Raw genomic sequence first — 288,358 nt, 5'->3', positions numbered from 1 at the left:
TCAAAGCAGTGCTTTACGTTCCAAAACTATCTTTAGCCTGTTATCAGTGGGCTGAACATCTGGATGTAGTCATGCTATGTGGGCCTAAAAGGACAAAGACAAATCCATACAGATCTATGAAATAAAATCAGATCCTTTTTGTTATTGTTGGAATACTTTAAGTAAACTAAAAAGAAGGGAAGTATAACTCCTTTGCCTTCTCAGAAAGCCTTTAATTAAGCCTACTAAAATGTGCGTTCACTGTATTCAGATGAATATTCACACTCAGTGCACTGAGCTGTCAAATTAGTTCTTTGTATGGAAGACATGCTTAAATTGCATAAAAATATGCATTGAGCTTTTTCCTTCATAAGGCCTGCAAAGTAGGTTGAGACAGAAAGAAAAATATTTATCAAAGACGTTGGAGAAGGGTTGCTATTTTTTTTGTTCTTCCTTGGAGTGCCGCAAGTTGCAACACCAGGTGCTTTAATTAACTGGAATCTATGTAACAACATCTCCTCACAGACAGCAAAACCTCCCTGCATGTCTCCCATCCCCCACTTGCTTTCATTCTTCCATAAGCTCTTCCGGAGACATACTATTCAGCATCAGAACTTTTGTTTTGCTCCTGCTGCTGCTCTCCTGACAGCACCAGGACTCCAGCGGGAGGAAGCTCCTGAAGCCACAGTAGGACTGAGACCCTCGGGCGTACAGACCCCCCCGAAGTAGAATTCCTCATTGACGAACAATGTTACCCCGGGACTTTGGCAGAACTTGCACTTCCTTCAGACTGCACTAAGATTTGTTTATAAAGGAAATGAGACATCTCCCAGGTTGATTTTGTTTATGTCTGTGGAACAGTAGTTTTACAATTTCTTTGCGATTGCACAAAATTGCAAGAAATTCAAAGATGTTTTCTGAATGTTTTCTTTGTGATCACAGCTTGCTTCTTGGAATTGTGAGTTGCTCAAAACTGTCGGCCACAGTTTACATGAAATATTCTATTTCTGTAAGCACTGGATAATCACCAAGAAACAATCCTCTGACTCTCTTTAAACAAAAACACTCTAATTTGGGGCATACAGGCTTTAATGAAAAGCCAGAAGGAACAAAAGATGTGCAGTGCTGCTTGAGAGTTTGAGTACGTCTCCAGAGATGTATCATATTTGTAGTGGTTTTTGTGTTAATACACTGTTTACTCTCTTCCAACATCTGTAAGCAGAAATGAATAAATCAATGTATAAAAGGTAAAAGAAAATACTGAAAACAACGCATTAGTTCAGAGTGTACTTCTTCTGTCCTTCACCTTAGTAGTGGAACTACTTACTTAAATATGACAGCTACCTTTCCTTCTATGAAACCAACAGGAGTTTTCTCAGGTCTGTCTACAACTTTTTCCTCCCACAATCTCTCTGCTAATTTGGTATCAGGCATCTATTATCCTCCCATCCCATCAGAGAAGGAAAAGAAGAAGGCACAATGAGTGTATATAGAGATTGCTGACATTTTCTGCAGAATGGACCTCCTCAAAATTGTTTTAAAATTGCTAATTTAAGATATATATTTCAAGTAAAATCGAATCCAGAAGCTCTCCCTCCTGGAATCTCTGATTCTCTTGGGCTCAAGGTACCAAGGGCATCAAATGAGTGGGGCAGAACAGGAAGTAGAAGCCCTGGAGTCGTCATTGGTAGTGCAGCTGTCAAGAAAAGGGTCACCAGAGTGTGTATTTTCATGAAACATTTCCTGGTCAACCAGTATCTTTTTTTACAAATCTCATTTCACTGGAAAATTTTAGCTAATTTTATCTCCAGACTGACAGCATTTGCTTACAGTAAATCTGTGGGATTTGGATGTTTGGCTTCTTAAATACCATGTCACAGGTAAAAGAATGAGGGAAAATAAAGCCTTATGTATCCTAGGCAGATCTTCACTTACACATTTGAAAAAAAATCATTATTATCATCAAGATGCCTCAAGGCACATTCATCTTCCTACGATACAAAAGCACCTAAGTGCTGCACTGAATTGCAGTGACAAGTAACCAAGAGATTTGGGATCAGATGCCCCAGAATTTCTGCTTAGATCCCTTAGAACAAGTTGTTAAACTGTGGAGTTCGTGTAAAATGCCCAGACTTTGTTTACAAAAAAAAAAAAAAATCAGTAAAGGAAATCCAAAATTGTTTGCATTTTTTGCTTGCAATCACACTAATATTTGCCCCACATTTTATGCCATTTTTATAGAACTTAAAATTTGGGAAATAAAAGGTAGTTATTTTTTTAACGTGAAATATTTTGTGTTACAAAACTCACTAGTGATCTACATCAAAAGACACTGGCGCCTGAAGTCATCCATTAGTCTTAAGGTGTTTAATTTAAATACATTTGATTTAGCTGTTCTATGTTCTGCCATTGGAAGAAGAAGAGAAATTCAGCTCATATCAGATCTGAATGCTGAGCTAAGGATGAATATCCTGATTACACAACCATTTTCATTCTGAAAGACAGGAATTGAGATGATGGACACCTCAGACTGGTAGGGATACAACTGTTCTATACCAGCAAATGTTTTTATAAAGTGTACATTTTAACCAAAACACTGATATAACAAAGTAGGACCCAATGGTCCCTGCAGATCCCTTCCAGCTCAAGATAATCAATGATTCTGTGATAATTTACTTGGACCTCTGCTGGAGGCCATGTCTTCCTCTGGTGTAACAGAGCCACGCTGAAGAGCCAGCAGTGCTGGGGGGCACTGGAGGTGAGCTGGCTGCAGCACACTCCTGCCAGTCAGCAGGTTGCTCTGTCTAGCGAAAGCAGCCAGCCGTGGGGGTGCCTGGCAGAGCAGCCAGATCTGTCTTGCCAGTGCCTCTTCTTCCTCATTGTAGTGCCTGAGTGCCACAGGCAACAGCAGCCTGGCAGAAAAAAAAAATCATTGAATATTCCTGAAGTACCCCATAACAATGACAAATTTGCTTTCTGAAGCACAAAACAATTTATCATTCAAAATGAAAATATTTATTGCATCTATCAAAAGCAATCCTCCATGGATACATGAGCACAAACCCTCTGTTTACAGTTTTTAACAGGAAGAAAGATGGTGATTGTTCTTTTTTATACACCCACCAAACCTTGCCTTTTCAGTGCTTTCAATGTCATGCTGTGGCTACTCCCACACATGCAGCTGCTATACATGCCGTAGCCCTGGACCACATTTTTTTTCCAGCATCCCTTTTTGACTTTGCCTGATGTAACCTTACTTTTGAGAAAGGCTTCGGGAAATTCACATCATTTTGTGAAGCCAAGCCAATATTTTGCATACTGGTTTCTAAAATTCATTTCCAAAGGTTATCCTCTATTTCTGACTTTTGTCAATAGTATGATCTATCAACACAACTAAGTGCAGTTTCCAGTGTTTGCTTTTTGAGCTTGGCAAACTTTGGTGGTGTTTGACCAACTGGCTCTTAGACAAGAAAGTTGATATCCTTTGCAGTGATCATGCTATCTGAGCTCACACAAGTTTATATTGACACTATACACATCATCTTTGTCTTAAATTATATGCCATGTTTACCTCCTTGTAGAGTAAATAACTCCTAATGACGATACTCCACCAGGGAATAGTATAGAAGATGGTATATTTCAAGTAGTTCTATACAAACAGTTATACAGGTAATACAAAAGAGAAGATGGCTCACCTTTAAGATGACAAGGCTCGCAGAGGACTCCACATGGGAGGGATCTCCAAGAAGAGATCCTTCCCTGGTGGTGGTCAGCCCTTAAATGGGGTTTGAGAGAGGAGGAACTAGGCTCCACCCCTTCCACCCACACAGGTATATCACCTTCACCTGTGCCCCCATGGCTGACTTGGTGCTCACCTCAGGTGACCAATCAGTGGTTCAGGCCGTGATTCAGCAGTTCCCATACACTCCACCCCTTCACGACATGAACCACTGATCAAGTAACCATAAGGTGAGTTCCCCTTGATACAGAGACCCAATACATCGCGACGCTTACATAATTGCCCGTCGCAACGCATGCTGATGTAATCTGATATGAGTGATGATCGGCGCATCCGTCGAACTCTTCTTTGGGCCAGTGCTCGGTGGTATCTACTGGAAGCATGTAATCATACAGTGCAGGTCCATCTTACGTGTCATCAGTCCCGGTTAGACCATCACCAGATGCTTCACATGGTCTTATAACAACTCTGGAACACTGCAGTATTGTTTTGATTCCTTCTGGTGATTCATAGACTTATGGGGAGTAATACAAGTGTTTTAGAGGTACCAAGAGGGGAAGATCCGCTTTCCAGGGCAAGATACAGGCCGTATTCCTGTCTTGGGTTAACACTTCAGCTTGTACAGGGGCACGCCCTGGTCGCCTGTACCAAACCCTTTGACCCGATGTCTGTGGCTGTACGACTATATCAGGCACCAAAGGGGGTGTCCTGATCTGCCACAGAGACATGATAGGGGTCCCCTTAGCAATGAAGACTGGAGTGTTAACCATTATTTCAGTAGGCCATGTACCTATAACCGGAGGAGCTACCGAACCCCCCACCTCCAATAATCTCCCCCAAGGTGCAAGTAGGCCGCACCATCGTGGTCCTACCTGCACCTTCCAGGGCCATTTTATTCTATTGGTACCTGGTTCTAGGTCCTCAGGGGCAGGGAGCAGAAGGTTGTTCTCATTGCCAATCTGAGGTTTCACTTCATTATCGGTGCCCGTAATTTGGATCCTAAGTGGGGAGGCCCATATTGTTTGTAACATTTTCAAGGCACTGGGTCTGCCATCTCTAGGTCTTTCATTCAGGTCCCGCAGGGTCTCATGGAGTCTCTTTGTCCACCCCTGCAGGGACTGAGAGTCTGTCTTCAGGGCAGCCTTGAGAATACCATTGTAACGTTCGATAAGGCCTGCCCCCGTTGGATTATATGGCAGGTGGAATCGCCACTCAATATTATTTTCTTCTGCCCAGCGTTGTATCACTGCACCCGTGAAATGACTTCCTTGGTCACTCTCGATGACTTGCGGTGTCCCGTAGGCAGCCATCAACCTTGTGAGTGCCTTTATAGTGTATGCCTGGTTGGCTTTTGGTACTGGATAGGCCTGCATTAGCCCACTCGCGGTGTCGACACAGGTTAGGGCATATCTCGCCCCCTCAGACCGAGGGAGAGGCCCAATATAATCAACCTGCCACCTCTGTAGAGGATTGTGTCCTCTAGCAAGATGGGCTGTAGTTTCAGGCAACGACCTCGGTCTTATCTTAGAGCAGGCGTCACAGTCTCGGCATGCTTGAGCGATGTCCGATAGTTGTACGGGCAGTCCCCACGCTTTAGCGGCTGCCCACATGGTCTTCTGCCCAGCATGCCGCAGCTTTTGATGTAGCCAGTAAGCGATATTCTCAGATGGAGAGTTCTCAACCCATCTAACTCGGGCCAGTGTGTCGGCTTCATCATTTCCTGGTGACTGTAGGGGTTGATGACCAGAAACATGGTAGACACACACAGTTCTGTGTTTGACTGTATTCCATATGTCTAACCACATATCTTTGCCCCAGATCGGTCGGGAGTGGATAGTCCAATCCTGGGTGGCCCACTGTGCGATCCAAAGAGTGAGCCCCCGATACACAGCCCAACTATCTGTGCAAATATTCAGGATACCATCACCAGGTTCTTTGGTTATAACCATCCACACCGCCCGCAGCTCTGCCCACTGGCTGCTTTGACCATCCCCCTCTTCGAACCAGATTGTGTCTGTGGCAGGATGGTACGCTACTGCTCTCCACTTACTTGGGTTGCCCTTGCTGGACCCATCCGTGTACCAGGCATCTTCAGGAATAGGATATTTTCCTTCCTGGACGGGACTCTTCTGTGGTGGAGCAACCGAAGTTTGTTTTGGTGCATCACTATGATACGTTACTGGGCCAAGAATCTTCTGAAGCTCTTCTTTCAACGGTGAGGAAGATAGACTACTCCTCTGACTGAGATAGGCAACCCATCGTGCCACCGTCTGCGCCTGGGCCACCCCCGTCTTAGGAAGGTGGGTCAGATCTCTTACCCACCCCTGGATTGGCAATGTAGTCTTGACTATAACTTCGGCCGTTTGGGTTATTGGCTCTACCGCTTGTAATGCAGAATAGGCAGCCAATAACTGTTTTTCAATCATACTATATCTTTCCTCTGCTCCATGCCACACCTGAGACCAAAATCCAATGGGGGTCCGAACAGAACTCTGACGTTGCCACAGGCCCCAGCCAAAGCCATCTTGAGTTACGTGAACATCTAGCTCAGCTGGAAGGGTAGGATCAAATATACCCAGTGCCTGGGCTTGTTTAACTGCCTGTTTCGCCTGTTGAAAAGCATCCTGTTCTGTTCTCCCCCAGTCCCATAATTGGCCCTTTTTGGTAAGTCTATATAAAGGTCTCAGCAGCTGCGCCAAATGAGGTATAAAGGAACGCCAATATCCCAATATACCCAGGAATTCCTGCAGCTGCTTTGGTGTTGTAGGGACTGGAAATGCCTGAACCTTATCTATGACGGCATCAGGTAATACTTTGGTCTTTCCTGACCAGACTACCCCTAGAAATTTTACGGACAGTCCTGGACCTTGCACTTTTTGAGGATTGATAGCCCATCCTCTTTCACTTAGGTAGGCAGTTAATGAATCTGCTGCCTCCCCTACTGCTTCCAGTGAGTCGGATGTTAACAGGAGGTCATCAATATAGTGGTATAGGTTCACACTGTTTGGTTTCCTCCAATCAGCCAGGTCACGTGCCACCAAATTATGACAGTATGTTGGTGAGTGCACGTACCCCTGTGGCAAGACCTGAAAGGTCCACTGCCTGCCTCCCCACGTAAATGCAAATTGATCTTGTGATTCTTTAGCAATAGGTATGCTAAAAAACGCATTCGCTAAATCCAGGACACAATGGTAGGTTTTAATTTCCCTACTAAGAGTGTCCATTAAGGAGGCAATATTGGGTACGGCCGCATGGATGGGCGGCGTGACCTTATTCAGTTCCCTATAATCCACCGTCATTCTCCATGTTCCATCCGACTTCCGTACTGGCCATATGGGGGAATTATATGGGCTGTGTGCAGGCCTTATAATACCTACTTTCTCTAATTCCTGCACTGTTTTTGATATTTCTTCTTGTCCACCCGGGAGTCTGTACTGTCTTACATTAGTAATCCGGCGTGGTTTTGGCAAACAAATGGGCTCATGTTTCGCATGGCCCCTCAATATTGTCCGTATTGCCCGGATACTAATGTACCTCTGCCGTAGTCTGAACTCTCCCACAGTTGTCTGGAGAGCCAGACCCCATAGAATGTCTATGCCCAAGATATATTCTGGAATTGGGGCAATCGACACCTTATACTCCCGGGGCGGGAGACGCCCAACCCCCAATTTCAACCACGTCTGGGTGACTGGAATAGTCTGTCCCCCAAACCCACCAATCATCACTCTATTACCCTTAAATTTCGTTGGGTCTCCATATATAATCGATGTTTCTGCGCCAGTATCCACTAGAGCCATCACCTTCTGCACATTTGTCCTGGACCAGAATATTGTTAGTTCTACATAGGGCCTCCGGTCACAGCTAGAGGCCCTATGGGGACCAGAATTCTCCGTTAATCCATGAATTTTGCCAGATCTAAATCTTTTGCCACAGGTGGCTCAGGCACTGTAGCCTGTGACACCTGCGGATATTTTTTCCTTCTGTTCGGTATTATAAAGTCAGCCAAATTCCAGGTTGTTGTTGGTGTTTTTTCTATAATTCGTACTCCCGATTTTCTGGGAGCACTCTGAAATTTCTGATCATTTCTAAGCTGTTTCCACAGCTGTAACAAAACATGGTTGGGTTGCCCATCAATTTTGGTAAATGCAACCCCAGCCCGTATGAGATCATTAAACATAGTCCTCCGGGATACCCGTACGGGGCCTGATCGGGGCATCCGTGGAGCAGGCTTTTTAGTTCTAATAGGGAAGGCCTCAGCATCTTCCACTATACGAACATTACGCCTGGTTCTTACGCGCTCCGTCTCCCCTAAGTCTGCTACTAACTGGGCTGCCTGCTGTACGATGGCTTCTGATGCCACCAACGGATTTAATATGGAAACCAACATCCCATATAGGTGGGAGGGGGCCTGCTGTAGTATTAGATCTCTCATGCCCGCTGTAAATTTTTCCGTATCAGGGCTTTCAAAAGTGTCCGCATACAGAGCCTCCCTCATACCCAGTTCTCTGATATAGGTCTGGAGGTCCTCCATAGAGGACCACAAACCAGTATTAAGAGGGATATCGGTTTTATTGGGCCATGTTAAGCGGCATGCAGCCATCAACCAATCTATAATAGAATGGTTTTCCTCATTATAATGGACAGCTGCATATAATCTTTGTCTTAATGCCGGGTTTATCGTTATAGATGCTAATTTTGACATTTCTGTTCCATTTACTAAAACACTTTCAGCTCCTGCATCCCATAACCTTAGGAGCCATGATGGTATGCTTTCTCTTGGTTTCTGATGGAACCGTTGTACTAGGTCCATCAACTCATTAGCTGTGTATGGACGAGCGGTCACATGGAGGCAGGTTTCTGCAGGGGGCCATTGGTCAGGAGGCACCCCTGCTGGTCTATCCTGTACCTTCTTTGTTTTTTGAGTTATAATAGGCCGAATCTCGAATGGGTCCATCATAGATGGAGTTTCGAGATCTGCCTTAGAGATCTTTTCCCCTGTCACATCAGAGTCTTCTTCCTCTGATTTTGGGGTGTCTTCTACCAATATATTCCTTATTTGTCTTGTGGGGACATTTAGGCCAGGCTTTTTGGTTGTTAACGTACCCAGCTGTTGTTCCAGTTTCTCAATACGGTCTCGTAATAACTGATTTTCAGTTTCCATATTAACATTTGCGACATCTAACTTGAGTATGGCCATTACTAATGGCCAGGCTACTGCAGAGGCAGCTAACCGCCGCTCCTTGGTAATAAGTATGTCTTTATCTAATCCTACAAAGTAGTCAGTCAAATAAGATGGAGAAGGAGCGGCAGTCCCTGGAACCCGCATGGGTCCCCATTTCTCAATAACGGATGCCAATCCATAGTAGGGTGACCCCATGAATCCTGGAATTAGACCAGGGATTGTCTGTTCTAGGGGGGTAACGTTCTCCCCCTTGGCCCATTTAAATATACTCCAAATAAACGACATTATGGATTTAGTTAGAGCTGCCTGGCTCGCCAAATGTAGAGTAAATAACTCCTAATGACGATACTCCACCAGGGAATAGTATAGAAGATGGTATATTTCAAGTAGTTCTATACAAACAGTTATACAGGTAATACAAAAGAGAAGATGGCTCACCTTTAAGATGACAAGGCTCGCAGAGGACTCCACATGGGAGGGATCTCCAAGAAGAGATCCTTCCCTGGTGGTGGTCAGCCCTTAAATGGGGTTTGAGAGAGGAGGAACTAGGCTCCACCCCTTCCACCCACACAGGTATATCACCTTCACCTGTGCCCCCATGGCTGACTTGGTGCTCACCTCAGGTGACCAATCAGTGGTTCAGGCCGTGATTCAGCAGTTCCCATACACTCCTCTATTGCGTTATCAACTTTTAGAAAAATATATTAGTTTATATTTACTAATTTTTAGCTACTGTTTACCTCCTCGCTGTTCTAAATATGCAGAAGGGTTAGGGACTTCAGACTGCTTAATTTAGATACATCTTTAAGAAGATTTCTGTTAGAGGAGTGTGTGATAACAAATAATTACCCTCCTACATATGAGTATCCATCTTAGGTTTTGTCCTGCAGTGATCATGGACTTCTAAAAATTAAATTGCTCTCAGAATCACAGGATCACAGGATGGTTAAGGTTGGGAGGGGCATATGTTTGTAAAGTTTGCTCAAGTATCTCCTCCTCAGATCCTCTGCTATTAGAGCTACATCTCTCTGGGTCCAGCCTTTTCTTATGATCTCTGGGGCCTGGGATTCCTGAAGGCCAGCCTTATGCATGGAGGCAGAGAATGTATTCAGGATATTCTGTTTTTTCACACTTCTGTGAAACCATGTCTCCTGTTTCATTCAGGAGGAGAACCATATTTTCTCTCATCACTGACGTACTTGCAGGAGCCCTTCTTGTCCTTGACAACTGTGTCCAGATTCACTTCCATTTGTGCTTTAGCTTTTGTAACTTCACCCCTGGATGCTCAAGCAGTACCTCTGTATTCCTGCCAGGTTTTCCATCCTTACATCCGTCCTCTCTACATTTCCTCTTTGTGTTTGAATTTTACCAGGAGCAGTTTGTTCACCAATGTAGGCCACGTGGCATTTTTGCTTGACTCCCTTTTTGTTGGGATGCACTGCTCCTGAGATTAGAGGAGGGGATCCTTGAACATTAACTGGATTCCTTGGGCCCCTATTCCCTCCAGGGCCTTATTCCTCTGGACTCTACCAAGCAGTTACCAGAGGAGGCCAAGGACTGTTTTTCTTCTCTTGCTTTCTCCTCCCTTCTATTTCTATGTCTCTCTACATAGTATACAGTACATAGCATATACACTGTATAGTCAAGCACAAATGTGGAAAGTAAAATTTTGTTAACAACTTTGAGTTTCAGAAGGACCTCAGAAAGCTACATTTTTGTGTATTGCTGACAGTCTCAGGGAGCCATGGTAAACTAGGCAGTTTGTGGAAGGATTTGCTCTGAAACTACGCAGTTTGTCTGTTCTGTGCTATGAGACATTTCCACAGTCCTTCTTGGAGAGATGCATACTTTTTAGATTATTAAGACTGAATATAATGGAGTTTCCTAGCTTTATATATCTTTTCACTCTGCCACATGGATTGACTTCAAAGGTTAAGGAATTTAACACAGTAAGGTTGTACTTTTCCCTAATGGTCAAAAATTAAAGCATATTTCCCCCCTCCAAGTCATTTATGCTCCTGTTAATTGAAAAAGCCAGTGAAGTTTCATTTCATTTAACAAACTTGCTCATACATGCATGCATGAAAGGATCATTCATATTTTAAAAGTAAATTGAGCCACTATCTCTTATTGAATACAGGATACAAAAATAGCAAATGGAAGCAAGTTTTGCAAAGTATTTAAAGTCTAGATTTTATAAATCTTTACCATAAACTCATTTTGAGATTTGAGTCTGTGATAATATCTAAGAACTAATAACTTTCCAGTGCATATACATCTTCAAATTAGCCTATCATAGAAAGGAGGAAATGGGAGAAGAAAGGGAGGGAGGACGAATTGTCATCTGAAAATTAGATTCTGAGCACAAAAAACAACATGACTCTGAAGAAAGTTTGCATTAGAGGGAAACCATGAAACTTCACGCCATTGGTTAGGCATGTCTCTCAAAAATAAACAAACTCTGTAAGAGACATTAGCATCCTCTAACAAAATGTTGGATGCCATAAAAAATATATTTTTTTTTTCAGGATACACAAACACTTTTTCTGTTATTTGAAGTATCTCCGTCCTGACACATACAGCTCCTCATACACTCCACCTATATCATCAATAGGTCTGTAAGTCACATTGCAACCATAGAGTATCACAGCTGCTCCTGAAATTAATTGTTTATTTATTGCTGTGATCTGGAACAATTTTTATTCAAGCAGAATTCTGTTCTATCACTTTCTCAAATATTTTGCCAATCAGTGGAATGAAAATTAGGATCACATTTTTAATCATCCAGATGATGGCAGTGTTTTCACAATTTAGTTCTGCAGTGGATGACTACTCAGAAATAAATAAATAAATAAATAAATGAATAAATAAATAAATAAATAAATAAGTAGACTTTCCTACATAATTACGTCTTATAGAAAGCTCAGGGGTTTTGTCTTTACTTCTTTATCTTTCTCTAATATTCCATTATTCCTATATTATCCATTACTTTCCTTGTTCTATTTTACTTAATTCTTAGTAATATACTGAAGTGCAGAGTCTTGAAGCCAGTATCACATCAGGAAGCTTTGAGTTCCCTTGTTGACACTGGCTACGAAGCACCCTTGCTTTGGTACCTTGGCTCTCCCTTCCCCCACTTTTGTCATATTGGAAATGGCTGTAAGCCACATGCTGTGAAGGAAAGTTAATGTCCGTTTCTTTTAACCACTTTTGCAGGTACTGGGGAAGAGAGAAGAAAGGAGGAAATTAAAGTCTGAAAAACTCATTAGTATCCAGGCTACATACTCACTTGATATCAGGGTACATTCATTTAAAGCTAATGGAGCCACAAAATACGTGGCCTATTCAACCACTGTGATAATATAAGTTCCTCTGTTTGAGATCAGCTCCCTTTACATGAGCTGGGAGCACCTGGGTATTTTTATGCGTGAGAGAACAGATCCTATGCATGACAGACATCTTAAACTAAATCTAGCTGTATATGGGGATTACTGTTTACTGTCATGCTACTCCATTACTAAATTATAAATGTTAACTGGAAAAAATAGACTAATGTGCAGCATGGAATGAATATATGTGTTAGCATAATGCTACTTTACTATTGCATGATGGCAACTCACCTTTCTCTAAAGGAGAGCAGCTTTCTTTACAGTATAGTAATCACCTATTACAGAGTTCCCATCCCAAAGAAAGCAGTAAAAGCTATTGCCAGAAACCGACTGTTCAACTAATGAAGAATTTCTTGGGGGAATGGCTTTAAATGAAAAGAAGGGAAATTTGAGTATTATGTTAGGAAGAAATTCTCTACATTGAGAGTGTTCAGACACTGGCACAGCTGCTCAGAGAAGCTGTGGGTGACCCATCCCTGGAGGCACTCAAGGCCAGGTTGGATGGGGCCCTGGGCAGCCTGAGCTGGTGGCTGGCACCCCTGCCCACTGCAGAGAGGTTGGGGCTCAATGATCTTTAAGGTACCTTCCAACCCAAGCCATGCTGTGATTGTATAATTCTATCAGAGCTGAACCTGCCCTTGTCCCAGTACTGTTACTGCAGTACAATATTCTCAGTCCCTGACACATTTCTGAATCTGTCGTCTATAGGTCTCAGATGCATGCAGAAAACAGTGCTAACACTAAAACCCCCACAAATAAAAACAGTGTCTTACAATGTATTTAGATTAATTTAAACTAACACTTTAAACTAACATGGCAAACATTACCGAAGTTCTAACTTTATTACTGCTATTTAAACAGGAACACTAATTCTTAATTACTCAAACAAACAAAAAAATACCTTAAATTAACTTTCCATTGACTGAGTTTGAGGTTGTGGTGGTTTTTTGTTTTTTGTTTGTTCGCTTGTTACTTTTTTTTTTATCTGTGAAAAGATGTCACAAATACGTATCTTGTTCTTCATTTTTCTGACTCATTACTGTGGCATGGCCATGACTTGTGGTCCCTCCTGTTTCTACACGCACAAACAGTAAGTGCTGCACCCTTCCTTTCAGTGGGCTAGCGGTGAGGATTGCTGGCATCAGGTAGTGGAGCACAAGGTGGAACTGGAACCCTGACAGGGCTTGGGAAGTCTTTTACAGATGCCCTAAACATTTCTTTTCCCTTCAGTGAACTGGAGCTTGTTTTCTTTTAGCACAGACTTTCAATCAAAAAGAAATATCCCTTTGTTTAGCTATAAAACCACTGCAGCTGGAGATTAATAGCCAAAATAAGATTTTTTCAGGTGATGATACAATATTTATAGCTGATTTATCATGTAAGCAATGACAAGTTGCAAATTAATGACACAGTCAGTCATTGAATCACTGTTTGGCACTTTTGGAGGAATACCAGCCATGCCACAACAGAGAGCAGAAATACAGGTAACTTTTCTCAAAAAGAAAATAAAAACACTGAGAAGGAAAAATAAAGGAGGGGATGGAAATGAGGAGAAAAAAATAAAAAGGACAAAACCAGAAGCTCTGGTTACCAGCATTTCCCAGTGCCTGCTCAACTCTTTCTCTTTGTTTTTTTTTTCACACGACCTCCACCATCATCAGCATCTGTTGAGTGGGAAGTGGAGCTGAGGGGGGCCAGTGGGCAGTGTGGCTGCTGCTGCTGGTAGTTATGGTGGCAGTGGTAGCAATGATGGTGATGATGCTGATAATGGAGGTGGTGGAGGCAATAGGAGCCCCAGCCTGGGAGAATGCTAATGAGCCAGAGCTGCGAAGGCTCCTCCTTAGGCTGTGAGGGTGCTGGAGACTGCATATGGACATGTGGAAGAGGTGAAAATCCCAGCAATGTCAAAACTGGCCTGGAGATTTTTCCCTAACAAGGCGGATATAAAAAGTAAGAAATTATTTTGTTTACCATCATCCACATTTTTCTTATCACTTCCCAAGGGCAGAAAACCAACAACTTTAAAATAACCTTTCTGAAATCACAGCCACCTCATTAGATAGAATATTCACTTTTAGAAAGATGCTTAGAGGTACACACACCATACACAGCTATCTGTGTGACTGAGGTACAAACAGCATCTGCTGGCAAGGGTGTTGTTCAGCAAGGCATTCTCTTGTTTCATGATTTAGACAGGACTTTGCCATCTACATAGGTGACCCAAAAGGGCATTAAAATCTGGGGATCTGTATTTGATCTCTACCAAGAGATAATAAGGATAACATTGTGATGTTTCTAGCTCAGAATAAAAGTCACTCCACGAAAAGAAAGACAGGCTAAGCAGCTGAGATATATGACGTAGACTTTGTTTTAATGAGTGTTTACAGCTGACCTTACACAATAAAGTACAGGGAATTTTAATCACTTGCACACCCCAAGAGCTGCTTGTAGGTTTTTCCATACGCAGTATTTATAATGCCCATAACTATGTTGCTGAGTAACATTAAGTTTCTGTGCCAGAAGCAACAGCAGAATTCTTTGTCATCTGCTGCCAGCTAAATGCTTGGCAACTGACTGAATAGTTTATCATCCATAAATAATGATGTGATGTATATAAGAATTTGTTAACTATCAGTCAGTGTTGGTTTTTTTTTTGTTGTTGTTGTTATTGTTTTTTTTATTTACACATAGTGGGCATGTTCTTTATCTCCTGGTTGATTTTCAGTTAATACTGTTGTTTCTTCTTTGATCTTCCCCCCCCCCCCCCAGAAAAAAGAAAAAAGGATTACTACAGATAAACTCATGATACTTCTAAAAGAAATATGACCTTGAAAATTAGTGTTGCAACATCATATTCTTGCTTTCATCCCGAATTCGTAGTTCTAACTTCTTTTTAATCATAATAATATCATGGGACTTACACGTACTTGTCCAGAAGAATTGAAACTTATGAAATTTGCCAGTTTTCAAACATCCACTAAAACAGATGTGCTTTTTACAAATAGCTTTAATAGAAATAATCATCAGGGAAATGAAAACAAAATACATTCAGTGTTCTTTCTAGTTTTGATATCTATTGGAGAGTGCCATGGAGAAGTACACAATAGCATCACTGATCCATTTTTTGAGATTCTGACTCTTATCTCTAACCATCTTACTCATTTCCCTTAACTACAATGACATTTTAGCACAAATATCTATCAGATAAAAACTGAAAATTGTGTACAGAACATACAAAATGACTGTAGGTCTGTTGTGGTTTAATCCAGAATGTGGATCATCACCTCACAGTAGTACTTCTCTCACTCTTCCTGTTCTCAGTGGAATGGGTGAGAGAATTAAAATATTAAAACAAAGTAGAACTCATGGGATAGGAAAAAGGAAAATAGTTATGACTATATATATATATATATATATATGTGTGTGTACATAAAAATGATGTGCAAGGAATTGCTCATCACCCCCCAGTCAATGCCCAACTAGTCCCCAAAGCAGCGGAAGAGAGTGAGATGCATTCCCACATTCTTCAAAACTCCTTCAGCTTGATGTCATATAGTATAGAGTATCTCTTTGGCCACTTTAGGTCATCTGTCTTGATTCTGTTCCTTCCCAGTTCCTCTGCCCTTTGATGCAAATGGTCTTGGCACTGTACAACACTGCTTAGCAGCAATTATAAACACTGGTTTGTTATCAACATTGCTTTTCTTTTAGAACCAGAACATAGCACCATACAAGACACTCTGAAGAAAACAATTCCATCCCATCAGAAGACAAAGTCTTAGATGAATATTGTATTTAGAAATAAAAATATCACTTCTGAGATCTGAACAAATAGGTTTTCCATTGCTTGACTTCATATTTTCAGAGCTCTGCATGCTGAAGTTGGAAAAACTGAAATGAGAACCAGCTCCTTGCCAAGTGTAGAGTTTTGCCATGCTATGTCTTTAGTTTTTACCTAATATATCATAAACATTCTGACATTGCAAACACAAGCATATGGCTTAGTCTTATTCTATTTCCAATGATTCACATTGCAAAGGGGAACGGATGGAAGTCTGTTTGAATCCAGAAGCTGCAGCTTCACAGAACAAGCAATACTGAGAGCTCATACATCTGGAATGCCATTTACGTGCAGGTATGCAAACACAAACGCTTCATGTCATTGAGTGCTGCTTTTGGAAGGTGTTGTGACTTGCTCATGAGACTTCAGGGAGTTCTTTGGTTGAAGTTTGCCTAAGATTGGTAGCAAAGGGACAGATAATCCTTGTCACAAAATGTGCCATGCTATTTTTGTTATCAGTTGTGTTGTGAGAAAAGTTTCATTTCCTTAAATATAGAGATATCTTCTTCAACTACAAGGATATACTTGATGATCTCTAGAGGTCCCTTCCAACCCCTATGATTCTATGATTCTATGATACTGGCACGGCTGCCTGCCTGATTATGTCTCTGGATGTCTGACTTATCAGCAATTCTGTATTCATTCCATATTCCCTCATTTATTATACAATTGTCCAGCTGAGCCAACAAAACAACCCCAATAATTACTCACTATGAAATCAAAAGTAGTCAAATACTCATCTAGAGCAGACAGAAGACAAATTAGGCTGCTTTGTCAATAGTAAATTATTATATTTTTACTGGCAGTTGCTAACCAAATTCTCCTCTCTTTTTCTTTCTTTCCTAATAGAAATCAGTTCCTTTAAAAACAGCAGGAAAAAGAAAGAATAGAACAAAATCATATCTGTAATTTAAATTAATTTCTAAATCAAATAAGATGGCAAAAGAGTCTGTGGAACACCTGACTCATCAGCTGAGCTGTATTTAAAAGAGGAAAGCCAGAGCGGGGATCATAAGATTATCTCTCAAGGAAGTCTGCATCTGTCTGGAAGAATATTTGCAATAAGATAAAGCCTTCTTTCAAAAAAAAAAAAAAATCAAACCAAAACAAAAAGGCAACCATCCCTATTCCCAAAAAATTATCTACACATATTTGTTTTCTTGATGGAGAACATTCATTACAAGATTTCAGTTTATCCTATATCCAGAGATTTCTCACAAAAATGTGTTAAGAAAAATAAAACCCCAATATCTCCCCAAGACATCACTTATTTCAAGAGCTTGTTGAGAAGAATGTTCCATCACTTTCACTGAGATTTTTTGCCAGCCTTAGGACCTCAGGGATGAATTGATTATTACAGTAGACACTTTTCACAAGCCTCAAGCCTTCTGCATTCAAGCTTCTTTCTTCTGTCTGCTTCTGAAATTAAGCATTTAATCTCTTACTCTCTTATGTCCAGTCTGTTCAACCTATATCAAACATCATATGTTGTGACCTCCAAAGGCTGTATGCTGTTTCTCAGAATTCAAAATATGAACTGCTACCTGGGCCACAGATGTGCACATACCTCTCCAATGACCTGCCAGCTGTTTGTCACTGTAGGTAAGAACCTTGATCCGTACAGACGGACAAACAGCCTGGTTTTACTGAGAATGATGACAAAATCCTCAGTTGTCTGCGTTTAGCTCTGTAACAAAGTACATCATGTTCAGGGAAAGTCTCATTGCCAGCTTTGGTGACAGAGAGAAGGAACCCATACTTTTGATGCGATAGATATTTTTAACTGACTGAAAAATTCCTGGCAGTATTCACAGATTAATATTTTCTTACTAAAATAGTCTGTTTACTTATCAACTGAGCTGCTTAATTTATCTCTTTCATTTATGTCACCTTTCAATTCCTTCTCTCTGTTGGCCAGTTTCGTTGCTTGATAGATTCAAATGAAAAATAAATGGAAATTATTGTTTATAATGCAGAATTTAACACAAGACTGTGCCTACTGGTCTTAGGAATTACGAACATAATAGAAATTTATCTAGATAAATGTCTATTCTCCACTGAATCCAGCCAAATTGTGATTCTGTGAAATTAATTACTGAGATTTTGTCTTGCAGCTGGCTGATCCTTCTCCGAGAATGAGCTTTGGGTCTTTTAAGGTCTTCTGCTTTCCACAGTTCTGTATTCTGTGACAGAGAACCACTTGGGTTTGATTATGCAATTGGTTTGCTTGCTGGTTTTGATTTTAAATATGCTACCTTTTACATAGAAAATCTCCCCATCTTTGTTAGCAGCAGGAGATTAAGCAGAAGTAGCTGCTCAGCCCTCTCAATTGCTTTATCTTTTCAAGTGCCTTTTCAATATATAATAATCGACCCCTTGTTAAATCTATAAATATGTACTTAATCTCTACATTTCCTGCTGCATTTACTATTTACCAAGAACTTATTTTGTGTTTCATTTCACATTTTGTAATGTAAGTTAAGAAGGAATGACTAATGAAACTGTGCAAGGCATTACACATAAAGTCAGCAAATGTGTAGAGGACTAGGCTAGAAATATGCTTTCCCTCTTTTAATGTCATGTGAGAAAATGGCTATTTTTTCATGTATGAATACCTACGGAGCTCTGCCAGTACCAGTTTGATCCATAATCAAACAAACAAACAAAAAAAACAACAACAAAAAAACCCCCCGTGATACGTGCAATTTAGAAGGTATTTTCACATAACACCATAACACCAGCACTGTATGTTGAAGATGGTCATAGCCGTGGCAGAAAATAGGTACTGTGATAACATGGCATGAATGGGAATTGACAAGGAGCTCCAAATTGCTTTGATTTAATCTTGGTTCTTCTCCAGAGCACATGTAGCTTTATGTGTAGAATGTGTATATATGTATTTATACATACATACGTACAGATGGATGCAAGATATGTTAAAAGGTGTAATCAGTCCTGATGAATTTGAACGACACTGTAAAAATGTACAAAATATTTATAATCCATAAAAAGTGACAGTTTTAATGCTCTAGGTATTACAGGCTACACATGTACATTACTTGCTGGAATAAAATTCCTGTAAAAAATGATTTTTTCTTCCAGGTTTTGGGATTTTAAACATGCACCTTGCTTTGTACTGCTGAGAAAATGATGGGCTTTTCTGAAGTAGAAAAAAGAGTAATCTGGTGTGTTTTGCTGTTTCTCTTGACTCAGTATGGTATCAGCATTTGTACAATTTCAGCACATGATGGTATTGAGCCCCTTGACCACCCAGTCCAACCAGAACTACTCAGGATAATTCTCATGCAACAGCGGGAAGTAAAGCATAACTCTGAGTTTACAGGAACAAAATATATTTTTTGCTAAAATTTGCTTAGATACAAAATTAAATGAGTTTCCTATCTGTCTGCACCACTTCATTTCATTTACCAGAAAACAGAGCAGGATGACTTTGGGAGATGTCTGCACAGGAAAAAAAAAAAATTAAAAAAAAAAAAGCAATCCAGAACGTTTTAGTCAATTATTAGTATCTATTCTCAGGAAATCATTAGGCCATTGGCTTGCTCACATTGGAAACCTGATTCTAAGAATCAAATCTATTCAATCTGCCAGATATCAGCAACTTCAACTACAAACTTGCTTTGTTTTTTTTTCCAAACTAAGTGATACACTTCAGATATTAAATACTCAGAAATAGCTGTTCTCAAGCCCTCTACAGATCAATGAAATTAACTGCCAAATGATATACATTTTTTTTTTGCATGGAATCTTTTAATGCCCCATTTATGAACATAAAAATGGTTAAGTAGTAAATAAAATATTACTGTATGAATTAGTTCTCCATCTTTCAGCCAGTAAGTATTCAAGAAGTATTCAGCTTCTTGAAATCATCATCTGCTCTTTTATTATATAACTTGAAAAAACTCTCCATTAAAAATATGAGCACATAATTTAACTTCTGTTGTCTTTATGTCATTCTTTGTCAGGCTACATATATATAAATAGGAACTTTTATGTTAGGTCTGTGTGTCGCTTACATAAAGTCTAAAGCTGGATTACACTAAGAACTTCATTTTTTTTCCTTCAAGTCTCATCTCTTGTAACTTTGAGTGTTCCCAGTTCCATCTGTAGCAAAACCCTGGCAGTTGCCAGTTGCACTCTATTTGGGAAAAATGAGGAGATATTGAAAGAGATGCCTTACCACTGAACAGTGTTACTGTATTTCAGTAGAGATTTCTCTGATTAGGTGGAAAACAGCACATTTCATGGGTATAAAATCCTTTGTATTCCTTTTCAAAAGGTTTTAAATCTGAAAGTATGAATTTTCATCTCTGTAGTGAGCAAATCTTTCTGTACTTAAAATGACATAAGTGAATGCAGAGAAGCAATGAGGATACGGTGCTTTGAGAAGCATGGCTTGTCAACATAATGCAAAAGACAGAAAGCTGAAAATGAGGGTGAGATTAACCATAGAGAACAGGTATCACTGGGAAAGCAGATTATCCTTAAAAACATAAACAGCATCAGCGTTGCTTTAACAGAATTCAAATGCTGAGCAAAGCACTGTGATATCTGAGAAAAATTGTTCCCTTAGTTACAAAATTGTTCCCTTAGTTACAGTGTTGGATAACAATATTTATCTGTAACATCCACTTGCAAATAAATTGTGCTTGCCAAGGAAAGTGAAAGATAGAATAAATAAGTGGCATTTTCTACAACAGCATCTGCTTCACAGTAGTAACTTACAATCACCATGGCTGGAGTGCAGAAATTTTGCTTTACCCAGAGCATTCGACATCAATACAAACAAAAGCTACCACACGAGTTTCATTTGCTTTTTAAATCCATCCTTCTTAATTTTGGCTGTTACAGGAACTTGGGTTGTTTTGCTTTATCAAACTGTGGTGTTGAGAAATGCTTCCACAGACCACTTGGTGGCAACAAAGCAGTTCAGATACCAAAAGTTTCAAAGAATGTTTCATGTTTATAAAAGTCGACCTGTTCAAATAATTTAAAAATCTTAAGTAACAAGGAAATATTTTTAAAAATCTGGATCAGAGGCTTTGTCTTTTGGTCATGTCATTAGATTTCCTAGTCCATTGTTTCTATTGGGAAACAAAGTCAGGTAAAAAAGAATAATCAGAAAAGCTGCTTCAAAGCCACATATTATAACACTCTGTTCTTGAGGGAGCAATGGGGCTTTTATCAAACTGGGAGAAGTGCACCCATTTCCCGGTGGAGCAGCAACAACAGCAGGAAGATGGAGATGGTTTAGCAGCTGGCAGGTCACAGCAAGGAGAAATACAGATTAACACGTCCACCTTGGTCCCACTCTGCACATCACTCTCTGGGCACAGCTGCTGTTCCCCAGATTTGATGGGAGTGCCAAGGGAAGAGGCTGTGGCACAGGTGTGTCTGATGGCAGCACTTAGTGTGGAGAAATGGAGAGAAAGCTACCAAGGAGAAAGTCTATCCATCTAATTTATGACCTCTCTGAGCATGAGAAACCAAAAAGAAAAGTGCAGTGTCCCTGAAGCAAAACTTCCATTTGTCTCTTGTTTCAAATCTATACCCAAAATGCATTAGAGCAACCTCCAAATTGGTGTACTGACACATACATCAGGAGGGAAGAAAATGCATCTCTTCTTGAGCCCTATATAGATACAATCCATATCAAATGCAAATTTAGCTATGTTTATAGATGAATTTATTACGTGACTAGTGACAACCAAGGTCAGACAAAAATAGTACAACTCGAGTGGAAGGTAGATGACGAGCCCAAGTTGAAATATTCTTTTTCTCACACACACACACACAAAAAAAACATTTCTCCTTTTAAATTGCTCTTCTGTTACACTGCTTTGCAAGGCTTCATGCTTCACACACTCAGCTAACCCCTCCGTAACTGCATCTGCTATGTGGATATACTTGTACAGCCTTCTCCGTGAAGCAGCAAAGTTCGACACATTTCAGTAATGTTTAAAAACAATTATACTTTTTAGCCCACTGTTTATTCAGCTATATGTTTTATTTTTATAAACTATGCTTCAGGGATACAAAAGGACTCAAGAGCATCCTAAAGCTAATAGGCTGGAAATCTCACAGGGGTGGAACATTCACTCGGTTGACTGGTGGGTTCTGGTGCATATTAAAAATTCTGTAGAGGACCAGAAATTATAGTCCTGTATGCTCCTGGCCTTCCTTCAGAGTGGCTGCTGTCCTTTCTTCACACTGTGTGAATCAACCTTGAAGACAAGAGTCTCTGCAATTTTTCCATTCCTATGAAAGCCTCTGCAGCCAACTCTTGTTATTTTTCAAATTAGCTTTATCATTTCAGTAAATAATATAAAGACTTTGATTTAATCATCACCAACCAGAACACCATAAAAATAAGAGATTTTGCAGTGATTATTACTGATGTAATGAGATAATTACAAATTATTGGTGCCAATTAAAAATTATCTAGTTAAAAATGGCATTGTGCTGGAAATAAAAGAGCAAACTTTTTGTGTAGAAGCATGTAAGACAAGAATAATTTCTTTTCAACATCTAAGCTGTGGAGGCTGTCATTCACCACTTCAAAAATAGAGACACCCACTGAGATCAGCTGACCTCAGAGCTGGAGGGCCAGCATCGGTGCAGCTCCTGCGCTGGCTCTGGTGCTCCTAGAGGCAGCTGGGATGGCTGGGCATCTCTTCCATTCAATGTGCCATCTTCTAGAGAGCGGTAGCCTGCTTGTCAACCTGCATCTGAACATCAATAGCCAGAGAGCATCAACATTTTGAGTGACAGAGCTTTTATAGTTGATATTTATCCTGTAACTTTGGTATACACTGAACTCTCTAAAAGGAACACGAGCATTTACAGAGGCTCCAGTCTGCAAACTTAGATAAGTGTACATTAAAATAAAGAGCACTGTAGAGTGAAACATGATACAGAAAACAGTTCTTCTTTGGGGAGCAGCTGGGAAAAGAAGAACCACGTGTGCTTGCCAGTGGTTGAACCAAATGATGCTCTTCTGCTGCTCAAACATAGTGCTGATGGGGGGAGCAAAAGGAGCAGAACAGCATGGAATAGCTTACCATCACAAACAGCAATTTTTCCACACAAAATTGAAAGGAGAAATAATTAAGGGGTGAAACTCTATTATCCTTCCTTCTCTAAGCCTCAAAGTAATTTCCTTCCACAACGTTTTTCTACAGTTTTGCCATTCCTAGATGCAAAACACTGGAGATTCAAAAAGAATTTATTAAACATATTGCTTTTGCCTCTGCAATGGGGCAAAAAACTGAAGTTTCCTCTATCCTGATGCTAAGCTCTCCAACAGACAAAAGGCAGACACCATGCAAGAGGCTGGTAATACTGATGGCTAATAGAGCCTTGCATGCTTCCTTCAGACAACAGCATATGTGATCCTTACCTCACCTAAAGCTTTAGCACCTGGCATATTTCTCAGACTTGAATGAGTATTGCAGGAATTTCCAGGAATTCTCTTTGGAATACAAAATTTAAATTTTTTATTACGAAAATGTGTGTTAGTATGTGAGGAGCTTTTCTTCTCCACTCAGCAGCAAACTTCCCACCAATGTCTCATACTTCATGCCTTGAGTTTGCTGCAAGTTAATGGTACAGACGTAGTCAGTTACCAGAGTTGAGCTGATGCACAATAATTCTCAAAACTAAATCAAGCTGATCACATGTTTGAGCATTGAGGATTGTCCCACGTGAGAATGTTACTTCTCTGATGTGAGGTTTATCATTGAGCAATGTGAGAACAAGTAGATGTCAGTAGACAGAAGATGTGGAGATTCTCAATGGTTAGCTCATGTGGTAGGTAGATATAAAGGTAAGGAAAATGTACAAGGTGATAGAGAAGGAAATATTTATGCTAAACAAATTGGACCAGTTGAGGCATACTTGAATCTACTTCTGCTTTCCTTCTCTCTAATATCATCCTGACTCACATATTTTCCAGTCTCTCTAACCACAGAAGAGGCTGCACATCACAGATATCTCTGTGTTTCATGCAATTTATTAGTCAGGACTTCTTAGAGAGTCTTTTTTTTTTTAATTTACACAACCAGCTCATATAATTTGTCTCGCATTTCATCACTAAGGAAAAAAAAAGATAAATTAAAGAAAGAAGTCTTACATGTTGCTAGACCCCAAATTAGCAAGGAACTTCAAAACAGTTTGGTAAAGTAGACAAACCATTCTAGGTATATAAAATAGATGTCATCCTGCTATGAGTATGCACGGCACACTGGGTTTTGAATGTCTTTATTTTGGCTGTTACTATCTTTCAACTAAGATGCCACCCACTAAACTTTCTCAGAGTTGCTGTTGGTGACAAATATAGCATTCAGACAGTGAAAAAATATATTTGTTGCTGTTGTCCCTTCATTTCATTTAGATGTATTTCTATTAGGTGGTACCAAAATGAAATACTAGGTATGTAATTGCACTCTATACTCAAAGAATTCCTGAGGTAAAGATATTCATAGCAGATCAATAGTTTCCATTTTCTTTCCAAATGTAATGACCTACCTAAATGTTTCTGTCCTTATATTTTTTTGGTGTTGCAGAAATAAGAATGTATTTTACTCTTTCTGCAGCTCTACTCTATATTCAAACTGGTAAATTAAAATTTTAAACCCCTAGTTCCCAGTCTCACTCTCATTCTCACATGCTCATAAAACAGCAGATGTTAGAACTGCAGCTAACACGAGGGTGGCAGGGTTGTACGTTTATGAGCAGCCAGAGTCTGCTTCAGTTCCAGAATGTTTATATAGACTAATTATAAAGAAAAGTGCATCAGATAGGATATTAATCTATTTCAGATGTCAGCATCTCCAGACTACAGGTAAAATATGATCACTTTAGGAAATATCTCAAAAGAAAAAACCATCAGCAAAAAGATAATGCAGTGTGCTCCCATGAGACTCATTCATATCTGTATTAAGGGCTGTTGCTAGGATCACTGACAGGCCAAAGTTCACATGGCCCTGGGCTTTTCCTGCACAGCCCTTGCTCTGTTTCACAATTTAGTCAGTTGGTTACACTGCGTTGCATAAAAAGGCAAAACAGAGGCAGAGAGGAAAAGTCAAGCCTGATCAGCGCATTTCAAAACACACTTTGTCACTTTGTCACTCTGGTTAGCAGCAGAGGTGAAGAGGGAAAAACAAAGGGCTGTTCCTTGCCAATTTTCAAAGGAAAGAAATCCTGTCAGTGAATGGAGACTTGCTTGAGCTGAGCTCTGAAGAAAGCAAATGAGATTTATTGTTTGGAATGGATTTACAACTGCAGAAATGATCTTTAAAAGTGAATTGGAAACAGAGACTTGTACAGAAATTTTATGTACCAAAATGCTGCAGTAGAATCTGGTACAAAGGCTGAAACAGGTCTTAGGGCAGTAACTCTGGGAGTCTTTGTTAGTGTTGTTTAGAGGATTTCTGTATGTATTTTTATGGCATGGTATTAATTTTGTCATGTAATTATTTTCGAATTAAAAAAGAATTTTCACTGTCAAGCAATTTCAAGCAGAGATCGAAGATGAAAGTCACATAACAGTGACCATGGTTGCCTGGCTAGAACATGCCTGCCATATTGGGCAGGCAACGTACAGTAGCATATGACAAACTCACAGAAAGTCTGTCTGTACTCCAGTACAACTTTTGCAGTTTAAAACCTTCACTGTTCAGAGATCATGTGGCTAAGAGCCACACCATCTCACACTCTTTTTCTCATGGCTTTCAACTTTTGTGTGAGTCAAAATAATCCTCATTTTTATAAGTTTTTAAGGAAATTATGTTTGTTCTCTTCACTCATTCATTCTACTTCCACCAAGCATCACTCAAAATCTGCAGATTCAGCAACAGTTCACAGTCACCAGTTTCACACATTTTTATTAAGGGTCAGGAACTGCCACTCAGTAATATAAGGCTGTATGCAAACACATGGTCCAAGTGCAGGGCAGGACCTGTCAGCAGATGCAGCATCCAGGAGAACCCAGCACACCTCTGTACAGAGCTGTGAGAGAAGCAGATTGGCAGCACCTGTGGGGACAAGCAGGAGCCAAGGAGCCAGTGAGGCAGAGAATCTTCATCAGGGTACAGTCTAGCTATAACGTATGACTAGCTAGACTCAAAATATTTTACAAACATAAACTACAACCAGATTCTCACAATCTTTGGAAAGAGGAATTCTGCCTATTCTTTATTTCTTTCTAGAAGGCTTTTTGTTTCTGTCAAAACTAAGATGGCAAGCATTGAATCTATTGCTTGAAAAAACAAAACCTGCAATAGAAACAGGAGCTTTTTTGAGGTTCGTTAAGAGCAGTATAACTGTCCTGGCTTGGTCCAGAGTGATCTGTTTACATCTGCTGACCAGTGGTTCAGTTTTGCTTCCTAACCTCATGCCGTTGCACCTCCCAAAGGCATCTTAGACATTTGACCTCAGGCTTTTGTTTCAGTGACTACATACTTACAGCATTTCCAGTGCTAAGTAATGCCAGAGTCCTGCCAGGGATCTATCTTGGAACATATTTTTTCTGAGGTTATACACTTTCATCCGGAAGTATCATGCATTCAGTGGTGTCTGATGTCATCCAGAGATACCTGATGGGGATTTCAGACTTCATGGGCTCTTATTTGTATGCTTGCATATGCCAGAAACTATTCCCTAAAGGCCTTTCTGGTGTCTCTGGATTGCCTTCCTTTCTGGGGTAAAACTTGCAGTGAGTTTGGGGTTTTGTTGCTTCTTTGGGCTGATCACTTGGTTTATGTACCACAAGTGGCATCTTCCATGTAGTTGGCTGGATGTCTCCTTTCACAGGGAGAAGGTTTTTTGCAAAGAGAAGCAAATTTTGACAGCGGTGTTTGTTGACAATCCAAATACACTGTCCCACTTGAAAATCAACTCAGTTTACACAGAAATTGCTCACTTCTGCCTCTGTAATTTTCTTGTCTTCCTACTGTGCTAGATACCCTGTGCTGTCAAGTGGCAATGGAAATGCCTGAGGTCACAGGGGAAGGAAATTCAGCCCTTAGCAGATTAGTTCAAGTACTCATCATTGCCCCTGAATACCAGCTGAGGCTGGAGGAAGAGTAGGGGGAGAAGCAGGCAGAGTGAGTAGCATCCAGGTAAACCCAAGCAAAGCTGCAAAAGCTGTGTGTTATTGTTCCCCTTGGCCCAGGGGCAACCCCAGGCCCTGCAAGTGTTCCCAGGAGCATTCAGGAAGGTGTCTGGTCCTTCCTAGGGCTGAGCTGTGCACTTCTGACCTCTCCTTAGTAACCATCATCAGTTGCCAGTGCTGTGAGCAGCACTAGTACATTCTTCATGAGTTTCAAGTACACTTTTTAATGTAGCTCTTTCAGATATCTCTCAAATCTAGCAGAAGAGAAGTTTTCTATTTTGAAAGAGTTCCATCTCTTCTGCTCCATTACTGCAGCTGGTAACATTATTCACTGTGACCAATTAATTGACAGTTTAAAACTTTTCTCTGTTCACAAATTGCCCCTGATTATGCATTATACCAACACATTCATTACAACGCTTAGACCAGTCATATTCATGATTCTCTTTGATCCCTGGATTGTTCATAAATTGATCACAGTGACTATTCAAGTACTTAATCAAAGCTGAATTTAATCAAAGCACTTCTTTGTGGTTAATCATTGAAAAAGTGACTCAATATTGCCCTATCACTGAAGGTATGACTGAAAGTATTTCAGCCTCCAAAGCGACTTCCCTTTTCTGGCTGGATCTCATGCATCAGAACTGAAAGAAAATATTTTTGACATGGGTAGAGCTTTAATATCTGAAGCTGTAGATACTGTTACAAAAACCTGTTGTTAAAAAACAGCTTACTTCTGCTTCAACAAAAGATGAATGACAGAATAATTCCTTGATGATAGTAGTCAGGAGTAAAAGCCTGAAATTTGCTTTCTTAAAATATTTATACGTGCCACATTTTCAACTGTTGGAGCATATATAAGCAATGAATAATTAGAGGGCAGATATGGGCTAATCAGATTCTTGTTCAGTGGCAGTCAACCAGCCTGTTTTTTTCATTATTTGATCAGTTCAGCTTAACTTGGTCTGGGTGACTCCTTGTATATTGAAATCCCTGCCAGAGTGATGACTGAATAAATGGGAGCTAAAAGGAGGTCAGTAACTGATGTCAAAACACGTGAAGAAGCACCAGCAGGCTTGAAGATCAGACAAATCTTGCATGTTGATCAGTGAATCAATTTTTCCAGCCTCCTTCAAACAGTGTCAGCCCAAAACAAACTGCCTGACTACCCCCAGTCCTGTTCTCAACACAGGGCCGTGGGAATCTGGCAGAGCCCCACAAGTGAGGACACAAATTGAGAGGTGCTGGACTATGGCTGGAGATATGACCCCTGCCATGCTCCTCCCCCACTCCTGGTACCTGTCGTGCACTAGTGCACAGGTGACTCCCAGAGGAGAGTCAACCCCACAGGCCATGGGTGCTTTCAGCACAGTCAGTCAAATGAAGGCTACAGCACCTGGTAGCTGCAGGGGCCTTCAAGGATCTGAGGAGCTTTGGGACACACTGTGAGATGCTGATCTGTCCTTTGCATTAATCTCTCAAGTGATAACAACGAGATTCCGTATTGCAGCCACACAGGTGAGAACCCAGGCTCAGGTTTATTCTGCCAACTTTAGACACTTCTTTGGGATACCTACATTGTTGGCATTGAAGAGTCAGGCAGCGGAGAAAGATGAGTATTTCTGGAGAGTATTCAGATGTGAAAAGAGCAGCCAGCTAAAGATGACTGTTCCTCTCCACTGGTCAGACATGCAGCACAAAGCAATGTTGTTACTTATCTTAATGTTTCAAGGACTATCCATACATCACATTTTATTTGTGTAGGTTATGCAGAAAAGTTTGTATTAATCTACTGCACAGATGTACAATTACCTTTTCTCTGTTACTAGCATATGAGCTAATAACACAGATGGACCTTTCTAACAGCTTTGAGCTAGACACTGATGAGACTTAAAGAAAGTAGGTGAGCGCAGGTCTATCTTCAGACTTGAGGAGGACTGTGAAGTGTAATATTGCTCTAAATCATGGTCTTACAACACATATTTACATCTAAATAGGAGATACTGAAGGGTGAACTATTTGATAGTTACGTAATTAGTTGGATACTCACAGCCAGAGGATTCTTAGCAGTGGTCCTAAGTCTAGGGGTGGTGTCCCTTAGGAATCCACCTGGGGCCTAGCTTTCTTTAACATCTTTCTTGATTATATAGAATCATAAAATCATGGAATTATTAAGTTGGAAGTGACCCTTAAAGGTCAGCTAGCCCAACTCCTATGCAATGAACAGAGACACAGCTAGATAAGGCTGCTCTGAGCCCCGTCTGACCTGACCATCAATGTCTCCAGGGAAGGGGCATCCACCACATCTCTGGGAAACCTGTTCCAGTGCCTTACCACCCTTATTGCAAAATGCTTCTTCCTTATATTCAATCTAAATCTCCCTTCTTTTAGTTTGAAATTATTTCCCCTAGTCCTATCACAACAAACGCTGTTAAAGAATTAGTGTTAAATAGACAGTGAGATTAACTGAACCCTTAGTAAGTCTGTGGATGACACCAAGCTGAGTGGTGCAGTTGATACAATAGAAGGAAAGGTTGCCGTTCAAAGGGACTTGGACAAGCTTGTGAAGTAGGCCCACAGGATCCTAAAGAAGTTCAATAAGACCAAGTGCAAGGTGCTGCAGATGGGTTATGGCAGTTGGTTTGTGGATATGTCTACAGCCTGGAGAAGAACTCATTGAAAGCAGCCCTGTGGTGAAGGACTTCTGAGTTCTGGTGGAGGAAAAGCTGGACATGAGCCAGCAGTGTGCACTAGCAGCCCAATGGCCAACTGCATCCTGGGCTGCATCAAAATAGGGGTAGCCAGCAGGGCAAGGGAGGTGATTGTCCCCTCTATTCTCCCCATGTGAGGCCCCTTCTGAAGTACTATCTCCAGGCCTGTGGTCCCCGGCACAGGAAAAAAGTGAAGCTTTTGGAGCAGGTACAAAAGAGGGCTTTGAGAATGATTGGAGGGCTGGAGTACCTCTCCTACAGAGTGAGGGAACTGAGCTTGTTCAACTTGAGAAGAAAAAGCTTTGGGAAGATCTTCTTGTGGCTTTCCAGGACTTAAAGGGAGCTTTGTGTCCACCCTCAGCAAGTTTGCTGATGATACCAAGCTGGGAGGAATGGCTGACACACCAGGAGGCTGCGCTGCCATTCAATGAGACCTGGATGGAGTTAGGCTGGAGAGTTGGGCAGAAAGGAATCAGATGAAATTTAACAAGAGCAAGTATAAAGTCTTGCACCTTGAGAGGAATAACTGCATGCACCAGTACAAATTAGGGGCTGAACTCCTGGAGAGGAGCTCTGTGGAGAGGGACCTGGGTGTCCTGGTGGATGACAGGTTGGCCATGAGCCAGCAGTGTGCCATGGTGGCCAAGAAGGTCAATGGCATCCTGGGGTGCATTAAAAAGAGCGTGGCCAGCAGGTTGAGGGAGGTGATCCTCCTCCTCTACTCTGCCCTAGTGAAACCTCATTTGGAGTATTGTGTCCAGTTCTGGACTCCCCAGTGCAAAAAAATAAGACAGCGATCTCCTTGAAAGAGGCCAGCAGAGGGCCACAGAGTTGATAAAGGGCCTGGAACACCTCTCTTATGAGGAAAGGCTGAGACCTGGGTCAGTTCAGCCTTAAGAAAAGAAGACTCAGAGAGGATCTGATCCACATCTACAAATATCTAAGGTGTAGGAGACAAAGGGATGAGGCTGGACTCTTCTCAGTAGTGTATGGTGACAGGACAAGGGGAAATGGCCACAAACTGATGCATAGGAAGTTCCACACAAATGTGCATGGGAACTTCTTCCCAGTGCAGAGACGGAGCAGTGGCACAGCTGCACAGAGAGGTGGTGGAGTCTCCTTCTCTGGAGACGTTCCAGACCCGCCTGGACGCCTACCTGTGCAACCTGGGCTAGGGAGCTGCTTTGCAGGGGGTTGGACTCCATGATCTCTAAAGATCCCTTCAGAGGAACCTGCAAGTTAGTGGAAGGCAAAACCCCTGAATATCAAAATCCTAACAAAACTAGGGCTTTTTCATGCAGATTTCTTCACAAAGAATTGCAGTCTTCAGAAGGGTAAAATACCTCAGCATACCTTTTGTCCCTGAGATGTAGAATAAGAACTCAGGCAATGAGGGAGGAGAAATACAAAAAGAAAAGCCATTTATTTATTAATTGAACCAAGAGGTGGGTTTTTTTTCCCCAAATCCTCCTTGATGTTAAGCAGATATGAGTCATGTGCAGATGGTTCAGTGGTGACACATTTACAGTTGCATCCATCTCTCACATCAAGGTGTCTCCACTTGTATTTCCTACCTAGCCACCACCAGCAGCCAGAACTGTGTGGGAGTGAATCCCACACAGATGCCTGAGACAGAAATAGAAAGAAAAGCAGACTAGACCAATTTATGATAGTGCAGTGCTAGAGCCTGAACACTAACTGCCATATCCTTCCCTCCTGCCATGATTTTGAATCACTAACGAATTTCTGAGGCACAGGTTTTACAATGCCTTGTGCACACCAGCTGTAAGTCTCGTTAACTGACACTGTTTCTGTTGCCCATCTCCTTGGACAGGAGCTTTGTGTGTGTGCTCATCTCCACGAGCATGAAGCCCTGATGCAGTTCAGGCAGTGTTGCGTTGATCAGTGGTTCGCAAGTGGAAGTAAAGAAGGTAATAATATTAGAAACATAATTCACACTCCTTTAAGTCTGGCTGGAAATATGGTGCCTGCTCAAGTGGGATCTGTGGGCACCTAACGTAGGGTTTTTTTTTTTGCCATAACAGTCATCTGGCTTGCACAAGTGCATCCTGTCAGATTCATGAGAACCGTGAGTGGGAGCTACTTAGAAGGCGCAGAACAGGAAAGCAGTAGAAAGGCTTTCCCAGAAGAGTATAGTCTTGTATTATTTAAATTGATCCCAAATAATGGGCACTGGTACATGTCAGACATAGCAAGGGAAAAGCCATTGCTAATTTTAAATTTGTTACATAACTAAATATTTATATTAGCAGCTTCCTCTCAGTAGATTAAGCAATTATATTATTTGCAAGAAAGAAATACAAAGTATATTTGTAATTTCATTTGCCACCTTCTAGAGCTGAATGCACCTCCAGGATTCACAAAGAGGCCTCTAGTCACACTGAGGGAATTCCTACATAACCTCACAGGGAGCTCAGAATAAGGAACCAATGGCATAGGAGAAAGGGGAGCAAAATCAGAACTACAAAGTGATCGTTCTGTTTAATTTTAAGAGCTATATTCGCTCCTACAAATTTCTTGCTTTGTTCACCTGTACACTTTCACTTTTCCTAAATATAGATTGGAGACAAGTTATCCATCACTTGTATTGATTTGCTTCTCCTGAAAGGGATCCTATAGAGTATCAGCTTCCTCCCTGAGCAACTTTCCCCCAGGATAATAAGTGGGAGCTGCTGGGTGATTTATCTTCCCCTTTCTTCTCTTGCTGTTTCTTTTGCAGTAGCACTAACCTTTTCCATCTCTTCAGTCACATCTCGCAGGGCAGGAGATCTTGTTGCTTAGGGAGTGGCAGTTTCCTATGGTGAGCATAGGAACCTCTAGTAGATAATTGGGAACAGAGTACTCACTGGTAGAGACAAGTGAAGTTCTCAAATACAGAAAGCACTAAGAGCTTTAAGAAAGAACTTCAAAAACGTAATTCAAAGTGTCAAACTAGATACACATCTATTATTTAAGTCAGTTAAAATGTGTGAATTAAACACTAACAACAGAAAAGAAAGGATACTTTAAACACTTCCAAACTGATTCCCTTTGTCCTATTTTTGTCCCATTGAACTATATTTATCTGTAATACAGGAGGTTCATTCTTCCCTTTGGTTATTTAAGAAGGACAAACGGACTTCCACCTTGATAATTTATCAACTAAAGCAGAGCAATACATCATCTTTTATGGATGGGCAAATAAAATACTTGAAAATTTAGCAAATCAATGCCAATGATCAAAATTCTGCTTTCAGGCAGTAGAACAGAAAGACCTTTCACAGAATGAAGAGGCATAAACTGTATTTCACACTTAATTTATATTTCACACTGTATTTCTTTTCACTAGCCTTACTGAGTACAGTTCAAGGCCTACAAGTGGACTGAAAACCTACAAGGAAAGCACAAATTATAGGATATCTAAACAGTGTGGGTAAATGAAGCCTCGTGGACTAGACTGTTCTATTGCAAGAATGCATCTAAACTGTCTAGCCATCATGCAACATCACGTATGTACTAAATACTATGATTACATCCATTTAAATTTAGTACATTTGGAAATAGATATGTAGTAAGCTAGACCATTAACCCAGTTGTCATCTTGAACAGGACATTATGAATCATTTTCCCATTTGGCCTAAAGAAATACAATCCCTGTTACATAGACACTGTGTGACAAATATATTTCAGAGAATAGTTTGAAAAATAGAGAAGGATGGCCCAATTTTCTTTCTCTTTCAGTTAGAAAAGAATATTAATTGTCCTTTTTCTATCCTATCTTTATTTTTTCTTTAAGAATCCCCAAGTAAATCTCCCAATTTCTTTTCAAAACTCCTAAAAAGATTTTGGTTTGGAAGCTGAAATGCACTTCCAAGCGCTGAGGAAGTACAGAGTGAGCCTTTGTAATATAAATGATCTCTTAAGAATCTGAGTTCTGTGCCAGAGCTCAAAATAGTTATTACTCAAAGCAGGAACATTTTCTTCCCCCAAACAGGAGCACTGAAAAGGACTCACATCTAACCTATGCGTGTTATCATACACCAGTTGAACTGATAAACTGAAACGCCTATTTCTACAATCTTCAATTTTTAATTCTACTACAGTGATACCTAAAGGACTTTAGAGGACAAATGTAACAACTGAAGATGGAAAGAGAACTCAGCACAATGCTCCTTTGTATGCTTTGTCTACAGAATATCAAAAAGACTGCTTCTTATTGAAAGGAATTACTCCAATTACTGTGTGATGTAGATTTCCAAGAAAATACAAGAGGTGAGAACAAACAGAATGATGAGAATAACACAAGTTGAAATTTCCCTCCTTAATGTGCAATCATATTAACAATTGAAATTTTCTGGAGAAGATGAAAAATAAAATATAGAAACATTGGAAGCCTGAGTTACTGTTCTCAACTAATGGAATATAATTCATTTTAAACATTGTCTCTACTTCAAGAGCTCTGCTGTCTGTTATTTAAGTCTTTGAGACTGGCCACTGAGCAGTACAAAGTACTGTTTTAGTGAATCGGAGGAATGAGAATCTGGCAATTATTAGCCATATTCTCTTTGCTGAAATCCAGTCTTCAGACAACTGGCATTTTTTCTACTTCTACCTAAGTCATTTATGAGTTCCCTATATTGAGCTTTCAGACTGCAAAGTCATTTTAATGAAGATTTAAGTACTAAACTCATGAAAATCTATGGCTTCCAAGACTCCAGCGGTCTGCTCAAGAAGAGTACTTGCTTATAGACATACCATCAAGATTGCTTCATGAGACAAAATACTGATTTTGTATGCACGTAAACGTTTCTGCCATTTAAACTGTACTAAAAGGCTAAGATATGTTGGGTGGGAACAGTTTGAAAACAGAGACCTTTACAATAGCACTACTACAGTACACTATACTACCCTATACCATAACATTTCTCATTAGCAAAACATAACCAAAATAAAAGGGTAAAATTAGCTCCTGGAACAGAAAAAATACAACACCAAATAACAACAGGAAAACAGGACAATGTATTTCCATAGCACATCTAGTAAAAAGATATGAGCATGTATATATATATAATAGCAGAAGTATTAAAGAGAGAAATAGATTTCTGTAGTTGCTCGTCAGTGAGTCAAAAGAAAATAAAAACCTTTGTGAGTTACCATTTTGAGCAATTTCAGTACCAAGTCTGACAAAAAAGATCTGTAGGTGATCATTGTAGATCACTGTAGGTGATTCTAGTGGCATAAGCGAAAATTGTACCTCACCAGGAATGTTATTCTCCCTTCCCAGGGTCTCTGGCCAAGTTTCATGACCACAGAGGGCATGTGACACTTCAATGTGTGCTATGTCTGTGCAGAGACAGCCTAGGGACAGAGGATGCACTGATGATGGATGCTGATGATGGATTTAGCAAGAGCTATAGACTGACCATCTTTGCAGCAGATTAAGGCCTCTTGCCTATTCCAGAAAATGCATTTGGATCATATGTAAGGGGGCTGAGGTGGCAGAGCTCCCCTGTCAGGATAGCATTATCACAGAACTGACACCAGCTGCAGCCCCAGGTAGCAGCCATGGTTCTATACAGATTCTGTAACTGTCAAAATCCAGTTAGACCACATTATCTTGTTTAGAAACATCTGGGCTAAGAGAGTGTCATTTTTAGCCTTATTTACTATGATCTTGCAAGTTTGGTAACAGTAAAGACAGCTGAAAACAGATTTATACCAGGAAACATTATGTGGGGCTAGCACAGACGTCAGAGCTAGGATTCAAATCTGGCATTTGACAACTTGTCTGCTGGCAAAACAACATTTCAGACAGAAATGTAACCGTCATGCTTTGGGCAAATGTAAGAAGACATTCAAGCCTTTGTAGAAACATTCATCAATAGCTTTAAGACTAATGCTACTGTGCACAGTGAGCAGTCTTGCATGGAGACAGTACTGACTGCCCATGTGTACTGAGGTGGATAAATGTGAAGGAACATTAGCAAGATCAAACAGGTAGATGTTTTTCTGCTTCAGTCCAACTCGATCCATCATCCCTTTGTTCTCTTCTGAGAGCAGATGTAAAATTGTGAAGGACTGCAGTTTCCAGCCACAAGCCTTGAACAGCCCTTTTCCAGAGTTACCTGACATTTATCATAAATGACTGACCATAAAACATGTTTATAAATCTCTGCTTTTTCCAGTGTATTTCTTTTATTATTCTCTTGTGTGTCTCCTCAGTGCTAAGTTCCAATGGATGGAAAGAGCCAAACTAGACAGCTCCCAAGGAAAACCAAAAAGTTATACAAATCAGGTGCAGGGTAAGGGTCTAGTATCTGTCAATCCCTGTTGTAGTCGGATGAAGTTTAAAAGCTACAATAGAGGATAACAAATCTCCGCTCCTCACATTTTCTTCTGAGAATCAGTCCTCCTTAGATTTCCGTCCCTTTTCTCTTCTTCGCATTATATGGCTTGTCCTTCTCACTGATACAGATCACATGTATGCATGTATGTATGTTTCTGTGCATGCATAGAAGAGGGACAGCAAGGGGAGGTGGGGTTTAGCTAGAGACTAAGCCTTGCTCTTCAAAATTCTCCTGTGCTCTCTAATGGCAGCCAGGAGGCTCTCTGATAGCCATGTCCCTCATACATAATTAAAGAGATGTGCTAATGACATTTTAAAGTAACAGCAATTGACATTTTTCCCACTTTTGAGTCTGACAGACAAGTCTGGACTTCATTAACCTTCTGCAATTTAATAGTGGTTCTGTGATTTAGGAGAGCTGACAGAGGCAGGAGCCTCCTTCTTTTTGTGTGAATTCTGCAAGCCAACATATATTGTTGAACACTATATCCAGATAGCTTTGTGTGGTCAGGTACAGCAAAGAGATATGCTCATTAAGCTTCTTTAAAGGATCTAGAAAAAGTGAGTTATGTCATTTATAACTGCGTACAAAAATATTACTTAAAAGTGACCGCTGTCAAACATGAAATACACAGAGTAAAAGTTTGGGGGAAAATGAAATTCCTCCAAGACTTAACAGTCATAACACAAAAATTGAGTTTGAACATAACAGATTTATTGTAGAAAAATGATCTCTAAGCACACTATTTAGGTGAGATTTGATCTTTTTGGGGAAGAGATCTTGCAAAGTGCAGAGCAGTTCCTAGGGCAGGTCCGGCTGCGTGCCCATGGAGTCACAGACCATGTCACTCAATAGAAGAGGGTTGGGACATACCTTGAGATATACTCACAGCATCATACAGTTGAACACTACAGATTTTGTTGGCTCATTAAGAGCTGACAGCTCCTGCAAGTATCACTCACTTTCTAGTGAGACGTAACAATGTCTATTTCACCAAAAAGCTGAAAAACTCTCAGTGTGCACACAGATCTCTAAAAAAGAATAAGTGTCCATGTCTTTTGTTTGTGAGTGATGATGATTCAATCATCTACAGAGCAACAAGCACTAATTTAATTGGGTTTAATTCTGCTGTCCTGTTGTTTAATGTTCTCTGTTTGTTTCGGTTTCCAGAGCTCTGAGTTGTCAGTCAAACAGACAGGAAAATATTGATACATAGCATCTCTCTATTGCTTTCTTGTCAACTTTTCAGGTTTGGGGCATTTTTCACAACTCTTAATTTTAGTTACCTCACTGACCTTATTGAAGTTATTAAATTGTTCAGGCTGTGAAACACAGTACATTCATTTTTAATATCACAAAAGAGAAATGATTGATGAGCCCTTTATCTAGTGTCCCCTAAGTCCAAATCAAGCCTTGTGAATAAAGTACAATCTTTCTCGCAAGGTATTTATTATACCCATTCAGGCCAAACACAGACCAATTTAAAACTGGCAGTGGAAGAACTCTACCTGCAGTTTCCATTTGTGTAATATTAGTGCTTTTCTTTCCATCAACTGTGAAAACAGGGTTGAAAACAGATACTGTAATACAATCAGACCAGGACTTTGCAACCAGAACCCAGCAGGGAAAAAAACGTGTTGTAAAATGGGTTTTGTTAAATAAAGCTGAATTAGTTGTTAGGGTTTACCTTGTCAAAGGGCTCTAAAGGAGTTACTTTCAGCAGGAGTGCTGCACCTGCCTCTGAAATTCCCCACCTCAATCAGAAACTTAATCAGCTCTGTGCAAGGGGAAGCTCCGTACAGGTTGGATTACAGTGCTATTTTCGCTGCAGTAATATTTCTCATTTCCTTCTGAATTCATCAGTGCTGTGTGGAGTAGATCTGGTGGCCTTGCCTGAAATCCAATACATTATAATTTACATATGTTCCCTAGTTATACAGCTGCTAGTAGTACAGTAGGTGCCCATTTTGCTCTGTGCAATTCTTCTATTCTTTTCACATATACCATTTGATACAGGCTAATAAAATGGGTTTGATTTACTTGACAATTTAAGATGAACTTCTTCCTACCCTGAAGAGAGTCCTCATCTGAGAGAGAAGTTTACTACCCAGCATTTGAGGGGTTTATTTAAAACCAATGTAGAAATGATGCCCCATCCCCAGATCAGTTACTGGCGGTGCCTCAGATGTGTCTCCTACCAGAGATTCCAGTCTTTTTTGGGAATAGGAGATAAAGTTCTAGCTCTTAGACACTTCCTGACCACGTGCAAATTATTTCTACTACCACATCAATCACATTTTGTAATGAGAAACCCAAAGTGCCTTTTGTTTGGAACAGATTGCACGTAAAAAATCTTGTTTCTCTTCCCTATTAGTGAGTCACTGATGGATGGCAGCTGTCTCCAGTGTACCTATAGCTATAGCTGTAGCTCCTAATAGGAAGTATCCTCACACTTCTCCCCCTCCACAACTTCTTCAGCTCCTCACTTTATAGCTATTGATTACTTCCAAATGGCTCTCTTCCTCTTTGCTTCTTGCTGTCACAGCTGCAGCTTTCCCTGCTTCAGTATAGTTACTGTTTAAGCTAGGTGTACTTGTGCCATTCCTACATTGTTTCTGCTCCAGTTCTTTAATTCTTTCTTGGCATTTTTTTATTAATTACCTTTTGCATACAGATGTACATGAGAGAAGGCATAGAGCTCCAGGGAGAAAAAGCCCCCTGAAAGCTCCAAGAAGGCAGAATAGTGCCTCCCTAAAGAGAAAGGGGGAAGTCCCATAGCCTGTGGGAAAGTATGGGCATTTGCACTGAGAAATGCCTTTTCCCTTTGATTTGGAAACAAATCCATGACTTTGTTATCCCTGGTGCAGATTCCTATTCTGTGCCCATCATCTCTGAGCTGTGCACTGGGGAGACACTCTCAGCAGAATGGCTAACATTGGGTGCACAATGTAAAGCACCTCTTCTTTCCCATTATATTGTTATCAGTCTCAAAATTAGGCAATAATTGCTCCCAAAAAGTGAGTGCATTTCTTTCCCAAATATAAGACCAGCAGCCTGCAGAGGGTTGCTGTATTTTATGCTGTAACTAGAAAATTATGCTGCATCCTTTAAAGAATACAAATACTTAATGTGCTTGCCATGCTAAGCACGAAGAGGTCAAAATGTTTTGCATATGTTTCTATTCTAAGGGGAAACAGAAATTTCAAGTCTCAACGCAAAGAAAATGTGTTTCTTCTTTCAGAACAACATCCTTGGACATGGGAATCATTTTCAAGTTGTGTCTGCAATAAAGAGGGAAGCAGCTGAACAGTTTCATATCTACACTTAACTTCCTCCAGAGTATTTCAGGCAATTCTAGCTAATCTCCTGTACTATCCATATGAAATACTGAAAGTATATTATTTGCTATAAATTTCAGCCAAGTGAAATTTCTTTTCTCAGCTGCATTTACCACAAATTACTTCAAATGTTGGACTGGCCACGATCATCTAAGTGGTTTATTGATGACTTTCATACAGTACGAACCACTTCAGCAGCTTGTTCCTGAGAGCGCTATGTTTCACTGTTTGCAAAAACAATATTTTAGATGTGCAAGGCAGTGGGGAAGGTGGCTGCCTGTGTTTGTCTGGCTTCTTTCTCGGGGTCAAATTCAGAAAAATCTCCACTAATTTTGAATCCAGGAAGCTTTAATGCTGCACAAACTTATTCACTTTTGTCGCTAGAGAATTCAAACAGCTTTCGCATTTACAACACCAAATTCACAAGGTGATATAGTATGTTCCACCAGGCTAAATTTTTTCTTCTTCCACACTCTGAAATCTCAGATAAAATTCCAGTCAAGATATCATAAGAGCTAAAAGTAGTCTTCTATGCAGAAATAGGTCCAAATCAGAACCTGTGATCCATTCCTCCCATAGAATTTCATGTACACGGTGAGCCCAGTGATGGGAATCCATTGTGATTTTCCATAATGCCACGATTTGTATCAGTGAGGTCTGGTGCATAGAATGGGAGAGGCACAGAAGACAGATCGTCCTATGGGCACTGTGCTTGTTTCTCAGAGAGAAAGCGGGAAGGGTGGTCACAGGAACAGAACAAGTACTGTGTGAGGAATGACTAAACAAACAAGGTCTATGATTTGGAGGAGTATATGACAAAAATCTGTAAAATGGGGAAAGAAGAATGAGCGGTTCACTGCTCCAGCATTAGCATTGGTAGCCAGCAGAGTTAGCAGCAGGCAGAACCCAGCAGAGGGAGAGAGACTGTTCTTTACACAAGGGAACAAAAGTAAGCTGTGGATCTCCTGGTTCCTGGGAACTGAAAATGTTTGGATTTTACACAGGTTTATGAGGTACTACGTAATAGAGGATTCCACTGAGGGCTGCAAAGGTACAAAAGCCATATTTTCTTTTAGGAAGTCCTTGAGTTGCTGAAAGCTGGATTATGGGAAAATACATATGCTGTCCTCGTTTCCTCAGGCATCCACCGTTCACTGCCTGGTGTTGGTCTTCACAGTTCATAGGAACATTTAATATACTGTTATTTTCCCCATGGAAATGCCTTTATGATAGGGCATGCCCACAACCACTTAGTAGAGGGACAAAAATGCCCATGCTTTACAAATCTCAGATAAAAAAAAGTAGAAAAGACTGTAAAAGCTTGTTTCCAGATCTAACAGAGCGTGCCTGTCTTAATCCAGTTGAGTAAGTGTCTAACCCCACATGGATTCATAACAGATTCACACACATATAATAATATTGAAAGGATTACGTCTCACAAAGACACTGACCAAATACATGCAACACAATTTGAAAATACCATCCTGACATATTTTAAGATTTCCTTTATTGCCCTTTGCTAATTTCTGCCCTCACAGGAAGGAGAAACCAGGCCACACCCAGACAAAGCCACCTAGAGGAAAAATGTGGTTTCAAAACTCCCGCTATTCTATTGGCAGCTTGGAAGTGATTAAAACCAGAATATTACCTGTAGCAATAACAAACAAATTATCAATGTGTAAAGTTATGAATTTGCTAATTATATTTTCAGTTTAGACAATCCATGTTATATCCACTGTCATATCTTTCCAAAGAAAATGATAGTTTGCTATTTTCTGTTTATATTTTGGAAGATTGCAGTAGAGGTTTTTTGATAGTCATATATAAAGATTCCAAAGACTTATATTTCTGCATTTTAAACATTTGCTCATGCTTTTGAATTGTTGTCTGGATAGAAATAGAGATAACAGGAGGCAGAGGGAAGATGCCTGAGTATCCACCAATTGAAAATACACAACTGGAGATACAGACTTTACCTGGAATAATGCAATTCTTATTTCTCTTCTCCATAACAACATTGTGAGAATTCAAACATTTTTCATTTGTGCAGTATATAAGAGGTGAGGAATGCCAAACAAGTGTGTTTTATTAGTATACTTATTTTGTAACATATGGCAGGAGTTTATCTTGGCACATCCTTGTAAAAATGATAGGTAATGTCATTAAAGTCTGGTCCTATACAAATAATCTTCTGCATGGATCATTCCATAGAAACAAAGTACTGTAGCAATTGCTTTAGTTGAATGAAACAGTAAAAGCTAATTTTCTTCAAATGTTTTAGAATTCATTTCAAACCTTGTAACTGATCATAATGTCATTCCAGCATAGAGACAACTGCCAATGAAGGCATCATATTATTGTGTTCCTGTATATAAATAGAACTGAATCCTTGTCAATTTTGCCCTTTAGACTCTGTTTCCTACTCTCCCCCTCCCCTTTGCTTTCTGCCAAGTGCCTAGGATCACTAAAAATCAGATTATGAAAAAGCCTTCTTCTGCGAATTGTAAAGCTGTTTTAAAGTTGAAATGCATTGAAACAGGAACAATGAAAATTGCTACTATTTCTGATATTGTCAGGGAGATTTCAGCTACTGTCTCTATTGTGACAAAAAGAAACACACTTGGAACATCTTATCAAAATTCATCTCTACATATAAAACAAATATTATTATATTTAAGGTTAAATTTATCCTTAAGCTAAGCCACTAAGTTAAGTGGAATTACGGTAGGGATAAATATGTGGCCCATTAGGTCAAATTCTGTTTTGGTTTACACCAATGGAAATTGGAATCACCTGAGTGACTGCAAAAAATAGTAAATAATTACAGCTATGAAAGAAAGGCAGAACACTCCTTTCTATATAAATGTTTTATATACCATGATAACATAATTAAAGTACAATCTCATGGCAGTAGAACATTGAAGCCTTATTAAGAAAATAGAAAATCTGCAATACTTAGTAGAACCATGTTTTCCACACAAGGAGAAAGATTCTCACATATTATGGAGGTGGAATTCTTAAATTCATATTGAGAAAACCTCTGAAAACTTAGAAAAGTTGACCTGAATCAATGCTAAAGAAAGAAATCATAAAAATGATTTTTTCCCCCCAGATATGTAAATTTTACTGTTACTGTTTGTTTACTTGCTCCTTTGATTTTCACCCAAATATTTCAATTTAGATATAATATTTGCATGACATGAAGAAGAGCTAAGTTGTTATCAATTACAGCATGATACAAAATCTTAAAAAAAGTATTAGGATAATCTGATAAAACAGATGCACAGTTATCAGTTGTAAGAGGAGCAATACACAACGCATTCTCTCTTCATATTATGCATCAATTAAGGGAAGTTGTATCTCAGAGGTTATTGAGTATGTTGTTTATTGTTGCAGACTAGAGTTCTCTCCTTCGTCTCCCACACCCCCTGTTTTTGCTCTACTGTCAGCAAGAACATAAATTCCTCTTTATAACTCCTAGGACTGACAGCTGTGTTTGTCTCTGCCAGATGTTCTGTCCACCCACGAGAGCCAGCGTGCACACTCGCATAGGTAGCAGCCACCTCCTTCTTCAGGTCTCATGGAGTTGTCCCAGGAGCCTTTATCTGATTCTGGTTTTTATCTTTACCTAGTCTCAGGTACAAACTCAAAATTGACAGCAATCTCTGTGATAACACTTCATGTACGTATGTGTTTATTTACTTATTTATTCCTACAACCAGCATTGAGGTTTAACAAGCATTCTCTCTTCAAATAACTCTGTCACAGTCAGTCTGAAATGAAAAACGAAGGTGTAATCTAAAAACTCCTGAAAGTCAATGCCCAGTGACAGTTTAACATCTCCTTTAACCTATCCAGAATGCAAGCCTAGGACTTAAAAATGTAGAACCCATTCTTTAGCTTAGTGCTTTCTGAAGCTTGTTTCTTCCCCTCCCATTTGTCTAGAACAATAAGCAGACTTCTGCGGAGACCCCAAATAATTCACTAAAGTTTGCTCTCTGTTACAGCAGTTTGCCCCATTGTTGGAGGACGATTCAAAAGCTGGAATAAACTGCAAAGAACACTGGCATGTTCAGGCAGAGTAAACTTTTGATGAATGTATGTTTTGCTAGCATTCAATTAAAACATCACGTGCCTCTGTGCATTTCCCCTACCATTACTTGTGATGCTCGCCACAAGGTTAGATGAAGCTTCCCTTTGTTTAATCAGCTCATTCATCTTCGTCAGCTATTTTAGGTATTCAAGAATCCAAAATTCATCAAGATGCTGTTATAATAATGTGGCACATTAACATTCTATAGTATTTCCTTCCAAAAAATCTGAAAGGAACTTAGTAAACACTAATAAGTTTCTGAGCCTACTAACATCCCAGTGATCTGGGTCAGTGTACTCCACTTTAATACATGGATTTAAAAGGTTAAAGTCTTGTTCTAAAGTCAAATATTCACTTTCAGTGCCAGCAGTCAACACCAGGCTACTGATTTATGGCCATCTGGACTGTTTTAAGAATTTTCCAATGTAATGTTACAATTCATTGTTATGCATCCAGTTGAGATCAATTATGGGAGAATCTCCACATGTTCAGAGTCTTGAGGATCCATTTAATAGATCCAGAAGAGGTTCTTTTAGATCTACATAACAATTAATACCATATCAGGACTTGACTCTAGTTCCTTACCCAAACTGTTGTGAACATTTCAAATTTCAGACTGAATTGCATTCAGTTATCTGGTCCCCTAGGATGAAACAGAACAAAAAAAAAATCAGTAAAATAATCAGAAATATGCTTTTTCAGATTGATAGAAGCTTCGGGCCTTTGGCAATTGAGCTGCATACAGTTTATTTTAAGCAACAGAAATGAACAGGAGATTCTAATTATCATGCTATACCTAGAGAGCCAACCCTTAAAAGAAAAAAGGACTACTCTGCACACTCTGTGTGTGAGGTAATCATCGTTTAGAAGGCCATCTGAAGGCATCCTGGAACATGAGGATTTTTCTTTAAAAAATATTCTCATGAATTTTTAGATAATATGGGGACATCAAGGTTGTTTAAGAAATGCCTTCATGGCCACATCAAAGCCAAACTGAGAAGTGATCTTTCTTGAGAGAGTAACCTCTAAATGGAGTTTTGTAATATTCTTATACTGATGCAGATCTACTGGTGTCAAACAATCCAAAAGTGGTAGCTCTCACACAGTACTGTATGCCTGAACAGGTAGTCCCTTACACTCTGGATGTATGAGAATGACTCAAACACACAGAGCATTGCAAGGGCACTGCAGCCCTTTCTTGGGGTTTCCAGATTATCAACAGGGCACTGCCCAATACAACTCAGATTTACCACTGGAAGTAGTGGTTTGGTTTTTGTAAGGAGGATGAATCTCTGTGTAGGGCAAGCAATTTGGCAATTTGGAAAAATGTGATATGAATCAGGTTACATTCAGTGAAAGGAATCCAGCCAGCAGTTCCTTGGTAAATGGAAACTGAGGGTAGAGCTGTGACTAAATACTCTTCATATAGATATAAAAGTGGGTCCAAAGAAATGTCTTCAGTTTCACAGTATTCTGTAATTGGATATCTGAATACCATGAGTTCAAATTCTAGAAGATTTTCACATCTGCCAAAAAACTGGTGACATGTTATTTTCTGTCCTACTCTTCATCTTGCGACTTAGGCTGCCCACACAACTATGTGAACATTTAAAAAATTTGTCTTAATATTCACTTGCAAACACAAGCACATGCACACATTTATTTATTCAGAAAGGTTTGACAGTATACCACGTGTTGAGTCATATGAATATGCTCAGCTCTGCCTTCTGCATTAGATACACAGCAGAGAAATTCAGCCATTTGTGAAGGAGGTCTTCACTGCATGTTATTTTTCTTATTTATAGAGTAACAAGAAATATCTAACAGTAAAATGTGTATTTGCATTCAGAGACTAGAGGGTACCAAAATCCTGTCCAGAATTCCAGAATCAGAGCCTCTGAAGTCTCCTCTGGAAAACTGTATGGAATGTCACTGATCAGACCTAGAAAGCGAAAAGCCCACTTTGCCATCACTTGATTCTACAGTTTTAGGGAGTTAAAACGCGCTTACACTCTACCTTACATTCCAGCATTACACTTTCACATAAACTTATCCTTCATATGGCTATAAATAGTTTTTATTTCAAAACAGCTTGAGAACAAAATATTTTCTCCTTCTGAAATTATCTTACAGAGCTATTCTGAACTATTTAAATGACCTTTTAAAATTGATTATTCATTCATTCAGTTCCTTGTTGTATTTGCTCACATTTAATTTCAGTATTAATAGTGCAGTCCACTGCACAATTTCATTTTAATGCAGATTTTTTTCATAAGTCATATTTAATACTTAGTTTTAGCCATAGGAGACAGCTCCCATTTTCCTTTATGGCATATATAAGAGTATGTTTCTTTTTAATATTGTCTAGACTTTTTCTAATATAATGTTTAAATAGATACTCAAGTAAAATATTCAGTTTCTGGACATGCAAAAAAGCTGGTTTATTTTCTACAAGCCAAAAGGTAACCAAAATGGCAACCATGGGGGATCAGAGCCTGATTCAAATCCCAATCTCTCAAAATTTGGAGGGCTTGTGTTTGCAGGCTTTATACTTTGAATAGTAAAAATCAAATTGTTGAAAACAACGTTTTGATGGTACTGTAGAAGAAATTCTGATCTGGTTTATCACTACATTATGAATGCTAACTGAGTCAAAAAAGTGGCTTTAGAGCAGAACTGGAATAGGCTTAGGATCAAATGATTTGTTATTATGTTTTGAGGCTGCTAATGCAAAAGCATTGCTCAGTGAGTGGCTATGAGATCACTCCTGTCATTTTATAGCGTCAAATTTACAGTATTTATTCTATCTGCCATGCAGTGTTGAATTGTATATTGTTGAATCTGAACATATGAAGATTGCTCTTGAACAAGAATTTAGTCTGGATTCTAATGATACTAAACTTACAAGTCATATTTTTCCAGACTGTCTATCACGGGGAAACAGCTTTTGAACTGCTTTAGACTGAACATCAACAACAATAGTAACAAAACTGTTGCCAGAACTCCTGAGTTAACTGTATGGCTCCTGAGTTAAACCTGCTTCCAACAATTCTTCATAATTCATATCATAATACACATACAAAGTTGAGTTAAAATTAAAAATAAAGCCCAACCTTGTTTATACCTGTAGAATGTCAAATGAGCCGCATCTAGCTCAGACATACACACGACATTGTCATAAAAATAATCACCAATAGTGAGAATTGTGGAGGAATTTCAGCCACTGGAAATATTCCCAGCATTCCTAAGATTTCCAGTAAGACTTTCCTGAGAATAAAAGAAAAATAATGAATTTAGGAATAGTATTTGCTGAAAATTATTTCTGCTAGTTGACATGGAAATAAGCAGATTAACTCATTAAGAAATCAGATATTCATTCTGAAACAATAATGAGCATGTGACAGTTCTACTTCATGAATGCTAAAATTCATGAAATTGGGTGAATACTACTGTCAGCTTCAATCTACCGGTTCAGTCACGAAAATAAACAACACAGTACTGTTCTAAAATAAAGCATTTAAAAAGCTCCTTAACAGCAACTTAGTAAAATGTATTTATCACTTTAAACACTCATTACACTACATGTAATTGTTTAGCAGATCTAATTATATCAATTTTAATCTCTCCAATCCCAGTAGTATTTCTTGCAAGGTAAAAATTAAAGGTAATTGCCTCAGTAAATGATAGTGGATCTGTTCTGTAAAAATTGTAATGACCAGAGGAGGTATTTAATGTGTCATGAATGACAAACAGGATGTAACTAACTCCCCCATAGTTTCCTTTGATCATTGTTTCCAAATGTGACTGACCAGAGATATAAATACACTTGAGCCAGCAAAATTAGACTAGATATAAGGAAGACATTCTTTACTGTGAGGGCAGTGAGACAGTGGAACAGGTTGCCCAGTGAGGGTGTCGATGCCCCCTCCCTGAAAGCGTTCAAGGCCAGGCTGGATGGGGCTTTGAGCAACCTGGTCTTAAGGGAGATGTCCCTGCTATAGGAAGGGTTGGAGTTAGATGGTCTTAAAGGTCCCTTACAACCCAAACCGTTCTACAATTCTATTAAAATGATTAGCTTGCATCCAAAACAATTCTCTAACTGTATATGCTGAAATGTTTAAAACACCATTTAAAAGACTTTCAAAGATCCTGTTTCCTTTAAAAAGAAATCACGTTGCTAAACTTTTATTTCCCTAATTATACCCAGAAACCCGTACATATGTGTATCACATCCATGCATCATACGTGGCCCTTATATAAGGAGATACAGAAGCGTAGACAGCCACTGACATACAAAGGAAGTAGACAGTCGAAGTATGAGCATACATAGTACTTTTTCCAGAATGCAAAGCTCTGCTGCCCTGACACAGCCCAAGAAACACTGAGATTCCCCAGCAGGCTGTGTTCACCAGACAGCCTTGGCTTCATGATCCAATGGGGGCATCACCACAAACTGAAAGTGAATTAGGAACAGTTGAATTAAATGTGTGTATAAATAAAAATGAGTATAATTACTCTAGACAGTCCCAGGTGAGGGTTCAAAACTCAGTACTGCTAGCAACAGGAGAATACTCATCCTGTGCTGTGCTACTCCTTGGCCAGTGAAGTGGGTCACCCTGCCCAGTGTCAGGGTAACAACACATTGGTATCACTAATCCGTTTTAACTCATATGACTCATGTCTTGCTGCACTACCAAAGCATTTCTGGCTAAATTAAGTGTAGGTGAGGAGTAAATCAGATTTAATTTGGAAAAATACATGTAGCAGTTAGTGTCTGGGCTTGTCAGTACCCTATTTGCTTGCTTTTACCTTGCTTGTTTTAATAGTTGGCAGCAGGGACACTGAGTCTCTCTTCCCTGTGAAAATCTGCATTCCAAGTCATCTCAGCATCCAACCCATTAAGAGAAGAAAACATATCATTAGGGTTAGGAATAAGCAGATACAGAGGCAGTGGGGGATCTGCCCATGGACGTTTCACAGTTGAAATTTATTCTAAGACAGATCATTTAATAAATACTATAAAACTGAGCTATGAGACCTGATGATTTTATCCAGCTAAAAAACTATTTTTCTTAGCATTTGCTTTTATAACTGGCTATTCTTGTTGCTTGTGTAACTGGCTTCAGTACTGATACAGCTGTTATTTAGAAATGAGGACTTTAGAAAGGATAAAGTAAGTCTCAAGTACCAGAGGTCATGAAAAGCACACAACTAATAAATTCCCATAACCTAACTGTGTGTTATTCTATTGTCTTGCATCTTAGGATGCCATACCTTTAAAATCACTTTGCCTGAAAATCTTACAATTATAGAGCCAACTTGAAGAAACACATTTATTTTTCAGTGCTCTTAAGCCTCTCAGAAACTATGATTAGTAGGGGACAGAAGTACTGATCCAGGACAATAATTTCTCCTATATATTTCATTTATCCAAAAGACAATAGAAAGAAGAATGTTCTTCTTTTGGCGGAAAAGAATTCATGGTATTTTTAGTTGTACACCAAGATAGCAACTAAAATGCCAGGAGTTGAAGTGTATCAGAAAATGCCTGAGAAGTTGGTAAATACTTCCTCTGCTAATACCTTCTGTTTCCTCCACAATTGCTACAAGCTTAACACCATCAACATCTGGCAAACCACTCATTAACGCTCAGTACTAGCTAGGATTTCTGATGAACTCAGCCAAAATATAGCTCAGAGAGAAACCAGAAAACCTTTAGCTCTCTCTTCAGCCCATAACAAAGTGACTCCTTTGGTTTTTGACTTCAAAATTCTATCAGCAAATTTTGGCAGTAGCAACCTGATATCAAGCAACTATTAGACAAGTTGCAATTTTGGCCATTTCCTTGAGATGTTTTTACTCCTATTTTTCTTCCTCATATATATATGCACATGCACAAGTCCTTACACATGCAACTCCGCTAATGCTTGAAATTTATCAGATTCTTTTCCCTTTATAGTTCGACATTAAAAATTATGTCTTGCTAACTTCTCACAGAAGATACTCAACCTTTCAGAATACAAAACTGTCTGATAATAATGGGAAGTGCAGACTTATTTAACTGGTTAACTGGTAGGTATTCAAAATCACGTTTTATATCTTTTTTTCTGCTGCTTGTATTTGTCTTTTCTTTTCTTTTTTTTTTCCTTTTTTTTAAACTTTTTTAGTCCCTTGCTGTACTTTTGCTTTAGATCACTAAAATTAACAAAATTATTTTAACTCCTTTATGGTTATTTTAGCTTTCCCAACAGCAGGTCCACAATGCTTGGTTGCAATGATTGCAAAAAAGTGGTATTTCTTTAAAGCTACATTATTCAGTGCAAATACCTTTTCATTCCTATATGTAAAATACATGTGCATATAAGCTGCATATGTACACTGAAAAAACCATACGTGCATGTGTGGTTGTGTTTAAAACATTTAAATATATATGGATATGTGTACATATCTGTGTGTGACTGCGTGTTTCCATATACAAAATCTCAATGCTGAGCCTGTTTTGAATGGAGACTGTCCACTGGTCAAAGGATTGAGCTATTTTCCAAGGATTAACAAGCTTAAAGGAGTCCTTCAGTTGTAAGTGGTAGATCCATTTCAAACTTCAGAGTATTCTTCTGTGTCTCTAGCATGAGTCGTAGTGAGAGACAAACTGAGATGAGAAAGTGAGGTAATTCACGTGCCATTTTGCAGCATCATAAAATATTTTCCTTTTTTGGCTTGCTTTTAGGGACAGGCAGGCATTCCCTGTCAATCTCATGCAAATAACTCCAATGCATACATACACGAGCAATAATCCTGCTATTTTTGTCACTTGAGTAATGCTATCAATGTCACTGAGAACAGAAGAGAAGGTGACATGTTGCTAGAAACAAATCCCTATGGCCAAAGGCTCCAATGGAAGATCTGTGTTTGGTGTCCTCATTAAGAAAAGTATTAAGCTGCTCCATTCATTTCATTTGCAATGATACTTCCCTGTGCTAAGATCAAGCTGAATCTATGTAAATAAATTTTAAATTAATAAATCACAGTGGAGCAGAAATACAGTTTCTTTAAATAACATTGTGAACATGTTTAGAAACTGCTGCACTGCATGAACATAAGTCTTCCCTATACAGTTATCAAGTCATGAGCTCTGCCTAAAGACTGGACAAAAACAGGTTTGCAAAACATCCTGTTGTTATTGCAAACATTTGTAAGATTGCCTTCACAGTATTAGGCGAATGAATCCAGTATAAAAGGGATGCTTATCATCCAAGTGTTAGAGTAAATGCAACGCCTATCCTTTCATTCTAATTGCTTTTTATATACTTTTTCCCATGGCAGACTCCCACTTTTGGTAGATCTGTGAGTCAGACCTATTTCCAAAATCCAAAGGCAGCATTTTGCTTGCAACTTTCTGGTAATGCCACTCACAAAGCAGAAGCTTGTATGGTTTGATGCACAAACATAGATTACAAGCATTGAAGCATCATCAAGCGTATACCAGGAAAGACATTTAGCCAATCACTTTGATTCCTGAGATGCCAGTCAGCCCCAAATACAAGAAAGATCTGCTTACCGGATGGTGGAACCGCCAACTTGTGCTCAGAATAGGATCCTCAGATGGCAGTGGCAGGGTGGTCTGCGCAGACGTCCTCCTAGTGATGCAGAAGGTTGGAAGGAAGGCCTAGCAAAAGCTGAGTTTTATCCAATGATGAGCTGAAGTAAAATACGTGAACAGACCAGGGAAGGTGAAACCCATAATCATGGGTGCTAAATAGAGTACACAAGCCCCTACTTCACTGTTAAGGCACATGCTTGACCTCATGTCAGAGACTGTTGTAGATTTTTGCCTTTCTTTGTTTTTCCTACATGCTGATGGATGTAGCACAATATCCAATGGCTCCTGCAAATTGCAGCTCTGCAGTCTCTTTCTCCCTACACAATCTATATGGAAATTAGCAGTTTAGCAGTATGAAAATCATTGCCAGGCTATGAACATAACTGGATACATATGGCAAAGCTGGATGGCACAACCCTGTGTTTCTTTGTTGAGTGCCTGCTGTTTGCTGAGGAAGGATGTAAACACATAGTGAATTAATTTACAGAAATTTGTATATGATTAGATTGTGAATACTGAATAATTTATTCCTCGCCTTCGCATGTAAACATTCTTAAAAGCTTTCTGATTAGTTATTTGGGATATATTTAATAAATGGTCCAGACTGACATATCTTGAAAATAACTGAATAACAGATAGATACAGATCTTAAAGTAGGCTGCTCCAATTGTGTTTTGAACAAGCACAAACTGTGCTCCCATGGTCTTCAGAGACAACCAAAAAGCATCCATTGTGAAGAAGCATCTCCTTGGGGAATAGGGTACTGTTCCTTCTTCCAGGCTTTGGCCTTTTTCTAATTATCTCTAATTGTGCCAGTGATCCAACTGAGAGCCTTCTCTGCTAACAGCTAGACTCCAATCCTACTTCTGAAGCCTAAAGTTTTGTAAATGAAATAATATTGCTAAGCTGGCAATATTTACAACGCATTACTCAGTAAGCAAGATAATTTCAAAGCTACCATAGTACTTTGAAAGAACTGGACTCTGCAGCTCGTAAGAAAGCACAGGCTATTCAACTTGGTGCAGACTTAAAAAGGAAGTTCAGAACCTCACATCAGCTTTGTAAAGGTATGGCAGCCTGTCTGGCACTCATCATCTTTCCTTCACCTAGGCCTCTGACACTTCTACTCACAGCATTAATCTAAAATGAAGCAACATAAGGCAGCAGCCGAGAATAGCTTCAGAAAAACACCCATTTTTGAAAGTTATTTTAAGACTGCTTTGCAAACCCAAACACTTCAAAGGCAGCACAAACTGTGGTTGTCCTGTACATCACTGGGAATTAAAAAACATATACCGATGTTTCCCTAAATAGAAATATTTTTACGATGCGCCAATGTTTTAGTTTCTGCCTTCAATACTTTGATTTCTACTTATTTTGTAGGTAAGTCTGATAATCTTTGAAAAACATTTTAAAGCAAAAAAAATCTTATGAAAGTGTTTTTCTTTCCTTGGTGGGAAAAAATATATACTTTTTATACTATGATCACTAACATTAAGGTTTTATTTTAACCTCAGATCTTAACCCTAATGAAATCCTGTGCAACAGAGCTCTTGGGTTGCCTTTCCAAACCAAATGGAGTTCCTTGTGTCTTAGGCAAACTGACTTGTTGGAAATTCAGCATGCCAATTTTTTGAGGAAGGGCTAGGGCAAGAAAATGAATCTTTAAACCCAAAGAAAGAAAAGAAATCCTGATTTCTGCAAGAAATAGTTCTCTGCTTCAGCCAGTGAATCAAAGAAGGAATGTTGACAGTCACTCAGTCTTCTACTTTAACCAGCTTTTGCTGCAATGATACAGTTAGAATTTTCAAGCTTGTTTCATTGGAGAATATTACATCACCTAAGAGTGGGAATTTTCCTCCTTCATAGACAGACAAAAGTGACTATACTAGAAATTTCTGATTCCAGAGAAAATGAATTCTCTGCCATTATCAGAACATATGAAATCTATGAAATATGAAAATCCTGCTATCCTCTCCCTTTAAATTATACTAGGTCATGCTGTTCTTTTCTTTCAACATGGCAAACTCCACAGTGACCATCACTGTATCTGCTAGAAGCTGATCTGGCATACGTTCACTTGCTATTGTCACTTCCCTCTCCAAGATACCATCCTTTTGGTTACCAGGTAACGTGCATTGCTAGGCATTTGCATTAAGCATTGATGCTTGTCGTGTTTTTTAAACTTGATTTTTAAAAATAACCAAGGTTAAAATAGGATTGTGTTATGGCTAGGAATCTTAGATTCATTCTGATCACTTGTCAGGATATCAGCATTATAAAATCCATCTGTTGATAAAAATATTGCTGTTTAATAAGCATCAGGCCAAATCGCTGTGGATACATCTGACTTCAGTGTTGCTAGCAAGAAACAATTTGATGTAGTGCCATATCACAGCATAAGGCATTATTTTCCTCTTCACTTTAGAAGAATAACGGGTCAAACCCAAGTTTAAGTTTCAGTAAGTGAACATTTGAAGTTATCAGAATTGAAATTATGTATTTTAGAGATGCTCTATGTCCATTAATGAAAATATCATTTACCTACCACAACAGAAGGAGCAAGCTTTAAGTTCTCTCAAAAAACATGATCCATGATGATGAAAATGTTGGAGTCAATCAAATTTTCATTCACAATTTCAGGGACAATATTCTTTGCATTACATTATCTTTCCCATTTTCATGTGAAAAGATTTTACTTTTGGGCAACAGTAGAAAAGAACTAAGCAATGAAAAACCATTTGTGGGGTTATATATAGGTATGTGTTCTGTTTTATAGTAATGCAACAGTTCTCATGATGCACTGTGAGACCTAATTCATTTCAATTCAGCCAAATGGAATGTTGGAGAGATTTTTGGGGAAGTGAAGTCCATCTAGAGAGTCTCATCATTATGTATGGGACTGTATATAAGAACTACAACTTACACAGGGCTCTGTAGTATAATTTTCAAAATTAAACAATTGACATTGATACCAAATCAAAATGTTGACACTGCCTCAAAAAAAAAAAAAAAACACCAAAAACTTGTTAAGTATACTTCTGTTCATATTTATTCATAGTGTAGAAAACTTACCATGTTTTGTAAAGTATGTATACTAAAATACTACTGATTTTGAAGGAAGACAGCAGCAAACATTTTTCTGTCTTACCTCTAGGAGGGTGACAGATGAGACCATTTCCAGTAATGCAACAGAATGCGGCTGAGCTCTGCTCACTAATCAAGACACTAGAAATAATTATTATTACACTGATTAACAGTCAGTGAAGAACTGCACCACCTAAAGCCCCAAAACTTTTAGCCTTAGCTTTTGAGAGTTCACATCAAATGAAATCCACACAAGTATAATCCCTCATAAAAGAATTCTGTGTCTAAAAAAGAAGCCATGGACTGGACCTCTATTTTGCTATTCAAGCATGTAAGTTCACAATACTTTTAATTACTTTCAGGGATTTTATTGTCTATCAAAGACCCAGAAATCTTCTGAACATGTTAATTACTAGCACTTCTACCTGCCAATTGGAGGAGTTTCTGTATAACCAGTATATGAGTTTTCTCCTTTCAATGTACGGTTCACATCTCCCAGACAATAATTCAGTGTCAGTTTACGCATTCAGACTTCATGGATATATTTGCAAAAACTTCAGCACAGAACAGATAAGACTCAGAAATATAAACTACAGTGAGTGGTTGATGATGTTTTTCCACCACCATGATATCTAGTAGTGATGAAACTATGCTCAGTGAGAGTTTATTTTCATATTTGGGCTCTGGCAGTGCCTTCAAAACACTTCAGTACACAAAATTGTGTGCATTAAAATAAGAAAACTTTCTGGAAGTGCCAATCAAAAGAAGCAGGTGTAAATAAACTGTTAAACTCATGGCCTGCTTGAGTAACAACAGGATGGAGCCATTTGTTACCAACTACAATGTGTGTGTGGGGGGTGATGATGGGGACAGCGAAGAAAATACAGCTAAAATGCAGTAAGGCATTCATCTTGAGACAAATTCTTCCACAGCTTCCCATACCCTTTCATTGCATTTATAGAACCTGTAGGGTCCTGTACTGAGAAATTACTCTGAATGGGTGGTGTAATAACACTTTCATTTCGTGGTTGCATTGATGGCCACTCTTTAGCTGCATGTTAAAGAAAGGATGGTTATTCCAATTCACAGATTGCTGAAGGGAACGTCAGAATTTTCAGGGTCTTAATTACTGTGCTGCTTCCCTATAGATTTCTCTCATTATTGCTTCATTTAGATTGCAGTATTTCCCATGGTACTTCTTGTACTTCACTATTATCAAGCACCACAGATGATGTATCAAAGGCAGGTGCTAGGAAACTGCATTTGTCTCCAGACAAATATTTCTGTGTAAACATTTGCATTTCCAGTTTGCAAGGGGAAATTGAATATTTTGAAGAGTTCCAACATCTATTTTCCTCTGCAAGCTCTCTTCAGACTACACTAATAAATACCTACAGTTAGTAGTTATGGGTTATTCAAACAAGTTGATGATAAAGTATGACAGGATCACAAAACAAATCTGATCAGTATCCCAGATATGGAGTATCCCTAGAAACCATCATTTTGTGAAACTGCTATTTATGATACTGTCTGACAACTCTGGGGACCACCTGCGCTTGGCACTTCTGTGAAAGTATAATGGACAATCTTGTTTCCAACCATCTCGAGTTACACATAAACAGGGAAATAATATGTGCAGCTTATTCCTCCCCTGAATTTAAGGCTTCTTTAATCCCGCACATATCAATTAACAGAAAATCTGGACCCTTCAAGAGATACTGTCAAACAAAGAAAAAGTTCCTACTTAGAATATCTTTGAATACACTGACTATAAGGAGGTAATTTAGTGTCTTTCCTGTATATAAACTTACTATTTCCTTTGTTTTGTAATATCTTTTTTTTTCCCCCCCAAGGGATTACAAACTACATAAAGAAGAAGCAGAATTGCATTTAATGGTAGTGCTCTTCCCTGAGGAAAGTAAACATCTGAAGGCTACAAGTAAAGCTTCAGAACAATATTTATGAAATGAATGAACAGTTTTCAAAAGATGTGTATGTACTGGTCATTTTAGGCATACCAATTTGTATACAATACTTGCAAAAACAGATTTTAAAAAGCATTGTTAATTGAATTTTGCATTCATAAGTTCATAAGTTCATAAGTTCATAAGGTTGGAAAGGACCTATAAGATCATCTAGTCCAACCATCCTCCTATCACTATCTCTACCCAACTACTAAATTAAGTCCTTAAGCACCTCATCTAAACGCTTCTTGAACAGCGCTAGGGATGGTGCCTCAACCACCTCCCTAGGCAGGCCATTCCAGTGCCTGACCACTCTTTCAGAAAAGAAATGCTTCCTGAGGTCTAATCTAAATCTTCCCTGGCGCAACTTGTGGCCATTCCCTCTCGTCCTGTCATTACTTATCAGGGAGAAGAGGCCTACCCCCTCCTCACCACAACCCCCCTTCAGGAAGTGGTAGAGTGCTATAAGGTCACCTCTGAGCCTCCTCTTCTCCAGACTAAACAATCCCAGCTCCCTCAGCCGCTCCTCATAAGACTTGTGCTCCAGGCCCCTCACCAGTTTTGTTGCCCTTCTCTGAACACGCTCCAGGGCCTCAATGTCCTTCTTGTAGTGAGGGGCCCAAAACTGAACACAGTACTCGAGGTGGGGCCGCACCAGAGCTGAGTACAGGGGGATGATCACCTCCCTGCTCCTGCTGGCTACACTATTTCTAATACAGGCCAGGATGCTGTTGGCCTTCTTAGCCACCTGGGCACACTGCCGGCTCATGTTGAGCCGAGCATCAACCAACACCCCCAGGTCCTTTTCCTCTCTACATTCTTCAAGCCATTCTGCCCCAAGCCTATAGCATTGCATGGGGTTATTGTGGCCAAAGTGCAGGACCCGGCACTTGGTCTTATTGAACCTCATCCCATTTTGCTCAGCCCAGCTGTTCAGCCTATCCAAATCCCTCTGAAGGGCCTCCCTACCCTCAGGCAGTTTGACACATCCTCCCAGCTTTGTGTCATCTGCAAACTTACTGAGCATACACTCAATTCCCTCGTCTAGGTCATCAATAAAGATATTAAACAAGATGGGCCCCAAAACTGACCCTTGGGGGACACCACTCGTTACAGGACGCCAGCTGGACTTAACTCCATTAACCACTACCCTCTGGGCACGGCCCTCCAGCCAGTTCTCCACCCAGAGAAGAGTGAACCTGTCCACACCACGGGCTGCCAGTTTCCTTAGGAGAATACTGTGGGAGACTGTGTCAAAGGCCTTGCTGAAGTCCAGGTAGACTACATCAACAGCCTTTCCCTCATCTACCTGTCTGGTCACCCAGTCATAGAAGGAGATGATAGAAGGAGTCATAGAAGGATTCAGATGCTACTGCATGACAATTCTGAAATCTTCACTTTCAGCCAGAAATAATTATTAGAAACATATTGAATAATACAGAAACAGTACAGTGACCACAAGAGTCATGGCCCAATCAAAAAGATTTAATATGAGAGGAAAATTTACACAAAGGAATGCTTTAACAAAGCCTGCAGGATGAAGGCCCTGATCACTGCCTGAATTTTAAGGTGTATTTATATAAATGTAGGTTCAGAAAATCTCTCATAGTTTAAGGTGCTAAATACTAATTTACTCATTTTTCTTTGTATAATGGTTGAATGATGAAATAGTCTAATAGCTCTTGTGTTTAGAGTCACAATCAGTTTGGTATCCGAAGCTTTCACTGACAATAAAAGAGCCACAGATTAGAATTTCTTTAGATATTTTAAAGTAAATACCAAGCCATCTTCAAATTCAGTGCATTTTCTTTGGTAATAGAGACAAATCACCAAGAATATTGTCCCTTTGCGTATATGTGTTCTCAGAAGGCTTTAATCACTGAGTGATATCACAAGCAATTAATGTCACTATGGCATGAGTTAAAGAGAACGTTTACCGTGAGCTCAGTTGCTATTACCAGCAGATTTCACAGTTTCAAGAGTGATTCCTAGTACAGTGACACAAGAGCATTTCTGATATCTTGACCTAATAGCTTCAATCAATATTGTTCTATGTTTCATTAAACAGTAAGTCATTGATGTACTAAATTTTATTACAGGGGCAACAATCCAATATTCTTTTTCTTAGAATCTAAAAGCTTGTTTTCCCTATGCATTACTTCTTTCCTTTGAAAAGGAACTAATATTCACTGCAACTAGGAAACAGTACAACTTGTGACATCTCTGAAGTGCATCTTCCTGTTGCCAAAGGAAAAAGGGGAAATGTCCATGACAAAAATATCTCCTTTTCTGCAGACGCCCTCCTACATGATCTTCAGTATAGTTCTTTTCCTCTTAATCCACAGAACCTGATTTCCAGGCATGCGTGAATAATTTCACAGAATTGTAGGGGTTGAAAGGGATCTCTGGAGAGCCATCTAGTCCAGTCCACCTACTGAAGCAGGTTCCCTAGAGCAGGTTGCAGAAGAAAGTGTCCAAGATAATTGCCCCTACCTTGTGAAGTGATAGAATAAACACAAAGACATCTTGCATTTTGATTTGTGTCTTATATAGACACAGCATCTTAAGTGCTCATCTTAAGTGCTATAAAGTAAACCTGAATGGGACTTCTCTCAAAGTAATGAGGAAATGAGCCACTATCACAGACAGACTCCACACCAGACTATGCAGCCAACTGTCTGCAATCTGACTTCCAGGTTTTAAAATGAGAGTAAGAGACAGAGAAAATGAGTATAACTACTCCCAAAGAGTCACACAGACAAAATGGCTAGCAGAAAGGAAAACAAGAAAAAAAAACAACCCACATAGAAAAGTCATGTTTAGACCTGCAATAACGACCATGACATTAGAATAATTAACTGAAGTAAAAAAGAACAGTAGTAAGGGCACGTGAGCAACAGATTCAGCAGTACATTCCCCCACACAGTCATTGGTCATAGCAAATGCAGGTTCAGGAGGGGAAAGCTCTGTTTAATGAACTTATTTGCTACTACAACAAGGTTACTCATCTAGATGAGCAAGGGAAGCCAGTCGATGTGACTTTTTCAATTTCAGCAAAGCTTTCAATATTGTTTTTCTCAGTATGCTTCTGAAGAGAATGTCTTGCTTACAGCTAAACAAGTACATATAATGCTTGAACAATTGGCCAACAGGACAGAGTCAAAAGATTATAGTAAATATAATAGTAATCTAAATGGGGTTATATAATGCTGGCAGCTAATCACTAGTGGGATTCTTCAAGCCTCCAATCTGGGGTGAGTTCCCTTCGATTCTTTAGTAAATTATCTAGATGGAGGACTTGAATGTTTACCAAGTAAGTATGCTAATAATTTTAAACTAAGAGAAGTTATTACTCCCTTGGGGATAGAGAGGCTTTGCAGAGAGATCTTGACAACTTAGAGTGCTGGGCAATCACTATCACTTGAAGTTCAACAAGAACAAATGTCAGATTCTACTTTTGGAATGGAGTAATCCTGCATACGCATACAAAATGAGGGATGAGACACTGGAAAGCAGCCTTTGGAAAAGTATCTGGAGAATTCTGCTTGATGGCAAGTAGAATCTGAGTCAACCCTTAAATGGGGTCAAAGAGGGGTTGAGCCTGGCTCCACCCCTTCCAGCCACCCAGGTGAACTGCCTTCACCTGTGCTCCTGGGGCTGACCGGGCCTTTCCTTCAGGTGCCCAATCAGTGGTTCAGGCTGCGACTCAGCAGTTGCCACACACTCCACCCCTTCACAGCACGAACCAATGATTGAACCAACGACAGGGTGAGCCTTTCCTAATACAGTCACCCAATACATCTCAACACTAATACAATTGCCTGACCCGATACAGATTGACACAATGTAGTATGATTGATGATCTGTTTGTGGATGAGGTTCATAGACTGGTATTTATCAGTACATCGTGTTTGTTCAGGCATGCAATGCCACCATTATCCACTGAATTGAAGAATGGTTCTCATTGTGTATTACTGCCGCATATAGTCCTTGTCTGAGAGCCAAATATGTGGTAATGTACACCAGTTTAGAGATCTCAGGTACATTAATTATCACACTTTCAGCCCCCACATCCCATAATCTCAAAAACCAAGCCAGTATGCTCTCTTGTGGTCTTTACAGTCATTGTAATAGATGCATAAGCTGGGCACCCATGTATGGGTGAACCATTACACGTAACATGGGCTGTGCAGGGGGCCACTATTCAGATGCCATCCCTGCGGGTCTGTCTTAGATTTTTTTGTTTGTTTTATGTGAGTTATAGCCAGCCTTATTTGTAGAGGAACTAAGGCTCCATATCTTCTAGTTGGCTTTTAGATTGCTTGACCTTCCTTCTGTTTTTGGGCTCAACTAGGATCCAAGGATCCTGCTGATGCAAGTCTTTCTCCTCTTCCAGTGAGATGCTCTTAATTTCAAAGGAGAGATTCCATTTGAGGATGGAGCAGTCAGCCTTGTTAAAGATGTAATGTTATTTTCAAGTTGTTTAAAATAAGCTCTCAAAAGGTCATTCTTATCTTTTAGTCCTTCCTCCAAGACAGACATACACTGACAGTGAGAAGAGGTGGCCATAACATGGTAGAGACTGATACCACTCCTTCCTTGGTCATGGAAAAGTTTTGTTCAAGTTTATTAAAGAAAAAAAAGCCAGCTATATTTGAAGGAGATTTAATAACTAGACCATGATCTCTTACAGGCCCCCATTATTCAACCATCCACACAGCACTCAGACACAGGGATCCCAGAAATCCTGGAATTTCCCTCAGAAGATCCTCTTTGGGTGTATTTGGAGTCCCAGTGCATAACTCAGGTCTTAAGACAAGACATCATGAATAAGTACTCTCCTGCCTAGCTCGCCAAATGTGGTGGCATAATATCAACAGAACCAACACAATAAAATGTTACAAAGAAGGAAGAAAAAAGAAGGCTCACCTGTACTCAAGGATCTAAGCATGCAAGGAAAAACTCAACAAAGGAAGGATCGCTAACAAGAGAGCCTTTCTCAGTGACAACCAGCCCTTACGTGGGGGGGAGGGTCAAAGAAGGGTTAATCCTGGCTCCACCCCTTCCAGTCACACAGGTGAACTGCCTTCACCTGTTCTCCCAGGGCTGATCGCACCTTTCTTTCAGGTGCTCAATCAGCAGTTCAGGCTGTGAGTCAGTAGTTGGTATATACCAGGGCAGTGGGTGTGGCTCCAAGCTGACAGAGTTCAAGGAGTGTCTGGACAATGCTCTCAGATATACGATTTGATTTTTGGGTGGTGCTGTGTGAAGCCTGGAGCTGGACTTGATGATCCTCGTGCATCCTTCAAACTTTGGATATTCTATGCTTCTACACAAAATTAGCTAATAAAAACAATAAACATCCTCTCAATATTTAAATAGCTGATTCCTTTTAATATGTGTGAATGGGTTGCGGAGTTTCTTCTTCCATAGATCAGTGGGACAAAAGGGAATCAGTCTAGAATTCCTTGATTTGGTGATGGTGTCTGGAAAATAATTTGTGTAATTCCTTTTTATTTTTATTTTTTTTCATTTCGAAGACAGAATAATTTACTGCTAAAAAGAGATGGATCGGAAGGATGATAATGGAAATGATTCATTACTAGCCATGAACTTTTACATTATTTGACTAATGAAGTTGACATTTTTATCAGTACCTGCCATTTGACAGGCTGCACCTATAGTTGCATGGAGATTACACGTGTAAGGGCATAATACTGATAGTGGAATTAATCAAGTTATTCTGCTCTCAGGCTAGAAAGGTTCACTTTCCAAAATAAGCACTGTATAATTAAGCCTTTTTTTCCTTGTCATGATATTCTCCATCCATTCTTCAGGTACTTGAGTGTAATACTACGGACAAAGAGTCTGATCCTAAGAAGATCCAAAAATCAAAATGGTGCTAATATGTCTCTTTCCTGAACAAAGGAACAAAATAAGAATCTTAAAGCAACTATAGTGTTTTAGAAGATATTTATAAATCATGTAACATGATCACAGACCTGTTTCACTTTCTTCTCAACATTTCATATATCATAAACCGTATTACATAACATAAATTTATATTCATGTCTATCAACAACTTCATAAATCATAAAAATCTCCAGAGATAGGTGTTCATGGGGGAACTTTATTCTAACCTACTGTTCACAAAACAGTTTAATGTTTGTCAAGATACCCAGCTAATCATGTTGATCTCAATCCTCAGTTATGTCCAAGGAGTACACTATATGATTCTAGTAAAGGCATACTTGAGCATGCCAGCATAACTTTAGCAGCTGAAACCTCCATGCTTCCAGTCACTGCTAAGTTAGAGTTGCTAAGAGATGCATACATTTACAGAGCTCGTCAAGAACTTCAAGGCACCTGTGACTCATGCTATGCACATGTTCTCTGTCCCTCGATGGTGTCTCTAATGCCTATCACTGGCTCCTAAGAGCCAACACAACAGCTTTCCCTTGCTGGAAGTTGTCCCTGTACTGTGCCTACTTCTATCATTCAGCAAGTGGCATGCCATAATGCAAATCAGGCTAAGTACAGACATCAGCTCACACCCCAACTAACAAATTTTTGCACTGATTTTATGTCACTGAGTCAATATATTGCAATGGTTTGTTCAACTGATAATGTAACAAAGAAGCACAAAGAGTCATAATGTATATGATCTAGGAGTAGAGCCAGATTATGCAGAATTGCATGTCTAAATATAGCAAACCATAATAAGTTTGTGTAGGTTAAAGTCTGGCAATTAGTTTGGCCAGCTCAAGGAGCCTAAAAAAATTAAGCATACTCGAAACATATTTACTAAGGGAAATTTTTCTGTAAGAGGGTTGATGCACATGTGTAATCATTAAGCCTTAAAGAACTTGAGAAAATTTGCCCATAATAACTGTATACATTTAATAAACATCTGCCAATGCAGCATATTCAAAAAGTATTCTTGATTTAATATGCAGTTAATGGGGTATTCTCAAAAACTTAGAAAACCATTAATCATAATGGTGAACTTTTAAATATATTTAATCAAGGTATTCTTTTGTTCCAGTTTACGTGCTTTGTCTTGCCCATAAAGTTCTCACTTATAGGCATATTTGCTTCTAAACATAAACAAAATTTAAACATACACTAATATCTTCTTTGGTGGAGAAACTATTCAAGAAAACGACACGTTTTCTTCATGTTTAAAACATTTAATTTGCAAAACCTGTGTTAAAAGGAAGCAAGGCAAATAATGTTTCTTATTTAGGAGTTCAGCCACAGGCTGATTAATGGCTTGATAGCTCCAATATGACAAGCAGCGGCGGCAGCCTCCTTTACAGTGTCTGTAGTGGATAAGCAGTAGCAAATTATTCTGAGGACACTCTTGTTTACTGAAAATCAATTTATTAAATCAAAAGACAAATACACTATCACTTAAACTATTGTTTTACCTTTAAGTCTCATCCTAAAGAAGCGACACGCTCTGGAGTGAGTCTAGAGTATAGATGTATATGTGTATATACACAAAGAATAAAGCCCTGTACTGAAAGCTGCCTTACTAATGCATCTCAGCACTTTTGCTGCACTATGTAGATATAGTGCAAGTCAGAAAATTTGTACAGGAAGAGAAGGAAAATCTGTGCAGCCCCCTCAGGTGACTGCAGTTTCTGTGAGGGGTTGAGGGTAGTGGAGGTTTCCTAGTGCTGGACCTGGTCTTTAAAAAAGCCCAGGCCCATGAGGCTTGTAGATCTCAATGCCAGCTCCCTGCACATGAGCCAAAATAGACGTGTAACAGCTCTTCTGCAGACAAGTAGATGCATTTCTGCTTTGCATCACAAAGAAAAGCATGAGTGCTGTTCAACATATTTTGTTTTAGAGATATCGTAGAAAACAGTAATTCTTCAAGGCCAACTTCCTAAGATCTGTGTCTAACACTACAGATTCTGAATTGTAATGTTTGTGAAAAATCTTTTCAGTGACTGGGATGTTTATAAGGGCTTCTCTGGGTTGAATTTTCTGGTGCCTAATAGCTCAGAGTGCAGTTTTTTCCATAGTTACAGAATTCTTTTTCACTACCTGATGAAAACCACAAGATTATAAAATTGGAACCAGCTGCTGCCTTAGGGCTTTTCACTCACTAAAGGATTATTCTGCTAAAAGAAGCCAAATAGAATAATGTAGATCTGCATTACTCTGAGTGAACCTACTTAAAATATTCAGATGATGGTGAGAACCACTAGACATATTCAATAATAACTATAAATAATAACTAAAAACACTCAAGTATTTTCTATGGGAAGCATTCTCCATATAAAGAGCTTCAAATGTTGCTCCCAATCATGCTAAACAACCAGGATCTTAGAAGTATGTATTTATTCAGGCACCCAAACAGACGTTCAGTCTTGTAGACTCTGACTTCAACTAATCCACCTCTGCTTTCAACAAGTATGGACTTTTAGTTTACAGAATTAAAAAAGGATCTTTTTGCTCTGCTTCTGAGTCTGCCTCAGGGAAAGTCAGTCTCTTATGTGTGAAAAGAAAGAGATTAAAGCACTTTCCTGCCAGAGAATTGATGAAAATTGTCAATTCATCTTCCCTTTACAGAATGAATAGTTACGCCTTTCAATGATGGCAGGAATTCCTCTGAATAATGGTCAGTTTCTCTAAATAAGTGGTTTTTCAAGAGGTAGAAATGGTAATTTGAGAGTTCACATGGAGGGCTCTCCCTGGCTCTCCTCTCTCGATTGCACAAGTTCATGACCTAATGGTTGTTTGCTTGGAGGGTCACATTCATCAGCCTGAAGGCAACATGTATCTAGTTTGTAGTATCCATAACAAATCTCATTTATTGTCAGAATCATTGTGTTTCCCTACAAAATCAAAGATTCAAGCCAAAGAACCTGTTCTAGTAGTTCAGTTTAGCCACACTTTACGTAACACATTGGATATTAATATCTGTCTTTATGAGTAGAGTGTATTTGGTGTGACAGCTGAGAAAGAATGATGACAGGAAAGCAAAGAAAAAGAGCCATACCCCCAAATAGCTTATTTTTCCCCTCTGCATCAAAGCTTGTGAGCATCTTCAGCCAACACTGACTTGCCATGGATCTCCTTCTCCACACTTAAGCAAATAAGAAATATAAACAATGAACAATTAGAGCAACTGTGCACCAGAAAAAAAAAAAAACCATAAACTGAGACATTTGTCTAAGCCATTTTCAAGTAAATTCATATAATAAACAAATGAAAAGAATCATCTAAATCTGCTTTCCATGTCACTAGCAAAGTACAAGGTCCGATTTCCTGCTACTTAATGAGCAGTTACTTCAATCCACACAAAATGAATGCAATACTTTTCAAATCTGAATTTGTAGCATCCCACTTTCTTCAAAGTCACTTTGCAGGGATACAAAGGAGTACTCAGACAGCAGAGAGCAAGAGGGTCCTCTGAATACTTCTGCCCACTCAGCTCTGCGTATGACAGCTCAGCCTGTCTTCCTGAGGAAAAATCTATGCCTTCGCCTTTCAGGTCCATTTTCACCACAACCTCTTTCCATCACTTCTAAATCCATTAGCTCATTTCAAACAGTTTATCAAGTTTCTTGAAAAATACTGACAGGGGAGGAGAGGAGCCCACATTAACATCTATGCTGAGGCTGCAATATACCTTTAATGTTATTTGATTAATTTAGTGGAAACACTGGCCCTTGAGTGCGTACAGTTCAGAATCACTCACTGTGCATTAATAACAGCTAGAAAATAGAAAACAATGAATGGAAGATACTGAGGGTAGTTGCGCAAGACAAGGTGAATTTCGGGAGAGTGGAGTGATAGAGCTTTTGGGAGTACCTTTCAACTACAATTGAAAGTGATAAGAGAGAGGGGACACTAAAGAATAAAACGAGAGTTCCATGAAGGCTTCCAGTCATAATCAGAATCCACATTTAAGTCACCATATAAGATCATAGTCCCTGAAACACTGTTTCACTGTGGAACTAGGCAGTGTTTTTGTTTTCTTCCACTGATTTACAAATGACCAATATAGGCAACAGAAGAATAGGAACTGGGTGTATGTTTGCCTATTTTGTTGTTGTTTCTTTTTTCTTCTCTTTTGTTAGCTTGTTTGTTTTCTTTTTGGAGCAGAAGGAAATGTGTTCCAGCCAATTTAGGAAAACGTAAATTTGCACCTCCAAGGTGAGGTTTGTTAAACGCAATGTCATCCATCCTACACCATTTAAAAAAAAAAAAGTTACAGTAATTATAAAAATATCTAATAAAATATTTCAGAAGAGATTATGGTATGTAATCTGTTAACTGAGCAGTGGAAGCCTGGACACTCAAAATGTAATTTCAAAAAAATTAGACTTCATTGACTTAATTACATAACACTCTACGTTATTAATCAAATCACAAAGAGCCACTAACTTAAGGTTTGCTGAATCTAAAGGAGAGCAGCTACACATATTTTTACCATATGAATTTCTAAAATTCTTACAAAATGATTTCATAACATATGTTCTTTACTGTTTATTATTTCTGAAGCTTCGGCCCTCTAATAATCTTTGTGGCCTTCCTCTGGACCTGCTCCAACAGCTCCGTGTCCTTCTTGTGTTGGGGGCTCCAGAACTGGATGCAGTACTCCAGGTGGAGTCTCACAAAAACAGAGGGACAGAATCAATTCCCTCAACCCACTGGTCATGCTTCTCTTGATGCGGATTGGATATGGTTGGCTTTATGGGCTGCAAACGCATATTTACAGCTCATGAGGGAAGATTTAGATTAGATGTAAGTAAAAAGTTATTTACAATAGAGATGATGAAGCAATACAGGTGGAACAGATGAACCAGAGAGGTGGTGGCTACCTCATCCCTAAGGACCTTCAAGGTCAGCCCGGACAGGGCTCAGAGCAACCTGGCGTAGCTGTAGGTGTCCCTGTTCATTGCAGGGGAGTTGGAATAGATGACCTTTATGGGTCCCTTCCAACTAGGATGATTTTATGATTTTGTGATTCTTGACAACACTTGAAGGCTTAAAACCTGACCTGGGCTCACCATGTTTGTGTCCAGGCAGGGCTCACCCTTCAACATCATTTCTGGTATTCCCCTACAGCTGCTAAGGGGAGATGGCAGTTTTGTTAGATGAGCAACTGCCACTTGGGTTGGAAAAAGTAAGAGTTGTCATAAGCAACAAAATGATTTTCAGACAACTTTAAGAAAAAAAAAAAAAAAGCGATTATTTCCCAAAAACAGTTTACAAATTGAAACCATTGCCTGGTAGCAACTTCATTATTGTCTGTGCTCAATGAGGTTCCACTTGGGCTAAGTGCCCCATTTACACACCACTCAATACTCTGTTACAGGCATCACAAATGATAAAAGGCTGTGGGGAACTGTTGGGGTGAAGGCCACAGAAAAAAAGCAATTAAGCTACTTTATTACTCTATCAGATTAGTATGAAGTCCCACTGGGAAAAAAAAAGAAAACAATATCTGCACAAACACTGAAAAATAGCTGAAAGTAATGTGTGGAGCTTTTATCTTGTTAGTTGTGTACGGCAGGCTGTGTGCAGAACAATGTTCCAGGGAACGTGTTAGTCACAACCGAAGAAACATGGGCTTAATTTTGGGTCTGGATTTGCCAGAGATATCAGGACATTTCATTAAAAAAGATATTATCCTCAGGTTTTCATCATCTCAGACCTAAGATGCATTCCACAGGGAACAATTTGAAAACAAAAACAGCAATGTGAAGAGGAGTATCAGTCCTAACACTTCATTTGCAAATAGAGTAATTGTTAAACGAATTATCCACCTTTAATATATCACATTTCTCAGCAGTATAAGTTCACCTGATTCGTCAACCACAGCTTCAGCCTAATCTCAGGGAAGCTCACTCACCTTGCTTCTGTTTCTTCAGCTTCCGTTACAATGTCATAGCAGAACTGTGCTGTTTGTATGTAACCAGTGCCCAGATACATACAGAATTGCTCAGGTCAACTTGTGTTTTAGGAAAACTGATATCCCTATAGTTCTCTCAAAGAAACTCTAAGAGTGAGATAAGGAGGAGCTCCCCTCTCAGATGCCAGGCCCCATCTATCACTTCTATCTCTATCCTCTCCTGCCAGGCTGCAGGGGAGGAGCATGTGGATTGCCCTCATAATTAGAAGCTTCATACCTCTCACAACTAATCACAGTCTGACCCTCCTCTCTGCAATTGGCTTCTTCTCACTGCAAAATCCTTGGCTCATGGGTGTTTCATTCTCCCTTGCTAATAGAGAAACATATTTAGCCAGTAATTCTGCAAGGCTGCTGAACATCCTTCTCTCTAGTTCTCGTCCTTGGCTTTTGTTTCCTTCAGCTTCGACCCGCACAGAAAAATCTATTACGCCTAAGCTATTATGATAGATCACTTTTAATTAATCCATTATTAAGTCCTGTTTGACAGAGAGCAGAAACATTCGGAAGCAAAGTCCAAAAATTCTTAATTCCAGTTTCTTTGCACTGGGAAAGAAAGACAAAGAGCTGCCTGTCAAATAAACCCGAGGCAGGTACCTCAAGGAAGAACCTGAGAGGGAGAGGAAAGGCAAAGCTTTCCATTTCTATACCTCTGCCTTTGCTGGGATGGAAGAATAGGGCTCCCCCTACATGATATAAATGGGAAACACCAGGTCATTATAACAGCAGGATATAGGGTTTACTTGGCTGCCTTTTTGTCATTAAGTTGGGCCAAGTCATTGCAACTTCCAGAAAGTATTGGGACAAAAGTTGCTTGGATCAAAGTTGAATGACTTCCTACGCTGTGGTATGGCATGAAGCCAAAATAAGGGATCTCAGTTTACAAGTCTTTGAATAATATAGGATAAAGTTTTAATTGTCAGAAAGGATTAGCATTCAGATTGTGTTAAGAAGAAAAAGAAAAAAAGAAAAACTAGCCGTGAAGATAACATTACAAAATATGCTTTTGTTTTGTTTTGTTTTGTTTTTTAATCAAAATGTAAGCTAAAGGAACCCATTACAGAAAGTTAAAAAAGCACTTTTGAGTTTGTGGAAATCATCTCATCTCCATCTTAAGTTACACAAAGGAGAGCACTACATCCAAATGCTGCATGCTGGAGCTCCAGCAGCCATTCAGCAGCCTTTCTGTCTGTTTAACACAAAATGCCAGTCAGTAAATCCTATCTACTTGATTTGTACATAGGAGAAGATGCCCAAATTTGAAATAAATCAGTTTGTACAACTCTGATTCAGCTATAATCATATTGATATGCCTCTGTTTAGTTGAAATTTGTTTGCTGTTTCTGTTGAGCCTAAAATTGATTTTAGCCCTGACAGCATTTTCTATTTTCTTGTCAAGCTTTGTCCAGAATAAAAAAATTAAATTTCCACCCAGAAAAGAGAGGAACAATGAATCAATTTTTACAAACAGCCAAAAAGAAAAACAACCCTCAAAAGCCATCCAAGTTGTGGCTACTTTGACAATGGCATCTTGCCCATGATCTGTCCTTCCTGGGTATGCTCTTGCTCAGATCCACTGCTGTCTTTGTGATACTCAGCCCTGTAAGTTTCCACTTACTGTACTGGGAAGAAAATTTGCCGCTATTGCCCCTGTGTCCAGCAGCAAGCCATTCCTAGATGTGTCTACAAAAAGACTTTGAGCATTAACGAAATGCTGTCTCACCTCATCCTATGAAAGAGGTGGAACCCTCTCCAGTAGTTCTCTAGAACATGAGATGTTAGAGAAAGCGCGTTGGAGTCTGGTCTGTGGCGAGAGGAATAGAAAACATATTCTTCTGATTTTCAGAAATCTGATAAAAAGAAACCAAAACATTAAAAAGAAAAGAAGGAAGAAAAGAACAACAGTTATTCAGAAGCAAAGAAAGATATATCCCATGATTCAGGAAGTCCCTAATCCAGACCAGACGTGGTATGAACTGTGGTGGGCTATGTTATTGCCAGATGCTATTTCCAATGTGACTTATTTAAAAAGAATATTAGACTTGGCCATGAATCTGCCTTTGTTTGAATTGTTTTTATCTGGAGGTCCTGGGTGACAGAAAGTGCACTGGAATGGGCTTTGCTCTTCTACAACAGATCCTTTTTCTTTCCACCATTTCTTGGACTCATCACGATAAAATCAGGACATAGTTCTAGACCACCTGGCATAACATTTCAGCATTGGAATAACTATGGTCATTGCACTCAAGAAAACAATCAACCATTTAGATGGACAGGCCAGTGTTGAGGACAACAGCCCTCCTATTGATTGTGTTTTTTAATAATTCTTGCTCCTATAAGTTGAGGAGTAGGCATAGACCCAGTCCACAAGAGGACCTTTCTCCACCAAGGAGGAAGCCCTTGGTTGTTTTCCACAGTAAAGATTCAGCTTTTGTTTCCAAAAACTTCTGGGTGCAGAGGTCTTTTGCAAGCATTCCAAAATTTCTGCTGTTAGGGGAAGGGAAAAGGCCAATTGCTTCTAAAAATTAGGTGAAATGGGAGCTTAAGTACCTGAGTGCAGGCAGTGCCCTCATCCCTCACCATGGGGCACCATCCCACAGCCAGTGGGCTTTAGGAGAGTCTGTCAACAATCTAAGACAAAGAACACAATGAACCAGCTCCACAGTCAAGTACTGGTCTCCAGTCAGAAGCAGAATGGACAGGGTCAGCAATTAGTTCAAAATCCATCCAGGACAGAGTTGGCATAAGGACTAGAGAGAGAGGGGGAGGCAGCCTGAGGCAAGGCTGAAATGGTGCCCCAGGCCACGGAGAAGTTGAGGGAGATGCCAGGGGTGACTGGACAGGGCCAGCAGTCCTGGTAGTGTCTTCAGTGGCCAGAAAAATGCCAATTGACTCTTTTTTCTTCGAAACAAACCAAATGTTACAGTCACATGTGTTTACTGCTTTGGTCGGGATGATCAGCGGTGGAAAAGATAACTGTCTTGTAACAGTTAGATTGTTAGTTGGAATGATTCTTCTTAATATGAAGAGGTAACGGCCTCAAGTTGAACCAGGGGTGGTTAAAATTGGATATTAGGAAAAATTTCTTCTCAGAAAGGATGGTTATGCTTTGGCTTATGAAAGCCCCCAGAGGTTTTCAAGAAAAGGGTAAATGTTGCACTGAGTGACTGAGCTGTCACAGGGATGGGTGGATGGTTGGACTAGATGTTCTTATTGGTATTTCTAACCTCAATGATTCTCTGATTGATTTTGTTACAGTTCAGAAGTTAGTGACATCTTTCTAAGTGCCTGCTCATCTTCCTCCACTCACACCTTCCTCTTCCTCTAAGACCTGACTGGAGGTGTTTGGGAAGCTTGGCCTCACTGAGGCCTAGTGAGCTCATCTGTGATAGTAGAGTGAGAAGGAAGAGGTCCAGCATGTTTATGAGAGCAACCTTTGATGAAAGATGCTCTGAAGAGCATACGAGGGGAAAAATCCTGCAACAGAAACCTCGACAGGAAAAAGATTTTTCATTCATTCAAGCTGTGTCTTTATCCATTATCTGACCAGCTGAAATAAAACTCCTCTGAAGTCAGTCTTTCCCACACAGTCTGGAAACCACTGGTCATCAGCATGGCCATACATTTTGATCTTTCTTTTCTGGTAAACAGAGGAAGTTCAAAGGCTTCTCTTCAATTTCCCCACATTGCTATAAGACCAGAAGATGAGCGTGTATTAACAGAAAAGCCCCAATGCTTTAAAAGGAGTGAGTCAAGAACACTTGGCTTTTGTTTACGAAGGAAAATAGAATAATGTAGATATGGTGAAATAATTGTTTCTTGGTATGATAATACACTTGTATGTAAAAGTTCTTTCCCAGAATGACAGTATTTTTACTGTGGACTCACTAGCTCTCTAAGAAATTTTTGTTCATCCATTCTGAATGCAGATAAACTGCTTACTGGGAAGCAGTGTCTGTACAGTATGTACACCAGCACAGCTGGGGAACTGTGGGAACTCTCCTGTCCACTGCTCTTTGTCAGTTTTCTCTATAAGCAAACCTTTTAGTGTCTGGGTATGTGTGTTTGAGAAAGAAATAAGCGAATATTTTTAAATCAAAATGATCCAAGCCTCAAATACTAAAATCTCATGAAAGCGTAGCCTGCTTCTATAAGATGTGCAGTCTTCCAAACCACTCAGTGCATTGTGAAAACTAGTGGAGGAGCAGTGGAGCTCCTGGAAACCTGATATTTCATGAGCATCTGAATGAATGAACTCCAGATTCCTACAGCTCCGTATTGTGCTTTACCTACTGTGGTGCCTAAGAAGACAGAGCTCCGTTTGAACCTTTCTTATTGATGTGACATATACAGACAGATTTGCAGGTGTGTAACACCACATGGACTCCCGATGACACCTTTAGCATGCTCTGGGCACAAAGGGATGCATAAGGAGCCTCTTCACCTGACTGCCTTCTTCTCAAACTTGTAGGAATGTAATTGTCTGAGAGAGTTTTACCCACCTCTCACATTCAGCTGAGATTCATCTGTGTGTTCAGACATTTAGCACAGTGACACATGCTCAGTGAGGAGTAGAATCTACCTTTTAATTGCTATTTGAACTCCATTTGCAGTCATGGGAGAAAATAGGTGGTCACAGAGCTTAGCTTACCATGTACAAGACAAGGAAGAGAATTTCCCAGAGAGCAGACTAGGGTGATCCTTATAGGTTCGCATCTAACTCACTGACATCCAATTTCAGACAAGTGAAGGTTTCAGCACAAATCATTATTTGCATAGAACACCAATCCTGAAGCTAGCACCACCCTGGATGACCATGAATACCCCATCTCAAGCTGTGATACCCTTTCAGAAAACTTCAGAAGTTAGGCAGGCAAAAGCTGGTCGGCCTTTAATAATACCCACATATCTCTTCCAGTCTAGTCTAGAAGGCAAATAAAATGGGGAAAATTAACAAAATAAATGAGCATTTGAAGTTTAACCTAATTTTCAGCTGGTTCGAATTGAAGACATAGTGGCAATACTGCCCAATCTCTTCCTTGGAAAGCTTTCAAAATAATTAGGAGGTCCTGAAATTAATTAATTAAATAAATAAATAAATAAAAAGCAGCAGCAGCAGCTGAGAATCAGTGTGCTGGAAAGCCTTCATCCCAGCAGAGAAATGTGCAACACTGGAGGCAGGAACTCAGAGCTATAGGGAGAGCTGAAGCCTCAGCAACACAGTGTAGAGGGCAAACTGACAGAGGAATCATTATGAAACTCAGGTAAGAGAGAAGACCTTGAAAAGGAGAGCAGCTTTGTAATCCCCCCTACCTGAAATATAGAGGGGCAGCACGGAATGAGGGATACAGACTTCCTCACATTATCAGGAGTGACAAAGGACTTCCTATTAAAAAGCAATAAAGAACCATTAAACCCTGTGGGAAAGCGGAAGAAGAAGTCTTGGCGGAAGGCAGCTGCCCATGGAGACGTGGTGATAAAAGCAAGACCCCATCCTGCAAGGGGTCCTGCCCAGCTGGGTGGGCACCGCAACCTCTGCCAGAGTCACCACCCTACCCCATCCACAGCGCGGGGGACGTTGGTTCCCCGTGGGACTAGGGAGGGGCGGCAGCAGAGTGTGTGTGTATTGCGTAGGGTCTGTGTTTCTGTCGGGGGGTGGGGAGCAGCGTGCATCCCCAGCCGGGCAGGAGACTGGGCTTCGTGTGCGCATCCCCAGCCGGGGGTTAGTGCAGGGCTGTGCGTGTGCACGTGGATGCGTGTGTTGCACACACACCTCCTCGCCCGTACTGCGGGGGTGTGCGTGTCTCGGGGGGGGGGTGGGGGTCGGGAGCGTCCGGGGTCTCCCCGCGTGCCCCGGCCGGGAGCGGCCCGTGCCCCCCCGCCCCGCCGCCGCCGCGCACAGCCGCAGACACGGGCGGCCGCCGGCAGCCGGCAGCTCGCATGCAGCCGGGGATTACGGCGGGGCGAGGGCAGCGCGGGCTCGGCTTTTCTCGCCCCCCCGCCCCGCTTCCCTCCCGCTCCCCCCCGCTCCGCCCGCCGGCCCCAGCCGCTCGCCGCGCCGCTCGCTCGGCGGCTTCGCATCTCCGGGGGGTAGGAGGGAGATGCCTTCGCCGTGCTTTTTCCACCCCCAGCCCTCTCCGTGCCGGGGGGGGCGGTGATGTGGAGCCGAGAATGTAGAGCAAAGCCCTCCCCGGGAAGGAGCGACCAAAACAAACGTCTCGCCGTGGCTTTGGCGGCCGCGCAGTGCCCGGGGAAGCCCGAGCAGCCCCTGCCAGCGCTGGGGAATCCCTCCTCCAGCCCCCGGCGGTGCCCCGGGCGCCCGCGGAGCAAGGTAAGCGGCGGGGCATCCCTCCTCCCGCCTAGGGCTGCGTTTTGCTTTCATTCTTTTTTTTTTTTTTTTTTTTAGATTTTTTATTTTTAAGAACCCGAGTCATCCACGCCTCCCCAACAGCTGCGAGTTGCGAGGGAGGCGAGAGTTGCCCCTGCGGGCTGAGTCCCCCGGGTCGGGGGGAGCGCCGGGAGCCCCGGGTTGTGGGGCGGGGGAGCGTGGGTTTCCCCCCCGGCCGCTCGGGTCAGTGTGAGAGAGGATAACGTAGTCCTCACGCTTTGGAAAGCCTGCCTTGTGTTTTCGTTCCTTCGGCGCCGCTGAAGCGGAGGGAAATGGCATTTCGTAGTATTCTGCCTCCTGCCGTGGGTGAGCTTTAAAGATAAAGGCTCGTCGTTTGTTTCCAGTGCTCTGGTAGCGCTGGGGAACCTGATGATAGAAACCCCCGGTGTTCTCGGTGGATAGCTGTCATCTGAATTACCCCGAGTGCCGAGTGATTGAAAATCCCTTCTCCCAACGCTGGAAATACTGGAGCATTGTGCTCATCTAAAATATACCGGCATACATGCTCTCCATAGATACATGCATGCTGTCATGGCTTTAAACACCCCAGCGTCTCTCTAACTGGGCATGTTCACCGCATGGCTCCTACAAACCATTCAGTCTAACAGCATTTCAGTGGCTGTGTGAAGGTGGGTAGTTGCATATGGTACGGACCATATTCACAGTTGAACTTCATTCAATTCAAGTTACATAACGATTAAGATATAAATAAGCAGTGTATGTGCAGTTTCTTGGACACTTTCATTCATTGCAGCTAATACCGCCTATAGCATTGCTGCCAGAATTGTCACTTTTTAAATGTTTGGATGAAAAAGGAAGTGTCAGTAGCATCAGGTGGAGGCAGCAGTCCTTAGTAAGTGCGCAGGCAGACAGACCTTGCTGCTTAAAGGACACATAAGAGAAAGATCTTGGTGACCCCATCCTGTAGCCCTAAAGAGGCTGCTTTGGAAGAGGAGCAGCGAGGCTGGCCAGGCTGGGGAGAGGGGAGAGCCTTGCCTGCTGAATTGGCTTTTAAAACAGTAAGCTTGTTCAGCTGGCAAGTTGTACCCGAGTTCGTGCACAGCCTGAGAGCTAGGCAAGGTGTGAGGAGCTCAGCGTCCGACCCAGCTCAGTGCAGCCCTGTGCTGGCAGTCAGTAGCACTGCCCAGAGGGTCTGCTTGTCTGCCATCACCCGAGGTGCACTGTTAGAGCTCTGGAAGTCTTTGCCAGGGAGAGGAGATGCAGCGCACACAGAAAGTTTGTTGCGGGTCCTTAGTGCTGCCGCCTTTCATTCAAACAACTACTGATGCACAGACTCCTAGCTCAGCTTTGCTGGAACTTGCAGCTGCCCTTTTTCATACGGTGTTTCCACACGCAGCCCTCACCGCAGTGTGTACAGTGCTGTAGGCTCCTTTCCTGTCTGGACTCTGTCACGGAGTTCAGCAGAATGGCCTCATTCAGACACACAGACAGTAAAAGTGAAAACAGCTCCAGCTCAAGATGAGGAGAAGCGATGTTTGGAGCAGCGTGCTTCCTTCTTAGCGTCCCCATTGGCTTCAGCATTTTGAAATGTACTGTTGCCATACCGATGCCACATCAGATGTGTTTATTTATTCATGCTCAGCCTTTTTTCCAAAGGGCAAGTTAATTGGCAAATTCTTGTTTGCCGTTCAGGGCAAGGCGAGGAGTGGAGATTTGCAACAGCTTTCCTTTCAACATTTGGGATTTTGCCAACAGCTTGCTACTGGGACTTTTAGAAGGAAATCTTGATCTTCCTTAGGCTTCGTGTCTGTACATGTGCAGGTAAACTGTTCTTCAAGGCTCCGCTATATTTAAAGCTACCTGCTGGAGGACACTGCAGCCAGCGTTGGGCTCCGCATGTTGTCCTTACGTAAGCAGCGCTGGGGAGGGGCTGCCAGCTCCCCAGGCTGAGGGCTGGGGGACAGGGGCTTTGTCAGCATGCACAAGGTCTTTGTGAAGCAGCAGCTGAGGGACTGCAGTGCTTCGGGACCCTTCTGCAGACCTTTCTAGAGGGCTTTGCTGTCCAAGCATAGACCTGCTGCTCCCACAGGCAGTGCTATGAGGGAAAGCCCGCAGCCAGAAAGGGAAGTGCTGAAAGTTGTGAGCTGCTCCAGCTCAGCGTTTTTCTGGGAAGACATACAGACATTCTAAAAATTATTATTTTTGTTAAATATATTTTGAGAGATACTGTTGCATAGCACCTTCTGATCCAGCAGCAGTGTGCTTGCAGCTCTCAGGGGGAGAGAGCTGTTTTGTTTTTCTGTATTACTGCTGTGAGAGTTGTGTTTGGTTTTTTTTTTCATTTTTGGAAATCAAGTTTTTAATCTCATAGCTGTCAGGTTATGGCAAACATGGATGTAGAATAAAAATAGGCTGGTTTTGGTGATGGTGTTTCTTTTTTTGTTGTTTTTGTTTTTTACTTTTTGGTGACAGCGCTGTTTCTATTCTTACTGGGATGTCAGTAACCCAAGAGGAAATATCTTTGATATCTCATAATTGTCATCTTTCTCTTATTACTGTTACTGAGATAGTGACGCTAAGTATTTAATTTATTGTATTTTGTAGTAAATCTTGGGGACATATGGTTTTAACTCACAGTTTAGCAAGTAGAAGTGAGTGTCTACTTCCTAGCCATAATTTCAACTGCTAGTCAAAATAAACTTTACAATTTTTAATTGCAGAGCTCTCTTAAAGATGTACAGTAGTGTTCTGTGGGATACTGTGCAAACAAATTGGTTGGCACATAGTAGCCTAACTTTTTTTCCTATTGTAAATGTTGTGTTCTGTAAATCCCACAATGTTCTGTGTTTATACTTCTATAATTCTCAGGCTATATAGAAAGGATTTTGAAGAAATTTCATTATTTTAACTTCTTCTTGAGTGGCATATGGCTTTGGATGTTATACTGCATGCTGTAATAAATAGACTGCTATGACGCTCAATTTAATCCAGGTAGAATGTATCTATTATATTCAATCTTAAGATTAAATACTAAAAGTGAGTAGAGAAGCTGAACAACGTATTCTTTTATTGACTAGAATTTGGAAGTTTCTTATCTTGGGCAGTTCTAGATACAATGACAGTCCTAGTATAGCTTCATAAGTCACTAAATGCCATAAAAGATTTAGCTGTAGTATGCGTCAGTCAAGATATTCAAAATCTATTAAGCTTAAAACTGTCTGTATTCCCTATTAAAGGTGGAAGGACAGCAAAAGCTATTCTGCTTTTTCTCCATCCTGATGCTCATTACAGCACACAAAATAACTTCGGTCTTACATTGACATCTTCCTAGAGTTAGAGTTCACTTATTTACTGAGCAATACATCACTTTGTTCCAAGGCTCGAGAGCTGCAGTGAGCTAAGGAGTTGTACTGCTACTTTTTTCACCAGCACTGAAAATAGGATGACGTTAGCTGCATGATTAGTAAATAATGAATATTATTTGGAATGCGTTTGTTCATGGATTATGGTGACCGCAAGAGCGATATTGAAACCGTAATGGAAAAGTCTTAGGCCATTAAAATCTGCGGGGTTTTTAATTTACTTGTTTCTAATGCAGGAAATCTATATTTAGCCATAATGGCAGATCAGCTCTGACTTAGGTGTCTGACTTCTATGTGTTCCTATTCCCCCTCTGGATGACTGTAAAGAGGAGTAGTAGCATCACTGCTAGCAGCAGCAGGAGTTAGAACCAACAATCTATCATATAATAAATAATATATGCCACACTGGCATAATGCAGCTCCGAGTATTAAGGAGTAGGCTGTGATAAGCAGCACTTGCCATCTTTACAAGGAGCAATGGCAATCTACCAATTTGCCTCTCATAATGCCATGAGAGTGGGATCACAGTTTATTGTAAAATTGTGCATGGGCAGATGCAGTTGGAGCCCACATGAAGGTATCAAGCAGCTCTGTTATCACACATGAAACAGGAAGATCACGAGTGCTGGTGTCCCCAAGAAGTCACGCTCTTACAAGATATTCTTTGTGCTGCCATTATATTCAGTTATTACCTATTAGGAAATAAACATCAGCTCTTCAGGTAAAACCGTGTAACGAGGGAATGAATGCAAAGCTGTGCTGATAATTAACTGAACAAAGCTCTGAAACATAATCTTCTTTGATGACACTGGAGATGAGCTTCTCTCCCTGATTGCCTAACAAGTTAAGAAAGGGAAATCAATTATGGCAGTACAGTCCAAATACAGAATACATTTACCTCAGAACATTAATAAGACATCTTAAGGCAGCTCATAAAAGTTTTTCCCAGTATCTCATCAGTACTTTCAGAAAAGTAGCTATATGTTAAATACATGAAGAAAAAAATAATAAGCAAGCTCAGTAGCTCAAATTGAGTCCACAGTTCTGCCTTTCCCTCTTGAAGTCTTTCACAGAGTTTTCAGTGCTGTCTTTCCCTCTTAAAGTGTGAGGTCTTGGTTTACCTGCAGGGTTGTTGAACTTGTCTCAGCTGGCTGTACTCTCGGATGACTTGACAAATCCTACCTTAAATTGTTGTCATACATTCAGTGTGAATTTGAATGTATCAGAGAGATCCTGGGACAGTTTGAGCAGAAACTGTTGGGAGCAGCTGGAAAAATCCTGTTAGTGTATTTAAGCAGAGGAAAAACAGTGAACTGGACTAATTAGCCTTGAAACAACAAAGCTGTGAATGACACTATTGTAAGTGCTCTTCCAGTGGTTGCTGAGATTAATAGCACACAAAGTTGGTCTTCCTTGACAATAGTGCCATCTAGAAGGTCTTGCCTTCTAGACTGTTTCTGTCTCGTGCTTTTTCTGCTCTCACCGTTGCTGACAACAGTGGGTAAGCGTTATGATTGAATTTGTGCTTGGGACAAGCCTGTCTACCTGTCTGACCAAGCTAGTCACTTCAACACCTGTTTAAGCATTTTGTTAAAGCAGCTGTAGTAGTGCTCAGAACCTTCTGTTCCCCTTGGAGTAAAGAAAGGGTGAGATTGTTTGACTTCTCTGATCTCCTTGCAGAACCAGAGGTATATATGGCTTTTGTTCAGTAGTCTTGTGGTTAGGTTACTTATCCAGAAGTGGGAAAATGAGCTTTTAGTCCTTTCTTAGATTAACATGATGGTATTTGCCTCTCAGAATGTGAGATTCCCTCTAGGCAAAGGGTTGCTCATAGTGTGCAGCTATAGATCCCTTTCTGGCACACCTCAGAAGGAGGGTGTTTTCCCTCTATGCAGCCATCCTAGGTCTTACTGGTAGCAGCAGTGTCCTACAGTGTTAAAGTGAAGTTCCTAAGGACAGCAATCCCTTACCCATACCCCAAACCAGCTGTACTTTCGCGCAGTATCTAGAGCCAAACCACCTTAGATAGGGACAGCAGTCAAAGCTTCCTGCTTTCTGGGTAACCACCAGACAGAATAAGATGAGAAGTTGTCACAGGCCTCATGTGATAACTTTTAGGACTAGATTGGGTTTGTTTTGAGGCATTCTTTAGGTTAAGTGATCAGAATGAAGGGCTGGACTCTCCCAAATTAAGTCTATGCTGATATTTACCTTAATTTTTGATGATGAAAACTTACTGTGAAGACTTGCTGATGTTATGACCTTGGGGACATTTTGGGACATTTTCACTTATGTACAAAGACACTTGTCAAAATTAAGTCATCCAGAAATCCAGGCCTTGGTTCATTTCTTCCAGATTCAGTGCTTCTGTGAAGCACCTTAGATAAGAATGTAGGCTGTAGTGGGGTCATTGGATTGAGAAAAACATCTCTTGAGTAAATATGCCCACCTCTAAGTGAAAACTTTGGTATATCTCTTCCTATCTGTTCAGGTGGGTCTAGGCCTACCATTTTTCAAGAAGGGGTAAAATCTGACATTTCTCAGACTGTCTTGTTGCTTCAGACATCAGTCATTATGTATATAGTATAATATTGTATACTGTATGATATTTCCCTGTCTAGAAACCCAGAATAATAGTTCAGTACTGCACTGTGCAAGCTTTTATTCAGGAGAACAAAAAGACATCTGTGAAGTTCGTCAGTGCTTTCAGATAGCTGACAGCACTGTTATTGGTAGGGAGCAATGGAAGATTGAATTTAACAGGAAGATACAAGATTCCAGGCTTAGAGTATTCCTAAAACTAGTTTTCTTAGGACATCTGGTTACTACAGTGTCTCCTGAAAGAATAGGAATGTCCATCATTTTCGTGCATTGCAGTGCAATTTGCAAAAAAATTCAACTAGTAAATGAACAAGTTGTGATTCAAAGTTCTAACTTGTTAATGTATTGAACTCATTGCTATATATATAGATTAGATTTGAGGAAAAAATTTTTCTCTGAAAGAGTGGTCAGGCACTGGAATGGCCTGCCTAGGGAGGTGGTTGAGGCACCATCCCTAGCGCTGTTCAAGAGGCGTTTAGATGAGGTGCTAAGGGATTTGATTTAGTAGTTGGGTAGGGATAGTGATAGGAGGAGAATCCAGTGGCAACACTGGATTCAGTGGTTTGGATGCTTCTGCTCAAACCACCTCTCATGAACTCACCATTCCAAATGATTTGATTGGCTGCATCATCGGACGCCAGGGCGCCAAGATCAACGAGATCCGCCAGATGTCGGGGGCGCAGATCAAGATCGCCAACCCGGTGGAGGGCTCCACCGACAGGCAGGTCACCATAACTGGATCTGCAGCCAGCATTAGATTGGCCCAGTATCTAATTAATTGGTTGGACTAGATGATCTTGTAGGTCCTTTCCAACCTAATGTATCTATGAATCTATGAATCTGTATCCTGTCTATATCATATCAGTACATACTCAAAGAATTGTATGGAAGCACTGTTGAAAACCATGGATCCAAAGTGCTAGCCAAGATATAAATATGTAAATATGTCTGATTTATCTGAAGTGAAGATTTTATATAATCACACTTCTGTAATATCTGGTTGTTTGAAATTAAAGAAAATGACCTGCCGTTCGTCCTTGTACTGCTGTGTGACAGCTCATCCACTCTGAAATTTCCAGGGAAGGCTAAATATGCGGTGAAAGACAGTATCTTTGGCAAAAACAATAACTCAGCTCTTAGCAACCAATTGTAAACATAAATAGTAAAGTGCAGCTACCACAGACAATTACACCCTAATCAAGAGATGCTCCAACATGTACTGCAATGGAAATGCAACTGTTTTTGTAAACTGAGCAGGAACACACCATAATTTTTTGATAAGAATCTGATAGCCATGCTTGTCAAAAGTACAAATGGCAGAGAATTATTAACAAGGAAAAACAGAGGACCAGAGTTAGTCAGGAATAAAGGCTGATGATGATCTTAATACAGCACTTGGACAAAATGTGAAGCTGTTATAGTATATCAGATGCTCCAAAGAGCAAGGAGGTCCCTAGAATTCCTTTGCACTGCCTTCTTGAGCATTTTTCATGCAGTAGGAGCACAAAACACAAGTCAAAAGAATCCATGAAAAGATGAGTTCTGTTAATGCCGAATGGCTGTATATGCATGTGGTCCACAGGGATGAGGGAAAAAGTGTAGAACAAGGGTTCATGTGGTTTATTTAGTGGTGATAGCACCCGTTCATCACTGATAAGATGTCTAAAAGCTCAGTATTTGAAGAGCTGCCCGACTGGTTAAAGATACACTCAAATGGCATATTTTGTTTGGCATAACTTCTTGTCTGTGTTGGCTTTGCAGGCATCTGAAACTGGGCAATAGTTTCAGATTAGAACAGAACTGGGCATTCACTGCTCTCTTGAGACTTTAGTTCAGTATGAAGGGATGTTTCAAACCCATTTCTCAGCTTCTGTGAGGTTCTACTGAAAAAGGGCACTGAGAATCTTGAGGTAAAATTGCACTGAATGCTGTCAAGTGTTCTGCCCTTTAGTTTAAGGTTGTTCATATCACCCTTAGTGGAGGCTAGAGCTTACCTACAGCACTTTACTCAAGGACAGCTGCAGTAACTAATTAATGTGTATTAAAAAAAAAAAAAGATAAACCAAAACTAGGAAGCTTATGTGACTGCAAAATTTTACAACCATTTTATCAGTTACACCCTTCCTCCTTTTCCTGTCTTCTCTCTCCTCACCTATTTCTGTCTGGCTTTTCTTATACAAGGTCCTTAAGGAATATATAAAACCTCTGAGCACAATGCTCTTCATTAAGTTCAGCTCATCCATCTAAAAGACACTTCTGTGCTCAAGACAGTGAGAACAGGGAGCTACCAGACAGACTGATTTCAGTGATTTGAAAAGTTCATCTATAAAAGGACCCATCTTTTTTGAATGTTTCCTGTAGATCTCTGGGACTCATACATCCAATATGAAAATTTTCAGATACCAAAAATAAATCATCTCTGAGGTCTGTTATGAAATAGAAATAGTCATCCTTTTAGGCCAGTTAGCCATACTGACATCCCAGAGTTGGTTTGCAGGATTTAGTCTTGCAAAGTCTTGCCTTTTGTAGTCCAATCTGTCCATAGCTGTAGGAGCCCACAAGGGTAAAGCTGCAATTTCGAATTAGCTCAGGGAAGAATCCAGCTCTCTTGGTCTCTACCATGGCTCTGGCCATGATCATGGTTTGGCACAAACCACTGCTTGCAGAGAAACACAGTCCCTGGGGGAGTTGTGCTCGGGCTCCATCTTTGCCCTTTCAGGCCACGTAGCTTCACAAGTGGATTCAGCCACTCATCTCAAAGGACTTGAGCCTTGGTGCAGACACAGCTGCGGGCAGTCAGGGCTCAACTTCTTCCTTGCTCCACGTGCGTGCATGTGCTCCTGCGTATGGATGTGAATCTGAGAAATGCTCGTGACACGTAGGATTACTGTCTGACATGTTTCCTGGCACTTCTCTGCCTTCAGCTTATCAATTCTTAATTGTGTGTGATGTGACTCCTGTCGGTGGGAAATAATGATTACCTCATTTGGTTGTTGTTTTTTTTTATTCAGAGCTATAGCTATGTTCTCAGCCATTTTTTAAAGACTGAATTTAAGGGAAAACACGATTCATTAAGATACCTCAGCTCACCATTGGGAAATTGCAACTCTTCATGTTTTGAAACATAGAACAGAAAATTGATGGATGTGCTGTGGGAAGTCAGTGGTTAAGGAACAGTACTCCAGCCTTAAACAAAGCTACTGCCTGTTACCTGACATCTCAGTTACAGTGAACTTTTTAGAAGCATTAATAAACTATTATTTTCCTCATGCTGGAGTCAGGCTCTGTTTCCAGAGACATAGCACTCCTCTGCCTGGATGTGACTCTCTTTGGAGCAAGGTCATTGACATCTGGGTACAGCTTGGCCAGTGGGTGAAAGAGTCCCAGTGCCTGGGCCAGCTGGCACGATGACCCGGGTCTGTGTGGTTAAACTCATGCAGGCTCCAAAGCAGATGGCTGCGTGCAGACCACTGACTGAGAGCAGTCCTTGAAGCATGCTGACTCTCCAGCCATCCTTGCAAATTATTTGGGAAAGTCCTAATTGCTCTGTGCCAGGTGGTGCCCTGGCCATGCAGCGGCATGGGCAACTGAGTTCTTCTGCCCGAGGGTTTCATCTGCTCCTGTGGATGTGCCCATCAAATGTGATAAAAATGCTAACGACTCTGAAAAGAAGCAACTGTCTCAATTTGAGCAGCCAAAATTATTGGATACTTCAGGCATCTCTGACCTTCATTTCTCCCTTATAAAGTAAGGGTAATAATAGCCTGGTATTGATGTTGAGATGGTAGACTCTTGGATGCCCTGGAAGCTCTCAGGTAGGACAGTGAGAGGTCCCTAAGGGAAATACGTCACTGTGCATATAGTGCTGGGTTCACGATAGGACTTGCTAAATAACATTAGAGGACAAATAACGAGAAAGAGAAAAGGAAATGGTAAATAATTACCCATTCACATAGTGCTGAAAGGATCGGTGAGGGGGGAAGTCGCATATGGTGTGGGGGAAGAAATCTGCACTTCATTCTGTTTTATTCAGTATTATTGGTATTTACCTACAAACTCATTTAATTACTGCAAAGAAGGAAACATGGTTTTACTGGGAGTTGCTCTTAGTACGCATTTGTGGTTACAATTCACGTCCTTCTCTACTGTGTGCTACGCAGTGCTGGTGAGTGGCAGAACAGCTTTGCCTGCTGGGGGCTAGAAGTGTTCCTCACTTTCCCATGTTGGGAAAGGTGCATGGTGGTTTGCACATAGCCAGAAGGCTGAGGGAATAAACAAAAAACTGTCTAGAAACCTTCTCAGGACAAAAATTGCAGTGTCTGAAAAGTTAGTAAGAGTAGCTAAAAGCCAGAATAGTTATTTAATGAATTGTTAAGGTAACTTTGATTGCATAGTTTTGTTACAATTAAAGATCTGGTGATTTCATGTGAAATTCACAGTGTAGATTGTAAAGTTAAATATGTTTTTCAGTTGAACTAGAGGCTTTTAATTACGTTTTTTGCTAAAGGTATAGTTAGAGACTGGCTCCGTAGTCCAGGTTTCTCGGAAAAGCTGCACAAGAGGAAATTTAAAATATACATATTAGCAGAAAGCAAAAGAAGGTGTGATGAAATGGACTTAGGAAATAGACTAAAAGGATTCTTTTAAAGTCATATAGTCTGTGGCTTGTACATAATTTGATGAAAGGAGCTCTGTAAAAAGGCAAAAAGAGCCTTCATTTTTGAAGATTTTTCATTTGAGGAAAAGCTTTTTTATTTTTGATCTTTTAGAAGTTCTGTGTATTCTGTCTGTGTGCATGTACCTTGATATGTATACATATACGCAGCACCTTGGATCCAGTTTTCAGAATGCAAACAGAATGGTGTTTCACTTCTGACTTCCATATGACCATGGTTAACCAGGATTTTTAAAGCTTTTTTAGAAAAGCCCCATGTCCTCAAGTAGGAAGATGCAACCAGTAATTATACTGTCAGATCAGAAAATGTTTTATCAGCTGTAGACCAGCATTGGTGACACTATAATTTTGCATTGTTTAACAAATCTGTGTGGCAGCCACACTGCATAAAAGCTAAAACAATGTACTCTGCCTATATTTAGTTTTATAATCAGAAAAGGAGTGTTCAGTTAACCTAGGATTAATTGCATCAGCTGCTTGATTTTTGCTATTTTACTTGTATTGCTAATACTCAATTACATATATTAATAAGAGAAGATCTCTATGAGATTCAAGAATGAATAAACAAGTGAAGCTCTGTAGAAATTGCCTGAAGACTTGACTGATTTCATGGAGAATGACAGAAGCTCTTTCTGAATTTCTTAAATTCTTGTGTTTTGTTATGTAAGATAGCCTTTAAGGAAGAAACAGAATTGTGCATTAAGGTCTGAAAACATTTTTTCCTAAAAGCTTGTAAGTACTTCTTCTGTGGAGAAATATCCTCTTACAACTGCTTAGTGATTATTTGACAGTCTCTGTCAGAAAGCAGATAAATGCATTACAGACCACGAAGATATGCTTAAGTGACAAGACCTAGTGAAGATCTGAGTGTCGTCATCTACTAGGTTTCATGAGAACAGTTGCTGTGTTTTGACACAGAGTCAACTTCATTCATGGGGCTAATTGATGCTGCCCCATAGCTTTTGATAGGTTGACCATGAGCCAGCAGTGTGCCTTGGTGGCCAAGAAGGCCAATGGTATCTTGGGGTGTGTTAAAAAGAGTATAGCCAGCAGGTTGTGGAGTATTGTGTCCAGCTGTGGGCTCCCTGGTACAAAAAAATCCAGGGATCTCATTGAAAGAGTCCAGTGGAGGGCTGCAAAGATGATAAAGGGCCTGGAGCACCTCTCGGATGAGGAAAAACTGAGTGACCTGGGTTGTTCAGCCTTGAGAAAAGATTCAGTAGGGATCTGATCAACGTCTATAAATATCTAAGGTATGGGAGGAAAAGACGAAGCTGGACTCTTCATAGCAGTATTTGGTGGTAGGATGAGGGGAAATGGTCGCAAAAAGCATAGGAAGTTCCACACAAATGTGCGTGGGAACTTCTTCCCAGTGCAGTGACGGAGCAATGGCACAGCTGCACAGAGAGGTGGTGGAGTCTCCTTCTCTGGAGACGTTCCAGACCCGCCTGGACACCTACCTGTGCAACCTGGGCTAGGGAGCTGCTGTGGCAGGGGGTTGGACTCCATGATCTCTAGAGGTCATTTCCAACCCCTACAATTCTGTGATTCTGCAATTCTTCCAGTGCAGTGGCATCAGGCCCCATGTTGCATGGTTCTTGGACTGAAGGAAGCCACCTGTACTGCAGTTTCAGAGTCCTCTCACCTCCCTCATCTTCTCTTTGCATCTAAGGCATTGAGGAAGATGGTAAAATCAGAGAGAAAAAAAAAAACAAAAAAACAACAACAGAGCCTAAGGGGAAGAAAGGAAAAAACACAACAGAAATGGATGCACATTATGTAATCCTACTGATATCAGGGCTTTGGTTTTGATACAACATTTATCTTTGCAAGTGAACTTATCACAGTATGTTTTTTTATGAATGATGGTAAATGTTACAGGCTTAAACTCTTATGTAAATAGACAGAGGTGCACTGGGTAATCGAGAGATTTACACTGCAGTGCTGGAGATAGAATGGGAAGAGGCAGAATCTTTTGGCCCTTGTGTGTTTTACGTAGATTCAGCTTGACAGTGGAACTGCAAGCAGGGTGGTGGACAAGGATTGTAGTTTGGCTGATGCTGCAGCATTCCATTACTTACTGCTAATTTAATTTAAAAAAAAAAAGAACAAAACCACAGCAAACCTATATAACTCACTGGTACAGCTGCTATTTCTCTGTTTCTATTGCATCTAAGAATTTTTATGTGTTTTAAATCTGGGTGGCTACTTTGATTTTTGAGTACAGAAATAGAGTGGGAGGGTTGTACTTCAGTAAATTGAGCTGTAAATAGTTGCCTTTTGTTGCTTCATTTCTGTGTTTTGGGCTGTTCCCAGTACGGAAGTTAACAAGACAGAGCGTTATGCACTCAACAACAAAAAAAAGTCTATAAATGTAAGTATTACTCCACGTGGCAACTTTCTAGGGAATCTCTGTTTATAGCACATGGGACTTAGCCTTTCTATTAGCTTGTCTATTCACAGAGGATACCTTTTAAAGCTTGTTTATAAGAAGATTTAGAAATCTTAATTAGGAACTTTGTCATAAGTATGTCAGATATCACCTTGAAATAATTCTTTGATTTTTTCTGAGTACCTTCAAAGGAGAATTATTTTGGATCCTCACTGCTCTAGTAAGGGTCTGATCTCTGGTGACATTCTAATTTCCTTTCAGATTTCTGCCTTCTTTGCATAGTGAGTTTGCACCCATTGGTTCTCATGCCATCACAGTCCTTTAATAGAAATAGTCCTTTTCCCTTTCTGGTGTTTACTTCTGATGTCTGTATAGGTAACAGTCCCTCTTATCGCAACCTTCATGCTTATTCTGCAAAGAGGATCAAATTCTTGTTTGTATCAAATACTTAAAGCTGCAATTATTGCACTTCAGAAGGAGGAGTGGACTGTTGTACTTTTGTGTTGCAAAGAACGGGAAAGAGGAGACATCAACTCATGGAAATTCCTAATGAGTACCTTCCTGTTTTGTAAGAGAAGTCTATGAAAGCATTCTTAATGTTCTTCTCTTTGGGCCATGATGCCACTGCTAGGTTATTATTTAAGCATTGTGTCAGATAATCAACCTCAGTAGGAGTGGTGGGTGGGTTTCCTTCCTGTTTCTTACTGATATTCCAGCTTTGGTGGTGAACAGCTGCACTTCAGAGTTCTCTGCAGCACTGTGCACAGTAAGTATGGATGAACTTGCACGGTACTAAAACTGATTGCTGCCATGCAGTCAAGTCCCTTTAGCAGCTTAACAGATGAACAAGTGGGACAGAAAAGAGCCTTTCTGATGAGCTCAGAAACAGCATGCGTAGTCCTTGCCTATATAACCTATACTACTTTTCAGTTGGGTTCAGAAGAGTTAGGATTCTTTTGACCAAATAGGTTGGGAAATCAGCAGTGTCTGGAGATAAGATTTGGCTTGTCAGGATGGCAATTATTTGGAGTGTAATTTTTGACTATGAAATAATACGGTAAGTCAGGATTTGGAGGTTGGGAATGGAATCAGTTTCTGAATGTATCTCCTAAACTTGATATTTTCAACAAGGAAGATGGTAGCCCCCAGTTCGTCTTTTTCCTTATAGGTATTCCTACAATCTTTCTATTAGCCTACCTCATAAATTAATTGTTAAGAATTCAGATTTAGCTGACATGGCTGTATCAGAAACTGATAATAAATTCTCCCTACAGACTCTCACATTTGATTTTCACATATGCAAATTCTAGTTACTTGTTTTTTTTCCTTTGCTGAAAAGTAGTGCTCTTTCCTATAGCAGTTGTTCCAGAAGTTCCTTATACTACCACAAAGGAATCGTACTCTAGAAAAAGCAGATTACCATCATTATGTTTTCATCTGTGTATGAAAGTGTGGAAGGAGAGAGAGTGACCATTTGGGGAATATATCCTGCATGTTCTAATTTTTTGTCTTTTACAGATTCAGGAATGGGTCAGTCTATCTAAAGAAGACTCTATCCAAACATCTGCAGTCTCCGAGCTCATTCTCCTAAAGACTCTGGCATTACAGCTGCATCCTTTTCACAATGGCTGAGAAGGCTCCGCCAGGGATCAACAAAAAGTCTTCAAGGTCGACCCTTTCCCTCCCTCCAGAACCAGTGGAGATCATTAGGAGCAAAGCCTGCTCACGGAGAGTCAAAATAAATGTCGGTGGGATCAACCATGAAGTGCTGTGGAGGACTTTGGACAGACTTCCAAGGACACGATTAGGAAAGCTCAGAGACTGCAATACTCACGAATCTCTGCTGGAAGTATGTGATGACTATAATCTAAATGAAAATGAGTATTTTTTTGATCGACATCCAGGGGCTTTTACTTCCATTTTGAATTTCTACAGGACAGGGAAACTACATATGATGGAAGAAATGTGTGCTCTTTCTTTTGGCCAGGAGCTTGATTACTGGGGGATTGATGAGATATACTTAGAGTCTTGCTGCCAGGCAAGATACCATCAAAAGAAAGAACAGATGAATGAGGAGCTGAGGAGAGAGGCAGAGACAATGCGAGAGAGAGAAGGGGAAGAGTTTGATAATACCTGCTGCCCAGAGAAGAGAAAGAAGCTCTGGGACTTGCTGGAGAAGCCCAACTCATCTGTGGCAGCAAAGGTAGGATAAATAGTATGCTCAGTGCACATACGGGAGAAAATTATGTCATCACTCATGTATCTGGCATGCATGAGTCAATAGCTTTCACTGAAATATTTAGAGAAAAGAAGAATCTAAACATCTATGTACTATAAATACATCCAAATCTGTTCTGTAACCCACTGAAATCGGCAGGATTCCTATTGACTTCAGTTGAATTTAGAGAAATGCTACATTTGTTGTATATAAACAGAAACATCTGTGCAATTGTTAAGGACTTCACATTAACTGTTTGATAAAAATGTGTCCAGAGAACACTACTTACTCCTTAGAAATGCATTTGGTTATTATAAACATGTTCTATTAAGCCCACATTTATCCATGACAGTGTTGACACTTGTTTCATTACAGGCATTGTATAGATGTGATATCCCTGACTTGAAAGGTGTGCTAGATTATAAGATAATCAAAAAGCAGCATCAGTAGATGCTCTCTGTCATGGTTTTATATTGGTCAAGGATTGCAGTGTTTTCCTTCATGCTGTGTTTTTTCTGTGGACAGTTAATGTATTATAGTATTAAAGCATGTGTATAGAAACATATATATATGTATGTATGCACATATATTTGTATCTACAGATACAAATCATATGCATGTTATGTATACAGTCAGGTGAGCGAATTTTCTCATGAAGCACAGTTCCAGTACTACTGTCTTTAAACAGGCAAACTAGTGAAAGTGGCAAACAGTGGAAAAGTTTCCCAATCCTGTAAAGGATTGTGTACGCACAGGGTGAGATCTTGGTTCTGCTATTTAGAAGAGAGATTGCCTTGCTTCTTGACAGGCTTCTTGTTCTCTTTGTGATGTGAGGTACTGTTAAATGTGAGGAAAACTGTGGAAGCTTGTCTCCAGTTTGAGCCACTCAAGACTTAAAATGTTCAGTATATAGGTGTTTATGTTATGCTTAACTATGGCTTTGTTTTCTTATGCCATTAATTTGTTACTGGATGCAACTCCTGGACTAAGGTAAGCATTATAATACGTTGGTGGCATAGACAAAAAACACTCCTGGCAAGGATATTTTCTTGGAATAGCTATTTCTTACTATTGAGATGCAATACACGACATTTTTATTTTAATTTTTCATTGTGGACTGCATAACTGCTAAGCAAGAACTGATTTTTTTCAGCATTTCATTTATTCTGACAGAATATAAGGTTCATAACCAGAGTAAATGCTAATAGGAGAAAAAAAAAGTGTGTATTCAGTATATTTTACAAAGTGATAAGAATACATTTTCTGCTCTGTAGATCCATATTCTGGGCCATATGTTCCTCTCCAGAAGAAGGAGCAGAGGGGAAGCAGATGGGCATAAGGTGTGCCAGGAAGGGTTCAAGGAGGCCGCGTTGCGCTCTGTGATCCCCTGGTACAAGTTAGCCTCCATCAGCCCCCCCAGTGCTTCCTGACACAGCTGCTGCACAGCCTGCAGGAGTCAGGGACCACCTTCTCAGTCCCACACTGTTTAGAACATTCCCAATAAGACCTGCAGACCTCCCTCTCTCCCAGATGGCTGTAAGCATAGAACAAGAAGCAGCAGAATGGCGGTCAGGGATCTAGCTTCTTCCTGGTGAGCAGGAGGCTGGGCCTGAGCTCCTGGTGGGGTAATGAGGCTGGAGGACATCACATATCGTGCCTGAGGGGGGACATCACCCACCGAGGCACAGCCACAGCTGCATCCTCACCATAAGAGCAGGCAGGCTTTGGGGGACAGGAAACAGAGAGTGTGTTTTTAGAGTCTATTCTAATTTTTTTAACATAAAGAAGGCTCAGGCCTTAAGACACTAGTTTAACTAGTGTTTTCCTATGAATATTTTAAATTAGAGGTCAGCACAGCAAGATGGAATAGACGAATAGGACAAAACTAAAATACTGATTGTTAGGTTCTTTGTCTATGATTAGCATTTAGTCACTCTTCGGTTTAGTAGATAAATGCAGAAATACAGGACAAATGAATTTACATGAGTGCTTGCCACTGACCCAGCATTTCGTGGATCACCATTCCCTATCATGATTTTGCTTGAAAGCTGTTAGACCAACTGAGCTTTTAAAACAATCCCCCTTCAGTCACTTGGGCCAAATTTATCCTCAGGCTTTGCAAATGAAAGTAGCTGTTCCCTTCTCTTCCCAAGATGATTAAATATGTATTGTTTACCTTTTTATTTCCCTTTTCCCTCATCTGGTTTGATTGAATGTTAATGTTCTGCACTTCTCTGCTACAGGGAGTTTCACATTGCACTTGTGTACATGTTGCAATTGATAGCTGGCTTGCATTACTGCAATTGCCTTCTGTCTAAGTTAGTGCCATCTCGTGATTCCTGTGACTCTAGCAGCTGGAAGTCACCCGCTTATATGCACTCCATTTCTCTTTCTGGCAATTCTCAGTCTGTAAACATACAGATGAGCCAAAACTGTAGTCAGTTATACCCGTGACATCTGAAGGAAGGCTGTAGAAACTTGGCTGAATGACATGGTTACATAGCATAAAAGGAGAGCAAAAGCTGTCACAGCACATTCAGACTTGTGGAACACAAGCAAACAAGCAGAGCTGCATGTAAAACAAGATATGCTGGAGTCAGTCAGATGCACTCAGTCTGCAACCACTGTAGGCTGTGTGAGGCTCAGGGAACAGTTCTTATCTCAAGTGTCTGGATAATGCTGTTTTCAGATCCCTCATCTATTGTTTCATGATATGATAAATAGCTAGTTTGTCCCGTAACAGGAGGCAGAACCATCTTCCTTCCTCTGTAGGAGCAAAAACAACCAGCCCCTGTCCTGTGAGTCCTGTAGCGGGCCATGAGCCCAGGACCTCCACATCCCAGGGACAAAGGTTTCTCTCTCCTAGTACTGCCAGCCCAACAGAGCAGCTGGGAGATCTGCTGAGTGTAGAGCAGCGCGTCTAGTTCAGGAGTGAAATAGTTCCTAGGATGGGAGGGATGCTGGCATTTTTGAAGTGGAACACTGGGCACCAAAGTAGGAAATATTATCATAGAGCCTAGAAATCAAAGATTTGATCCCGTTCTGACTTCTGATGAAACAGATGAAAACATGGCAATGTGTATAGCTATACTAGCGGTGCCTGGTCTGTCATTCAGGTACTTCGTAACACCTAAGCAATTGACAGGAACAGATTGCTTTTTAATCTCTTTCATGTAAAAGATTAGGAATGTGAGGTAAGCACTCAAGTGTGGTTTGGGTATGTGGGTGTGCCTTGCCACTTCTGGATTCGGCTAAGATCCCTTCTGAGTCTGATCCAAAGCTTACTGAGTTCAGGGGAAGTCCCACTTTGGAGCAGGTATTGTGAATTCTGCTTCTTTAGAGGTCAGTGAAGGCTTGCCATTGACTTCACTTACAGCAAGGTGAGACACAGCAAGATTGGGGCACAGAAACAGGTGTTATTTTATGGCACCTATGACAATAAACGGGAAAGGATAGTATGTGTGGCAAGGAATGAAAGCTATGGTTGGAGAGTAAGAAAGGAGCATTATAGATCAAATTCTGTTCTACAACACAGGTACACTTTACTGTGTGAGATTTTTATTTTATCAGGCTTGAGTGTGCAGTGAACAGTTTGAGCTAGGTGTGGCAATTCTCACATAGTCCTCTCTCACGCAAAGTTCTCAGTTAAGTTCAGTAGAGGTTTTGACTAGGAATGGCAAGATTTGTCTCTATTTTTCTGCATTCTCATTCATAAGCTTTTCAAGTAGGATTAAGAGAGATTTGGTAATGTTTGGCATTCTTTGACTCCAAAGCAGCGCCTGAGATTTTTGACATTTGATTATTTTTTGTGTGAAACTAGCATTTTGTGAAAGGTGAAGAAAGTTATTTTGCCAATTTGTAGCACAGCAAAAACTAAACAAAAACATACTTTGAGACAACTATGGCAAAGTAGTCTGAAATAGAATAGACCCCTCTCCCAAGAACGGTCCATATTGCATCCATTTTTCTTGGCCTATGTCTTGCACCACGGACATTTTCTTTGGGAAGTTAGAAAAAAAAACAAGCCATAACTTTGTCTTTTAGTTACTAGACCTAATAGAGCTTCCTTTAGAGAAGTAGCAGCTCTGAAGAATCTACCAGTAGTTTGAAAGACCTCAAGGGACACCAGAATTATTATTGATTTCAGCAGGTGTGAGCTGGGTTCAGTTGGATTGCATAGGTGCATACAGTCCAGCCCACTACCAAACTGGGATATTAAGGATGAACCTAGCTGAGTTGAGGCCTTTTCGATGACATATTTATCATACTGGTCTGTTCAGCTTACTTAAGATATGAAGAGTTTTACTTGAAACAACTGTGAATCAAGCAAAAAATGCAGCGTTTCTTTGAGTGTGTTAGTGCATGAGCTCCTTGTCCCATTCTTGTTTTTAGAATTCAAGAATTTGATTCTTTTCTCACACTTGTTTTATAGGACAATCACTTGAAATAAATCCTAAATAAATATGGAATGTTTCAAGTGCAGATGAGCTACTATAAATACAGTAAGTGAGGTCAGAAATAAGTAGAATATCTCGGAGAAATACAGAGCTTATTTCTACCTACAAGTATTTGAAACTGTCTCAGTCATCTTTCACTATCAGTTGCATATGCCAGAGTATTTTAAATAATTCACAGTAGTATTATTGATAAATATCAGTATCATTTTTCATTTTGCTGCGTTTCAGTATTTTTATCACACTTTGTCCCATTGAATATAACTGCAGAATTAATTGCTTGGGATTAACTCTACAAGTCTTTCATGTGCAAGTAATTATTTCTCAAAGCTCAGTATGAATATGAACTGATGATATACAAAAGGTTGTATAAATAAGTCATTAAAAAAATTACTAGTCAGTCACACTCTATCCCTGATTTTCACATAACTCCCATTGATGTACATATACAGAAGGGTAAAATATTGGCCTTTTTACCTCTGCAGCATGGGGTTTACCTTCTTTAAAGTTACGTGAAACCTGGTGGGATTTAAAGTTTATTCTGTTCTCTCACTGTATGGCTCATTTGGCCTTATTTTATGAGGTTGATTTTTTTTTAAACTTATTTATTTATTTACTTTATATTGCTGGCTGTAACAAGTATTCCTCCTTTGTGGAAAGCATAATAATTTATCAGCTAACTAGCGGATTGTGCACTGCAGAAGGTATAATTATCCTAAGCCTGACTGGAAGTAGTGAGGAATTTGTGTGCTACGTTTAGTAACTAACACTCTATGAAAAAAAATCCCTTTTTTTTTTTTTTAAGTGAAAATAAGAAGAAGCATTAAGTAAAGGAGATTCAGTCCACTGACATTGGGCTACCACGTGTGTTATGGCTCAGCTTTTCACACCAACTTGTTGAGAGAGGGCACTCCTAATATGTTTTTGGGACCTGATTCTTATTTTCTATGACTGTTTTACCTGTATATTGCACCAGCTCTTATTCCTATTTAGACATTTCAGAACAGCTTAAGAATGATCTCTGCATAACAGAGAATTAGCAGAGTCATTATGTGACTTCAGAACAGAGCCAAGTGTCATAGAAAACATTTCTGCATTCCTTTGCAGCTCCTTACAAAGTAACTCCTACTCCAGCATGCTGAGTTCACTCTGGGGCAAACCCTAATTAACAGTACATCACTGGTCCTTTTGGGATGATAAGCAAATGAAAAATGCTCAGAGGACCTCAGGAAAACTTTTAACCAGTTGGATGAATTACCACAAATACAAAAAGAGTCTGTAAACAGATGAATGTTTGCAATGAATATATATGATAGTGTTCAAAAGAGAGAAATGTTATGTTTGCATCCTTTGTTAAGTTTTGTAAACAAAGCACTTTTCCTAAATATGTCCTTTATTTATTTATTTTTTTTTTTGCATTAGGTTAAAATGTTTTGTTTCATCCAGATTTTGTTGTTTATGACAGCTTATATTTGACATGCTTTCCAATGTATTTGAAGACCAAGGTTGAAGAAGGCATGGAATTAAGACTGTCACTTCTAAAGCTCAAGGAATGACTTTTGTACTACTTTAATTCCTACTTTTGTATTTGTGTTGTATGCCTCATAGCATGATAGCATTTGCTGAAGAGGAGTGGCATTTTCCAGCTGACATATAGGTTGAACTTCTGTTTGACCTCTGGTTTTGATTTGTTTTATTGGGACCCTGTTAGAAGCCTTTATCTGAACGTGCTAACAGAAATTCTACAGTTTGCTTCGTCGCACCGAATACTTTAAAAACAGCTGCTGAAACTAAGCTGTGGTAAAGCACAGAGAATGGTCACTGGTAATAAACATGCACCTCCATCTCACCATAATTTCTGGACAGGATACTTATTACCTCTCTTTGCTTTTAAGGGGAAGTAATTTTTTGTGTCAAATGATAAAGTCAGTCAATGTGATGTGAGATAAAGAGATTATGTTTGATCCTAGTCATTCATATTTAATAAGTAAAGTGTTTTAATATCTTGGAATATAAGTGAATATATTGTTTTTTTCAATAAGAATCGTATCAAGCAACACAGTAGACTGGCAGTAGTTAATTGATTTTGTTTTAAGAGCTTGTGTATGCTTATTGCTGAATTGGTCATTAAAAGATTATTTACCTTCCTTACTTCCTCTGTGAAGTATCATGTAACTTGTGATTCAGCATTTTTGTTCAGCTTAAGTGTTATGGGAACAGAGCTACTATCTGATCATCTTGCTGCGGAGGTGTTTAATTCCTCAGTTACGTCAGGGTTCCCCCTGGCTGCATGATGTGTGTGTGTTGTGCTGAGAGGTCTTGTTGCAAAGTAGAACTTACTAAAAACTGCTGTTAGATTAAAATGAGTAAAATGTCCTTTGAACTGTTCTGTTTATTATTGACATGTCAGTAAATCAGATGCTTAAATTATGGAAACAGTGCAAAGAGCAAAGACATAGTGAGGTCATATTCAGATGGTCTACCACTGTCTTCATGCTACAGAGAGTATCCCCATTCATTGCATGAACAGAGAAAAATGTAATTCCTACTTGACTCTGACAAAAAGGTTTCAGTGACTCTGGTTTCATTGATGTGTCATGGAAAATTAAAGAGGGTTCATGATGAGTTAAAGTGGGGAGAATCAGGTCAGAGATCGTCTAGGCAAATTTAACACAAAAAGATCCATGGGCCTTGATGTGTTGCACCCACAAGAGCTGAGGGAGCTGGCAGAAGTGATTGCCGAACTCCTCTCTATCATCTTTGCAGGGTCATGGAGAAAGGGAGAGGTGCCTGAAGGCTAGAGGAAAGCCATTGTCACTCCATTCTTCAAAAAAGAAAGGAGTAGCTGAGAAACTACAGGCAAATCAGCCTCACCTTCATGCCTGGGAAGGTGATGGAACAGTTTATTCTGGATATCTTCTCAAAGCAAGTGGAAAAGAAGACGGTTATCAGTAGTCAGCATGGATTCACCAAGTTATAACCATGCTTGATCAATTTTGTAGCCTTCTATGGTGTCATAGCTGGCTGGGTAGCTGAAGGGAGAGCACTGGATGTTTTCTACCTTGACTTCAGCAAGGCTTTGATAAACTTAGGAAGTGTGTGTAAGGTGAGTGGTCAGTGAGGTGGACTGAGAAGTGGTGGACTGTCAGAGCTCAGAGTTGTGATCAGTGGCACAGAATCTGGTTGGAGGGCTGTAGCGAGTGTTTTTCTTCAGGGGTCACTGCTGGTCCCAGTCTTGTTCAACACCTTTATCAGTGACCTGGATGAAGGGATAGAATGTGCATTCTGCAAGTTTGCTGATGATACAAAGTTGGAAGGAGTAGGTGACACATTGGAAGGCTGTTCTGTTATTCAACAAGATCTGGACAGGCTGCAAAGGTGGGCAGAGAGGATCCTTATAGGTTTAACAAGGGTAAATGCAGAGTCCCACACCTGGGGAGGTGGCTGATCTGCTTGAAAGGAGTTCTGCACAGAAGGACCTGGGTGACCTGGTGGGACAACAGGTTGGCCATGAGTCAGCAGTGTGCCCTTGTGTGTGGCAAAGAAGGCCAATGGTATCAGAGTGCATTAAAAAGAGCATGGCCAGAAGGTTGAGGGAGGTGATCCTGCCCCTCTGCTCTGCCCTGGTGAGGCCACATCTGGAGTAGTACCCGGTTCTGGGCTCTTCAGTTCAAGAAAGATGGGGAACTTCTAGAAGGAGCACAGCGGAGGGCCACAAAGATGATCAGGAGCCTGGAGCATCTCCCTTACTTGGAAATACAGAGAGACTTAATGGACAGGAGTCAAGTGAATGGGACCAGACACTTTTCAGTGATGTGATGATAGAATAAGGGGAATGGGCAAAAGCTTGAACATAGGAAGTTCCATACAAACATGAGAAAGAACTTTTTCACTTTGAGGGTGACAGAGCACTGGAACACGCTGCCCAGAGAGGTTCTGGAATCTCTGGAGATATTCAAAATCTGCCTGGATGCTTTTCTTTGCAAACTACTGAATGGAACCTGCTCTAGCACGGACGTTGGGCTACATGATCTCCAAAGGTCCCTTCCAACTCCTCTGATTCTGTGAAAAAGACAATAATAGTTGTATTAAAACTTGGAGAGATCCATTATCCATATTTGAAAATAAGATCTAATTGGTAATATTTTGCAGAACAAAGTTTAAAAGTAATCGTAGAATTATAGACTTCTAGAATATCCCAAGTTGGAAGGGACCCATTAAAGATAATTGAGTCCAACTCCCAGGCTTACAAAGAGCCACCTAAAAAATCAGAGTGTATGACTAAGAGTGTTGTCCAGATGCTTCTTGAACTCCAACAGGTTCAGTGCCATGAACAATGCCCTGAGGAGCCTATTCCAGTGCATGACACCCTCTGGTGAAGAACGTTTTCCTGATATCCAACCTGCACCTCCCCTGTAACAGCTTCATGCCACTCTCTCAGGTTCTCTTGATGGGCCAGAGAGCAGAGATCAGTGCAGCCCCTCTGCTCCTCTTGAGGAGCTGCAGGCCTCCATGAAACCTTCCCTCAGCCTCTTCTCTGGACTTAACAAACCAAGGGGCCTCAGCTGCTTCTCATATGTCTTCCCCTCCAGACCTTTCACCATCCGTGTAGTCCTAAAATGTGTCTGTACTTGTGTCACCATTCACAGAATCACACAATAGCTTGTGCACAGAAACGTGTGCTAGGATTCAGAATATACAGTATTACAATTAGTTACTGGGAGGTACAGTGCACATGAGAACAGCCTTATCTATAAAACATGCCCTTACCTGTAACAGATAGAAAGCATTATTTCAATTTACCACAGCCCCATACTTAATTTAAGAGAGCACTTTAACTAATTTTTAACCCCTTCTTACATCCTGTTTCTGCTATTTGTTACATCAAATTTAGTCTAAAATTAATATATTTTAATGTACATATTGCAGCGTTTCTGGTTAGGGTGCTCATATTTTGTGCATTATGCTGTGTCTCTGGTGAGCTGGCTGTTCAGCTGTGGTATGTCACTTAAACTGTGCCATGCCTGAGTAGACAGATCAGACTTGTGTCTTTCACTTCACTCATCAGCAGATCGTATGTCCTAAAAAATGTTGTATTTCCGTTCCGTGTTTTCATAAGCCTCTGGCACCGCATTGTCTTCTCACATTTAAAATACTTGGAAACAGCTAGATGTCAGGGAGACATATACTCATAAATTAAATGACACAAAGGTGATGTTCTTTGAAGGATTATCCGGACCAAATCTGTTGGAAGCAAAGGGCTGCACTTGCTGACTAGGTGAACAAGCTTTGTCTTGCTTTTGTGAAGCTGAGAGGACAACAGATCTATAAGTTATCACGCAAACTGGCCAAGAAAAACACTTCCTAGGTGACTAGGAAGCCAAATATTCCTGCGTGTTACATGTTTCTGGAATACAAAAATAAAAACATCCTCAACAACAACAACAACAAAATGACATTGTTTATCGTGACATATGGCTGACTCATAAGTCTTCTACTTGATGAAGATACATGAGTATATGATGTATAGCACTGAACCCCACGTCCTTTGAGGGAATACTGAAAACAAGCATATGTCACGGGCACAGCTGTTTCAAAGTGATGCGGAGATCCAAAAACTATCCCCATAACGTCTTTTCTTTATGAAGACACCACAGTCTGCTCTTTACATGCACAGGAAATTCCCTCTTTGGGGAGGTATGCAGTATGGCCTTTTTTTTTCAGGTGAAATATGAACATGTATTCCATTTAAATTTATTTGTTTTTCTCTGTTAGGAACCCTGAAAAAAATCTCTACATCCATGTTAACTGTGCAGTATCTTGTCCGTGTGCTCTTGTGAGCCACATCCTGAGACAGGTCTTCCACTGATTTAGACCAGCAATGAAAGATAAAGTTGTCTATGAAAAGTACACTTAGGCACCAAAATGGTTAAGTCAACATATAAACTAGCTCTTATTTCCAAAATCTGTGTTAGAGGTTGTTAGAACTTTGAGTCATGCATTTCCTAAGTGTAAGTATATATAAAGGTAACAAATCTTTTTTGTAACTCACAATATTGCACAATAATTAAATGTGTGAGTTGATGGAGGCACACAGGACAGTGGTTTTCTACTTCAAGCTGTCTGAATTGTGTTTGCTAATTTTCAAGTCATTTTGCAGCTACTTGCTATAAAAATTAATGCAGAATTGATTTTAAAACATAGAGAAAGGCAGAAGCAAGAACATGGGATGTGAATTTGAAGCCTGAGGAAATGTTTGTCTGGATAACCAGGCTAACTCTTGATGCTGGGTGAGAGTTGCCTGATCTGTGAGGCTCAGATTCATTCCTCACTGAGAACAGTTTATGCCCAGTGCTTATGGGAAATGGTATTATATTCCACTAAGCTCTCGCCTAAAAGCTGGCAGTTCACTGGACTAATAAAAAACCTTCAAGGATTAGCTTAGCTTTCCGGTTCTAGTCTGTAAAGGCAAGTTAAATAAAAGTCCAACAGGACTGAAGTTCTTCACGAACAAACAAACAAAAAACTTATTGAAGGAAGATCTTTTTTCTCCAAGGGGGTAAGAATGTCCACTGCAGCACACATGTTACGCAGGGGCTAGTGTTTTCTCTCATTGGGTCCCTCTCAATGCAATCACAGAAGGCAGAGGCTGCTTTAGGTAGCTGACACACTCCAGAGCTGTTCCAAAGGTGGCCAAGTTGCAGTGACAGCTTTAGGCATCACTTGGCCTCTTGCAGGAGACCCATTGGAATGGATCACTTCTGGCTTACTTGGCGACAGTCAGCTTGGCGACAGTCAGCTCAATACCTTGATTTATGGTATTGCTAAAGGTATTTTTAGTGAATTCCTAGATAGTCCCACTTTTCAAACTTCTTCCATCAATCAAGTTTCTGTTACAGACAGCAGTGGCATCAGGTTTTGTTTGCCAGCTCACCTTCACATCGTTTCTTTCCTGAGCACTGTAATCTCCTTCTGAATTGCTTGTCTGGCTTTTGGGGAAGCTTTTTTTCTGAAGAACTGTGGGTATTGCTAAATTTAAGTACTTGAAGTAGATCATTTTCAGACTGCAAGAGATCATCTCAGAAATGTTACAGGTTTGTTCTGAGGAAGAACTGTGAACTCATTTCCATTTCTATTACCTTCTCAAAACCTTTCTGTTGCATTTATTACTTCTATTTATTTTATTTTGGTATAAATTCTTTTATGAACTTAAATGCAAATTGAAAGAAAAAATCTTTCAGAAAAATCTTAGTCTACATAGGTATGCAAATACGTTTTGTCAGATTATAGTGTAAGAAAGCTTTGCCAGTGCCCCTAAATTCTGCCCAAACATTGGCATTGACTTCAAAGACTTTTAGATGTTTCCTGCCAGCATTTAGCACAAAAAGGCAAAACATTTGATGTAAAAAGAGTACACAGGTATATGTCCAGTCCTGTGAATTTACAGCTTCTTTTGTAATTCAAGAAGAGCAACAAGTGACTTTGATGTTCCATAGTACTCAGATAGTTTTGTAGTTGGGGTTGTACCTGTACTGTACTTAGGAGCCCTTTGGGCTGGTGTGGTACTGTAAGAATGGCAAGCACTTGCAATACTGTGGCTAGAATTATTACTACCTTGTGATATGAGTCAAAGTTTTGTCTGTTTTACAGTCCCTTACATGACTGCATCTGTTTGAAGTGCAGTTTGATTTGTTTGGCTGTGCTGACCTGAGGTCAGGAGAGTGGCAGCAGATCCATGGAGGAGCTGGTTCCTCCAGACATAAGCTGTGAGGCTAAAGGTCCCCTGAGCAAACTCGATGAGTACCTTGTGTGTTCAGAAGAATGTGAATGCTTCTGCCAATAGGATAAGAAATCTAGATTGGTGTTATTTTATTTTAATAAATGAAATGTGAAGGCTTGAAGAGGAAAAAAAAGAATAATGTGTGGATTCATGCTAGAGTGATGTTCATTATGAAGTACAGAATCTGAGAAAAAAACAGTTATTTCTGACAAGAAATAGAATGAGAAATCCCTGCATTTCTATTGTTTATTCTTTCAAAGGTCAATAAATGATATAGGAATGGAGGTGAACAGAGCTTACTAATCATTTTGGAAGGCATACAAGCTAAATCCTGTGAGCTGAATGCTAAGAAATGGGTTTATTTTATGTGTTGAAAATGCTTTTTTCCAAGATGACTTTAAAAAAGTGGATTTGTCAAAATAGTAAAACAAAAGGAAGGAATCTAAATTGATTTATAAGGCCACGGTAGTGGTCAGATAAGAAATCGCAGCCAGGTCAGTGTAAATGCTTGTACTTCATCAGTTCACAGCTGCAGCAGTTAGGGGATAGTTTAGATTCAGTTTTGTTAAGAAGGACCATTGACCTCTTAGCTGGATGTTAGGACATCTTAGTAACCACTCGCAATTGAAATATTTCCACCAGAAGTATTTCCACTCCACCTACTGTGGTAGTGGGTGTGTGTCCTGCTCCCGTTTTAGTCTTTTGCACAGAGTTGTCCAACTGCGTTTTCATGAATCTCAGCCAGACATTAAAATGAAGATGTGAAATTCTGTCACAACAGTAAATGGCAGGGGAATTGGAGGGGTTATATGTCCTGCATGGAAAGCAATGTATTTAGCTAAATAAAAACATCCAGAAGCAAGTTTTAACAGCCTGCTTCAGTGTGATCTTGGTCAAGTCACCTATGCTTGTTATGATTCAATTTGGCCATTTCTAAGTGGAAAAAATCATCCAAGGACATACAGATATGACTAATTCCTAAATTGCTAGTCACATTTTGTTTTTTATGGCAAGTCTTATATTTTTGAAGTGTTTCTGCTAGCCAGCTCTTAACCCTCAGGTCAATCTTTACACATGCTTCAGTGAACCTGATGTGTTCAAGATTTTAGGTAACAATATTCTCTGCCCAGCAATGGGATGTACATGGATTTCATTGTAAGCTACATAAGAAAAATTAACCCAACACACTGCAGTAATAGTGAAACGGTGAATAATTCCTCTTCGTTTTTCAGAACCTTTTTTGGTCTATTCAGGTAATGTCAATACAGCTTTTTGCAAACAGGTAGGCATACTGTTGGATGAAATAAGTATGTTTAAGAGTTTAACTAGAATGGATAATTGGAGGTGAGAGGTCCTGGATTGAAGGGCATCATCTGTGTGATGAGTGTGCTACAAAGAGGATAGAGGAGAGTTGGATGCACTCCTTAGGAAGTCTTCTCAGTGTTTGTTAAAACCAGCAAGGGCTGAATAGCATGACAACTCTAACCACAATATTATGTCACTGATGTTAGTAATCTCTGTGTGGAGGATATTTCTCATTCATTTCTGAAAGCAAATGAATTTCCTTTGAAGAGAGCTGATGTGTCTGACTCACAGGTTTCCTTTCCTCTTGGGCTGATTTCTGTCTCTATTTGAAAATAAAATTTTTAGTTTATGGGGTATGAAATTAAAAACGTAAGCCTAATGTTAGAAGTACCCATTATTGCACTGAATGCCTGCTAATGTGTCTGATATTTACTTTCCAGCGATATGCTATTCACATTAATTTAAGTTCATCATTTATAGCTCCAGCATCATCTGTTTCCTTCCTGATTTCATTTAGCTCTAGCTGGGGCTGGCTTCCAGAAAGGAGGCTGTGTGTGACCAGCCAGAAGAGCATGATTGCCCACTGAGTGGAGGTGTCCTCTCTCCTTCCCCCCTGCCCTCCCTGCAGACTGCCCCAGGCACACAACAACAGTTGCCTTCTGCTTGTTCAATCAGGCTGAAAGTTGGCCAGCACACTGCAGGAGAGCCCACCTCTCTCACTGCATGCAGGAGGCAGAGCCTGTATTCTCTTTCTTGACTTCTCCCCTTCCCTTTATAACTGGAAAGATGGGAAGAAAACCTAAGAAAGCTCTGAGTCTTTGCCCAAATTCCAGTCATAATGGGAATAACAGGGTTGCTGTCCATCAGGAGCTGGAATTACTTCAACTGCTGTTTTTAAACTTCACTAAGATGGAGCCTCCCCTACAGAGGGATGTTCCATTAGTCTGCAAAGGGTGCTCAGAGAAGGAAAGCCAATGCCCACTGGCTCTGGTGGACACTGCTGTAACAGGATCCAGTGCTTAAGAAAAAAATACATTTTTCAGTGAATGAATTATTTATACAGTGATGTCAAATACTTTATCATTCATTGTTTGTTGAGTCCTCACAGATAAGGTAGATTTCCTGGGCTTAAGGTGAGGTGCTTTGCAGCCGTGCCAGGTTGCTTAAGCATGTCATTTGCTGCAGCCAAAACCAAGGTACCCCAGAGAGGGACATATATTGTCCTTCAGAAAAATTTTGTATGATCTTTTGAGCTCTTTTGTGGTGTAAATCACTCCCTGTAAAGATTTTGTGTCACGTGCTCACCTCTGTGTCAAAAAGATGTCTATTAAAGAAAGCATCAACATTTTGGAGTACTTGGGAATAAAGTTAATGAGCCTTCCTTACAAATTAAATGTGGACTAGTAGAAATATGCTCTCATCTGTCCCTGATGTCATTGTTTTTATTTGAATTTCCTTGAAATATTGAAAGAATTAAGATTTACAGTAGTATGACCGAACAGAGAAGTACAAAATGTACAGAAGTGGAACTGAGGTACATTACCACTACTTTAAGGTCATATAGCAAGTCCATGCCAAAGCAGAGAGCTGAATCCAAATCTGTCATATCCTACAGAGCCCCCAAAACTAAGACCTTTTTTTTTTTCCTGTGGAAAGCTGGACTTACATAATTTAGCCTTAAAATAGGCAGCGTTTGTCCTCCTGTGTTGTTGCTAATTCAATAACGATCTCACTTGAAAATGTTGGCAGAGGTTTTCAGTCTTACAAGACTCCTGGACTCAGATGTATTGGTTCTATTCATTTTAATGGGAAACAAAATATTTTAACCGTCATGTTGAGTCTATCCGTCTAATGGTGTACATGCTGTTTTATCCTAGAGTCTTTTGACATGTTTAGTTCACAGCTATTTTTTAAAAAAGAAAATTTATGGATTACAGTGTGCTTATGGTATTTAAGTGCTGCTTATCAGAGTAACCATTTGCTTTTGATCAGATTTCTACAGTGTAGTTTGACAAGTGGATTAATATTTAATTTAAAGTCAATAAAAAAGACTTGGTAGGTGGGGAAAGGAAAGGAATGCTAAGAGCAGAGATGTAAGATGAGAAGGTTTTCAGATACTTCCAGGTTTTGTTTTAGATACTTACTGTTGCTGTTGATTTGTAATTCTCTTCTGGTCTCTTAACTTGAAAATTCCTTATATTCAGTAAGCAGAAGTGAAGTGTCTGACATTGGTCTGATCTCCATCATGGCCATATGAGCTGCAGTCTGGGTTGTGTGGTTGTGTATGGGGATTTTGTCACTCCTTTCCTAATGGGGAGTCAGAGCTCATCATAATGTCTCTCCAGGGTATCATGAACATGTATTTTAAATGTGAGATTAAAAAGGAATGTAAGAATTTTCAGCATGACTGTCTCCCTGCTGCTTTCTAGCCACTGTACTCATAGTGTAATAGCAATGGACCCATAATGTAGCCATAGTATTAAGGTGTGACTGCCTGATATTATCTATTTACACATTATAAAAACAAATGGTTGTAACAAAGGTGAAGTTGTGGCACTATCTGAGGAGGGAGGGAAGGTAGTAAGATTATGTCAGACTTCTTGCTTCCCCTGTTACCAGATGTTTCCAGAAACACTTCCTCTCACCTGAGGTTCCAAGTGGCCAATTAATGTATTATTGTCACAGCTACCCATTAGAAAGGCCCAGAGCTCCCAGCTTTACTTTTCTCAGGCAAACAGATCATTATAATAAAACATAAGCCCTACAGGATGAACAACTAGTTTTGTGAGTGAAAATATGATTTGTTGTTAAAAGAAGCTTCCAAGGTATAGACAAGATCTGGGTTGCATTTGCTGAGTTGCTGAGAATGTTATTATTATTCAACAGACAGTTGTGAATTGAGAAGATGCTAAGATGATGAAGCAATTTAATATCTTCTGTAGAGGCTGAAGCAAGTCGTGTGCAATGTCAGGTCAAGATGTGAGGTTATAAAATAACAAAAGCAAACCTGCCAAGCAGTGAGCTCGTGAAGTTGAATTTTTTATTATGATTATTATTTTTGAGAATTTGAAATGTTGACATGGAATGCTAGGTAAGAGCTCCTACGCTAATTCCATCTGGTCTGTTCCAGGACTGGCAGCTGAATTGCTGCAGTTTTGTTGCTACCCTTGTATTTATTCACCCCAATGAGAGGCAGGACTTATTATTTTGGATGCAGAACATCCAATTAGCAGTTAGGCAGCTGCAGTGTTGCTGTATGGTTCTTGGATGGTTTCAGGAGCAGGCTCCACTGGATCAGATCTGTGTCTTTCAACCCTTTGGTCGAGATCTTTTGAAAGGGAATAACCAATGTGTGCTATGTTTGAGCACGATTAAGAGTTAAAGCTATTGAATATTTTGGTCAGACAACAATATTGACATTTACAATAGCAAATAACTCAGCACACCTATCTGCAACTGCTGTCTGAATGGGCCATTTGCTTCCTTTTGCCTGATCACAATCTGCATTACAGGAGCATTGCAGTAGCAAGCAGAGAACCACTGTGCACATTGTTCTCAGAAAGCTTGTAAGATGAGTGCATGGTGGGCAGGAGGATGGAAAACACGAGGGTGGGTGCAACCCATGGAGCTGAGCAGCACACAGTTACAGAGACATGATTAGAATGATCTTCTGGGTGCCCAGCAAGGCCTGACATTTTCTTAGATAATATATATGTGTCTTCTATGAATGGAGGTAACTTTCTTAGCTTTCTCTTTGCCTGTACCAGTGTGTCATTCTTGAATACAACCTAAATGTTTTCTGAAACTTATTTAAAAAAAACCATAAAGAAGGGGAAATGTTCTGTGACTCAGAAAAAAAGTGGAGCTGGACTTGCCCACTAAAAGAAGCAATGCAGTAAGCATCCTTGGATAGAGTCTTCACTTAACATTGCATTTATTTATTTCTTTATATCACAAAAAGCTGAACTGAAAGTAATTAAATTTAAGGAAGTAACAAAAAACAGCATTGGCAAAATTGTTATTAAGTCATATATGTGCTAGCAGATGCACCAGTGTATGTGAAAGTGCTGTGCAAATTATATAACTCTAAACATATGAGGCATATGAAGTGGAATGTCTGATTTTCTTTAAGGATTTTAGGCAGATAGGTTTCGGAGAGTTGATGGAAGGAAACTCATCAACCTGTAATAGCAGACTATGAAGTATATATGAATGGCAGATTAAGTCCTACCATAGGAAGAAAGCTCCTGTTCATTAGGAGTAAAGAGTTCACTATATGAGAATGAACATAGAATCACAGATACAGAAAGAATGAAAACCTCCAACTGTATGACACAATGCTTGCAAAAACTGAAGGAAATCAAGGAGGTTGCAAAGAAAAAAAGAAAAAAAATACAATACATCATGACACAAAGAATAGATGTTTAAAACTCCTGAGTGAACCCTTAAGAATGTAAGCACAGAAAAGCTATTAGTACTGAGCACAGTGTTTGGAAACCACTTGTGTTCCAGTTTGTGCCCGTTGTCCTGTCACTGGGTGCTGCTGAACAGGGCCTGGCTCCATCCCTCCCCTAAGCTCTTCCCTTTTACTCTTCCCCTGTCATTGGGCATTTGCTGAGCACATTTGAGGTACTTCAAGATCAGATGGCTTCTGAGTTGAGTTTTGTGTTTGTTTACTTGTTTCGGGTTAACGGTGCTATTTTGGCTGCTCAACTTTGTTTACTAAATCCCTGTCCTTCTGCTGCTCTTACCCAAACTGTGTATCAAAGGAACTGCAACTGTAGGGACTTTCTGTCAATCCCTGCTCTGAAGGAGAAGCAGTTAGTCCGCACAGCTTCCAGATGAAGTTAATAAGCAGAAATGTGGTTATAAAAAGACACCCAAGGGAAATGTCAAGAGAAATGTGCCGCCCCCCCAAATCACAGTAGCTGAGCTTATTTGGAGGCTGGTGATAAAGCACAGCTGGGGCCCTTTCCTAACAAAGTAGAAGACAATGCTGCTTTTCTCTCTGACAGCTGGTTACCATCTTTGCTACATCATTGGATCTAAACAAGAAAGCATTGCTTTTTATGCCTAAGCCAGGTTTTGATCTTTTGAGTCTGTTGCGTTTCCTTTTTTTGTGCCTTGAAAGCATTTAGCTACTAGGCTTTCCCAGGATCATAAAATATTTGCACTGCAAAATACAGGAGAATGTTTTTCTTTCGAATGCTAGTGTGAATAATTGACAAATAGCAAAGAAATGAGCCCTCATTAATCATAACAGTCCTTGTGGAAAGCAAATGTTGAGCAGGCGAATGTTAGTGTCTTATATTGGATCTGCTTTCAGGAAAGGCTGACGTGAAAGTCTTCCCCCTCATATCGTGCTCCTTGTGTCCTACAGATGCTGATTTCATTAGGGGTTAGCTAAAAACCAACACTCATTTGGAAGGCAATTACCCCTCTGTTTGCATCCCTGCAGTTCCTCAGACAGATGCGCGACAATATAAACTGACAGCCGTAGAGAATGAGTTCAGGACTAGGGAAAATATTAGTCCAGCAGTTTCCTCTTTCACTCTTTGTACCAGGATGCAAAGCCCACACTTTTCAATACCCTTTCATCAATGAAATTTGTATTTTTTGCACTGGGTTTAGAATAAGTTCTGTAAGTACAAATATGGCAGTACTTGAAATGCCACGAGTGAAGCCTGTGTTTTCCGTATCTTGACTTTTGTGTTTAAAATTTTCTTTCTTGACAACAATTTCATTAAAAAATTCCACTCCAACATTACAGAGCTACTGAAATGTGGCTGTTGTTGTAGGACTTCATTATATACGCAGCTAGTGAAGCACAGTGTGTGATTGGGAAATCTGCTGAAGAAAAGTAATCTTTCAGTTGTTTGCCCTTCAGAATCAAACATCTTCAGAGCACATTTTAGTTGCTGTTCAGAGATTTTTAGAGGGGTTATTAGGGAATATTTATTACCCAGCAGACTTAAGTATTTCAGTGCAATGAAATGCAACATAAATTGAGGTATCAAACTGAAAAGAATAGGCTTTTTTCTAGATCTTAAGGCATTTAAGAAATGCCACTTGACATAATATGCAGTGGTTTGGTTTCTCAAACAATAGGAAATAAGGCGTGAGGGAAAATGACACGGTGTCTGGCTCTTTAGGCTAACAACTCCAGCAAAATATAAGGGGGCTCAAAAGAACATTTCAAGTGTTGGCACGTCACGTGATACGAAGTAATCCCATTCACCAGCGTTTTACAATGGCACAATGCCTAGAGGCACTGTACAAAGCCAAAAGGCCTTATATATAATTTTGGTTGACAAAAGAGCTGTCAGAGGAATGAAAGGTTTCCTACCAGGAGTCCAGAAGCAAATGGAGGGTGTTCAGACTCTGTCGTACTGCGGAACTGTAGGGTGAGCGCTGTGACCAGCAGCCCCACAGCCCCTTGCAGATGTCCCCATAGCCCCGGTCCTGATCTGACACGAGCCCTGTGTTCCTACCACCTCTGACTCTTGATGCTCACTCAGAAGGCTTGGGTGTAGGCCATGTGTGCACACATCACTCTACACTCATGTAGACTTTTACAGCACTAGTCTGTGGAGGGGTCTAAGCACCATGACATCAGGGCCATTAGACAATATTTGTGGGAATTCTTCACAGAGAGAGAGGTGAAGTACTGGAACAGGCTGCCCAGAGAGGCTGTGGATGCTGTGTTCCTGGAGGCGTTCAAGATCAGGCTGGATGGAGCACTGGGCAACCTGGTCTAGTAGCAGATCTGGAGGTTGGTGGCCCTGTCTGTGGAAAGGAGGCTGGAACTTAATGATCATTTGGGTCCTTTCCAACCCAGGCTGTTCTATGATTCTATGATTCTGTGTACTTCTAGCTCCATTTGTGTCTATGTTATGACCTCTCCTCTTTTTTTAATTTATTTTTTTTGTTTGAAGGGCCTTATCCAACATTCAGTAGGTAGGAAAATACTCTGGAAAATTGACTCGTAGTTAAGACCCTTTATACTTCTTTTGTTACGGTACTCAAATGTTTGTTTTTGGAAGGAGTTGGAATGCTGCCTTTTTATACATATATGTATAAAAGTTTGTGCTTGTGTATATAAATATGTATATATTCAGCTATAATCCTTGTCAGCAGTTTCCAGCCCTTATCTTAAAGAGAGAAAAAGAAAGTGTAAGCTGTTCCTTAAGAAATGTTTTTTACATAAACCCCTGTGAGTCCTGTTTTGTAATGTTCCCCCTTAAGTGCTCTATAGCTCGAGGTTACTCTGGGCTGAACTATTGTTAGTGCTGCTTTCTCTGAAATAGCAGCCTGCAGAAGGAGGGTTTCTTTCATGGTTTGTTCTTAGTGAAATATTGTAGAGTGGAAGAAGTGAGCGTGAACCGTTTAAACTGGCCCCAAAATGTTTTACATTAATTGATTTTTACTCAGGTGTCTAAATCTTGTTCTCACCTTTAATATTGAGAAGCTCCATTTCTTTTTGAAAATGTTGACTTGGCTGTATTACTTTGCAACATCAATGAAGAAAAAATCTGCAGAAGCTGGAGCTCAGCCCTCCTGTCAGCAGGAGTTCTGTTGCTGGGAGCTGAAATGGCTTCCCAGCCCTGCAAAGGGAACTGCTGCAGGAGGGCTGAGGGTTTACCTTATCTTCAGCCCTCAAACCAAGCTGTCTAAGTCAGGAGTCTGGTTGTCTCCAGGCCTATCCCATAGCCAGGAAGATAAAAGCTTAGTGGGGCTGAGCACAGCCTTAGGCATCAAACCTTCATCTGCTGACTGCAAAAGAAATTCAAGAGCTGGGCAGGTGACTTGGTTCAGCTCTACGGAGCTAGTGCAGCATTGGTAAAGATTTAAGGATCTGACAGGCTATCTTCCGGTGCTACAGCACCAAATGCAGCTCCCAAAAGCTTACAGAAGCAGAGCTGGCTTTAACAGAGGTAAGAGAAAGGGAGGACAACACAAGTTTTGGTTCCTACTCCATGTTAGCTGTGCTCAGGAGACCACTCAGTTTTCTTGTCCTGTGAGGCAGCAGGGTCAGATGTCTTCATAGATTGTCCCATCCTTCTCTTCTTGGATGAAAGCTGCAGCTTTTCCAAAATACCAAGAGGAAAGAGCTCTATTTGGCACAAAGTTTTGAGGTCCCTTTGGAATGGCCATCTTCCATTTGTGTCAAAATAAATGAGAGTTAAATTTGTCTCAGTGGATATCCCATCATCTAATAGGCTACAATGCCTTGCTTAAGTGCACAGCAGTAAGCAAAGTGCATTCCAGAGAACTTGGCCAAATATTGGAAGACATCAGAAGTAACAGTTATGCTGTGGAATTTATGGATTTGTGTTGTTTTGTTTTAAACTTAATAACAGGTTTGCAGCTGGTCACACAAAAGCATGCTCCTTCCAAGAGCTGCTGCACTGCAGTATACCAACAGCACAGTAAGTTTGTGACAGACACGCAACCCAGCACTTCTTAGAAACTGTCATAGTTGGTTTCTGAAGCTGTAGGAATTAACATAAACCTTTATTGTGACAACTGTGTACAGATGGAAAAGGGAGTATCTTGTTCATCAAATTACGTTTCTGGTGTTTTTTAATGTACTTTTTGTACACTGAAATTTAGAATGTACTAACTGCAAGCTCTAAGTTCATCAGCTGAGTACAGCAATTCGTATGGTTAGACAAAGGACAGAGGTGAGATACAGCACTTAATTTTCCATGACTCACCTGCAAAATTAGCAAACAATGAACCATCAGTTTTCTTTGTTCTTGAAATCTCACATCAGACTCATTTTAGTTGATAGTTTCATACAGAAATACTAGCTTTTGTAAGTCATCTGCCTCTAAGGTAAGAATGTTTCAGATTTCATACAGCTAAGACAAAAATGCTGAGTTATTCTAGGAGAATACTTCTGGTAAGTGGTCTTCCATACAGTCACAGGTTCAGAAATGCAAAGTACATCAAAAAGTTTTATCACATTTTTTGGGAGAATTAAAATGAATTCAAAGACACTGTGACAAAGGGATAATATAAATTTTATGTATAAGGAAAACAAAACCAAAAACAGTGCATCCTCATATATATGACTGTTCTTGATCCTCTGTAAAACTGGTGACATTTTACTTGGTCATTTTTACAGTTCTTGGTTTGCATCAGGAGTATAATATCCAAGCTATGTGTCCTGGGATTTGCTGTAAAGAAATGAGTCTGTCCTATCTGGAAGTACAAAGTAGAGTGTTTGTACAGGTCAAAGCATGGTCTGGCAATGGAAGTGAAGAAAACAGTATTTTCCTTGATTCAGTTATTACTCAAAACCTGTACTGCACATACGCCATTCAAACATCACACCCACACTGTGTCATTTCTGATTATTTCCATTCTCAAAGTGACTTTCTACATATGGTGCACTGCTTTAAATACTCCAAGAGTACAGCCTGGTGCTCCATACCCTCAGATGATTGGTTTTGATTCAGTTATAGGGAATCTGAAATCAAACTGCTCTCTTTGATTGATTTTTTCTGGTCCATTTTGTTTTGTCTGAGTATCTTGCAAGTGGTTTCCACAGCACTGGGAAAGGAGCAGAAGCTCGTAGCATTGGCTGTCTGGGAGTCTGCTGACAGGAATAATAAGGTAGCTCAGAGCCTGTTGAAATGCTGGTGGGATAGTCAGCAAATCACTTTGACTGCTTCGAGCTCGTGCCAAGTGTTTCATATTTACATCATATTCATCTGTGGAGAATTGATCTGGTACTCCAGAAGGGTGGAAACTGCTTCAGAGTCTGTTACACTGAGTCCCAAACTGCCAATACCGTGGATGTCACACTTCCAGGAATAAAAGCATATGTGCTCATTTTTAATTCAGAGTCTCTAAATATGTCTTCTGCTGTAAGAATAATTTGCTAGTCTGCATAAACTTTTCTACTCCTGTTTCTGTTGAGCAACATAGGAACAGACAGTGTTCTATATTTTTCTCAAGTGAATCTCATTGCTGTAACTTTATTTTATTAGCCACGGGATAGTTCAGATCAGATGTATTCTCAGCACTTAAAATGTGCCATATATTGAACTAGCAGTGTAAGGAAGTGGAAGAAATAGTTCTACTCCAACTAAAAAGCCTTGGTCTGCTTCTGATGCTGAGACCTAACCTGAAAAAAAAATGTTGTTTAAAGGGATACAGCAGAACAATATGCAAAAAAACTAAGGACATCCGACATAAGGAAAGAATGGAAATAGGTTTAACACCAGAAGTGTCCCAGAAATTAATAATTTTTATATTTGTGAATAAAACTCAGAAATCATTTTACCAGTTATCTTGTTGTCAACCATTTTACTAGCTGTTATGACTAGATAGAGGGCTTGGCATGGAACTCAAGCCCTTTTCTCTAATATTGCACCAAGCCATTGGTCAAAGATGTGTCCAATCAAAAAACAGTCTTCATTGCGGATGAACATTCCTGTTGCAGATGAAAATAGTTGAGCTAGATTTTGACTTGTATAGAAATGGATCAAATTCAGTCCACGCTGTTAATTTGGAGGAAATTAGAACTTTTTGCCAAGGCTTTGTGCGATAAAAACTAAAAAGCCCTGCAGGGCTTGCCTTGTTAACTTTACTGAAAGCTATGGTCATGAACAAATACATAGCCATGCACAAACATGCACACATGGGGTTGTAGATGTGCACAGAGGTGATGCACAATTGTTGTTTTACCTATTTTATTAATAATTTCCCAAAGAAATGGAAGAACGCCTGTACCTGCTTCACAATGTCTTTATATTGACTGAAAGATGATGGAGAAATAATAGAGTAAGGAGAAGCTAGGGCTTTCCTCATCCAAAATTGGCCCCATAGTGGAGCCTTGCTGTATTCTGGCTTTTAGATTAATTGTTTCTGTTTACATGCTCTCTGGAATAATAGTTGTTTGACCTTTTGTAAGGTGTGAATCAGCCACTCGGGAATTTCTGGAAACTTTCTTACATGCATTAGATACACTTGTATGAGTTTAGCATAGAAGTCAGAACAAATCAGAAGAGCAAGTAGCTTTCAGTAGGCTCATTAGTGACTCTTACAGACATCTGAGAGATATCATCGTCATGGATTTGTCACAATACAAACCTGAATGCCTGTGACAGACCTCAAACGTAGGATCTCAGATTTCCAGACAGACAGGCAGACATTTCAGGTAAGTGAGCAGGTACTTTAATTTTGCAGGTTGATGGGAAGTGGGCATCTGAAAGAAACAGAGATATTTTCCATTACATACTAATACTGCCTCGCACCCCTTTTTATACCACAAGCTCATGGTGAGAGCTCAGTTCCGAAAGGGCACAGGGCAGCTGGGGGCATTGAGGTGGCATCCAAACACGGTGACGCTGACTCTAGTTTGGATTAGGTGCTTCCATTCTGCCGCTCTGAGTTCACTGTGATACGAAGCAGAGACAGCAATGAGCATGCTGCCGCATGCAGAGCTGACATAAAAATACAGGTCTGAGTGCTATAAATTAGAATTTTTGCTACTGAAGAGACGCATAAACTATCTACTGAGAAGTACTATTATTTATGGAGATCTGCCATTGCCTCCTCCCATTAAGTTTGCCACTGGTAGATTGCAAAGGCTCTGTACTCTGAGCTCGCTTTGAAGAAAACTGAAGGAAGGCAGCAAAGCATTCAGAAGTTCAGGCAAATCAGGAAATCTATCAGTGGAGATCTATCAAAACACTTCTCAGTGTTTTGTTATCCGTTACCTAGCTGGCTATTTGAAAGCATATCTGGCAGGCACTGGAGTAGCTCTCACTCAGAGCAGCGTGTGCAACGGGAATCAGAGTGCTGGGGCTTACCAGCACAGCGTGTCTCTTAGCCCATCAGTGACGTCTGAGAACCACATTCACGCGGCTGTATCAGCTAATAGTATTACAAGACTCCAGAGCAGTTAAACAGCAGGTTGGCTGATACATTAAATACCCAGATAGTACAGTTGGTTACTTGTGTCTCCCCTGGAATTTTGATTTCCAGCACCTATGTTTTGAGTTTATTAAAAAAATGAGTCAAATGCTAAGATTTAAATGTCTGAGATTGTTGCATTTATTCAAAGTAGTCTTCATCCTTTCTCTATGTATGCAGAGATTATAGGTTTAAACTCCCACACCGTTCCAGGATAATGACATAAAGCATAAATGTGGACTGCCTAATTTTAGTCATGTGACAGTAAATTTTCCTACGTAAGTGCAGCATATCATCTCTCTTTGAGGAGAAAACTAAACATTTGAATACATTACTCACATTAACTTCTTTGTTAAAGCAGAACATCAACTGCTGAGAAGTCTTCATTTTCTTTAGCGCAGCTTCTTTTCACAATGATTGATTGGTGGTTGTAGACTGTACATCCTGAGCAAAGATGTGTCCAAGCAAAAGGGGTGAAAAAATGTATTGATTGTATTTTTTTAACCTGTGCTGCTCAGTACTAGCCACATATTTTGAAATACTACTTGAGCAATCGTAGAGCACTGACTTTACTACCACTATGTATATATTTACTCCTATTATTTTTTCTTCACCTGAGAAGGGGTAACAGGAGAGGATAGGTATGCAGCAGCTTGCAGCAAATCTGCTTTAATCACCTTTCTGAGGAAGAAAGAAGTGGCTGTCTAAAGCAAGACAAACACCGTTGAATTAACGACAGCGAATTTTATACCACATATAATCATGAAAAAACATCTGAGGAATGTGTGTACCTGTATCCTTTATGTTAATACATCATATCGTTTTTTGTTGGTTTTTTTTGTTTTGTTTTGGTTTGTTTTTTGTAATTATACAAATGTATGGTCTTGTATTGTATTAGTAATAAGTGGCATTCTGCCATCTGTATTCATATCTGACTGCACTGACATCAGTGAATTGGTCACAGAATAGAATTAGAACGAAGTAAAATGTGGCCCTTTACATAAAATGGAACAAAAAAAAGTGTTTGAAACAGCTTGTTTAACTGTCTCTGAAAGTGGATCCTTTTGTAGACTCATTGAAGGATTATGATGTATTTTAGAGAGATTTTGGGGTACAGTGAATATCTGTCAGATAAGGTGATTTCCTTGCTGAATTAAGCTGAGCAGAGGACTCAGAAGACATGCACACTATAAGTGGCTGTAATCTGCTTTGATAGGTTTAGAAAGTCAACAGCCAAAAATAATACAAGAGGTCATTAAACAGCAGTGTGCGAGGTTTGGTGTCACCAAGATGTCTGATGCCATGTGCTGAATGTCCTGAAGTATTCACTGTACCTAGGTCATGAAACCCAAGGGAGGGTATTGACAACCAAGTAAAGCTTGTAAGATCTGTGTGGAGAGGCTTAGGCACACTATAAGATTATGTTTGTCAGTTGAAAGAGCAATGTCAAAGCCCTCACGTGCATAATTAAAGGTTTTGAAGCAATACAGTGATATACAGACTCTCAAAGAGTAAGACTAAGTACCAAGTTTTCTTCTTTGTCCTAAAGAGTATTTTTAAGAGTGTCCCAGAATACCTTGAAGCTGGAGAAGTGAAATAGAGCTGGCAACTTTCTTGGTGTTCCTGTAGATCTTTACCCTATCAGTGCTTTCAAATGAAAAACATAAACACAAACGGAATATCACAAAGAACATCAGTTTTTGATAGCGATGACTATGTTTTCTCCCATGAATCAGTGTCTTGAGAAGTGGAGGATTATTTGATTCTCAATTTGTCAGCTGCAATTTAAGATTTCTGGGTAGATGTCTTTGGTGTGCTTTTGAAACTCACTCTCTGTAGGAAAGGCATAGCCTTCCTTCATATTGGTAGAGGGAAGTTTAGGAAGAGACATCCCATGCATCAGGGTCTCCCTGTGGCATAGGGCAAATGACTGTCCAGCTCAGGGGCTTCAGAAAGTTGTCCACTCAAGGGAAGTTTCACATTTCTACTACCACATCTTATTTTGCATAAGAGTAAAACAAGGCATGCTTATTTATAAAACAGGACATGTTAAGATCACAAAAAAATGTAGTTCTTCATACAATGAAAATGAATAGCTTTTTCCTGTAATACATAGGAGTGTATATGTAATGGAAAGAGAAAGGAGTGTTATGAAGTGAAGGCCCAAGGCTAAAACCAGTTCTGCCATTTATTCTCTGTCCGTGCCAAGGTCAGATACATACAGGTAGACGCAAAATGACCTATGAACTGCAGTGGGTTTTATTTCTAAGTATTTTGACAGCCGTTCATCAAGCAGAAATGGAAATATTTTCCTATTCTGTGTAGCACATTTTCTGTACTATGTATGTACCGCCTAAGCTTACTCAGTGTTATGAGGAGCTCTGAGTTGGGTGACAGAAGCCATGTAAGTATATAATAAACAGATGAAACACACACACCATCTTACAAGAAGGAGTACACAGATGTGTTTCCTTCATTCTATCTGTTGTTTTTTGTTGGCTTTTGTTTTGTTTTCTTTTGGTAGTGGTTTGTTTTTGTTAAGAGTTAACTGTGGGGAGTGGATCAGTGCCCTGCAGCCAGCCTGGCTGGTTCATTCTGGACAGATGGGGCTCAAGCTGTGAATCCAAAAGTGTAATTGTGCCCAGATGTGCTGCAGTTTAGGACTAAAATTACCTTCTTTATTGCAACCTTCCTTCAGGTGACAGTCTCCCATTTTTAATGCCAAAGTAAGTCACTGTAACAACATACTTAAACACAAGCTTTTAAGTAAAATGAATGATGAAAAAACTACACTTGAGAACAAACAAGCATGATGTGTTTGTAAGCCATAACGAATGAATTAAGGCCGGGTGGTATTAACAGTGTTTGCAGAAAGGCTTTGTGTAACCCAACTGTATCAAATACATTAGTGGCAAAACAACTCATTATCGTTCTGTAGACTTCTCACAAAGGTGAATCTGAACTGCTGATTTCATCCATTCTGTAAAAATGTCACTTTAACATTTACAGTCAGTCATTTCTGAGAGCATTTGAGGTGTGGTTTGAAACTGATTTTCTGCTTGCATGTGCACTGTAAATTCTAACTTTGGGATAAGCAAGTGACTGGCTTCAAGGTGAATTGCTATCTCATTCATGACTGTCTTTCTTGATTGCCATTTTACTGTAGGTTAAGAGTTGGGAATGTATGTTTATTAACATGGTCAGTACATTCAGTGAGCTGATAAGAGAAAGGTGATCCTAATGTTATGGTAATATGCATAAATAGGTAGAAGGCAGCATGACTTACTGTGGTATAATTTTATTCAGTGTAAAAGGCACTGATCCTTTATTTTCCTGGATGATGATGAATGAAGTTTGTACAGCTTTCAAGAAGCTCAATGAAGCTACTTAGCAGGTGTTTATCTTTGCGTCATATTGTGATAAAGCAGAAGAGACATGAAGAGAGTGCTTAGCACATCCCCTGGGCACAGAATCAAATACGCCTGCTTTGCTTCTGACAAACTTCTGATCTTTCCCTAAACACCTCTGGTGGTAGCACCTTCACAGCACTCCTGGGAAATATGTTCTGATTTTTCCATGTGCCCCTTCTGAAATTGAAGGCTGTTCCATCTTGTCATCCACAGTAGTTGTGAAGAGCTGATTAAAGCAGTCCTTTTTAATTTATCTGATGTAAATTGTATCATATCACACCTCAACCTTATCTCAGTCCAAGCAATTAATCCATGTTTCTTCAGAGGTCATGGTTTTTTAGACACCTGATCATCAGCTTTGCTCAAGTTTTTCTCCAATTGTCAGTGATGGAATCCAGAACTGGATGCTGTAAAAGCATTGGCAGAGTGCAGGAAATTGTGCCTTCTGCAGAGCTGAGTGTAATGGAAAGATTTTGGAGACACAGCATGAAGGTGTTCCTTTGAAAGCTTACTTAATGTGTTAGGATTGGATCTACGTGCATTTTCATCATATGTACAAAAGAATCAATAGCAAGTGAAGGGCGCAAAACTGAGCAGGTTCTGTTCATGTGTTGGTAGAGTGAGGAAGTGTCTGTCAAGAGCAGATCAGTCATCCTCCCAAGTGTTAAGGAAACCTTTTTTTTCTCAGTAGAGATTATGATGTCAACAGAAAAGGAAGGACTTGCTAGGTCAAAAGGGACAAAAAACTAAAAATAAATGCATGCAGTGTTGATATGTGAGATGATGAAAATCTAAAATGAGAGATTTGTGTGGTGGATGGATGAAGAAGTATCAGTGAATGCAGAAGTAAAGAAAGGAATGGCTTGGAAAAATTTAATTTTACACCTTTTGTCTGTGTTAATCTAAATAAGGCTTGTGTAGCCACCTGCTTGGTTATCTTTCTCTCTGTTCTGTTATCCTGCCTCACACTGTAAAGAAATTCTGAACAATTGTGTCAGGGAAATAGGAGTCCTTGAAAGTTTGAAAATCAATGGCTAAGTAAAGGGGCCCAAGATATCTGCCTCTAGAGGAATCCCTCAATACCTGTTTTTGCTGTTTCATAGTAGCTGGCTAGATGTGGAGAAGGAGGTGGTAGAACCACAGTTGCTATGGATGTGATTTGCTTTCAGAGTGCGGATAGATCCATCTTTTAGGATGGAAATGTCTTTCCTGCATTGTTTACAGAGAGTGTGTGAATGACTTGTTTGGGTCTGATGTCAGTTTTACAGCAGTGGCCAAGTGAGATGAAGTCAGCTTGGGCTCCTACAAGGGCATGACAGAAGAGCAGAAGAGGAGAGAGCGGATGGTGGTAAGATGGCCAGTTTCCCTTGTGGTGGGAAAAGGGGGCAAAAAGGGAGGAAATGGAGGAGAGCAAGGAACAGGGAAGAAAAATTGACAGAAAAGGAGAGCTGAAAGAAACCCTGTTAGTTCTGGCAAACTGGAAATCATTAGAGGGTTGGTGAGACAGTGAGAGCAGTTGCAGGCTGAAGGAGAAAGCAAATTCACAAAGAAGCCCTCAGAAAGTCAGCATTAAGTCTCCCTACATCATTATACTGTCGGCCAGTTTTCTAGATCAATTTTTACAGGTTCCATGGAGCAGTCAATCCAGTGGCTCATATCCAGCCCAAACTTTCTACCTGTTGAGGCTTGTTTACAAACAACTTCACACCGTATTTACAGTGCTTCTGAATTACATTTAACTGATGTTTCTTCCTTACCGCTGCATGTTAGTAGCTGTGTTGCCAAGCTCTGTAACAGACTTGCTAGCTAGCATACAATCGAGCTGCCACCCACACTGGAAAGCCTCCAAGCATTTCAGTAAACATGGGGAAAGTGTTGGCAGTCCTCTTATTTTAAAAGATGCCTTTAAATGATCTCCTGCTTCTCTAAGGAGGCAGTGTACCCAATATGTGCACAAGCATATATAATTTATGAGGGAAGTCTAACCAGGGGAACTATCTCTTACTGAGCATTGCTTAGAATTGGACTTAGTATTGCATTTTGGATTTTAGAAAAAGGATCTTGCCATTCTTTAATGAAACTTCTGGGAGCTCTGATCAGAAAGGTTTCATACTAGGACTGCTAAGATTAGTATGAAACAAGCCAGGGCTGGACTGGGTTCGAGGCAATTCCTGAATTATACTTTGGGTTTAAAAGTGCCTGCTTCCCACTTCCTAACTGCTTACTAATTTTTTGCCTGTGCTGACATCTGTCAAATGATACTGTGTCAGACCGTTGTTTGAACTTACAAAAGCTCCAAGGTATGCGAACAGGAGTTTATCTGAGCAAAAGGACCCAGGGCCAGTCATTGCTCATAGACCTCAAGATATATAACTTTCTAGGGGTGAAAGTTTTAGGAAGCTTGAAGCCCTGCTAGACACTGTTAGGGGGTCAAAAGGAATAGCAGAAATCCATAGCACAAAAGATTCACTAAATTGGAGCCTTGTGGTAAATCAGCACATTTTAAATGTGACAAAGTAAATTGCTTTATCTGTTCAAAACTTACAGACTTTCAACCTCAGTAGGCTGTAACTGCCTCATAGATATCTTCGAAGGCAAAGTCTGAGAAGTTCCAGTGGAGATAGGGAGTGCTGGATGCTTTCATAGGCTTTCTGTTGGACATTGCAGTCCAGGTCCTGATCTAACATCCACTTTACTCATGTCCATTGTTTTCATGACAATGGAGTCTGTGAATGAAAAGATCAGAATCTGTCTTGGAATACCTTGTTCCTGCACTTCTAATCATCAATCATTTTTTAAAACAAATAACATCAAAACAAATAAAAGAGGCTTCCTGAGTGGAAGACTTTTTTTTTTCTTTTTACTGGGCTAAGGACAAGTCCAAACCAACAGGAAATGATTAAATAATGTTAAATCACTACAGAACCCGACATAATAAACCCGTGGCTTTAAGCTCTGGATGATTTAGAATATATTTTCTCTGAAAACAGCAGAATCTCTGCCTTTTAAAGAAGAAAATGTCCACATTTATAACATTCAGTTCATGTTAGGAGAAGGAAATTGTGTTCAAAATGCAGTCATCCTAGAACTCTTAGCATAATACGTTATTATGTGCAACATCTTCAAATGTTTTTCTGGGAGAAGATGACAAGTCTCTCAAAATAGTAGACTAGTAACTTGTAAACGGAAGGAATGTTGCAAAATGTGATATGCACAAATAATCAGACTGCTCCTCTAATGTTCTTCCATGACAATCCAGCTAGACTTGATCTGTAATTGTTGTAATTTCATAATTTATTTTCATAATTTATTTATATTCATAATTTATTACGTTAGCCAATAGAAGTTGGTTACCAAAAATAAATAAAAATAAAAAAACAAACCCATCTGAAAACGGCAAATCCACCCTGTGCTAATTTAACAAGTTCCCCATCTGGATTTCTCTTGTTTTGTGTAAGTTTAGTTTATTTCAGGGTTCTCAGCTTAGTGTGGGAGGTTAGCTGAAATCCCCTGTAGAAGCCCTTTAATTCTACTTGAAGTGCGTGAGGGACGTTGCTGTGCCTGACAGCATCAGTCACACAGGAGTCAGCAAAAGGCAGAGAGGAGGAAGCTGCCCTGCTAAATTGCTCATCCAGGCAAATAAGTACTCTTCAGCTGAGTTGGAAAAGTCATGGCTATTTCAGCTGCCTAGGGATCATGCAGTCTATCGAAACATAACAAAGTGGCTAAAAATAGGTCTGTAAGGGTTGATATGCCTTGGTGGAAATTAATTATCAATGCCTGTTTAAAATCAGATGAATGCAGAGATTCAGATCTGAGAATACAGAACAGCGTAGGAAGGTTCAGCCATGAAAGCTGGTTGAAAGGGAACCTTTCCTTACCCATCCCTCAGCATTTTGGTGACAAGTTGTCATGGCAGTACCAGAGCAACAGAGTGCGGGGGGCTTTCTTTTGAAGTTAGGTTATTGAGTATCACTTGTGGAGCTAATTCTGGTAATGGTCCAGCAAAAACTGCAACAGAAAGCAGACTACCCCAGCATATGTTTCCATTGCCCCTCACTTTTCTGTCTTTTTCTGTTATGTTAGAATATTTTGTTATATTTAGAACAGTTTTAGACTTGACCTGCTGTTTCCTCCAAGGAATCATTGACAGAGCTGTCTGAAGAGAATTGCTACTTGTCATTGTGAAATAAATCACATCTGCACCTTTGGGAGATCTGCTTTTATAAACTGCTACAAGACAGCAGTGCGGCAGTGGCCACTTGGTTTCTGCTGCCCCTAGATAGTGCAGTCATGTTTTGTGAAGTCTTGGCAGTTTGCTGAAATTCAACCTTACAAACCATGCAACTAAGTGATTCCACACTGTTTTCCAGTTGCAAGATGACATCTTAGGACTGGTCAGCATTAGGGATTTTGCTAAACCTCATCTTCTGAAGTTGACAGTTATTGTTTGTGTCACTAGTGGTATGATCATTGGATCCATGTCTTTAATTTTGATCTTTGTGGACAGCATGAAATTACTGTGATATTATTAAATGAATCTTGTATTTATTATGTGAAAAATCTCCAAAGCTTGTGTACAGTTTTATAGACTATATAACTTTAAAGATATTTCTCTGCTTTTCCCTCCTGCGTTGACATCCTCTACTACTCTGATGGGTTGTATCCTTTTTGATTTCTCTGGTATGAGCTTATAGAAAAATGATAGTGTCATGATGTCTGAAACCCCTCCCAGATTCTCCTAAGCTCCCCAGTGTGTTCCATTATCTTTGTTTTTGTTGAAAAAGCTTTGTTTGCAGGGAAAAAGTTTGATCTGTACATTATCTGTATTTATCAGCAAACAATGGCCCTGTGCCAACGTATCTCAACTCTGACAATTTGGAATTCAGTTCAAAACTGCCAGAACTCAGACTTCTCTGATCATGTTAAAATCTTTTTTTTTTTTATTCGTTTCTAAGCATTTCACTGTGCACATGCCTGGGAATGTGCCTGATACATGGTCTTATGATGTGGAGTTGTGTGTGCTTGGCATTTCTTCACCAGGGCTGGCTTTCACCTAACAGCAGCCTCTGCAATGTGCAGTATGCTTTTGGGATAAGAAACTGTGGTCTTCAGAGGTCGTTTTGATTGTGGATGATGAGCAAACTGGGGTGTATTTTGGGGAGGGTGGAAAGTGAACTCTTTCTTAATGTTTGCCTCACACTGGGCTCTCTACAGGTGAGCCAAAAGATAATGAGCAAGGTCTGAGGTGGAAGCCTGACTTTCATTGGCAGTCCTGTTGACTGTCCCACATGTGCCATTTTGCTGTTAACAGTAATGATAAGGAAGCACCCTGGGTGAAATCTGAATTTCCCAAAGCGTGCAGGATGACTTTTTGCAAAGCAAAATCACATAGGAGTTAAGTGTGAAGCTTTTGCCTTGAAACCCTTTCCATTTGTCTTGGCACGCATTCATCTGACTTCTGATTGTCAACTCCTAAGTCCTAAGCAGCATCTTACATTTGGGATTGTATGCAAAATTCAGCAACACCTCAGTGCATGAGGTACAGCATGTTCTGCCTGTGCCGCCCCTGAGTGGTGATGCTGCCAGCTGGAGTAGTCATAGAGTTGGCAGGGCTCTCTTGTCCTGATACAACAGTAGGTACGCCTCCAAATCTCATGATTAAATATGGTGGATGCTCAGAAATAACTCCAGTATTGTCCCTAGCTGATAACCTGGTACTCTTTTTGTAAAGCACCTGGCACTGAAGTACAGGGAATCCATGCAAACTCCTTAGGCATGCTCTAGGATGTAAAAAAAGATTTTTTTGGCTGCAGAATCACCTCCTAGCAATGTTAGAAATAAAAGCCTAGATTATTTTTAATGTATCTTTTCTAGAGCTTGGGGAAAAAAGCCATCTTGCTGGAAAACATCACATTAATCCTCTTTTCAGCTCCTGGATTGTGCTGTGGCCAGTAGTCTTTATTAGTATTTACTTACAGTCAGACAGAAGGTGCCCATCCCCTACTTTATTTGTAGCTGAATGACAAGGCCTTTCTCTCAGCTGCCTACATTATTAACTAGTCTCTGACTGCTGTAAATCTCCCTTCAGCATGAAAAGCCCTTCTTTCAAATCTGTTTATTTTTCTTTTCTCCAGAAAGAGAGGGACAGGGAGCAGAAGTCTGTTTATTTCATGCTTTTCTGCGTGTTCACAAGGGTATACATACTCCACAGATATACTCAAGCATCAGATCAGTTCCTGTACTGCACTGCTGGGATAAATGGCTTATTACCATGAAACTGTGCCTCTTTTACTCTTCATTGGGATGCTGGCACATACTGTCCCATCATTGCTGGTTCTCTTCTCACTCAGAAAATAATAATCCAGTCTTAAGAGTCAAATTGTGAAGTTCTGACACAGGCAAACTTTCATGTTGTTGCTATCTTATTTATTAAGAATAATAATAACGCATCATTATTTATGTATTGGCTGATTTCTATTTAGAAGGTGATGGTGAATTTGCAAGTTTCTTACATGCAAAATAAGAAAAGGTGTGGTCTCTGCTGAGTTTTACAGAGTGAATTAAATGTGTGTAACTCCTTCATAGAGAATTTAGGGAAAGAGATGAGACAGGAAACTGTCAGGAGATTGCTCATCTTGGAAAACTTGAGTAACTTCCTTTAATTATATCTTTGTAGTGAAAGGCCCCAAAGTATGCTATTTAGGTGAAGTGTGAAAAAAAAAATTATCCAATTAAAAGTTTCCTTTTCATACATGGTAGATGTTCTCAAAAAAATTGAGGAAAAAATGAGAACTCATATTCTACACAACACTAATTTGAGGAAAATAATGCTTTGCCTTATAGCTCTGTCACTAAGTTCGTGCAAGATTAGAGGCCAATTATTCTAATTAAAAAATACCAGTTTCACGGTCACTTTGATCACGTTACTGTCATCTCTCTGAGACTTGTGTTTGCATTGGGATGTTCCTTATCTGCTATCCTCAGAGCAGGCAAACAAATAATAGTGAATCATTTATTTAGTTTCCTCTCCTCTGTTGAAGTAGTTTTCATACGTTCTTCACTTAGGGAATCACTGTACTTTTTGATCCCCAGTTCCTTGTTTTTCCTGTTTACAGCCATCCACTTTCCAGTGAACTCCAATAGGATTGCAGCCATGTTTCTGAAATAAACTCATCAGCAAAAATTAGAATTTCAGTCTTTAATTCTGATTAATTAAATACATATATTTTAAAATATATATATTTAAAAATAATGTAGTCAGATGTAAAAAAAAAATTAACCTAATTCCTAGTATACCTCTGAGATACTATTGGTGCAATGAATTGTGTAAAAGCACCATTTAAATCTGCTACCACTATCTTCTGTGCTGGATTTAACATGACCAGTGTTCCTCCTTGTAAAGGTCCAGATTACACTTTCCATTTGTCTTCAGCCAAGAAGCTGAAGGGCAAGGCTGAACAGAGTCCCGCTGGCAAAATTCTGGGTGTCATTGCTTATTTGTCTCATATGAGGAGAGGAACCTCAAAGCTCTGCACTGCCACCCAATGTGTCATCCCTTTGAAAGGGAAGTAATTATGCTTAGAAATCAAACCAAAATAAAATTCCCTGAAGTACAATTTAACCCTGAGTTTTTGCCAGGAATGTGACAAGGAAATGATAAGCATCAGCTGATATATACTTTTAATCCTGTTTGTAATTTCTTCTAATTTGTGAAGAAAAATATTTACTGATTGTTCGTGCTTTCTGATCCACAGGGGATTCTTCCATTTTTTATTCTTTCCATTCTTTCATTGTTAGCAGCAGCACTCACTAGTCAAGGCGCAGTTATCAGGACTGCTACATCCTGATGTAGCCCTCTCTTGCTCATGGTGAACTTCAGCTCTCAAAAGCATCAATGCATGTGCAGCAGCCCACTCTCTGTTAACGTGTGACCTTAGCATGGGTTTATTAGAGTAATAGAATCATAGATTCGCCAAGGTTGGGTCTAGTCCAACAGTCCACCTACCACCAATATTTCCCCACTGAACCATGTCCCTTACTACAACATCTCAATGTTTCTTGAAAACCTCCAAGGATGGTGATTCCACCACCTCCCTGCACAGCATCTGACCACTCTTTTGGAGAAGAAATTTTTCCTCATATTCAACCAGAACCTCCACTGGCACAATTTAAGGCCATTCCCTGTCAGCCCTTGGTATTGTTGAACTCAGCCCATTGGTTTCAGCCTAGCTGTCCAGCCCCAGATCCCTCTGTAGGGCATTCCTACTCCCTGGCAGATTGATACTTCCTCCGAACTTGCTGTCATCTGCTAAATTACCCAGAGTGCATTCAATCTCTTCAACCAGCTAATCAGTAAAGATGCTAAACAGGACGGGCCCCAATACTGACCCCTAGGGAACACCACTTGTGGTCAGTCATCAGCTGGATTTAACTCCATTCACCACTACTCTCTAGGCTTGACCATGCAGCCAGTTCTTTACCCAGGAAAGAATGTAACCGTCTAAGCCATAGGATGCCAGCTTCTCCAGGAGAATACCATGGGAGATAACGTCAAAGGCTTTGCGGAAGTCTAGATAGGCCATGTCAACAACCTTTTCCTCATTCAGCAGATGGATCACTCAATCATAGAAAAAGATCTGGTTGGTCAGGCAGGACCTGCCTTTCATGAACCTATGTTGGCTGGATCTGATCCCCTTAACCATTAGCTTAAGTATGGACTTAAATTCCTCTGAAACCAAGACACAATCACATGCTGAAATGCTTTGCTAAAACAGAGCAGCCTGCTACACGGAGTCCTGTTTACAGGCTGCTAGAACAGACTGTGCCTGGCTATTGAGCATCACAGAGGAAGATATGCACAGACGTAAATCCATCTGCAAAATTTGGAGGATGATTAAACATTGTCTCCTCATAATGAGCCAGCTTTGTACTTAATGATGATAGCGGTGAAAACAAACCTAACAGACCATTTCATCTGTTAATTTTTCACAGCTCATTGGAATTGATTTTAAGACCCTGTCGCGTCTTACAAAGAATGATGTCCAAAATGCAAATTTACAGCTAAGAAGTATGTCAGAATGACTGAAGCAAAGAAAATATTGGCGAAAAAAAAGAGGATATGTTCTACAGTGGGATTCAAAGAGGAAAGTTAGCATATGACACCTGAACTTTATTTCGTATTATGGATTGCTCAAAGGCACACGTTTACTTTTTGTAAGAGAAAGCTGGCTGGTGTCTCTTCTGAACTTCAAGGTTTTTTATTATTATTCCTGATTATGCTTTTTCTCTGACAAAAGCTTAAAAGTAAATCATACCTCAGAAACTTAGCAACATCATAAAATGCCTCACTGTGTCCTTGAATTTAACTTTTCCTAATTGCTAGCCCAAAACAATTATAATGTAGATTTATTTTTATAGCCTGAAGTTCTGTTCTAGGTCAATTTCACCTTAGAATTTGATGCATATGCTTTAGGAAAACTTTTAAGAGGGATTGTTACCATCAAATTATAAAAGAATTCATTTGCTACAGTGAACCATTTTATTCTCTAATGCAGTTCTGAGAGGTTAGTTTAGTTACAGAACAGATAAAGTTTATAAGGGATGTCTGAATAATTGTGTGCTGGAATTTTTGGTGTTTATGTTACTTTGAATACTGGAGAAAAATGTTAAGAGTAATATTAGCAATATTTATGAGATAATTGCATTTCTCTAGGTGGCGCTATCCATGGGTTCTCAAAGTATTCTTGAGTAAGGGAGATTTTCTAAGTCTCTATTGCTTTCAAATATCATGTATGGTAAATGCAATAGTTTTAAAGATTTCATTAATGTCCTAATTTGTTATTCAGTGTTTTAGGTGGATTTCTAAAGTTCTTAACAGTTCCCTGACTTGTATTGATGAGTTTTCTTAACTTATCTTTTAGTTTTGTTATACAGTACCCTTTGATCTGTCTTCAGATAGTGAAATGCTTTCTCTGCTCAATTCAGAAGAAACAGCTACCTTCTTTTCCTAGGCCTGGGACTTGGATGATATTTAGTAACTCTTTAAATTATATGATCTAAATAGTTAATCAGTTATCTAGCTTAGATTTGTGCACCAATTTATACAGCAGACTATCACAAGCATTGGACTAGAGGGGTCTAAGGAACTTAAGCATGAATAGCTTTTTCCATGAGTTTTCCAGTCACCCAAAGTAGCTTATGTAATTTTACACATAACAGAGTTATAGCTGCAGGATGTCCAAAAAACACACAAGACATTTTAGGACGAGTTTTGTGAAATATGAACATTCTTACTCTTTTTAGCAGTACAAGAATCAGTCCCCAGAGTCTATGCATTTATTCCATAGCTTCAGAAAAGTCTCAGCTGGCAAATCTACCTCTGAAAGAACCTGAGCAAACTACTGTCCCCCAGTTTTTATGTGATGGTTAAGGAGACAAATATGTGTTGCTGCCAGTCAGAAGAGAGCAAGGTGACATTTCCTCTGAGTACCTACTTGTACAGAAGGGAGCTGCCTTTGTCTCATAATCCTTTGGGACACACCAGGGCAGTTTTGGAGGGAAACTGCTGAGACCAGCTTTGGCTGCTGTAGCCTCGTCAGGTGACATTATACAATATTTAAAACAACAATGAAAACATACATATGCAGAAAAAAAGCAAAAACAAACAAGAAAAAAAACCACCTCTGCAATTGGGTGAAACAATCCCTTCTGAGTTATTTAAAACTGTATATTTACTATTGCACTTTATGAGAAATGAGCAACTGTAGGAGAATCCTGGAGCTTGACTGGAAAAACATTGACATCCAAAGGAGGGGTCTGAAGATGGTGAAGGGTCTGGAGGAGAAGAGGCATGAGGAGCTGCTGAGGTCGGCTGGATGTGCTCAGCGCAGAGCAGAGGAGCTGAGGAGAGGCCTGATGGTGGCTGCAGCTCCTCACAGGGAGCAGAAGGGCAGCACTGAGCTCTGCTCTCTGTGACAGCCTTCATGCCAAGGGAACAGCATGGAGCTGTGTCAGGGGAGAGGCAGGTGGCGATTAGGGACAGGATCTGCACCACAGGGCGGTAGGCATGGAGCAGGTTGCCCAGGGCAGTGGGCACAGCTCTGAGCTGCCACAGTTCAAGGAGCATTTGGACAGCATTCTCGTACATAGGGTTTGGATTTGGGTGCTGCTGTGTGGAGCCAAGAGATGGGCTCTGTCATCCTGGCATGTCCCTTCCAACTTGGGATATTCTGTAATTCTATGATTAAGCCCAGGATAACACCACATAACTGTTTGTGCCAACGGCAAGTACCATGTAGTGCTAAAATATGAATTCTTCATAATATTTATACCTATAGTTTTAAATGACCTCTGAAAATTTTGCTTAGGTTTGCAGTCACCTAGACTGCAGCTGTTTCATGTTTAATCATGGGCAAGAATAATAGTAGCTTTCAGAAAGTGGAAAAATATTTAATAAACTGCTTAATTCCACCAATTTCTGTGTTTTTAAATAATCCATCTTTCCTTCCACTTACCTAAGCAAGTGTGTTTTACTGATTGCTGGATATTTTTGTCTGATAATAAGCAATATTTTTGTCTGATAAGAATCTGGCTGATGCAGTGCTTCCTTCTATGCAGCTTACTTTAGTTTGGGTTGCAACAGATTTTTCTTTTTTTGTGGATAACCTTGGAAAGATTTTATGTTTTATCCAGTGTAAAAAGAGTACTACTCTGAGGCACAGAATCTAAAAAGAAAACGTATACCTTTAGCATGCATAGTCAGGGTCCAGGTCCTTAATTAGTAATAATTTGCAAGCATATCTAAATGTGAATCCAAGAGATGGAGAAAAAAAAAAAAAAAAGAAAAATTAACAACTATGCTATGTGCAGTGCCATGTATAATTGTTGAATTGTATAATTCACAAAAAGCACAGGCCCTAAAGCACATACGATAAATAATATGAGTAAGAGTAACCATAAAAATGTATAACTCTACTGTTCACATGTGACTTGGAATTTTTCAGCAGTGCAGGCTCAGTGCCACGTTTTTTAGTTCTGGCTAATTTCTACTCTTGAAAGCTCCTTTTAATTTTGAAGCGGAAAACAAAGATTCAGAGTTCAAGTCTTAACAAAAGACATGGTACATATGCTTCTGCAGAGATCTGGATAGCCTAGGCTGGAATTTATCAGGTACAAGATCTAGACTCAAGTTAGCCCTTATTTTTGGGTTTTCTGCCACATATTTTTGTCCCTTGATTTCTATTCCAGTGTTTGAGAAAATGCTGACAGTCTTCATTTTCAGCTGATGCCAGTGATGCCCTTCCCTGGCATTAGCATCTGGAGTTCTGGCTATTTTGACATATTCCTGATAAGAAATAAATGTAACTGTGAATCTGCTAGACCAGTCTGTCTGTACTGTGAGACAGCCTTCATTTTGTTCTTACACAGAAGCAACTGCTTCTCAGCCCTGTGGCCAGCTGATCCCAAGCATTTCATTTATTTTGTCACATCCTTGCTCATTAAGTTACAGGATGACAGGGACAGCAAAAGGAGGTAATGGCAGTCAGTATTAACACGATGTCACAAGCGGAAGAGGCAAAGTAAAGCATGAGATCTCAAACTCCCTCAATGTCTAGATCTGGACTCCCAAGAAGGTTGGATCAGGTCTTTCAGTACACCTTTCTATCTTTTTCTCATCAGTGCAGTATTTTTCATGTAGTGGTACAAAACAAAGCAATGTTAATATTCCTTATGATCCCTATGAATAACTGGTGTATAGATGCATGCTGACAAAGAGGTTAAAAGGAAAACCAGGGATTTTTCAGGTGTATTCATCAGTAAAACACTGTGAAAGACTCCCCATATTCAGCAGCCCAACTCTTATTTCTGCTTTACTACTCGTAATTGCATCTTGGGCCTAGACTGAGGAGACCCATGTTACAGTCCTGATTTAGTATTGTCCACCTGAAGTGACTTTCAGCACGCTGTTTCATTTTCTGGTCTCACATATGTCTCATGTTCCACAGAGAATAATGTTTTCATGCTTTGTAAAACAGTTGAAAATCTACTGTCAAGTGTGTATTCTTAATTATAGAATTTCATGTTGTATGAATTTCTGTTGTATGGAGCTGCTTCTCACATGCAGAAGGCACAGGGACATTACACTTGTCTTTCCTAGGGTTGAAGGTGGGATCTTTGCTTGTTTTTAAAATGAAGTGTCTTTATAAGTGTCTTCCATCAGCGTATGCTCACACACATTCATTCACATACTCAATGTTACATACAAATAAAATGGCATCCCTTACATGTTATTTCAGGGCATTGGTTTTCTGTTCCCTGTCCTTCTTTCAAGACTCAGACTTTGTTCTGCATGAAATATATTTTAGAGCCACAATTTGGTCTCTTCCACATACACCGAAGAGTTGAGAGAACATCAGCAACAATTGGGAGTGTGCATTCCTCAGTGTGGTTTCGTAAGAGATCACGTCTTAAGGTTTACATCTCAGGGCTCCAAGATGCCAGAATGATAGCATGAGAAAGGCCACAAAGACTGATAAAGTGGGAACCTAAGCAGACAAAGGCTCATTGCAGGATGAATCAGGCTGGAGACTGATTGCAATAGGCTATTGAAATTTGGGTTCCTCTTGGCTGAAGAATATACAGTGTGGAATTCTAAAGTTCGTTCCTTGTTTAATTTTTATTGAAATACACCTCGATGTAGATGCTGAAAGGAAAGTTTGGCTGACACACTGAAATGAGTAAAGGGGACCCTGAGAAGCTGACTCCCTGCTGATCGTGCTCCCAGGATGAACAAAGCTTGCCATACTGTCATTCTTTATTAAAAGCTAACAGACCCCCAACCATGTGCAGACAGAGAAGAGTGGGCGTAAGTTATCACACGTGTGCCTTTCAAATACATAGAGAGTATCAGGAATGCGTGACTGTACCAGGACCATCAGAGCCCATCTGATGTTATTACATACGCAAATAGAGCATTAAGGTCAAATCTTCTGCATGGAAATAATCCAAGGGTTTGGGTATCATATTCTTTCAGACCCTGAAAGAAGTAAAAAAGCAACTAAAAGGATTACAAATAAATCTCACTGACCTCTTCATTCTAAAGCCTGTTTGTCTGGTCATGTATTAGTATTCAAAATCACAGTAACAATTCCTGTATTTCTCTGGCAAACTATTTCACTTGACTAGATCAGTGAATAAAGTTGATTAATTATCAGAACTGCTAAGTTTAGCATAAGCCACATCTTACTCTTTTTTTGAGTATATTCTATTGCTAAAAGCGGATTTCATAAATCCTACACTGAGATTAATCATGTGCTGTGCTCAAAGACAAAACAGAGCCCCAAAATTACAGATTTGGGAAAAAATGTATCCTGTATTTATATATTTATCAAACCTTATGGTGCTATGTGTTAGAAAAAGTTCACTACTAAGTAAGACCTGCTTTCATTGAAATAAGGCTTGCTTTTTTCGCACTTACTTGAAAAGTTTACATAAGGTGTTTATATCTCCAGGAAGATGTGCCTGAATTCAAACCAAGTTCTAATATCATGTGTTGACTGAGCTTTCAGGAATCTGAACAGAAAAGCATACCAAGCCTAAGGATGAAATCCCTCAAGAAAACTCAAATAGTCTTGGTCAAATAGTACACATATGATATTTACACATGGAACTGTTTAGGCTCATGATATTTTGGGGAATAGATTTTTTTTTCTGCCAAAACCTTTTTCATCTTATTTTCTCAGGAAGTTATCTCTGGCTTCAGTGAGCTATTCCGTTTACAGAGAAACACTTATGGCCCTCAGAATGGGGATTTTTTTTTTATCTGCTGGTATTATTGTCCCTTCAGTCTTCCTTGTCTCATATACTAACTGTTATCTCTGTGTGATCCTACCCTCAGTCCTCCAACCCCTCCAAATCTTTATTAGATACTTTTTCAGGGTAAAATAACAAGAGTTAATGCAATTTTCCTACCCAGCATCATGACCATTCTTCACTGCTCAATATTTAGTTATAAAACAAAGTAAAAATAGTGGAAGGCAAGATTTGGCAAAAGTAGTGACTTTTTGTAATAGTTCTATCTTTCATTTTTATTTGTGAACATGTTATACACAAATACATGAATATGTTCAATTGCATGCATACTCCACATATACTTTTTAATCTCTTTATGTAGCAACTGATTGACAAGAGTACAAATCTTCTTCTTCCAGTGCATCCTTAGATCAATGTCTTGGCAGTATCTCAGGCAAGTGTTGTCTTTGTTACGGAGTAAGCAGGGGTAAACAGTGACAGGGAGCAGGGATTAGAGGAGGGAGCTGAGGCTGTCATTGATATTAGCACTTGACTTCAGCAGGGAAATGTTATATGAATAACCTACCCAGTAATTCCTGTCCCTTCATCCCTGGTTGATTTGAACATTCTAATTACACACAACAGTTGGTATAGTAGCTGCAGTAAGCCTAAAGTTCTCAGGTAGAAGGAAAATCATATTTCTATCTTGAATATATGCAAAGTCTAAAAAGTTAATAAGTGGTAAGATAAAATGATTAAAATGAGATGAATGGGATTTTACATGGTTATTCTTGTTGCCAGTCATTTATTGATGGAGAAAACTGTACATGGTATGTTAACTAAATTCACTGTCTATCTTCTTTATAGTCTTAGAAGCACAAAGGAGAGCAAAGCTATGCAAAAATGAAATATTTCTTGAACAAGACACAAGAATTATTTAGATTTAAAAGCTATTAGCCATAACAGTTCTGGTAGAAAATATGATACATCTCAAAACTAGATATATCTTTCTAAGCAGGAATAAAATCAAGAAGAGCAACACATTTTGTCTGTAATAGCTCTTCTTAGCACACACCTTCCTGAAAAATGATGTTGCTTTTACTTGTATCCTTTCTCTAGGTATAATCATCCTTCAGCGCGTGTTGGACATGTTTATTTTCCTGCTTTCTCCTATTGTTTCAGCTCTATATCAGAAACCTATCTTGTCATGCTGGTAAGGGTGCCAGCTTTCAGGTAAAGATCACTGCAAGTTTTATTTCCATTTGTGTAAGTAATTAAATTAAATAGGGAGGCTAGAAACAGAGATAAAACCCAATCTCAAAGTACATTTATAATTCTGTAGGAGATATACAAAGCTCATACTAAAGTCTACAAGAGATTTGTTTCAAAGAAGACTTTAAGGTTCAGTATTTATTTAATGTGCGGTAGCTTATGTATGGAGATGAATAACACAAAGAGCAACCTTTGTTTCAGAGGCCTGAAGGTGCCTCGAAGGCAGGACAGCTGCCCCCCAGTGCCACAGATGTCTCTGGGATCTAAGGGTTTTGAATTCCTGCCTCTTGCCCATTGTGTCAAGGCACTGCCCTTTGTTCCCAGTGATGTTGTGCATGGAAGGCCTGAGCTGGGTGTGACATGCAGTCCGCAGCGTGATGTCTGTTCACTGACAGCAGTTGTGTTGACAGGAAAATGGAAATGCTCTGCACAGAACACATTCAATATTGTTGCAAACTTGACCCTGGCCTTTTGTTCTGAGTTTCTTTTTCTGAATTCAAAGCAATAGAATAAAAGAGAAAGAGCAAGTACTATACACCAGAAACCAATGGATATGTAAGTTCAGTGTGAAATATGCTGATAGAAATCTGAAGGTGTTATATGTCATCGTGACACACCGCTATAAAAAGGCTCAGTTGTGCAGAGGGGTGGTTCAAATCATTAACATTTGCAGAAGATCCTTAATCTTCTGACACTCTCCATCATAGATGTTGGTAAAGGAAATGTTTGCTTAATAATTAAAGCAAACATCAATTCTTTCATTCATAGCATGTTGCATGATCTTTTGATATAGGCATATACTGTTGTATGTCCTTACATAGTTGTATGCCCACTGACATGTAATACGCATAGGTCGCTCTGGAATTAACACCTCCTATGTATTTCCATGGAAACTACAATGGACACACAGAGCACAGGAACACAAGAACTAACTACAAGAAGGACACTGAGGCCCTGGAGCGTGTTCAGAGAAGGGCAACAAAACTGGTGAGGGGTCTGGAGCACAAGTCTTATGAGGAGCGGCTGAGGGAGCTGGGATTGTTTAGTCTGGAGAAGAGGAGGCTCAGAGGAGACCTTATTGCACTCTACCACTTCCTGAAGGGGGGTTGTGGTGAGGAGGGGGTAGGCCTCTTCTCCCTGATAAATAATGACAGGACGAGAGGGAATGGCCACAAGTTGCGCCGGGGAAGATTTAGATTAGATTTGAGGAAACATTTTTTCTGTGAAAGAGTGGTCAGGCACTGGAATGGCCTGCCTAGGGAGGTGGTTGAGGCACCATCCCTAGCGCTGTTCAAGAAGCGTTTAGATGAGGTGCTAAGGGATTTGATTTAGTAGTTGGGTAGGGATGGTGATAGGAGGATGGTTGGACTAGATGATCTTGTAGGTCCTTTCCAACCTAATGAACCTATGAACACTATTCAATAGAACAAATTCTCAGCTATGAAACTTTTATTTTCCAGCATAGGAACCTCCATTAGCTATGCATTTTCACCACTGATGAACAAGTGCCTACATGACACACTAATAAAAATCTGCACCAGTAGGAAGATGACCTACTGCTGCTGTTGCTATTGCTGAGACACACCACCCACCACCTTATTATGTTAACACTTCCTGTTTGGTCTCCATAAACATTCAGGAAGCACCAGTGGATGTCAGCAGGTGTCATTTTTCCACATGAAGGAAATCAGTGATATACTTTTGCTTCATGTGAGCTTCCATGTCAGACACCATTTTGTCAGACTGCCTCTCTGCTGCCATCTGTCACACAGCAACAAAATATAATGGAGGAAAGGGTCATCTTCTACTGCCATCCCACCAACATCTACCTCTGATGTTGTGAACCAAATTTATAAAATTGGAGGCATTAATTTTGGAATGACCCTCATAAGATCAAGTGGGTTGCACAAGCTGTGACCAGATGTTCTTTGTATGGAGCTGCACCAGTGAGGCATTTCAAGGAACAACACTAGTCAGTGCAGTTCAGGAAAGTGAACAAGAGCTGCAACTGGCAGTCAGTGATGAGAAAAAACCTTTTGCTTGCAGGGCCGAATCCCTTCCTGCTGCCTGTTGCGGGAGGTCATCAAGTAGCGGTGTTTTTTTCTTTCCCCATTTAGTGTTGCTTCAACACAAGGAGGGAATTTCTGCATTAAATGTCCCATTTTGACAACGTGCAACAGGAGTTGGAGGAAAGAGATCTGTAAGCTCATCTCACCTCCTAGAGTGAGCTGAAGTTGTCCCCTACACAAGAGGCTAAGAATTACCATGGCAACTCTTGCAGCAAACTCATGTGTCAAAGCAAAGATCTCCATGTTAGTTAACAGAGATTTATTAAGATGCTGATTGAAAGAGCAGCACACTTCGTTCTTTTTCTAAGGTCACTTAGCTAATCTGCCCACTAAATCTGTGTGCTGCACATGTTGCTCTCTGTTGACCTTGGAAGTTTTTGAAAAAGAGGGATCAGAGAGGAGTTTAGAAATGGCACAACATACTGTTAACAGTGGCTCCTGCCTACACAATAACTATGAAGAACAGGAGACCCCAGCAATGCTTTGCTCTTGAAGTTAATGAATACACATTGGAGAGTAGTTCCTCATACAGAAGCTCCTGCTTGTGTCATGTCACCTACAAGGATCTGTCTGTTTGGGCTGTAACAGTGATATGCTCACTAGGAAGGACTTCTGGACAGTCTGTATTTGTGTATTCATCAAGATCACGCCTGAAAGAGTGGAGCATTTTGTTCAGTATGTTGATTTTTTGTTTGTTTGTTTGTTTAACAACACTTAGTTCTTCCCTCCATTGTGATTGATGTGTTGCTTCTTACCCAATGGACATCGCCTCCTATTTTGGTGCAGTCAGCAGTTTTAATTAGCACACTACTATGCCTTGAGCTGAGTTTATTAATGATAGTTTTACAAGATGCTTTGTTTTTAATTTGGAGATCATCTTTCTCTCCCCTCTTGTTATTTTTTTCCAGACATTTTGCTTATAAACAATTTGGCAGTGGTAGAGTAACATATGTTTTTGCATGAATAATTCAGAAGTTGTACTAAATCACTATCATCCTGTATACGTCAGTCTGAATATGCTGAATATAGTGGATACTGATTAGTATGGAGAAACTTGGATAGAAAACACTGCAAGAATGATTTTAACTCAGGAAATATTTCACATGCAAAATGTGCTCTGTTTTCATATTCACAAGTATGAATAAATAAATTGCTTGGTTTTGAATGACTCCATGTAAATTATTGCAAAACAGCAGAGCAGAAGAGGATTTGAATTTACAAGTAGTACAGATAGGAAATTTGCCTAAACGTGGTTTCATACATCTCAAAATACACATGGACTTGCCAAGTAGTTTCAAATGCAAGCATGTTTAGGCTGTTAAAGAGCAAACACATCTTGACAGAGGGATAGGTAATGTCTTTTTTGCTCTTTAAGATCCCATGATTATTGTTGAAAAAGATGTGGGAAAGCTGCATTTAGATTCTTCTGCTGCCAACACTGATTTGGAGTATAATTCTCTCACCTCAATGGAGTTCCTTAAACATCAGAACAATATATCCCAACGTGAGGGGGATTGGACTCGATGATCTCGAGGTCCCTTCCAACCCCTGCAATTCTGTGATTCTGTGTTTCCATCAATATTTACAGCTCTGAAACTAATTTTTATAAATACTGAAGCATCATCTGTCAAGTGAGAGAATGCTAGTGTGATGGCTAGCTGCTTTTCTAGGAGATACAGATTCAAAGCAGGAATTCAGTTTCAGGAGCATCACAGCTCTTCTGCAGAAGGAACACAGTGCTATTCTTATTCCCTTTTGTTTCTTGAACACATGCCACAAAACCAAATGTTTTGTTGCAGATTGAAGAGATGTTCTGATGCAAATGTAGTCTGATGAGCAACTCTTTTTGTTTGACTTCAGCAGAACAAAGTGGAGAAAATAAGATATCCGTTCAGATCATTCTAACTCAAAGAAAGAAAAACATACCTTTTTTGCACTCACATCATTGATTTTAATGGGACAGCTGAGCCTGAGTCTGTGTTGTTGCTGCTTGTTGTGGAGCAGTGAGCTCCTTCTCCTAGCCAGTGAATAAGCCAAGAAAAACTGTAGAAAGAAAGCTGCCATCACCGTGCTGGTGCTGCCTCCAACATGGGATGCAGAGAAAAGCCAGGCAGTGCCTAAAAGGTGCAAAGAGCAGAGTGAGTGCTGGGGAGAACAGCTCGTGCAAGGATGTAGATGAGTTAAGCTGCTGCGTGGGCTGATGTGCCCGAGGTCCTCAGAGCACTGCACAGTGTGACACGAGTGACTGCTTTTGACTTCACGTGGTTTTCTTAGAGGTAGTGTGCTGGAAAGATGGACAGACAGGGCTTTGGCTGCTCACCCAACTGTTTCTGAGAGGTGTACTTGCGTGATCGATCTCTGCAGCTCCACTGGAAATATTTATCCTGCACGTACGCTTTCCCAAGAGTGTGAGCAGATCAGCCTTGCCCCTAGAGACTGTGAAAAGAAAAATATGCTAATTAAATGTATACAGGAGGCCACATGTTATGCAGATGCTGAAGAGATTGTATTTATTATGAGGATATGTTTTGATCACCTTGTTATAACTTTCCAACAGTCTAGCATTGTTTGTCCTAGAAAAATTAAAAATGTTTTCTTTGCTGCCTGTCTGGAATTATCAGAATGCATGCTTCTGTTTAACACTATTGTTCCATTGATAAGAAATTAAGAGATACTGTGCTTTCACAAAAAGCCAAACGAGCAAAACAAGAAAAACTTCACTACTGTACAGACTCATCAAAAGGGAATTGCTGAAGTGATGGAAGAGGACATTTCCATCCCATTTGATGCTTTTAATTGCTGTTCTTATGAATGGCCTGAATCTTTCATACCTGAGTTGCAGCACAGAGCAGTTATTTTTAGCAGCTATAGCCCAAAGCTACTGTTGCAGATTTACAGTGGCATATCCACAGATACACATTCCATTCTGTGGTTTCAGGCTCAGTAGGTAAATTTAATGCATTACCTGATACAGCATCTTTAGTCACAATTAACAAATATTAGGCAAAAATTAACAGAAAGGAGCCAGAAGGAAGATTAACGCAGCTGCATAAATCCCCTCCTCTTGTTCAAAGTCTCTGTATCTAAATATCTAAAACCACAAAAGAAGAGATTATTTTTAAAGACAGTGTAGAGGAAAGCTCTTTGAGATTTATCTTTCTACTAAATATATATTCAAAAAATCCATTATTATTTACTTATTTTTTAAGAAAAAGGAGTTTGCTATTTGCAAATGGAGGTTAAATTTGGGATAGAAAGAATTGCTTCTGTTTGCATTGGATATTTTTATGGTTTTCAGCACAAAGCAGAGGGTGAAAAAAATACAGAATTAGACAGTTTCTCTGTTACAGAGTGCATTTTCATCAGGGTGAACAATGGAGACTCCTGGGTGGATTGTCATGAGCGGCTTTATATCGAAGGACAATTTGCATTTATCCCAAGGCAGTTCAGGAGTTTAAAATGGGCAGAAGGGCATTTGTCTTTGATAAGAGCCTTCCTGTGAATAACTCTGTGATTCATAGCCAAATTATAGCTGTTTCCCACTTTCACAGCCATTCTGATAGCAAGGCTCAAAAAAGGGTATCTTCAAATGTTAAGTGACACAAGTGGACTTGCATCCATTTTTACCATTTAGGACTGGATTAAATAAATAAGAAAAAGCCATGTTTTTGATTCACATAAGGGTTCCTTGCCAAAAGTAAAGTTCAAAGCACAAAGATAGTGTTCAGAATCACATTTTCCCTTAAATTAAGCATGATAGATGATAATCTAGAAAAGCTCTCCAGGCAGAGATACAAATCTTACAGATGTGCAGATGCAGATAAGCAGTTAAAAACATATCAAGTGTTATGGTTGATACAGGTATTTCTTTCCATTACTTATATTACTGTATACTCTGGACATGATGACCTGATGACAGTGCTGAGAGCTGACGATCCAAACCCCAGCCTCCACAGCAGAAATTGCTTTGAGATTAATCAAAATAAATAATTGTAAAATAATATTCACAGTGCTAATAAATGTTTATCTCATGGTAGCCTGGAAAGCCACATCGAGATTGAGATTCTTTGGGGTTCTTCATCCACAAATGTAGAAAAAATAATCTCTGCCTGAGATTCTGTGGCTTCTGTTTAATTAATCCACTGCTTTTTCAGGTTAATTTGTGTAGTTTCCTGGGGCAGCATAACAACTAATAACTGGCTCAGTCAGTTATTTGTCCAAATTGTTCTTTAATGAAAAGTGAGCTCTGTTTGCTTGGAATATACAGAGGGCATGTATGATGCTGCAGCCTGTTTGCTCAGTAGATTGGCAGAAGCTTTAATCTTCCAGTTTGCTTAGAGGAAAATGGGATTACTACTATTGTATACCATTATATATATATATATATATATATATATATATTCTAGGACCAGCTGAGTTTAAAGTCCAGAGATTTAAGCCTATTTTAGTTCAGCTAAGTCTTCAGTGCTGAAGTTTCTCAAATCTCCCTCCTTTTCACTATGAGATATCCTGAAAAAATAAAAAAAGACACTGGCTTCTTTATTTTTTGTCTGGACTTGGACACCACTGGATGTTTTTGAGATGAAAACAGCATTAAATTCTGACATCAAGCAAATGAACACTGTGGGAAGTCATTTGCTTCTTTCTAAACTGCTTGGCAGTAACCAAGGGCATTCCTATAGTGCAAGGACAAGACGAGAAAACCCAACACCCCACTAGAGAGTTGCTGAATTGCTTCAAATGGAGAATTTATTTCAGGCACTGCTTCAGCCTGCCACTTGAGCACGTAGTTTTGCAGCAGCTTCAGACAGAAGTGTAATGTGATGCTCTGGACCAGACAGTCTTCTGCAGAGTATTCACATGGTCCTTTCCACCTTGCATTTGTCCCTGCACTGGCATGGAGTAGCCTTCTGAGCTGCTTCAGTGGGTGAACACAGAGGGAGAAAAAAGTCCACAATGATCTACAGATCTTTGAGTAAAAATGATTAAAAAATCATTTATTTGAACTACCCAAACTGAGTAAAGTTTCCTGCTTTCAGTTCAGTTTCAATGCTGAGTAAGTGAAACTGAGTATATCCGCTTCTGCAGCCACCTGTTGCCTAAGAACACCTGAGGTGGTGTGAAAGTGTCCGTTGGAGACTTCTCTGCCAGCACCAAGAAACAGTTAAACCTTCACATTTTGGAGAAAACGGTGGGGAAGTCTAACGGTGGAGAGAATTTCTAACAAAGTTCTGGTAATTTTCAGATTATTTTCTGGTCTTGGCTTAACAGCTGTTTCCCTCTTCTGGCCCTTTGACAGAGACACTTTAGTTTGTTTTTGATTCTGTCCATATTCTGGAAACTATGGAAGCGATGGTGACTTCTACTGTCCAAAGGGTTACAGTTCTATGTGATGATAAATGATGGGTGAGCATTACTAGTGATAAACAGTCAAAATGCTTGTTAGAAAAAAAGTAATGTAATAACTCATGTTGCCTGAGGAAGTTGACACCAATTCAGAATTAATAGGGATGTTAATTCTTGTCAAGTAGATGGAAACATAGAAAAGACAAGTTCTACATTGCTTAATGTTTGACTTTTATTGCATGCTCTTAGTGACATCTTAGCAATATTAGACTATAGCCTTCTCACAGTAAGCAAGAATATTTTTTTTTCCAGTGTTGTTTTTAGGAAGAAAATAATGTAGTCTTCCAGCATATATAAATGAAGAAGATACAGGGTGAGAAAGAAAAGATGTACAGGTTTTTTTACAAAAAGATGAGGCAAATAAGACTAATAAGCAAGAGAAACTGAGTGATTAGAAGGAAAACATGCACAGATAGTTACAATAAACTGGGGGCACAGTGCACTGAGGGAATGTCTAGCTGCCACATTGTACCAGACAACTTAAGAAAGGAGATGGTTTTTGCACTTAGAACCCCAGGCATAGAAGCATTGGACTGTTAGCAATGAGAGACAAAAGGAACCTAACATAGATAATACTAAGATAGACAGATAAGATTCCTAGCTAGATTTGATACCCAAGTCTCACTGTTCTTCAACAGGAAATGATACAGTCTCAGTCTTTTTGGTCCTTTTGAGAGCTCTTCCTCTGTCCATTGTCTATGCAAGATGACTAATCAACACAAGCTGTTCTGAAAGTGCTAACTGCCATGTGGTCTGTATTTGAACCCACTTTGATACACCAAGACACTCTAGTCTTACCACAGTTGATCCATGTGTCTGCATCAGCCATCTGTCTGCCAAGTCCAACAGCCTGGACTGCCTAGCATCCAGAACATTATACATCTCTACACAGAGATCTCAGGAAGCCAGTATTGCCCCTTCCCTTCATAGTGGAAGGACTGGCAGTCATGATGTCGGTCCATTTCACTAGGCAACATGAATACTCCACAGCCTACAGGCACTATTAAACTGAAGTGGTTTTGATGTTGAAATGACACGAGATTTCTTGTTGTTCAGTGTGGATAAGGTAACTGCAAATGATCCCTTCTTACCTTTAAATTAATTCCTCCATCAGAGATGACAGCATGCACAGGCAAGTTGGGAATTGCTGGGCCTAGATCTGAAGCCAGCATGCATCAGCAACAATTAATGTCATTTGAGCGTTTAGGACCTCTTTCATTACTTGGGCTCATTCTCTGCCATTTGTGGAAATGCAGCTCAATCTGCATATCATCTGTATGCAATAAACTGCATGTTTGGACTAAAGTATTAGGGCATCTCACTGAAAAGTGAAAGCTGTATCAGATTTCATACAGAAATAGAGCTTTAATAATGCATGGTAGACTCGACTGCAGCTGCAGGAAGATGGACATGATTTCATCTTCACAGTTATACGGGGTTCTATTCGAACACCAGAAAGTCAGAAGTTACTAGACATTGACTTCGTTGAGATTTGAAACCTCCCTGTCATGAATTCTGTGCTCTGAGAGAAGTCTTGTTGGGATCGGAGAAACCATGCACGGATTCATACATTATCTAGGAGGAAACAAGGCATCAGAATCTGACCTCCTGCTTCAGTCATTGTGATATGGGAGAAAACTATCTCATCTCTTAAAATATCCTATCAAAAGGAACTTATAATGAAATACATGACACCTGAAATAGGATTGAAATAAGCAATTTTGTCAACAACATTTGGAATGTAACTTTTTGCATTCTTGATACTATTCCCACAGCACTCTGGAAATGCCTTGTGTGACTGAAATGATTATTCTTTAGAGATAATGGAATCTTTCATTTAAGGCACCATTTGAATTAAAAATCAGGATTTTATTCTTTTTAATCTGGATACGCAGGAAAAAAAAGACTGCATTTTTTCTTTTTAGGAACAATCTGGTACTTCTATCTTCAAAGCTGTTATTTACATATCAACAGCTTTGTTCGTTCCTGTTTTTTGGCCAAGTGGGAGATTACAATGAAAACCCAGGGAAGGGGGTGGCAACTCAATCAAGTCATATCAAAAGAGGCAGCAATGGAGTAAACAGGGCCACTAGGATGAATAAGCAACGATGGTAAAAAGAGAACAATTACATAATTTTGTATTTTGTTTAATTCAGTTTCACATTTCTTTGTTAGATATAAAACCTTCCCATAAGTTGGAAAATAATTTTTTTTCCTGGTCCATTTCCATTTGGCAAGTACACCACTAGGTTTATTTTTCCCTCCCATGTGTTGAATGGTAATGAAATAAATAGATTCATCGCTGCTTTTTGTGTTGGAACAACTTCTGTACATTATCCTCATGAAAAGTCTTTGTTGCTCCATGATGGCATCAGGGTTCATAACAGCTTACCTAAAAACATCGTAATGAAATAAAAATTGAGTATGTCTACTACTTAGGTACCAGAATAGCATTTGGCCCTGGGTTGGTATCATTTTAAAGGTGTTGAATCAGGCTCAGAAATGAATTAAGGTGGAATAAAACTAGAAAGAAAACACAGAAAATTGGAAGATGCTGTTTTAAAAAAGTGGTCAGAGTCATACCCATTGCTTTAAATGTTACAGATGGAATACGATTTCACTACTTCCATAGGGAAACAAAAAGTCCTTTTTCATACCTTAGGGCTAAACATTCTAAGACAAGTAATGGATTTAGAAGCAAGCCTCCCTTGGTAATGAAACCAAGTTAAGAAATGATAGCATTATGATAGAAAACCCTAGCTGATGAAAGAAAAATGGAAGAGTGGATGACAAATCAAAATGGAAGGCTGAAATTAAAAGAGAATAGTGATGAACTGTAAGGTTATTCTTTTATCATACATTCGTCTTAAGGAAATGTACTTATACATTAATTAGGGCTGCTAGCTTCTACTTTGTTCAGACATAGCTTGCCTAACGCGGGGGTAAGCTGAGTATTAAGGATGCTACCTAGTACTTGGTCCAGGTGGGATACTGGACATGGAAAAGGACAGGGAAATTTGTTGCATCTGGGGAAAATAATGTACTTTAAATTTCTGTGCATAGGTGAGCTGTTCTCTACTTTTTGAGGGAAGCTTCCAAAGGGCTTGCCTAAAAAGACACAAAAAGCTGCCATTATGTTCTTGAGCTCTTTTCCTCCCCCCTTATATTTTCTCATTCCTTTCCAGTCATGGTAGGACTAGTTATCACTCAGGTGACTCACTGATTCTTCTGTGTCTCTCATAGTTCTTTGCAAAAGAGGGTAAGCACTTTTACACAAGATATGCAACATCTAAGTCTATTCTCTAAAGCAGGGCAGAGTCTGAAAGAGAACACAAACCATGAGTACAAGGATTGTTTCAGCTATCACTGAAGTGCAGATGTCTCTGAGACTGGATGCAGCTTGGAAACAGGCACCGCCACTGTACAGTGTGTCAGGATGAAGAGAGAATATATTGACGCTCTGAAAAGAGAACTTCATATGAGCTAAATGTAATTACTCAGGTGGATGTCAGCTGGTGCACCTGGACCTGCTCACTCTTAGCAAAACCTAAATCCTAAAGAGGAATTCAGAATAAATATTCTGTGGCATTATATAAATTCTCAGAACTGCTTGTATATTTTGCATTTTCATCTTCACTTTCAAAATGATACTTGCTCTTATCTCTATCACCTAGTGATCAAATAGAAGTTTCTCTATAACTTTGTCAGAAGTCTGCAGTAAGTTAAACTGAGACACAAAGGTAGTAAATGCTTTTATCCTCCTGGCATTTCAACACTGGACAGTGTAATAGATCAGCTGATGTTAGTTGACAAAAAATACCAGTTGGTTAACGTTGACATTTTTCCAGCTGAGAATCCAGTCTACTAACCTGAAGCATATCACATTGCTGATAAAATTCCAGTCCCTTCTTGCATCTTGGACAGAGATGCTTCAGTCCTGCTCAGGTTGGGAGGAAGGGCTGGCTACTCCCATTGGAGCAGATGGACCAAAACTTTGCATGCAGCTCATCCTCGCAGCTGGCTTGAAAGATGCCAGCAGTAGACCCGAAGTCAATATAGAGCAGTGTTGTGCTGACAGTAGTTTACTGAGAAGCTAATAAACTTGTTTGGGAAGGCTGGCTGACATCTCTCATGTTAGACATACTCTATCACTAAAATGCTGAATGTTCACTTTCTGGACAGACAGTGGCACCTCGTGCCACTCTTGGCTGATCCTTGTCAGTGCTGGAAGGACTTTCTGAGTGGACAGGGCCTTCTCAGCTGCAGAAGTATTCTCAACAGATCGTTGATTGAGAAAATACCTGAAGTCATTGTCCTGGTGGAATAAAGTCAGGACAAGCTCTAATGCAGCCCTTCTGTCACATAAATCTTCAGTGTATGTGGTGATGTCCACTCATTTGAGGACTGATTTTCAGAACCAGTTATCATCATCAGCTGCCAATAACTTTAGTTAGACTTAGCTGCCTCTAAAATACGGAAGTTTAAATTCAAGCAGAAGAAATAGCTTGCTCTAGATATAGCTTCAAATATGACTGCAATTCAATCTGAAACATGGCAAAGGAATGTTGAGAAGCAGACAAATTTATGAAATTATACTGCCGTAGTTATGAAACTTAAGGCAGTTGCTTATTAGAGGAAGTAGAAGATCTCATCTGATACAATGATTTTTGAGCTAAAGCACAGGACATCAACTACTGTAAAAAATCTTACAACTCTGAAAGTCAATTGAAGGCCTTTTTGAGGAAGAAGTGGCTATATTAGCCAGGGCAGCATTATCTCTAATGCACACATTTCCTCCATAATTGAAGTCATTAAAGGACAGATATTTGGATGTGTTCTGGAGCATCAGATTACATTTTTAGCCTTTTAAAGTTTTCCCTTTTTTATATTTTCTTAGGATCAGTCTGGAACAATTGGCTTAGGGTGAAGTATCTTGCTGTGGCTTTTCCCCTGCACAGCATCTGTAAGCAGAGTTCCAGCACTATTTTGCTTTCACTGTGTTTGCTATTGCTGTCCTAAGACTGGATATCTAAATGGGAAGAAAATTAAAACAATCTGAGAGGGAAATGTATCACGTTTAGAGAGTGCTCTGAAAACTTTGTCAAAAAGAACTCTTAACTTCTGCTTGTTTCTAATGAAATGTGTTTGCTATATCTCGTCAGAAGTATTTGGGAATATACTTGGTAAACAAATCACACTATAAATTCCTGATGCTGAGATTTATAAAAGCAGTTGCATGTCTTCTCACTGTTTTAAAAGTAGGTATCTCAATTATTTGGATTTGGATAATAATATTAGATAACACCAGTCCTTGTATAGCTACGTGATAGTTGAATTTAATTTTCTGGCATATTATGAAGAAGTGAGACTACTATCTAGCCCAGAAAACGAAGGAAGATCAATGAACCTGAATCAAACTAATTCATTAAATTGGATGAGTTAATGTGTTTCTTGTAGTTCTTGACAGTAAATCAATTCCTATATAGCATGCCATGTTTTCAGTTCAGTGTTGTTTTGCACATAGGTGGGCTCCCACAGCACCAAACTAAATTCATGTTTGTGATGGCCCAAATATGATCTCAGTCACGTCAGCCTCAGTCTGGCAAATTGTATTCACAATTTCTAGAGTTACTCTGCTTTCAAATCTGAGTCTCTGAAATACAATGGCCTTTGGTCTTCAGATTAGTTCTTTTTTTATCCATCTTTGACCCACTTCTGACCTCACAGCAGTTATTCATTATATTTTACACTGCTTATATTTGGATTAATTTGATTTACAGGAAAGGAAAATGGAAAATATAAGAAAAGAACATTTTGTGGGGATGGCTCAGCTAACATTGAGGTCAATCTCTAATTTTACTGAGGTTGGTCAGTATATTTCCAATTTTTAAAAACTTTTTTTTAGTGAAATGCATGCATTTACTCTTCTGTTAATACACAAAGCTTTCTATTTCTGAATAATAAAACCTGATCTCGGTATATTTAGCCTAACCAGTATTATAGGACATAACCTTATGTTTTTGTATAGGCATTAATGAGGATTTAACAGTTCAGGCTGGTGATGTAACATTATGGACCCTGCACTGCTTTCTGTCTTACCCGCAGTGTCTTTGAGTGCTATTGATTCTTTTTTTTTTTTTTTTTTAATAAAGAAGCTTTCAACCTGCTTGGTTTCAAGGGCACAACTAGGTTCAAGTGTGAGGCTGTCTAAAATCCAGATGAGAAAGTGGAAAATCATATCTAATGTTTAAACTAAGCTTTTTTCACATTTTCAGCCAATCATTTCTCCATTCTCTCTGTTGATTCTGAGATGCTCCACATGACCTAGGCAATCTGATGCACTTTCATATTTTTATTATGTCAGTCTATTTGAATCAGGTGCTACGAAGTATCAGATGAATATGAGGTATTCATATTTATTATTCACACTCATGCTGAAAATAAGTAAAATCTGTTGTTTGCATCGGTCTCCTGTAACGTTTTTGTGCTATCATCAAGCTAAAATAAAATTCTAAACTGTATGTTTATGGTCTTTTGGTAGTCAGCAGCAAGAGATGGGAGACCCTGGAAGAACACTGACCCAACCCCAGCAGATATCTCAAAGGGATGTCCTCTTCTGACTACAAGCGTGGCCTTGAGGACTAGCTGGTGCCATCTGCCTCACTTCAGACAGCTAAAATATTGTGTGATTAATTCTCTTTATGATTAAGATGTCTCTTACATGACTTGATAAAAGATGGATACATCAGATCTGATAAAGAAAACTGCCTGCTGGCAGCTGGTACAATAATTTGTGAATCCCAAACCTATACACAGAAGACAAGACTGTGTCCCCTGCCATTGCATTAGGAAACTTTCTATTTCCAATGGATTTACTTCCAGAAGAAAATCACAGTACACTGGAAAGACTGTTTTGCATTTCTTATGTATGAAAATTAAGTTACATGGAATTTACCATGTAGAGTTCATGCCTTTTAATAAGCTCATCTCAATAAAATATATGGCAGCCAAAGACAGATCATGTAAGATACCATGTAATTAGTAATTTATGTAACTCATCATTGTACAAACCAAATCTGCTTCTATATAAATGTCCAGACAGCACATTAGTGCTATGTCCAGCCAGCCCAAAAATAGGTAACTGAGAAAGATAAAAGATCTTTGCCTCCTAAACTCCATAGCACTTGTCATACCCTTCATTGTCATTTGTATTTGAAATACAGAGAAAACTCAGCTGTTCAGATCCCAAATGTTCCAGTTTGTTGGCGGAATATATATGAGGTAATATTCCTAGTACCATTAAGGTTGACAAAGACCTCTGAGATCATCTAGTCCAACTGTCCACTCACCAGCAATACTGTCACTAATGTTGTAGTAGGCGTGGCTGGGACATTGGGATGTTATGGGACAGGACCTCCCCTGCTCTGAGACTGATTAATGATGCATGCTTAAGGGTGTAGACGATGGTAGATGTATGTATATAAGGAGCTGCCGTGCCTTATTAAATGCCATTTTGCCTTTTTCTACTCAACCGTATTGGTGTCTGCGATGGCCATGGCCCTAGCAGGGGAGATCACTAGCCCCAACGGTCCGACCTTCCAGAACGGTGACAACACACTAAACCACTAAGTTTAAGTACCACATCTACACTTTTCTTGAACACCTCCAGAGACAGTGACTTCATCATCTCCCTAGGCAGCCTCTTTCAGTATCTGACCACTCTTTCGGAGAAGAAATTTTTCCTAATATCCAACCTGAAACTCCCCTAGTGCAACTTAAAGCCATTACTTCTTGTCCTATCACTGGTTATCTGGGAGAAGAGGCTGACCCCCACCTTGCCACAGCCTCCTTTCAGATCATGGTAGAGAGCCGTTTCCTCTGAGACTCCTCCGGTCTAAACAATCCCAGTTCCCTCAGTCACTCCTGATACGATTTGTGCTCCAGACGACTCTCCAGCTTCATTGCCTTTCTCTGAACATGCTCCAGGGCCTCAATGTCTGTCTTATAGTGAAGTGCCCAAAACTCAGTACTCAAGGTGAAGCTTCACCAGTCCAGAGGTAGGATCATCTCCCTGCTCCTGCTGGCTGTGCTGTTTTTAATGAAAGTCAGGATGCCAGTGGCCTTCTTGGCTACCTGGGCACTCTGCTGGCTCATGTTTAGCCACATGTTGACCTACACCCTCCAATTCTTTACCTCCACACTGTCTTCCAGTGTAGTTCAGAGTATTCCAGCGACCACTTTGCCCCAGTCCTGTACTGTTACCAGAGGTTGTTGTGACCAAAGTGCAGGATCCAGCACTTGGTCACGATGAACTTCATCCCACTGGCCTCAGCATATCAATCCAGCCTATCCAGATTTATTTTCGTAGTTCACATTAAAATCAGTATTTGTACTGACTTTAGAGGGATTTCTCCTGTTCTTTAGCCAGTGTAAGATTAAACTTCATTTTCAGTATCATTATTTCAAATATATTACAAACTAGCTCATGGTGTACTTCGTAGAAGACTGCTCCATGGGTGAGGCAATAGATTGAATATAGCACTTCATTATGTAAATGGGCAATCATATCACTTGTGCAAAAAGTCTTAGGTCAACACCACATTCTTGCTTTAAGCAGCCATCTCATAATGGGCTGGCATGGACACTGTGGAGTAACTTTTGAAGTTTCTTACAGAGAAAGCAAGGTAGCTGAAGAAGGCCTACCTGAAGGGGATGTGTGTGAGTGTCTGCCTGCCTGTCTATGTGACACAGCAAGGACAGCTTCATTTGGGGCTCAGGATTGGGCACTTACATGCTCTTGCCAGCTGCCTCTAAACACAGTTTATTTACATGAAAAGACTGTCAGTACACAATTAGCATTGACCAGGTTCTTATCCTGATTTGCCTATGTCACCGTGGATATTGTTGCATTAAACAAATTAAAATTTCCTGTTAGAGTTGTGCAGAGTCCAGATCAAAACGATATACTTGGCAGTTCAACATAATAGATAAACATTTCAATTCTTCTCTCTTTCACAGAATTCTTGATTCTTTTCATCTCCATCTGAAGGAAAGATTTATATCAACCAAAATAAATAGTCTTTCTTTTGCTTGTCATAGATGACCATGGGAAAACAAGCTGAGGTCACAGGAATCTAAAGACAAAACTACTGATTTTACTCAAGAGCTCACTAATTGTGGTCCTTGCAAAGGATGTCGGAGACTACAGTTCTGTCTCCTGCTCTGCCTCAAGCCTAATTTATGTCACTTCTCATTGTCTATCAAATAAGCAGCATTTACTCTAATTTATTCTCCTCAAGAATCCTTCAGGATTAATAAACAGTTTCAATGTGTAGTATTTTTTCAGCAGAGAAACAAATAGAACATAACCCAGGAAAGCAATCTGGCAAATAGTAAATATTAACAAAATATGATCATAACTCAGAGAAGAGATAGCTGCACATCTGGAATTTTCCTCTACAAATTCCACCCGGGCCTGTGCTTTGCAGAATAGTAATCTACCATCCTGTGTCTTCCTGTGAATAATTAAAATTCATATAAAATACTTTCTAAAATGCTTCTAAAACTCAGAGGAAATAGTGGCAGCTTCCTGTCAGTATCTATATCTGATATGTATGTCTGTCTTCTGGGGCTACAGAGGTCAGAAATATTCTATGAGAAAGTCATCATTGCACTGGCAGTCTGAAGTATGAATCTTGATCCAAATTCTGTTCCACATTCCCATCTCTGTTCTTTCTTTGCAGAAAGCTGGAGAAAGAAGACAGTTATTTCTTGTGTTGTCACTACTCATACATGTTATTCCTATTCTGGAATATTTTCTAAATTCATTAGACAGGCAAAATGTCCTCTAAAGTTATTTGTTTGCCTATGCAGAGACCAAAAACACATCAGAGAACATAGCTGCCTGTTGATATAAATGTGTCACTTATTTGCTTGCTGAAACTAGGTGCTTTTGCTCACTCATTCAGAAAAAAACAGAGAGATCTGAAAATTCGAGGAAAAGTTACAATTCAAAGCTCTCTTGTATATTGATGGCTACATAAGAATAACTAGTACTGCCAAGGACCATTGGTTTTCTAGATTTGATGAACCTCTGGGACAAAGTAACATATTTAAGGTGAAAGGAAAATGGATTAATTAGAACACCAGCCTTCATTTGTCAGCACCAGAATACAGCATCAGTTGTATGTTGCCTTTGACAAACGTCTCCAGATGAGACAGTCTCATCATCCCTCTTAGGAATGACTTAGATATTCGAGGCAGCAAAGCATCACTCACTGGCACAGCTTATTAGCTGTGAGAGTTGTTGCACTGATTTCAGAATAAAATTCCTTTTTTTTTTTTTAATTTTTTTACAGCAGAAAAAGGGCAATACTTTAGTTTCTTTGCTGTTGACTATACAAAGCTGTGTATTGATTTACTTCCAGAGCTATACTGATCTCACAGGGTAATAGAACCTCATTTAACTTATAGGTCTAATAAGCTACCAGTGTATTTAGGAAAACATAATGTTCTCAGAAAGATATAAGAGCAAAGCAGCTTGGCTAAAGTACCAAGACTGGGATTGATTCTTCAGCTTATAATTTGATTTATGCTGTTAAAACTAGGGACAGATGAGACTCGGGCAAAGGTTCTACAAATGCTTTGTGAAATTCAGGAAGCCAGGTTAGCATGAGTCCTCAACTGCTCTAAGTTATTTAGAGAGGAAAGAAATGACTTTTTTTTTTTTATACTGAGTTTATGTTACAAAGGTAGAAAATATTTTGCTTTTGAAATAATGAATTTTCTAGGAGTGAGTGGTAAAATGTGTCTGCACACTCATCTCATCATAAACATGGTGGTGGACGTGTCAGTTGTGATTATCTGAATCAATAAATCCAACTAATTCACCTTGATGAGGCTTGCTTCTGCATATATAAGAGAACATATTGGGTTGCTAAAGATACATATTGAAATGTATATATATAAACTATGTATCTCTTCCTTGTTCCTGATGAACAAATGACTTAATTCTCCATCTCTACACACTATGAACTAAGTAAGACAATTAGGTCCTGTATTAATTGTACTCATCAAAAGACATAGACTACTTTGTTCAAGTATTTCTTGTTTTATGTTTTTAATGAAAAATAGTTCAGTAGTTTTTTGTCAAATTAGTCCAGCTAATGGAATGATCTTTGTGAGGGGATCCTCTTGGGCTCTTATAAGGGATTGTTAACTTAGTATTGACAGTTACACGAAAGTGCAATTAAGTGTCATTAATAAGACTGCAGTTTTGTCACTGTGAAAGCTGAGATGTACAGCACACGGCACAGGAGACATTACAGGAGATTGGATACTTTTATATTTAAAACAGCTCTGGACAAAGAAATAGGATTCTTTCCTTAGTTTCTGATGCTTCCTTTGTTTTAGTGGGCAAGTCACATCAGCCAGATCTTGCATAGTCACTTGGTATATTTCTTGGTATATTAATGCCTAGATCCTCAATATATTAATGCCTAATCTGAGAGCAGTATGTTCCTAATTTGGCAAGTCATGGGCAATGCCAGACACAGGTGAGCTTGCAAGTTGCTCTCAGACTACACTGACCACTGAAGAAATGTTGCCTGTGCTGAAAAGTGCATCCTAGGACATCTCCAAATGAAACCTTAAAACGCTTAACTTTAATCTCTCTTTGACTTGATTCCATATCTGTGAACTTGTGCTGATACCTATTTCCTCAACTTCAGGGCAATAGCATCAATTCAATTTGCAAAATATCTAGAGATTTTTTGTATACCGCAGAACAGCTCAGGAGAATATCATATTCAGGAGAGAGCCTCTCTACTGAAGTGTACACAATATGTTGAATAACGAGAAGACAGAACATGAAGTGCTATATAATGGATGCACTGAATGAGATAGTAGGATATGGAAAAAGTCATATGTTCTCTACTATTATAATACTTGAGGGAAAAGAGTATATTAAGGACAAATTTTGAGTAGAAACCATTAATTCCATTAATTCTAGTATTTCTTTAGCTGTATGTGCATATGGTATCTTTAAATGTTTGAAAATATTTCAGTGAGAGAGAGTGAGTGTGCAGATATACCCAGCTTCTGCATTTCACTTGCTCTAACCTAGTTTATATTCCTTGCTGCCATTCCTGTTCTCCCACTTCATGGTATTTGCATTGTAGCTTGGATGAAGGTGACGAGTAATTAACTATGAACAATATTACTGCTCATTCACTGGACCATGTTCTCCCTGTCTACACCCAATTAACCATCTCCCATGGATCCAGAAAGCACAGTGGAAGCTGTATTATAATTCTTGGGTCATTAAAAAATCCCATGAAATTTTTATAAGGCTGAGTTAATCCTTTTGTCCTGGAAAAATCCCAATTTTGGTTAATTACTTGAACTATGTAAAAAAATGGACAACTGTATTCACTGTACCTTTTGCTTAAAATGTCACGGAACCCATTGAAGAGCATAAACAGAGGTACATTTTTGAGTGATTCAGCTTGGTCTATACACTGGGTAATAGTAAGAGTTTTTAAAAATATTGTAGAATTTGTCAAAGAAAAGTTATCTGATATTAATTAATTGGCTTTTCTGCACTCTGGAGTTTTATCTGAAAGATATAATGTTTTTCTTTCCTTTCTCTATAATAGTTCTGCTGTATTGGTCATATTGTTCAAACTGGTTGTGCTTATCTACATTAAACCTGAAAATATTTCAGGCCCAGGGAAAGCGATAGTTACGTGGGAGTCTTATCAAGAAAAAAATTAACAGTTTTGCCTTCATCCTTTATTCTACAAGCAATCTTAAAAATAACACTAATTAATTTTTGCTATTTGTGTAACTCCTTGCATCTCAACAGATCTACTAGTTTTGAAGAATTCCTAGCTTTAAGCAAGGCATCAATTACAAATTGAGCCACCGACCTTTTAAGATCCCATCGAAGGCCTTCCTCCATTTTCTAAGCATAAGCTGTGGGTGGTCTTGGCCAAGCCATTCATTTCTATACAGAGCATGAGACAAGTTTCAGGTTGAGAACTGCAAAGAAGAAATCATCTGTAGTATACAGTCAAGAGTTCTATTGATTTTACAAAACCCAGAAAATTCGCTTTATTATTAGTGCTTTCTATTGGCATTTTATTAGTTAACTACTTGGATAGGTACAGACATTTACAGAATTCTTTTCTAATGTAACACTGGCCAACACTGAGTAGTCAGAGCACTGTGCCGTGCCTTCTTTATGTTCCTACTTAGAAGTGGACCTGCTTTATAAATGAGGAAAAAAAATATATATATATTGATCCAGACAATTGCTTCCTTTATTCAAAACACGGGTTCTTCATCTCATTTGCTTATGGTGATGTTAGGTATAAATTACTAGAATTGACCAGTCTAAAATGAGTTTGTGGAAGTCACTGTTCTGTGTAATAGCTGTGTTCCATGTAATGATGTATTTCCTGGCTGTGCTTGACTGAGGCTTAGAGCAACAGCATGGTTCTTCACCAAAGGTCTATCAGTGCATAATAACAAGTGCAGACATTTTTTCTTTACTTATATATAACAAAGACTGTCTTTATCCTGAACAATACTGCTGCTTTAAAAAAATGCATCATCCTTAACAATGGTTTAGTTTTACCTCTCTATCCTGCCCCCTGCATTGTTATTTTCTTCTGAAGGATTCTATTATCTGAGAATTAGGAATCCTGCTATCATTTTCACTGCTACTGCAAAATAATTTTCAGTTTTATAAGGATTATTATATAGAAATTATAACAGTCAATATGTTACACGAAATGTTTTTCATTGTTTTTCTTGTTGTTTGAACTGAAAAGAAAAATAAGGCTGAACTCTCTGAGAAGAAACTATTTCATCAGGTACTCTTTCTTCAAACAATGGTTAAATTCTATTTCTTTTTTATTTAAAAAACAAAAGCAATGGTATGTAGTCTTGTTTGGATTTGTATCTAAAATGCAACTATAAATTTAAGTAGAAACTGCTGTCATAAATGTACATCAATAGGCTGCACTGTTCAGAAGAGTCCTCCAGAATTCCTATAAATTTCTTCCTGATCATTAGAACTCAACAGAAGTTATATGGACCACAAACAGGACTTAGACATCTAAATTTCCATATTGATTCTGTGGAAGGTGAAGCATGGAAGGTTATGGACCACATCTTCTCTATGAATGTAAAGCAGCAGTTTCACAAGAGAATGTGTATTCAGATGTAGTGGGAGTACCACCAATTGCCATCCAGTTTGTAAAGAAATTTGTCATCTCTACCAGCATGATTTTTTTTTTTAAGATTTTCCTTTCTGTCCACATTTAAATACTTCTGGATTCAGTGCAATTCAGTGTCCTTACCAGTATCATTTGCTGTTGGTTTTGATCATTACTTAGTACAACCCATTCACTGGGGAACTCTTCTGACCAGCTGGCATAGATTGTTCAGCCTTAGAATTTAGCTGGATTCAGTTACTGATCTGAAACATCAGAAGGCCTAGGCAGCAGTGAGGTCTACCAAGTAAAAATCTGTGGCTAAGGTGTGAATCTCTCATCTCCATTTCTGCCTCCGTCCTTTCCCTTATCTCCATAACAGAAATACAGCCAATTCATTTACCCAGTGTTCTATAGCACACTGCCCTGGTGATAGCTATCCCATAATAGCTGATATTCAGGAATTATTATATTACTCTGGGAATGTAGCCACAGAGTCAGTGACATTAGTAGTTTAAGAAAAGATGTAGAAAAAACAGGTTTCCAGTTAGTGAAAGGATATCTTCCTCTTCCAGCCAAAAATGAGACTCTGGAAACCTTAATTCAAAGTGCTTCAAACCTAAATTGCATTTTCCTGACAAATTGCCAAGAAACATTTGACCTGTGTGAGGGCCTCTTCCAAGAGCTAAATCAAAAATGCATTCTTGTAAATACCATTGAAATTGTTCTCAGGTTCTGCTCATGCTCTCAGCCATGAGTCCCTTTGAGAAAATGGTTTTCAGATTTGTTTTCTTTCCTACAGACATAACAGGTTTTCAGCCTCTGAAGATGTTATGAGCTGTCTTTATAAATCTTTTTAAAATAACTTGGCAGGAGTCATAACATGAAATTTCATATAGCTGAAGAAAAATATGCCAGACCATCCTATATTAAAAGAATATAGGTTTAAGTGTGAAATGACAAGGTTAAGTTGCACCTGAGATTGTTCTTCCATGGACAGTATTTACCAGGGTCAAATATCTAAGAATATTTTGCACACAGCCTATCAAATTCTCCCTTACACTGTGATCCTCAAGCACAAAGGAGAAATAGAAACTATTGAAGTGGAAGGGCATGAGGGTGCCTCCCTCTGGGAAGCAAATGGTGTAGCTGTGAAAAGTCACTTGAATTTCGGGACTAGTCAAGATATGCAAAAACCCGAGTTTAAAATCTAGAAGTTACGTAAGTGTATGAAAGACAGTATTTATTTTGTTTCTGTGCTCATCTTTGGGGTTTTGAATCCCAAAGTATTTTTGAGTATCTGATAAGCGAGCATTTCTGGGAAGCCATACGTCTTCCTATTCCTCTGAAAAGAGGTAAATCAAGAAGGATTTTAGGAAGATGGGTATTCCTTTACAACCCCGAATTCAAAGAAATTCCATGTTGGGATATAATTAAATATACTTGAGAGAAAATAGCAAATAGAAAGTGGAATATATCTCTTTAGTCTGATTTTATTAATAAAACTCTGAGAAATGAGACTGTGATGTGTGTCTATTTATATGTACACACATACATTGATACCCATGAGCCTATCTCTATATAAATTACTGCAGCACAGAATATTTTAACCAACAGTCTTCTGCTTTCCCAAGGAAGCTTAGCTGTCTTCAGCACATGATGGCTTTACAAATGTTCACTTTGTAATTCATATATTCCATTTTGCATGCATCTACCTAATGACTGTAGAATGGTATCCTGTGGGAGGGACCCCATGTGGAGCAGGGGCAGAGAGAGAAAGCAGAGATAAAGCATCATGACTGCAGCCCTCATTCCCCATTCTCCTGTGCAGCCTGAGGGAGTGAGTTAGAAAAGAGTGGATGGGAGGAAGGTGCTTTTAGTTTTCTTTTATTTCTCACTGGTCTAGTGTGCTAGTAATAGGTAATAAATTACATTAATCTACCTTACATTGAATCTGTTTTGCCCATGATTCAAACTGGTGAGTGATCTCCCAGTTCTAATCTCAACCCACAAGATTTTTGCTGGATTTTCTTTGGATTTTCTCTTCCAGTTCTTCTGAGAAGTGAGAGCAGCCTGGTGGTGCTTAGCTGCACGTTGGTGTTAAAACACCATAAAGTTCCAATTACTGCACAGAATCATCTAGCAATTTGAGCCAGGGAAGTACCCTGCTCATTGTTGGAGAATTTGAGTTACAGAATATTATAGTGTCTGCCTGGGTTGCATAGCTACATCTTTCTTGGTGTTTGAAAGACAGTTGAATCTCGTGAAAGCAGTACAGAATTTCCCTTCTTTCTTTAGTTTCAAAGTAAATGGTCTCAAATTATTATAGTTTTCAAATATTCTGTTCAATTTCACAGAATCACAGAACTGTAGGGGTTGGAAGGGACCTCTAGGGATCATGGAGTCCAACCCCCTGCCAAAGCAGCTCCCTAGCCCAGGTTGCACAGGTAGGCGTCCAGGTGGGTCTGGAACGTCTCCAGAGAAGGAGACTCCACCACCTCTCCGTGCAGCTGTGCCACTGCTCTGTCACCCTTGCTGGGAAGAAGTTCCCATGCACATTTGTGTGGAACTTCCTATGCATTTACCAAGGAAAACACATTGAAAAATGATTGTCTGCATCAACTCAAATGCAAATTTGCAGATGTGTTTATTTTTATTCAGTTGTATGCTTTTGACTCACACAGCCCTAGTTACCAAGGGTACCCAGGGGTACTTAATGCCAAGAGTTCCTAAATATGAGATAACATTTTAGCCCAGAAGAAGTTGTCTAAGTCCCTTCTTTTCATTCTTTCATGCCAGGTTTTTGTTTGTTTGTTTGTTTGTTTTCCTCAGGCAGTACAGCTTTCCAGCAGTGGTCTTAACTCTGGTACTGTAGGTCCTTGCACTAGTGGTGGATTAGTGACTTTTGCTCTCCCCTTCAGATAGCTGACCCGAGGAAGAAGACATGCCCCATAACACCTTCACAACTGCTTATCCAGCCTACCAGCTGACAGGTTGGAACTAACTCTGCCAAAAGGACAGTTAATCCTCTGGAGAAGTTTAGAGGAGACATACAGTGATGTAACTCTGTTTTGTTTTGTTGTTCTTTTCCTTGATGCTCTTTGTGTTATGAATTATCCATCAAATACAAGAGAGATTTTAGGCATATTCAGCAGAGCTGAGATCATGCACAGTGAAGAACTCCTTGCCCTTAGTCTGTTACTTTAGATGAATGCTTATGTTTGTAGCAGGGTTTATGTTGGTCTGAAGCAGATCCCCATAACATCTTTCTCAGTATGTTCTGGTTTAGTTAGCAGTACAATCCTGGATTTTAAATTTCTTTGAAAGGAACCTAAAGTGGGAGATCTCCACCAGGTGCTCATTAATGCATGTCAGCTCTAAGTCTGAAACAACTGATGTTTAATCAGCTTTGAGCTAGAACAAGGTGGGGAATCCCACTGTCAGAAACAAAATCTACTTCAAAGTAAATTCTTCCAACTACATCTGAAAAGACTGTCTCAGCACTGAATCTTTGGATCTATTGGTCTACTCCTATCATGCCAAATTATTTGCTAATGAGATATAAACACTGTGCTCATTTACACCTGAGATATTTACCAGCCATAGAATTTGTATTTTAAGCAAACTGCAGGTTACTAAGTATTAACTAAAAAAAAATAAAGTTTTGATCAAAGTGGATGATCTCTCTGATGATCAAAAGCCCTAGTGAGTTCCAGAGAACTGTGAACCTGTGCTTAGGAAAATGTTTCATATCTTGGTTGCACTGTTCAGTAATGCTTATTACAAAGATTCAAATAATTTCCCAATTATTCTTGTGTGTGTGCTGCTTTCCCATTGCGGAACAATGTATTTTCCACCTCCTTTTTCACCTGAAATGAATTAACTCTTCCTCCACAGAAAAATAACTATGTATTACATCGTTTCCTCCACTACTTACTCAGCACTCCAGTGCTCCTCTAATCTTCTGCTGGATTTGTCTGATACCCAGCCATGATCATTAACCCTATATATGTGATACCCTATCTTTTATTTCAGTGTCAGTTGATGTCCATATTAATTTTTCAAACAACCAGTGTTGTTGCTCAGGTCATCCACTGCCATTTTAGAATAAATATCATCATAACATTCATCTTTTCCAATCTTTGGTTATCTTCAGAATTGCAACAATTAGGCATATATATCTCAGATATTTTCATATCTGAGTGCAAGCTTTTCAAGGTGTATTATTTATTTCCTATACATACTATCTGCTATCCTTCCTGAATGTTCTGTGAAGCCCTTCATTGTGCTCTTAGAATACATTATTCTATTGCTCTGTAAAAACAGAAGAAAGTATGTTTACACTTCTTTTCAAATCATTATACACCATCTATGCCCAATTAGGTCTATTCCAGTCCTAAATTTCCTGTTCCTCTTTTTATTTTTCATCACTCATCAATACATTTTTTCTACACATTACAGTAACATCCTCCACCAAGTTCTTGTTATTTGTAACATATTGATTGATTTTGTTTTCCATTCTGCCTTGTTCTGTTCCAAATGTTATGTGCAACTTGACACTGAATTTGTGTGTGCTTTCAGAAATTATCCTTTTATAGATCTTCAGGTTTCATTGAAGACTCATCTGAGTGTTCAACATCTAGAATGACAAAGTTCTTATTACACTTCAGTGCATCAACAAATAATTTTACTGAAAGCATAAGGATTAATATTTTACACTTTGTATTGTGACATCTCTCTAAACTCCATACTCTCTGCACTTGATGAAAAATAATTTCTGAAAAATCAGTAGGGGGAAATGTTGAATTTCTTTTGCTTTCCTATTGAATTCCTGCATTCATCAAACTGATTAAAAAAAAATGCATGTTTCATGTGTGTGTTTTTTGTTTGTTTTTTGGTTTTTTTTTTGGCTGTTGAAGAAGAGGTGTTTGAATAAAGTGTTTCTCTTATATAAAGATGTCCATTTCCAGATGATCCTTCCCTGTTTTTAGTAGAGTAGGGAATAAAAGTAATATCTATTAAAAGCTCATTATGTCAAGAAATGTTTCTCCTAAAATATATCAGTGCTATGAATAAATATTCTCAGTACCATTTAAAACTGGTCCTACTTGCATAAACACAGGTAATGCTTGGCCTTCCAAAAAAAACACTAATGACCATGTAATTGGGAAGGACAGACTGATGAAGACTGCTGTACTGGCACCTGCGTGAACGGTGTCCTTTCCTGCATCAGAAGACTGTTCACCTGTTTTCCCTGAGCTGCTCCAGTGCTTATCCCTAGCTCCCTTCAGCATGTAGGGAGTGGTCAATGAATACTACCTTTGCATCAGCTTTCACAGCTTTGCAGTGAGTCCAAGGAATTGAATGAGAACAGATGTGCAAGCTCATTAATATGTTAGCTGAAGCAGATGCCATGCTTGTCATGCAGTGCAACATATTCCCCTGCTGTCTAGTAAATACAATAGAAAATATGCAGTGAGCATCAGTATTTTAAGGAGCTACATATCATGCTTCATTTTCAATATCTCTAGCATGCATATCAGTGGTCAAAGGTATGAATTTAGCTAGCATTTTTGAGTCAGTTGTATGCTGACAAAACAGAAGCAACTATATTCACTTGAATAGTAAAAACATCACTGAAATTCACATCTGTGTAATAGACAAACTCAATTCAGAGGTAGGAAAAGACGAAATATCTATTATTGTTGATAATAGATATCTTCTTATTAATCATCTAATTACTGAAAATACAGAAACTTCCAAAATCAAAGGACTACTAATGCAATTAATGCAAAGCAACACCAAAGATCTTAACTAATTGAGAGCAAGATCCCTCATATAATATCTGAGAAACCTTAAATGTAATTTCAGAATAGCCTCAACTATCCCAGTTCAAGGCCTCTTCATGACAAAGTGTATTATTCCCAGTTAAAGCAGTTAACTCAATTTATGCTAGAGATTGACATAGCTGTGTATTTAGATTATTAAAAATGTCAAGCTGACAAAACTAAGCCCAAAGAAAGTACTTAAGCTTTGAAACTAGAAAACTGAATAGCAGTGAGTCTAAAGGGGTAAGAGTAATAAATGCATGTATTTTTTAATGTTCACCTGCCACTCACTTATTTTTGCATTTTTTCAGCCTACCATAAAGAAAGTTATTGAAATGATAAATAAGATGAAATGGAGCAGGAAATGCAGACTTTAACACAATTTCTTCTAATTGAAGTAGGTTTTCCCTGAGGGAAGACCGTGCCATTTAATCAGATTTTTCCTGACATTACATTTTACAAAACTAGAGTTTTATGGAGATTCATGTCATGAATAACAAATGTGCTGTTTTGTACTTATGTTTCCATGAAATGTGAAAAATCTTATACTAAAGCTTATATAATTCAGCCATTTTCAACTACATCAATTTGCTACCTAATGACCATTTCAAGCATACTGTTTTATGGAGGATTTCTGTAATGAACTTTAAGAGGAAATGTGCAAGAAAGCGTCATTTGTGAGACCAGCAATGAAGGTTTAAAGGAGCCCAGAACCTTTGTTAGATATTAAGATGCAAAAAATGCTGCTGAGTTTGTTTCACACACCAGTGCATTTTTTGAATGCAAGCTTCAGCATGGCCTCATGTAGGAACCTGTAGGATTAGGACGAGGGGAGCAGGATGAGGAGGGCCAAAGCAGGTGGTGGCAGTGGTGTGGGCTGGCCTGCAGGCCTGCGGCCCGCGTCCAGCCAGCCCTGCCCGTTTGCAGGATGCTGCTGCCATTTGTGCTTTGCCCTCGGCTTCCTTCCAGTTTCTTCCTCATGTTCCTAAAATCTGCAATAATTGCTCATTGTGAAAACCCTCACTACCTAATGCAGCATGCACTCTGGGTCAGGCTCTGTCAGGCTGTGCTCGAGCTAAGGGGTCAGCAGCCCAACTCTGCAGCTAAAATGCCTGCTAAAATGAACTAACATGTGTGCCCTGCTCCTTTGGAAGAAGATAGGATCCCCACAATTGACCCTGTCTGTTCACTGTCTCTAGGTGGTAGCAGGGCACTCCTCTCATTACTGAGCCTATATTTACTTTGTTTCCCACAGCCCACCTGTTTCTGGCTCCTCCTGGAAACAAGACCACCAGGCCTTGCCTCCTACTGCTTTTCTGGGCCTTAGCCAGTGCATCCTTCAGTGCCTTGGATTCAGCTCTGGCTTGCACTGCATTTGCCAACCGTCCTCCCTGTCTCTGTGCTGGCTGGCCCACGGGATGAGAGAGAGCTTACTCGTGGTACTGGGCTTCTCAGCTGGTGGGCAGAGCTTGCCTGGTGCTGCTGAACTTCTCAGGAGGGGAATGCTGATTCTTCTCTGCTTCCCAGCCAGCACACGGCACAGAATAGATTCAGAGGACTCATGTGCTGCCATTTTACAAAGGATTTCTTTGGCTAATCTTGGGCATATTCCTCTTATGCTCACTGTAATATTTTGGTTCATTCTGGCAGAATAAGTGGTTGAAAAAGAGTGAGTCAGCACCATCCCCTCTATCTGTAACAAGCAGGATAGGAGACAGGTACACATGCACTAACAGAACAGGGGTAACCACTACTTTATCAAATACAACCATTATGCCAAGAAAGGAAACTTGCTTTTTTTTTCCCTCAATAGAAAATAGAGCACTTCTGGCAGAAAATACCAGTACATGGGCTTCAGTATTATTCTGCCATCTCTAACCCTCAGTGTCAAGAGATGAGACCTGAAGGTTGAACCTCAGTGCTAATTGAAGCCAGTTCAATAGGCTGTGGCCATTCCTAACCTCACAGCACATTCTTTATTACAAGCAGAACCAGAGAAGCAGCACTTGAGTGGGATGCATCCTGCAGATTTGGGGGAGATGCTCTGCTGGGTCCTCCTTGAGGGTATCGCTGAGCAGCTGCAACACCTGCTGCCTCTCATGGCTCAGCCTGCCTCCCAATATGCTCCTCACCATGCACGTGTTTCTGTAGACTGGATGTACTCCAAAATCTGGGGATTAAGTTTCCACACATGACAGGTTATCCAGAGGACAGCAGCTTATATGAATCTTGATTCATTTGATTTCCATATGTCTTAGAACTAAAGTCTCTCTTTGGAGATTCGTTTTGGGAAGAAGTGAGGGAAATCCACGGCTGCAAATATAATCCCATAGAAAATAAGTCACCGGGGTGGGGGTGGGGGGTGTAATGAGAGACTTATTGTACAGAGTACAGAAGTCATATAATCTGCTTCTTGTTGATAGCTTTTTCTGTTTTCTTGCAACACCCTGACACCTGACAGTGATACTTTTGAGATCTGTGAGGAGCACACCAAGTGCTTTTCTGACCATCACTGGTGGCAGCAGCAGTGACAGAAGCCACTGCAAGGTGGTCCTTTAGGAACTGGCCCCACTTCCTCACTCTCTGGGAGCACCTGGCAAAGGGAAGGCATCCAGCAAACATCGGATTAACTTCTTCACGTGTAACTCTGACAGTGGGCACTGTCAGCCTCACTAAATAGATATTCTGGTATGTTTCTTTTTTCCATAAGATATCTCACTTTTAGCCTCTTCTCCCTCCAACTGGGAACTCCATCTGCAGGTCTCACAGGCAAACTTTCATCCTAATTACACTAATGGTAAGGGAGAGGCATTTGAAGGTGAACTGTGTTGTTAAACCATGTGGATTATGTTGCTGGACACAAAGATACAGTAACTGAATCTGCCGAAAAGAATTCATTATAGATGAATCTGAAAAGAAAAGGCAGTGATGGAAGGTAAATATGATTTGGGAGTGCCTGAGTTGGCTGCACTTGGCTGTCACCTATGTTCTTTGCTTTTGAGACAGGCTGCTGGGGATCTGAAGAGTGTGTTAAGTTTTATTTGTCTGGTTTGTAAGATACATCAGTGGGAGTAGACATAAAATGCACTGCAAATATGTAATTTGCAGTGTTTATATCAATTACTGCAGGAAAACTCTTTGAAGAAAGACATTATCTTAGCAGAAGTCAGAGAATTATTCCTACCACAAAATCACTGAGTTTCAGAGTGAAGAGATAGAGGGCAGTGGTTGTGAATGACTGCTTTTCTTACAGGACAATCCTGTGCTTTCTGTCCCCTGTAGGACTTCAGGGCCCCCAGGCATGAAGCAGCCCAGTTGTGACAGGGCAGGCAGTGACTGCACTGATGGACAGCAGCCCCTGAATGCTGCACAGTGCCCTGCACTCTTTCTTTATTACCGTATCATTTCAAGAAAAGTTCATTACATCCACAAAATAGCTGTTTGAAATACCTCCACAGTTATCAAACTGTCTGCAACACTACCAGTTAATACTTCTGCAGTAATCAGTTAAGATCTGTTTCTTATAAGGGTGCAGTTATACAAGATGTAAGAGCCCACTTCTGCTGAAATTCCACAGATGAATTGTTTTTGCAGTAACACAAGACAGAGTTAATTCCATGCTAGGACAGGATATAACCCAGAGCAAGCATTTGAACTAATGTTCCTAATATATACTGACCCAGAGATATTATTGTTTTTCTAGCATAAATGTAATTCTTTGTATTAAGATTTTAAAATTCTGTGGTACAAGGACTTGACCCTTGGTTTCTAGTGTCCTAGAGGAATGCTCAGACAGCTCTGTTAGGGAGTATGTTTCTTGCAGTAGTATCTGCTGGAGCTAGTCCATGTTTAAATAATTAAGTAGTTACTAGGGCCCAGCAAGAAATAGTGAGTCTGTCATCCAATAGTCAAGAATCCCAACTGAGCTGCTAAAATGGAAATGTCTAGCAGAAACTGGGAGCTGAAGGAGGTTCAATCATGACGATCTGCCACTGTAGAGGAGAATTGTAACCTCTTATGTTGTCCTGAGATTTGGATTTTCACTTGAAAGATCTTATTTTCAATCCAAATGGGACTGAGAAAATGTAAAATCAGAAACTTCTGAAGGAAAAAAAAAAAGATTTTCTACCATGCCTTTGGAGTAATTATAACAACATGATAAAGGAAGAAATGAATTCATATGTCAGAGCTGCATGTTTTTTGTTTGAAAGAGATAAATGCTTTGCACTCCAGTGTTTCACAGAGTTAATTATAACGATGATTGTGCATCACACGCTCATTTGATCTGACCTCACTGACAGAGTGTTGCCAGTGGTAAGATCAGGCCAAAAGTTTGTCAACTGTTAACAGTTTTCTGCTTTAAGTTGGCAATTTAGGGTACACAATGCAAACAAGCTGGAAGTGAATTGCAGTGCCTGAACGGTGTCTTCGCTATGGTAGCTCCTGTAATTGGCTTTAGATGGACACTTTGGTACTCAGCTCTCATTCAGGTTCTTTCCCAGAAGATGAACAACAGGATGAGGAGGAGGGATTGTCAGCTCATTGATGGAGTCTTCCCTAATAGACCCAGTTCAACAACTAAATCAAAGTGTCATTCCTTTTCTTAATGTAGTGTTGTCCGCTAATAATTTCTCCATTAACTAGGAATACAGAGTAACAGGCAGTGTGCTTCACTGCACATTAATAAGCACGTCAATAAGATTTCTATCTTTACCAGATGTTATACTGTACTGTTTCGAATGTAGCAGCAGAGTTTCCTCAACAGTAGCTGCCATTATATGAGGTGTCCTCTCTGAAAAGTTATGAAAGACTCTCCTGAACACACTCTGGTGTTGGTAACTGAGAAGATCTAGTCCCTGAAGTAATCTTGATGGACAACGTTAAAATCAGCGGATATACAAAATGAAGATAATAAGACTTCAGCTTATCTGCAGAGCTGAAATCAACAGTAACCCCTGTGAAGAAGACAGCTTCTTCAAAACCACACTGTACTGGTCAGAACTCATTCTGCCAGATACATAGAGCATACTCATCCAAGGCTGAACAGCTCATGAAGTGACTATGGGGTATAGCAGCTGAGAGAAGTGCTTGGAAGGAATCAGCAGCAAAACATGGATTCAGAGTCAATGCACAGCCTGAAAGTACAAAGCCAAGCGAGTCTAAAGTTTGGTACTGGGGCCTGTAGCTTCTGCTTTTACCAAATAAAGTCTCAAAAATAGGGATGGGAGTTAAAGTTTTCTAGTACTGGCTTCATGTTTGTTAGAACTTGCCCTAGCCCCGATTAATTTTTAAAATAATTATTTCTGTAGAATAAAATCTTAGATTTTGAATGAAATAGAATGTTGGGGTTTTTTTCTAGTTGAAAAAAAAAATGCCTGCAAAGAAGCTTGTCATTTTCAGTGGAAAAAGGGAAAAAAAATTTTTTTTTAGAAAGCTGAATAGAACTCTACCTGCAGTATTTCTAGTGCTGTTGGGAAAAATGTCATTTGAAAAATCTCAGTGTTAGCGTCCTTCAGATGACCTGTAGCACATCAGAATCTTCCCTTTGTGGTTGCTCTGCAGCCAGAAGCATCGACAAGTGTGAGGATGGTGGGCAGAGCCCAACCCCCCTTGCTGCACAGAGGACATGTCAAGTGAGTTGCTCACATAGCTCTGAGCAGCAGCACGCACCAGCTGGGTGGTCAGTGCCGAGAGGGCACACTTTGTAGCTTTTCAGAGCTACAGCTGAAGTTAAAGTACATTGCTATCAGCACCCTGGGAGGGGTGCTTCATCTAGGCAGAAAGCCTTCATCCAGACAAGCTAGTGTTACCACAGGTCCCTCATACCCAAAGCTCCCTGGCTAGCCAGACTTTAAAACTGTCCGTTGCAATTGTCTGAAGCAGGAATAGTGGAAGTTGTATGTCTGGTTCAATCATGTAAGCTAGATAGCCTGTGACAACTTCGGGAAAGATTGAATTTAGATAAGCAAGTTAAAATAGGAAAGCATACTACAATCAAGTGATTTTCAAAGACTGCTTCTTCAGGGCCTCTGAAAATTTCTTTTGGAGACAGGTTATTCATCTGTTCTCAGTTATTTTAGATATTTGCTGATCTTTCCTTAAAAAAAAAAAAATTGCATGCCATGCTATTTAAACAGCAACCTTTAAGCCGTTTAAAGGAGGAGAGTGCAAAGCACTGGATTAATCTGCTTACAGCCCATATGGCCAGATGTTCCAAGGACTGTAGAGGAGCACAGGTCACAGTTAACCCGTGCTCAAATGGCTTTCTCAGCGAGAGGTCTTTATTCCACATGATGAATCACACTGGACGGCATTTTTGTCTTCGAAACTGATTTCAATATTCTACTCTGTCAGAAAGAAAAATCAAGTTGCGGCATGCTATTCATGAGCACATCCTTGGATGACCCACTAAGATAGCTGGGGAGTTGTCCCGTGAATTATTACATTACTAAAAGTCATGGGGGAATCTTGGCAAGAATGCATATTATAGTCAGATGTTGAGCAGGAAAATAAATTTCTGCTCCTCCGAGGAAGAACAGGGTATACAATACGGAATTTTAATCTAATGAAAAGAGGCAGAAGGTTTCTGACTGAGGAAGAATGTTATTATAAATTAAAATGGGAGGCTTCACAAGCTGATAAATAGAGCAAAATAAGTAATACTTTTAAGCATCAGCTTATTTATAAATTCTGCCAAGCATTCACCCCAGTTAATTCTTGCTAATTCTTTTTTCTTCTTAACAGGATTGGCCCTCTGTGTCTGGTTGTACAAAATCACCTTTTTAATGAGTGTCATCCTTGCTGTTTGTATAATCTCATTTGTGCTATTCTTCACAGCCGCGGTCAAAAATATTGACTACAGACCCAACAAATGGTCTTGCTCTTTCTGTGGTCTAGTTCTTTATGATGAGGATGGAAGCAGGCTATAAAAATTAGTATGCCATTAACTTAAGGGTGGCATAATGGTAATACTCCTGGTTTAGCCTTTTAAAAGGAATAGCAAATCAATACAAGGTTATTATTTCTCAACCTGCTGGACTTTATAGCATCCAGTATAAAATAGATCAACATTTCAGTCCGCTGTTATGGGAATATGGCAATTTCCAAGTCTGCCAGAGGCACAGAGATGACATCCATGCTGCAGCTGTGGCTATCCACACAAGTTAGGTGATAACAGATATTTTGGGTGCAGAATTGCTTTTATGTCTCAGACTGCCTGCAGTGAAATAGAAACAACTCAATTGTGGGGTAAAACCACTGTGTATATCGATTACCATTGCAAAGTCCATAATAAATGGCACCACTATGTTGTTACAAAGTCAGTGGGATTTATGAGCACTGATAATAATTACTGTGGTGGCCGACTGAGTCCAAAGAGTTGATGAGTAAGCAATCAGCTGTGGCCAAGGAAGGCTAGCAAACACTTAGTGAATCAACACATTAACAATCAATAAAGAGTTAATTCCCACTTTTTTTTTATGTAGCTAGTGTAAGCACCATGGTGCTCATTTTAATTTATCTAAGAAGCATTCTTTCAAAATTCTAGACTCCTTGGATTTCTTTTTAGCACTTGAATGGGCATTTTCTAATTTCTCACAAAGTGAGCCCTGATGAAGTGTTGTCTAAAGATAAACACATTTTGCAGGGAAACAGAGAAAACTCAAGCAAAGGCAGCCTATAATCACTGGTTAACAAGGTTATGTGAAAATGGATAAACAAGAAACTCTGAAAACCGGGATCAGAAAAGCCAAGACCTTGGGAAGAGTTTTAACAATTTAATACAATATGAAGGTTGTGATAATGAATCAAGACAAAGAAATTTGTAAACTTTCAGATAATTTACTGAGGGAAATGGGAATACTATTAAATGTTTAATCTGCTTTACTTCAGCATAGTGGGAACTATAAAGTTGTCATGCCATGCAGTATTTCCTGAGAAAAAAGAATACAAATTGCCATGCAGTTTTTATGCAGTATGTCTATCACAGGAGCTAATTAGGAAATTTCAGATAGAATATCCATGGAAAAACATAGATTTAAGAAAAGCAGAAGACCCCAAATTAACTGTTTTTAACCTTTAAGAAATGAAGATATTCTTTTTTCTTTTTTTTTTTTATTTTACACAATAAATTTCTAAGCTGAGAAGGAGAAACGAAAACAAAATGGTTTAATTCACTGAAATGTTTCAAGTCATACTGGTATAAAACTACAGAGTCATTATACAGTAGTCATGGGCATAATTAGAACATTAACCCTATCGTTGCTGAAAATACTAGATTTTTACAATTGAATTAATTTGTCTGCAGGTACTTTCTGGAAACAAAATTATACAAACTACAGTGCATTGAGGTTGCACTTAGCTTTTTCAAGATGGAAGATATGAATGCAATTGAAAACACAGCAAAATGTTCCTGATTTCCAAAGGAAATAGAAGCAGATTTGGACACCATCTCTTCATTGTCAGGGTGTCATAATGTGTGTAACTGAGCAAACATTACTAGCTAAATGGCGCTGTCATAGTGAGGAAACTCAAAATTTGATTTGTATTCATTGTTCTCTCAATCTTAACAATATATATATGTTTTTATATATGCTCTTTTCTCAGTAGTGGAAAAAATGCAGTGTGTTCATGAACAGGTCTATGACGACAAGTCAAAAGCCAAGCAAAATGGAAGATTTTATATAACTACACCTATAGACTTAAGCTAGAATTACACTGTAGCCTATTACATTCCAGAGCAGGGCAAAATATTTCAGAAATTCTAGGCCCTTTTCTGATTCTTTATTTTATTACAAAATATCCCTTTTCACTGTCTGCTGATATAAATGTTTTTCATGCAAAGTAATTGCAAAAGGATTTGAATCTCTTCAAATTTCTTCTGTAATGGTTCTCCAGTAAGTGCAGAGAGTACAGAATGGTAAACTGTACTGTACTTAATGTGCACTTTCATGATGTAAACACCATTTACTGGAAAATTTCTAAGATTGCACGAAGTGAACTTGGTCGTTAAAAGCTCTCTGTCTACAGAATTTCTGCACTCGGTGGAACAATGTTTATTATTTGTATTATGTTGCTAAGTGAGATAAACATGATATCATTCTTTGTAACAGCTGACCCAAACAAAAAATTTATCCCCATTCCAAGAAAGGTAATTTTCCTGCCTCTGTTCTTTAATTCTCTTCATGATCCGTCAATCATAAGCCATAGTATGAGATAAGAAATTAAATGTTGAATAAATCCTTTGGAAGTAGTAAGAACGTTGGAAAACTGGACCAGGTTTTGGAAACACCAGAATAAATGAGAAAATTCCATTTGATTTTAATGTTTCATTAAGTGATTGTTCTTACCATTGTCATAATGTGTTGCTAAAGAAACTGTAGAAATAACGATCATATGATCACAGGACAGGATAAGCAAATATCAAGAAATGGTAACCATCCTTAATCAAATACTTCTCAATTATAGAATCTCCTCAGTGCTGAAAAGAAGGTCATATGAAGCCATCAGGAAAAAAATAAAAAAAAGGATTTTTGCACTTATCCTTTTTCTTTCACAGTGTTCTGGCTGATCTAGTAAAAGAGATCATATCTCCCCACAGATGTTGTGCCATACACCTGTAGACTGTCACAGCAACAGTAGCTCCACTGGTTCGTCACGTAATACATTAATGATTTCAGAACTGTAACACCTCAGGATAAACTGTCATAAGACAAGAAGTGATATAACACTGTGGAATTGTAGGTGGAGGGAAGTCCTTTTTATTGCTAGGAATCTGATAGCAATAATATTCAAAGTCGCAAATCATTTGCTGAGAAGAAGACCCCCGGGGCTTAATGGATGGCAAGACTACTGCTCCCTGAATTTGCTCTGCTCAGCAGGAAGCACTGCTTCATTCCAAAGCTGATTAGATATAACTTCCATTTTGTCTGCCTTAAAAAGAAAAATGTCAGTGTTGCAAGAACTAAAGGGTAGGCAGGGCTGAGGGATTTGGCTTTTGATCTTTGGAGGAAGCAGATGTTAAGTTTCTGATTGAAGCCTAAAACCTCCTTCCAACAGCTGTGAATGCTGGGACACATTCCCAGTGCGCTGCAACTCTGCCGAAAGACACTCTGTCTTCCCAAGTTTGCCTTTTGCTTTACAGGGCTGTGATTTGTTAGCTCACTTCTAGTGGTGACAGCACTCAAAAAGACTCTGTAGGTATAAGGTGTCTTCTTTGTAGTCATTTTCACCCTTCATTCAGAGAGGCTCCTTACGTATTTCAGTGGACCCAGGGCTTGTGCACTGATACCAGAGTGCTTTCTTCAAAGAGAAAATCTTAGAAAATGAAGACTATCCCTTTTCTGAGCAGGTGTATTAACAAATGTACGAACTGTATTCCCAAACTGTTTGTCATATTTTAGAAGGAGCAAAATCCTTTTGCTGCTGAAGATGCTTCCCCAGAATGGTTTCAGAGAGCAATGCTAGGAAGAATTCCTCTCTCCAGGATAAAACAGGTCTTTGCCGTTTTAATTAGATAGTTTGTGGTGATGTAGTTTTCATAGCAACTTTGTGGACTGATTTTTTTTGCTTCGGCAGGTCTTTGTGAGGCAAACTGAAGGAAACTTTTAATTTTTAAATGTTTTCTTGAACCTCAGATGGTCAGGACCATTTCTGCTCCACCCACATGACTTGAAATAGAAGAGATTGATCATTGCTTGTTACTAGCATTGGCTAATGGCATCTGCAGAGCAGTCAGATGGCTGTGGTATAGAAGCATATTGAAAAATCAGTTAATAAATAAGAAAACACATTATAATAGTTATTTGTCTCTGTACAAGAAATAAAGACCTATTTGCCCAAAACAAACTTGGGGGTGATGTTCAAAAATGCTTTAGATGTCTTGAGTAGAAGTGTGCACTCAATGCAGAGTTCTTGTTTTACACAATTGGGCTTCTTTGGATATGTTTAGATCCTACAGCTGCTCAGAGGACTGTGACAGGGATTCTTCTGAACCAGTGCAATGAAAATGGTAAAGTTCAGTCTACAAAGCTGCAGTTGGAATCTGAATTCAAGCTGAATATTTGTACTTCTAGATTCATTCCTGGATTAGGTAGTCAGCTGTTTCGTTATCTCAAACCTCCTACCTCTTGTATCTTGCCTTATTTCTCTGGAACACTTTCACTCAGGAACTTGCTTCCCACACATTCTGTGCCTACAGACAAAGCCTCCCTATTTCTGAAGGTGTGCTAGCCCTCCTCTATGAACAGACAGATTTTCATACAAAGCTGGAAACCTGCTGGATTTATAGACTCTTCGCTAGATCTTGAATTTATTCCACAGCTGTATCTGTCAAAACCCATCACAGTAGTACTTCAGAGACTGCTTTCTATTCTATTTATCAAGTACTTCAGCCCATCACCGACAAAAGAAGAGAATAAAAGAGTTTGTTATTGAATCATAAAGAACACATATTCCTGGTGTAGCTCAGACAAAATGCCAGTGGTTGCGTTATTAGAGTAGACAATTTAGATCAAATTGAGTTCTTATATCTGTATTGAGATTAGGATTGATGTAACACATTACTACATCCTGAAATCTTAACATCACTCAGAATACATATTATACATGTATATATATACTTAGAAGGAAGCATTATATTTTTTAAGTATCGTAGTGATTATGATAAAAAGGGTTTCCATGCTAATACAGTTCCACCTAAACTGTTTGCTCTAACTTCTGGTAAATGTGCAGAAAAGAAGAAAAAAAGAAAAGCATTTCATGCCGTTCATGCTTTCTATCTCTAAAAAGACCTTTTCAAAATAAAGGGAAATTAATAATTTACTTGTACTTAAGAGAATTAGGAAATTTTAGAGATTGGCTCATAATTCAAAATTCAGTTCTAAATTAGGATTTTTGTTAGTTCATACTTCTTTGGTCAGATCATTTTCAAAAATACAGCTTTCGAGTTTGTTTCTGATCACAGCACAATAACGTTACAATTTTTCACTTGGTTCATCCCTTTTCAGAAGTAAAAATGCTTTTGAACTTCATTGCTAAGTTTATCTTACTCTTGGGGAACTAAAGGAACAGTATACCGGTGCAGTGTACACAGTTAACCAGGAAAGCTAAAATCTGAATAATTGCAATTATTTGATATAAAGAACTATATCAAATGGATAAGAAATAAAGTAGATTTTTTTTACATTGTTTGATGCACTGGGTAAGTTAAAGTAATGAAAATTAATAGATTAAGGTTAATATGGAAAGTAGGTAAATAGGGAAAAAGTAATAGTAGCAAACATAGCGTTGTCCTTGACACTGATTTTTTTACCCATTCTGTATTTGCAAATTGGTTTCATGAGATAATAATTTTCCATATATAACTTTTACATATTGTATGTATATATAACATAAAGAAAATATTGATCTATTTAACAGAATAACATACAGATCCTGTTAGGATTGCACTGTTGTGTATATGGGAATCCTCCACCAACCTTGGGAATTTTGGAGAGGAGCCGGGATACTGGGATGCTGTCTTGGATACACACACAGTAATAAACACATCTGAATTCACTGTCCATCCTTCCTCAGTAAATAAGGGACTGTTTCCTAGAGTTTATCCATCCATCAGAACAACATGTGCTTTTCTGTCTTCTATCCTTTATGTGCTTTTTGTAGGGCATACTAAGATACCACTCATTGACCAGGATATGGGGCCTATGATTTTGTATCTGAACTAGCTCTAGACTTCTCTACAAACCACCTTTGGGTATGATGTAAAAGCCTACCAGCAGAAGTCCCAGAATTCATTTATTATGCAGAGTATACAGACAAAGCTGCTAATGTCTGCTGTTATTACGACTGTAAATACTCTGTTGAGATGGATCAGATTATTGAGGAGAAAATAAAAAAAATATATAGAAGGATGGAGAAATTCTCCTCCACTTGGAATAAAGAAGAAAGAAGCCATGCAGTTCAAGAACTGGTGGCCGTAATTTTGTTTTCAGCAGGATCCTGCACTCTGAAGACCTGTGTGGTGCCTCTGAGCAGCTTCTGGGACTGCTGGGACTGTGCCTTGATGGCACATCCGTCTCCCCCCAGGACCACAGGGTGAGAAGACCCATCCTACCCACTGTTAGGAACAATGAACGGCATGGTAGATACAGTATGCAAGTCTTCTCTAAACATGTCTTCTTCGTTAAGTGAGACATAGTTTCTTGCAAATTGAATCTTTAAGCAAATGAGTGTAGCAGGTATTTTTTTCATTTGGATTATTATTTTAAATGATTTCTCATGTTAAGACCTGCTGATCACTACTGTCTAATCCTATGAAATGTATCAAGATCTCTTTGCTGTGTTTTTCCTATTAACATATATTCATTGCTTATTATAAAATAGTAGTGCTTTAGCAATTGCATTTGTTTTTCATTCTTATTAATATTGTATTAGTAAGGGGGACACTTCTACTTTTTCCTTGTAACCTGTAACTACTCTTTCTGGTGTGGCACTATAAAACGCATTGCATAACTTGCTGTTATATCAATATCAAATGTGGACTATGAGTCTAAACAGCAAGACTGTAAATCATGGCAAGGTTTTACACTGAAGAATTTGCATATATTATATCCATGATTCATACTGCTCCCAGCAGAAAGTCCCATTCAGTACACCAGTCAGGAAAGACTAACACCTCACACTGTCAGAGCCTTAGGAAAATCTCTATATTTAGATCCCTAAATTATAGGATGCTGTTATTAGCATGAACTATATCATTAACATTATGATTAATATTGGAAGTTAGAAATGCTGAAGAACTTAACTTACTCATCAAGAAGTGTTTTCCCAGTTTCAGCGACTGGATATAGGAGAGAGCTTGCCTATAGAACATCCTGTGTCATGACATAGCATTTATAATATAATTATAATACTAGAGCCTCCACCAAAGTGAGGAAAGTTATTCCCCTTTCACCTTACCTCAGGCATTTTATAGGCCTTACACTGAGATGTGGAAAAGCAATTATATTGAGCTTTGTGCTGCAAACTCTTTTCCTGACTTCAAGCATCTACAATGACACTATGACATGCTCATTGCATCTAGCACCACAGGACTCCATTCCTTCAGAGGCCCTTAGGCATTATTATAAAACGAAATGTCTCATCAGTCATGTTTTATATCAAGATCTATATATCTACCTCATATTTTGTACTTCAGCTCGTGGACTTGTGTTTTTGGTACTCTTTTCAAAATCAAAGAGAAAATTTTTTCAGGGTCATGGACAAGATATGAGGAAATGAGCTTTACCCTTGTGGGATATGATTCTGTGCCAAAAATTAGTGTTTTGACCTATTGTTATCTTGCCATTTGAAGGAAAAAAAAGCTATTTGAAAATCTCCAGGGTCTGATAGATATTTGTCCACATCATTATTTAATAGCCAGGAGCATAACAAAAATGTCTTTTCATTTAAGCAAAATTTATCAGCTGGTACTTGGTGACTGCCCCGGGCTCCAAAAACTCTGTGCTGTTCATGTTTAATCATTATGCAGTATGAAAACAGCTTGTATTTTTAACATTAACTTTATCCTCTAAAGGGAAGACAGTGTCCTGCAAAAGTGTGGCCTGATGTATTCCCTCTGTACATCCCACTGACAGAAAAAACTTCTAGAAATTATTGAGGGAGAAGTTTAAAGCCTTTATTTCTTAAAAGCAGGCCTATGCAAGAAGAAACACCACCTCTATACCAGCAAGATAATTTGCATTTAAAAAGCCACTAAGGCCAGTTCGAATGCCGTAACAGAGAAACATTTCTTGTCCAGTCTACCCAAACTGCAATCATATTAGCGCTGACTTTCTTCAAGAAAGACTAGCCCTGCCATTCTGTACTGACTGAGGTCCTGGAAATGGAATGGAGGAGATCTTGAGAAGCAGAAAGAACTCTCAACGCAGTGATCTTATTATAAAAGTTCCTCCATTTTACTCTTCAAGGCTGGGTCAGAGCCTACAGGCAAGCCCAGCTGGGCAGGACCTATGGCAAGGCAGAGTATGGCTGTGGGGAGCCGGAGGCCAGCCCTTTCTTGGCCTTGATGGGCCAGGGGCTGATGACTGCAAAGGCTGATATGAGTTCCTGGGCCCTGCTCAGGGTGGGGGAGTCCTGTAAGTGTCCAGGGCCAGGCAAGGCTAGTGGTGCCCATGGGCCCCTGACAGGTTTATTTAACCTCTGTGATAAAAAAAGGAAGTATGAAATCGGCAGAATCTGAAGAAAGCAGGAAAGTTTTGCTGTGAAACTTCCGACGGGAGTCGTAAGAAGCAATGTGCGTTTTTAGCAGCCATAGCTATTAAGAATTTCTATCAGACTGGGTTTCCTGCAGCCATTGAGATTGAGCAGCTATATACACATAGAGTATTGGTGCAAGAAGAATATATACTGCATTACTTTCTAGATTTGGCTAAAGCTCAGCTATGTACTGTGGCTTTTGCAGCCAGCAGTTTGGATCTTTCTTTAAATAAGGTGTCTGTCCAGAGGCCGGCAGTGAAATTATAAGAAGCAAGAAGAGACACATTGGGGAACACATGATGATGTGAGCCTCAGCTGCCTTGGACACTGCGATGGCATTTGTACCTGAGGGCAAGAGACATACAAAAATGCTTTAACAGCTGAGTTTCAGAGACAAAATGTGCTCTCTGTACAGGTATAAATGATCAGAGATCCAAGGAAGTTGTAGTTTCAGGACACATTTGTTTTGGTTAATATGAAACTAGACACCTCTCCTGCAACCCAGTCTTAAAGCAAAGAGCTGGATAGTGAGAGCTTTCATTTCCTATAAAAGTGTACGTTAATGTATGGGCTTGTTCAAAACAAGTGAGTGATAACACTTTTCAGAGAATTCCCAGCAAAATGTTTCCCATAGAGCAACTGTTGAAATCCATTTCATGGGCACAGGCTGGGCTTGTCAAAATATTTTGACAGGAATGAATCTCAGTGTTTTGGTTCGATTTTATCTTATTTTATTTGAATTCAAATCACACCTGCTTCTTTCATTTCATCATACCTGTCTCTTAAACAGCTTGTACTATTAGAAAAATATGTGCTTTGCAAAGAAAATCATAAACATGGTTATTTTACAAATGAGGTACTCAGAACAGGATAACAAGGCTTTCTGAGGGTTTGAAGCTTTGAAACAAGACAAAGTAATGTTTTGTTTTAAAAGTCAGATGATTTATTCAGATTCTGGGCAACATGAAATGCTACTGTACCAGAGAAGTCTACAGGATGCAATTCAGCCCTCTCATAATATCTGTCTTCAAGAGAAGGCCAGGAAAGCTTAATCCAGCCATTTCTAATATCCTTATAGCAGCTATGCTTGCAGTGATAAATAACCTGCACTAAAAAAAGTCATGAACCTGGGTCTCTTTTCTCTCTAACAGATGACAAAGCTGCCAAGCTTCCAGCCTGGGTTTATTTTGTCAACATTTCCAATTTCTCTTTCAGTCAAAATGAGACTGTGGGACCATCTGAGCAGATAATTATGTAACTGTGAAAGTTCAGAGCATGCTGAACAAAACAAAATATGTTTTCTTTCATTTATGCAGACTAAACATATTGTCAAGGTTTGAAGCAGTCAGTCCAATTTTTTTTTACGAAACACTGCAGTTTCCCAAGCAGCCTGCTAGTGGAAGAATTGCACTAAAATACTATCCTCTCTGTAAATGCTCATCAGAGGGAAGACTGCTGAATACTTCCAGTGCCTAATTAAGTGCAGACATCTGAAAAAAAAAATATTTCGCATGCTCCAGTATTGCTAGCTGAAGCAAGTTGAAGTCACTGGTGAGCTTCCCGTAATTATAATAATTTAAAAATAATTATGAATCCGAGGAATCTGTTCTGGATCCTATTGCTTCCATTCTTTTCACTCAGAGGACTCCATTCAGTTGCCTAAATATAGACATCTATTATTATTTGAGGTGCCCTAGGCTGCACACAGGGCGTTTGCATGAGTCTCACAGATGTTATGCTGTGGCAGCAGCAGGCTTGTGCCCTTCTGTAGGGGGCCCAGTTGGGGTCCTGTAGGGTGTTCAAAATGACACTAGAGAACTCTGTTGAGGTCACTGAATCACAGTCTGTCACATTTCCAAGTTGTTTTTCACAATTGTGAAGGTTAAAAGCCTGTGAAAGCTGAGCTGCAGCTTTACAGCAGATACTTTGAGATGTTTGATAATCCCCACTGTTCAAAGTAACAGTTTCTAGACTGTTATGACCAAAAGCTGACCTCTCTGAAAAGTAACTGTCTCCATGGTATACATTTGCTTTTAAATCCTTGTTTTTAAATGAGAGAACAGTTTTGCAGACACGTTTCTGAATTGGGGCTTAAAATTGATGGGTTTCAAATCCAGCCCTGCTAAGAACTTTTTCTGAATCTGCATTTTAAATGTTCACTTCTTGTATGTTTTGACTTGTGATTGCCCGGAACAAAATTCCCTATTCTGATTTTCAGAGCTGCTCAGGTCTCTTAACTTCAAGAGCAAGATGAAAGTGTTTTGTGCCTCTGAAAATCAGTAGGAGACTGAAAACGTTTTACACTTTCAGGTTTTAAAATACCACGTCTTCAAAATGTCAGTCTTTCAGATTACTCTTGGCTTTTGCAGTTTCCATTGAATTACAGTTCAGCTTTAAAAAAAAAAAAAAAAAAAAAAAAAAAAAGAAAATCCATGGTGAGCTTACCAACTTATTCACCTCCATGCTCCATTATCCCTTTGGCATTCTGATAAAATGCATATTCCAAGGATGGAGATTGAGTTCTTGCTTTGTAACTTCTGCTACTCCAACCCAGAACATCTGGGGGAGGGCAGGAAAGGGTTCAAGATCTTTGTTTTTCGTTTTTTGTGCTCTGACAATAGCAATCATACTCAAGCTTTAACCAAACCTGAAATGAACACTTATTGATTTGGTGTTCTACCTCTTTTCCTTGCTGGTCTTCAATATTCTGAATGTCAAGCTCTGCTAAGCAATGAAATCCAGATCGTGTTTACTAGCTATGAGGCCAGTAAAGAGCAAGCTTTTTGCTTGAGTCTGATACAGAACTCCTTTTCATTGCATCTCCTTTATGGCACAGTATCACACTAGATTTTTTTCTTACAAATTCCAGTCACTCCGCCAGCCTCTGACTCAAAAGATTAAAAAAATGGGAATTTTAAATCAAATTATATTATAGTGGCATAATTAGATGCAGAGAGGAGGAAGCTTTGTTAATTCTATTATTCTTTCTCAAGTAGCTAATATAAGGCAGCATAGCCTTATCCTCAGCATAGCAGATAATCATTATTCTTAATGTAGCAAAATTGGCCTCATTTCAAACACTCATGGGCTTTGACTTCGATAAAGAGATAAGATAATAGTGATGGAATTAATATTCCTTAAAGGATGTTTAGGAAATTCTATTAATATGGGGGCAATCTTTTTAAGTCTAAAATATGCCACATATTCAGCTTGCAGCCCTCAGTCACAAAACTGTAATGAACTAACATTAGCACTTCTCTAAGCAATATTTTCTTTCATCTCTGGAGAGCGTAGAAGGTTGATATAGATTTTCTACTAAGCCAAGCAACTTAGAAACCAAAATATCAATACATTCACTGGGACTTTATGAATATATAACTATATGTTTTGATTTAGTAGATGTAGATTTTTCAGTTTCACATTTAGAAGAATTACAGCAAAGTGAAAGAAGTCATCCTGAATTAACAAGACATTTTGCTTGGCTAAGAAGATGCACTTTATTGTGTATTTCTTATTGTTTTAAAAAGTAGCTTCTATATTAAAGCAATTCCTTTTACCATGTCAGAAAGTAAATGTTTCAGTAAATGAAAACTTAAATTTTTACAAAATGGGTACAACTTATCTGAACATTTCAAGAGTCACAATGCTGCATATGTTGGCAAACAAGCAAAGGTATTTAGGCACAAAAGGTTGTATATAAATGCCTCGTGATGTTTACAAAAATGTGTGAATGTTGCATTTCCACAATACACTTGCATCTCAAATGGATACCTTTGAAAATTTCCTTAGTAAATATTCTTTCATTTTCTGCTTCTTTTTACATCTATAGCAAGGTCACTTAAAGTCTTTCCCAGGCATATGATAAAGACGCTTTAAAAATTTTCACAACGCATTAGAGATAATCTGAGTGCGAATCCCACAGGCTCTGAAGAGACCAAACAAAATAGGTCTTTTCGTTTTCAATTTGACTTGTGGAATAGTTCTAGAAACACAAAAAGAGACATTATTTTGAAATTTTATAAATTGTGCTGACCAGAGAAAAATATACTTGAGGTCTGTTTTTTAGAACTTGAGGCAACTCCTTCATCTTTTGCTTGGCCTTCATGAAATGCTGCACATGTGATGCTGGGTGTTTTGGTTTTTTTTTAATGTTGGTGCTTGATTAGTGCAGTCCCCTTAATCTCACAGTGTTTTATAAGAGAAAGAGCAGATTTAAAGCTTAAGCATTTCAGTTGTTACCAAATGTAAATAATGCTAGACATACGTAGATCTCTCCAAAAGTAGTCTCCTATTTATTTCTGTGGAAACAACAGATGCAAAGGGCACAGTAACACTATTTGATAGAGCAAATTCTCATGTAAAAAACTTATTTTTCAGCACCATCACCACCACCATTAGCTATGCATTTTCACCAGCAATATAGAAAAGCCTTCATGCCACACTCATAAAAATTTGCACCTTTGGAGGTGATCCACTGTTGCTACAGCTGAATCTCACCACCCACACCTTGCTGTGCTCACATTCACTGTTTGGTCTCCATAAATGTTCAGCAAGCATCAATGAATGTCAGTGGTTGCCATTTTTTCCACATAGAAGAATTCAATGACATACCTTTGCTCCATAAACACTTCCATGTCAGATGCCTTTTTGTCAGACTGCCCCTCTGCTGCCATCTGTCACACAGCAACAAAACATCATGGAATACTGGTGGGAAGGTTCAATCCATACTATCATATTACCAACAAATGTTGTGGGCCAACGTAATAAAATAGGAAGCATTACTTTGGAAGAAGCCCTCATACAACAAAATATTATACAGACCTCAGTCTGTCTGCACTTTCTATGTAAATTCCTTTTCCAAAAAAGAAACTTACAGATTTATTGTAATAAGCATTGTGAATTGTACCGCAGGACTAATGCCAAGTCATGATAATTCCCTTTAAACAACAAGTGTCAAAAATGCTTGGAGTGAATAACTTTTTTTTTTTTTAATAGAAATAGTTTTTGTTGCTGAATAACATCAGACAAAATTGTCTCTCACTCGTAGTGTACTCTCACCAGAAGAATTTTACTCTGATGTCATCACTAATGCTAATTGCCTTTCACCCCTGTGTATCTAAATGAATCATAATCTCTTGCAACAGAACAGGTTGCCTGGATATGTTTGGGTCATCAGCAGCTGGTGGTGCTGGGGATGCCTGGGTAATTGCCTGGGGAGACTCCAGTGGTTGGTGAGGAGGCTGGGAGAAAGCAGGGCTGGAACCCATACAGCCACCAGAGCAGAAACATGCCCATCCATGCTGCAGCTTCTCCTTGGTCTTTTTGGCCTTTCTGGTCCTCTGCAAAAAAAGGCCAAAGGCCAGAGAAAGTCCACATGAATACCACTCTGAAGTGATAAGTTCAGTTATTTGAGGAGAAGTTTGTGGCCACTTAGTTTTGCTGAGATTAATCAAAACAAATAACTGACTGCTGTAGTCTAAAGCATGTATGTGCTAAAATTGTGGGTGGGCAGTGTGGGACATTTTGCTGTCAGAATGATTTTCCAGAAGCACCGCACTCCATTCTTTTCCCTTCAAGAAATCATTTCCAGAAATCTCCAGCATCTTATGAAAGAAAAAAAAACCCTATACTTAAATGTTATGCTACTGAGGTATTTCCCTTCAGTTGCCCTGCTACTTTTTGGAAAGGATTGGACTGAAGAGGTTGGTAAATCTGAATCATGTTAACCAGAATGAATCAAAATATACCACATCAACTGACACAACTTAAATCCTCATCTTGTGCGACCTGATAAGTTTAATGAAGTCTGGGTAAAAAAAGCTTTTTTTTTTTTTTGGTCTTTAAGTGTAAAATCATCAGATAAGAGGTTCTATCAAGTTCATCCTGGGAAACCTTTACCTTTCCTATTTTTATCACAATACGGTGAGAAAAAGCACTTGGAATAAAGGTATTTCAGGATCGCTGTTATTTGACAGACCTAAACCTCCAAAGGATTGCAAGTTTCACCAAACAAGTTGCCACATGAATCAGTAGAATATGCTTTTTCCTCATCCATTTTTCAGTAACTATTGCTCTAACATAATAAATGCATGCGGTGGAATATTCATCATAGTAGATTGCATCTGTCCAGTCTTCAGAGGTGCAGTGTAATGCCATAGATCTTTCCAGATGGTGAGATACTGGTCTTATCCTAAAAAACACTGAGTACCTTTCTACACAGTCATTTGTGAGTGAATTAGTGATGTGCAATAAATCTTAAGTACATTTGCTGCCATCTCTCTATTGATAATAATAGAATCAGTTTTGAACTGTATGCTGGCTAAAAGCAGAGATCACCTCACATGCCCTCCTAGCACAAGATTATGATCTGCCAAAAGCTCAGTACCATAGATTTGCTGCTCTCATCCTCGGGGTGTGCTGTTGCATGGCTGCGGAGATGCAAGGATCTGGGGCAGGAATTTGACTGGTTCTGTCAGAATTCTGCCAGCAGCTCTGAGGGGAAATAGTTGCTGTCTCCTCCAATATCAAGGCTTGTCTCCTTGTAAGTACCTCGGAAAAGGGACTTGCATGATCATTGTGGTTGTTTTATCAAACAAGGACTTGTTTGTCTGTAATGCTGGCCTGGCAATCTGCCTTGCTCTCGGAACAAAGCTCATTCAAGAATAAGGTGGAATTGCACATTGTTCAGAGCCATCTGGCATTTTCTTATGGAAGGTGGACTACGCCTTGGGAAAGGAATAAGCCCTGCTTAATAAGAGAGATGGCAAAAAACCTATGTACTTGTAATTGATACTGAAAGGTAGAAGACAAATCTAGGTGATTTCTGTAATTCAATACTATTCAAGGGCACTTCTTTTTATTCCTCCTGTTCAGAAGTCAGATGCTTCTTGCATCAATTATAAGAAAAGCTAATGAATGAAGAAAGCATAAAGTCAGAGCAGGACAGGGAAGCTATTTAAAAGTACTTGTCTTAATCCCTTCCTTCACTCTTTTTCTTCACTCCCTGCCCTTCTGTTTCTCAGCCTCTAATAACTCCACATATTATTTTCTTTCATGATTTTTACATCTTAAATTCCTCTCTGTTGGCTCTCTCTGTGTTTTCAGACTGTACTAATTGTTGTATTGAAATACCTTACTATCTTGCATTAAGCGCTGTATCTAAAAGCTGTCAAGTAGTGTTTGTTCCCCTGTCTTTTCCCCAGAGATAGTAATGAGCACATGTGAGTTTTTGAAAACTCAATACATGAAGTAAGAGACACTGTTAATAACCAAGAAAGAAAACAAAGTGAAAGAAATGTGCTTTTTCTGTGGGCTTGAAGGTGTCTCATATTCTTTTATCTACATGTCTCAGTGTGCCAGCCCCATTCTTTATGCAGACAAGTTTTGGCCACATTATTCATTTCCTCCAGGAAAGAAGAGTTGTCAGCTGTATACATCCTTGTATTTTTGTCAGTCTTGTGAATTTTCCATTTCAGCCAGGAGATGCATTACCAATAAAGGCAGAAACCTTCACTCAGGTACAGAGAACAGTATAAAGCACAGTGGCCAGGCTTGACAAGTGGCCTGATGCCGAGGTCTTGGTGCATCCTTCAGTGCTAAAGCTTGTTATGGAGATACCAGGTGGTTTCATAGTCAGAGCCTATGAGAAACAAAGGCCTAGAAGCTGAATTTGGACAGTAAACCATATGCACGGCTTAGTTTTGGTCTGCGCAAATACTTGCTTTGTTGCAACAAGCTGGGAACACTGAGCCTGAAATACACTGAAGTACGTTTTTGCTGACAGACTTCCACTGTTTCAAGTAAAGTCGTTTTAAAACGTTCTTATAAATGTAACCAGTGAAAGTTACTTAGATCTGCATTTGCCATTCCCTTAACATGTCCATTATTCTTGCCTTAAGTCTTCAGTTTCCAAATTGTATTTAGTATTTCTTTTTTCTTGCCATATTTCTGTGCTGCATTATTACCAGGATGAATCTTCATTCCCAGAAGGTTACTACCTAGCCAAGGACATACTTACTTCCTCATCTAATGGATTGGAAAACAATTACTTTGTTCTGATTTTCTTTATTTTTACTGCTTTTCAGTTAAGTAAAGGGGATCAGATCATAAAAGAGAAAGCTAAATGAAAGTCTTAGCTATCTCAGTTCATGTTTTATGCCAATCTAATTGCCATACTAAAAACATAATGTGGCATTTCAATGATATGAAAAGGCTATAGTCTCTCAACAAACTGCTGTTTCTTTTCTTTATCATGGGTAGTTATTTCAAATTACCCATATGGATCCATCATAAATTGGAGGAAAAAAGGAACTGAAAGGAACTGAGCACTGAACTCATTGCTCCAATATTTTCTTTTTTCTTTTTATTGTGTGTCTCTCATACCCTTTTTATTTTTTAAATTTTTTGTGCATGAGACCCTAAATTTATTCATGCCTTACAAATTTTATGTCCTCTCACTTTCATGTTCTTTAATCATATGTGAGGAATTTGGATTAGCTCTGTCAATCCTCTTCGTAACGTCAAGTACTCAAATGAGGTGTTTTTTTATATATTCATTTCCAGTGAATATAAGCCATCCTCTTCAATCTGTTAGTTGAAACTTAAATATTTGAAGCCAGTTACAACTTACCCACTTAAAACGTATTATGGAACTGTGTGGATAACAAATACAGTACAGTGTTACTTTACATGGCTCTACTTCTCCATGGGAATGTGACCTTTAACAGGCTAAAAACACATCTTGCTCACTCCCTTCCTCTTACCTGCAGGATGAGTTCGTGAGCATTTTTCTCAAGAAATTTGGTAAGCTTATCTTAAAATAATCTAGCCCTTTAGGATACAAGAAGATTGAATCTGTGGCTGCCATGCTTTAATCCAAAGTCAGTGGGTTTCTTCCAAACACAAAGCTGAGAAACAAAGTAAACAGAAATTAGAAAATGGGAAGGTTCCAAAGAACTGAGTGTGACAGTTCTCTTTGACTCTGATAGGATGTGTTGGCCTCTCTTTTAGATACATGGGAGTGAACTACATTTATCTTCCTGGCAGCAGGACACAAGAGGAACTAGAGGTACTACAAGTCATAGGGACTTCGCTACTTCTCTCCATTTTCACCTGCGTTGCTTCTATTCTCTCATGCCTGGATAGAGCATATGAGCTGCAAGAGAGAGGATATCTTTATGAACAAAACTGATTATATCCTGTCTTAGTATTGAACAGTGAAACAAATGGGATTGAAAAATCTTAAGTTTCTCTAGACTTTGTTCTTCTAGAGTCTTTTCTATGACCCTTAACAAGACTGTTGCTGCAGCGACCTGCCTTTTTGACAGCATTTGCAAGGAAGTAGTGCTACAATTTTGCCCAGTCTTGTGCAGCATGTCTCCAAATAGAGGGCTTCAAACACAAGTGCTAGACTCTTTTTTATACCACTTGACTTTGGGAAGCCTTTGAGCTCTCAGTAAGCATTTCCTTTACTTCTAGGCAATATCGTATAACACAGCAATGTACTTTGGATCATTTTTATTTTACTAATTTTTATTACCACCTTAAGGTTATATGAAGAACTTCTATTCAGTCCAGCACCTGTTGCAGTCTCACCACATTTGACTTTATCTTTTTAAAGCCCTTTAATAAGTCATATTAAAGCATTTATTAAGATGATTTAAAGGTAATGAGTAACTAACTTTAGATAGAAAATCAGAGGCATTGTGTTCTGACAAATCTGAAGGGGATTGAAATGATCATTGTAAAGGATAACTAAACAAGGAAAGGACAAGAACCTTGAAAAATCTCAACTTTCAAGGAGGCAAAGTGAAAATTTCCAGTATTTGAAAGGTTAACAATTCTGGAGCAAAGGCTTTTCCCAATGGGAAATGTTTTCTTATGTTTTTCCCTGTGGGAAAAACACTGTCACATTTACTTCAGCTCAGTTATTGCTGTTGGAATTACTTTATTTGTAATGCAGAAAGTGCTCCTGCCACAATAATTAGCTATTCAGGGAAAATAGCTTACACCTCTTCAGAGCATATGTAATTAGAATGAAGGAAATAGATTCATCACTATGGCTGCTGTTTCATTACTGAGTAATCATTTGTATCTCAACAGACTAGACTTGGGAAAATTACTGTTTGTGGTCAGATATGCTAACATGTCCTCACATTTACATTAGAGTGTTTTTAATAGCATGCTTTTTAGGATGGGAAAATAAATGCAACTGACTTTTGGGTTCCTTGGATTACTAAGAGAATGGCTGAATTTAGAAAATCAGAGCACTTTGTCATTTTGTAGGTAGGAGACCATTAAAAGGGACTTCAACAAGGAGTACACATTTTTTTACACAAGGTGCTTTACATGTCTTTCTATCGAAGGAGATGCATCTCATTAGACAGGATAAAAGCTTCCTGGCAGCTCTGGACCTCAGACTTCAACATAGCTGTCCTGCCCTCGGGCTTTGGTGTGTATCCCAGCTCCATCCTGATCAGGATGAGACTGTGGTGCCATGTATCACAAGTCTCCTGTGCCTTGGTTTCCAGCAGGAGAAAATTATGGTTGGTCACTCAGTGCTGACAGACCGACAGGATTGCAGGACACATTGTAGCACTCTTACCCTGAAGTTCAGACCTTATTTTGTTGTTCTTAAGCTCTGGTTTGCGTTGTTTCATTAGAGAGGGCTTAGTGCTGCAGTTCACGCAGGGTCATTCTGCCCACGTGCAGTCTCTCCAAGGAGACTTTCAAGTAGAAGGGCAACAAGAGAGTTTAGGTACTGCCAGTTAATTCTTTAAGCACTATACTTTTAAAATCATTTTGGCCTTCAGTACAATTATCTATATAAATCAGTTGGAGGTACTTTCTTTTCTTTGGCCACATGCTCCAATTCACCTTTAATATCCATGCTCATGCACAGTACAACTGAGTAAAATCCTTTCACTTCAGAAAAATCCTTACATCCCATTGATTCCAGAGAAGCTCATATTCCACCCTTACAGAATACATGCTTGATTGTATTATTGCATTGATACACCATTAGTAGTGAAGCCCAATAGCAAAGATTAGCTAAGACAGAAAAGACAACTAGCACTTCAGGAGATAGCTATGAGGCTTATGGTCTTCATGGTGAGAATAACTTAGAGAGGCTGAGAGGGAAATTTGCACTCTGTTTGGAACCTTTATTCATACACTGAGGTCATTTTGCCTAAAGGAGCCTTTCCTCTTTGCTCGTAATATTGAATGACTACTGTGCCAGAATATTATGCAAAATAGAACTTAGTGTTTCTGATCCCTAGAACCCTTAATCTTGTGCAAAACAGTCAACTTCACAGAATAGAAAACTTTTAACTTCTTGTGTACTGAAAAATACAGTGTGAACATGGGAGTATGCAATGAGCAGGAATCTCATTTTTATTAGAAGAATACTAGAAAACAGATGATTTTGGAGAGATTTGATTTGTGCTATTTTTCTGAATAGTGTAAAGGATTCAGATACCTTATTCACACAATTGCTGATTCTCTTCTGGGAAGTCGAGGCTAATCTCAGATACTTGTCCTATAGAAACTGTAGGGTCAACTTTCACCAGAACTACTGTGTGTTACTGATTCCATTATCCAACTGCTAGACTCTCATTTCTTTAGTGCTCCTCCTTTTTGTCACCTGGAGGAGTACCAGCCTGCCAAAGAGCAAAGGGGCAGTTGATAACAGGGACCAATAGTAAGAGACTAAAAGGAGTTACAAATGCTGCTTTCAAAGAAACTGGCACAATTTTCATTTCAGGCACTGAGCCTGAAATGAAAATGGCAAGCAGGTAGCATTTTCTAGCAGATGAGGAAAAGTCTGAAAACTGCTGGGGTTAGAAGCAAGGTTTCACATATTTTTTAAAGCTAAGATGATAGCGTGATTTAGCTAAAGAGGCAAATCTGATTACACAAAGTAGCTGAGAATCTGTTATACCCACAAAGCAAATGAAAGCAGTGCTTTCTTACGATAGCACATTTATCACCGCCTTCACTAAACAATATGCAAGAGTTTAAACCTTGTGTGCAAAACCAGCCCAGAGCCTTGAATTTCACTTCAGAAATGAAGAGGAAACACACTAATGAACCAATTCACATCATCTTGTGTTATTTGTCTTTTCTTCCCTTCAGGCAGTTAGGTCTGTTCTTTGTTGCGTGGTAGTACCTGCCAATAGAAAACTGTGGAGGTGGATAATAAGGCTGTTAAGGACCTTACTAAACAAGCAGATTAAAATTCTAAGTTTCTTTTTAGGCTCCAGACAGGTGAACAGCATAAAGCTTCTAAATGAAATTGCTGGACAGTGAAGACTTTGACTACTTACACAAGAAAGGGTAATTGAAGCAAAAACAAGGAAGTGTTGCTATTATAATCAGAGCAGTGAATAACCTGTTGTAGTGCAAGAGACATTAGAACTTGTCTGGTTTCAAAAACTCCTTCTTAGCCTTCCATGTTGAAGATTTTCTGTAAGAAAATAAATAATTACCAGGGAGGAAAACAGCTACCTTAACCATATTGGCACAAGAACAATTCTGTATACAATAGTTATCAATGAATGTAAACCAAAAACAGCTGTAATCCCTAGGAACATCCTCCCAGCAGGAATGGTGGAAATAAAAAGTACAGCCTGGTCCAGTGGAGACTTGTTGTCTCATGAAGCATAGTTCCATTTGCCAGGAGCAGCGTGTGATCACACTCTGTAACTTCGGAGGTTTTTCAGTTCAGTAGTGGAGGTTCCTTCATCCCCGATTTAGTAGTTGGGTAGGGATAGTGATAGGAGGATGGTTGGACTAGATGATCTTGTAGGTCCTTTCCAACCTTATGAACCTATGAACCTATGAACCCGTGGAAGCCCATTCAGATAATTCAGCCACGTCTCAGCAACTTAATTGCTCTCTGGATTAGGCTTTGAATTTTGTTCTGTTTCCTTGGTTTCTGCCTCGACAGAAACAAGTGGAGTAGTGTGACTATCCTTTTACAGAAACGTATGAACATCACTCCTTCACTCGATAGCATAGCTTGCTGGTCTTCAAAATAGTCTGCTGCTTACATGAAAACTTGTGTTCAAAACCATTCTACTGAGACTTCAAGTCAAACATGTCTACAGAAGTACAGAGATTCATCAGTAAACATGCACCTGCCTGTGCAATAGCCTTGTTAATGGCTGAACATGGTTCATCAATTGTGTCAGCTGTGGCCTGAGATAAGAAATAACAGAGATCAGATCTGGGGAGAAAGATAAGAGAGGATATTTCGTTCTAGGGATGATGTTCATTATTAAACCAAAATTTAAAATTTATATGCATTCTGGGGAATCTGATGTTGGCTGACCCTCTTCTGAGAAATGCAGTGATTCATCAGAAGTTCAGAGGTTATGACATAGTCCAGAACTTGGCCCATTATCTATTGGAAAACCAATGTAACATGCTGATTTACCACTAGCATCTTAGAAGTAAGTGTGGCCAGGCGTGTATTTTAGCAACATATCTTGATTCTTGAAAAATATTTCAAATGAAGTCTCAAGTACCTAAATTGAATAACTGGATTCAGAAGAAGGATTTTAAAAATGTGCTTTATTGGCAAAGTTCACGTGACATTTTCTTAACCATTTTCTTAGCCATTCCATTAAAATGAAATAAGGATAGACTGTATGCCTGCCAGTACTAGAAGCATGGAAAATGAGATGCCATTTTGCACACAAATCAATAAGCTAAGTAGGAAATCTCAGTTCTCCCAAACTGCCTGCAAGTCTAGCTGCTAATTGACTGAATTAATCTCTGATCCTGTTTCCACAAAATTATATGCTTAGATTGAGACTGGCAGTATTGTGGATGATTAGAGAATATTGCTTTAATGAACCTCACTCAGCCATGAGCAGTTAACTGACCATTAATTTTCAGAAGGAAAGGAACAGGCTGTGCACTTACAGAGAGAGGGGAAAAAAGGTAGCAACAAAGGAGGCTTTTAAAGAATTGCTGAAGACGTGAATAGATGCACTGATGAACATCATAACCTTTATCCATCTGTGCATGTGCTAACATTCCTTCCCTGAAGTCCACCTTTGTTCATTATGCAGGCCATGAATTCCTCATAGATTGGCTTTCTGAAGGTATTAATGTTACCTGACTCTTTTCTGAATACTTTGTACTCCAAATACAAGGTAAGTCAGTGAAAAATACCCTGAGCAATGCTTCAGTTGGCAAAATGTAGCAGTAGGTATGGAATGAAGAACAGTTAATGAGAAAGAAAGGTGAGGGTGAGTATGAGGATGAGGATAGTTCACATTTGCTTGGAAAATATGTATATGCTAAAAATAGATTGGGATTTCCTCTTCCTTCTGTATACGCAGATGAATCCTGTCATCTTACAGTATTTATCTATGGAGTTACAGAGGACATAGAAAAGAAACTACTATAGGAAGGCAAGGGACAGTTAAGGGTAATTGTAATAGGATTTCTATATATAGTAAGGATGTGAAGCCACTTTTAGCACTTACTCATACTTTCCTAGAACAGGATGACAAACTGTCTGATGTTTCTTCAAGAGCATTTTAGAAGAGAACCATATTTAGGCATTTTCAGATTATTACTTAATAGAATGCCATGCATTTGATACAAGGCCATTAAAACAAACTTGGAACACAGACACGAGGAGGAATTAAAGAAGAACAAGAAATGAAGCCTAACAGAATAGGGGCAGAGCTAGAACTAGAGCTAAAGAAGTCAAGTAAGATTTCTGTATGAATTATTTTTTCTATTAACCAAACTTGGAACTCAAGCTATTTATGTATTTACTTTCAGCTGCTTAAAATATATCATTCTAAAATTATTTTCTAGGTTATGGATTAATCATTGGCTGCTAACTGGAATGAATATTTAGGGGGCAGGTTATGATTTCAGAAAATTTAGCATGGAAGGTTTCTGCACCAGCAATGGACTAGGTAATTTTTATTTATCATCTGTATGGCTCCAGGAATTCACATGGAGTTCTATTCAACGAAGGAAAGGGTCAACTGCTGATCTGAAGAGGCTAAAATAGTAGTGAAGTATAGCACCTGAAAGCCATCGTGCACAGGATAATAGACTTCAGGACAAGATTTTCACTGATGTCAGTGAACAGAATATATAGCTTACTGGCTGCTTTTTTTTTTTTTTTTTACACAAACACATACAAAATTGACTAATATTAAAAACAACTAAACATAAAACATACTAAAATCAACTAATATTTTTGTAAATAATAGTTAGCAATGGAGGGAACTGTCAAAGAGAGTACTCAAAAGATACTAGAGATGGAAGTTTGCCATTATATCCTGTTATACAGGATGATGTTTTTAGAACTACTGAAAAACCTTTATTGAATTATTATCTGCTAAATCATAAATAAATCATGAGTTATCCCAATATTTGCTGAATGCGGTCCATAGTAGTCAAGGAGTTCTCTCCCTGTTTTATATATATCTATCCCTTTGATCTCTCAGTCTAACAGGCTGGTCTGATCCTGCTGAAATGAGATTCCCAGTTGGAAAGATTATGGCCAGAAGTCAATGGAGAGCCATGTTTCATCTACTGACTCCTGGCGGAACTGGCCATGACCTGATTCTGTAGGTTAAATACATAGCTTATCAATTCATTAATTAATTTCTTGCTGCAATTATGCTTAGTGAAAGCCTGAAGGAAACAATAGCCTGATCCCAGCAGCTGTATGTGCTACTGAACAGCAAAGCTATTCCATGAAAAAGTGTCTTCTATTGGCTGTGCATGTTATCCTTTCCATAGCACTACTTCAGTATTGTTAATTTTGCATTATTCATTTGTGCTTATGAATCTCAGTCTATGTGACATAGGACAATACATTTGATTCTCCTGGAGGGTCAAGACAGAATGTGCTTAGTGACATGTAAATCACACAAAATGCCTCTTTGGGTGACTGTAGCAAGAAGCTGAACAGCTAACTGCCATTGCAGGGATGTGAGCAGTGCATGCACGGTGCTGATACACAGAGATTCAGTCATCAAGCAAAGGCTTAAGGATGAATTCTCAATCAGGACTGCTCATTTTGGCTTTTAATCACAACTGGAAACAGAATTAAACAAAAAAAAAAGTTTTTAAAAACAATTGACTTTGATTTGTTAATTCTCTGACATAAATAAAATGTCAAGTATTTGTGTTCTCTGATTTCTGCTCGTTAGTCTCACGAAGTCAACATCTGTACTCAAGTTTTTAATGTTAGAAAGAAGGCTTTTCTAAACAAGTGTCCTTTGCCAAATATTAATGGTGTGGTTCAAGAAGCAGCCCAAATAGCCACCAAGCTTATGAGGAAGCTTCCTGATTCATTAGTGTTTGCTGTTCACATCAGGGAAAGGGGAGAAAATTCGTAGGTTTCACGTGAACTTCTCCTCATGCAGCTTAGATTCAGCTTCCTTGAGGATAATCCTTTGCAAAAAATATCCTTTCTAATTTTTTTACCACTTCCTTCCCATGAGGACTGAACTCTGCGGTATGTTGTCTAGTGAGAAATCTGCCTTTCATACCTGAGATGTATGATAAGGGACAAAAGAATGAGGTAGCTCCTGTTCTTGAAAGATGCAACTAGAGGGAGAAAGGGGAGGGTGTTTTCTCTGGAGTATGGGAAACAAACTCAGAACAGGCAGGAGAAGTGACAGCTGTGACAAGCCTATCTTCAGAAGTTCTAATTGGTATGCTCTTGGATTGCTCTGTCACACTCTAATAGTCTGGAAATAGATGTCAGCATAATGACATAGATTACAAAGCGAAATACAGCATTATACTTTCTAAATATGTTTTTACTACAAAATTGCATCACTTAGATTCGCTTTAAATCATCAACATAAAAATATGTGTACAGTGACAAATTGTCACTGTAGTGTCTGCAACTGGAAGTGTAACTTCCTTGCGCAAGTGAATTTATTGCTTCTGGGAGACATCAAACTGATGAATCTCAAAGTGCTCTATTTATCCATGGAACAAATGACTAGCTTCTCTTCACTGTAGCCATCTTCACACTCTCAAAAAGAACAGTCCTGAAAATCCACTTACAGCAACAATAAGTACTTAAGATACAAGGTCAGAAATGTACTGAAACTTGTCTGGTGGCAATATTCTATTCAAGTAACTTTATATCTTTCATATCAGATGATTAATGACCTTAGGGCTTTAGGTACATGCTGTGGAATGGCAGTTCTACAATGTAAATTTATTCTGAGATTTGGAAAATTAAGCATATGCTGCAACCAATGACAAGAAAGCTCATGTATAAGTCCATGGGGAAATGTACTCCACCACTGATAGTTCAGAAAGGACATTTAATTATTTTTCTAACCAAAAGTTGCAAAAAGGAGCTGCCCAGTGAATACAGTGGTAAGCAAGGAGCTTTCAGCCCTGCTTCAAACATGGAGTACTTTAATTAAACCCTAAGTTTCTCTAGCAAGTCATCTTTGTCTATTCCTGAAAGAAAAATTGCATATATTTTGCGGTGCACCATGCCTCTGCATGCCCAGAACTTATCCTAGCATCTTCTCTTTTGAGCTGGGTCTGTTCCCAACTCATGCCCATCTCTGCCCTTCAGAAAATGCAGTCAATACCCACTGTTATCTGCTGTAGCTGTTATCTGCTGGCATTAACCACAACTGTAGGACAACAGGACTGAGAAGGAAGAGCTTTCTGTGGTCGTGCAGAAGTCTCAGAGCCCAATTCCTTCCTTTCATGCCTGCACCTCACTGCACAGGCACTTTGAGCAGTTCCCTAAGACCTGTCCCACAAGTCTGTATACTGCAGAAGATGGCATTCAGTTGGTTTCCTCATAGTTGGTGACTTTCTAAGTGTCCTTATGACTATCGCTTCTAAATCTTTTGAAGCTTGACTGTTACTGATTTACTACTCCTGTCCTTTTACCCATTTACTGGGGAAACTTTGGAAAGTAGTAGATGTTGTAGCACATACAGAAATTTCTGCTTTTAATCTTAGTTCAGATCTAATGGTGTTGAAGACTGTAGCACAGGATTGTGTTTACCTAAGAGCTATCCTCTGAAGTTGCTGTGAATGTGGGTTGCTGACAGTACATCTTCAGTGTTATGTTTGAGAGTTCTACACGCAAATCAGTGCTGATAGGAAAAAATACGGATTTCCTGGCTAGTGGCTACAAAAATTGAGCCTAGAACTTAAACATTAAGAAAAATTATTTCAAGCCCATTGGTTATCATTATGCAACCTGCATTGATGTATTGAAGCTGCAGCCCAAGCCAGCACCAAGGGCAGGTATCTTTGTCACACATTCTTAAACTCTACTGCAGTAACTGTGAGAATGCCTCCAGTTCAAATCTGATCTGGTACTGTTAAATGATTGCCATGGAAAAGAGAAGAATGTTAAAATAGGCAACTTTAACTGCTCTGCTGTCTGCTGGAGGAACAATGTAGCAGGGGACAAGCAATCCAGGAAATTTCTGGAGCAGACTTGGCTGCAATGATTTGGTGATAATAGTAGAGTTCAGGACCCTGAGAAGAGAGAACATTATAAATAGCAGAACCATAACACAGAATGTCATGGTAGGCACTTAGTATGTATAAATACATAAATATACAAACTAGATATATGAACAGACTTTGTTTACATATCATAGGAAGATAGGAAGATCATAGGAAGAATGTGATGAGAGACAGCCTTGAAGATAAAAGCAGTCCAGTACAGCTAGTTGATTATTCAAGCTGAAAACCAGGAAATTCCACTTAAACATAAGAAAACCTTTCTTTCTTTTCTTCACTGTGAAAATGGTCAAGCAGCAGAACAAATTGCTCAGAGAGGATGTGAAATCTCTGTTCCTGGAAACAGGCAAAATCTGACTGGACTCACCTTGAAGCAACATGCTCTAGTTGACCAGATCACGTCACCTTCTCTGAGTGCAGGTTGAACTAATGATGATAACCCAAAGATCCCTTCCAGCCTTGATGGTTCTGTAAAATCCTGATTCTAATACAGTTTGGTGAGCTTTGTTTTGGCAAGGATGTGACAGTGAAAGTGATTGAAGTGATGAGGATACCCCACTGAATAATACAAAATCCCTTTTTAATTAGAAAGATCAATTATACTCTTCCCAAATAGATCCTCCACAAGCTAATAAAAGATAAATATACTGTATTATTTGATCTCAAATTTCTTTTAATAGACTATATACAAATTAAGGATTATATGAATGTCTCATGGAGATCAGAATTCAGATTCATTACATGTGAATTTCACACCCTTAATTCTCGTGGACACATCTAAAAGTGTTGTGACAGTGGCATCCTCCTAAATTCAGTATACATGGAAGACAGATGCTCTGCTACAGTGTCTGAGGTGGTATCCCCACAGGTGAGCATGTGCAAAGTGCCTGGAATGTGATGAGCTGGACAAACTGAGCCAGCCTAGCTTTCAAGGAGTTGAGTACTACTTTGCTGTGCAGCGAAGTACATCACCTTGTGGTGGATCTGCTAAATATTTGAGCTGAAGTTCATCCATCTGAGTAGAGGCAAAGTAGTAAATACATTGTGAAAATAATTGTATTTGACCATTTCAACTGGTGATCACCAAAATGAATAAAGTGATGCAGTAACCCAAGGAGTTTTGCACACATTCTTCAAGCTAAAGTCTCAGTTTCCAGAGAGAGTTAGAAGTTTGCTGTTTAAAATGTTTCCTTCTGAATAAAAATATTCACATTTGTAATGGCTACTTATATATATATATATATATATATATATATTACCACTAAAGCAGAAAAAAAGGCATGGAGAAAATATATCATTAAGAGTTTTCCTCAGGAAATGCTTACCCACCTGTTCCAGTGATCAACATTTACAGCATGTAACGAATAGTAAAGAACTAGTATAGTACCTCCAGGCTTTATTCAATATTCTTACTGAATATCCTTGTTTTGACATAACATTATCTAGATAGCTGTACGCAGCAATCAGTCTTGAGGCTTTTATTTTGCTTTTTCCATTCAAGAATGTGGTGAGGTCCAGTAATAATTTTCTTCTTCCCTCTTTCTTTCTGTCCTGTTAAGGCTTGGCCTTGGTAAAGGGGTATAAATTAGAGTATGATATTCCATTAAAAACGTTTCTGTATAACTGAATTTGCAGTTGAATTGACTGCATTGGAAGACCTCCATTCCATCTTCCTCACAAGGAGAACTGTTGAAAGGAGATCAAGTTGGTGAACCAAATCAGGAAATATCGTGACATGACTTTTTTTAGTAAAAAACATAACAGAACCCCAGGAGGAGGTGACCTGGTTGTTATGAATGTTATGAATCACACTGTATGTATTTATTATATGAGTATCTATCCAAAATCTGTAGAGTCCATGGATGTTTAACCCAGAACATATGCGTGTTCATTGTTATTTTGAGCTGTTCTTTCTTGCCATTTTCCTGTAGGTGGGATTTTTGAAGAAGTAGCAAGGGCTGAGAACACTGATGTAACTGCACGTACAATTGCACCGGGGAAGATTTAGATTAGATCTGAGGAAACATTTTTTCTCTGAAAGAGTGGTCAGGCACTGGAATGGCCTGCCTAGGGAGGTGGTTGAGGCACCATCCCTAGTGCTGTTCAAGAAGCGTTTAGATGAGGTGCTAAGGGATTTGATTTAGTGATTTAGTGGGTAGGGATGGTGTTAGGAGGATGGTTGGACTAGATGATCTTGTAGGTCCTTTCCAACCTAATGTACCTACGAACCTATGAACCTATAAGTACAGGTCTGACCAGTGCTAGCAAATGTACTTTGGCAAAGCAGTATGCAGTAAAAAAGAAAGGAACTTAACAGAACACAATACGTAAACGATACAGGACAAAACACTGTTTTCCAGTAGAGTATTTCCAGCCCAGTACAAATGTCTGCTCTGTGCTCTTAATTACTTTAAAAAGCACTAGCAATCCAAATTAAGCTCCAAGAATATGTTTGAATCAGGCTTCCAGAGCTAACATAAATTCATTAAATCTTCCAAATCAATCCGCTTTGTCACTTTTGGCACATCTGCAATTTTTTGTATAATAAAACATTGCATGAAGGACTTAGTAAATTGAATTTAGCACCATGCCAGCAGCGCAGCCCTAAACACTAAATGATCCTAAATGAAGCCCTCTTCTTTTAAGTTTGAAAATCTTTAATGGAGCTCTGTCTTTGTAGAAGTGTACATACATACACGTGTGTTTATGTTTAAAATGCATCTATGTTGACAAGTGCTGCATTTGAAGTATGGTTGGAGATAAGCTTTGTTCTCCAAACACACACAAAAAAGGAAATGGTGGAAAAACACAAACTCATACCCAGGTTGGGCTTTTGGAGATAAGCTAGAATCATACTGGAAGGATTCTTATGAGGAGAGCAAAAAGAATTCATCTCAGTGCTTGGAAGAGAAATTAGTTAGAAATGTATTTTCACCATCTGCTTCTCTCATGAAATCTAGGGATTTGTAAACGGCAGTTTTGTGTAAGAGTAAATCTGAGATTTGGTGACTTTGCTGCAGAATCTGTAATCTTGAGACAACATTCTGATGTTTTAGATGTACATTTTAGATTACTCTTAAGTATCTAAAAGACAGCAAAAAGTAGTCTGAGCGGATATCTTTGTGCTCCTCATCGGCAAAGTACACAAATATATGAACAGCTGTGAAGATCTGGAATGTAATCTTTGTAAAGGAGGGATGAAATGGTGATTCAGATAGTCTCAGCCTGTTGCTTGTGCTTCAAACTCTCCCTACCACAGCAAAATACTAACCCTTAGAGTTGTAAGCAGATGTCTTCAAATTAAGCCCACACTGAGGGAAAGTACTTGACTGTTAGTAGAGACCACCACAAAATCTGGTAAGAGAAGGGGTTCATCATATATGAAGTTCCTGCTTTTACACTACTTAGTCTTCTGCATGTATCCTGGACAGATGATGCCCATTGTTCTGAAGCGTGCTATCCTATATGTTACAGAATACAAATGCTTTCAGAAGTTCCCAATCTTATTTTTTTTTCTTCATGTTACCATCTCTATGGTAATGCTTGGAGCAAAAGCAGCAGTTCCCAGTCATATCTCTACCGAGAAGGAACTGTTGGCTTCCCAGGCACTATTTACACATCATAACATTGGTAGCAGTTGAGCATTCCACAGTTTAAAAGCCCCTAGACCAAGCAGAGTAACATAATAAATCATAAACTATACATAGTATTCTTACTGTTGTTTTATTTATGACCAAGCAGCATGTGTTTGTGTCCAAGAACCATTTTTAAACTAGGATAATCATTCCTAAAAATGTGTTAAGAAAAGGCAATATGAGTAATGCACAAATCCAAATTTCTGATCTTACTGGACCTTCTGTTAGCCTGGAACAGGTTTTTTTGCTTTCCGTGGGTCTTGATTCTTACAGCTAGCAATCCCTGCTCCATAGCTATGTGAGAGCCCTTCCTGCTCCAACTCGATTCACTTCCACAGCTGTGGAGATGTGGAAAAAAGAAGATTCTTCGTGGAAGGCCCTGAGCCTTGACCTTGCAGAGTCATAGGCAGCCCAGATAATGTGGGATTTGGTGGACATCCCACAGTGAAACTAGCAGGGGAAATCTGCTTAAGTGGCTGTAAATATTTAATAAACTCAATTCAAATGGCATCTGTCAACCAGACAAGCTTCATGAGCATCTGTTGTCCTCTCAGTTTGGCATTCAGTTAACTTTATGTATCTGAGATATGGACCAGATACCAAAACCCTTGCTTCACTGTTCAACACTATAAATAACCATGCATGCAAGCAATTGCTTAAGCTTTCAGCAGTAACATACATGCCCCTATATAAATATATATTTGACTTCTTGTCTGTCATCATAATATCAGCTGTTCTCATTTTTCAACTTAGTGTTCTGCAGATCAGCTGCAGAAGTCATTAATAAGGCATTTGTATTGAAAGGATTCAGAAGTTCCTTTCCTAATTACATTAAGATCATTAAGCTTTCTGCTTTTGTAGGTGCTGTAGTTAAGGTAGATACCCGCACACAAATTTATGTTATAAAGATTGTCTTTTCATACAGATTTCTGAAGGGGAGGCTTATAAATTGCTAAACAAGAATTTTAATGACCTTACAAAATATAGTAAGTGAAAACATGGTGCAGTGAAAGTAACTACTAATGTCAGTTTTCTGGCTGGGCAGGCTAGTGGAGAGCAGAGGAAAGAGATGATTTGCAGTTAGTTAATAGGCTTGCCTTCAAGTGGGGTACTTACAGCTTCATTCTACCAGGGAAGATGCACAAAACAAATACATTCATACTTTTGTGTTTTTTGCAGAATTTCTGCAAACAGGTACCTTTCAGGAGAGAAGGAATGAACAGTCAAGATACTGTATACATATAAATAGTATGCATGTCTAATAAAAATAAATAAATTGTATATTTTTAACCAAGCAAAGAGCTGTTAATTCTACATGCTGCTCAGAATTCACAAAGGCACTGATTCACTTTAAAGGCACTCATACAAAAGCAATACAAAGTAGATTATTTGTGGTACTAAGCCTTGACCAGTAGGAGTTGTGCTCCCATCTTTCCATCTTTCCTTATTCTTTTCTTTTTTCTTTTTTTTTTTCTTTAATTGCATTAATTCTATATAAACCTTAATTTGGATCCAGACAAGTCTGCCAATTGTCTGAAAGGAGTCCACTTTAAAATGAATTACATTCTCTCAGCAGTGCAATGTGAATAGTAGTAAATAACAAATTATAAACAAAAGAAATTATCTAATGCCACCAAATCAGGTCATGTGAATCACTACTTTGGAGAGAGAGTGTGCTTATGACTAATGGTAACAGTTGGTCTAGTGTGGTATCATCTTCCCAATCATTTGAAAATTGATCAGAATAATTTCAACGTGGAACCCTGAACTGTGGCCAGCACACCCCTGAGAGCGTGCATGGTAGGACATTAACAATTACACCCCATCCTTTATCATTGTGTAAGAACAAGAGGGGGCACGATTTTAGGAGTTTCTGTGCTGTGATTTAAATGGAAACTGACATCTGAAAGATCAAAATCTGAATGCCAAACATAATTAACTGATTGTCATAAGACCAATGCAAAGTTGGCAGCTATCATACTTGGGAGTTTATGTAGAATTTTGAGACAACAAGATAAGTAAAATCATAGAAACATAGACTTGCTCAGGTTGGAAAAGACCTTCAAGATCATCAAGTCCAACCGCAACCAAACCATACAACCCTAACTCTAACAACCCATTGCTAAATCATGTCTCTGAGCACCACACCCGGACTGTTTTTAAACAGATTCAGAGATGGTGTCTCAACCACCTCCCTGGGGAGCCTTTAACCATGCTTAACAAACCTTTCTGTAAATAAGTTTTCCGTTATAACCAACCTAAGCCTCCCCTGGTGCAACTTGAAACCATTTCCCCTTGTCCTGTCACCTGTCACCAGTGAGAAGAGACCAACCCCGCTCCCACAGCATCACCTTTCAGATATTTGAAGAGAGCCCCTCTGCCTCTTCTTCCCCAGACTAAACAGCCCCACTTCCTTCAGTCTCTCCTCATAGGGCATATTCTCCAAGCCCTTCACCAGCCTTGTTGCCCTTTGGACCTGCTCCAGCACCTCAGTGTCCCTTCTGTACTGAGGTACCCAAAACTGTACTTAGTACTTGAGATAGAGCCTTACCAGTGCCAAGTACAGCAGGAGGATTATCTCCCTAGTCCTGCTTACCACACCAATCCTGATACAAGCCATGATGCCATTGGCCTTCTTGGCACACTTCTGGCTCATATTCAGTCGACTATCCATCAGTACACCAGGGTCTCTTTAATTAATAGCTAGGAAAAATGAGGCAGTAGATCTGCTGGAATCAGTCAGGCTTACTCTTGCCATCTAGTTTTCAATTTCAGAACCTAGCTGAAAGTTCTGAAAACTCATGGGTCATCAAAAATAGAGGAAATAATTATGCCGAACAACAAATACATTTCATAAGTTTGTTCTCACAAAACTTCTGACCCACTGTATAATAAAATGACAACATTTTCTATAATGTACCTATCTGTATATTTGCTGCTTCTTTTCTAGCTTGTATTATCTAAACACTACTTCAAGATAAAAATGAATTATTATTTAAGCCAGATATCTCTCTCACAGAAATTTGTTCAGCCAGTGACTTTAAAATTTTACTGCTTCTACCAAGGCATTCTAAATTTAAAGTATTATTTTTTTTTAGAAAATATATAGAACCAGGTGTCCAAAATTCATTCACAGCAAGCACAGCTTGCTACAGTTTCATCTCTTGTCAACAATGGACCAAAGCTTATGTTGCTTAAGTAATAATATGCTAATTCCAGCATCTGGCACCAAGAGGTTAATATGATGTCACTGCATTAGTAATTATCACTAAGACTGGCATACACATTAATGGGAAATTGATGAAACTGTTTAGCAAATGTAACATCCTCTGAAAAAAATATACAATTCATTCTTAAACTAAATCTGATAAGAAAATAATTTAAGTCATTTGTCAAAATCAAAAGCAAATGGAAACTCCAAAATAAATATGTTTTTTTCTTTTCAGACTCAGAGTTAGAAACTAAATGAATTTTATTAAAATAACAGTGTATTGGGGAGGGGATTCTGGCTTTTTCTGTTTGATAGGGTATTTCAGAGGAGTCATGCTTTCTTTTGAAGTGAAGAAAAATACTTATCAACCCGACTTCCAGATTGGGTGTGCATATAGTGACCATAATAATGATACTTATGTTTAACACTTTGAATGTGATTTTATTTGCATGTTTTCATGTTTGTGTTGATGTTCATCATATTGAAAAAACTGACTGTAAGTGAAAAGATGTCAAGATGAAAGTGCATCTGTTACCTCACATTCTCTGCTGGCACCATTTTACTGTTTGGATCTGTGATTTCCACTGAGAGAGATTTGGAAGCTGCATTCCTTTTTTTACGATTTCTCATGCCTTTAGGGGAATTCCTTACCCAAACCATGCTGTTCTGAAACAAGCCTCCTGCTGATAAACATCCATAGAAATTAATTTTTATCTTGTCGAGTTACATATAGGATGCTTCCCCCAACAGATGCATTCAATATGCATAGTAATGTCACACAGTTGCTATATGAATGCTTTCTCTCATAAATCAGATTTGGTATCAGATTCTAGCTATAATATGTACATTTTAAAACATTTGTGATGGTGATGGAAATGTCTGTTCTGGTTGAGCCTGAGCATCAAAACAAACTCACATGAGTCCCTCTGTTTTAGAGGTGCAAGGAGAGGCATCTACAGCAACAGGCAAATGTCACAGGCAAGTGTCATTGTTGCTGCTTTTAGATTTCAATGCTTTGTTCATATTGCTCTTCTGGAGTATGTTATCAAGAAAATTGGTTTCATTTCAGAGAGAGGTGATTACCTGCCACCAGAAGGAGCCTGGAAGTGAACTGAGACTTGAAAATGAGACAAGGATTGTCACTGGAGCATATATGCATCCACAGACTGATGTTAGGTTTGGTAGAGGATAGTGTATTTCTGCGAGTCACTGTAAGTTAATATTCGTATACATCAAACTAGATTGTTCTGAAACATTACCATTATAAGAGAACTGAGGTATTATAAGGTCTGTTAGAGGTAAGATAAGCAGGAGCTCAATGGTGAGGAATGTTTTCTTAGATGCTGACAAATTCAATTCACAGCTGAAGATCCCAAATTTTAAAGAGCACCTCAATTATTCCTATTCTGCATCTTGTATGATAGCAAAGGCAGTATTACTACTTATTTGCTTTCAGACTATAATTAACTATCATAATGTCAAACATTGTAGTGAAGACAACAGATCACCTCCTTCCCACTTCTTATCCTTCAGAGGAGCACAGAACAATTATAGGAGCATGTACTTCTGTGACTACTAAGATAAATCATTTTGCAGAAAAGAAACCACAGCCGTGGTGCTGTTGCCATTTTACTATTAACAGCAGTGAAATATATCAATGCCCCTTTGCTTGTAGAGTAAAAAAGGTATTTTTCTACTAACAATATGTTTTTCATTACATTATTTAGAAAAATGTAGTTGCACATCAAGAGTGCAGAGTAAAGCAGAAGCAATTGCAATCTTCAAGATCGAAAAAAAATCCTTTTGGAAGAACATAGCTGTATGTTTACATCTCAGAGATATCATTGTAACCGTATATACAATATATTGCATATATTGCTATCCTGCATCCTAAAGACAGTGTAAATTACAGAATACCACTGTCTTTACAGTATTTTTTTTTTCTGTTTGTGACGTTCTGGTTTGCTTTCTTTGTTGATTTTTTATTTTTTTTTATCTGGCTTTCACAAAGTGGAAATAGGCCTCTGTAATTTCTGCTCAGATACAAGCTTTTGTAATTACCCCACGGCCTCCAATCCAAGTCTTTACCATAAATTGTCAGCTGCTGACAGCTAAAAAGAAAAAAAAAATGTGTTATGAAATTGTCACCTTGGAAAGTTACATCCTAAGGCAGAGCTGGATTATTACATATCTGTGCCATACTCAGGGGTTTGAAGATGACTTTTATTGTCCATACTTTTGCTGATAATAGCCACGTTGTATCTGTTATTACCTGAAAAAAATATATACTTTCAGGTTTATTTCTTGTCTTAAGCTTGATGGAGCTGTAGAAACCCTGCTGTATAACTGAAGTTTCCTCTGGGGTTTCTGTGGCCTGACAGTTCAACAATCAGGAAGATTCAGCAGACACTAATTTCCCCTTCTGCAATCAGCACCCTGTTGTCCACGCATTTGTTTAATACTTATGTCTAATCGTAAATCATATCAGGGTAAGACATTACGTTTCCTTCTATGACTTCACATTCTGCTTGGCCACACTGTGAGGAAGTGGAACCAGGGGTACTGGACTCATAGAATTTAGAGACCAGCCTTCCACAGCTCTCATCACAGTGCATTCATAGCATAAATGTGGACTAAAAACCAACTCACTTTTGGCTCCACTTAACAGTTAAAGAAATAGACACACTGTGTGAGAATGAGAACATGCAGAACTATGTAACACATCGCATTTCCTTGATGCAGTGCTCTCTCCAGCTTGGGAAGGTCTGCTTTGAACAGAAATGTGGACCGCAATAGCCAGGAAAAAAGAAAACCCAACAGAAACAACCTTACTGCTTTGGTGCATGTGGGCACAGTGATCACCTAAACTAGGCAACATTTTTCTGCTCCAGGGTAATATGCCTATGCAGTATAATTAACATGAAGCACAATCAAATCCTAACAGTTTCTCAGGGAATTCGAACCAAGGGAGCATCTAATCAGGGCAGAACAACCTGAAGATAAAAATGCTCGGGTGCAGTTCAGAGCTCAGCACACATTCAGACAAGAGATTTTGTCTCTCTGCTGAGCTAATGCACATTCTCGAGTGTTAAGATACAGCGAAGTAGAACAAAGATGCCAGGTCTTGATAGTAAACCAATGGACTATTGCCATAGGATAATAAGGTTAAAGCCAAAAAACAATAAAAAGCTAATGCATTCTCTTTCTGAAATCATATAATTTTTGTGTATATATATACTTTTCTTTTATAATTAGATATAATTTAAAAATAGCTGTTGTCTTATATACAGATTTTAGAATAAGCATACATGCATATCTTAAATATTTATCAAATGATGAGAAAAATCCAAATGTCTGAATAGAATCGCATCACTGATTTTCAGTTGGGTGTGAAATGTTTCAGATCATCTACAGTATTACTCTTGATGGCTATAGATACTGAAATAATATTATGTTATTCATTTTTGAAGCAGAGAAGATAATTCATCTATCACATCTTGGAATTTTCCTGAGGCATTGAACTCATTTCATTTTTGTAAAAATTGAGCGCTCCATACTGTTCTCTAAGTTTGTTCAGAGAGCTTTCCCATGCGATAAAGACTGCTGTAATAAAGTTATTAATTTTTTACATGAATGTCCATATAATCCCATCAGTTCCTCTTTTCTCCTTTTAAAATCCTACAGTACATTTCCATACGGATGATTTTCAAAGTTGCTTAGCAGCCCGAGCTCTTGCTAAAGCTTCCAGGGGCTTTGGTTGGACAGAAAACCAGCAGGCTATGCCAAGAGCATAAAATAAGTATTTTTACATTCATATATACTCATTCTATGGGAAACAAATGTTTTTTTTTACTAAATATATGTTCTAAGTACAGGAATATTGTGTCCTTGCCAACAGCTGCATGACAAAACAGAGACATCTACTGGTTAAAATGCAGAATAGGAAAAAAAAGGAGTATGCACTAAGGCTTGTCAGTCTTCCTTCCTTTACTTCCTTACTCGACTACAGAGACCCAAAATTTGTTTATCTTCAAATATTCAGTCTTTTTTTCCTTAGGGATTAGGACATTCCAAACAGAGCTTGCCAACATAGTCAAACTCAAAAATTTCCTTTGATTTCCTGAGAACAAAACCAGAGCCCATGGCACAAGTAGAACATGAATGTTTGAAGCCTAATAGATATTTATAAAACCTGTCTTCTCTGGAGAGCAGTGAACATTTAAACTTGTTTCTGATCAATCCACAGGAGAAAAAGGGCACTTTTTATAAACACCCTATTCAGCACCTGCCTGGGTTGTTCCTGCTAAAGCTGAGCATAATTTCATAATATTTTACCTTACCTGGAAGACTCGTGTAACTTAAAGGCATGTTCCCATCTTGTACCTTTTTAGTCTGAGCTCACTACACACGATTAATCTAGTAATGAAGCATGATTATTCAATAAAGGCCCTTTGTATCATAGAAAAGAATCAAAAAAGCAATTATTACTTGTTACTAACTTCCTGCAGCTTCATCTAAATTCAAGTCGTACAGAGAAAGAATCTGAATAGTCTAGGAAGTAATTTAATTTTTCGAGTGCCATTCATAGTCACTTGGGGTGTCAGGTTCTACCATCTCTGTATGTCATCCAGTTTGCTGTAATGGCTATCTTGGCTTGGTTCTGTAATTTTTTTCTGAGGCTGGAATACTTAGTCCATTGTTTAACATCCAACACCACCAAAGAACTGTTCTTAATATAATGCTGATCTTTGCAACTTTTGTCTGTGTAGCCACAATGGGAGATAAAATTCCTGACAGCATAGTTTTCAAAGTCACTGGAGGAGATAAGCTTTCTTAACCATATCAATGACAAAGTCAAAAATGAGGGTAAGAAAATCTACTCAAAATACATAGCTCTGTTCCCAGATCCAACCGATCAGTTTTCTCATGATAGCTCTACTAACAGTGTGTTCCCATCAGTAAAACGTCCAAAAAAGAAGCACTTCAAGCTTCATTCTGAGTAAAGTTTGGCTATCCTCTACATAAGTTTAGAAATACTCTGCCTCCTTCATTATTTGGAATTCCAGTAGCTTCTGAATTTGAAAGTTTAGAAATAAATAAACAATTAAGTCAGCGCCAGTAATATCAGTAAGATCTGATTAAACCCCATTTAGATTATTTAGGTCAGGATGTGCAAGATGAACATTAACTACACCATCAAATTATCTCTGAGCGTGTGCCTGGCTTAATGTATCCTGTTTTCACCAAACTGTGTAATGGTATGGAGTGCCATCTTACCTAGCAGTGGTAAAATCTGTACTTCCTGAGATAGATCAATTCAAATACTAAAAAGAATAAGGCCAACGTGTTACAAAAAATCCATCATCAATGTTCCCTAAATGATCTGCGGTAAGCAAACTCTTACCCAAATAATTTAATCAGCTTCTCAGCTGCTCTGTATTATAGTAGGGAAAATGTGAGTTTGAATGAAGTTATTCAGCAGACTGCTTTCTATTATATTACTCCAAAAACACTCGCTCAACTTCTCCTTCTGATTTCTGAATATGCTCATAATCAAGCTTCTTAAATATTTTTTCTAAGTAACACAAATTATATTGTGAGATATCATTATTGGTTTTATTGTTCTTGGTGGTACAGGCTGCACAGAGAGGTGGTGGAGTCTCCTCCTCTGGAGATGTTCTAGACCCACCTGGATGCCTACCTGTGCAACCTGGGCTAGGGAGCTGCTTTGGCAGGGGGTTGGACTCCATGATCTGGTCCCTTCCAACCCCTACAGTTCTGTGATTCTGTGATTCTGTTTGTTTAGAACTCATCTAAACAGGGTTACATTCCACCTCAGTCTGCAGTGTAGTCATAGCCTCTGAATGCTACCTTTTACTTTATATTTACAGTATACTATATGGCTTTTCTAACTTCTTGATTTCTTCTCCAGTTTCTCAAGTGGTCAGTTTTGTGTCTCAGTAGCATGACTTTGTGGAGCTGAAAGGGTTGGGGAATTTTTGTGTTTCATCTACATCTGACCAAATCAATTTTGTTTTTCTTATCGATTGGATTAAGACTGGTATTTTATTTAAGCTGCTGATCGTTTTGTCATATCCTAGAACTAACCTTTCTTAACATCATATTTATCTTCCTGAATTTCATTTAAGAAAACATTCTAGAATTTAAAACTTAATGTAGACAGGTAAAATACTTTAAATTGTCACTAGGATATTGAACAGCTAAGCAGTTCCTTCTTTCAAATGGAGATTAGCTATGGAATATCAAGTGATCACTACATTATTTGGTGACTGCACTGTCAGTATGCTTTGGTAAGACAATTGTGTACATAGAATAAGAAAAAATACAGTAAAGCAAATTGAAGAATATTAAATATCTTGTTTTTAAATAAAACACACTTAAAATATAAATTATTTTTCTTTATCTATATGTATATACCAATATATTAATGATTATTACTTAATTATTTATACTAAGGCATAAAAATATTATATATTGTGATTCTAATAATAAATCAATTTAGATAGATAGATAGATAGATAGTAAATTTTATTAATTCAATGAGCTAAAATACCCACAGTGAATTTAGTCCTTTAGGTTGTGGATGTAAAAGATATAGATGGCAATTTCTCGCTGTAAGATATTATTATTTATTATGCCATTGCCTCAAAGCTTGCTGATGAACAAGTCTAAGCATATCCTGAGCAAGGGTTGCAAAATCCTTTGTCTAAGGGACACAGATGACAAGTCCAAGCAAGTTCTGGGAAAGGGTTGTGAAATCCTAGTGGAGCGAGACTCTCCCAATGAAATTAATGATTTCCAGGACATGTAAAAAGTGAAAGGCTGGTAAACAGCTGTGTCTGTTGTCTTCCACTAGATCTCTTACCTATTTAGTTAGTTAGTTCCTTCTTTATTTGTTTCTTTATACTACAACAGTCCATAGTCCCAAAGTCTTTGAGGTATGTGCAATGTGTGCTAAATATGATAGCATCTTAAAATGTGATATATGGAGGGTACATATATCTCTTGAAGCTATAATTATTATTTTTCTTGTAATAAGCATGAGCTTATCTTATAATGAGAAGTATATTGTGCATATTCTCTTTAGAAGTCTAAAATAGTTATGGGGAAATGAGAAAAAGAAATAGCCTTACAGTTAGATAATTAAAAAAAAAAGAAGAAGAAGACAGAAATTAAGCTGTGCAGGCCTTTAGGTACACATGAAGAAGCAACAGACTGGATTCATTTCCCTAACAATTTCACTGATTCCACAAGTGTGGGAAATATTGGCATGTGCTTTATATAAAATATAGATTGATGTAGGCATTCTACATAAAGCTGCGCCTGTCATAATTTCAAATAAGGCTGAGTAGTAAATCTCTTTGATTGATAACAGAATTCCTCAAGTAGGAGGTGATCTTTTCTTACCGAAATATATTGCTAAAAGACAGTCTTGGTCAATGGTAGAAAGACAGTAGAATGAGAATAGTGTAACAATAATCTCAACCTGAATGTAAGCAAATTAGGCTGAAGTGTACGCTCCAGGTTAATAATTCGAGGTTTCAACTGTAAACAATTTCTATTAAACCAAAATGGTGAATACGAACTGTGAGAACCAAGAGAACAAATTTCTACTTTTTGTAGTATCTCTTTTTGAAAAGTCACAGCTTTCTAATTTAAGTTGATGGTTAACATCAAAATGAGTAGTATCAAAATAAATCTGTACACCAGATGTTATGATTCCCCCCCATTATTGAACAACATATAATAAAAGTTCTTAAAGCCAAATTATTATTTTGGGTGGGTTTTTTTTTGTTTGTTTGTTTGTTTCCAAGCTGATTAATAACATCTGTTTATTAACAAGAGGTAAAAAGACATTTTTTACCTCAGAAGACTTTTCACGGCTTACTTCAAAAGTATTTTGTATGAGAAAGAAGCATTATACCAGCATTATCTTTATTTCTTCCAGTACTATTTTTGTAAATATTATATTTTCCGTACCTTCTCGTATTTAAGGTGATAGAATAAAACACTTCTGCGCTGAGTGTGGGTGCGTCGCGTTTTGCAACCTACAGAGCCAGCTGCCTGTGTTCAGCACCCCGGCTGGGGACAGCTCCTCTTTCAACCTTGCTGGGGTCCGTTCGGCTGGCCGGGGAGCACGTGGTCCTTGGGCCCTTTTTTTTTAGTGTGTTGTTTCTTGTTTGCTTGTTTGTTTTTTGTTGTTGTTGCTGTTGTTTGTTTGTTTGTCTGTTTTAAATGAAACCCTTGATAAAGTACGCAATGTTTCGTGCATGCTTGGAGAGCAGAACAGATCTCACAGATTGGTCTGACAGGAAAAGGCTATGGAACTGTAAGCACTTTCAATGATAGATGAAAAATTTTAAGTCTAGTATATTCATGGAAGCATTTATAATCTGCTCTGAAAATTAGACAGCTAGTACAAAACACAACTTCAGTGTAAGAGGCATATGAGCTCTGATCATCAAAAGGTTAAGAACACTTGTGAATAAGGACAGGTAGGGATTTTATTAAAGACTTTTTATCTATTGTTTGATAAATCTGGATGTCTTTTCTTACACCTAGGCAAATTGTTTCATCTAAAAATAATATTTAGGGAGGTAAAATGGAACCAGCATAAAGCTCTGTAGACTCAGAATTATTTTATAAATAACGCCTTTTAAATGACTCTTTAAGCTTTTTATTTTTGTGTGTGTTTTATCTGTACTGTGGAGTTAAATCTCTCCTATTCTTACACAAAACATATATCATGATACAATTGATTTCATGCATCCAGCTGAGATAGGCTTTTACTGTACAATAAAAAATATTAGAGCTGACTTGATATAGCTTTTAATCTATGTTAGCAAATCTAAGTAATGCTGATTGGTGTGTGCAATAAACAATATTCATGTTTCTTTCCATTTGTGCTGAACTGAACGTGACTGATTCTTCCCAAACCATGTAGACAGCCTTCATCTGTGAATACCTGTGGTCTCTCATCTTTGCCAGTCTAATAGGTTCCCCATGCTAATCCCATGCTCACAATTATTTATAGCAGGTTTCATCAGACCTGTGCTGCCTACTGAAAATCCAGTAACAGTGAAGACTCATAAACCATTGCCTAGCAATTGTGTATAGTATAATCTCTCTGGTCTCCAAGATTTCTGCTACCACTTTTAGTCACAATTTTTAGTAAATATATCTTGCAAATTTTAGGGATATTACACATAGGTTTCTACTATACAGCTAACATAGCACTAGTTTTCTGGTGAACTTCAGTGGTCCACATGTACAAATTCATAAAGACTCAGTCTTTATGACACTCCTAAAGCTCTTATTTTGCTGTATTATCTATCCAGTGGAAGACTGCCTTATACTGAACCACCTACTTACTCAGCCATAATCAAATGCTCAAACCCACATTTTATTAAATCTTGATGCTGAAAGTCTAGGTGGTGTAAACCCCAAGATAATCCTTCCTTAAAGGAATAATAAGTCATTAATAAAATGCAGTTTGCCCACCACATAGTGCAGAAGAGATGTATTCTATGATTGCTATCTTAATAACACAAACATGAAAAATGGTAGTAATTTACCTGTAGCAGAATGCAGAAGAAATGTATTTTATTACTGATAATTTAAACCAGAAGTACAGGATTGTACTTGGGTGGAACCACCCCTGAATTTCTGAGGACACAGTAGAGAACATATATTGAGGTCGTCATAAAATCTTCAACTGAAATCTCCCACACACCTACTCTAAACTTTAAAGGTGACATTCATTCATCCCAATGCAAAGAGACAAAAAGAAAAGGCTGTACATCACTTAGTTCCCAGATAAGTCCAACACCAAGAGCTTAGCCTTCACACATAGTGGCTAATGTCAGGCTTAATTAATATCCTTATAAGATCAATGCAGAACATTTTGATGGAGTCCTTAAAAATATTAATAATAATGATCCAGGAAATAGTAGAAAAGAAAGGTCAGAATTCTGAATAATATAATCAAGGAAAGAGATGAAGAGTAGCAGAGAGAAGTTATTCAGTGATTACACGTGCTGTTGGAGCCATTATCAGATAAGTTCTTCAAAGGGCAATTGTGATAGAGGTCTAAGTTGAATTAAATCTATGGTGTTCTGTTGAATTATTCCCTTGTCCTCCATCTTATTTTTCAAGAATTAAACACTATTCTATGTGGACTCTTAGATCAATTCTAGGCATCTGCAATCAGAAGTTGTGCTGGAGAGGTAAAGAGATGAAAGGTGTACTCTGAAAGGGTAGAGATGCATGAACAGTGCTGTCTTATGACAGTTTCTGCAGTCTGTCCAGGAACAGCAGTGGCAGCTGCTGAAGGCAGTGCCATGTTGCTGTACTGATAAGAATTATTGACTGGTAAAATATCCGTGTACTTACTTAGTTTGTACAAACATAAAAAGCATTTGTACTTTTCACTGCACTATTGAAAGAAGTGTAAAAGCCCCTTCCCCATATACCTAGACTCGTGTTCAAACTTGAAATTCCTTGAGGTATAATGTTTATAGTTAGAAGGTGGCTCTGCAGTGCTGTCTTTGCTGCTTCCATCAACTCTGGTTTGGATAGCCCTAGCTACCTAGAACCAGACGTACACAGATTTAGGTAGACATACTATATAGCTAATAGTGCATCTATTGAACAGAACTCATTCCATTGCAAACTCAATACCATCATCTCAAGAAAAAAGAAAGAAAAGAGTGAGAGAGAAGGAAAGAGGGAAAGAGTGTGTGTGCGAGAGCTTCATTTTCTAGAATTATACTGTTCTTACATTTTGTGGTGAGTAGAGTCTAGCTAGATGCAAGCTAGGATCTCTGTTGCAGGCTAAGGACAAGTTTATACAAGATGCAAGCATGGTTTCTCTGAACAACCTAGACCAACGTCAGCTGTCTGCCCAAATGTAGATCTGGATCCTCCTTTCCCAACAGCGGACATGTCTGAGAATGTATAGGTAACTCCAGTTAAGTGCCCAAGAAATTTGATGAGTTCGCCAGATGGTTGTCTACTTATCAGGAGTCTTTAAGGAGCAGAACAATGACTATTTTGCCTGTTTTCCTTTTTCTAAAGCCCAAGATAGATACTGCCAGAACACTCTATATGAAGACAATGCCATAAATTTAAATGCAGAAGAGGAAGAATATGTAAAAACCTGATACATTTCAGTGCCTGTAGAGACTGAGATTTGAAAAGTAGTGAAACTGTTGCTGACTGTTATTGAATAACCCTAGGTCCTAGCCTGGAATAAAATTAAGGAAACAACGTTGATAATACAGTTTTACCTAATTATGATTTGAAGCCTATGCTAATTACACATACTGCATTAGCTGTTAGATATGACTCAAGTGATTTTTTTGCTGAGTAGCTGTGCTTTAGCTTGAACCTGATGTATACTTTTTCTCTGCTTTATATAACAATTACATTATCGTATTGGTTATATCAGAAACCTTTTCAAAATGTCAGTTGTTGCAGAACTGCAAGGAGCAATTTGAAGCCTGTTCTATTATATCTGTATTTACTGCCTCCGCTTATGTGGTTATTCTGTACAAAAATCCTTACAGTGCTTGCATTAATGAGCGATGAGATGAGAAAGCATATTAGATGGATGCAAAAGAAAAAAAGCCTTTCCTGGGTTTAGTGACAATTTAATACTGGAAAATCACAACATTTTCAGGAGATTGCTCCCCTCTTGCCCAAAAATCTGAAATGACATTATCTGCAGCAGATTGCATCATTAGTTCAAGTAATGTTTTAGTATTCACTTAATCACCAGTAGGTTCAAATACCTCAAAGTCAGCACATATGAAAGAACTGTCAGCGTGTCCGTTCTTTTGGAAATGTTTTTGTTTATGAATTATAATTTGTAAGGAAATACTTCTAATGGGTTGAATTTGTAATGTGTTTTTATGGATTCTATTTGTTTGTTTGTTTATTGTAGAACAACAGCTAAATGACATAAGATGCTGGAATATCTCATTAAAACAGAGCAGTGTTTATTTCCTGAAGTGCAGATTAAAAGTAATGTCAAGAACTGTATCACAAAGATTTGATTGTGGACTAATTGAAAAGCACAACATTTTCCAGGCATTCTCCATTATACATTTCCAGAATCATGTCCCAGCACACAGAATGTTTTGCTAGTAAAGACTCAGTCAGAGGGTGGGCTTTTTTCAACTCCTTTGGTAAGATAAAGTTTCTGACAATTTCAGTGCTTCTGTATAAGCTACACCTGTTCTATGGGTGTTTAACAGCATACTGCTATTTGCAATTGCAAATTTTGTGTAGACTCAGAGAAGGGAATCACTTTTCTTCCCATTCTTCTCATAGTTGCTATTGTTCTATTTAACTTCTGCTTCTCTTTGTCTGAGGAACTGTAAAATTTAATCAATTGCAGTAATTAAAACATACTGTGTGTGAATGATGCACAACTTCAATTACACTGCAGAGTCCCAGACAAATAAATGTTTGAGATTATTACAGTAGAAGAAGCCAAAATACTTTCTCTTGCTATATTTTTCCCCCCAATGATGCATTCATAATTATAGATATCTAGGGAGGTGATTGGCCCCCTCTGCTCAGCTCTTGTGAGGCCACATCTGAAGTACTGCATCCAGGCCTAGGGCCCTCATCACAAGAAAGATGTGGAGCTGTTAGAGCAGGTCCAGAGGAGTGCCATGGGGATGATCAGAGGACTGGAGTGCCTCTCCTTCAAAGAAAGACTGCACAAGGTGGGCTTGTCCAGACTGGAGAAGGCACCAGGCCTTCCAGTACCTAAAAGGGGCCACAGGAAAGATTGGAAGGGACGCTTTATCAGGGAGTGCAGAGACAGGATTAGGGATAACAGCTTTAAACCAAGAGAGAGGAGATTTAGATATTGGATGAAATTTTTCACTCACAATGGAGAGGCACTGGCGCAGGCTGCCCAGAGAAGTTGTGGATGCCCCAGGAGAGAGATGTGGCAGAAAGTAAAAAAAATTCTTACAAAAGACTTTGAAACACTAGTGTTTCCTAATTAAAATCAGTTTGATGACAGACAGACATGTCCTCATAATTTTATTTTCTAAGAACAATGCATGTCATGCAATTGTGTCCCTGTATTATGCAATCTTTTTCTGTGCTATTATTTACGTGCTGGCGTTGGCCATAATGAGGAAACTGTCAGTTTCAGTGACAGAAACTGCAAGCTCAGCAATTCTGTGCCATATTTATTATGTGTGTACTTGTTCTTTGAGTTTTGAAAGCATCATTATATTATTGAGTGGGTTAGAGAACTCAAGCATGCATTAGTTATTTTGCAGTAATTTTGTGGAGAACCTAGTATACTCTATTTAAGCTTCAAACCTTTTCACAGTGAAATCTGATACAGTCAGTCTTCACAGTCTGGAAAGTAGTTATTGCTTCACAGTAATGTTTTCTTACATCTGCCTGTGCCCTAGCTACAGGCCATCACCAATGTCATTATTCAACCCTGCCTAGGTGTTCAATCTTACTGCCTTCATTCTATTTATCATCTTAGCAAACACTTCACTAGGGTTGGCCTTTTTTCTGTTGTGGTCAGCACAGGGATGTATACCTGTCCACAACACAGATTAACCAGAGCACTTTTGGATGGGCTATATGATGAATGAAGACAGTTGGCCCACAACTCACTTGGTAGGAGGAATAAGTGAGTCTTACTCTCCTAATAAATACAACTCAAAAGACCCTGCTATTGTGAGTGGTTTCTTCTTGTGCTTAGAGAGCTGACTTCATGTTTAGTAACCCACAGCAGAAATAAGTTTACTGCTGTTTTTTTCAGAGGTATGGTGAGGTGACATTTCTATCTCTAGAGCTGTTATCACTGCTGTAACCAATCTCTTCCTATATATTACATATCTATATGCTACCCAATTGCATTTCACTCTCCTTGGATATCACAGCAATTTTATCAGCCCTACTGTGTGCTTGCAAGCACATCAAATACCACTGAATGGATTTCACAGTACCATTTATGACAAATGAGAGCAAATATTTTTAAGAATGAGTTTAAACTGAGCTTTAAAACAAAACATAATTTATTTCCATGTTTTTAATGAAAACCCAGACTTAGTTAGGGCTTTTAATCAAAGCAACATTGTAATTTTTCTAAGTTGTCAACATTACCTGGAGTATGAATAACTACACTTTGTTATGAAAATACTACGTTCTCTGGTAGACCCACATCTTTTCTCACAGTGTCAGTTTAATAATTGAGAATGACCAGCAACTCTGGGCAACGTGAAAGGGCATCATGCATGAAGTGTGTGATTCTTATCAAAATCAATGTCAATAATTTTATGGAACTTATCTCTTGAGAAAGAACCCAAAGCATTATTATTAAAAAATATTCATCTACTTTCACCTTTTAGTGAAACTAGGTTTAGTTTCATACTACTACATATTTTTTAATGTTTTAACCCTCTCTACCTATTTCTACCTTAAATTCATTTAGCACCTAAAACGCATGCAGACATTGCAACTGGGCAGGTCTAGTCCCTGGAGCATTGCCTCTTGTTTTCATAGTTTCAACTTTTGACCCATAAATTTACACATGACTTGGAAGGTCTCTGCACATATTAAATGGACAGTTTACACACTGTATTAACCAATCATTTCTCTACATTGTCCAAAGTTCTGTATGATTACATTTAATGCAGAAAACTAATAGATTAATATTCTGCACATTAACAGGAACCTTATATTCTTTACTCAGTAACTTGCAATAATATATCTTATCTTCTTTTGTAATTTTATAAATAGTAAGGACACCTTACTACAGACAGTAAGACCGTTTTGACCACGTCTAGACGAATTCAGTGTTTTCTCTCTGTGCAAAAAGCAAAATATTAAAATAAAGAGTGCAGGTATCAAAACAGCTTCCTTCAATCTGAGTTTATTTGATACATGCACGTTTAAAATGATTTAAACAGATCCTGACAAATGCACTTGCATCAGTCTAACCAAAACGTTTATTTTATTTTACAGATTTTGGCCATTGTGTCCATTCTGTTCATCGTACTGTCCACTATTGCTTTGTCTCTTAACACGTTGCCAGAGCTTCAAGAAATAGATGAATTCGGGCAGCCAAATGACAACCCTCAGCTAGCACACGTTGAAGCTGTGTGTATTGCTTGGTTTACCATGGAGTACCTTTTGCGTTTTCTGTCCTCACCAAACAAGTGGAAGTTCTTCAAGGGGCCGTTAAATGTCATTGACTTATTGGCTATCTTGCCATACTATGTCACCATTTTCCTCACGGAGTCCAATAAAAGTGTACTGCAGTTCCAAAACGTCCGACGCGTGGTTCAGATATTTCGTATTATGAGGATCCTAAGGATTCTTAAACTTGCCAGACATTCGACAGGCCTTCAGTCTTTGGGTTTTACTCTCAGACGGAGTTACAATGAATTAGGCTTGTTGATACTATTTTTAGCCATGGGGATAATGATATTTTCAAGTCTTGTATTCTTTGCTGAGAAGGATGAAGACGCCACAAAATTTACCAGTATCCCTGCATCATTCTGGTGGGCAACGATCACTATGACTACTGTTGGATACGGTGACATTTATCCTAAGACTCTGTTAGGTAAAATTGTAGGAGGACTTTGCTGCATTGCTGGAGTGCTGGTTATAGCCCTGCCTATACCAATTATTGTGAACAATTTTTCAGAGTTTTACAAGGAGCAGAAAAGACAGGAGAAGGCAATTAAGAGGAGAGAAGCTCTTGAGCGAGCTAAAAGAAATGGCAGCATTGTTTCCATGAACCTGAAAGATGCCTTTGCTCGCAGCATGGAAATGATAGATGTAGCAGTAGATTCAGGTAAGCCTGGAGAAGCAGCCAACCCAAAGGAGACACCCGATGACAACCACCTGTCACCAAGCCGGTGGAAATGGGCCAGAAGAACGATGTCTGAAACAAGTTCAAACAAGTCTTATGAGAACAAATACCAAGAAGTTAGCCAACAAGACTCCCATGAGCAATTAAACAACGCTGCAGCATCCTCCAGCCCACAGCACCTCAGTGCTCAGAAGTTGGAGATGCTGTATAATGAAATTACTAAAACTCAGTCTCAGCCTAATCTTAATGCTGGTTACCAAGACCAGTCCGCAAAGCCACCTACATATGAAGAAGAAATAGAAATGGAAGAAGTTACAGGGCAGAGAGATCAGTCGCCAGCTGGGCCAACAGACATCATCATGGACATAAGAAGCACATCTAGTATTGACAGCTTTGCCAGCTGTGCCACTGACTTCACAGAAACTGAAAGGTCTCCCCTTTCTCTCTTTCCTGGCTCTCACTTGCAGATGAGGTTCCCAGGTGACTCTGCCAACCTAGAAGACAACCAAAGAGTAAGGAGTTCTCAGTTTATGCCATTCACAAAAGACAGAATGTTTTCTCCAACTGATGTCACCTTTGACTATACTCCAATCGACAGATCTGTTATCAGTGATGGCAGTGGGACCCAGACTGTTTTGCATGGTAATTTACATTTCGACACTGCCATGGACAGCCCCAAAAGCTCTCTAAAAGGTAGCAATCCATTAAAATCCAGATCCCTTAAAGTTAATTTTAAAGACAATAGAGGTGGAGCTCCTCAAACTCCACCCAGCACTGCAAGACCGTTGCCCGTGATGACAGGAGCAGACTTTCCCCAAGCTACCCCTCAGCACATCAGCACCATTCTCTTGGAGGAAAATTCACCGCAAGGTGAACGACCTTTACTTGGTGCTGATGCAGCAGGACTTTGTCAGGGACCTTCCAAAAAGTCATCCCCTCTGTTTCCCAAACAAAAGATTTTCACTTTCCCTTCAAAAGAGAGGAGGAGCTTCACTGAGATAGACACTGGAGAAGAAGAAGAGTTTATGGAGTTACATGGTATAAAACACGAGAAACAACAGGATATTAAGACAAATTGCTGTGGGGATAAACACAGTGATGGCAACTATTTAACAGAGGAGCCACAGGTCAGCTCTTCACCCAAAAGCATGAGTCACAACTGTACTCAAGACATTTACCATGCTGTGGGTGAGGGGAAGAAAGACAGTAACCAAGAAGGTCACAAAATGGAAAACCATTTATTTGCCCCAGAAATTCACACAAGTCCAGGAGAACCTGGTTACTGTCCCACACGTGAAACTAGCATGTGACTAGTTACAAGAGCAATAAAAATACTTTTTCTTAAACCACAGTTAGTAATGCCTATGAACTAAAACATGGAAAGCCTCAAAAAAAGTGCATAAAACGTTATTTTTGCATGGCATGAAGAGTTATTTAGTTTAAATACTGTTTAATTAAAAAAGAAAGACTGCTTTTTGTAAGAAACAGAAAAAAAAAAAAAAAAAGGAAAAAAATGACTCCGGAACAGTGAATAAAATAAAGAGAGCTCTGCTAAGAGCCAGTGTTCTGCAACATCTGACATTTTTGATCCTTTCACTTATGATTGTAGACAGGTTTTGAACTCTTTTAACTTTTTGGTTCCCTTGGTTACAATGAATTTTAGAATTTGCACATGAAAGGATGAAATGTCAATGCATGCATTCATAACGATGTGAAACAAGGTGCTTTGGGCTTGCAAAATGCATATATTTGTAAATAGTTTGGGGTTGGGGGGAAAGCTACTGTTAACAAGGATTTGTGGAAAAAGAATTTCCTGGGACACAGGTACTTCCTTCACAGCGTGCTGCCTGGAGGTTTTGTACAGACTTATGTTGCAAAATTGCAACTTCTACTTAAAGCATCTCACCTATCTTGCTTTCTGTTAAAAAGCTCATGAATTTATCTTTTAATTAAGGGACAACAGCATTTTAGTTTATCTATGCTGTTAATCACAGTGGGTTTTTTTGTTGTTGTTGGTTTTGTTTTTTTATTATTTGCATAACATTTGTTATTGCATTTGTCAGTTTAATTAATGATCCTGTGAGGAAAAACAAAGATTTAATGACCAGAACTTGAGGCATTTGATATTTTTACACAATACTGTCAACTAAGAAAAACACGCTCCATTTTAAATTTAAACAACAACATAGAATTATTTCTGTGGCAATAAATAGTGCCAAATGGCTATCTCAGTCTCTCAGTATATTTGATATTTAAAGACACATTACTAACATTCTTTTTTCCATTGATTTAAAAATATTTGCTACTACGTGATCATTGAGAACTCTTGATAACTCTTCTTCCCCTCTATCTCCAAATCCCCCTTTCTTTACATACCATGCTCATACTTCACTAATGGCAGCACTATTGGAGCCATTATGGCGTGAGGACATAAGGCACAAACTTGGACTGATAGATGGTATTACCTGATGCACCAACTTTGCCTCAACCCATTCTCCAATGGCTGTTGCAAAAGCTCAGTATATGCTTTTCCCTATGCATAATGAAGGGAAATGTCAATGCTTCCCCTGACATCTACCAAACAGCTTTGCTTTTTATGGTATTCTCCAGCTTTGTAGAAGAAAAGTGCTGAACCAAAGCCTTTATTACAAACAGTCTGAAAAAGAAAGCTACTAATTTTTTATCCAGCACCAAAATCCTTCTATGGTACAGTCATAATTAAAAAAAACCCTATAGGTCGCTTTGCTTTCCTGAACCGTAAGAAGTTTAATTCATTAATCCTAATCATAAACAAAAGAATTCAGCTACACAGGTGTGCCCTATGAAATGCTATTTTTCTGTTTTCAGGAAATCAGAATAGATGTATTTTTGATTGCTGTCCTCTTGATTTCTTCTGAAATTGGATGCTCCCTTACAACAGCTTTGTCAGAGCAGTAAGTCAAGCCTCACAGCTAAAAATAGGCAGAGGGTCCAGCAGAAACGTCTGACGAGCATCAATTCCCTGCTGTTCTATGGGCATATTGCCTGAGATTGAGCCTCTCGCTTCCCTATGCACAAAAGGGAGATATTGCTTCTCTCAGATCAGGATTATAACAATAAACCTTGTAAAGGCTGTGAGACAACAAGGATGGGAGCCTTAAAAGCATGTTACACAAAACAAAAGCTGGTTGAGCACATCAGGCTTCTATTTCCTATAGTGGAGCTCAATTAAATTTTACTCGTGTCATTTTCTGTTATGTAAATTAGTGTAAATCGGCACCCAATGCATTTGATGTTTAAGAGCAAACATTTTATTGCAACATTGTTCTCTGCTTGACATGGCTGGGCTGATGCCACAGACCTCGCTCAAGTGTGCTCCGTGGAAAAGAGGCAAGTTTGAAAAGCTCTGGTGGCTGGACCAAATCATGAGCATACCACAGATTCTTTGCTTAAGTAATCAAGTTTTGTAAGGTTAGATTTCCGTAACAATAATTAGTTTTCTCCTCAGTCATTTGAACCTCTGGGAACATAATGCTACTTCTTCAGAACAGTGTCTGGTCATTAATTCTCAAAACAAAATGATTTTTTTAAATTAGTTGCAGTTCATTGCAACTTGTTGCTGCATTCAATTTTAACTATTTATATGGCATCCTGCTTAATGATGTTGTGTCTCACTGTTCCAAAACTTAGCTCTTAAGTATTTTGAAGTCATTAATCTTCTATATTTTTATGTTTTGCTAGATATTTTCAGTGACAAAAAACTAAATGCCAGTTGATTTTTATATGCCTAAAGCGTTGGTCTGTATTTTCTATGTGCAGTTTTAATGAAATCACATGGGTCTGTTCGATCTGCCTTTACATCCTAGTGGATAAGGAAGACCAAGTAAGTCCAAATGGGGCCTGATCCCACACTCTGGATCCACAGAAAAATCCTATTCAAGATAACGGTGTTGTTCTGGCAAGACTGAGGTCTGCATCCTGCATCTACTGTGTGCTTTTTCTCCCTGCTGACCCTTTTTTTCCCTTTTGGAAAGCCCCCCTGGATCAGTGTCATTTTTGGAAAGGGAGGAGTCCAGCCATAGGGAACTTGTTTCAGGAGGAGATATTTAATTCTTGAAGCTTTCCTGAACTAAAACAGTACTTTATGCAAACTTGATTCTACCCTATGGATAATTCAATGGTGGTAAAATCAAAACCTCAGTCCTTGTGCAGATGAATTCCCCCAACATCAATGAGTGTCAGCCAGAAAAAGGGACTGACTGAAAGTAAACAAGGACATCAAGATTCTTGATGAGTAAAATCAACAGGAGCTTTAACAACGTAAGCCAGATGAGAAGACCAGACCCTTATTGACTGCCATATTTAAAATATTTTCAGAGAAGCACAGTTATTTTGAAATTATACGAGCAAAAGAAATGCAATTCTCTTAATTAACAGATATCGTATTTTTTTGAAAGCTTCAAAGCAAAAGAATCAAGCTTTGAAAGTGCTTTTGTTATAATTTCATTGATTCATTATATACTTTTGACTATGCTGAATATTATTTCCAGAGTCAGAGGGTAAGACATTTGGTATTCTCAGTCTTCGCTGCATACATGGGATCCAGTCCTGCATATCTAGCTCACGAATAACTTCTGATCAAAATATTTACTTAAGTAGCTGCAGGACTGGGCCTGGATTTATTGCATTATAGCATGTGCAAGAAGTGCAGTCCAGGACCTCTTCATTCATCAAGAATATGAATTGCTATGTAGCAAATTATGCAAACTACCTGAGTATATTTTTCTGCTTTTCTAAAGCCATTTCAGATCTATTATCCATTTGCCACACTAAGGGGAGAGTTTTTTCAGTCCCGGAGTCAGTCTCCAACAGTTGTGGAATTTCTAAACAACTTAAGGAGTGTTGAGACAAAGTTACTCCCCTGTGCACCTGAAAGGAGTGTGACTTTTCATATTGCTGGAAAATGAAGATTGTTCAGGGAGATAGCTTTGCAATCTATTTTTTATATTTTATACTAACTGCAGAATCCTGAATCAAAGTTTTAATTGATTTTCAGTGATAAAACCAAATGAACACGTATAAATGATGCTCACAGAGTAATCAGAACAATTTTTGAGTAAACAGTAATGTTAATTCAAATGGAGGGTGGGGGGAATCATGTATCGCACAAATTACAAAGTAAGTTCATACAGGAGAGCTGTTTACAGGGGAAGCATATAAAGAATGTAACATGGTGTAGAAAGTTATTGCACTAGGGAATTTATACAAAATACAGTTTTTTAAACAAAAACACAAAAGGCCTTTTAATGCTTCAATGTCTAGAATATAGGAGCTTCTGTGCTAATGCAGAAATCTAATGCACTGTGTCCTCGCTTCAAAATTGGTCTCAAAATTCAAACATTAGTGACATTAAAGAGGTGATATCCGATCCAATACTAGAGCAACTTACAGAGCTATTTCTTTTTAGCATAATATTATGCAGTCAAAAGTGTGTGCAGAAAATTGTATTTTTGCCTATAACATATGTACAAATTGCAATGACTATGGGCTTCTTGAGTATTTTCATAGTAAGTAACATCTGGCCACAGTTTGTGTTCCTTGCTCACTTCTCTAAGTGATAAACAACTTGTTCATTTAAAACTAGGTTTCTTCCTCTACATATACCCTGAGCTTGTCTCTACTTCCTTAGATCTATTTGAAACAAGGTTTACCTTCGAATTATTTAACTCCTTCAATTCCGTCTCTAAAGCACAGTTCAGTACAAATGCCACTTGTCTTTTTCAATTCCTACTACAAAAACAGTCAGCCTAGTAAAAATGTCCAGGGCCTATCTAACTGGCTTTTTTTGTTCATATGATTCATATGGGGTCAATTGCATAGAAAATTCATGCAAAAAAAAAAAAAAAGAAAAGAAAATCTCTTAAAAGTAAAAAAAAAAAAAAAAAAAGCAAGGGATGTGGTTTTTCAAATTAGTCAGCACAGATCAAGCAGGAAATGTATTTACAGCAAAGAGGGAAGAAAGGCAGAAAACCGTAAGTAAACAAGGCATGCTTTCATACACTATACAGAGATATAATAAAACATACATTGATGATACTTATTGAGACAAAAATGCCAGTAGCAGAAGTTCAATTTCAATCCTACATATCTTAATTTTTATCATAGAACCAGCAGGTCTCTGCTTAAATTTTAGTGACATTATTACCCAGTTGCCTAACGTGAACATCTGATCTGTAGTTGTTTTTGAAAAGACTTTCCTGAAAAAGAAGATCTGCGTTCGTAACATTGTTGATCTTTGGATCTCTTCTTCTTGACCTCCAAAGAGCAACTTTCTTCTCTGCTTGGGAGCCTTCACAAAGCAAACATGACGATAGATGTGTCTTGTTTATTGGGAAAGTATTTTCGTAGTCTGATGCAAATGGACAGACAGATAAGAACTTGCGGACTCCATTGCATTTGAACTGAGGGACAGGAAGAAATGTGTCTTTATTTTTCTTTTTCTCTTACTGCTGCAGCCAAACCATCTCACAACTTTACAGATTTTCTAGCTTCAAAATGCTCTGTCTTCTCTGGTATGCCGTTCATCCTGCAAGATGTCTCAATGGATTTTTTCAGTGCTTTTGAAGAGCTTGCTTTGCTAAAAGCAGTTTTTAATTGACTGTTACATTAAGATAGCAGTCAGAATATTTGTCTGTTGCCCAATACATTCTTATTAATAATGATATTCAATTTAAACTCTGGCTGAAATGCTTTCATACTGTAAAACAGATCAGGTGTTCTGGAAACCAAAGCCCTTTCAGCTCAATGAGCAGATTTTTGCTGACAGTTATCAGTTTCCTCACTGAAGAAAGGTCAGATGATTGGCAAGCATAGACACAACTGTATGCATCATGTAATGGTATCTTGTTCAGTACTCATATACAATGTGACTTGACAGATGGATTAACACAGACATCCTTGTATTTCTTCCATTTAGGGTTTAAATATATGTATTTTTTAATGTTGTGTTGTGATATTTGAGTATTACCTTTTAGCTGCAATGGCAAATGGTACCTCATAGACCCGTACTATTATTGATCACTGTTTAGTTTTCTTTTATGACACCCAGAACAAACCCAGATGGATCCCATTGTAGAACAAAGAAGTAGCACAGGAATATTACCGACCTTTTTAATTAGCAGCTAAAAAAACCATTTCATTTAAAAGATAAGATTATCTTAATTATACCTGTGAGCCAAACTGGGTGGTGATATGTCACTATGTTAGACATTGACTGTAGGCCTGTGGTTAATGTAAAGCCTGATTCTAAGAGCAATCTGGGTAATTAATTCAATTTTATCATTTTAGTTAATAACTTTTTACCTCAATTATATATATGATATGAATAAAAACAGATGTCTGTGCAAACAGCTAAGCAGTGATGGAAGATCAGCTCAGCCTTAGTATTTTTTCCCATCTACCATGCCTTGTTATCTTTCCATTTAGATATCAGTTGGAATTGATTTAACCTGCAGGGTTAGAGGGGTTTGATGGTGTGTTTATCTGCTCTGATCTCTAGGCCATATCTTGTAAAAGGTATTGCATGAAACAAACAGTCTATTCCTTATTCCATTGCTTTTATGATCGCAAGGTTAAGGGCATATGTTCTATATCGATATTTTGGCTCTAAGTTTTGCTCAGATAGCATCTCTCAGTGGAGGTTCAAAACACAAAACATTTATGCCTATTCTTGAAGTCCTTAAGCAGAAAGCCAATGGGAATTCTGCCTGTATAAAACTGAAGGAAGGAGCAATATATTGTAGCTTTAGGCAAAAGGAAGTTTCTAACACATACTGCAAAATGAAAAAAAAGAAATCCATCTGCTAATATGCAGAGTTTTGGATTTATACCTCTGAATTTTCAATGTTATGCAGTTGTACCTATGTAACTCTCAAAAGTCAAAGCAGACATGCTGATAAGCTGAAACACGGAGGGATTTGTGTACAGAGAACCTGAGAGTTGAATACATAGCCTATTGCTTTAAGATCACTGTAAATATCAACTAAATATGTACTAATTCATATTTATAAGTTATTACTGTGTTAGTTTCATAGATACAGTAGCATGACTATTATTAGTTCTGTTGAGTTGATGAACTTTACTTTGTATTCCTCTGTGAATGCTCTGAATGCTGCAAACAAAACAAAAAAAAGCACAACAGTATTTTTCAAGTTCTCTTGGCGCGATAGTGGTGTCTTCACTATTCCATTTTACAGAATTAGCAACATTTCATCATAAACAGCTATACTAACAACATACCTTTCTTTCAACGAACTGTCACTAGGAGATAAAAGTGTATGTGATAAGTCTTGTCTAATCTCATTCACCTGCCTTTACAAAATGCCCCAGATGTTTTGTGGGAGAATACGCTGCTTTTGCTTCACGCATCGTTTGTGTTTGGGAGCGGGGCAGGAAAATAATAGGGCATTTTGCAATGGTAATTGCATCAAACATGCTTTTTTCATTATTATTGTATTTGTTAGAAACATTTGGATTTAATTTCTTCTTCTAGATAACTGTTTGTCAATAGCTTTATTTTTTCAGCTAACCATCTGATTCCATTAGAATAATAACTTCTCATATTTAGTGGTATTTGTATCAGTGTCTCCATATCAGCTGCATTTTAACTTCATAAAAAGGAAATGTGGTTATTATTTTTGTCATACTAGATTTTGCTGATCAACTAAGTATTTCTGCACCAATCTACATATTAATATGCATGTTGTAGTCTGTACAATTGTTCAACATCAAAATATGTTTAATTTATGTCAAATGTCTGTAAAATAAATGCATTGTTCTCCATTTCAGTCTGATAGAATAAGCAGGATAGTAAATAAATGTGTAAATGAATCATCTGTGTCTCATTTCAGTTCTCTGCATGAAACCACTTCACACTGAGCATTGCATATATACCAAATCAATAATCCATAGTGTCTTTAGATTTCATTACTTGACTTTACTATACAAGGATCTCTGGCAGACAGTGTATGTAGAAAAGAATAATTTGGCTATGCAAATAAAGTCAGAATCTATTGTTTATTAAAATAATAATAACTTACAGTGCTTCTAAGCCTTTTTTCCTCTCTCCAGCATTACTGCTTATTGCTACTTGCACTGTCAAAGACTTAAGTTCTCAAATTGCTTTAAAAGGATGAGTAAACATTCCTGCAGAAGCATGAAAGCATCTGGTTCTGGATATTCCTGCAGAAGCATGAAAGCATCTGGTTCTGGATATTCAAGCCTCCATACCTAATATTCAGAGGTGGTGGATAAATAAGGATCTTGTTCATCTTACTAGAAACAAACACTCTAGCTTGGACCCCAATAATTTTTGTCTAAAGTGGACCTACTTTTTTTATAGCTCAAAAACTGTGAGAGAATGTATAAACTGTATTGGGAATAAGGTTTTTATTCCTCCAAGATGAGACAACCACTTTTTTTTACATGCAGTTTTGCTGCAAATGGAACTTGAAAAGTGTATTGGTATGGTTCAGAAAATAAGGAATGTGATTTTTTTTATCTTTAAAATAGCTGATTTTTAATTTCTACATCTGAGGTGTATTACAACGAAATAGAGATGCAGAACCAAATTCTGCTCTTTGATGACCATAATGATTGTAGTTATTATGAGAGAGCTTAGAGATACACTTCACCTTCACGCTGACTTTGCTTTATGTACCTCACGACACAATTCACCGCACTGCAGAATTTTAACTCTTTCAGTTTATAATCTATGGGTTCTTTCTCTGAATGTGTAGTACTCCACATAAATCTAAATTTCTTCTACCTTCCTTAAATACATTCCTAGTTTCCTCTCTCCTTTAAAAACAAAAAATCACATCCTTCTTTTGGCTTCTTCCAGTGTCTTCTTAGTATTCATCTGAATAATTGCATTTGAAAGTTATTCATCTAATGATTGCATTTGAAAGAGAGTATTGAGTTTCATGTATTACTCAAAAAACATGCTGTCTGTCACCCACACATCTATCCATACCTTGAAGTATCTCAAAACATACAGGTTGAGGTGCACATTCCAGCTCTACCATGACTCCATTCCATAGCATATCTTCAGTCTGCAGATATCGGCTGCGTGGCAAGGAAACTGAGCCACACAGGAAAAACAGAGCAGAAACATTTTCATATAATCACTGATTCTGGACAATCAAGGGTTCTTTTTCTACGTCACTGTCTCTCACTTCTTGTTTATGCAGCTCATTTCAAAGAATAGAAATGAATTAGTAAATAAAAAAAACCTAGTACCCTAGTATCTCATCTCAACTCTACAGCCTAAAGGATATGGACTTAATGCTAGCAAGAAAAGGCAAGTACAGAAAATGCACCACTTCACTGGGGCAATCTGATCTGTGGTTGAACACAAACATAAATGGAATACAAGCAAACAATTTTGTGCTAAACTGCAAACATGATGCTGTAAGAATTAGGTCCTAGGGGAAAAAGTATTAGCACATCTGGTATAGAGCAGGTGGTCAAGAAAGTCCTGAGAGGGTAAAAGTACCCCTCTGTAATGTATACAGTAGGGAAATGTCAAGCTTTTCTAATATAAACATTAGGAAAGAAAACAACCTAAAGTATCAAGATATCACCACATTAAACCTTATTCTACTGTAGAAGCTTAAACTATGATTCTGCTGTCACTACTGATGCAAGTTTTCGTTGAATGTAAAAAAGCTGTGTGGTATCTATTCAGACTTCTGTAGGAACCATGTCCACTCCTGGATTTTCATTGAAGACTGAAATGGAAAGAAAAAGAAAAAACGAAAAAGACTACAGTGTAGCATGCAGTGGGTTGGGTGCTTTTTAAAGCTTTCAAAACAGCTCATGGATCACAAGCCTCAACTGCCTGCATAAGCAAGCAAATGGGGAGGAAAAGTGGCTACAAAAAAAATTAATAATAATAATTATCTGCCTGAAGTGATATCCAGACAGATTCCAAGCTGGACAAAAAAACCAAAAAACAAACCAAAAAAAAGGTTTTCTGAAAAAAGCTCGCATTCTTGACTGTTTAAACTACAGTTTTCTTCAAACAAAATGTTCACTTTCTCGGATATATATTCAAGAGTGGTTGTTAACAGAGCTGACTCATTTTCAGACGACAGCCAATAAATCCCCAAGTAAAATAACTCAAACTTCTGTTCAAACAGCATTTTTCTGTACTTACAGGTTCATCCACGCACTGAAATACAAGCTGGTGTCTATGGGCAACACAGATTCCATAACTGAAATTACGCTCATAAACAACTAGTACATTTCCAAATCAGTTTCACATAAATGAACAGCCACTTATTTCAGCAGTTTTCTCCTCAGTCGCACAGTGTAATGATACCAGGGTTACAAAAAATAAAGTTTCTTTCTTTCTTACTTACTTTTTTTACTTTGGTTCCTACAGCCAGAAATCTGCAGAGCAGGGCCTCAGCCAGAGGGAAGCAAAGCCTGGCCTTCAGCACAGAACTGGCACACAGGCAGCTTCTAACACTTGCTTTTAAAAGCAGAACTGAATTCTACTCTGTTCTCCCAAAGCCACCATCTTTAGATACTCCACATTGTACAGAAAGCACTGGTTGACCTGAAATCCAACAAAAACAAGTTGATATTATGAAAACAATAGCTGCCTTACCCACACTCACATTCATATTTTAGTCATTATGTGTTCATAAAGTCCTCCTTTTGAGCATGACAGTGGTGAACACTATGAGCCAATGAAGCCTGAGAACCTGTGTTAATGGAAGTTTTGATCAGAGTACCTAAATGATTCACTTAGAAATCTTTCCCAAAATTTATTCTTTTGGTCTTTTTTCAAAAAGGAAGACACAAAGAAGGCCACATACTCCCAGCAATAATAATAATCATAATTACATTATTTACTCATGATGATTGATTCATCAAAAGACTTAATGACTTTGTATTAATGAAGATTTTAGCTGGTATTAGTTGCTACAGGTGAACCATGATGTAGTTCAACATACATTCTTTTCTCCCTAATGAAGACAAGAACATAAGGGCCAGGGTCACAGAGACAAAAATATTTGCTGATCACCAACTTGCCTTCAAATGCCTTCAAATGCATTCATCCATATCCAAAAAGGAATTTAATCATCTTCAACTGCTACAACTACAAAGCATATCGTATTTTACTGCAGAAAATAAAGACGAGAAACATGAACATTGCCAAAAGAAATACATTTTAAAATTACAATAAGTAAGCATGATTTTATTATTTCTCACTTCTCATCCTCGGATTTTCTACAGATGTTAGCATGCTTTTCACACCATAAATCTGCACAACAATTTATTTCTAACCTCTATAAAATCATCATTTAAATATTCCTACTAGAAAATAAATCAGGTTGAGTAATGCTACTATTCACTGTTATACAAACTATTAATGAAACTGCTATTTTTATTTCACAAAACAAACCTACTGTTTTTATCATTTTCTACTTTACATTATGCTTTTCAAATGGCATACAATTTTGCAATTGTTCTTAATCTCTTGCATGTCAATTTGTTCCTAACTGATGTGAAGATGAGAGCTGCTGACTGTGAAGTATCAGTGCAGTATCTGTCCACACTATTACAGTTAAAAAAGCCTCTTAACAGATTACTACAACTCAGAGATTATTAGAACTTAGTGCATTCATTAAGAAAAGAGCTCAAAGTGAACTTCACTCTGATTAGATGCCAGATAATCCACAATGAACATCATGAATGCGTTACTTGCAGAGAATGTTTCAGAGTTCGCAGGTTCTTAAGCATAAATAAATCCAAGCACAAAGCACGGACCATAAAGACATCAACTTATTAGCTCAGCCCCTCAAGGAGCTACTTGCATTTACCATATCTTCAATTGTAATGTTTTCACATTGTCAGTTTAATGACTTACTAAGATAGAGTGAAAAGCAAGTGTAACCTTACCATTATAAGAAAGGAGCACTGTTTCCAGTTGTCCAGTCCCTCAGCAGGAAGCCACATGATGGTAATATCTCATCTTTGTGGCCAGTCTTCCAATTGGAATCTAACACTTGTTAATTCGTATTATACCTTGTACCAGCAGAGGTTTACATTTGTGAATTACAGTCTGATTCCGACTCTGTCTTGCCACCAGCCAGTCGGCATCCTGTTGTTTCCAAGAAGTCTCAGAACTCTTCTTATCTATTTACACGGTGATTCTCTCCTAGGCCTCTTTCCTTCTGTCCAAGAGACATTACTTTTCTTAAACAAAGAGCACTGGGGGACATCAGGTCTTCCCAATGTCTAGACAGGCAAGTTCCAACTTACCCTCACTTCCTTGGGCATATCATGCAACAAAATATTACATATATATTCATACTGGCTAAGCATAAATTGTTACTAGCTATACCTGTATATTGATAATTAATTTACAATCTTTATTTCTAATTTCTGTGATCCTAGATGGTCACAGAGACCATGAACTAAATTCTTATCTTGTTCTTCTGCAGAAACAACATTCTATTCCTACAACAATGTGCCAGGAAATTCCAACCATTTGCTCTCACACTTTCTCTATTTCATTTACCAGGTGGCTTTTCCTTTAGCCCTGAACAGTCCCATGAGGGATCTGACCCTCTGGATTCAACAATAACCAGCCACATAGGAGTCACCTCCTCTGCAAAGCCCAAATCATTTGTACCCACAGCAGGGACCAAATACAATTGCAGAGCTGTAACTATTTTCTACTGTAGACCAACCTAACCCATTATATTTTTCTCCTCTCAGAAATGTACTGCCTGCATCTAATTACTTATGTATGATTGCCTAAACAATAGCTACAAATTGTGAAATTTCTGCAGGATGTTATCCTTTCATGATCTTGATATAGTCATAAATAGAATCACTGAATGGAAAGTTACTCTCAGTAATTTCTAGAAAGAGGGCATTTTCCAAGGTCTGTTATGACATTCAAACTCTGCTCTGATTCTTTATTTCTGTATACATGGAGGGTAAGCACAACAATATTCATTTAACTTAAATTCAAGGCTCTGTTACTTCGAGTTTTCCACCATTCTATACTGAATAACTATTAGCGTTAAACTAATTTAATGTTGTATATTAGAGCAGTATTTTAGCTGTTTAAATGTGTATCAAGAGTAACAAAACCCATCTCTCCTTTGATCCAAAATAACAGCAATTAATGCTACATAAGCATTATCATAACTAAACGTATGCTTCATGGCTGTGAGGATTTTAACAGACTTTATTTTGAAGTACACCGACTCAGTCTAACGGCTCGGCAGTGCAGGTAAGATAAAACAAGAAGCTACGATGCTGTTGGTGTCTGCTAGGGGCAGCTCAGCCTCGTACACAGGAAAGGCGGGAACAGTTTCAGTAAGACAGGACAGACTGCACTGAGCGGGCGTCCACAAGCGTACAGCAGCGTGACGTCACCACACCACACCGCCCTCGGCAGCCCGCCTCACCGGCGGAAGTGACGACACCAAGACCCGCGCTGATTGGCCGGGACGCCGGAATGGGGCGGGGATAGCACAGCGGGACCGTTGATGGGGGCGGGGAAAGTGGTGGCGGCCGGGTTGAAAATGTCGGAAGCGGAGAGGGAGAGGGTGGACGGATCGGTTTCGTTTGGTCGTGCGGCGCTGGCGCGGGTGGAGGCTGTGGCTGCGGACTGGGTGCTGGAGTTCAGCTGCTACTGCCTGTGCCGGCACTTCGTGGAGGAGCGCGGGGCCGAGTTCAGGCGGTGGAGGGACGTGGCGCAGGGTGAGGAAGCGGGCAGGGGTTGTTTTGTAATAATATCTGTCCGAAGGTAACGGCACTTCTGGGGAGTTCCTCCATTTTAGTGGAATGAGCCTAAGGAGGGATGTGAACCAGCCCTTCGGTTGGTGAAGGGCTATCTAATAGGTTCACAGCTGAATGCAAACCTCCTCCTGTACTCAGTACAGTTGTGGGCACCTCGGTACAGAAAGGGCACTGAGTTGCTGGAGCAGGTCCGAAGAAGAGTGGGTGGTGCGGTTTGGGTGATGTTGGACTCGGTCTTGAAGGTCTTTTGCAACCTGAGCAATTCTGTGTGAATTTGACTGTTACTGCTATCTTCATTCCAGAAGGCTTGAATGTGTAATGTGGCTGCTTATATACCATCAGCAGTTGCAGAAGTAGCCTCAGATGCTGATGGTTCAGGGTTGCTTAAAAAGTTAAAGTGGGTTTTCTGGAATGATGAATTTGTTGTTTTTTTATATTAAAAAAAGTTTTAAATACCATATATATTGCATTCCTTGGGTTTGCTTTCTGTTAGGATGCTAGAAGCATCTCAAGGAATCCCCATCAGAGGGAGGTGGGACAAAGCCTCACACATGCTTTTTTTGAATGTGAAAGCATGGACATAGAGAAAGATTCTAGGAGTGACAATGGTTATTGTCTAGATTCCAGACTTGATGATATAGTGATTTTATCTGTTGGCAATCATTTTCCTGAAGATGCAGTGTTAGAACTCATGGGGATTTTTTGTTATTTTCTTGACCAAAGCAAATGCAGTAGTACAACTTAATTAAAAATGTGCACAGCTCTGAATACCACAGCATGCCAAATGAGTATTACAGAGATTAGAAAAGGAAATTGCAGAGGTTGAGAAAGCTAAACTTAAGTGTATCAGATGTGGATTGTGCTGGATTAAATTAACAGTGGTTCACCTTCAGGCAAGTAGAATTGTTATGAAACATCCTCAGTAGAGGAGGGAAGTAGAAATGTTTGTCAACACAGATACAGGTTAGAATATCTTCCAAGAAGAATGGGAAGAGTTTAGAAAAATGTATTGGTAGAAACAATTCATTTATTTGTGCAGAGTGCAAAGTTAGAATGAGGAACTAATAGCAAACATCAACAGAGCAGCGTCTGTAGGATTACTAAGTCAAGAGTATCTGTGTAATCTATGGAAAAAGCTAACTGCACCTGTAGGGTTGCATTAGAAAAGGCTTTTTTGTGGGACCGTGAAACATTTGTGCAGATCAAAGTGAAATTTTACGGAAACAACGGTTGTTTTTCAACAGGAAGGTTGGTGGAAACAGAAGGGAATGCAAAAGTTTAGTAAGAATAAAGCAAGAAGAGATATTTTATTAGAAGATCGTGTTTGTTTATAGCTCAGTATGCTGTCAGGTAGAAATTGGTGGCTTACCTGGCTGTTTAGCCTGGAGTTCAAAGGCAGCTTGGCAGGGGTATATGCCTTGCCTACCTTATCCTGCTTTAACAGGTCTGTTAGCAGAACTAGTTTTTCCAAGTACCTACATGGCAAGGAACAGGTCTTCTAGAATCTCCAATGAAAAGCTAAGAAATGTATTTAAGTGGCTGTAGGGAGGGAAAAAATCTTACTGCTGAGGGCACTTTGAACAAATGAATTAATAGTAAACTGTTATAGAATGTTTCTCTAAGTCTGTGCTTATTTGTCTGCACTACCTTGTGAATAATTGGTGCTATGAACCTGTTGTCTACACTGCTGAAGTGCCAGTATAGGTGCAACCTAGAAGCATGTGAATGGAGCAGAGCAAGCTAAATGATCTCAAGCTACATGCCAAGCTGACCACTTGTTCTTTTGCCTCATTTAGCTGAGGCCTTGTTTCACCTTAAGAAATTTCCAAACTCTGGCTCCATCTTCAGGATACCAAGAGAGCACCCATCTCTAATAATGAGCTTATTAGCCATGCTTTCAGACACTGAACTCCCTTGTTTGCCATGGGAGTTGCATAAATCTGTGGCTATAATTACTGGGGTGTTTTCTTGCTATTCTAAGTGGTGTCCTTATTTCCTGTGTTAGCTAAAGCTCTTAAATCACGTGTCTGCAGAAGCAGAATTGCAAATGTTTTCTTTGAAACCCAGATGACAGTATAATTCTTGATATTAGATTGGGTATACATTCAGGCTTTTAATTTGTAAATGTCTATTTCTCCATTGTTTCCAGGAGATGATTGCTTCCAAGTATAATAATGGCATTGTGTTCTAGTTGTTTCAGTGAAAACCCTGCTGGGGGGGGAGGAGGGGAGGGTCCTATGCTGCACAATCCTGGTTCTTGCTGCACTGACACTGGAAAAATATACACAAGTGTGAAATGAAGTAGGCTGCACCCTCTTGAACTGTCTTGTTCAAGTTGTTTGACCTATTCTTTACTTTGTTTCTTTACTAGTTTGTTGACATTATGCTGGGTAGGCAAATTGATACATACATTGGACATTAAAATATGATCTTCACAGAAGTCAGCATGATGAAAATAGTCATGACAGCTTGCTGTCTAAGTATATAATAATCCTCACAACCTTTTAGCCTTGTAAACCCACAATGTAAATCCTCCTTGCATTTTCTGACCAGGCTGCTTTTGTAGCTTTTTCTGCTTTTGAGCTGTCAGTTGTCACAGCCACACTGTATGTTACCAGTTGATGCTGTACTCAGGTTGTGCAGCCATTCCAGGGAAATGTTTTCTTGAAGCAGTTATGTCTCCATAGTACACTACTGAGTAAAATAAAACTTTATTTATGTAAGATGATGTGGTGGTGTTCTGAGTTAATAAACATAAGCCTGTGATGCATTTTGCATCTTCTGAGTTATTGTTGTGAACTGCTTCAGAGGGATATATTTTGAATATGATTTAAGTTCTCATAATACAGAATAATGTGATAATCTGATAAACTTAATTTGTTAGGGATCTGAGGAAGCATTTTTAGTTGATAATAGCATGTAGTACACTTTTAGCCACACTGTGGCAGTGGTGGAGCAAGACTGACTTAACTTCTCTTTTCCAGCTGTTTCTAATGGCTTCTCCAAAGTATCTGCACGTCAGAAAAAAATGGTGTACCTCTGTCAGCTTTTGATAAGAATTGTGGAAGGAAAAAGACTGGGTAAGTACTGTAGTTCCTTTGTTCTCTTCCCTCCCAATTTCTGTTGAAGTAGATTTGCATTAATTTGTGTGGAGGTGTATTAGGCTTTTGCTCAGCTTCTGATGTATATATAAAATGACTGAATTCTCTACTTTTGGACTGTTCATGTTTTACATGTACTTAAACTATATGCTGAACATTTACTCTGTGCTAACTGATTTAACTGTGTGGAGTTTAAACAGCACAAAACCATTCAAGTTGTAGATATTTGAGTAGCATCATCAAAAGAAATGTACTGAAAAGAATATCTAGCCCTTAGAGCAGTGTCTGCAAGTGTGAAGTGCAGAGAGCAGTTTTCTGAACTTGTAAACCTAGAGATTCAAGTAAGGCAGACAGTACATGTACAAATTCAGATGAGCGGAGTGACTGTCTTCCTTTTTACAGAAGGGTGCAGGGCTTTCAGACAGCAACAGATCTTTGGGATTATTGTTCACTACTTTCATCTGCTTGGCTCTGGTCACAACTTACTGGTTTGGCCAAGCTGATTCTTTGTGTGCAAGTTTTTGGATTCCTAAGTTCTCTGCTACAAGTTTTTACTGCTTGATAAAACTGGGATTTTGGAACTTTAAAACAGTCTTGTAGCTGTGAGCAGGGAAGAGCAAAGGTGTATGCTAGTCTAGCAGTGCAACAAAGCTGTGTTTTCTTACAATTAAAACTGATCAGATAACTCTCTTTGATCATTATATATAAAATAGCATCAGAGAAATCTCTTTGTATATAATACTTTAACACTGTTATTGTATGTATCAGTAGGGAATATGACTTCCATGTGTTTTTATCTATCACAGCATAGAGGACCTATGTGGACAGGAAGACTGCTTGAGCTTTGTAGGTAGCTTATCAGATGATGCACAGTATACCTGTATAGCTAATGTATTTTATGGCTTTCTTAATTCTTTCTTTAATTAAAGTAAGGCTCAGTACAGATTAGAAAAGGGTAGCTTGTTTCAGATGTCTCTTCTGTAAGAGCTAAATGCTTTGGTATTAAAGTAAACTCAGTGTGGAGTGTCATTGATTGAAACAATAAGTAGGAAAACACAAGTGTGACTTCTTATGTGTATATATACATACACATCATACTGAACTTTCAACAATTTGTGTTGTAGCTATTTTCAAATACTTCTGCTTTTTCTGTCTTGGTTCTGTAGCTGTTACCAAGTATTTTTGCTTTTTTAGTCATGCTCAAATTATTTGCTTTCTGTCTTAAAAATACTTACTGTGAGGAATAAGAAGGTATTGAGAGAAATTTTTTCATGGTGCCTTGTAAAATAGAAGTATTCATGATGCTGTAATTCTGTGAATATCGTGAGCTAAGCTGGTGTTCTTGTGGGAAGAAGCTGACTTGTGCACTTGCTAGCATCTGGTGCATCTGTTACATTGGAGGACTCACTTGTGCAGGTGTCCAGTGATGAGACTGGGAAATGGTAGAGTGCACAGGGGGGTGGCTATCTTGCTAGGCTAGATTTCTGTCAGAACTGGTCACCAATCCTGTGCGCTGGCACTTGCACAAACCTTATCATTGGCACAATGACATGAGAGGATGCTTCTACTCTTCCAGTGACAGTCTTGTTATGCTCTTTGAATTTCCCTTGGTTTAATCTCTTTAAGAAAAGAATTCCTTCAGATCTTTAAAAACACCCAGAGAGAGGAACTAAAAATTATTTGAGGAAAAAGGGATTGGAATTATTTTTAGTATATATGACTTCATTGTGAATGAATAGTAAATATACTTTTCACTATTTTTTTTTCCCTCTAAGAATGCAGTTTTGAAAATGACAGACGAATTTCACCTTTGGAGTCTGCTCTGTCTTTCTGGTCTTTACTTGAAAGGGAAGAAAGTAAACTTGATAAACTTCATGAAGAAATTCGTCGCTTGATTCAAATTCAGGTCTGTGTGACTTATTGAAAATTGTCAGGGTGCAACTATTTGTGCTGTTAAAACAGGGCTTGAGCTATGAACAGGCTGAAGTTAGTGTTTTGAGTTTCTTCTACTTTCAATTATAAGGCTGCACAAGGGACTTTGCTTGGTTCTGTTTTGTCCCTGTTTGAAATACTTGAAAACCTGTTGTAAAGGTTGTAAAAGCAAGGAGACCAGTGTGAAAGAGGTGTTACAGAAGGAAAATGAGTGCTTACCCATCTTGGAAGATCTAGGTTCACAGGGAAAGAACTCTACAAAGGAAGGATCTCTTGTGGGAGTGGCAGTCCTCCCTTAAACAAGGTCTAGGAGGGGTGGAGCCAGGCTCTGCCCCTTCTGGTTGTGCAGGTGAGTCACCTTCACCTGTGCTCCCAGAGCTGACCAAATCTTTCCTTCAGGTGCTCATTCAGTGGTTCAGTCTGTGACTCAGCAGTTTCCATACACCTGTCAATTTGAAAACAATTAGATATCAATTGAGAACTTCAAAACATTGCTCTAAGTTTTACTTTTAGTAGCTTTAATTTTATGTGAAGCTTCTTGGCATAAAAATAATTTTTTATATTAGGAAACCTTGGATTTCAGGAAGAAATGTTTTTAAAAAAAACAAAACTAGGAACTAGGAGCTGTTCCTAGTAGGTGCGTTTTCTTTTTAAGATGGGAAACTTTTGAAAACAAACTCTTCATGTGCTCTGAATATTTTTTAGAACTTGGACTTTCTTTTGTACTGGTGGTACCTGTTTAGAAACACTTGTATACTGCTTTGATGTTCTTCCCTAATGCACAACAAATGTGGGTGTATGTGCCCTGTTGAGCTGGAGTTAAAGAACATAGGAGGGTTCATAGACTTCTGAATAAATTACTTTTTGTAGGCATCTCTAAATAATAAAAATCTGTGCTTAAACAAGGGATTATTACTGATTACCAATTGATTTGTTTTTATTCTTGAATAATCTAAAATAATACATGTATTATTGCAAGTGGGCTTCAGTGCATTACTGAATTGAATGTGTACTCTTAAGTTACACTTAGTGTGATCATTTAATTTTATTACTGAAAAATGCAGCTGTTGCACTTTAGTTGCACTTAAGGGGAAGCTGACAGCTATTAGGACTGTGCAAGTCCTTGAGGGGAATATCTGAGCATTTCCTTGTAAGTAAGGGAAGTTTAACATCAATTAAGATCTTTTTAAATCTGTTTTTAGGTCTTCATATGTGATGGTATTTTCAGGGCTAGCTCTAATAAGTAGATAATTAGTCATCCTTGAGTACTTCAAAATCGAGGACTATGTATTTGCAAAATTGCAGAACTGTGACTTGTGTTCTGAATTTCAGATCAAATGTTTCAGCATATCTTCCAAACTTAACTTTTGGTTGTAGGTTGTAGCAGTCTATATGGAAAAAGGATATTATAAGGAGGCTGCTGAAGTTCTTGAAAGGCTTTTTACAGACTCAGAGTCACATAAGGTAATAACTTGCTTCATTCATACTTCTTTTGTTTGCTTGTGTTAGAGGGAAAGGGAGGGACAGTTTCCCAAAGGTAGCAAATACTACCTGCATAGCTTCATCCTTTGTGCAGTCACTTCCACACCTGTGGCAGCTGTCAGTACAAAAGGATATTTGGACATAGGAGAATAAAAGAAACAACAGGTGACTTTTGGGAGTGAAGTGATTCCTCTTAGATGCAGATGTTCTCTGCTGTGGGCAGCAACAGTCTAAACTTATCTCCTTTCACATTCCACATGAGCAATTTCTGGGAAAGTGAAACTTCAGATTTTTCAAGCTGAAGACAGTATCTACATGCTGGTAGAGAAATTAAGAGTCCACTGCACTAATTGGGCTGCTGACCTTTTATGAGTCATTGCAGAGTGCTTTCTCTGTCTTTTCCATTGATTAGCATTCTAGAGGTTGAAACATTGGAGGGTAAAGAAAGGTCATTAGCATCCTAATATGGAGGGGATGTTGTTACATCTCTATCTGGAACAGATAACATCTGGGTCTGATTACCTCTTGGTTTGATGTTCATTGCTTCATGAAGATGCAAATCTTGTGTATATCAGTTCAAAATAAGTAACACTCACCTGAATATACTGAAAACAGTAAGTGTACTAAGAGTAATGGCTTCAGCAACCTGTAGACTATTGCAGTAATGGAAAAGGCTTGTAGGAGGTTGAAAAATAGGGAAGGGGGGAAGAAAAAGTAGGTTGTATATAGGCTTAAGGGATTTAACTTGTATTTGTGTGCAGTGGTTGTGCAGGCCTTTCTTTACTTTGTATTTCAGTAGTCAGCTGAAAGAACTTTTGACAACCTCCTGCTTTCCACCTGTCATCCCCCCACCATGTAATAGCTATGTGCCATAAACCCCTGAAATGGGAGGGACTCTGGCATTTCATGGAGGCAGATGCTTTTTAGTATGCTACACTGAGGAAAACAGTGGGGAGGGGAAAAAGTAGAGGCCAACAGGCATAGCATACTGCTTTCAATTTTATTTGTTTCAAGAAATGAAAATGTGCATCTCTAGGAAGTTCTTCTTCTTAAGCATATAATCAGAGTAAATTCCTGTTTAGTCCACTGTAGAATCTTTTTAAACTGTGGCATTAATTTGTCTAGGCATATTCAGGAAAATGCATAATCTAGTTTAGCTTTGTCTATGTCCTGTTTAGCATAGATGCTAAGGTAATGGTAAGACACATTTTTCACTTGTCATATATAGCTGTCCTTTTTTAGTCTTTAAGGATGAAGCTGATGACCATAGTGAAAAACAAGGATCCCTATGTTCCCCTTCTCCAAAGCTTCAGTTACAATCTTTTGTTGAGTAAAGTCAAGTCTTACACTGATCTTTTCCTGAAAGAAAATGGAACTAACTTCTTACTGCAGGTATGTGAAAGATATTTTCAAAACTTTTTTTCAAAAGAGGTACATGGTGATAAGATGAATAGATGCATACTTGCAAGGAAGCTGTTTAGACTGTATTCAGTTATTGCCTTAGATGAAAGGGAAGCCTTATCTTCTAATGAAGCATCTTATTAATTAAAAAGAGGTGGAGTGTTTAAGAGAATGTAGGAATAAAACTCTATTTTAAAATACTTTGAGTTTCTATCCATATCCATCTTGAGAAGTAATTTGGAGGGCAAAAAAGCTGGGACTGTCACTAGGGTGTGTTTAAGTGGACCAGTTCTGATCATAGGTAACTATATTATTTTGCCTTTTTTAGGTACTAAGAATTATAGTAAAATGACAAGATCAAGACCTCTTAATTTGTTTAGAAGTTTAGGAATGTCAGAGGATTTAAGGATGAAAGACTATTACTTCTTTTTCCTGTAAGATTTTCTTTATTTACAAACAGTCTTGCTCAGAAATGACTTTAAAGTTGGCAAGAACAGCATTCCTCCAGCAGTTCATCTTCAGGAGGATTGTGAAGAATTTCTCATATGTTTATTTGCACTAAGAGAGTACTGAGTTGCTCAATTGCAAAAACAAACATCTAAAGGTAATAAGAGGTAAACTTTAAAATAAACAAACTGGAAGTTCCTCTAGGGTTTTCATTTTATATCAGAAAGGGACTAGAGAATCTCCCAAATGTATTCAGAGTAATACAAGCAATACTTTTGAAGCCTTGCTGTGCAGTCAGTTCTCATGCTCAAAGATAAGCTTTGGAAATAAACTTAAGGAGAGAGGTTTGGAGGTGTCAGAGAAGGCTCCAAAACTCCACAGGAACCTTCTCTCTGTATGCACATCCTTTCTGCTGTCTGCATCATCGCTGTAGTCTTTTGAAGTCTTTTTTACTTTTCTGAGTTACACTGGGATATGAAGGAGGCTAGAGAGAAGGGTTTACACTTGGCTGTACAGTACAAGTGGATGTTATCCAGCACTGTACAACAGGAAAACACCAACAGGAAAGAACAAATGCAGGCTGCACTTACATTATTCAGGTTCTGGCTGGCTATTATTGTGTAATTGTATGATTCCGTTTCTCACAGGCAGCTACAAAACAAATGGAGTCTAAAGGAGGGGAAGTAACAGGGTGGCAGAACAAAACTGTGAATGTTAAAGAAGAGAGAAAAAATGATTTGGAAGCAAAACAAGGGTTTGTATTTAGCAATGTATTGCTGAGGGATATGCTTGGATGGTGATTTGAAATTTGTTGAACTAGGTAGAAAGAAGGGCAGTAAATTCTGAATTGCTTTCCAACACAAAAATTAACTACAAATGCATTCTCTGTTTTTAAGTATTGGCTTTTCTGTGGTTGTTACTCTTGGCAAACAAATGGTTTGATATTAAGTATTTATTCAAAATGCACATTTCTCGGTTTAAACAGCTGTCAGTCTTGTATAACAACAAAAACATTGATTTTATACCTAGAATTCTTAGAATCATTTAGCTGAGAAAATTGACTGATGCAAATAGTGTGCAGCCAGCCACAAGATATTTTTGGAAGGAAAATTCCTGACACAGTTATCTGAAAGAGATACAGAAATAGCTGTCAAAAACCTGTGGTAACAATTTTTAGACTGTAGAAGAAGATATGAAAAAAATAATGTTTAAAATTAAGAAATCTCTTCATGTGAACAAGTTCCATGTTTTTCAAGGCCTTCAGTATTGGCTAGTGGTAGTTTTGTGAACAAAGGAATTGACACAATTAGTGTTTCTGTACTTCTGTTTACATAGAAATCTTGTTTTATTTCATTTAAATATTGTTGATTCACATGAAGGGCAAGTTCCTGTCTAGGGAATTAAGACTTACAGAAGAGCTACGGAGTAATACAGATAGGTAATGTGGTGAGATAACATCTTTAATAAGGTTTAAAAAAATGCTTTTTAGGAGTTGAAAAAACAATGAGATTAAAATCTTGTATTTTTCTTTTAACTGTGTTCTTTACAGGCCTTGTCCAAAAGAGGTATGCAGAGCAAACAGTGTTCAGAGTGAGTGTTAGCTTTATTTCTTACATTTCACAATCAAAGTCATGTCAGACAGTTTTCCAGATAATTTGCTGGTTCAGTAACTGCTGTCCAGTGTGATTGGATTCATCCAAGAATGATTATGGTGAAAACTCCTAATTGCTGTATGCAGTTTCTACACAAATGCACACTTGGGGGTTGCCTCATTTAGAAAACTAAAATGATTTGAAGTTCCCTAGCAACACATTTTTCAAAATCATTTGGTTTTTTTTGTTCCTGGTATGCTTTGTTTTTTGTTTGCTGCACTGGGACTTGAGTATTCTGTAGAGAAAAAAGATGCCAGAGTTTAACAAGACTTGTGTCATGGGCTTCTGACCAAGATAAGTGAAGGAAGGAGATAAAGAGGCTGACTGGCTGGAGAAACAAATTGTAGTGTAAAATGAAGTTAGCATACCTGTGCACTGTCTTGATTCTATTTTTAAAAAGCTTTAAATCATGGATTATGTATATAACATTTCTAGGTTTTGAAAATCATTAGCACCTTGTTACCACGAAGTGATGACATCATAGCCTCTGCATGTGGCCAACTGCTGCTTGACACAGCTACCTAGCTACTCACAGTCACTTGTTGTTTCTATTGCATTAAAGGGTGACCTCTTGAGATACCTTGGTTACTTGTGTCAGTTAGAGCCTGACACGTTCTGTAGAAGTGATGGAACCTGTATATAAAGTAGCAATCAGAAATATTCTAATTAGTTTATTCTCTCTATCTGAATGGGGAGAGTTATGGTGAAAGTATTTTTTGCAGGTGTAAAATAAGTTTCATTACTATATACTATATTTACCTAATTGCTTAAAGTAACTCTTGTGAAGTCTGTGGCATATAAATGGTCACTTTTCTTGCTAAACTATCTCATCCTTGGACTAAGGTGAGATTTGTGTATAAATACATTTTTTAAAGACTTCATATATGAACACTGAAATTTTCTCACTCTTCTGAAGAATATTGAAACAGTACAGTCTCACAAAACTGTTAGAATTCTAAACTACTACTTCACTGCTGATTCCTTATTGGTCTGGATGTATATTCATTGCTTTCTAGGGTTGAAAGAATGGCAAATCATGAAAGAACATGGAGGTAGTTTGCCTTGTGGCCGAAGAAGACAGGTTTGTAATGCTTCCTAATCTAAGTGGAGATAAACATGAATTTGCAGTGCAGTAGAATCCAGTGAATAGTAGACTGAACATTGAAAATGGCTGGGTTTAAGCTTCTTCATGTTATTCAAGCTGCACTATACAAGTTCACATTCCTATCATTTAAAAAAATGCATTTCTATTGCAGTTTAAACTCTTGTTATTATTGCTCACAAGAGTTAAATTTGTTGGCATACATTACTAAAGCTTAGCCTGACTCTTCTTAATCATATTCTTTGTAAAGTTGTAAATGTACGAGTTTTATAATAATGATGAAAGTATTTGAGTTAGAATCCAGTATGTCATTTGCCTGTAAGGCTTTGAATGTCAAAGAATGTTTTCCAATTTGAAATCTTAATGGAGACTTAGTAATTCTGTAATTCAATGCTTTGTTCAGCAGAGGTAGAAACATTTACTTGAGAAACTATTTTAATTATCGTAAATGAAGTGAGAGACTTTTTATAATGCTACATTTCAAATAGCCCTTGACATTTTCTTCACGGGTAAGCCTACTACTTGAAAATAGTTGTTATATTCAGTAATGCTAGAATTCCACAGGTTAAAATTACAGAACTGTGTGCCTTAATAAAGTGAACTTGAAGTTGGTGAAGTGACTAAGCATTTCTGAGTTAAATTAATATTAATTTTTTTTCTTCTGAAAAGTATCTCTTTAGAACTAATGTGGAAGTCTTTGTGCTGACAATTTGCAACATTATCTGAGCATATGTCCAGTTTGGAATAAGTTATTTCATTCTTGTATTAATTTTGATACTCCATTTTTCATACAGGAAAGGAGAATAGCTTATACTTTTCTTTTTTTAGACTCCTCTGTGAGGAGAGTTGTGCTTTGGCTCATCAAGAATTTTTAGTGAAGTACTGGCTTCATCTTCAGCTATATACTTTTCTCAAAATCATTAAGTTCCTAATGAGAGCTGTAACATGATACCACCATATATTGTTGGAGGTTGCTTGAGAACACAGAATTCTTCATTTTTTCACAACTCTCAGGAGTATTTATATCACTGAAAGATTCCTTAACATTTTCAAATGCAGCTAGTGCTTTTAAAATTATATATTTTCATATGATTTGCCAGTTGTACTCAAAAGGGTGATTTTTTTCTACATCATGTTTGCATAACTGTTGTCAGTGATGTAGTGAACTTCGTCAGTAATAGTAGTGAACTCTTGAAAAACTTGAGAAGAACTTAAAGTTGAATGCAACTTAAAGTTATGAACTTGCTGTCTGCCTGATACCACTCATATTAGTGAGACTTCTTCTCAATGTTGTATAGAAAGCAATGATACTGTTTTTATAAATAACTACACCTCTGCTTAATTATGTGCATTACATAAGATTGTCCACATGCTTGAAAGAATGCTGTGAATTGTGAATGTCAGAGCTGCTGATTTCTAGAACTTCCTTTTCCATGCAGTCCCTCTTTCAATGTTGGCATTGTTTGCTCCTGTTTTGTAAATAGCATTTCACTGCAGTGCTTCAGTGCCTGTTTTCTGCCTTTCATTACTGTTTTCAGTTAGCTGCAAACAACAGTCTGGAGTGCTGTTGAAAGGAAATGTTTTCTTCTTCCTAAATTAAACTCTTATGTTATGAAAGAGTCAGAGAATTTTAGGGAGCCCTTTGTTCTCAAATTATCTTGTCTATACATTGCCAGTCCTTTAAGTTGTCTAAAATGAGCCTGAAAATTTTCTTACATATCTGAAAATCTGAATTTTCATAATTTGGTTGAAGTTGCATAGAGAAAAATCAACATATCAAAGCTTGGATGAAAAACAAAGTAGAGTGCACAATCAAGGGAGAACAAATTACTAACACAAAACTAACTCAAGAAGTGTCAAGATCTGACATGTGAAGGTACATCTATGCAATCTATACAGTTGGAAGTGGTCTGTTACTCATTATGTGTACATATTCTAGTACAATTTTTTTACCCAAATTACTCACTGTAGTTCATAGGATGTCTTGAACTATTCTACACCTATTCTTGTTTTTACATTCTGTTCATGCCTTTTATACAGTTTTTCTAGCACAAGCTCCCTTTTGCATTTTTTGATAATGCTGTGGAAGTTTGCTTACAAACCTAATGCTGTACTCATGACAGCAAAGCATCAGTTTCCCCCATTGTACAAGGAGTATGGAAGTGTAGTCTTGGAAATAGTTGCAGTTTCTCCAGGTCTTGCTTACAACAAAACTGATAAGGGATGTTAGGAGCAACTGCCTCCTCCAGCAGTTTCTGCCCAAGATGGCTGGAGCCCAGCCTGGTGCACCCTTGGGATGTGGGGTTTCTCTACAAGCTGAAGGATGCAGCTGCTGCTTTCCATACAAGCAGTAGTGAAGCTGGATCTTGTTTCCCAGACACAGGCGCTGACGTGGCCAGTTGCACAGCCTGCATCAGGCACTGCTGTCAGCAGCACTCACAGGGAAGGCCCACATAAAATACATACAGCCCCTTCACCTGGTGGAGGACTTTACTTATGAAAGCACACACAAGTTGGTGGATTCCTCCAAGTACCCCTCTGTCAGCCTTGTTACATCTGCCTGGGTCCTGTTATGTGGATCCTTTATTTTTCCTGTCTCTTTCTTTAGCTCAGTTTTGATTGCTAAGCACGCCATAGAGTATGGAGTTGTTCTCTTAGTTGCATTGGGTTGTCTGTCCTGGCTGTATGCCCTCCCATCTTCTTGTGCATTCTCCTTGTTTGTTCACTAGAGGGTAGCATGAGAAGCAGAGAAGAACAATGGTAAGGTGTTATTAATACTGTTTTTGGCACCATATCATCTACTGTGGATGAAGTTAACTCTGTCCCACAACAGTCAATACTGTTATGCAGTTTATTCTTCACCAAACCTATTAGATAAGCTGGATATGGTAAACAGGAGCAGCAATTTAGATTCTTCAGATAATGAGGCTCTAGAAAATACACACTTGTAAAAGCAATCAACTCCTTTGCTAATTACATTGTGCTGACTGGTGGGAGTTAGTTGCAAATGCTTGGTAACTAGTGAAACCTGCAGTAACCTCTGTAGAAGTCTGATATAAATATAATGATGGATAATAAAAAAGGCTTTAAGTATGTTAACAGTAAAAGTAAGACTAGGGAGAATGTGGGCCACCTACTAGGTGAGGAGGGTGTTCTGGTAACGGGGGATGCTGAGAAGGCAGAGATACTGAATGCCTTCTTTGCTTCTGTTTTCAGTGACAAAGCTCTCCCTCAGGAATCCCAGACCCTGGAGGTTAGTTAGAGAGTCTGGGGAATGGGAGACTTTCCTTCAGTCAGGGAAGAGGTGGTCCATGAGTGCCTGGGCAATGCTAATGTTCATAAATCCATGGGACCTGATGGGCTGCATCCATGGGTGCTGAGGGAGCTGGCAGAGGTGATTGCTGAACTGCTCTCTATCATCTTTGAGAGGTCTTGGAGAATGGGGGATGTGCCTGCTGACTGGAGAATAGCCAATGTCACTCTGGTCTTCAAAAAGGGGCAAGAAGGAAGATCCTGGTAATTATAGGCCAGTCAGCCTCACCTCTGTCCCTGGAAAGGTGATGGAACAGCTTGTTCTGGATGCTATCTCCAGACAACTGGTGGAAAAGGAGGTTATCAAGAGTAGCCAGCATGGATGCACCAAGGGGAGGTCATGCTCGACCAACCTGGTGGCCTTCTATGATGTTGTCACTGGCTGGGTGGATGGGGGAGGGCAGTGGATGTAGTCTACCTTGATTTCAGCAAGGCATTTGATACTGTCCCCCATGACATCCTTATAACAAAGCTAAGGAAGTGTTGTGACAGTGGAGTGGGTTGAGAACTGGCTGACTGGCGAAGGGTTGTCATTGGAGGTGTAGAGTCCGTTTGGAGGCCTGTGACCAGCGGTGCCCCCCAGGGGTCCGTGCTGGGTCCAGTCTTGTTCAACATCTTCATCAATGACCCTGATGAGGGGATAGTGGCCACCCTCAGCAAGTTTGCTGATTATACAAAGTTGGGAGGATTGGCTGACACGCCTGAAGGCTGTGCTGCCATTCAGTGAGATCTGGACAGGCTGGAGGGCTGGGCTGTCAGAAACTGGATGAAATTTAACAAAAGCGAGTGTAGAGTCTTGCACCTAGGGAGGAATAATTGCATGCACCAGTACAGGCTGGGGGATGAGCTGCTGGAGAGGAGCTCTGGGTGTCCTGGTGGATGACAGGTTGACCATGAGCCAGCAGTGTGCCCTTGTGGCCAAGAGGGCCAATGGCATTCTGGAATGCATTAAAAAGAGCATGGCCAGCAGGTCAAGGGAGGTGATCCTCCCCCTCTACTCTGCCCTGGTGAGGCCTCATCTGGAGTACTGTGTCCAGTTCTGGGCTCCCCAGTATAAAAAAGACAAGGATCTCTTGGAAAGAGGCCAGCGCAGGGCCACAAAGATGGTGAAGGGCCTGGAGGATCTCCCCTATGAAGAAAGGCCAAGTGAACTGAGTCTGTTTAGCCTTGAGAAAAGAAGAATGAGAGGGGACCTGATCCAGGTTTATAAATATGAGGTGTGGGGGACAAAAAGGTGAGGCCAGACTCTTTTCAGCAGTGTGTGGAGACAGGACAAGGGGGAATGGACAGAAACTGCAGCACAGGAGGTTCCGCACAAATGTGTGCAAGAACTTCTCTACGATGAGGGTGACGGAGCACTGGCACAGCTGCACAGGGAGGCTGTGGGGTCTCCTTCTCTGGAGATATCTACCTATGCGACCTGGTGTAGGGAACCTGCTTTGGCAGGGGGGTTGGACTCGATCTCTTGAGGTCCCTTCCAACCCCTATGATTCTATGAATAACTCGAATTAGATTTTAGTGTGGAAGACTGTGGTACTCACAGAAATGCCAGTGTGAGATTAGGGAAATTAACACAGATTCATTAAATGGCACACCTACAGAATTGTCTATACATCTCAACTCAATCTCATTAATGTTTTTTAGTTAATCTTTGTTTTGTAAGAAAAATCTTTGCTTTTTCAAAATTTATTCCTTGAGATCTGAAAAGCATGTTATAAAATGCCATTTGAAACAACCTAATTCTTACTCTTCAGATGCATTTTTCCTAAACAGTTCCTCCAAAGAGGGATTCTGTTCTCCATTTGTATAGGTGTATCTCAGGCAAATTGTGTATCATCAGTGTAATTGTGTCCTTGTTTTGGCTGAGATGAGTTTCTTCACAGTAACTAGTATGATGCCGTGTCCTGGATTCAGGAGGATAGTGTTGATAATACCCTGATGTTTTGATTGTTGCCGAGCAGTGCTTACTCTGAGAAAGGGCTTGTCAGATTCTCACACCTCCCTGCTGTCAAGGAGCTGGGAGGGGGCTGTACCAGGACAGCTGACCTAAACTGGCCAAAGGGATATTCTATATGACATCATGCTGAACAGTAAAACCAGGGGGAATAATTTCTTTTAAGCTGTGAGTTGCAATTTGAGCGTGAAAAAATGACCATATGTAACTACAGTAAAAATGCACAGGTTAAAAATAACCTGATTAGGATATCTGTGATCTTTATTACATACATTCTTTTTTCTAATAAAGCTACAATTAAAATAATGTAATTAAAAAAGTCAACTACTAGACTTCAGTTTGTACACTCTAAAATTGTATTGATGTTTGTGCAGAAAACCAACTGAGGAAGAACTGGTGCACTGGAGAACTTCAGTATAAGGCATTATTTACAAATGTGTGTCTGCAAGTAATTTTGTCTCCTTTATGAGACAGATTGCCTCCCTTACAGATTAAAAAGCTTGTAGATCATGACAGTGGCATGTAAGTAGTAGGTTCAATAAATGATCAAACATCACAGAATTGCAGGGATTGGAGGAGACCTCCAGAGATCATCAAATCCAAGCCCCCTGCCAAAGCAGGCACCTTAGACCAGGTTGCACAAGTAGGTGTCTAGATGGGTCTTGAATGTCTCCGCAGAAGGAGACCCCACAACCTCTCTGGGCAGCCTGTTCCAGTGCTCCATCACCCCTACTGTAACAAAGTTCTTCTGCATTTTAGTATGGATCTTCCTGTGTTCCAAGTTTTAGGCCATTACTAGTTGTCCCATTGCTTTGCACCACTGAGAAGAGTGTGGCCTCATCTATTTGCCTCTTACCAAAAGGGAGTTTTAAGTATGTAGTTGTTAGCTGATCTCACTTGAAAATCCCTATGTATGATTTTGTTTCCATCCGCATTTTAATTGTGGGAATTTATTTTTTTCCTCAAGCACACTAAGCACATTGTTTGTTGATGAGCTGTGTCTTGATTCTGAGTTTCTAGGCTAAGGTATCACAAAATACCTTCTGTTGTGACATGTGCTAGGATCAATCTTATGTTTCTTTCAATGCAGTTAGCTAATGAAGTAAGAGAGTGCAAGACACATTTGAAACAAAGCCAAATTTACCCACTGTCTTTGTTCCTTCTGTAACTTAGGAGATTTGAGGCTTTTTTCTATTGTTGTAAGTGATGCCTGCTACTGCATTGTAATGCTTCTGTTGTAACCTTTCATGTTGTATTTAGTCAAGTTGTTGTGCTCAAAAGAATTCAGAATGAGCTTACTGACAGCTAGAATGCCTGTGCTGTGTAATAACCAGACAGCTATGCTTTAATGCTTACTGTAAGTTTAGTTCTCACATGAGTGTCTTTCTCTGTTCATGTATCATGTGTTTTCTCTATTCTTCTCCTAGCCGTGGACTTACGATGAAGATATGAAACTGAAATCAGGAGTAAGGGAATTTGGAGTGGGCAACTGGACTAAAATTCTGATCCACGGGGACTTCAACAACCGAACCAGTGTCATGTTGAAAGATCGGTGGCGAACGCTGTGCAAAATCAAATAAGGATAATTTGCACACAGCTTTTGATTATTTTGGTGCCTTCCCCTATGTAAGGACCTATCTGTTCAGAATGATGAATTATGGTTTCAAGAGTGTCCAAAAACATTGTCCTAGAACAGAATACAGGTGTAATAATGACTTAAAGTCTGGCCTTCTGTCTACATGCAAGAGGTAGGTTAACTTATGCAATGTGGGGGTGCTTAGAGTGGTTGTGTAGACAGGAGTCTTAAGTGGCAACATACTGCCTTGGTAGATGCTCTTAATAAAAAGTCAATTCTTGTGTATTTTTAAAGGGTTTTATCAGTGCCAAGTTTTATACACAGACAGAACTCTTATCATTGCTACCATAATCTATTCTAATCTGATTCACTTCGCTTTGAAATTCTGGTCTGACGACATCTCTCTCAGCAAGTTATACAACAAAATATGTACATAGTCATTGCTAATTTAACAGATTCCTTTTTTTTGATTAAGTTAAAATGTAATACATTTGTATTTACGAGGATTAAAAGTGCTATGTATGTATTGGAGAGAAAATACAGGATTTTTTTATGTTTTTAAACCAAGCTTAAGTTCTAGTTTATATTTGCATAATTACAGTTCTGGTCTTGCAGAAGAGAGTTAAAAAGATCATCTTCTAGTATCTCTTGATTATCTTGTGCCATTTAACTTGTCTTGAGGAGTGGCACTATCCTAGACAAGCAGGAAAGGGAAAGCTCCTTTTGTGAGCAGCCCAGGTGGGGCTCTGTTTGTGCGCTGACAGCACAGACCATGGAACACAAACCATTTGTGCTGTTGTCTTGGCAGTGCCTGCAGGCACAGACACCCTCTTCTGGTTAGCTACCCACATACAGGTTTCAGCTGATCTCTGTAAACGTTTTGCTCATGAGAGACTGAGACCTTCCAAATTGTATGGGAGACAATTCCTGAACCTCAAAAAACACACGTGCTTTTCACTGTTGTACTGGTGTGGATCTAGATAGCAGGTATCATAGCATTCTTAGAGGGCTTCTTGCATTAAGATTAAATAGTCATGCACCATTACAAAGGTTTATGGCCTATTTTTTAATGCATGCAGGACCTCAAACAGATCACCTTCCGAATTCCTGCTGAATGATGCAACGTTTCTTTTCACAGCTGTGGCAAGCAGTTGCTGTAAGGTTCCACAGAGATGCCCCATGTCTTAACACAAAATTTTCTCAGCCTTAAGGCATCATTTTTTTTTCAGAGAATGTGATGAATCTCAGAAGCTTGATTAAAATATGGTTTATGTACTGAAGCGAAGAATACTAGAGCAGCTGTAAGCCAGCAATTGAAAACAAAAACAAAATCACAGCAGGTGTGTGACAAGTGAGAAAACCTGCAGTATGCACTCTTCAAAGCTCTGACAGTAATTCAGTGTAATGGGTAAGAAAACAAGGATTAGAGCCATGTACGTAGAGCCCTGCCTGTGTCCTAATACTGTAGGTTCTGTATTAATTATTGCACATGAGCAGGTTTCACTAGTAGTAAGTGGTTCTTTTTTACTGTTAGCTCTAGTTATGATTGTTTATTCCTGTATGTAGGATTAAGTAACTTAAAAAAATATGTTGTAGCTTGCCAATTGCTGTAATGAAATCCCACTCAAGGTGGTTTACAATAAAATACCATTCATTAAGGGAATGTCTTCAAAACTTAGTGTATTTTAAGAAGTCTTGTTTGCATTTATCTGTTATCTGCCATGAAATTCACGCTGCATGCTAGTGATGTCAAGTTCTTAGCAAGGCTACTTCAGCAATGGCACTGATTGCTCTCACTTTCTTGAGGGTGGCTGGCAGGGAAACTGCAATGTAGGCACAGAAATACTTAGGCATTCATACTATAATCAGCTGCCTAGGTGATGCTGGGAAGGAACAAGGGATCTAAATTGAAGTCTGGTTTTAAATCTCAAACTTTCATTTTTATTCACCCTTTATAACCTGATGACAGTAGCTACCAACTTGAGAGCATTTGGTTGGCTCACCAGTGAGTAAGGTCAGTGCCTGCAGACAGGATTATGACCTGTAAAGAACACAAACCTCAGGAAAAGAAGCTACTACAGTTAGAAACATCTGCTCTTTAATGACAAAAGAGAAATAAGGATATTTGCTTACAACATTTTAATACAATTGTCAGTCATAATGTTTTCTATTGAGGCAAAAAGAGTTCCCAAAAATGCTTCTTCCAAACTTCCAAAAGTTTGACTCCCTTAAAGTTCATTCAGTCTCTACAGAATACAGCATGAAGATGTAGGTTTCTTGGCACTTGAGCTAATTTTCTTAATTCTTTTTTCCTGCTGCCATTTAAAGGTCTTTTAAACTCTTACGTAAAAATAAAACTGTGCACAAGGGGACATGAACACTGCTCCAGCTGCCGAATCTTCTTCCACGTTCCTTGGCACCGAGAGTTGCCAACTGCTTCCCAGTGTAAGATTTTACCTCTGAAATGTGACAGTAAATGAATAAAAAATAGCTGCATTTACAGCCAACAACAAAAAGTATCATTCTGCTGAATGATGTTATTGGACATAAGACTAGAATTAGGACTTTAATCAGCTCATCCTGCTGTTAAAATGCTTTTGCTGTCATTATACTTAGAAACGTTCTAGAGCAGGCACTGTACAGGATGGTTGGATGAGTAAATGGTAATGTAGGTACGTTTATTAAGATGCTGCACAATATAGATATACAGGCAAATTAACAAAATATATAGACTGAAAAATTTGTTGTAAATAGTAAATGGTCTTATTTCAACATCAGCATTCTAGAAACTATATATAGTTTAAACATGAAATCAGGTTTGGATTATGGTGGGAAGTAAATTTTATTAAGTAAAAATGCTCATAACTCATACTTTTAAGAGCTCTTGCGCTGTAGAAATTGGGCCATCCGTTTACATAGTAAATAAAGCATTGAAGCTCAATTCATGTACTGATGTTATCAATTTTATCTGTGTTAGAAATACATTAGTTCAGTGGTGTTTGTTTGCGAGCTGGGAAGGTAAATCTGAGCTCTTCAAGTGATGCAAACTCTTTTTTTTTTTTTTGGCCTAATCAGCACAGCTTTTAAAGAGACCTGGACAGGTCCCAAGTTCTACACTAGGTTCGGATGCAGAAGAGATAGCAAAGAGAGGTTTTCTTTACCCATCTGCGTTATGGCCATCTCCAGAACAGCGGTGTGTGTCGGTGCTCATAGCTGGAGGCTGGCAGGCTACACAGACAGTATGACCTTCTCGTAGGTACTGCATCCATCGGGTGTACGGCCGATGCTCCAAAGCACAGTAATGGGAAAGTGACTCTGTTTTAAATTCTACGCAGTACCTGCTCGAGAGAGAGAGAGTTAAATTAGCTACAATAGGTAAAGCACTAGCTAGACAGAAGCTTGAAATGCATTTATACGTCATTCAGACAGAATTTATGAAGTGTGAGTTTGACAACTTAGAGCAAAAAAGTTTGTTTCTGACCCTAATTAATTGGTTCTTAAGAACATCAAGTAAATTGTTTCTCACATTCCATTCCCCTGTCCGGTACTTTATGTACTATCTGACTTTCTGGTTGTGTTCCACATTCTTAAATTACGTTGGAGAACATATCTCACTACCTGTATTTTTTTCTTTCACAACTGCTAGAAGAGCAAATGGAAAAGAGGCTTCCAGAGTGCCTGTAGGCTTCATTGTTCCAGACAAAGCCTTATAAGCACTGTGGAAACAGTGACAACCCTCTCTGCTAGTATCCAAAAGAGATCTCTATTGCTTCTCATTTTTGGTTAAAAACAAGTTCTTAAGACAGATTGCATTTAGCCCATTTTGGTTGTTCAGAGATCTAATTTCTCAGGCTTGAACTTATGGTTATATTTGTTTTTTATTTAACGTTATGATTTGCTTTCAAAAGCATCTATCCTCAGATTTGTTATGACCTCAATTCCTAATGCAAATAACAAAGAGCATCTAGCAAATGCAAATGACTGGAGACAAAAACAATACAAGCTGTAGCCTGCTGAATTATGGCAAATTTAATTAAGTTTTTCTCTCTATCCAGATACTGGCTATGAAACAAGATGACCCACATGCATATGATAAATAGATTACCCAGTTTCTTTGCCAGAGGGCCAGAGGGAGGATGCTGCTCTTGGTTTTCTTTCTTTACCATATTCAGAGGTAGTTATGAAAGCAGGAACTGAGGAAGAAAACAGTAAGGCAGCAAGACATTGTTGAGGCATATTTCACTTGCTATAACAGTGGATAAACAGGAACTTGTGGATGGCGATAAAGGAATGGCAGCACTGAGCCTCAGCCCCATTCCTTACAGCTAAGTTCTCTGTGTATAATGCATCTAGAAGTGGTTGCCCTCTAGTCTGTGAGGAAATAGGATGGGCTGGAATACTACAATGTTTCCTGTTTTGTACTGAATTTGTGTTCTAACTTTGCAGAGAGATAACTTGATAGTTAATGCAGGGAATAAATCAAGAAACTGAAGAAATGCATGCAGCTTAGTTGTCTATAATAGCAGTTAATCAAAAGCGGGCAGCAACATAACAGCAGAATATAAGGATGGAGGCGTTGGATGGCTCCCTGGGCAAAAACTGATCCAGTGGGTGGCAGCCCTGCGCACGGCAGTGGGCTTGGAACGGGTGATACTTAAGATCCCTCCCAACCTAATGCATTCTGTGATTCTAAGTTGTGTTTTCCATCAAATAACTGCAGATTGCTGCTTTTTTTTCAATTTGTTTCCATTAGTGGAAACTACATGTAAAGGTTCTGATGGGGACAGGTGTCCAGATAAAGAGAAAATACCATGTTCGTGTCCACAGTCCTGCCCCTGATAAGTCAGGTATTCCAAGCAGCCAGCCTTCTCCTCCAGAGCAGGACAGGGTTCCCCAGCATTGGCAGGTTCCTGCTGTACGTAGCGCCTGCGTATTCGCAGGTTGGGTTTACACTGTTCTGCACAGCCACTCCAATGACTCCACTCCCCCACGATGCACGGACGAGCTGAAAAGCAGTAATAAACACATAACTAATGGTTACAACTTCTGTTTTATCCTAATTACCCTCCAAATCTTAAGTAATAAGACAGTGCCATGTTTTTCTTTCTTACGTGCAATTTTGATTTTGTTTGCTCTCAATGCAGTGATGTGTGTATCACATTTGTGCATTAGTGTATACACAGACACAGATAATTAAGTGTGATAAATAAAATGTTTAGAAATGCAATCTCCAAGATCCTTTTCTCCTGATTCCCAATTAGAGTACAGTATATTTGAATTTTAGTCCTCATGGCTCACAAACTTGACCCTGGTCTCCAGCTGATCTTATCTGTGAGACCAGGAGCACTTAATAAGGCCTTGGTTGGGTTGTGCCGAGGTGCTGCTGGCAGTTCTTGGTGCCAATTCCACACTGCCTCCTTGCCTCAAATAGGGATGAATCCCTGTGGCACAGCACCTCTTCAACTCTAGCAAACAAATGTCAATTGTGATGAATTTGGCTGTCTAAAACGTGCATGTAATAATAGATAACTTATTCTTCTTACATACTTGCCACAACGCATACATGTGAATGCATTCGTGATGCCCATAAACACTGGTTATTTTCTTATGCTGCCATGGGGATCCCACATAGTATAAAAACAAATGATGGACCTGCATAAACTTGTAAGGCCCCTCAAATAGGGATGAATCCCTGTGGCACAGCACCTCTTCAACTCTAGCAAACAAATGTCAATTGTGATGAATTTGGCTGTCTAAAACGTGCATGTAATAATAGATAACTTATTCTTCTTACATACTTGCCACAACGCATACATGTGAATGCATTCGTGATGCCCATAAACACTGGTTATTTTCTTATGCTGCCATGGGGATCCCACATAGTATAAAAACAAATGATGGACCTGCATAAACTTGTAAGGCCCCTCAAATTTTGCTCCAGGAATGGGGGGTTGGACATGTTATGGGCATTCCTCATTGTCCCACTGGACAAGCTGACAATGAAGGTGCTCATCAAACACTGAAATGTATTCTTAATAAATAAAAAAGGGGAAATACAGGAGACACACCACTAGAAAGATTATGTAAAGCTTTGTTTGTGCTGAATGTTTTCAATCGTGATCATACAGATACAACTCGAGTAGACTGCCATTCTGGGGTCTCCCCAATGCTCAAGGAACAGACAGTGATTAGCTCTCAGAATATGGCCACAGGGCATTGGGAAGGTCCCTTACTACTGACAACTTGGGGTCGTGGATATGCTTGTGTTTCCACAAGGACTGACCCTATGTGGGTTCCAGTGCAATACATTCCACCTCATCTTGAGGCAGAAAATAGCGTCCAGCCCTCATAATGCCTGGGATTGTGTGTTTCTTTCTTACTGATATTGCTTTGCAATTTCTTGTAGATAACTTATGGGTGCCATAGTGAGTGATGAGAAACATCTGGATATCCCACTGGATGGTATCATTATAACAACGTTGGTAATGTTATGACAAAAGTGGGTGATTATCCTGCGTTACAAATGAAGCCTCAAGAATTACAGCTACTAGATGTTATCTAGGTTGCTGCATGCTTCTTCTATTTTAGTAGTAGATCAAATGTGAATTGAACAGGATTTGGTGTTACCAGTACTGGAATCTATTTATATTGAACATAAGGAAAAACTCTTTCCCTCAGAGAGTGGTCAGGCACTGGGATAACCTGTCCAGGAAGGTGTCCAGTGAGGTGGTGGAGTCACTGTCCCTGGCAGTGTTGAAGAGGCATCTGGATGAGGAGCTATGAGCTATGGTTTAGTAGCTTGTGGTAGCAATGGTAATGGGTGGACAGTTGGACTAGATAATCTTGTAGGTCCTTTCCAACCTTGTGATTCTATGATTCTGTGATCACCAGTGTTCCCCCAGCCCTGCCAGGGCCCCACAGGGTGTGCTTGCAGCAGCAGAGGTGAGTGGTGCAGGGACACAGTCCCGGGATGGACAGCAAGGAGCAGGGGTTTGCTGCTGTGGGATCAGGGCATCTCTTCTGCCTGTCCTGGAGAAAGAGTGACCACGGCCTGCCTCTCTCTTGCAGTTTGTGATGTTTGCCACCTGCCGCAGTGCAAGTGAGGGGAACAGCTTCCTGACCTCAGCTCTCCCCAGCCCACCTCACAGCCTGGGGCCATGGAGGTGCCATCGGACTGGACCTGCCCCATCTATGGGCACTGTGAGGATGATGAGATACTGAATTTCCATTTCAGTAAAGGTGTAGATTTCTGCATTTGAGTGGAAATCATTACGGCAAAACTTAGCTATAATTTCCCTGCTATGATGGTAAAAACAAACTGTTGATCAATCTCTTGTCATTAGCACAGTGATTGATAGTTTGCATTATATCTTAAGAACTTTCTTTTTCCTTAGCTAAATTGTAAATATATTTGTAAAGGCTGATAATCCACTGTAGCAGCCTTCACTTCTCTGTAAGTAACTCTGTAAGTGGTGTCATCATATAATGTAGAGAGTGAGCCATGATTTCATGTTTGTCACTTCACAGCCTTTTCAGGAGAGAGAGAAATGACAGACTAAGCATCTGCTAGTTTTGGTACTGTCTTGAACTGACAAACACTCAAGATCTCCCATATTTGTTACCCCCTGGCCATTTCCTTCCTTATTTTATTCTCTGTAGTGTGCCTACCAATGATGGTGTAATCCTTATAGCTCTCATGAGGTCCTCCTGGTGGATGACAGGTTGGCCATGAGCCAGCAGTGTGCCCTGGTGGCCAAGAAGGCCAATGGCATTCTGGGGTGCATTAGGAAGAGCGTGGCCAGCAGGTCAAGGGAGGTGATCCTCCCCTCTACTCTGCCCTGGTGAAACCTCACCTGGAGTACTGTGTCCAGTTTGGGCTCCCTGGTACAAAAAAGACACGGATCTCCTGGAAAGAGACCAGCAGAGGGCTACAGAGATAATAAAGGGCATGGAACACCTCCCTAATGAGGAAAGGCTGAGAGGCCTGGGTGTGTTCAGCCTTGAGAAAAGAAGACTCAGAGGGGATCTGATCCACATCTGTAAATATCTAAGGAGTAGGAGGCAAAGGGACGATTAAAAGGCTGGACTCTTCTCAGCAGTGTGTGGTGATACGAGGGGAAATGGCCACAAACTGAGGCATAGGAAGTTCCACACAAATGTGCGTGGGAACTTCTTCCCAGTGCAGTGACGGAGCAGTGGCACAGCTGCACAGAGAGGTGGTGGAGTCTCCTTCTCTGGAGACGTTCCAGACCCGCCTGGACGCCTACCTGTGCAACCTGGGCTAGGGAGCTGCTTTGCAGGGGGTTGGACTCCATGATCTCCAGAGGTCCCTTCCAACCCCTACAGTTCTGTGATTCTGTGATCTGGAAAGGTGATCCAGGCTGAGCAGCCATACTCCTCTGGGCTGTTTCCCTTCTTATTAACACATCTATCTGGTACCTGCATATGATGGTCCTCAGTGAGCTGGGAAGGGCTGTGTCTCCTGTTTACCTCAGCTGTGAAGTAAGAGAAGCAGAACAGTGCAGCTCTGTCAGTCCATGCTGCTTCCCCTAATATCATTAGCTGCTGTCTGTCCTCTAATAAGCTTATTTTTTCAATTAAATTATAATTAATGTAATGTAATTGAAATACTATCAGAAATAGTTTTATAAATACCTGGACATATATGTGTTAATATTACAGTTTCTTACTGAACTGGAAATTCCCCAGTTCTTCAGTGTTTACACTGCACATTGTAAATAGGCTTAAAATTATTTTCTGTACAATATGAATCACATTTTACTTTGCTTTCTCAGTTTTTTAAAGGCAGGTCTTCAGCATGGTACCTTGGGAACAGCACAAAATATATGTAGTCAGTGGTTGGGATATCTTAAACTGGTTCTGAGTTATTTTTGAATCATGCCTCTTGTTAACTATAGCTAAATGAAGCTTTTGCCTTTTCCACTCAAATGCAATGGGAATGTATCACACATTTTGGATCACATTTTTTCCTAAATTTCCCAATTACAACTTAAATCCCTGGGAAGCTTTACAGATTAACCTCTAGTTATCTTCTTCTATCAGTGTTGCAGGAAAACAAAGGGACCAACATAGTCATTCAGAAAAATACTGCATGCCCTCTGGAATTATTCTGGGAAGAAGCAATAAGAGTTAATAACTTCTTGTGTTTGTGACTGGTTTTGTATGACAGAAAACACTGTATTTGCTCTCTCGCTAATTCTCTGATTTCTCAAAGCACTACAGACATCATAAAGCAGGTAACATCCTTGACTGAGGCTACCTGGCAGACTCTATTACAGTTCTCCTCCATCCTCTCACTTTGCAGCTGACCAACCTGCTCACTTTATGGGTGACCTGGCAGCCATGGCATGCAAGTGGCCAGGGAAGCTGTGTCCCACCTTTAAGGAGCTCTACAGCTCCTTACCTCTAACTGAAAGAGAAGCAAAGAGTATCCCTGGGCACTCAACCACTGGTTGTCCACCCAGATTAATCATCGGCATTCCCTGGCATTTGCTTCTGCTTACTGACAAACACTTTCCCCAGCAGCCAGGGTATGATTTGTGGAACAAGGGGGGCTGGGATGGGAAAAACTGCATCAGATATTGCTCCACCACCTCTTGAGCCCTCAGGTTGTACCTCAAAGCACACCACACAGTCCCTGTGACTCTAAAAGCAATGTGTATTTTGATTTATTGATACAAGCATTGATGTTGATGCCTCCCACAGCTTAACACCACCTACAGTGCAGGGTATAACTGTCATCTAGCCAGGTTTCCTTATCTGCTGACTCTGTTCCAAGCTGGCTATTAATGACCTGCAGAAGTAAGAATTTCCATGTAATTTTAATCCCACATTAGCACCCTCACATGCAGATAACATCACGTCTGCATCACATTTTCCACACAGAAAACTCCCAAAGAGATTTAGCAGCTGCATAACAAATAAAGGGATGACTTTATGTCTTCCTGGAATTAAACCAAGCTGACAGTGAAATACTGGTCATCTGCAGCAATATATGGCAATTTTATGGTCATAAAAATTTAGAACAAGAAGTCTGAATTGCCTCAGTCATGTGAAATAATAAGAAAATTGGGTTGCTAGAATGGAATTCAGCCAGAGGGATAATAACTATGTCATTTGTAGTCAATACCCAGAAATCATTATGGGACAGTACATCAATTTTGTCCCTCATTGGAAAGATGTCAAGTTCTCCAACACAACGGAGAAATTGGTCGCAGAGCTGACATATAAGGAATAGTGTCATTTCTTGAAAGAAAACAGCATAACTAAAATAAAATAAATTATCAGAGACCCAGATCTACATCTTCATGGTCTCTGTCTGTATTTTCACTGGTCCATTTTAATCAACCCAACGCTGATGGATGATCACTAGAAGAATGAGGACTGATTTGGAAGAGAATGCAAGACAAAGGAATGTGAAGGATGGGATTTGTACTCAGGTACCTACCAAAATGTGCATGCTAATGAGAGACTTCGAATTTCAAAGATACACCAAAAGAATTGCTCTGCTGTCCTATGAAACACAACATGAGTCATCAGGACTTTTAAAATGTATGTATTTTAAGCTCTGCAAATAACACATTTTTTTCTGAGTTGCCCCGTTATTCGATTTTCTCTCATCTCTGAAACAAAAGGTTTTACAGTATCTTCACTGAGTAACTATACAGTGTGTCAGAATGTATAGGGGTCTGTGGATTTTCTTGTAACAATCATTTCCATTCAAGCGACTTGCTCATTCTTTTTCCATACTTTCTCATTGGATAGTACTTTCTATTTACAAAAAGTCTTGGTTCATTGCTAGAACTGCAAGGAAATTTATTTTACAACAAATGTAAGGAAATTTACTTAAAAACTGTTGGACATAGGTTTGGCAGCCCCCAGACTCCTGCTGAGCCACCTACTTATGAAGTACAAAGCATAGCATGGCTTGTAAGCATGACATTATTCAACCATAGTGTTGGCAGAACTCCCTTCCTTACATTGGTTTCTAATGCTTTGGAGCATTTCTTTCGTATGATTCCTTGATCACATATATTTGAGGATGTAGTTTTACGCTTTCTCCAAATACTTTGTCCTGTGAAGTACTTGCAAAATGATGAAATGTCATTTCTGATTGTGCTGGAGTCGTGAGTGGTGACAAGAAAGCTGCAGCACAACTGGCCACTTTTCCCCACATTTCTGCTTGAATTTGTATTAGCTCTGCATTCATAGAATCACCAAGGCTGGAAAAGACCTACAAGATCACCCAGTCCAACTGTCCACCTATCACCAATAGTTCTCAATAAACCATGTCCCTCAACACAACGTCGAAACATTCCTTGAATACCTCCAGGGCTGGCGGCTCCACCACCTCCCTGGGCAGCCCATTCCTGACCACTCTTTAGGAGAAGTAATATTTCCTAACGTAACTGTTTCAGAGCAGTATTTCATATGAGCTAAGCCCCACGCACCCAGCAGAGCTCCCAGCCCGCGGAGCCCACTCACGGCCGTTCCCGGGACACGGGACGGGGCGGGCAGGCGGCACTTACCCGGGCACGCCTGGCCGTGGTCGTGGCAGCAGTCCCGTGTGCTCCGGCATCCTCCATCGCAGTAGCACCTCCCGTAGCCCCCGTCCTCCCTCCAGCCGCTGCTGACACAGGCGGCGTCCCGGCCCTGGCAGCACCGCTCCGAGCAGCTCCCGCCGGCCCCGGCCCACAGCCGCCACAGCAGCCCCAGGCACAGCGCTCCGCTCAGCGCCGCGCCGCCCATAGCCCCGACGGCCGACACCGACACCGCGGGGCGGGCGGGGCGGGGGGGTGGCGGCCGGGGAAGGCTTGCCCGGCCCTTCCCTGCCCGGCCCTTCCCTGCCCGGCCCTTCCTGCCCCGGAGGGATTTAGGAGGTGTGGGACGCGGGTGCGTGTTGCTGGAGGGTGTGATGTCCCGCACTCATGTCCTGCGTAGCCGTGACCCCGCACAGCATAGCCGTCGGCGGAGAATCGCAGAATGGATTGCGTTGGAAGGAACCTTAAGGCCCTTAAACCACCCGGTTCGAAGCCCCTGCCGTGGGCTGGTTGCCAGCCACTAGGCCATGCTGCCCAGGGCCCCATCCAGACTGGCCCCGAGTGCCTCCAGCGATGGGGCACCCAGAGCTTCTCTGGGCAGTCTGTGCCAGGGCCTCACCAACCTCTGAGTGAAGAATTTCTCCTTCATATCTAATCTAAAACCACTCTCTTTCACTGTAAAGCCATTACACCTTAGGCTGTCACTACACTTGCTGATAAAAGAGTCCTTCCCCATCTTTCCTGCAGACCCCTTTTAAGTACTGAAAGGCCACAAGGTGGTCTCTGTAGAGCCTTCTCTCCAGGCTGAACAAGCCCAACACCCACAGCCTATCTTCACAGGAGAGGTGCTGCAACCCTCTGATCATCCTCAAGGCCCTCCTACAAACCCATTCCAACAGCCCCATGTCTTCCTTGAGCTGGAGGCCACAGGTCTGGAAACAGTACTCCAGCTGGGGCCTCACAAGGGCAGCACAGAGGGAGAAAATCACCTCCCTTGCCCTGCTGGTCGCCCCTCTTTTGATACAGCTCAGGCTGCAAGTGCACAATACTGGCTCGTGTCCAGCTTTTCATCTACTGGGACCCCCAAGTCCTTCTCTGTCTCTAAGCTGCTCTCTACCCCTTTCTTACCCAGACTGGATTTATGTCTGGGACTGCCCAGACCTGGGTGGAGCGCCTTGCATTTCACCTTGCTGAACCACATGTTGTTCCCTCTGGGTGGCATCCCTTCCCTCCAGCATGTCAGTATCATAGAACCACGGAATAGCTGAGGTTGGAAGGGATCTCAAGAGGTAAGATGATACAGCATGTTGCTCAAACAGTGCTAGAGCAGGCTAACCAGCAAATTATGTCAGGTCTGCTAAGTGATGTCCCTCAAAGCAACATCCTGCACAGTGATGACACCTACAACGTTTTACACAGCAGTGACCCTCACAGCATTGTTCCATACATTGAACACACAATTATAACCTGTGCAGCAGTGTCCCCAACTGGGGGGATTACATGCTGCAATGTCCCACACATATGCCCAGTTTGTCCCACTCACATGTCCCACCATGTCCTAAAGGGCGGTGACACACACCACAGGGACCTACAGAGTGGCAACCCGCAGTGTCCTCCACAGCAGTGTCCTGCACACTGATGTCCTTCACAGTAATATCCCACATTGTAGTTACTCCCACAGCTATGTCCCACACAGCAGTGCCCACACCCCAACGCCTCACAGCAGCACCCCACATAGCAGGGTCCTACTCAGTGGCATCCCACACAGCTGTGTCCCGCACAGCAGTGTTCTGCACAGTAGTGACTCACGCATTCGTGACCTGCTCAGCTGACCCTGAGCGTCCCTGTCCACCTCAGCACAGCCAGGATGACTTGAGGGCACCGGATGTGCTTAATTGGTACAGGCATTTCTCATTTCAAGGCACATCCCACACAGCCAGGAGCATTTGATTTTGTTATTTTTTCCTTTTTTATTTTTTTATTTTTAAGAAAAGCTCTGTTTCCTGAACAGACAAAGCAAGCTGTACTTGCAGGTGCATAAGGAAGATAGATCTCATATAACTTCCTGAAACATAAAGACATGGGTTCTGGTTTTCAGTTATCTCCAGCCCTAAGAGGTCTCCAGGATTAATGGGACCTGATCTTTTTAGCCAAAAATCAAATCCCAAAAGCAAGTGGTGATGTGAGTGTGAAATTATGTTAGCTTTGCACACTTCCATTTGCAGATATTAAGCTACTAAGGCTAGAGACATCTGGTCTCCCAAAGCTGTGCAGAGACAGGAGGTAACAGTCTGTTATATTATCTGCTACATGTGGGTACTTAGATCCCCCAAGACAGCTCGGGCCAGCCAGAGTTTAATTTCTTCTAGCAGTCACAACACCAATGTTAAAGTGTTATTTAAAGCCTGGAGGACTGGGTCTGTGCTGCTCTCCAATGTGCCACTAATGAAGTCACTGGACTTCTGCCAGCCTAAAAATTGACCCTGCGAACAGAGTGAATTTGGGGGAGTTCCTGTGGTGGGTGAGAGGAGAACAAGATGTGCAGCCTGCCATCCTCAAAGGCGGTGTGTGAGCAGGAAGGTCTCTTTGTGTTTTCCTTTCTGCTATGGGATTCCTGTGGTTCACCTAAAAGGAGGAATATTAGCAAAATGATGTAGAAACTGCCTTTATAAGCAGATTGTGCATAGAAGACTTATGCTAAAGAGATTATTCAGTATAATTTGGATGTGTTGGGAACAGAGCAACTTTATCTTTGAGGATATATTTATATAAGAAGAAAAGAAAACAGCACCAAAAATCTGCTTCTGCAATGGTCTATTACAAGAAAACAGAAAAAGGAATTGAAAAACATTAGAATTTCTACTGGGTGCAGTAAAGCAGTTTCTTCAGTGCACCCAGAAAGAGGAATCTTAATGACAGGAGAGAAAAATATTCACTTTATTCTAGCAAATACTTTGCTTTTTCCCTGTCCCAGTTTAGTTCCTTGCTATTAGGGGCAGAACTGAGCAGCTTCTGAGTGTGAAGGACAAAAACACAGCAATGTGTTCTGGGGCATTGAAGCAGCACTGAAACTCCTACTGGCAATTCCAGCAAAACAGGCAGAGATTTCTTTCTCTTGACACCAGGGGGTCCACAAAAAGAGATGTTGCTCATACCCTGCTATTGGTTAACTATAAGGAAAAGCAGATTTGGAAAGGCAGATGTAAACAGGATGTGTAGGTAAGCTTAAGGAATGAACAGAGCATTTGCTCTGTCCTTCTTTATCTGTGGAGGAGCACTACCAGCAGTGAAGGCAGTCACTGGTTTGTTCTGCACATGCTCTTGGTGCCAGAATAATTCTCCTTGCTCCCAGATGTGAGGAGGGATCTCAGGACTGTTCTGTAGTTCTCTCAAAACAAGACATTGCTGCTAGCTATGGGATTTCGAAAACCCTCTCAAGCTCCAGTTGCCAGCCATTTTTGTATTTTTCTATAATTTCTGCCCTATTTTAGCTTTTGCTGTTCAAAAGAGAAGTTCCAAAACTGCGACATCACTGCAGAATTGTATGGTAAGAGGGCAGAAAAAACAAGTCTGTGAACCGTGTTTCTCAAGTAGTTTCTCTAATATGTAAATGGTTCCAATGAGCCTCATTCCATTGTTTTTGTACTTCCAAGGGAATTGTTCCCATTGCCTTAAATGGAGTTCTCCTTGCTTTTTAATACCACAAGGACAAAACTGAGCCAAATGAGTCCCAACAGTAAATTAGAAAGAGAACTAGTCTCAGTTATTTACCATGCTTACCAGCTCTCATATTTACCATTGTATTTATGCTCGAAAGGAAGAATGTGAAGCAGAGCCATGCTCTGTCCATTCCCATTGAGCATCTCTACCTGTAACGTCAGGCAGAAGACTGAGTGCACCTGCAACTGGGAAAGGCTTGAGTCTGGGAACAAAATATATGTTTGATAATAAAATACCTTTCATTTATTTTTTTTTCTGGTTTAGCTTACAGCCACTGTGCCTTTGAAGGCCTGATATAGGGACTATTCAGCACAACTTCAAAGTCCTTTTCAGATATATTATCTGTCAGCCCATAGCATTCCACATGCCCACACCTCTTCACGAGCAAACTCTCTGGAAAGTCCTAACTTGCACAAATGGAGTTCATTTTTGTTTGCTGCTAGGAGGTTAATCTGAAGGCAACTAAATGAGAAGACTTCAAAGATCTTGCAGGGCATTTCTTTTTCTTTTAGACCTGTGTTTGCACACAGTTCTCTATTTATTTTACTGAAATGCCCTTCCAAAAGCAACCTGCTTCAATTTTAAATCGGGGCGATGCAGTGAATGATGTGACCTCAAAGGTTGTGGGCTGTCTCTGTTCTGCAGCGGTGTCAGGCTTGGGAACACCAGTCAGCCACAGCCTGCATTGGCTTCAGAGGCCTTTGTTCCCATTGTTCTGAAAAAGCAGACTTTCTCCTGATAAGAATTAATCCCTGCTCAGGTGAATAGTCAAAGCATGGTGTTGCTGACATTGCTTAAAGCAACAGCACCCTTTCGTAGGTAAGAAAAATGAGGAGCAATTTCTCTTCCCTAACAACCAGTTGCTGCAGAAACACAGTAGATGACATAGAAGAAAGCTTTTATGGTTTCATAGGCCACACTGTTAGGTATTCAGCAACTAGCTTGAGCTGTTGTGCACTGAACTGTTGTAGGGGAGCATGCTAAGTACCTGTGGAAAAGTCATCTGCTGTAGAAACACCCTTTACCTTGCATCTGCTTTGCCCTGGAAGCCCTGACAGATGGAGTCCTGTCATGGGAGCCACATTTACGTGCTACACCTCAATTACAACCATTGCTTTTGGTTGGGGCTGGTAATGGTGCATGAAATTGCTTCAGTTCTAGAGGTTAGTGGGAACAGAGCAGAGATATCTGTCAGGATAATTTTAGCTGATTTCTAAAGGCCTTCACTCTCCTTGAAAGTTACTGAAGAAATTTCCAAGTGTTGGGATCAACAGAAAGCTACTGCTGAGCAGAAAATATCAGCCTAATCTGTATACTCAGCCTAAGTGGGGTTGAAAAATATACCTGTTATGGTTTTTGGGGGAGCCTGCCTATCTCAGGTTCAGGAAGTTGAGCTGAACTGAAGTATGTGGGCCAGGATGATGATGGGGAGGCAGCCCAGGGCCGCAAGGCAACGGCAAGCAGGGCTGCTGCAGGGCTGTGTCCATCAGGAGCAGTCATGGTTACACTGGCTTGGCCAGTGCCTGTTGTGGGTCTTGTCTACCAGACCACAACTGGATCTTTTGTCTGAATAAGAAGGTTGATTATGAAGTAATAGTAAGTAAGTCAATTGTAAGTATACTTCTGCACATTAGTTCTTATTTTATTTTAATCCTAAACGCAGCTATAATCTAGAAATACCACGATGAGTTCATTCCAGTTCATTGTTGTTGTTGCTGTTGTTTGTTTTGTCTTAGTGATATTGAAAACAATATTCCCCAGGGATCACTGTTAGGACAGTGCAGCACCTGGCTGTGTTTGACACAGAATGTTTGTAGCAGAAGCAGTGATACATAAAGTGATGATTTGTTAACTCCTGGTCCTGGAGAGTCAGCTTGTCCTGATCTTCAGGCCAGGTAGTGCTTTCAGATACTTTGCTCAGGTGTGAAGGCATCTACTCAAAATGCATGAGGAGCAGAGCCACTCAGTTCCCATTTGTTACCTGCAGAGTTGATCAGGTGGTTTTCTTTTTCAAGTGCACGTGTTCAGCGAGAGTAAGAGAAGGTGACTATTTAACACAATCACTCTTCAAAACAGAACTACGTATCAAAATTAGCATCCCAAGACATCACTTACTCCCCTATTTCTCTCTCTGTTGAGTTGTTTCATAGCTATAGACCCCATCTTTTCTGTAGCTGTCACAAAATCAATTACTTCCATCTTGATGGAGGTTTCATTATTACCATTTTAAGATAGGAGCCAGCAATACTGAGAGATATCTAGCAAAGCATCGGAGCACTTGCACAACCTGATTATACACCATTGGTAAGACTGTTTTCTCTTTCCAAGTTTTGTGATTTACTAAACCAGGACCTCCTGCTTTGCCTGAGGGCTCCCAGTGCCACAGTTTCCCACATCCCAACCTCTGATCCCCTTACATCTGAAAGCGTGCACGTTGCTCCATCACAGCAAATGGGAGCCCTGATGTTGGCCCTTTTGGCTGCTTTTGAAGGTTAGAAAGCTGAAGAAGTGCATAGCTTATCCTTGGATTCATCATTTAAAATCATGCAAAATTCCTCGTTTACTCCAAATCACATTTGCAGTGCTTACTGGTTTAAACTCTAGCCGTTATTGGCATAGTCCAAAACTGAATCTGTTTATTCCTTTCTCCATTTTCACTTCTAATAGCAAAGATTCAGCATCTTGGAGCTAGTGAATAATTTTGATGTTGGTGCAATTTTCAGGGAGGAATGCAGCTACCCGTCCTGCAGCTGATGAGCATGCTGTGTTCACAGCAATAAACACCCTTTCCTGTCAATAAAGAAAGCAGGGATAGCAGTGAGTGTATGAAATTAGGGCACTGAACTGTTGAGAGTCATTTTTTCTGATCATAATCCCACTTTTAGAAATCTCTGCCAATCTTTCCACTGGTCTAATGAAAAGGTGGATTTTGCTGACTTGAATAATTTGTAAGTAAATGATGATTCTGTTGTCCAGGAGCTGGCAGAGGAAGCTGTTTATATAATTCTGGGCTTGCTAATAACCCTCTTCATAGCTAGAAATGGTGCCAGGGAAGCTGCTGGCTATGTAAAAATGCTTTCACATTTCCTTGCCTTTATTGTTTTCTGTCACAGCTTGTTTGTTTCTTTTTTAATTAGTACTTGAGCTATTTTTAGCATCTGTAGATAAAAAATGTATTGTTCAGGCTAAAATGAGGCCAGGTACCATGAAAATGTATTCAGGAAAAAATATTTGGAGCCAGGGTTGTTCTTTGGCTGTGTGCAGCGAACGTTTGCATGCTTAGCCCAATTAGTTACAGCTTTGTCACTTCACCTAAGTCAGGGGAATTGTGTCAGGGTAGAGCAGCCAATTTTGGCTCTCAGGCTGCAAAGTATTCTGAACTAAGCACGCCTAGCCTGTGCAGCATCTAGAGCATTCTGAATGATTTCATCTATCCAAATACCACACATACGGTGCTGCTTAAGAATTATGAACAAAGCTTTTGAGTCAGATGATGGAATCAGTAAAGTTGGATTTTTGATGAGACGACTCTCCGTAACTCATCTAACCAACCCTTCAGAAAGTCTCTGCTCCAGAGGCAGATCGTATGCTGCCCTGAGTTCTACCCATGTGTATAGACACTTGTGCTTGCACCCTGCAAGAAACAGCTCAGGGAGATTTTGTGAGCCCTGGTGCAGCTTGAAAGAAATTGAAGAGGCTTTTCCTATTACACACTGAGAAGTGAGATATGGAGATCTCCCATATCAGTTTCCTGTAGGACTTCTAATCAAGCTCCAAGTCTTGATCCTTTTTGACAAGGTTGATAGTTGCCCGAAACCCATTCCCACAATATGTCTCTGCTCTAGTCAGGTGTTAAACTCTTCTGAGGTGATGAAGGCTCTGCTACAAGGGGAGAACTTAAATGTGTGGATGTTTTATCAGTAATGGAGCTCATGGGAGGAATCCAGCAGAAATGAAGGGCTCTCCCAAAGAGACAGGTGCTCCAGACACAGCCTCATTCTTTGATCTTGCTCAAATAAAAAGCATATATATTTACCAAGTATGTATGAATAAAAATCCCTCCAACAGGCACACTTCTCCTGCTTAAAACAAACAAACAAACAAACAAACAAAAAACCCAACACAAAAACAACCACAACAAAAAAGATAAATGTTATCCCTGCTGTTAAACACAGCCATGGAAGTTCATCCAACACTGTAGAGGCAAGTACAGCAGAAGCAGCTTTTCTGACAAGTAAGACATGTCAACTTCTAGTTGATGTTTCCTGATGCTCTTTTCAGTAAAAGAACCCAAGTGTATCAGACAGAGGTTTTAAAAAAGATTATTTCCAGTCATTTGCTGTCTGTACAATGCAGGCATTCAACACTTCACAACATAATTCCTATGCAGAGACAGATGATTTACTATGAAAGTAGCTTTACTTTAAAGTAGCAGGCATTTTCAACCTTTTTCAAGTTACAGATCCCTAAGATATTCCCATAGGTGCGTAGATCTTTACAGAAATCTTATCAAATCTACCAAAGAAAAGTTTACTTTTCTTAATCATCTTAGAAATAGTACATAGAGTAGCCACAGAAGTCACAAACTGATAACAGCTTAAGCAGATGAACCCTTTCATGCAGAAATGAAGGACTAGTTTAGAGGTGGGAAATAATGGAGAAGTCACCGGATTCCGTGGTAATCCAAATAGCCATGATTTGATACACGTAGCTTCAGCCAGCCACCCCTGAATCCTGCCAGTAGCATAACTACTAAACCTGCTGCAGTGATTCAGCTGAGATTAAGCTGGTAAGCAAAAAGAAAAGGTGCTGTGCAGATCAGCCTTTGTGTTTGGCTTTGTTGAAGGTTCAGACTTTAACCCCACTGCCCACTCTGGCCTTTTATGTACTACATCATCTGAGTATAGTCCTCCACATTTCAAGTGCCAGAGGCAGGACTTGTAGGTCCACAAGGGATGTGTAGGTGCTTCTGTAGGGGAAGCTCAGAAGTATGGGGTTAGTCTGGTTGTTACCACTTTTTTCTTGAGTTCAAATCTGTCTTGATAGCAATATCCTGAGACTAATGAAACCACAAGGTTCTGACTGCTCGATGGCCCTGTGCACTCCTGGTGTTCTTCCTGGCGTGCAATACCTGTGTCTCCTGTCTCTTTTTCAGAATGAATTTTCAAAAGTAATTGAAGAGATTTGGAGATACCTTCTTCCAGCTTCTGCATGTACTCGATGTCACGTTGGTCCCATCAAAACTGAACTTCGTTTTTTACACAAAGCCTTGGCTCAGACTGCCTATAAATATAAACAATCTCATTGATCTTAATCAAATTCATATGCTTCAAATTAAGTGTGTGCTTATGTTTTCTGGTGAGTTAAGACTGACTTACTGCTCTTTCCATTTTTGTCTGAACCTACTGATAAAAGCTGGGATTGAAATAAGGTAGGGACCTCGCAAAAGCAATGAATTTCTTTTGACACCACACAGCTTGGAAATAAGAAACTTCAGACAAACTAAGTGTAACTTGCTGATATTTAATTTATTTAGAAAAAAAAAGAAATGAAGACCAGCTACACTTCAAAAATGTGAGAGCATCAAAGCAAAGGTTTGAAAAAACTGAATCTTTCTATGACTTTTACGAATTAGTTTGCAGTTTGTTGTCACTGCATGACTGGAGGAAGAAAGGTGCAGTGTCCTCACAGGCAATAACATGGCAAGGATTCTTGATTATTTCTTATTTCTTTTTTCTTAAATTCCTTCTTTTGCTATCTAGTTTTATGATTTCAGCTACATTTCAGTCTCTGTTTATGTTTCTGAGAGAGAACAAGAACTTTTCTCATGGGATCACTTTCTGTGTTTGTCTACAATTTGTGAGACTCACAAAACCATCCTCCCACTGTCCTCAGTGTATATCCACGCAGATTGGGCTGCTTTATGTTTTGTTGCTTTTGTTTGTTTGTTTGTTTTTAAGTTAGCAATCTAGCTCTCTGTCTGAATTAAGAATTAACTTTTAAAACTTTTAATACACTTTAAACTTATTACTTAATTCAGAGACTCTTCCATATGACTTTCCAAGGTCCTGAACACCTACACTATGTAGGCTAAATCATTCATATGTAAGTATATTTTCTAGCAGACAACATCTATCTTGGAGAGATATTTTTATTCACCCAAAGCAATTAAAACCACTGGCATTGCTCAAATGTAAAAAAAAAATATATATATATACACACCCATTCTGAAGAAAGGCCTTTGGATTTATAACATTAGGAAAAGGTTAGACTGCACCAAGTGTTTACTCTACAAAAGGATTACAGTTATCTTCACACTATGTGCACTTCTTAATGCTAATGGGAACTGTGCCTCCAAGACTTGCCTTGAAATGCTGGCTGTAAATAGCATCCCAGTTGGATAATTAAAGATCTGATGGTAATACAGCAAGTTCTAGCAAACATTTTCTCCCATGGTAAGTGATGATGGAATTTGGAAAAAAATAATCAGTAGTTTGCCTGAGATGTGTAGTGCATCAGTTTTACAAACAAGCACATGCACAGAATATTTTTCCAACTTAGTTGCTGCATTTTGTTCTGTATCTTAGCCTGCTTGTTTTTTCTTCATCTCTTTAATTTGGCTTGACCTGAAGTTGAGTGCTGGTCTATGTTTGCAGTTATTACAACTAGATTACCTATTCCCATTTCTATTTACCACCACTGCCTGGGAAAAAAACAATCAAATCATTGGCAGAATTTCCTTTTTTTTTTTTTCTTATTTAGAATCGTGGAGTAGAATCATAGAGTCACCAAGGCTGGAAGAGATTTCCTGGATCATCTATTTCAACTGTCCACTAAACCACATCCTTTAGTACAACATCTAAATGCTTCTTGAACACCTCCAGGGATAGTTACTCCACCACCTCCTTGGAAAGCCCATTCCAGTGCCTAACCCACTCTCAGAGAAGATTTTTTCCTAACATTCAACTTCAACCTCCTCTGGCACAACTTGAGGCCATTCCCTCTAGTGCTATCACTAGTTTCTTCTGCTTAATCTTAACAGAAATCTATGTTTCATCACTGGAATACAATTGCTGGAAGGTAGTCTATCTCCTGCCAAGATTAACTGAATCTTCTAGAATTATGAGGAGGAATCAAAAGATAAAAACAAAAAAACTGATCCGTCTCATTTTCTTGTTATGAAAAGACTATTGATAAGAGTTAATCTAGGGATGAAATAAAAATAATCACCTGATACCCCCAAAAGACCAAACTTCACTGTCAGAAGGAAATAGCCTCTGTACTTGCAACATCCCATAAGTTATCCATTTTGAGGTGACAATGTTTGCCCAAAGAGCCAAGTAAGTCATGGGAATGTTTTTTTTATTGCAAAAAAGTTTTGAAATTTCTAGACATTATTAAAGACCTTGACACACTGTCAGCTGATATAAGACATTCATACACAGGCTCAATTAGCCAGGAATCTTTGAATCTCCACCACTGACATCAGGATACTTCGGACTTCACTTTCTCCCCTTCTTTGTCTTGGTGTCAGAAAAAAAATGTTTCCTTGCAATGTTATTTGCCTTCTCGATATCCTCGCGCATCAGCTCCTGTTCCTTCTGAAAGTGTCTTGGTGAGAAAGTGAACTCTTTAAGAAGTTTTTATTTGTCTGCAGAACAGGACTTCTCACAAAGAGCAGATCAATCACCTGTACAATTCCACTGAAACCCATGGACCCCCCTCACAACTCGATCCAACAGATTGACTAAAATGGAGTCCTATTTCTTTGTACGTCACCAGGTTTAAAAGTAGTGACATGAGAACTGTCCAGAACAACTCATTAAAAGCAGTGGGATTAAAACTGCTCCTCGAATGAGTAGCACATGGATTCATGATGCACAGGTTTACAAGATGCCTTAAAACACACCTGCCTACACAAGCTCTTTGCACAGTCATCATCACTGTGCTGCAGTATGAACTACAGAAGTGTTTTAAGTACTATCTTAACCTCAAGGTGAAGTGATAATTAAATAGAAAGAGATCTTCTCCTTCAAAATGACAGAAGGAAAAACTATGAGTACTGCTTTACTCTACTGCTTGCAGACCCAGATATCATTCTCCAGCCCTGCATAGTTCCAGTGCTCCTTCTGCTATCACCCGGTATGTGAATTGAATCCTCCCACAGCCCTGGGAACTATCTTCTCCATGACTCCAGTGCCATCTGCACTTCCAGGGCCTGCCAGGCACACTTGCAGCCCCTCATCTTCAGCTCTAATGGTTGCTGTAGTCACCTCCTTTCCAGAAGTTAACCTCTGGAAAAGAATAGGCACATTCTTCACTGGAAGAGTGGTCAAGCACTGGAAGTGGTTGCCCAGAGAGGCTGTGGTATTGCCATCATCTTTAGAGATACTCATAATTAGACTGGACAAGACCTGTAAATTCAAAGTTGGCCATACACCTTTGGTGGTAGGAACTGAGCCATATTCCTTTCACAGCTTGTGAAACATTTAGTGACCTTGACAGTATTCTCAGTTTCAAATCCATCAGAACTCAAAGCATCAGCATTTATAAGTCACTTGGCTTTGTACACTATTCACCAAGTATCTCCAGGGAATAAACTGAGATGTTTGGGTTGCACACTGTTCATATTGTTTCTTTGAACTGTGCATTCTGTTAAGAGAAACAGGCATAAGAGTGGAACAGGAGCCTGCTATACAATGAAAAAAGATGGAAACTACAGATGTTTAGTGCATATGGAAACATTACAAATATAAGCTTAGAAAAGGATTTGTCTTCAGATGGTTTTTAGTGGCTCATTTATTTATCAAGACTATGGTCAGCGTCAATGAGGAAAACAATAGCTGTTTCCTGAAAACTGTACATCTAAGAGTACTGAACTGCTGTGTATTCAATTGCTCATATTAAACAGCTGTTGGTGTATCTGAGCTTATATGCTACTTAAGTGCCATAACACAGTTAACTTTGACTTCATGCCCCTCATTTACATCAGCAGAGTTTCATGCTAGATCACAGAAAATTTCTACCTTAATTTTTCAAGCTGTGATTTTTGGTTACTATCAAGGAGAGTAGTGGGGAATTTGCTTTGTGATATATTAACTTCTAAATCAACTTCTTAAAATTTTAATTAGATGTACGCAACTCTCTGCTATCAGAAGTTAAAAAAGGCTGGGTTGGCAGCTACCTCAGAGTGCTCATTTGGTTTGTTATGGAAATCTTGTCTTTAATATTAAAATTCATTTGATTTTAGGTAGGTGAATGTAAAATTACACTAAGACCAAATAAGCACTTCAATAAATGAAAATTCAAAGTTTTGCCCTATGGTAACTTGAAAAAAGCTAAAGCTGTGCTAGATGCTGTCGTGACTTCCAGAGTTCTTTACTGTGATCACATTCATTTTTACTGCAGTAGTAAAAAGCTGACTTAAGGAAGAAAAATGAATTTGGCCTTTGTGCTTTCTCCTTAACTACCTGGTGGACTGATTTATACCTATAGGAAGAAAAGGTGAAATGAGACCCATCAGTTCAGCTGCCCTGTTCTTTTAGGCTGGATCCTGCAGGATGGAAGGGTTTCCTAAAGGGCAAGGCAGTGGAAAGGCAGAACCATTCACATGACCCACACCTTTCTGTCCTGGACAAACTTGTAATGTCAGGGTTCATTTTCAGGATTAGCTCGATGTTTCTAAGGTTTCTGCTGAATGAATGGTCCTACCTTTCCACCATCACTACATGCATACTTCTGCTACCATGCCTAATATTTGGGACAAATGGAGGTATGGGTCAGCTTACTGAGTCAGATAAATGTTGACCTTTGTTTTTTGTTTGTTTATTTATTTAATGACCTGATTTGTATGCCAGACAGCTGTACAAGGAGGTCCTGCAGGTCTGAGTCTGCTTAATTGCCAGTGCTAATGAGAGAGACATGGTGGGCACACACACGCATGTCTCATGGTAACGACACTGGCCAAGATACTACTTGTGGGAAGTATTTTGTGAAGTCAAATCTGACTTGGTACTAGCATCACCATCTTGTTTAAAGGATGCTGAATACACAGTACTATATACTGTTGATCAGAGTGCCTTAAATATTTTAACTCATTTCATCGTATTAGGTGCGTACTCTTAGTAAACTCACTTTCTTGAATAAATTTCAAAAATTTAATTTAATGTGCTAAATCAGCTTATCTTATCATAAATAGAAGCACAGTGTTCAGTGTGAGTTTCAAATATTCCACAACAAAGCAATTAAGCAGAAATACATCTCGATAAGGAAACAGCAAGAAAAATATTTGTCTACATCAGCACGCTTCTCAAGAGGTGTAGGCTTATCAAGTCCAAGAATATTCAAAATTAAATTTGATACTAGAGTACCCTCTCTTCCCTTGAGCAAACCCTTAAGTGAGCACGCAGTTTTCATGCTGGAGTCAGTGAGAACTGATCTTGCAATTTGACTTCATTGAAACTGTGAGTTATTTGTGTTTTATTTCCAGAAAAAAAAAAAAGCTGACTGGGCAAGACTGCTTCCTGCTGGTTTATCACTTTTTGCACCAAAAGTATGGTTTTGGCATTTTTCATTTCAACTTTAATAGAAATGAAGAACAAACCTGACTGAGGTGTTGCCAGCTCTCAGAATTTCATCGGAAGTCTCACTGTGTCTAATGTTTTTTCTTAAAGCCTCAAGATTCTGCCTGAAAGCTAAAACTTTCCTATTTCATAAGAATGTCATTTTGCATAAAAAGCAAAGCTTCTGTCCTTTTCACTTGTGGGCAAGGTATGAAAAGAATGAGATGGGTACATTCTCAGAGCCTATAAGTCTCAAGTCACTTACAAATAAACAGTGCTTTTTCTTCTTCATGACTTCTACACTATTTCAATGATATGATTGTTATATTCCTGTTTTCTTTATGCTTGTATCTGGCATAACTGCAAATCTAGCAGGAAAAAACATGACCATCTTTTTATCTGTTTTCAGCGTGACCTATCAAATTGATAAAAGTAAGACTGGGATTTACAAAGCTGCCTCCAAGATTTGGACAGCTAATAAAAATGGAAGGAAATGGTGCAGATAAATGAAATTGCTTTTGTGTCATGGGGAAACAAGATTAATACACAAATTGTTGATATTTTTAGTTTATTTCAACTTAATATTTTTTAACCCTAGAACATTGAGGATGGCAGCCTGTGAATATTACGAAGGACTGCTGGGAAACTACTAGCTTTTCACAACTTTATCTTTTGTCAAATGTACTTCATCTAATAGTAAAAATTTCATATGCAGTGAATGATATGAGAATAACAAAGTAAAAAACATAACTAAGTTAATAAACAATCCTACCTTACCTGTGTAAAATACAGCAATTGGTTGGTTAATAATGAAAAAAAAAAAAAAAAGAAAAAGTGATTTTGTCATCCTATGACATTAACAGAGACATCGTACAGTTCATACTGTCTTCAGCATTCAGGTTTTAAAAATTGGATCATGCACAAGACAGGTATGAGCACAAGCCAGAATAGAAAAATTGGTATTTCAAACATTCTTCGTTGTTATTTCCCCTCTCCATGTGACCTGTTTATAGATAGAGACGCAGCCTGGGAAAGAATAAAATTTTATTTCCTGTCTTTAGGTGTTCCACCTAAGTCACACAACACAAAAATCCAAAGACCAATTTGCTTACTCTGTTCCATTAATGGAATAATTTACATGCTTCATTTCTCATGAGGCACTCATTTTCTCTGCCATTTAATTTCAAGTAAACAAGCACCAAGAAAGATAATTGACATAGTTATGTAACTAAGCTAAAACTTAATAATCAGTGGCAAATACTTTTATATTTAAGCAAAGTTAAAAATGCTACAGAAGTAGGATATGTACATGGTTTGTTATTATTTGTTTAATTCAGGGCCTGTAACTCAGTCATAAATATGAGACCTGACATACATAGCATCAGCCTTTAAAGCAAGCCAGATGATAAAAATGAATTTGTTTACTTAAATTAGAGAATGAAAAACTTGATTCTGTTGAGATTTCAGTTTTTTATCCTTCAAAAACTGAAAATGCAGGTCACTCAGATATTATTTCTAACTGCTACATCATGCCATGGATTGAATATTTTAAAATGTAATTTTTGCTCTCTCAGACAGAAAATGGCATCCATTAGCCATGATGGAGGCAGCTCTGCCTTCTCCATGGCTCCAGCGTCTGCTTCTCTCTGCGCTGTCCCCAGCTACATGCCAGCTCACAGTGCCTTGCAGCTCCAGTCTCAAGGCCTGGTACAACTGTTCAAGTGCATAAGTAATCTCTAATGCATCTTGGTGACCCACTGTCTTAAATAGATCACTTGAAACTCAGGGTTTACGGAAACTTTGATCCAATGTCTGAGAGGAATTTGTTCATTAGCTCTGACATGGAGCTGAAAGCCTGGAGGTGAATGTCCAGCAGTGAGACCTTCCCTTTGAGGCCCTGACTCTCTGACCTGCCAGACAGCCAACAGCAGTCCTCCTCCTCCAGCTAGTTGGGCCTTGTGTAGCAGTCTGTCAGGGATAATGGTCTTCAGACATTTCTCCTTCCTCCTGCCTCTTCTTCTGGCCACATATGCTGCCCAAATAGGCAGATGCCCGAGGGTGTCTGGAGATTTTCTGTGATGAAAAGAGTTTTTGGGAAGATGGGAGATGATGAGGTAGGAAACATAGTTCACGCACTTTCTTGAAAATTTTCCCATTTGTAGTGTCTGAAGATTCTTGTATCTACCTCCACCTAAAACACTGTTAAGTCTACCAGCCCAAGAAACATCAAAGACTCATTTTACCATCCCACAGAATTCTTACAGAATGGCTAGGTTTGGAAGGGACCTCAAAGATCACGAATCTCCAACCCCCCTGCCACAGGCAAGGCCACCAACCTCCCCATTTAATACTAGACCAGGTTGCCCAGGGCCCCATCCAGTCTGGCCTTGAACACACCCGGGGACGGGGCATCCACAACCTCTCTGGGCAGCCTGTTCCAGCATCTCACCACTCTCATAGTAAAGAACTTCCCCCTGACATCCAACCTAAATCTTCCCTCCCTGAACTTAAAACCATTTCCCCTTTTCCTGCTGTTATCTACGCTTTCAAAGAGTTGACTCCCTTCCTGTTTATAGTTTCCCTTTAGGTACTGAAAAGCTGCAATTAGGTCACCCTGCAGCCTTCTTTTCTCCAGTCTGAACAAGCCCAGCTCCCTCATCCTGTCTTGGTAGGGGAGGTGCTCCAGCCCTCTGATCATCTTTGAGGCTTTCTCTGGACCCTCTCCAACAGCTCCCTGTCTTTCTTGTACTGGGGCTCCAGAGCTGGACTCAATACTCCAGGTGGGGCCTCACAAGAGCAAGCAGAGAGGGACAATCACCTCCCTGTCTCTGTTGACCACCCCTCTTCTGATGGAGCTCAAGATAACATTGGCTTTCCGAGCTGCAAGAGCACACTGCTGGCTCATGTTAAGTTTTTCATCCATCAGGACCCCCAGGTCCTTCTCTGCAGGGCTGCTCTCAATGGCTGCTTCTTCCAGTCTGTATAAATATCTGGGATTCCTCCGGCCCAAGTGCAAAACCTTGCACTTTGCTGTGTTGAACCTCATTATGTTCACCCAGGCCCACCTTTCAAGTCTGTTGACGTCCCTCTGAATGTCATCCCTTCCTTCAACCATGTCAACCGCACCACTCAGCTTGGTGTCATCAGCAAACGTGCTGAGGGTGCACTCAATTTCATTGTCAGTGTCATTGATAAAGATGTTAAAGAGCACCGGTCCCAAGACAAACCCCTGGGGGAGCCATTCATTACCAGCCTCCACCTGGACATAGAACCATTAATCACCACCTTCTGTCTGCAGCCTTTCAACCAATTTCTTATCCATCAGGTGGTCCACACACCTCTCCATCCCAGCTCCTTGGTCTGAGCTCACTAAACCTCATCTGTTTTTGTTGCCACACTGGACCATGTTTAACCCAGGACAAATGTTAGGTCTGCAGAGCAAAGAGCTCTGTCTTGCTGAGCCATGATCAGAGGAACACTCTCCCTGCTGAACTGGGAACGTTTTCAGCTCTGTGTACAAAGACAACTACTCCAAACATGTTCTCTTCTCTTTTAGCTTTCATAGATTTTATTGTTTTTATAAATGGAATGAATTGAACTGGACTCTAGTCTACAGATGAACCCGTTGAACCTTCATTTTCAAGTGCTCTGGAGGCTGCAAAACTGGAGCCTACATGGAAGAAAATTTTGCTTGCTTTTCTAGGATAATATTAGCTCCTTCTTCCACAGACTGAGATGAATGGGATTTGTCCCCTGTCCTGCTTGGTGTGCAGTACCATCCTGTTCAACACAGCCTGTACGTTATTTTTATTGAAGATCAAAATGGGATTCATGTAAATAAACCATATCTCCGTTAGTCTTTTTGGAACACATTCTCATGAAAGGAGTAGAGGTTTTCATAACATTTACTAGGAATATTTATTTAAACTTCGGAGGCCTTCAGCACGTACAGTTTTACTGTTAACATTTCCCAGACATTATCTGCAGATCACCTAGGCTAATTTTATCAGTTCGCACCATATGTGGTATGATATTGGGGTTTTTACAGGCTGTTGCCCATTTTTATGTATTTTCCTCACTGGTAAAATAAAGCAATTCTAGTTGTATGGTTGCCTCCACTGTAAGGTTTGGGTTTTTTTATTAATTGTTTCGTCCATACAAGGAAACGTTGAAGGCTTTAACACTCAGACCAAAAATAGAGGGAAAGAAAAAGGGTTGCCAAAGTTGTGACCCACTTTTTCCTTCATTTATATTGCAATCCTCTTAAATACAAGAGAAGAGCTATGCAGCTCTTTTGACTAAACTCTATAAACCAGATTCAGAAGGCTGTGGAGTTAAATCTAGGCTTCCATTACCACAAAGGAATTTGGAGCTGAGAGTCCATGTTGTATTTAACATATGCCCTTCGTATGAAGAAAAACATCCAATACAGTCCCTGAAAGAAATGGCATTCAAATAAGCTGCAAATAAGATGCCAGACCACCTTTTGCAATATGCTTTCCCATGACAAAAATGTTGCTTTTTCTCTGCAGGATAGCAATTAAGAACTTTCATTCAACTTTATTCTGGCATATATATGTATATATATATATATATATATATATATATATACAGTGTTCTGGACCAGTCTTACACACATGAATACTCCTAGCTCAGAAGCGAATACTTTCCAGAAGCAGTGAACAGTTCCTGCAAGCATTAGAAGTGGGCAAAACATTCCCATTGTATATGATTCTTGTAGCACAGCAGGCCTTCAGAAAGATGTGTTCAGTCCAGCCATGTGTGGATACAGCTATGGCCCACTTTCTTCTCACCAGGTTCCATAGCTCTACTGTTTCCCTGAGCAACATACAGGGGAGATGTCTTCCTTCTCCTAAAAATATATCCTTTTCTGTATTGCTCTGCCAGTAGCAGAAAGCTTGTCCTACTATCTAGAAAATCAATTTGCCAGGTTGAAAAATATCAGAAGGAACTTCTTAATTTGATGTTTGAAGACATCAGAGGATCACTGAGGGTTTTTCAGCCGCTGTTCTGAGCTAACTTTTTTGGGTCTGTCTTTTTCCAGGCTGAAGCTGACATAATTGCAAGACTATGGCCAAATATATATATATATTTTTGTCATAAATTCATTAATATTTTGCATTGCATTTAGTTCTATTTATCTTTTTCTCCTTTGTTTTATTATTCTTTTATTTGGTGTAAGTCTCCCAAAGTCTCCCAAGTGTTTCAGGCAGAGATATTAACTGCTGCAACTGTTTGTCCAGCATTATACACAGTCAAAACAAATAACTGAAGAGAATGTTTCTGATAGCTCCAAGGCACTTACTGGTAAGGCAATTAAAAAACGTAGCATAAGAGTTTAGGTGATTGTATGGGAACTGTTGAATCACAGCCTGAACCACTGATTGGTCACCTGAGGTGAGCACCAAGTCAGCCATGGGGCCACTTGGTGGAGAGGTGGAGGTGATATACCTGTGTGAGTGGAAGGGGTGGAGCCTGGCTCCACCTCTCCCAAACCCCATTTAAGGGCTGACCACCTCCAGGGAAGGGTCTCTTCTTGGAGTTTTCTCTTGTGTGAAGTCCACAGTGAGCCTTTATCATCCTAAAGGTGAGTCACCCTCTTTTGCTTGTTCTCTGGGTACCATCTATATAGATGTACTGAAATATGCTATCTTCCATGCTGTTTTTGAGTACTGTCCTTGGGGTTTATTTACCCTACAGAGATACATTCATGAAACCTGCTGAATGAGTGGGTGTTTTAGCTGGATTTCCAAGGAAGCAGAGTTTGCATACCCTCCTTGTCTCATGGGTTTTTTTAATTTATTTAATAAAGGTGTGGAAATTTTATATCTGTTTGAAAACAAAGGACAGAGGAATTAAATGTGCTTAATGCAGAGGGAAATCTTGAACATGTTAATTTCAGTAAGCTTTATGAGAATTGGAAGATATCTAGAAAGACCAAAGTGGTTCCTCTGTGAAGGAAAAGCAGTTTTAACAGAGTTGTGTTTCTGTTCTGTGATGCAACATCTAGTCAGTGCAACCTGCTATTTCTTGTTCAGTCAAACATAAAGCAAATAAAGAAAGACCTGATTATATTGCAGCAAGGAGTGGAGTCTGAGTACAAGAGATGTAGCATGCAAATCCATGGGAATTTGTTCAGCTAGTCGTGAAATATTTTTTATTAAGATGATTAATTGCACAGATTTGTTTAATGATCTTTCTTGTTTTTTTTTTGTTTGAGTTGTGTTGAGGGATTCATTCAGCACTAATAAAAATACTGCAATCCAACATAAAGTACCAAAATATTCTTAAAAATATCACATAATTGTTTTCAGGTGGAGTATGGGTCAGCAAATGTAAAGGTTTAGCTGTTATCCAGTACAATGTTGCTTCGTTTATCTAGAAATACAAAGTTTGATGTTCAGAAAGAGTAGGTAATTAGCAGCACTGGTAGAATTACAGAGTGGTGGCAGAGACAAAGTACTCTCTCTTGAGAAGGAAGAGAAAAAGCTGTAAGATACAGAATGTATTGAAGTGTGTTAGGATTTTTACTTCTGTTATTATCTCTCAAACAAACACTTTTGAATGCACTGAAACAAATATATATTTGGATAGATGGAGAGGAAACATGTAACTTGTCACATGAACTGAAGGATCTGAGTTTTGCATGCTTTATAAACAAAAGTCACCCTTAAAAAGAATTGTGCCAAGAGCCATAGACACCTGGAAAGATGGAATTAGCCACTAAGATCTCAGTGACTGTTTATATTTGTCATTTATGGTTAAAATTTGACTTCTTTTCTTAGTCTTACAGAACTGCAATGGAGAATGTCTGCACAATCATTTGAGGGCAGCCATGAGATTACCCTGCCTACTAACTGGGAACCATGTTGTTGTGCTAAACACATTTCTAAGCTAGTACTAAAATACCCTCTGTTAGCTGGGGTTCTGTACCACAATATCTACAGATAGATATTGGCACAATTGTAGAAATAAGATCTGTTTTAGTATGCTTTCCCCAAATGATGCTGGGTTTTTTTTGGAAGGTGGCAGGCAAAAATACTCTAAACGATGCACGTTGTCTTTTGATTAAATTCTAGTTACTGTTCAGCAAATATAAAACAGGTTGTAATTGTTACAATTCCATTAGCAAAAGGTCTAAAATAACTGAAACAAGCAGTTTGATCAAGAGAGATGTATGTACAAAGCTAGGTTAGTTACCTATGAATGCATTAACGAGTTACAGCAGAATTGCTGGGTTGCAGCCTGCTGAACCAATGGCTGGGCACAGGTGAGAAGGTGTGGGGAGCTCAGATGCAAGCAATGCACCTGAGTGACCAGAGCAGATGGAGCCAGGATCCACCCCTCCTGACCCTCAGTTAAGGGTTAGCAGGCAAGGAAGTAGTATCTTTCTAGATAGAGGCTGTACTTTGTTTGAGCTGTCATCAGCTGTTGGAAGGGGTAAGCCAGTTTTTCCTCTTTGTTGTGCTTGTGTCCTATTAGAAGGTACTGTTATTGTTGTATTTTGCTATGCACAGGTGCTAACCGTTCTTAATGCTTGTAGTCTTAAGTTTTAACATCATCAAAGGAGGAAATTCTTACATTCTTATTTGCTACATCTGCTTGTGAGAGCAAACGTATGCTTAATGAGTCTCTGCAGTTTGCTAGTTTCACCTTTGTGACTGATGTCTAACCCAGATACTGAGGAGTGGGGTCAGGTAGCTTACCCAAGCATTTGGATGCACCTTAGGTGTTCATGTGGGGAGCAACCACATGTGTCGTTCATTTTTTCAGATTGCAGTCTTTGAAGATCTATCTTTATTCCACTTTTAATTTGGTGCTGTAAGGGAACTGTTACATCATGGCCTGAATTGATGTTTGAGCACCTGGTGAAGGAGGTGGTACAGGTGTAACTCATCTGTGTTTTTTCTTGTGTGACAAGAAAACAAGTGGTCTCAGTGTCCACCCCTTCCTGGGCTCTCCTTTAAGACCTAAGATCTGAAAGGAGAATATCTCCTGGATGAAGGCCACTTCCTGAGAAGTGGTCTGTAGCCAGTGATCCTATCACCAGCTGGGTGAGTCAACTTTTTTGTATGTATGATTATTGATATTCCTAATGACAATCTTCTTACAACACAATACCATGCAAAGACTTCAACACCTTAAACTGAAAAGCTTAGTGAAGAAGGCAGTCTTCCTTTGAAGTACTCCCAGTGAGCAGGCTGTATCCTCAAGAAATATGAATTAACATGGTGCTGTGGCACTCTGTGAGACCATGTTCCAGCTGAGAACTTGTCTTGCAGTCTTCAAGTACAGTTCATGTGCATAGATTTTTGTAGGTAAAAATGTCTCAATGCATTATTTTCTGCTCAATAACCAATTCAGAAGCAGCAGTAAACATTCTCCTGATAGAGAAGTTTATATATCTGAGACTTTGAGCAGTAGAAGGCATGAACTTCAAATGGAGGACTGGTCCCTGAGAGGGTAATTACCTTATGTTAACGCAGTTACTTTGTTCTTTTCTTTGTAGGGGAGCACTTGCCCTTTGATGGTAAAAAAAAAAAATTATAGTGTTGGTGTTCTAGAGCAGTTAATCCTCTGTCACTCATCACTTTATGCAGTGAACCTGATATAAATCCAATATAAACCTGCAGTCCATCAGTATTCCAAGTGATGCTTCTGGCAGCTGGGATTTTGTCACCCACCAGGTGGGTATACTCACATGTCACACTTCAGGGTCACCTGGCAAAGCAAAAATTAGTCAGGCCTTCATTGGAAGATAGAGATAAGGAACTTGTTTTGTGGCTAACCTACTCCATTCTTGTGCAGGTTCAGGGACAGTGTAAACCGCTAACTTCTCAAGCAGTTTGAGAACCTGTTTAAGCCAGTTCTAAACTCAGATCTGAGTGGAAAGAAACTTTCTGGAGGCCAAGGCTAGAGAGACTACTTTGGGAAAAACTTATTCCCTGTGTGTATTCTCTTCTTTCATTGGATTTTGTATAAGCATCTAGCTAATTTTCTTATTCTGTTGATTATATGGGGACTTTGATATTTATGTTCTATTAAAATGATGACATTTGAATTGACTCCTTTAAATGTCACTAGTTAGAAAAATTTCCATCAGCTTATGAGTGTAGTTTTTAAGACTGCTTCTGCATTTAATGGTCACAGAAAATGAGTTCCCCTCTTGAGAGGGTACAAATCAACAGTGAAATGCAATCATTTCTGGAAAAGTCCAGGCTGTGTTTGTAATGGTTTCTGATTCATCTGTGGTTCTTCCAAAAGAGATGGGGCAACTTTTTAAAAAAAAAATCTAAGTAAAGATTGAAATTATTTGTATCCAGTGTGTACAAGATGGACCAATAAGAGGGAGAAGTGCATTAATAGGTGGTTACCAAATGAATACTTGCCCTCTGAATTCTTAGGAATAAAGAATCCTAATTAGTTGCAGTTCAACATTTCTCTTTCCTACAGCACCTATTAAGAAAGACTGTTCCCAAAAGAAAAGTTTAAAAAATGTATAAGCTTATCTTCTATCTTACTACACCTCATTGAAAACTGAGGAGTTCAAGGAGTCAGTAGAAAAAATGTGCATTGTGGGAGGTATTCAGGTAACCTTCCTGTCAGGAAAGGGAAGTTTAAGAGGTCCCTATATGAAGCCCACCTCTGTAAAACTCTGGGTTAAGCAGTCTGATTTCTTGCAAGTCTTGTCTTTGTCCACCAGGAAAATAAATGGTGCAGTGTAACTTGCTGCCTAATGTTTGGTATGCTTGTTACCTAGGCTGCTCATCTGTGCCAGAGTGATGGCTGTCTAAGTTGGATGTCAACCTGTAAAAACCTATATTATAATAACAGAAGCTTTCCATTGCTAGTCTAATCCTTACCACAGTTTGGCTGTGTTGTTCTCTCATTCCAGAGATATTTATCTTGGTGGAGTGGCAGGATACAAATCTGATTTCTGTATCCTGTGATACAGAAACCTAGTATTATTACAGCAAATGCAGTGGCAGCAGCATTAGTAACAATACCATAATCCAGTACAACAGAGCATCCACAACAGTCCCAATATTACACAAAATTGCATAAAATGACCATAGCCTGGTGTACAGGAATTCTTCTTTGTGTGAGTTATGAAGAGTTATGCAGTAGGGCCTTACAAATTCCTAAACTTTTTCTGAAAGAGAATGATTACTGATTTGATGAAATTCAATCACAGGCAATGAGTGGATTCTTGTTACTTCCTCCTCTTGCAATAACATGCATAATGTACTTCAGCACCACTGTAAGCAAGGAAAATGTTAAGCATAGGAGGTATTATGAACCACAGTTGTCATTTGTCATACAAGAGAAAAAATCCAAATGTGAAACACAAGGTGAATAATCCATTGTGTGGGGCTTGTTCTGAAGAGAACAAATGATGCTTTTAGCAATGTTATTGTTCAGAGGGACCATGCCTCTGAAGGCATGTGCCATTAGAATACCTCCTTTTGTGACAAAATAGCACATATTCATCTGTGCTGTGTTGTATTGGATCAGTTATGATTGCAAATAACAACTAAAGGCCAAATGCCAAGCACCTGGATGATAGATTTGATTCATACCTAATGATATGAACTTCATACTGTTGAATATGGGCCAGTACAAATTGGAAGTACTGAATTTACCAGGTTTCTTCTAGGCCCAACCCAAGGAAAATGAACTGTACTAGAACTGAAAACCCAGCCAGATTTTTGCCGTGTAGGGGCAGAAATTTCACCTATCAATTAATCCTGGGTTTGCTTGAATTGAACTCTGAAATATAACTATGACTGGGTTCTCTGTGCTTTTCTTTGCCTCCCACATTTCAGCATACACAGGGCTCTG

At 39.3% G+C, this 288,358-nt stretch overlaps 3 protein-coding genes across 4 annotated transcripts; 2 read left to right on the top strand and 1 right to left on the bottom strand.

Moving 5' to 3' along the window:
• The first annotated feature begins 75,333 nt into the window (after positions 1 to 75,333).
• KCNB2 (potassium voltage-gated channel subfamily B member 2) lies at positions 75,334 to 220,898 on the top strand. 2 transcript variants are annotated; one of them, XM_065752767.1, is made up of 3 exons: positions 75,334 to 75,353; positions 89,234 to 89,918; positions 218,033 to 220,898. In XM_065752767.1, the coding sequence occupies exons 2-3, from the start codon at positions 89,340 to 89,342 to the stop codon at positions 220,193 to 220,195; spliced, it is 2,742 nt and encodes a 913-aa protein (XP_065608839.1). In that variant the 5' UTR covers positions 75,334 to 75,353; positions 89,234 to 89,339; the 3' UTR covers positions 220,196 to 220,898. The 2 variants fall into 2 exon arrangements, with proteins under 2 accessions (XP_065608839.1, XP_065608838.1); XM_065752766.1 differs by lacking the exon at positions 75,334 to 75,353 and adding an exon at positions 88,437 to 88,481.
• A 12,542-nt stretch (positions 220,899 to 233,440) lies between these two features.
• On the top strand, positions 233,441 to 252,003 carry TERF1 (telomeric repeat binding factor 1). The gene is made up of 9 exons (XM_065753674.1): positions 233,441 to 233,654; positions 236,678 to 236,773; positions 238,570 to 238,700; positions 240,104 to 240,190; positions 241,451 to 241,600; positions 242,704 to 242,810; positions 243,606 to 243,646; positions 244,725 to 244,789; positions 251,504 to 252,003. The coding sequence occupies exons 1-9, from the start codon at positions 233,441 to 233,443 to the stop codon at positions 251,654 to 251,656; spliced, it is 1,044 nt and encodes a 347-aa protein (XP_065609746.1). The 3' UTR covers positions 251,657 to 252,003.
• A 1,886-nt stretch (positions 252,004 to 253,889) lies between these two features.
• On the bottom strand, positions 253,890 to 263,421 carry SBSPON (somatomedin B and thrombospondin type 1 domain containing). Its single transcript, XM_065751839.1, has 5 exons — positions 263,202 to 263,421; positions 256,463 to 256,657; positions 255,758 to 255,845; positions 254,814 to 254,993; positions 253,890 to 254,111 (listed from the first exon to the last, which is right to left on the bottom strand). Exons 1-5 carry the CDS (start codon positions 263,419 to 263,421, stop codon positions 253,994 to 253,996), a joined length of 801 nt encoding a protein of 266 aa, XP_065607911.1. The 3' UTR covers positions 253,890 to 253,993.
• Between the last annotated feature and the right edge of the window lie 24,937 nt (positions 263,422 to 288,358).

This window comes from Cyrtonyx montezumae, unplaced genomic scaffold (genome assembly GCF_038088225.1).
Source record: "Cyrtonyx montezumae isolate F1298 unplaced genomic scaffold, pur_monq_1.0 scaffold_8, whole genome shotgun sequence".
NCBI classification, from domain to species: domain Eukaryota; kingdom Metazoa; phylum Chordata; class Aves; order Galliformes; family Odontophoridae; genus Cyrtonyx; species Cyrtonyx montezumae.
The sequence above is the reverse complement of the archived record's forward strand: the minus strand, read 5'-3'. Positions and strand labels throughout refer to the sequence as shown.

Bases quoted from the DNA above. Each gene is read 5' to 3' on its own strand.
- TERF1 (XM_065753674.1), top strand. From the start codon at position 233,441: ATGGGGGCGGGGAAAGTGGTGGCGGCCGGGTTGAAAATGTCGGAAGCG. The intron at 236,774-238,569 runs GTAAGTACTGTA...TTTCCCTCTAAG, and splicing joins TGTGGAAGGAAAAAGACTGG to AATGCAGTTTTGAAAATGAC. The intron at 238,701-240,103 runs GTCTGTGTGACT...TTTTGGTTGTAG, and splicing joins GTCGCTTGATTCAAATTCAG to GTTGTAGCAGTCTATATGGA.
- SBSPON (XM_065751839.1), bottom strand. From the start codon at position 263,421: ATGGGCGGCGCGGCGCTGAGCGGAGCGCTGTGCCTGGGGCTGCTGTGG. The intron at 255,846-256,462 runs GTATTTTCTCTT...TTTCTTCCTCAG, and splicing joins GGACTGTGGACACGAACATG to TTCCTGCTTTCATAACTACC. The intron at 254,112-254,813 runs GTAAAGAAAACC...GTCACATTTCAG, and splicing joins GATGGCCATAACGCAGATGG to AGGTAAAATCTTACACTGGG.
- KCNB2 (XM_065752767.1), top strand. From the start codon at position 89,340: ATGGCTGAGAAGGCTCCGCCAGGGATCAACAAAAAGTCTTCAAGGTCG. The intron at 89,919-218,032 runs GTAGGATAAATA...TTTATTTTACAG, and splicing joins ACTCATCTGTGGCAGCAAAG to ATTTTGGCCATTGTGTCCAT.